This window comes from Caretta caretta, chromosome 2, assembly GCF_965140235.1.
Source record: "Caretta caretta isolate rCarCar2 chromosome 2, rCarCar1.hap1, whole genome shotgun sequence".
Taxonomy (NCBI): Eukaryota; Metazoa; Chordata; order Testudines; family Cheloniidae; genus Caretta; species Caretta caretta.
In genome coordinates, this window is record NC_134207.1 from 165,182,985 (window position 1) to 165,471,342 (window position 288,358).

Below are 288,358 nucleotides of genomic sequence, written 5' to 3' on the forward strand. Positions count from 1 at the left end.
TGCTTACAGAAACATTTCATTCTGAACCATTAAAAAAAACACAACTTCTCATTAGTAAGCAGGTTTTAGTATGAGATAAAACATTAAAAAGGATATAGTGTTTTGATTTAGTGTGGATGGCTTCAAATGTTTGACTCTGCCATACATATCTGAAAATATTGCTCCATTTTCTGATCTGTGGCATAAAAAAAAAACATGGCAGATGTAACTTCACAACAAAGGTTGCTTTGGAGATCAGTCTGGAAGGGAATGGGGAGATTTCACTTTTCACAAAGAACCTGCAAATATTATTACAGTTTCAGGTAATTCATTGTTGTCAATAATTAGTGAAAAGTAGCATGACAGCCAAAACTGGCTTAAATGATTGATCTACTTGGGTAATGATACTACAGCTGATAAACTTGGCCACATAGGTTAGAAAGTCAAAATTAAAAGGATAATGAAGAGCATTATGTAAATTAATATCTAGTCAGGTAAGGGTCAACATTTAATTTTAACAGTACATTCTTATTCCTAAGAAATATTGTTATGACAAAAATTATTGAAATGGGTTAGATTAGATGTTATTGTACACAAGCTTTTACTACTATTCACTTAGCAAATGCTACTTCCAGAATAAAGGTTCTGAAGCCAGCATTAAAAATCTTAGTTGTTTTTCAACCATCAGTCAATCAAATACTATTATTTAGTGCTGAAATGCACCCATGCTTGCTGCCACAGCAAAGACTAATGTTTTGGAAAAGTTAGGTGAGCATGAGGGACATTTAGGCCCAGTCCTGGAATTCTTACTCATGCAAGTAATCCCTACTCATGCAAGGAGTATCATTTCCTGAAGAGAGTGTCCCAGGAACATCAGAAGCTCTACTGTGGAATTCTCAAGATGCTCAAAGCACCTTGCACTACACACCAGTCAGTTGACTGTGCCTGATACAGTGCCAGCTGAAGTCAAGGGAAAAACTTGCATGCAGTCCTAAAGCATTTTAAAGAAATGTTGTTCATGGAAGGCAGCGCCATTCAGCGATCATTACAATGCCAGGGAATCAACAACAGTCTTAACTCTGCCCTCTTTTGACCCTTCTGCACACAGCCCTTCACTTAACCATTCCCCCCCCCCCCCAAACAGTGCTAGTAATTGAGGATATTTGGTGTAACAGTTGGTTGTGTCCAAAGAGGGTAGTTTGGAAAAGTCTTGTTTACAGTAAGCCAGTCAAAGAGAATGATGGAAGGCTGGCATCCCTAGGAGGTTAGAATTAAGGTTGCAGGGCATGGTCTGTAGCGAACAGTAGTTGAAATGATAAAGTATGTGCGTGTGGGTGGATGTGCTGCAATAATAATAATAATAATTAATAATAGATGCATGTATTGCTAGGTGGTTTAACTTTTCTTTTCCCTGTGTTTGTGGGTTTGTGTCATGCATGTTGCATGTGTAGCAGCCATAACTGCTTCACAACAAAGTTTACTATATTCTTTTCTTATATTTTTACAATATGTAATTAGGGATGTGCACTGCAGGAGAGGAGAGAGGGGTGGACTTATGGAGGGTAGAAGGGCAGCAGGAGAATATTTCTTTTGTCAGAAGCTGTGCATGGGCCTGTCCCTGTTATAGGATAAAATCTGACAGAAAAGCATAGGTTTTCCTGGAGAAAGTTTTATGTGCACCCCACTCCCATTAATCGGGTTTGCATGCACCTTTGTCTACCACCCACACATTGTTCAGACTTCTGATTGATGAGGGAGGTGCACAATCAGGCTTAGCTGTGCCCTAATTTCAATGTAAAACAAACTCATTGCATCAGTTCTCCTCAGGGCACACCTGTCTGTCAAGTTTTGTGGAGATAGACAATGTTGCTGAGAAATATCGGTCAATAATGAAAATTGAATTTGGTCTCTGACTGAAATTTTCCCAGTTCTAAGACTTCCTACTGAAAATATATGAAGAAAAGCCAAACAAAAGCCCTGTAGAAAATTCTTTTGTTCTGCTCAGAAGTCACACTCTACATCATCCGTGTTTCCCCACTTTTGTATTAAAAAGTGAACACAGATTATAAAAAAGACGTGATTGACTATGACCTATCTTTATTTTTCAATAATTGGTCATATATTTCTTTTTCATAAAGAGGCTTCTTCAAGCAACACAAAGTACTCAAGTCACAGATCATGCTGTCAATCTGCTCAAATATGCTTACATTTTCTGAGATCAGAGAGCAGACTGTCAAAGTAGTTAACAAGTGTGCTTCTTCAGTTCAATATTTCTAGAACTTTCTTTTAATATATATCATCTGTCAAACATAATCAGGAAAGAAATTATCTTGTCAGAAGCTTCATACTTAGCTTCCTCACTGGAAACTCGTAGGTTTCCATATCTTGCTTTTTTTCCAGTGCAAATTCCATGAAGGCTGTGCCCTTGACCCAATATTAAGGCACTTTGAGCAGAATCAGAAATCAAGTTAGTGTAGTTGGTATGCAGGCACTGTTCAGCAATAAGCTAAGCCCTCAGCCGTAACAGAGGACTTTCTTTCAGTAGATTCCTATTTCTTTTCCACATTCTGTATAATTAGTATTCTGTTTCATGGATATATTCAGTATTATTGATAGGTGCTTGACTTTTTTTCTTGTAAGGAAGAAAAAAGGGAAAAGAAAGAGGAGCGATACCAGTGCTGTGTGATTTCCCCTGCATAAAAGAGTCTAGCAGCATTTGTTGGGAAATGATGATGTTTCAAGGATTAGCTGATTGGAGTGTGCTCCAGAATTGATACATTCAGTGGCCAGTGTTTGTTAGAAAGGCTTTGACATAAACAACAGAGGGAAAGAGATATATGTGTGACTTCTTGGCTGAGGCTTGCTTCTTGGGATTGGTCGGTGACCAATTATTAATGCCTCTTTAGGTGGGAATGAGTAGGAAGAGCCCCGTCACGTTACCTGGGGCTTACATGCCTGTCAGTGGTAAAGGAACCCCCAGGACCACAACAAAACATAGCACCAGAAACAGATTGTGGGGAGAAAGAGGAAGATGCAACAAATTTATTTCCTATCTGCCACATTAAGTCACACACCTCTCTGACCAGAACTTCTCCATGCAGGCCAGTGCAGTGAGTGACAGTCAAGGCTTTCCAGAGGAAGCTTGCCTCAGCCACAGCCAGGGAAGGAGAGAGAAACAATTGTTTAACTGAAAGTCGCACATAAGTAATTCACAAAAAGAAAAGGAGTACTTGTGGCACCTTAGAGACTAACCAATTTATTTGAGCATGAGCTTTCGTGAAAGCTCATGCTCAGATAAATTGGTTAGTCTCTAAGGTGCCACAAGTACTCCTTTTCTTTTTGCGAATACAGACTAACACGGCTGTTACTCTGAAATAAGTAATTCAGTTCTTCAGCAAGGCCACCAAGTTCCTAAGTTTTCTTTGCTGCCTGTCCTAGATTTAGGTAGATGCTTCCTCAGCCTCTTTTCCTCTTTGGACAAAAAGAGTAGGAAAACAACACTTCTTTCTCTAAAGAACATAGGGGGAATCTTTGTAGCCAGCAAGTCATCTGAGGCAGTGCAAGCCTCGGGCCTAAATCTTTAACAGTCATCCCTATGTACCTCAGTGCAGAGTGTGGATGCCTCATTACAAGGGGGTGAGTGTCAAAATGGTTCAGGAGGGTTTCCCTGATTCTCATCTGACTTACACCGCTATGGTTGCGTTGACTTCAATGGACTTGCCCCTGAGGTGCACCAGCAAAAGAAAGAGGAGAATCAGGCCAAAGAATTTGCTAAAGGAAGTTTCCGTTATTGCCCTTGCTGAAGGGGTATTCTGCCTAAGTTTAGTTGCAAGCTTTTTGTACCAGGCTACATGTAGTCTTTTCACACTTATAAAGGGAGACTAACTACGTATGCTAGTCAATGTCCTTATGCAATCAGCTTCTTTTGAGGCAAGCTTCTTCTACATGCAAAGGGAAACTTGGATGTGCTGCCCTAGTCAGGCAAGTGTAGTATGATGGGTGTCTCATCTCTTTACACCACGTATGCTCAAAGCTGACGGTGAAATGTCACTTCAGTCTGCCCCCCAGTATGCACCAGGCATCCTGAAAATCAACTGCTGTGCATGTTGCCCAATTGCTGCGGCTGATTTACAAAACCATATTAGTGATAACAAACAGCAACAAAACATGCCTCCCTGATAGCTCCCTGTAAACTTTGTTTTAAGTGTACCTAAAAAATAAATGAAAACTTTATATATGGTTTTGAGTATTTGAGTTCCATGGGAGATCTATGTATTGCAAAAGTGGAAAGGCCTTACTCTTCCAGAAGTTCCACAGCAATGCCTCTCTAGCATTGAAGGCCATCACAAATAAGTTAAAAAATTTAGCATGAATACTTTTCAATGGCGTTTCATGTCTTCCTAGGGGAATTTTTGTTCTTTAGAATCTTCAGCTTGGTAGGTTACTCTGCTTGCACTTGAATGGAACATTGTGTCTCTCCACAGAGTCCACAGCTCACAACACATAGCAAATAACTACTCAGCACTTCCTGTCTTCATTCTCTATGTGGATTTTTTTCCATTCCATAATATGCTGCTGTGATCCTTCAAAGCCCAGTGCACACATCCTTAATGTGCAGAAGGAGAAATATAGTTCTGGAATAGCATTTCAATAAAGTCATTTTGAAAGTTGGTTACATTTTCTTCACAGTACTACTTCACAGGCTACATTGATTGCAGTTCCTCAATAACCTTCATGTACATTAAAGAAAAAAAGAAAGGGAGAGAGAATTTAGCTGGATGCTTATGAAGGTTCCCTCTGGGCCTTCTCAGTGCTCCTTTTATTTTCATTTTACCACCCTGATGAGAACAAGTTCCTTAAGTTAACGGACTGTATGTAAGAAAGGAAAGTAAAACACCTGCCAGAACACTGGTCAGATATTTGGAACTCAGAAACCTTTGCTGAAAATTATTGCCTTGTGTCTCACCATGTTTCTGTCTTGTGCTTTTATTTAACAATGCAGGTAGCATTATTTAACTGCAAGGTAAAAGGCCTGGCAAGCTGTTCCATAAAAATCCATCTAGTCCTGATGTCCATACTTTCACTATCATCACACTTTCCTTTCTGGAGTACTGGCAATACGGTCTGAAACTCACTCAAAAACATCCGATGAAGTGAGCTGTAGCTCACGAAAGCTTATGCTCAAATAAATTGGTTAGTCTCTAAGGTGCCACAAGTACTCCTTTTCTTTTTATGAATACAGACTAACACGGCTGTTACTCTGAAACCTGTCAGTATGGTGAGTGTACAATCAGTGCAGGATGCTTGTGAGATCCAGTGCTGTGGCTGAAATAACTCCTCAGAGCTGTCAGTGAACTCCTGACTTAGGCCCTCACCCTGCAAATACTCAAGCGGGTGCTTAACTTTAGGCATGAGGGTACTCCTGTTGAAGTCAATACAAGTGCTAGTGTGCTTAATGTTAGACATGTGCTCAAGTAACTTTCTAAATTAGGGCTTAAGCTTTGAATATCATAGAGCCTTCTTCTACACTATCCCCAAGCAGCTAACAATCTTCCTATTTCACTCTGCCAATCCACTCTATTCTTTACATGACTCCCTATTTGAGACGGTTCTTCTGTGTTCCTCACAAGAAGTGAATTACTCAAATAATATATATTTTTAAAAAGGAAAACAAAAACAATGGTATATCTCCTTTTTATGACCTCCCACTCCGGATTTATCAAGGGTCCTGTCTCCTCTGTGTTTGCCTTGTTTAGACTGTAAGTCTTTGGGCAGGTACCGTCTGCATTTTTTGATCTTATAGGGCAAACAGTTATTAATAAATAATAATCAGAGAATGTGTAACCACTGATATATATTTCTGAACTACTTAACATTGTTCATAATTTCTCAAGACAGGAGAAAGGTAATTCTTTGTTCAAAGGTGAATAGCACAAGAACTGGCAAGCTTTGTCCAGAGACAGGCACAATCCCTTAGATCTGGAGAAGAGAGACTTTGACTGCACAGTTGGGTTTGCCAGAAGAAAGTTTGTATCCTTTACATTCCAATAATGGTCTGGAACTATGTTAATGGAAAGCATGACAAGGTCGGCATGGGAGAATCATGAAAATATGAATGTTACTTGTCACTGTCATTAGGCCAGTGATCCCTAGAGAGAAATCCACTGGCATGATTTCATTTTAAGACATTGCTTGGGATATACTGTAAAATATTACTGTATAGTATCAGGACAGATGCCTGAATCTTATATATTGTAGTCTGTTCATCTGTATTTGACAAAGTTTCACGTGTCATATGATGATGACGGTAAAGTATAATTAACATGGAGAAAAATACTAGTGAAATGGTACCTTTGTTATTCAAAAACTAAAAGGCACCAAATTTACAAAATGTTCTAATCTTGTGGTATACAAAATACTCAAAGGTGTAAGGAAACAAGAAAGGGAAAGAAGTAGCAAAGAAAGGGGGAAAGCAAGAGAGAGACAAGGGAAAAAAACACAATGCAATCGGAATCGGATTGGGGAATTGTAGGAAGCAAACATGATCCACATTTAAACCTTCTTAGAAATGTGTAATATAACACTAACCCCTCTTTAGGCCTAATCTCGCAACATTCTGAACACCTCTTGTGTATTGCAGAGTGTCTAGTCTCCTACTGAAAGCATTGGGAGCCCACATTATTCCAAGGCCTGCAACCTCTCTGCAGACTATGACACAAAAAGCCTCTCTGTGCATCCACTTCCCTTGTGGGGGGCATGGATCAGTGTTCATGCTGCACTGTCAGTACCCAGCCCGGGCCAGGGAAGCTAATGATCCAACCAGTGGACAAAATTCAGTGATGAATCCCGGTCACATGCCATTTGATGCACATTGTGCCTATGCTAAAAGGACCTCCCTTGTACATGGAAGGTGGGATGATGCCTGACTCACTAACTACTGCAGGGTTGGGAGAATCAGTTATCACTTGGTAACCACATCCCTGCTGCCAAAGCTCACTATCCAAAGTGGCAATCCTGTGAAACAAAACAATCAATTAATTGTGCACTTGAAATTTATGAATGTAATGAAACATGCATTTAAGAGAATAGTTTGTCCCTGTGCAATGTGAACTTGGATTGCTTTAAAGTCCACATGTTGCTATGCCACACAAAGTTGTGTAATTGCTGCAAAGTCTATACATACCTGTTCAATACAAACTGGTGCAACTGCTTCAAAGTCCAGACAGCTTGAATAAACCATTGACTGTACCCATGAAAGCCTATAACATTGACCCACACTGACAAAACAACACCCTTCTTAAAGAAGAGCTGCCATTGGCACTGCTTAAAGAGGGTGACCTGATCTCCCGATCCTGCTCTAAAACTTAGAACCTTTAAGGAAGATGCCATTTATGAACATTTGCATTGACTTGTTATTTGTATGTGTCCTGCCTAGTGGTTGGAGCAGGTGCCAGGGGCTGGGGCCAGAGCCAAGAGGCACTCCCAGGGTAAGGAGCCAGAAGTTGGAGCCCGGGGAAAGAACCCGAACCAGAGGTCAGATGTCCGAGCCCTGGTAGGAGCCGAAGTCAGGAATCAGAGCTGATGGTCAAGACCGGGTTACCTGGAGTGAGGCAAGGCTGAGAGGCCAACGCAAGAGCAGGCCTGGGTCTGACACTGGCATAAGGCAGGAACAGTCCTGGGAACAAGCAGGCACAGGGAGCTATCACAACTTTGGGCAAATGCTTTGACTGGCCATTGGCCTAATGCTGCTGCTGGGCTTAAGAGCATGAATGTTGGTTCCTCCAGCCAACTGGACCGTCTGGCCAATCAGGTGATTCTGCTGAAAGTCAACCACGATCCAGCTGTGAGTCCTCTGTTGCTCCCTCGAGAAGTGAAGCTAGCTGATTCAAGCCTCACTGCAAACCCTTATTCCTGATAACATCATAGTTTCAATGCCCCTTTCTAAAAAGAGATAGTATTGGTCAGTCACTTGCTATAATGCCACTGTCTATATGAAGCTAGCATTGTTCCTCTGCTGCAACAGATACTGACCAAATAAGAACAAAGCAAAAGCAGATATCCTGCCTTGCAAAACCGGAGAGAGCTGATATGCATATTGTTCTGACATTGTCTGTAACCAACCTATAAGGGGGTTGCCTTTGTCTAATAAGGTTGCCATCCGGGTTCCTTTCCATAACAAAAGATATTTTCCCAGAAACAACGGCTCATGTAGTAACAAAATAAGATGATAAGAAAAAAAGGTTATGAGATTAAAAGAGATAAACTTGTTTTCATGAGACAGGATTTGAGAAGACAAGAGCTACAAAAAGGACCCTCTGAATGAATGAATGAAACTAATTAAACTTGTCAGAGTAAACTGATGGTGAATTGCAATAGTCTGATGAGAGCTGTCATGTCTCTAGTGTCTGACAGAACTGATTAGAGCCAGGCTGTTGCAGAATTAAGAATCAATATATTGTGGAGAATGCAAATATGAGTTATTTGTAGATACGGTATTCCAGAAAGAAGAACAAAGCTCCCCCAGGTCAATACGCAAACCAATGTTCTTCTGAAGTATCCATTCCCATGGAAATACTATGCAGTGCAGTCAGCAATCTCCTCTGATCGCTTCATCTAGACAAAATCTGAGGTGGATCCTGTGTGGTGACGCAGTCCAGCACACTGGATGTGATTCTCAGTCTGAAAGCTAGAGAGCCATGGGATTTCTTAGACTAATCAGAATGAATCCATGATGTCAGGACTTCTGGTGCTTCTGTGGCCATCAGTGCTACAGGAGGCATGGCAATAGTTATTACAACTGTGAAGGTGATGTTGTGTAGGGAGGCAACAGGGAGTCCAGCCAAGCCACGGAGACCTATTTTTGATCCCAACCATTGCCGGTTTTACTTAAACCCAAAGGTGTGCCTGAGTACTAATGGAATGAATACAGAGTTCCAAAATAGCAGTATCAAGCCTTTAATTAAAGCAACAGTGGATCCACCATCAACAACATGACAAATCCCCTGATAATGAACTTGCTTCATCACTATATTGTCTTCTGGAAGGGATTCTGGGAACGATGGCATAGTGCAGTGAGGGGTTTTAGGGGAATTATATATTAAATGTCCATACTGCACATCTGTGTTAGGGACATACTCAAACAGGAATTGGAGTGTATGTATACCTATCAAAAGATTTTGTGAAATCTGCTGCTAAATCTTGCAATACAATCCATTTTGCTCAATGGAACAATTTAGTCTTATCATGAGAGAGCATGAGAACGTGTTCTGGTAGATTTCACATGTCCACTGTACAATTACTGAATTCCAGGTTATTACCCATTTTTGTTAAAGCACAAAAGTTACAGTAGTGTATGAGACAATGTAATGGAATAAAAAGTTTAGAAATACAAAGTCTTCTTAATTACGTTGTAAAGTATGGTTAGTGCCATGTACTGCAGTGTCATCTCTCTCTCTCTCTCTCTCTCTCTCTCTCTCGCTCTTTTTTGCTTTGGACTTCTAATTATCAAATGGCAGAGTAAGGAAGCAATATGGTTTGTATCCAATTTGAATAGCTCATTTTAGACATGGATTATACCAATATTTTAAAGGAAGGCTAAGACCTACATGAAGAAAATACAGGTGGCCTCCTCCTGTTGCACATAGCTGTAAAGTTATTGGAAAAGTATTATTTGTCTGTGATAATATTCAGCTCGTGAAGCAGACAAGACAATCTGAAAGTGAAATAGATAGAGTATAACCAGAGGTCACAGCCTACAAGGAAAATGAATGAGTTTACTAAATTAGGAATATTAAACACCCACTCGTGTTGCTTCCTGGAAAACAAATTGAAAAACATCATTCAGCCTAGTTTGGAGAGAAGAGGCTCTTCTCATGTATTATCACTTGGAACATTTGCATGGAAAAGATCTTTGTTCCATTGGTGTTTGTCTGCTCCTGCTCTGAATAAATAATAATAATAATAATAAAATAAGAGTAACATGCCACATTTATACTGTACCTTTCATGAAGGAATGCTCCTATTCTGCAAACACTTATGCATGTGCATAACTTTACTTACCTAAGTAGTCCTGTTGACATATCTGGAACTGCTCATGTGTTTAAAGTTAGGCAAACACAAGTCCTTGCAGGAGAGAGGCACAAGGATCACTGTCTCTGGGGTAAAACACAAATAATGTTTAACAGTGAAAGTAGTGAACAGGAGCAGCAAACGGGAGTTTTGCGAGGGACTTCTCCAGGTAAAGGAAGAGTGACTACGTGACCCTTAGGGTGGGTTTCCTGTCTCAGTCTGTTTGTTGAGTGCTTGCTTCCTACTTGTCGTGTGCCTGCTTGATTGAAGTTTATAGTGGGGTCTGTTTTAGAGGCTGTGTGCTGACCCAAGCAGGCCTGCTAGGCTAGGCTGAGAGCTTCCTAACAGGTTCTACCCTGCTATCCTTTGATCCCTGATCCCTTTAGGATCCCTTGACAAGAGGGCGGGGCTAACACCCAGAGTATAGGGGTTTAAAAAGCCAGCTCCTAAGCAACCAGAGGAGCTAGCAAACAGAAGCAGCAGACAGGGGAGTTCTGCAAGGTTGTTTAGAGAGGGAGACTGAAAGCCAGATACACCTAACAAACATACTCTAAACTTAGGCCAGTAATCTCTGCCTAACCAAAGAACAAACAAACAAATCCTGTGCAAGAGTAAAAATAGTGCAGGCAGAAATCCAACAACTGAGTGTGGGCTATCCAGTTTATGGAATCAAATGCAGCATCTGTGATTACCTGCCTTGGTGGCAGGAGGAATCTGTGTGTGCATTCGGTGCAACAACTCATGGACCAAGTACAGGGTCTTGAGACCAGAATGGTTGAACTGGAGGAGCTAAGGGAGACAGAGAGGTACATACACAAGACTTTCTGGGACACAGAGGAGTAGTCCCATCCCCAATCTGACAGTTTCTGTGCTGTTGAGGAGAAAAAGTCTCAGGAAAGGAGAACATCAAGCTGGAGCAGAGGGAAATGATCCCATAGTTGAGACCCTCCCTCCAGATGATGTCATGATATCCTCTTGCACTAAGAATTCTCCTGCAGAGGAGGGAACCCTAGTTACTAGGAAGAGACAAGTAATAGTAATGGGGGATTCACTTATTAGAACTATAGACAGTTGGGTTTGTGATTGCCGAGAGAGCCGTATGGTGACTTGCCTGCCTGGTGTGAAGGTTGAGGAACTCTTGAGACATCTAGACAGACTTATGTGCGCTGCTGGGGAGGAACCAGTGGTCATGATACACGTAGGTATCAATAACATAGGGAAAGGTAGGAGATGGGTCCTGGAAGCCAAATTTAGGCTGCTAGGTAGGAGAGTGAAGTTCAGAACTTCCATGGTAGCACAGTTGGCAATGGGCTTTGTTGCAAGGATAGGTTCCTGGGTTAGTGGTTCTGTTGTGTGGTATGTGGTTGACCCAACACTCTCACAAATCTTGGGAGACAGGCCAGTCCTTGCCGACAGCCCCCCAACCTGAAGCAAATACTCACCAGCAACCACATACCACACAACAGAACCACTAACCCAGGAACCTGTCCTTGCAACAAAGCCCGTTGCCAACTGTGCCCACATATCTATTCAGAGGACACCATCACAGGGCCTAATAACATCAGCCACACTATCAGAGGCTCGTTCACCTGCACATCCACCAATGTGATATATGCCATCTTGTGCCAGCAATGCCCCTCTGCCACGTACATTGGTCAAACTGGACAGTCTCTACATAAAAGAATAAATGGACACAAATCAGATGTCAAGAATTGTAACATTCATAAACCAGTCGGAGAACACTTCAATCTCTCTGGTCACGCGATTACAGACATGAAAGTTGCGATATTACAACAAAAAAACTTCAAAACCAGACTCCAGCGAGAGACTGTTGAATTGGAATTCATTTGCAAATTGGATACAATTAACTTAGGCTTGAATAGAGACTGGAAGTGGCTAAGTCATTATGCAAGGTAACCTATTTCCCCTTGTTTTTTCCTACCCTCCCTCCCCCCCCCCAAGACGTTCTTGTTAAACCCTGGATTTGTGCTGGAAATGGCCCACTTTGATTATCATACACAATGTAAGGAGAGTGATCACTTTAGATAAGCTGTTACCAGCAGGAGAGTGCGTTGGGGGGAGAGAAAACCTTTTGTAGTGGTAAACACCCATTTTTTCATGCTTTGTGTGTATAAAAAGATCTTCTATACTTTCCACAGTATGCATCCGATGAAGCGAGCTGTAGCTCACGGAAACTTATGCTCAAATAAATTGGTTAGTCTCTAAGGTGCCACAAGTACTCCTTTTTTTTTTGCGAATACAGACTAACATGGCTGTTACTCTGATAACTGTAGTATGTAATCTATTGCTCAAATCAGCCTCTGTCTCAGATGATTGGAAGATAATTCATGTAACACCAATTTTTTTTTTTTAAGTCTCCAGCGGCAACCCTGGCAATTACATGCTGGTAAGCCTAACTTCAGTACCAGTCAAATTGGTTGAAACCACAGTAAAGAACAGAATTATCAGACACATAGAGGAACACAATATGTTGGGGAAGAGCCAACATGGCTTTGGCAAAGGGAAATCTAACCAATTAGAATTCTTTGAGGGTGTCAACAAGCATATGGATAAAGGTGATCTGAGCTCTATAGTGTACTTAGACTTTCAGTAAGCCTTTGACAAGGTCCCACACCAAAGGCTGTTAAGCAAAGGGGAAGGTCCTCTCATGGATCAGTAGCTGGTTAAAAGATAGGAAATAAAGGATAGGCATATATAGTCAGTTTTCACAATGGAGAGAGGTAAATAGCAGCCTCCCCCAAGGATCTGTACTGGGAACTGTGATGTTCAGCATATTCATAAATTATCTGGAAAAGGGGACGAACAGTGAGGTGGTAAAATTTGCCTACATTACAAAATTACTCAAGGTAGCCAAGTTCAAAGCTGACAGCAAAGAGCTACAAAGGGATCTCACAAAACTGGGTGACTAGGCAGCAAATGGCAGATGAAATTGAGTGTTGACAATGCATATTGAAAAACATAATCCCAACTATACATAAAATGACAGGGTCTAATTTAGCTGTTCTCACTCAAGAAAGAGATCTTGTAGTCATCATCGTGGAGAGTTCTCTGAAAACATCTGCTCATGTACAGCTGCAGTCAAAAATGCTAACAGAATGATAGAAACCATTAGGGAAGGGACAGATAATAAGACAGAAAATATCATAATGCCACTATTTAAACCCCTGGTATGCCCACACCTTGAATAATATGTGCAGTTCTGGTCGCTCCATCTTAGAATATGATAGAGATCTATAAAATCATGAATGGTGTAAAGAAAGCGAACAAGGAAGTGTTACTTACCCCTTCACATAACACAAGAACTAGGGGTTACCCAACAAAATTAATAGGCAGCAGGTTTTAAAACAACATAAAGAAGTACTTTCTCACACAATGCACAGTCAACCTGTGGAACTTATTGCCAGGGGATGTCGAGAAGGCCAAAAGTATAACAGGGTTCAAAAAAGTATTGAATAAGTTCATGGAGGATAGGTCCATCAATGGCTATTAGTCGGGATGGTAAGGGATGTAAACTGATGCTCCGGGTGTCCCTAAACCTCTGACTGCCAAAAGCTAGGGCTGGACAACAGGGGATGGATCACTCACTAATTCCCTTGTTCTGTTAATGCCCTCTGAAGCTTCTGGAACTGGCCACTGTCAGAAGACAGAATTCTGAGCTAGATGGACTATTGGTCTGACCCAGTATGGTCATTCTTATGTTCTTATTAGTGCACAGCAACAAAACACAATATTTTCAGATATGAAATGAAGAATATCTAATCCAGATGCAATTTGTCTGGGGATTTGAATGATCCAAATTAGAATTTGTTCAGGAAACCAGCATTAATACTCCTGACCGTTATGACATATACACTGGGATCTTTAACTTCCACACTCCCTTCCATCTTACCCAAACCAAAGGACCTCACGCAGCACAGTGTCTCTTAGCATCATGCTCAGGCATTGTTTCATAACTGACTCAGTGGGAGAGCACAATGTAATGAGTCACCATCAACTCTTCCTGGATCACTCAAGTGATCTTTGGAGAGCTCACATTCAAGTACTGACCAAGTCTGACTCTGCTTCCAGTTTGGACCTCTAAGATGTCACATAGTATGATGTGGCAGTGAAATTATCTAATTAAATAATAATTCTTGTTTGTGACATCATGGTATCCTCCTAGGACAATAACTGTGATGTCCCACACAAAGATTGCCGGGTAACAATACCCATGGGGACAGGATGAACATCTATAAAATCTAGTTTCATATAAGGTCCTAAATAACTAAAACAACAAACCAAGCAACAAGGGAGAAAAAAACTGAAAATACTATAAGTTACTGTATGTTTGTATAAATTCTTTCTAACAGAGGGCCAGGTTCTTAAATGCGTGGCTTTGGTCCTTTGAACTATAATGTCGTCCAACTCTCTACCATCAAAGATGTGAGGTGTCTCTGTTCTTTGACTTGATCATCATTGCAGCTCCATTAACTCTATTTGAGTTACACTGATTTAAACCAGCAGAGCATCTCACCTTTTTTCAAGTTTCTCCAAGAGGTATCAGTGAGGTCTTCAAAGTTCAGATGAAAACACCACAGGTGCCTTTACATCAAGAACAACCTTTAAATAAAGATTAATGAGTAGAGTGACAGCTGAGATTCAGTAGTAGCTTACAGTAAAAAAACAATCTACAGAGCTGTAGCCCCATTTTTTTACCAGTAGTTGTTTGCTGAAAGCTTGTCTTTGACTGATTGTTCTGCTTTGTACTGATTCTGAATAATTAACCATTTATCAAGTTGTAGAGCAGCGACACCTCACATCCTTGGTTGGTAGAAAGTGGGACCACATTATAATTCAAAGAATCAAAGTCATGCATTTTACTTGTTAATGGCATGATTATATTTTTTTCTTCTTCACAAGCCACTGGTAAAAAGCTACTCAGAGTCTGTTAATCATCCATATGAGCCTTCTGTATACACTCCCAAATAATTGTTCAGGTATGACTTCTGAATAAGCACTCAGGTCCATGCATTCCATGTAAAGTGTTTCTGTTCAAAGCAAGGCAGTGCCAGATGCTACTCAGTTTAGCAAAGCTCTTGTGATAGCTATGAATGTCCCTCAGCATCATATATACCTGCACAAAAGTCAGGGCAATGTCACAAACACATTGAACATCTACTGTCTAGGCTGTATCTCTGGAGGCATGGTGGATGCTGCACTTGAACAAAAAGCTAAACTCTCACTCTTGCACATTGTAATGTGGACATAATGCTTTTTAAACAGGTGCTCTTGAGTTTGAAAAGTGGGAAGGGGAAGAGGACTCTGCAGGGAGAAAGACATTTAAACAATATGAAATGTAATATATGTACAGCTATATTGAATACACACTGAAATAAGATGTATATAATTCACCTAATCAGGGAACTGTTTGTTAAACAGAATAATTAAGCCCTTTAACCCTTTAGAATTTGCATAGTCCTGCTTAACAATATTGCAATAGGTATGTGTGGACGAGTATCATCTCAAGATATTAAACTTACCACCAACCCTTTATAATACTAAATAAGTATATGGGCACATGTAATAGATATGATAAGAACAGCCATGCTGGGTCAGACCAAAAGTCTATCAAGCCCAGTATCCTGTCCTCTGACAGTGGCCAATGGCAGGTGCCCCAAAGGGAATGAACAGCCAGGTTATCATCAAGTGATCCATGCCCTGTCACCCAATCCCAGCTTCTGGCAAACAGAGGCTAGGGACACCATTCCTGCCCATCCTGGCTAATAGCCATTGATGGACCTATCTTCCATGAAACTATCTAGCTCTCTTTTGAACCCTATTATAGTATTGGCCTTCACAACACCCTCTGGCAAGGAGTTCCAGAGGTTGACAGTGTGTTGTCTGAAAAAATACTTTCTTGTGTTTGTTTTAAACCTGCTACCTATTAATTTCATTTGGTGACCCCTTGTTCTTGTATTATGAGAAGGAGTAAATAACACTTCCTTATTTACTTTCTCTATACCACTCATGATTTTATAGACCTCTATCATATCCCCCCTTAGTCACCTCTTTTCCAAGCTGAAAAGTCCCAGTCTTATTAATCTCTCCTCATACAGAAGCTGTTCTATACCCCTAATCATTTTTGTTGCCCTTTTCTGAACCTTTTCAATTCCAATATATCTTTTTTGAAATGGGACGATCACATGTGCATGAAGTATTCAAGGTGTGGGCGTACCGTGGATTTATATAGAGGCAATATGATATTTTCTGTCTTATCATCTATCCCTTTCTTGATGATTCTGAACATTCTGTTCGCTTTTTTTGACTGCCACTGCACATTGAGTGGATAATTTCAGAGAACTATTCACAATGACTCCAAGATCTCTTTTAGACCCCATCATTGTATATGTATAGTTAGGATTGTGTTTTCCAATGTGCATTACTTTGCATTTATCAACATTAAATTTCATCTGCCATTTTGTTGCCTAGTCTCCCAGTTTTGTGAGATCTTTTTGTAGCTCTTCACAGTCTGTCTGGGTCTTAACTATCTTGAATAGTTTTGTATCATCTGCAAATGTTGCCACCTCACTGTTTACCCCTTTTTCCAGATTGTTTATGAATATGTTAAATAGGACTGGGCCCAGTACAGATCCCTGGGGGACACCACTATTTACCTCTCTCCATTCTGAAAACTGACCATTTATTCCTACCCTTTGTTTCCTTTTAACCAGTTACCAATCCATGAGAGAACCTTCGCTCTTATCCCATGACTGCTTATTTTGCTTAAGAGCCTTTGGTAAGGGACCTTGTCAAAGGCTTTCTGAAAATCTAAATACACTATATCCACTAGATCTCCTTTGTCCACATACTTGTTGATAATGTAATGTAGTAGAATTCTAGTAGATTGGTGAGCCATGATTTCCCTTTACAAAAAAACATGTTGACTATTTCCCAACAAATTATGTTCATCTACGTATCTGACAATTTTGTTCTTTATGATAGTTTGAACCAATTTGCCCGGTACTGAAGTAAGGCTTACTGGCCTGTAGTTGCTAGTATACGATATACTTTGCAGAGCTGTTTCTGAACGTCACTGCACAAGGATAAGGACTGGTGACTGCCTTCAATACTCATTGTGAGGTCTAATTTTCAAAGAACTTGTGTGCGCATAGAATATCTATTTTCAAAGAAGACTTCAAAGTGACTACAGATAGGCTGAACACTAGGCCTGTCCACAAAACGACTAAGGGCCCCAAAAGCTGGATATGCATAATTTTTGGCTGCAGGCACACCAGAGGAATTTTTAATGAAACCTAAACAATGTAAGAATAGGGGATTTGTGCTCATAAACAGAGCACATTGAAGTTTTCAATAGAAATGTTCAACTTTTTGGCAGAAGACAAAAAAAAAAACAGAATACTTCAGCAGAAAGCCAAAATATCTGTATTCAGAAATGCTGTCATGGTCCCTCATGGGAGATATAGTTTGGGTGTCTCATCTTTCCATTCGCCTCTGTATGCTAGGCTCCCTGGTCATAGATTCCAAGGCCAGAATAGACCATTATGATCATCCCATCTGACCTCAAGTATAACAAAGGCCATAGAACTTCAACAAGATAATTCCTATGGAATATTTTTAAAAATTAAAAAATTGCCAGTGATGGAGAATCCACCAAGACCGTTTGTAAATTGTTTCAAGGGTGAATTATTCTCTTTGTTAAAAAAAAAAATAATGCCTTATTTCCAGTCTGAATTTGTCTAACTTCATCTTCCAGACATAGGATAGTGTTATATCTTTCTCTGACAGATTGAAGAACCCATTATTAAATATTTGTTCCCATGTTGATACTTACAGATTGTAAGCAAGTCACCCCTTAACCTTCTCTTTAAGCTAAATAGATGAGCTCCTTGAGTCTATCACTATAAGGCATGTTTTCTAACCCTTCAAGCATTATTATGGTTCTTCTCTGAACTGTTTCCAATTTATCAATATCCTTCTAACTGTTGACCCCAGAACTGGAGTCTGGACATAGCATTCCAGCAGTCACCCCAAAGCCAAACAAAGATAAAATAATTCCTGTACTCTTATTCAAGATTTCTTTGTTTATGCACCATATGATTGCATGAGCTCTTTTGGCCATAGTGTCACACTGGGAGCTCATGTTCAGCTGATTATCCATCACAACCCCCAAATCCTTTTCAGGGTCATTGTTTCCCAGGATATAATAATGGTCCACACTCTTTGTTCCTAGATGTTTACATTTACATTTAGTTGCACTGCAATGCATATTGTGCTTGTGTCCAATTTACCAAGTGATCTAAATTGCTCAGAATCAGTGACCTGCCCTATTCATTATTTGCTAATCCCCTAATTTTTGTATCATCTGCAAACTCTGTCAGTGATGATTTTATGTTTTCTTCCAGGTCATTGATAAAAATATTAAATAGTGTGGGGACAAAAACTGATCCCATTGGAAACACACCCACTTGATGATGGTTCCCCATTTACAATTACAAACTACATGTCTGATGATGCACCATGGTCTTTCCTCATGGTGAGGAAGGTAGTTGAATCGTGGAAGTCCCTGGCCATTGTACAGCATGGCAGACATGGTCTGGTTGAGGAGCCTGACACATGGAAGAGGATGAAGAAATGAGGAAATGAAACCGCAACTCCCATGAGGTACTGTGGCAAGATATCTGAATGGATATAATTTGGTTCTAGGGTGTTTGTTTGTTTGTTTTTGATGAAAAATGGAAATTTTCTGCAGAAACTAGGCACTTTGCACAAAAAAAGTTTAACTAAAAGCCCAATTTTCTGCCAAAAAATAGTTTAGAATGAAAAAAAAATACTAGCCCTACTTTTAATTAACTTAGGGTATGTCTACACTGCAATGTAAACCAGGATTCAAACTCAGGCTCAAGACTAATCCTCTTTCTACCTATATGCTAATCCAGGGTTTGGACCCAGTGTCTCAGGACCCCAGAGGGGTATAGGGTCTGAATCTGAGTCAAGCCAGGATCCAAGTTCAAGCCCTATTGCTTTGCAGTGAAGTTGCAGCCCTACTGGACTCTGGACTCGTGCTCTGGGAGTCCCACAACAGTATTCCACAATCCCAGGGGCTGACTTTGTCCTCTGGACACTCAAGTTTTCCCACATTGCACCACTAACAAAGGGCTAGAATAGCCACATTTTGGGAGGATTCAAGGAAGTCTGGGATATGGGTGTTTGGATTCAGGTTTGCTTAATTGCAGTGTGGATTCTGGAGCCCTAGGTTGGGACCAATGGTTCAATAATTCCTAACCCGCGGTTACAAATGAATATAGATGCTTGAGTCCTAGGTTAACAAACCCTGGGTCTGCTAACTTCATTTCCGTTAACCCTGGGCTTACATTTCAGTGTAGACATAGCCTTAAGTGGTTGTGAAAAATCCAGCCATTGAAAGGGAGCTCTGGAATGCTAGGAATTTTTGCTGCCTGGTGACCCTGGGACTCTTGGGCATCCGTCCTAATACCTTCCTTCCTTTAAGCTTGGCAGTCCCAAGAACAGTGAAGGCATGTCTTGGCTGGCTGCTCTAGGCTCTGTTGGAACATGCTTTGAAAAACATGTTTTATTTTAACAAAGTGAAACTTTAATAAATATGGAGATAAACATTAAGGTACAGACATTGCCTCCCTTACAATGAAAAGAACTTTCTTCAGCAAGAAGTCATATTTAAATCAATGAGACTATTCAGTAAATACAGCATCACTTAGTCATCCCAAATGTATGCAGAGTTCCTTAACCTTCCTCTGAAGTACCTAGTATTGGCCACTGTCAGAGACAGAATACTGGACGAGATGAACCTTAGTTCAGATCCATTATGTCAATCCCTATTTTCCTATTTCTGAATGAGAAAACATTAGGAAGAAACACTAGTAGATTTAAAATTACACTGAAAATATTGATTGTCAAGTGAAGTCTGAATGGTAGGTTACCACTGCCACACTCATCCTACAATAAAAATAAAAATAAATGCCTTTAAACTGACACTAACATGGCATGCTAGCACTCACTCATCACCTCATGATCTTCCATATGGACCTACACAGGTATCTAGGGACCTGCTGCCATGTGTGGCAGGCTGAATGGAGAATGCAGCTGGCCAGAAATGGTGGTTTGCCAGCCTCTGTTTCTTCCCTATCCTGGGTCTCACTATAATAGTCTCTGGATCCTTGAGGAAAATACAGGAGAGAGAAGAAAAACATTATTTTATCTTACACACAGAGCCCAAAGTTGCAGGCCCATTCACCCATGGCTTTTGCCTTAGTGTTTTCAGTAACTTTGGGCCTGCAACAGTGAACATGCAAATTAATACATGTATTCAATGTTGCAAATTAGCTACTCAAATCTTGGAGTACCACATAATCCCTAAAGGGCAGTGGAGGTTATGATAAAGAACAAACCTCCAGGATGAAAACAGCTTTCCAACTACATCATCATGCCATCCAGAATTGCACAAGTATATAACTCCTTACAATGCATGTAGGGATAAAGCAGAACCAAGCACTAGAAGAAAACATTTAGAATATCATAGCATAGTATGCCCACTACTAAGCCAACTGCCTGCTGCTACTACTGATTTCCTTGTAAAAGGCTATGTGGCCATACCCCTAACCATACAAAAAATGTGTTACTATAGACTACTAGGTTGTTAAGGACTGTGTATGCAGTTGTTGGGCTAACTCCAGTGGTTTCTCCTCTGCCTCCACTCCCACGTCCTTCTTTCTTTTGCCCCAGATATGCCCTCCCAGTTCCAACACCCATATCCTCAGATGCTGCCTCCTTGAAACAGGAATGTCTGACACAGTAGCCAGTAGAGGGCTGACTGGAGACCTTCTCTACCTCTGACTAAAATCTTGCATCTTCTAGAACCAGGATTAGATAATGTGTGACTAATTCAGCTTAAGCATGCCACACTTAATTCTGAAAACAGGCAGCATGTGGCTATCTTTGATGTCATAGCCACAAGCTCATCCATTTCAACCCATTCTTTGATGTGCAGAAGCTCTGACTAAGATTTTCACAAGTGACTAATGATTTTGGATTTCCAATTGGAGACTGATTTTCAGAAAGTGCTGAACATCAACCCTCTAATAATCAGGTCCTTTTAAAGTGTCTCAAATTGAGCACCCAAAACATAAGGTATAGAGAACCATTAGTCACTGGTGAAAATCTTGACCTTTGTCAATGGTCAGTCACTCTCCTTTGAAAATTCCCGGCATAGGACTCAGCACCTTCCCAAGCTATTACAAATTTGCCCTGTGTCAATAGAATATGCCTTTTCAATATCAAATATTGCAGCTTCGTCCCAGCATGTTGTTCTATTTAAAATATTATATTGCTTTGAGTGCATAATATGTTACAGTAGCTAGTAACTTAAGGGTGATCCCCTGTGATTTACTTTCAAAGTACAGTAGTGTGAGAGGGTAATATGCATGTCCTTTTATGATAAAAAGGATACAAGCACAGAACTTAATGGGCTTCATCTTGAAAAATCTGAGCCATAATGCAGCCAATATTGCACAAAAACAAGCATTTGGTTTTAGGGATTCCAAATTCAGTAGATTTAGTATGCATATAAGTTCTGATAAAAATTACCCGAGTCTATCAAGAACTGCTTCTGCAATCTCTTATTCATGCTGCAAAAATTGGTAATAATCTGCCACAGAATTTTAGGGTGTCTGCTAATAGCGCATTTAAAACAAAAAAAATAATTTAAACATTTGATTTAAACTACCCATTCATCAAGGATATATAGAGAAATGGTTTCCACTCTGCCTTTAACTAACTGTGTGTTTGCCTTTGCCACCCTTATTCCTACAGACCAGGATGTCATTTGGTGATTATAGCTATTTATTGAGAGTAACCTTCTTCCATTACCCTCCATTAATAATTAGCAGAATTGAAAATAACAATCCATAAGGCCTCAAGACATGCTTGTAATGAGATGTGAATCTCAATAGATTGTCGTGTGGTGAATGATAAAGAAGTGAACTGAGTTCAGACCAAATGAAATGGCTCTTCTTTAATGCTCCTTTTTGGCTTTTCTGTATTTCCACTTGTGCGATCTTGCCATGTGTGGCTGGAAACTGTGAAGGGGCTCATGACAAAAATGTGTAGAAACCAGTTCACAGACACATGAACATGTCAACTATGAATAGCAGGGGCCAGTGTGGATGGACTCAATGAGTAAATTTTTACCAAGAGTCACCTAAAGGAACCTGTCTGAGCAGCAGTAGTAGGGGGAGACAGCAGCAGCCAATGGCCTCCCATCTATCTATGTTCGAATAATGAGCAACTGAGTTGTTCCATTGTTAACTGTCCAGATTCATGCAATTCCTAGCCCTGTGGCCTTTCGCATGCTACTGCATGAGGAGACCCTAAGCATCATCACAACTTTAATGCAACAGCCTTGGATGAGTTGTCTGCAGGGATTGAATCCAGATCTCTGCATGTAAAAGCATGAAACTCTACTGCCTGAGCTAAAATGGCACATCTCTGTAAAACCAAAGTACCCATCAACCTATCGTCACTCACCGAGAAAAGAGAGCTGCATTGTGTAAATGTGCACCACACAATCCCCCTGGCTGTGGAAGCTTGTGTTAGATCAGGTCTAATTGAGGCAACATTCATATTATTAATATTTTCATTTAGAGCAGTAGTTATGCAATTCAAAAGTCTGAGTAATAACAGAACTGGACAAAAATATATGAAATAAGAAACATTATTACTTGCGCTTTTACATCTTCTGTCCTTGAAATTATCTTTCTGTTCCTGACCATATTACCCAAATTGTAGGTATTACTTTTCTCTGTTTCTTTCTTCATTTTTCCTGTTAAAAACAGTAAATAAAATCTATATCTATTTGGTAAATGTGGCTTTTAGAGGTACATTTGCAGTGGGAAATACTTATTTAAAGGATAGGAATTCTAGGCATGTGGTGCTTGGAGCAATTTGAAATTACTGGAGTGCTACTGATTTATAAATTAGTACTTGTAAGTGGCTCAAACAGAATCTTTGTGGTTCAATATAACTCTTGTTAAATTGGCTATTTGAAGAGAATAAACACTGGAAATTGAAAGAGAACATTGCCTATTTCTTGTAGATAGGTCTCTTGGAAGTTAGCTGTCCTATAACATTTATTTAACAAAGGGAAAAGGATGCCTGCATGCTTAATTTAAAATCAGTTTTTGTGCTTTGATAATTGTACAGCACTTGTAAGTGGGTCAAAGACGTGCCATAATATGTTCTTGAAAAGGTTTCAATGGCCAGTCTCACATTCATATCTAGAAAATAAAATGCATTTAGGCCAAACTATGCGCTAAAAATAGTTACATTATTTAAAGTTTTTAAAAAATAATAAATCTAAAATAAACTGAGACAGATTTTCACCCTCAGTTCCACTCCCTTTGCACTGCACAGGATTTGCCCCAACGTGAGGACAAAGATCTGTGTGGATATATCTGCCTACCTTTGTGCATGCAGTTGCTGCAGTTCCATGTGCAAATCATGCATTTGCACATGCAAATTAGTATTCAGACTCATTTCCACATGGAAATGTCTAACTTGTGTGTGCAGTCACATTACCTGCATGTGTCAATATGGGTGCACAAATATATGTAAAATGTATGTTGTTGTTATGTCCAACTTTATGGAATTCTCTCTCCCTCTCAGGTATCTTCATTGCCTATTTTAGAGTTCAGATCCATTCCTTCTACCAACCCCTTTATTCCTTTGTATAGACTCTCTGATAGTGACATGAACTATAGTGACTATAAACTCTCTGATAGTGACAATAACAAGTTATGCTCAGGTCAGGAATCTTCATGTAAATATCTTGTTCTGAGTGTTAGATTTTACTTTTGTGCTATTTTTTCCCCACTTCCTAACTTTGTAGTTTTATTTTGTCTCTCTGGCATGATTTTACAGTCAAATAAGGGAATTTAGACTTCAGATACGAAGGAACAACCTCCTGGGTGAGTATAAATTAGCTTGTATTGTTTTCAAGGTATTTTTAAACTGAGTAGTTTTGACTGATCAACTTTTTTACAGTTTTAATTCATATGGTTTACATTTCACAGGTTTTGCATTTGTAAACATTTATGAGATGCAAAATTTGGCGGTTTTGGATTATTTCCACCTAAAAAGCCTTCCCCCGCCTAAATTAAGAGGAAGGCTATCACCCACAACTTAGACCACATTGGTTTGAAACTTGGCCAACATATGCCCAGATTTATAAAACTTTTGGGGAACTTTGGGCTGAATTTCAGCATAATCTGGGTAGAGATTCAAGCCAACTTGTCCTGTGTTCTGAGTATATAATGCACCCTGAAACTTGGTATGTTTTACATGATTTTGCCTCTACCTTGGATCCTTGTCATCTAGTCTAAGGAAACTTCACCTCTCTGCCTTGGCATGTAGGTCTCAAATAGCCTGAATGGTTTTGTCATTTGTCCCTTTCTATTGGGGTTGCTGGGAAGGATAAACGAGTAACTTGTTTTTATCATTTTATGGATATATTGATGGTATAGTTGTTTCCTCCTCAGCCATCTCTCTTGCTTTCTTAGTGAAAAAAGCCCACAATACTTGGTTTTATTTATTTCAGACTGTGCAACACCTTGGGAACTGAATGTTTTAACAACTTCCATAGGTGTCAATATAGTTACATCAGTTCAGATAGTGTGTCATGTTCATGGCTTTTCTTCTTCCTAGTTTGAAGAATGCAAAACAATGAAAATATGATAAACACCAAGAAAGCAATCTATACACTAGGAAACTGAATGTGTGTGTGTGTTTTGTGGTGACTGGGAAAGGAGGCATATTTAAAACTCTGAAGTCTGCAAGGATACTTGCAAGGAATGCATGTCTTTGATGTTGCTCTGGGTTATTGGTGTAAATGTTTTGTAACTATCATGTAACTTGGATAATTATCCAAATGTTATGAGACACACAGCTGGTGTGTCACTAATAGAAAAACACCATTGATATCAGGGGCTTTGGTTCACACAGTAGAGCACTTTTGTGAAAAGAGCAAACATTTCTGTACTCATCACACTTGGTTATATGCACTCCTTCCCCACAACCTTGAACCTGGTCTCCGTACAGATCCCATAGGCATCCTCTCCTTCAGCCCCTCCTTGCACCTCTGTATGCAGGTGGTGTCGGAGAGAAGGCTTTGGATTCTTTGACCATGGGATGATGTTCCAAGAAGGAGGAGTGCTAGGCAGAGACGGGCTCCACCTAAAGAAGAGAGGGAAGAGCACCTTCACAAGCAGGCTGGCTAACCTAGTGAGGAGGGCTTTAAACTAGGTTCACTGGGGGAAGGAGACCAAAGCCCTGAGGTAAGTGGGGAAGTGGGATAGCAGGAGGAAGCATGAGCAGGAGAGCGCAAGAGGGGAGGACTCCTGCCTCATACTGAGAAAACAGGACAATCAGTGAGTTATCTTAAATGCCTAATCACAAATGCAAGAAGCCTGGGAAACAAGCAGGGAGAACTGGAAGTCCTGGCACAGTCAAGGGATTATGATGTGATTGAAATAACAGAGACTTGGTGGGATAACTCACATGACTGGAGTACTGTCATGAATAGATATAAACTGTTCAGGAAGGAGAGGCAGGGCAGAAAAGGTGGGGGAGTTGCATTGTATGTAAGAGAGCAGTATGACTGCTCAGAGCTCCAATCTGAAACTGCAGAAAAACCTGAGAGTCTCTGGATTAAGTTTAGAAGTGTGAGAAACAAGGGTGATGTCGTGGTGGGAGTCTGCTATAGACCACCAGACCAGGAGGATGAGGTGGACAAGGCTTTCTTCAGGCAACTAACAGAAGTTACTAGATCACAGGCCCTGGTTCTCCTGGGGGACTTCAATCACCCTGATACCTGCTGGGAGAGCAATACAGCGGTGCACAGACAATTCTAGAAAGTTTCAGGAAAGTGTAGGGGACAATTTCCTGGTGCAAGTGCTGGAGGAACCAACTAGGGGCAGAGCTCTTCTTGACCTGCTGCTCACAAACAGGGAAGAATTAGTAGGGGAAGCAAAAGTGGATGGGAACCTGGAAGGCAGTGACCATGAGATGGTCAAGTTCAGGATCCTGGCACAAGGAAGAAAGGAGAGCAGCAGAATACGGACACTGGACTTCAGAAAAGCAGACTTTGACTCCCTCAGGGAACTTATGGGAAGGATCCCTTTGGAGAATAACATGAGGGGAAAAGGAGCCCAGGAGAGCTGGCTGTATTTTAAAGAATCCTTATTGATGTTGCAGGAACAAACCATCCCGATGTATAGAAAGAATAGTAAATATGGCAGGCGACCAGCTTGGCTTAACAGTGAAATTCTTACTAATCTTAAACACAAAAAAGAAGCTTACAAGAAGTGGAAGATTGGACAAATGACCAGGGACGAGTATAAAAATATTGCTCAGGCATGCAGGAGTGAAATCAGGAAGGCCAAATCACACTTGGAGTTGCAGCTAGCAAAAGATGTTAAGAGTAACAAGAAGGGTTTATATAGGTATGTTAGCAACAAGAAGAAGGCCAAGGAAAGTGTGGGCCCTTTACTGAATGGGGGAGGCAACTTAGTGACAGAGGATGTGGAAAAAGCTAATGTACTCAATGCTTTTTTTGCCTCTGTCTTCATGAACAAGGTCAGCTCCCAGACTACTGTACTGGGCAGCACAGCATGGGGAGGAGGTGACCAGCCCTCTGTGGAAAAATAAGTGGTTCAGGACTATTTAGAAAAGCTGGACAGGCACAACTCCATGGGGTCAGATGCTCTACATCCGAGAGTGCGAAAGGAGTTGGCAGATGTGATTGCAGAGCCATTGGCCATTATCTCTGAAAACTTATCGTGATCGGGGGAGGTCCCAGATGACTGGAAAAAGGCTAATGTAGTGCCCATCTTTGAAAAAGGGAAGAAGGAAGATCCAGGGAACTACAGGCCAGTCAGCCTCACCTCAGTCCCTGGAAAAATCATGGAGCATGTCCTCAAGGTATCAATTTTGAAGCGCTTAGAGGAGAGGAAAGTGATCAAGGTCAGCATGGATTCACCAAGGGCACGTCATGCCTGACTAACCTAATTGCAGTCTATGATGCGATAACTGGCTCTGTGGATGAGGGGAAAGCAGTGAACATGTTATTCCTTGACTTTAGCAAAGCTTTTGATACGGTCTCCCACAGTATTCTTGCCAGCAAGTTAAAGACGTATGGGCTGGATGAATAGACTATAAGGTAGATAGAAAGATGGCTAGATCATCGGGCTCAATGGGTAGTGATCAATGGCTCCATGTCTAGTTGGCAGCCGGTATCAAGCGGAGGGCCCCAAGGGTTGGTCCTGGGGCCTGTTCGTTCAATATCTTCATTAATGATCTGGAGGATGGTGTGGATTGCACCCTCAGCAAGTTTGCAGATGACACTAAACTGGAAGAAGTGGTAGATATGCTGGAGGGTAGGGATAGGATACAGAGGAACCTAAACAAATTAGAGGATTGGGCCAAAAGAAATTTGATTTGGTTCAACAAGGACAAGTGCAGAGTCCTGCACTTAGGACAGAAGAATCCCATGCACTGCTACAGACTAGGGACCGAGTGTCTAGGCAGAAGTTCTGCAGAAAAGGACCGAGGGGTTACAGTGGATGAGAAGCTGGATATTAGTCAACAGTGTGCCCTTGTTTCCAAGAAGGCTAACAACATTTTGGGCTGTATAAGTAGGAGCATTGCCAGCAGATCGAGGGATGTGATCATTCCCCTCTATTCGGCATTGGTGAGGCCTCATCTAGAGTACTGTGTCCCGTTTTGGGCCCACACTGTTAGGGGGATTATTCCTTCACCCACTTCCTTCCCTGGTCCTTCTCGCATGAACAGAGAGCAACAATACCCAAAGTCCAAAGGTGCAAACAATTCGATGTTTATTGGGGTGAACTTCCAGCAAGCATGATTCCAGTTTCCTTCCTTAGTGTCCCCCTTCCCAGCTCTGACACCACAGAGGCTTACCTGTGTCCCTGTTCCCATTTCCCCCTTTAGCTAAACATGATTCCAATTTCCCCACCCCCATTCCCTGTTCCCATTTCCCCCACACACACACATACACTCACTTCCTGATTGACTGCAGACTATATAGTAAAATTTGAGTTCTGCTTAGCTATTCCTTAACCAATCATTCTCCTGAAATTTAACTAACCAATCCTAACATATTGTAACATGATTATGTAACCAATTATATCCCACCACTTGATTAGTTTACACCAAGTAAAATTAATTATCCAGCATGTTGGGAACACTGGGGCATGGCCACTAGGTAACTTGAGGGGATGGAAGACCACGAGTGTCGATGAAGCCCCCTCGCACTAGGCCCAGGTGTCCTTGGCCCCGCCTTCCCGCCTGGAGGCACTCGCAGCAGCTCTGCGTACTAGGCCCAAGTGTCCTTGCCCCCCCGCCCCCCCCCCCCCCGCCTGGAGGCACACACAGCAGTTATGCTGAGATTCTGCAACAATATGCTGCGGAGTCAGACTGCCTGAAACTAAGCAAGGCCACACAGGGGAGATATGGAAGAACAATGCTGAATAAAGCAGCTTTATGTATAGTTTAACAAATGATACAGAGAACCAGGGAACTAGGTGGGAACTGGATTGGCTGGCTATATGGATACTTAGGGCAGCTTGCTATTGGATAAGTATGCTGGGAAAAAGGATGCATAAAAGCCTGTGTAACTTCCTGCTCTGTGTACAGGATTTGAGATTCAAATCTCCCTGTACCTTTTTGAAGCTTCAAATAAACTTTTCTGCTTCTCCACCCCGTTGTGATTATTGGGTGTAGCACACCGGGTAGCGAACCAACTCAAGCTGTTGTTCAGCCTCTCGGCACTGGGTGCCGGCAACAAGCAGACAGGAACAATCACAGAACCAGACAGAGATTATACAGACAAACAATAGCAAAGTGGGAACTATAATGACAAAACAATACAGACGTGAGGATTTCACATCCCAGCTATTGATAAGTGAGTTCTTGACAGACAGGATGCTATCAAAAAGTTTCCTTTTACATCTTCTAGGTACTTCCCTTTCTCTGGAGGCGATAGGCATTATCAGGATAGAATTGTATTCCCAACAGCCCAATAGCACCTTCTTTCAATGTGACTAGTCTGGAATTTGAGGATGTGACTGGTCGCTTCCCTGTTGCGGTTCAGTGACAAGACAGGACAAAGCTTTAGGCAAGCAAGCAGGCTGCTCTGCCGACAGGCTTCTGCCTGTCAGCTTTTCCACCCTCTCTTTTATTTCTTTCCCCCCTGCGCATTACATACTCCAACCGCAAAAGCAAACAACAAAGGAAATAATATGACTTTGATTAATATTCTTATTTACCAGCCTCTATCTAATACAGTCCTTACTCTCAGGCCTTGAACCCAGTCCAAGGAAGCTTCCCACGGTTCATGTCCTCTGGGCGACTTCCCATGGTCCATGTCCTTGGATGGAGCAGTGTGTGCACTGCTCCTACACAACACTCAGGGTGTGCCCTGAATGTTTGCAGGTGCATGAACTCTACATGAACCCTTCATCCCCTCCTTTTTTGTTTATTTGTGCTCGGCCATCTCATGGTAGCCATCAATTTGCTTTTGCAAGGAATTTAACTCCCGGACAAACAAGGACATGACTCGGGGAGCCTGCCAGGGTGGGTCTCTACAAAGCCTTAACAAAGAGGGAATACATTGTACACAGCAGCAGCAAAAAATAAGCCCAACAATCACAAATACAGCATAACCGAAAAGTTGTCGCAGCCATCCTAGAGAGGGCAGCCAACCTGTAAGCCAATTCCAAAAGCCCTCAAACCCCAGATCTTGGCGTATGTGTGCCGTAAGATTGGCCAATTCGGCCAGTCTAGTTTCTATGGAACAACTATTATCAGTTAAATTAACACATATGCCGAAACGTGGAACAGCCTAGATGATGTTTCAAGAGCAGAAAATCAATGCTCTGTTATCCAAAATTGCATCCCTTAATTCGTGTTGCTCTGTGTTAAGTAGGGCAATTGCCTGGGATGTTGTATTAATTGCCTTTGCCGCAAAACACGCCAGGGCATTTAAAGTTCTTGCTGTATAGATGGCAAGCCCGGGGACCCCAACAATACAGGCCACTAAGGCGGTATACTCAGAGCGGCTGAGAAGATTGACATCTGCGACACAATCTTCTGAAAGGGGTGTACTTCTTTTACTGTGCTTTTGGCCGGCAAAAGGCAAAATGAGTGTCATTCTACTGAGGCAACAAAGGGTGCCATCGCTTAAATTTGTGGGAATATAGCTAAAGGAGCATGAGCCGCAGATAAAAAAACACCCTGATGGTAGGATGATATGGCCATAATTGTACGAAACATTCATGGCGTGGGAACAATTTTAAAAAGGTTGAGAAATTTTCCAACAGCCTAAGGGCACCTTTGTACTAGTGCAATTGACCACACGGGCACAGGTGACATTGTTGGCTCCAGCCGGATACGGTGTGTGAAGGGATACGGCCGTTTGAGGCAAAGTATAGTTGGCCGGGCCCCAGTTAGCCATGCCAGAGTACTGGGAAGAGAGATTTGCGTAAGCAGCGAGCATCCTCTCATTCCCTATTTCCTCAGGACGATGACATACTGGAATGAGGCATGTACCTAACAGTTCTCCGGCTGCTACAGAATCAGATAAACAAAAGTGGGTAACATTTGCTATTGAAGCCAATCTTTCCCATAGGTTATATGTCATTCGGGCCCGTAACGGAGGAAGCACTCCCAAGCCAACCCCTACAGGAAATAGCAGGCACAAAAGGCATACAATCAATACAGAATTAGCAGTAATTTGGGCGAGAACTGCCACAAACAAAATGTCAGGAGTCTCTGGCTGTTGGTTTGCTGCCAGTCTTCATTGAGCCACGGCGACCAATGCTTTTACTGCTCCCCATGTCACGGGCTGGCTTGGGACACTACGCCTCCTCCGTTTCCGTCCCGCCATTGTCGACCCAGGAGGCACCGCGTTCTCCTCCAAGGTCAGCTGAAACTCCGGTATGGGGTTTGACAGCCCCTGGTGCCACGCCATGCTGTTTCAGTGCCGGTCGCACACACCGGGCCGGAACCCACAACGGTCCTGCAGGGAGAGACACAGCAGCATATCCCCGACCCCAAGTGATTAAAGGCACTGGGCCCAACCATTGCGGGTCGGGCAGCTGACGGTAATAGACACGCGGTCTTTCCAGTACCTCGGATTTGTGAAAAGGCCGATCCGCAGGGATCTGCTGATCTGCGTTCAGCGTTAAATTATTTAAAGTAAACAAAATGATATGCAATTGTGGCTGAATGTCTCCTAAGGTTCGGAGACGCAGCTCCCCTTGTTTTAATTGTTTATCAAGCAAGGTTTTTAGCGTGCGATTTGCACGTTCAACAATGGCTTGGCCCGTGGAATTATAAGGGATCCCGTGTTTGAGACGGACGTCCCATTGGGCACAAAAGGTGGAGAGGGCTGTGGAGCAATAGGCTGGGGCATTATCTGTTTTTATCTGGCTCGGGCGACCCATAACAGCAAAACAGGCTAGCAAATGGTGAATAACTTTGGGAGTGGCTTCCCCACACTGTGGGGTCGCCCAGAGGAATCCCGAATAGGTATCAATGGAAACATGTAAAAACGAATAGGGGTGGAATTGTGGCACGTGAGTGACATCCATTTGCCACAGCTGATTCGCCATGGTACCTCTGGGGTTAATGGCATAAGAAAAGGTAGGGGCAGCAGCAGCACAGTGGGGGCAGGAACGAACAATAGAACGTGCATGATCAGCAGGAATGTGAAACTGTCGGGCCAAAACAGAGGCAGACTGATGAAAAAAGGAATGGCTTTCAATGGGGTCAGAAAAAAGGGAATTTATCTGACCACTCAACATGCGATCGGCGCACGCATTGCCCTCAGTGAGTAGCTCATGCAAAGGGGTATGACTGCGAATATGAGCAACAAAATAAGGGAAATTACGAGTGGTGATGAGATACTGTAAGGACAAAAACAAGCAAAGAAGGTCCGCATCGACCTGAGGGGTAATGAGGGCAAGGGGTAAATGATCAATTACCTGATAAACATAATGCGTGTCCACAATCAAATTGAAGGGACAATCAGCAAAAAGTTGAAAGGCCAAAATAACGGCAGCCAGTTCTGAGCGCTGCGTGGAACGCTGAGGCAGTGTAAAACGAGAATGCCAATGAGGGGGGTCACCTAATTGATAGGTGACAACACCTCGATTTGGAGAGCCATCAGTAAAAAGAGTGACAGCTGAAACAATAGGTCGAGACCAGCTAAGACGATGTACGATTAGAGGCACCTTTTGTGTAATCACCAACCGAGGATCTTTTGGGGGATTATAAGAGATCTCTCCCACATAATCACAAAGAGCAACCTGCCAAGCCAAGGAGGTGTGGTACGAGGAATCAAATTCACTACGTGACAAGGGGAACACAATGGCAACTAAATCAGTGCCCGTAAGTTGCACTGCACGGTGGTGGGCTTTACGAACAAGGTCGGACAGGGCATCTAAATAAGGATAAATTTTCTGAGGAGGAGTAGATGACAAATATATACATAGAGACGGCTGTGTCCGTACGAGGTACAAACAGAGCCGCAGTAGGCGTATGAGGGGTGGCAAAGAGAACCAACCGCAGGGGACAAACCTCAGTAAGTCTATCCACAAACTGCTGACTCAACACTGCATTGATCTGTCGAATGCAGGCAATGTGCTCCTCAGTGATGGCAATAACTGCGCCCGGTGCCCAAGCTCCACGTAGGAGTTCGAACAACGGCTGCAGCATCGATGTGGGGAGACGGAAGTAGGGGCGAATCCAATTTAAATGACCCAAAATCTGTTGTAATTTAACAAGGGTTAGGGGTTGGGGTAGGAACACTTCCGGGCGAACAGGGGCAGCATAGGTTTGTAAAACCTTATGCCCAAAGGTATTGGTAGGGATAAGAGCGTTGGATTTTTTCTGGTGCCACAAACAGGCCATTTTGGCCGAGAATCTGGGACAAATATTCAAGCTGTTGTGCCGTGACCTGGGGACCACTAAGCAAAATATCATCCATATAATGGTAAACCTTTAGTGTGGGGTATCGGGCACGAAAAGGGGCGAGGGCCCGATCCACAAAAAGTTGACACAAGGTTGGACTATTTTGCATTCCCTGGGGCAAGACTTTCCACTGATACCTTTGAGAGGGTCGCTGATTATTATATTCTGGCACCGTAAACACGAATTTTTCACGATCTTGTGGGCAAAGGGGGATGGTGAAGAAACAATCTTTTAAATCTAACACACAAAGCTGATCGGTTTGAGGAATTAAATTCGGGTTTGGCAACCCAAACTGCAAGGGGCCCATGGGTTGGATGCATTTATTTATTTCCCTTAAATCATGTAACAGCCTCCATGCACCAGATTTTTTCTTAATAACGAACACCGGGGTGTTCCAAGGACTAGTGGAGCTCTCCAAGCGCTGTGCATGCAAATGTTGTTGCACAAGCGAATGAAGCACTTTCAGCTTTTCTAGAGGGAGGGGCCACTGGTCAATCCATACGGGTTCTAAGGATTGCCATACCAATGATAATGCGGAGGGCAAGGTGGGTGAGGGAGGGTTTTGGGCCATTATATATTAATATCGAGAGTGGTGTCCAGCTTTGTAAGTAAGTCACAGCCCCAAATATTGAGGTGGACAGGGAGCACAAAAGGGCAGATTGTAGCAAGGGCACGGCCTCCTGGTTTAAAGACCGTGATACAAGACAAACTTTGGCGCCCGGGTTTGCTACCCCCGATCCCCCACAGCTCTTTAGAAGGAACTGTTGGCCAACCGACCGGTCACTCCGGATCACGAATCACCGTAACGTCAGCTCCAGTGTCCACCAGCCCTGTAAAAGGAACATTATTTAAGAGAAGTGTTAACTGAGGTTTCGAGGGGCGGACTGACATTGTTAGAGCAACAAGCGGAGGGGACGTGTTGTGAGACGGTAACTGAGACAGCATTGATCTAAAGCTGCCTCCGCCCCGGGCTCGATCTTCTGCGGCTGGCACCTGATAGGGGACTAAAATCAATTGTGCAATTGACCGTCCACGTGGGAGCGACTTCGGAAGATGGGTCCACACCTGAACCTTAATAACGCCAATGACCCCTGGGATGACAAAAAAACCCTGTTTCCCAGCGTGTGAGCGAGGGAGAACCAGACCCACAAATCCGGCAGGGAGAGGTCCCGTCACCTGTGTAGGTATGGCGCAAACCTCCCCCGGCAACTGAAAATCAGCGTCCTCCTGCATAATCAAACCAAGCCCTGCACTTCTGGCAGTCGCCGCCCTCATGGAGTCTATGGATTTTAAAGCAGAAGAACAGTTGTCTGAGTGGGAAACACCCCCGTTTGGCCCTGGGTTCAGGGGAGACCCGTCGTGTGGTTTCCCGACCCGTTACGACACTGATTAGCCAGGTGATAGCCTTTCCGACACTTGGGGCACTTCTTTGAGGGGCGAGTGGGCGCCGTCGAGGAGCGGCACTCCCGCTGAAAGTGACCGTCCTTACCACGCGGTAACAACGCTTCCCCTCCTTCCCGCTTTTTCGCAGGGCGGCAGCCAGAACTCCAGCTTTATGTGCTTGGGTTCCGATGTTTTGGCATGCCCGCAGCATGTCTGACAGCTCTAGAATTCCAGAGGCTTGTGCCACCTGGAGAGCACGGCGGCAATCCTCGTTCGCATTTTCAACCGCCATTTTTAACAGGATCTCCTGAGCTGCTGCAGGGCTATCCACCTGTCGGAGGATAGCCTCCTGCAATCTGTTGGTAAAATCCATAAAGGACTCTGATGCACCCTGACAGATACTGGCAAAGCTTTTAGTAGGCCTGCCTGAGTCCAGGACCTTCTGGAAGGCATGCTGGGCGCAGGTGGAAATAATGGGGAAGACAGCCTGAGGGAGTTGAGACTGCATCTGAACGGTAGCAAACTGGCCCTCCCCTGCCAAGTGCTCATAAATGACACCTTGCTCTCTATATACCTGGGCTTGGCGTTCCACCATCTGCCAATACTCACTAAGCCAAATAACATACTGACTGGGTGTCAGCATCATGCGCAACAGCGCTTTCCAGTCTTCAGGGACCAGGGTGTACCCAGTACCTAGCCCTTCAATGAGACCACGTACATACGTACTAGTCAGGCCGAACTCGCGAATCACTTTCTTTACCTCTCTGATCACCGAGTAAGGCAAACTGACCCAGTTTGCAAGCTGGTTGCCCTGGCCATCATCCTGCCAGGTAACCAGACAAACTGAGACCAGATCAGCCAGCTCCTCTGCTGTAATATCTGAGCGAGTCTTCGCTGTGTGAACCATTTGTTGCACCAGCGAAAGCCCCTGAGCAGACGCGGCCGACCGCCCGGGGGGCCCCAGAACTGGCTTCGGTAGGGAAGTCAGGGGAGGCGGTGGTAATAGAGGCGCTGGGGGCAAAGCAGGGGGAGGGATGGTTGTAGGAGCGGACGGGGGTGGCGAGATTGGCAGACCCTCTATTGGCGCGGGAGAGGGTCTTTCCGAGGCGACACGCTGTATCGCGTCACGGCAGAGGTGCCAGGCATGTAAAGCCTGCACGGGCGCCTGAGGCTCTTTGTGCAATGTCTGGCCCAACCTCTCCCAGTCCGCTAGCTTAAGGGTTCCAGCTTCAGGGTACCACGAGCATTGGGCACTCACCTCCTGTAGCAGGAGAGTGAGTTCTCGAGTGGGGCAATCATGCTTAGCCTTACGCAGCAAATACTGTAACTCATTATGGTGTTGCACTTGCAAAGCAGAGAGGGAGCTTCCCATACTTACCACAATGAAAAATACTCACCGGGATCCGCGAAGCGGATGAATGACGCGTCTGAAACCCTTGCCGGGAGAGGTGAATGCTGAGGGCCCCACGTTGGGCGCCAGTTGTTGCGGTTCAGTGACAAGACAGGACAAAGCTTTAGGCAAGCAAGCAGGCTGCTCTGCCGACGGGCTTCTGCCTGTCAGCTTTTCCACCCTCTCTTTTATTTCTCTCCCCGCTGTGCATTACATACTCCAACCGCAAAAGCGAACAACAAAGGAAATAATATGACTTTGATTAATATTCTTATTTACCAGCCTCTATCTACTACAGTCCTTGCTCTCAGGCCTTGAGCCCAGTCCAAGGAAGCTTCCCACAGTTCATGTCCTCTGGGCGACTTCCCATGGTCCATGTCCTTGGATGGAGCAGTGTGTGCACTGCTCCTACACAACACTCAGGGTGTGCCCTGAATGTTTCCAGGTGCATGAACTCTACATGAACCCTTCAGCTTCCCATCTTATGGCTGCCTCTGTTGCTTAGCCAAAGGCCTTAGCCTAAGAACAGGGCCTCAGATGCTCTCAGTAAGAGAAGGACTTTACACTGGCAGATAGTGATTTCAATTCTTTCTTTTATGCCTCTATAACTAGCTAAGTGATAAGAATACACCTAAATTCTTAGAGTATAGGCCTTTACACACAGACCTGAATATCTATATCCTAACACACACTACAAAAAGGATGTGGAAGAAATGACAATTTAGTTGGGGATTGGTCCTTCTTTGAGCAGGGGGTTGGACTAGATGACCTCCTGAGGTCCCTTTCAACCCTGATATTCTATGATTCTAGAAACAGTACATTCCCATAGGACATTCAGCAACTCTGGTGCAGATGTGTGATTGATTTGTTTAATGGGTCTGTGAAAGCATAAGAGATACCATTCCTCTGGGGCCAGAGGCCTGCAGCTGTCTGGCTGGCCAATTACCCCCATCTGCTGCACCTCAGAAAAAAGAAGGAACTTAATTGGCTGATCCTCATAAAAGAGGGAAGCAGGAAATGTAGGGGTGAGATAGAAATATCCTCCAGAAAGCTAAGGGGCCTGGGGCTGTGCCCCCAATGGACAGTTACTGGAGCTACTGCAGAGAGGAATTGCTACAGAAACCAAAAGGACAGAAGGGAGATTGTGTGATGTCCTTTGTTACTGAGGCTCTGAGGTAAGAGCCAGGAAATTTTGGTTTGCTGAACTTACTTGTATGAGGGACAGACTTGGCCTGTGCAGACTTTGAGGGAAGAGTCTGTGAGGTTTTGATTTGTTTTGTTAAGAAGACTTGAAATAACAACAACCAACCCTGCTGGAAACTGCTTCCCTGGATGGTGTGAGAGAATTTCAGGCAGAACTAACCCAGGGAGTGAGCGGGCTTAGCAAGAGCAAAACCTGGCTTTGTAGGAGGAGGGTGCTCCAAGACAGGGTAGATTCTTGACAAAGTTGCTCATAAAGGATTGGGGCCCAAGTTTCTTTTACTTATGATTGTAAAATCCTAATAAAAATGTCTGCAGCACTTTCCTTAATTTAATAACTACATATTGTAAGACTCTGCTTAGAACAGGGAAAAAAAAATCTCCCTGTGGGAGTATGCTAATTATCATGGGGAATATTAGGGAAAGAATTACCAACAGGCTCTTAAACTGAGCCTGTGACTGATAGTGGAATAGGTTGGATTGTTCTGAATTCTAAATGCATAATTAGAGAAAGCTCTCCCTGGCAGCTATTAATGTTATTTTTAAACCTGCCAAATATAGATCAGAAGCCAAATGCAAATACTTTTGAATGCCTGTTATTGTGCATGCAAGTCTGAAACGTATCTGGGAATTCTCAGTCAGGACATTTTAAGCATCACCTCAATGAGATTTTAAAAATCACAGTGCTGGTGAAATGGAATTTGACAAAGCCCTGGACAAATGCACAGTATTTAATGCTTTCCTGAACCTCTCTGCAAATGCCAAAGAGAACAATCTCTTTCAGCCTCTGAATGAGGAAGTTATCCTAGCCAAATTAATGCAACACAACCCATAGAGTATTACCTCTATGACAATATTGGCCTAAGGGTATAGTACATTCTTACAAATGCCTTTTTGCTTTGTTAAATATCAGCTCCTGGAGTCCAAGTGTTAACAGACCACAATATTATGTCTGCCTGCTAAGAGTTCTGTTCTGATTTGATGTCCACAAACATATCAAGTTTACCCCAGAAGGGACATTTTTATATTTAAGAAACATTGACTTTGGAAGGACATATTTGCAAAGTGGAGCAGAGTGGATCATACATAAATCCAGCTACATAACTGCATTAAGATGTTCCACTAGTAGTAGACTTAGGGTATGTCTTCACTACCCGCTGGATTGGCGGGCAGCGATCGATCCAGCAGGGATCGATTTATCGCGTCTAGTCTAGATGTGATAAATCGATCCCTGAGCACTCTCTCATTGACTCCTGTACTCCAGCGCAGCGAGAGGCACAGGCAGAGTCGACGGGGGAGTGGCAGCAGTCGACTCACTGCGGTGAAGACAGCATGGTAAGTAGATCTAAGTATGTCGACTTCAGCTACGTTATTCACGTAGCCAAAGTTGTGTAACTTAGATTGAACCCTCCCCCCCAGTGTAGACCAGGGCTTCATGTGAACAGAACTTCCAGACACTGCTTTGAAAGCTTACCCTCAAGTGTCAATGGCCAAAGGAGAACCCTGAACAATGGAAATGGTTGGGCAAGGGCAGCTGCCAGCCATTCCAGGGATGCACATTTATTTTACATTTTACAATGTAACTTTCACAAGAATATCTTGGGTAGGAGATTAGGTGGTGGTGGGGGGGGGGGGTTCAGAAGATATAATACTGGGGGAAACATACAGCAAACCAACCATCCAAAATATTTGTTTTATTTTTTAAAATGTTTACATTCCCTTGGGACTACATCTTAAGGAGAAAAGGAGCTTTTGAAGGGAAACAAAACCTTGTCAGATATGGATCAAAGAAAGCAATGAGGTAACTAGCTCACCACTGGGCAGAGACAGACAGGTCAGAACAAGAGAACTAAAGAACACTGTAATAGGGGTTTGGAGAGCATTGTTCTGAAGAAAGTGTTCTTTGGACCAGATTGTCAAAAATGCTCAGGCTGTCATTCAGGCATCTAAACAAAGTTGGCTAGATTTGAACAGGAGCTGCTGAGTGCACTCATTTAGGTGCCTAAATGGGAGCTGAGCCCTTTTGAAAATCTGGTCCTTCAGTTTCAGAAAAAGCAAAGCAAAAAACAACCAACAGCAGCTTAGAAAGTGATGCATAAATAGCATCCCCTAACACTGCTTCAGTTGTAAGTGGCACATTTACTTCTGTAGTATTCACAACTCCCTTTATTTGCTTTTTGTGAACATTCAGACTTTATTCTCATGAATGAAGACAAACTGTTCCAAATACTTGTGCAAGAAGTGTCTGTGCAGAATCTTGAAAGTTGAGATTTTCAGATAATCAGATAATTAATTCTTTCACTTTCAAACGCTGGACAGAGTCTAGACAACCGGTCACAGAATATTTTTAAGCTATATCTTCTATCTTAATTTAACATATCATGTCCTTTATCCTGTAAACATTGGCTTCAATGGGTTTACTTGCATGAATGAAGATTTGCATAACCACATAAGTGGGTAGAAAGGCTAATCTAATTAATAGAGCACTGGGCTGGGGTTCTCATGATGAAGGTTCAATTCCTCACTAAGCAACAGACTTCTCGTGTGAAACCTTGGGCAACTCACTTGATTTTCCCTCTATCTCAGTTTCCCATATGTAAAAAGGATACAATACTTGCCTGTCTGATAGGGGTGTTGTGATGCTAAAACCCCTCAATGACTGTGAGGTGCTTACATAATATAGTGATGAGGGTTTTAGAAGTACCTATAAATACTATTGTCAAGACTGGGTGTGATAGGGTGGACTAGGTCTGGAGGCCATATGATGGAGGCCTCATGGCCCTGCCTCATCCCACCTCCGAAAAGAGTAAAGGAGAAGTCCTCAAAACAGCCTAGAGTGGCTGCAGCGGAGCAGTAAACCAGAGACGCTGCTGGAGTGATCAATCAGGGCCAGAATGGCCATCTAAAAAGATGCAGCAGAGGCAGAGCAATCAGTTGCTGGCTGGAGCGCAAAGAAGGAGGACTGGGTGCCTGGCTGGCTGGAAGAGCAGAAGGGCCAAGGATTGGTCAGTGCGGGCAGGCCGAGCCCAGGGGACTGAGTCCAAAACCTAGCCAGACCAGTTGTGGGTATTGTGATGGGTCCTGCTGGTCTGGTTGAAGACTGAGTTTTCAAGGAGCTGCCGAAAGGACACCAACCAAGGCCCCTGTTTGGCTGTTAAAGAAGGCAGTACCTCTGGGGAGGAAGCTATAGCCCCATACCAAAGCCATGAGAAAGAACTTGAGATTGTATACCCCGGAATGGGGGACAGTGTATATGACTTGGCCAGAGGGCTGAGTCACTGAAGACCTGCCAAAAAAAACATCACCTGGGGTGCTCGCAAGAGGCAGATGCCGCCCCATTGTAAGAACTAGAAAAGCAGGCTCACACCCAACCAGAAAGAGGGTGCCCGTGGGGGATGGATGCCACCCCCTTCAAAACTGAGGTAGTGCAGGCATGTATCAGCCAGAAGGGTGAGAGGCGGGTGCTGAAGCCATTACACTAGGGTCTTTGAATAATTTGACATCTGGAAAGATCTTATTATACATATAAAAAATCTATCACAGATAAAACACAAGTTTTACATCATATGGTATTGTATCCTATTATTGTATAACTAAACATTTTAAATGATAATTTGTTTACTCAGCTCTTTGTCTCACAGCTTGGTTGACAACAGTGAATTTTTTAATGATTTTATGAGTGACTGGTCTGGGAGGTTTTCTTTGGCTTTTTTTAATGTTCTTTATTGCAGCGTGGTGACATTCATAAATGTGAGGCTTGTCCTTTAAAGTCAATTATTGGCATTGATACTGAACATTTGATTAAATATGGTTTTGTTAATGTAAATAACCCGGCAGCTTATGTAATAGCCCCCAGAATTTTATAAATTTATAAAGAAATCCATTTAAAATAGCAAGTTGATTTCAAATAAATGTAATTGTTCATAGCCTGATGATATTTCAAAACATCCAGTGAAAATGATATATTCTAGAGTTCAAACTTTTCTACAGATTACAGTAGTGTCATTGTACATACTGCCCCCACAGATTTGATTTGAAGAATAAGGTAATTATGAGACATCAGCGAGACACACATGTGCCTATTGGAAATAAACTGAGTAATTAGAAATAGATGCATAGCAGCAATGATTTATCAAACTATATTCAGAAGAGCAGCATACTGCTACATTTTCCTTCTCGTAGAAAATTGAAGGAAAAAAGTCAAAACTTGAGCATCCATTGTTCAGGGCCCAACTGTAGCCCAGTCAAGCACGACAGAAAAAGCTATATTTGTTAGTGAAATGCTAAGTAATCATTTTTATTTTATTTTTTTGGCTCTTCATTAAGTTTGTGAGTACTTTGTTTTCTAATGGGAAAAAAACCCTAAAAATTCCTCAACAAATTTTCATACCAAAACATCATTTTTTTATTAAGTTCACTGGCTTTTTTTACAGTCAGATGTTGTCTTTTAATTTTTTTTAGCAAACCTGCAACTTTTTTTTTTTTTTTTTTTTACATTTCCTAAGATATTACTGTTGGCTTGACTAGTTCTAAATTGAACTGCCATCTGCTAGAAGGTCATGGATAAAAGGTTTGATGGGAACTAGATGTCCACATCCTCTGGACAGCTATGGAAATGTTAGCTTCAGTGAAAGTATTATGTCAAAAAACCCACACCTGCCTCTTTTGTAAACCCAGTTTCCTTTATATTCCTTGCAAATGCACAGCTGTTAGTTAAAACAGTATTTACTATTAGTTAAAACAGTATCCAAACCTGAACTTGTGCTACCATGGGAGAATGGTCACCACGACTGTTAATCTGTCCAATGAAATAACAATTTGCGACTTCCAGTGAATAGTCATGTTGTTCACTATTCAAATAACTGTCTTGTCATAGAAAAACATGAGATCTATTCACCTCAAACCACCCAGAAGATGTTTTTTTCTTTAATTTGTCCCTTCACAGTAAGTTAAGGTTTGAAAATAATTCAGATAAAATTTCAATTAAAAAGAATGACAGGTCCTCAAAGGTATTAAAGCTCAAAACTTCCACTGAAATACCTTTTGAAAATCTGGGTCTTGGCCCCTCTGCACATACTTAAGCTTGCACAGGTTTACTTTTACACTTCTGGGCCTTTGTGCCTCAGTTCCCCATCTATACATGGGGATAATAAAACTTCCCTACTCTACACAGATGTTGTGAGGAATAATGTTCTTTAATACATATGATACATTGTGTTACTATGCTGATGAAAAGCCTCTAATGAAAAGCAAAACCCAATAAAATACATTTCAATTTTACCAAGCAAATACATGCCTTATCTGAGTGAATGTAGGATACTCCAGTGCAATAGGCAGGATAATTGCAGAGAATATCTGTAGCTGTTTAAGTCCCTCTTTAGCTGAGCAATTCTGTTCTTTGATTCCAGAAGAAGATAGCTAGTATTTTTGAAGAAAGCAGTTACCATGCTAACCACTTTAAAGCGAGGAAGGGGAGGCTGGTAACTTTAAATGAGCCAAATGTTTTCAAAAGCAGAGACATCATTTAAATTAGGTAAAGTTCCAAGTAGTTCAAGTGGCAGAGTATTTTTCTCACTCGGTGTGTCACCATGGGTAGGAGTCACTACCCTAGATCCCTGACATATGGCACGGGTCACAGTGGTGCAGAGATGCAAAGGTGGTCTCTGCACTCCTCTGATCCTGATCCCAGTCTGAACCCAGCTTACCCCGGGCAGCATTCAGCTGCTCTGAGAATCTGCTCAAAGCATATGTCTACACTTGGCATGGGTGGTGTAAATTCTAGCTCAGGGAGACATACCTGCACTGATCGAATTAGTTGTGGTGGTACAATCAGAAAGAGGGGCTACCAGTTGCCCTGAGTACATACCTGTCTCAGACAGTAGGCATTTACTCAGGGTGGCTAACCCCTCCTGCTGCTCATGCTGCCACAGCTACACTGTGATCCTAGCTGGATCAGAGCTAGCATGGGTACGTCTCCTCGAGTTGGAATTTACACTGCCAGCTCGAAGTGTAGACACACCCCAAATTATGCTGACTACCAGCAGTCTCCAGGGCGCAATATGGCAGTCATGGATCACTGGGATATGTGTAGGGAAGACCCAGCCATGCTCCATATACTAGCAGCAGAGAACGGGCATCAGGATCTGAATCTGTAGAGAAAGGTAAATGTTATATCACACCCCAGGATCTGGGCAATCAAGCTAAGATCTGGTCTTGTTTTGCTTGTATATGTTTCCTTAGTGGCAACAAAGAGGAATTTCTCAACTTTTCCTTCAGGGAAGGTGATTTATGTTCATTTCTCCAGGTGAGAAAGCCTATCAAGGAAAGCTTATTACATAAGGAATGCTTAACTCATTGTTTCTGCCAGCATCTCATTATTTGCATTAGCGTAGTACCTTGGGACCCAATCTTAGTCAGGGCCTCTCTGCAAGGCACTGGATACATAGTAAGAGAGACTCCTTGCCTCAAATATCTTGACATCTAAAAGGGAGATTTCCAAAGGCACAAAGGGCAGTTAGGCGCCCAAATCTCATGGAAAGTCAGTAAGATTTGGGTGCCTAGCTCCCATTTTTGCCTTGGAAAATCTCCTAAATAGACAAAAGATTGAAGAAAGATATCATCTCCATTTTCCAAATGGGGACCTGAGGGAAAGGGATTAAATGGCTTCCTCAGGGTCACACTGCCAGTTTGTGACAGACAAAGGAATTGAAACTGGATATCTTGAGTCCCTATCCAGGGCCTTAACCAAAAGATTCTCTATGTTATTTTAATTCTTTCCTTTGCCTTGCCAACTTTACATGGTAATCCTGGGGGAGGGGGAGAACTCACATTTGATGTTGCCTTATGCTTTTCTCTTTTCCTCACTGCATAATTAATTCTTAGGAAACCAGCAATGATAGGACTGGCTTTGTGTCCTAAGTGTGGATAGCAGGGCTAGCTAGGGAATGGCAAGCCTTTTCAATAGCTGGTTGTTTGTTTGTTTTTTTCAGATAATTATTGTGGAGCAAATAAAATTACAATAAATTGATTTTTCCAGCAAGACATAGGGTAACACTGACCTTTCAAGTCTACCTAGAAAGCGTCTGTGCTGGTGGTTTGCAAGATCACTGTCTTTGCCTCTCAGCATCTGTATGTGAGCATGTTGATCTATAAATTCCTTCCTCATAATAGCCATATTGTTTATTACTTCAGAGTTTTCTTTCTGCTACACTGGTTCTTATAATAAGCTCCCCTAGAGATTTTTGAAACATGGAAAAAGTCTAACCTTGTTTTGTCCAGCTGTTCAGACAAATTAGCCATGCCAACTTGGTTTCTGGATAATTTTGAATTGCATGTTGCAAGATCATTATATGAAAGAAGTTGTGCTCCTGATGCCAGACCAGCTTAGTCGGGGAAGGAAGGTGTAATCAAAGATGGCGTTTTGTGACTCTGAATCAACTATTTTATGCAAGTTTTACACTGAGCTTCACAACTGCTAGGGGCATTCAGATATCAGGGCCACCGGAAGATTCGGTAGCAGAGAGACTGTGAAGTGGACTAATCAGCAGATCTAAAGTATTGAGGGTTAGATTCTCAAGGGAATGCCTAACTCTATGGCATCCCGTTGTCCAGGCACACATGCCAGCCAGCCCCGAAAATGCCTGACTTGCTCATCCCCGGCTCTCATTTGTTCAGGTTAGGAGTACTCTGAGCACACCTACCAGATCAGGCTTTGCTGCAAGAGAGGCAGGAGAACCCCGTCTGAGAATTCTGTGGGAGCTTAGGCATGAGCAAGAGCTCTGAGCAACTCATTAGCTGGAGTGGCTTCAGGACACAAGTGCCCACTGATGGAATCTTGGCGGCTATGTGGATTTAGATGACTACTGGCTTGGCTGCAGAGGAGTGGTTTTGTGAATGTCATTGGCACCTAAATGTTGGACGTCGGTGCCTACGTCCCTTTGTGAATCTAGCCCTTAGTGCTTGAGAATTTACACTTCTCCTATCCAGGTATAAAGTGACCCCTTAAATGGCTGATAAAGAAATAGAATAGAAAAACTGTACCAGAAATATCTATGTATTAACACCCACAGACAGACTTCAGTTTCAAACACTGCAACCCACAAATTATTAATCATGCCTAAGTGTGAAATATGAGATTCAAATAATCACACAAATTGTGACCATAGAGAAGAAGCCACTGGAGAACTGCTTCAGTACCAGATGGTCTAGCCACTCCAATGACAATGTGAAGAATTGAGGGGGAAGGCTAGGGAGGGAGATTAGATTAGGAGAGCAGTGGTAGAAAGTAGAGAGCAACAGGAGGAAGATCCATATATCTGGATTGTGTGGTAATAATTCAATCTCATGGGTACAGGGAACGTACAGATCTCTTAACATCAAATCCTGCAGCACAAATAAGGTCCACAGAAGGCCATAAATAGAGCAGAACTGGAACAGTTTAATTCTGTGGGGAGTCTGTGCATCACGGAGTTCATCTCTGCACTCTGTGATAGCAGAGTGGGACCTGTGAATGCATCACTGGATGTATCCAACACACATGTCTCCTGTACATACACCTGTGCAGGGATTTCCAGCAACCCCAGAACCCCACTCTTGCTCCACTGCCCAGTGAGGAGGATTCCATCACATGGGCTCTGCACAGCCTATTCAATTTGGCTGTGTGCTAAGAAGAGTTTTTTGCCATTAAGCTTCTTCCCCATAGTTCATGACAGCACCAGAGCCCCTCAATGGAAGAATAGCTCCGTAATTCACATCTGCCTATTATTTATTCTAGACACACAGATAGCTCAAGCTGATTTGGCCTTTATCCAAAAAAGTACTAAACTAGAAAACTTACCCCGATGGGACTGTGACACAGAACTGACACACAAGACTGTGGGGGAAAAATATCAAAAAGTCTTGGACATTAAAACCAAAAGGTTCACATTGGCTTCTGGTATATCAGATGAGATGTACAGCAGTTATATTTTAAGGTGTTACTACAAGCAATTACTTACAAGTGCTTTCTACTGCACATATTCCAATCAAAGTAAGAGTCTGCAGAGATTGTATACTCTTTGCAGTGAAGGGATTTGTCTTAGGGCTTGCTTACATGGGGTGTTTTCCCCACCAGAGCAAGCCACTAATGCAGATTGGGTAGATTGACCTGCACCAGCATGGCTTACTCTACTTTGAAACCAAACCACTTTGGTGCAAGTCACTTTTTACATGAGCGTGGCAGGTGTATACTAGAGGGTTAGTGTAATGTCATAAATCTCAGCGTAGACAAAACACACATAGGATAGCAAGGCCTTCCTCTGTTTCCTCTGTCTTTCCTTCTTCCATGACGGCATTTCCAAGTCAAAACATTTTGGGTTTGATTTTTGCACTGGAAAGTCAAAACCTTCCTTTGAAAAAACTGCTAATTTTCTGACTAGCTTAAGTTCAAATCCAATTTAAGGCATAACTTTTGGATAACTGGGTTTTTGTTTCCATGAATACTTTGGAAATGGCTGTTTCATATGAACACATCTTTTTGGCCCTGACTGAGGAAAGCACCTGAGCGTGTGCTTAACTTTAAGTATGTGCTCAGGTCCCATCAGTCAGTGGGAATTAAACATGTGCATAAGTGCTTTCCTGAATCAAGAATATGTGCACACACAAGACTACTCCTCATTGATTCTTACCTATTAATCATCCTCTTAGGTAAATATTCAAGTTGTCCAATCAGGGAGAAGAAAAATAACTCTCAGGGTATGTGAGCAATTACCCACCACATATAATGAATATTCAAAACATAAAAATTCAGACAACCCATGGGCTGAAAATTATTTCCTCAAACTACCAACTGAATGATTATGTATAACAAATACCCTTACAGAAAAAGGGTTGCAGTTCTGCTCCATTTATGGCCTTCTGTGGACCTTAATTAATTCATAATTAATATTATTCACAATGAATAATTCAGCCAGCTCTAATTTCAATGTAGCACTGATTCAGTCCCGGCATATCTGATGCTCCATATAATATATATTGGCTTTGTTGGTCTACTTTTTCATGGCGCAATAGGTGAGACTGGGATTGGCTTGACATTTGCTAATGATTTTGTTCTTCTTTAAATATAAAAGTCTCTGGCATCAACCTATGTCCAACAGACATTCCTGAGTTTATTTAACTTCACTGTTTTCTTAGAATTTGATCTTTAAAGTGTAAATATGTTTTCCTCAAAGGAAAAAATCACCACCATAACATAAAGAAAAATATCTGCTTATTAAAGGATATGCCATCAAAGAGGAAAGTCATCAAATATGCCATTGCTTGAAAACCTGCCAATACTCTTTGAGGAAATAGATAAAAGGATGCTAAGTGGAGAAAATGTCTGAGAGAAATTATTTTTAACATGTGACACTGCCAGTTTTCACTTCAAAAACATGTCTGAGCTGAGGAGCATCCCTATGTGGTGTGAAAATTCATATTGTTTTGTCATGATTGAAAATCCAGTTGAGTATCATAACTCTGTAGCATTGACATGCAATTTTAATATAGATATCAAATGAAACTTGGAGTCAAGTTTATCCTCAGCTACAATAAATACATAGGTTGTATATTCTTTTTGTTTCCTTAATTAAAAAGCCCTATATTTTTCTACAGCCATTTATCTAACATTCTAACAGTGTTAGTGACATATTTTGGACTATTACCATACAATATATTTTGCATACTTTGTATTTTAAAGATTTTTTCACCATGAGGAGAGGAAAGAAATTATAGCTAAGTATCAGTTCAGGCAGTCAACTCCCATATGGCTTACTCAGACAAAACTCCCATTTGAATCTGACTGCAAACTTGAGCCACACAAATTCTGATGCCCCAAAATGGAAATAAGTGGCTGATTTCCCAGAAACCTCTTGTGCAATGTAGCTACTTGCAGCAGTTTAGGATACATTGAACTGACAAATAGGTATGAGCTTGTGATTCAAAGTAACTTATTCAGGGTCTGACACTATCTGTTTATATTAGCAAAAAGAAAAGGAGTACTTGTGGCACCTTAGAGACTAACCAATGTATTTGAGCATAAGCTTTCGGGAGCTACAGCTCACTTCATCAGATGCATACTGTGGAAACTGCAGAAGACATTATATACACAGAGACCATGAACCAATACCTCCTCCCACCCCACTCTCCTGCTGGTAATAGCTTATCTAAAGTGATCACTCTCCTTACAATGTGTATGATAATCAAGTTGGGCCATTTCCAGCACAAATCCAGGTTTTCTCACCTTCCGCCCCCCCCCCCCCACACACACACACAAACTCACTCTCCTGCTAGTAATAGCCCATCCAAAGTGACCACTCTCTTTACAATGTGTATGATAATCAAGGTGGGCCAATTCCAGCACAAATCCAGGTTTTCTCACCCCCCCCCCCAGTCCTTGCCTACAGACAGCCCCCCAACCTGAAGCAAATACTCACCAACAACCACATACCACACAACAGAACCACTAACCCAGGAACCTATCCTTGCAACAAAGCCTGTTGCCAACTGTGCCCACATATCTATTCAGGGGACACCATCACAGGGCCTAATAACATCAGCCACACTATTAGAGGCTCGTTCACCTGCACATCCACCAATGTGATATATGCCATCATGTGCCAGCAATGCCCCTCTGCCATGTACATTGGGCAAACTGGACAGTCTCTACGTAAAAGAATAAATGGACACAAATCAGATGTCAAGAATTATAACATTCATAAACCAGTCGGAGAACACTTCAATCTCTCTGGTCACGCAATTACAGACATGAAGGTCACTATCTTACAACAAAAAAACTTCAAATCCAGACTCCAGCGAGAAACTACTGAATTGGAATTCATTTGCAAATTGGATACTATTAATTTAGGCTTAAATAGAGATTGGGAGTGGCTAAGTCATTATGGAAGGTAGCCTATTTCCCCTTGTTTTTTCTAACACCCCCCCACCCCCCCCAGACGTTCTGGTTAAACTTGGATTTATGCTGGAAATGGCCCACCTTGATTATCATACACATTGTAGGGAGAGTGGTCACTTTGGATAAGCTATTACCAGCAGGAGAGTGAGTTTGTGTGTGTGTGTGTTCTGGGGGGGGGGGGGGGTGAGAAAACCTGGATTTGTGCTGGAAATGGCCCACCTTGATTATCATACACATTGTAAAGAGAGTGGTCACTTTGGATGGGCTATTACCAGCAGGAGAGTGAGTTTGTTGGGGGGGGGGGGGCGGAGGGTGAGAAAACCTGGATTTGTGCTGGAAATGGCTCACCTTGATTATCATACACATTGTAAGGAGAGTGATCACTTTAGATAAGCTATTACCAGCAGGAGAGTGGGGTGGGAGGAGGTATTGTTTCATGGTCTCTGTGTATATAATGTCTTCTGCAGTTTCCACAGTATGCATCCGATGAAGTGAGCTGTAGCTCACGAAAGCTTATGCTCAAATAAATTGGTTAGTCTCTAAGGTGCCACAAGTCCTCCTTTTCTTTTTGCAAATACAGACTAACACGGATGTTACTCTGAAACCTGTTTACATTAGGTACTTCTATGCATATCATTTTCTTTATTGTATTTATCTTCACAATCTCCCTTTCGGGCAGGGAAAGCCTATTTTTCAGAGAGGGAACTGAGGCACAAATAAACTTTCCCAAGATCACAGAGGAAGTCTGCAGCAGCAGAAACTCCAACACTGATCTCTCAGTTGTAGGCTGGCACCCTAACCACTGAACCACTCTTGCTTTCACTATTGATATTTAATGATGTAATCTTATACACACTGATTTGTACTTTATTACATATTCCACTGGAACTCATAAAAGTGAATAAGGGTGGTACAATTCACACTCTTAATATATAATCCATGTAGTAATTTGTAGAGAGAAGAAAACATACTGTTTCTGGATACAATACAAGATGAAACCAAGCTGACAGGTGAGAATGCCCAGCTTGTTTGAGTTTTTTTTTTCCTGATTCCACTCTGTCATCTCTTAGTTTACTTCTGTCCTGTGCTGCTCTTGCTGCTGATGAGTTTCTTGGTAAATTTAGAACAGACAGCCATTTCCATTATAAAAACAAAAATGTATCCTGTATTTCTCTTCACGTCTCCTCTAGTCTGTGGCTGTCAGTGTCAAATCCCTAATACAAATTTTAATAGTTTGGTGCTTTTGTGCTGTGTGTGTGCACTGAAAAATATCTTATCTCAGATCTTGCTGCATAAAGCTTTTAATGCTAAATTCCTTCATGTTCCCCAGGTTTCTCCTTATGTTTGAGATATACAGAATGAATACTACATTCAGATTCATTTAATCCTATCTTCCCTTAGAAATGAATAAACTGCTATTTTCTCAGGACTTTGTATTTAGAGGATTATCTACTTATGTACATTAGAAATGCAGTCTAATAGAAAGAAATGCAGCATTCAGAAAAGATGCTAGATTGACAGCCTTGGAAACTGAATTCCTCCATTTATCATCAGAACAGTAGCCAGATTAGCTTCTTCACACTGCTCTACAAAGGTACCTCAACCCCAACCCACAGATACCCCCTTCTGAGGGTCAATGATAGTTTGCTCCCCAAAGCCCATTCCATCCTTGACTTCTACGACAAGATGGACAACAGTGGTAGGTAACATGAATCAGGATGATTTTTGTAGTGTGGTTATGTAGTGCTTGGGGACTGGACTCAGACCAATGACTTTATCCTTAGATGGCTACAATGGACTTTCAGATACAGCTAACTTGGTCCAAATTCAAACTAATGGCATAAAAGTGATTAGGCTATACAGCCTATTGTCAATCTCCTCAGTTATCCAGGCTTCAGTAATGAAATATTTAAACTACAGTTCCTCTGAAAAATGCATTTTCCATATCTTTCTCTCCCTCCTTTCCCTCTCTGTTGAACTATTATTCCTGATAATATTACATTGCTCAGAAGAATAAATCAAAAGTAGAGCTGTGCAAAAGTGTTTTTTTTTATTTTTGTTGAGCTTTCATGCAGAAATTTTCACTGTATCATTCCAGGTTATCTCATAACCCAAAAAATGTTGTTGTTTTGCAAGCTTTCCATAAAAAATGTCCATTTCCACATTTTTTTTAAAAAATGCACTATTTTGCATGTTTCCAAGAGCCAAGACAGAGAGAGCCTTTCTCTGAGCTATTTATCATCAAGAATTTCAGTTCAATGGGTTTTAGCATACCAACACCACAAGGTTTTAAATTAATAGAAAACAAATAAGTCCTGCCCAGTCTACAACAAACACAGTCTTATGAAAATCTGTCTTTCGTGGTTTCTGGTTTACCTTCCTTTCCTGTAAAATCAGTGTTTTTCCTTTTCTGTCTATCAGCAAACCATTTTTAGAAGGTTCTCTTGTGTAATATCAAAGGTCCTGGTTACCCAATCAACTTTCCTTTTTGTGGTTAGCCCCTGAGTTTTGATTATTCCCAATCAATTATACTGCCTGTCTACCATTCTGCTATGCTTCTGATAAAGAAGAGATGCTTCTGGGTCTAAAGCAATACTGAATTATCTTGTACCTCTGGATCTGGAAAACTACCACTGGAGCAAAGTGTTACTTGATTTAAATTGAGAGGACTATATTTGAGTGACAATATGTTAAATTAAGTGACTGTTCTTAACCTAAAAGGCATTATATATGTTTACAGCTTCTTGGCATTGCTGAAAAGAAATTGGTGAACTTCAAGAGCTAATAGGAGGATTTAAAAAATCTATGTAAACATCTATTTTTCAACCACATGTTCCACAGCACTTACTTTAAAAAAGGGAGGTGGGGGTTCACAGAATAGCACTGAAACCCATTGCAGTGGTCTCTCACTCTCGAGGGAGGAGGGAGGCCACTCCACCTCACTACTGCAGGCAACAATAGTCAAGTTCAGGCTTCACTGGCCTGGGCAGAGTAACAAGTAGTCTATAGCCCGCAGTCTCTTGGCTGGGGCACATACCAATTAACAGTCTGGGAGCTCTGACCCTCTGGGTGGGGCAGAGCAACAAGAGTTTCTAGCTCACAGCTTCCTGGCTGGGGAAGACAACCATCTACCAATACAGGCCTTCTAGCATAAGGGAAGTGTCCAGCCAACCCCAAGTGTGAGGGATGGTGGCAAGGAGGGGTAGGGAGATCCAGGCCCACCCTACTCCACTGGATCCCAGCCCAGGACCATTAGTAGCAGATGAGTCAGCAGGGAAACACAAAACATACTGTCTCACTTCCTGACAACACAACCAGGTCTGGTTCCCCTGGAGTATTTGCTACCCAACTCCACCTACGTCATTCACTTGGCAATGGGCTCCATTTTGCTGCTTTGCAGTCAGGTACCATCCTTTCTGGCATCTCCTCGGAGCCCTCCACCTCTTCAAACAGTAGGGCACTGGTCTGCTCGGCTGCTGGTCCGTTATCCTGCAGAAGGCTCAGCTGCTTAGAAGAGAAGTCCACCTTCTTCCCTGCTCTAGCCCCAACTGAGCCCCAGAGCCCTCCCTTTATACTTCCTGTCCCCACCCCAGTACATCCGGCTGGGGGAAAGGGCAGATTTGGCTCCACCCCCCAGGGAAGTGTAGTGGTCCTTCGCTCTCAAGTCTGGAGGGAGGCCACTCCACCTCACTACACCCATTTACACAGACACATTTTCTTCTTTGAGTACATTTGGCATGCTGGTACTATGTATTACAGTCTCTTAAATAATGCTGCATTTGTACATCAAGAAATGAGGGTTAGATCCTCAGCCGATGTAAATCAATACAGTCCACAGAGCTACAACAGTTCACATCAACTGAGGATCTCTTCCCTGGTGCTTTCTAGAAAAGAGAAACCCACAAATGTTTTTAAAACCTCTTTATGAAATGCGCTATAACAATTAATGTTGTTAGTTAAAGCTGTGAAACTGGCTATTTGTAAATGGATGCCCAATGTTTATTTTAAAATCTTCCTAGTTCTATGTATAATTTCCAAGCTACTACATTTGTTCATCTTCTGTGCTGTATAATTACTTTCAAGACCAACCTTCACTTACACAGAACTCACAGCAAACAGCCTCTGTCATTACATTCCAACCACTTGTGTCTGTGGTTTACTAGAACCATCATCCAACCATCTTCTGAAGCAAAACAGTAGTCCAAGAAGTTCACCACATTTCCTGTTTTTTTTAATGGGAATTCCAATTTTATAAAAATAGAAATGGAAATGACACAACGTTATTGTCTGCAGTCTGAAATCCCTTTTCAGTCCCCTGGTAGGTTTCATAAGATCATTTGCTATGAGCAGAATTGGTTTCAGATGTAGGTGAACTGAGAAAAATTTAACATAAAATAAAACAATATGAAGCACTTATACGACACCTTGAAATATGAAATCTCATAACACTCCTATGAGATAGTGAAATTTGCAGATATTTAAATGTAGAAGTATCTGAATTTGTTTAAAAAAAATATATGTTAAGATGGGATGGTGGGGAGGATTGGGGTAGCATAGCTTTTCATTGTTCATCTCCCTACTAGACATATGCCAAGATGATGTATTACTGTGGGCCAGAATTGTATGTAATCTCTCTAGGGGGAAGACGTGATATGAGGCCTGGAAGTTCAAAGGACTTCATTGAAATTGTACCAGACAAGAATGGATTTTTGGGACAATATGTGTGAAGTAGATTTCCTAGGAAATGCCTAGGGAGAGGTTAATGCAAATTCCCCATTGCTGGTTATGCAAAACCCCAGCCTTTTGAAGCTACACCCTAAGGAGAAGGTGATTGTCTGCTGATTACCTGTTCCTGGGTTTGGAAGTCAAAGGCCTGAGCAGTATAAAGAAACAGGCTGATCTGCCCAGTTTGGGTTCGGGTTCTGAATCTGAGACTGTTTTGAACTTATAACCATGGAGAAAACCCAATTATGGATTCTGAAGGACTAACACCTATCAGATTCTGAGGCTGGAGTTGGAGTGACCTCTGGTGAGCTATTTAGCATGTGTGTAGATTCTTTGATTGTATTTAATGTTTTCTCTTGTAATGCTTTTGCCTTAAGAATAAATGTGTTTGCTTAGAAAGCTGTGTGGTAACATATAACTTCAGGCAATTATGCTGTCCATAGCCTCTGGAGAGAAAGCAAAGAGCAGACCAAGACTGCTTGGCTTCCTGGGAATATCAGAGTAAATAAGGGAGCTATGCCACCTTAACACCCCAGTCATAAGGGAGAGGTGCAAGTCTCCACCCAAGGCAGGTGACAGCTGGAAGCTGGAAACCTTGAGGTGGATGCCCTTGATGGACCACGGAGAGGGATACAGGTGCATTTACGCTGAACTGTGACATACATAGTGGCAATGTGTGTGGCATTTCTGACAGTATGAAATTCGATATGTGCCAACAGCAGTGAGAGCAAGTGCTGTAGAAGGCAGAAGTACAGAGAAAAGTCTCACACTCTTTTCTTAGGGAAGTAATAGTAGAAAGAGAGACGGGAAAATGAATGATGAAGAGCTGAAGAAAAGTCAGCTGCTTGAGGTATGCAAGGAAATGTAGCTCAACGCTGGGGAGTGGACAAGGTGTGGCTAGTCAACTTGCTGTATTTTGATGACCAAAAAAGGAATAATGGTCTGGGTTCACAGGGGACATCGAGCCCACTGGTAGAAAGCCCAGCAGGAAAAGAAAATCTTGGCGCTGACTCCCTGGAAGGAAGGCCAGAAGGAAGCTGACAAAGACAGCCACCATGTTCCCTTGGGATAGAGTGTACCACAGCAACAGGAATTGTAGCCAGCCTGACAACTGGAACAGGAGAAGCTACCACAGGAGAGGAACAGACTATGTCTGGAAACCCAGCTGCTTGAAGCCTGGGAGCACCAGCACAGGAGAGAACAGGAGGAGCGAGATCACCAACATGAGAGAGAAGAGAGGGAACCAGCGCAAGTGGGAGGATTGGCAGTGCCATCATGAGGAGAGAGAGAGAAGGACCAGGAACATCAATACCAGCTCCAGATGCAAAGTCTGTGCCTGCAGAACCTGGTAGGTGGATCCAGACCCTCTGTCCCTGTCCTGGTGGGTGGCATAGACATCAAATTATTTCCTCGCTTTGGGGAAGGTGATGACATGCACGTGTTTTTCAGATATTTTGAAAACAGGGTGTACATGGAACAAGATGGGGCAGGGAGTACTTGGTATGGTATCTGGCTCCACTACTGTTAGGGACAAAGGCCTTAGACTTTTTCACTCTTATGGACAGAGAAGATTATAAAAATTATTGGCAATGTAAACAAGCTTTAAACTGACCTCTGAAGCATATAGGAGAATGTTTGGGGGAGTTCATAAAAAAGGGAACATGACCTATGCTAAGGTTTCTAGTCAAATTAGGGGTTACATAAGAAAGTGAGCAACTTGTTGGGGGATTATTATGGCTGATGAGGGCTATGAATTAATCAGTTTAGAATAATTCTATAAACTCTGCCACCCTGACTTGAAATTGTGATCAACAAACAAAGATCCTAGGGATGGGACCATAGCTGAGAACTGGACTGACCGATATCATAGAATATCAGGATTGGAAGGGACCTCAGGAGGTCATCTAGTCTAACCCCTTGTTCAAAGATGGACCAATCCCTGATTTTTGCCTCAGATCCCTAAATGGCCACCTCAAAGACTGAACTCACAACCCTTGGTTTAGCAGGCCAATGCTCAAACCACTGAGCTATCCCTCCCCCCATGTGCAGATAATTGGCCTGGGTTTGAGAGGAAAATCAAGGGAGGCTGGCATAAAGCTGACCCAGTCAGGGCCCCCTCCCCACAGAAGGGAGAAGGGACTAAACCCAGACGTTGGTGGGAGGCAAACCCGAACAGAGGCCTAAAAAAGGAACATGGGGAGCTGATACGTTTTTGTTGCCATATGACTAGTCATAAGGCAACAAGCTGTCCAGTGGTAGAGAGGTCAGGGGCTAGTGGTAACCTGCAGCAGGTCCATGTGGCAATGATTCCTCCATTGGCAGAACCAGCCCTGATAGTGCAATCAGTAAACCTAACCTAGTCAGACCGCAAAGAAGAATAAACTAAGCACTGTTTCCCTGTGGAGGTGGATGGGAAAAAGGCCCAGGGGTAAGGGACACTAAGGCCCAAGTAACTCTGGCATGCCCAGGATTGGTAACCCCTCAAGGATCATCCTCAATAGACTCTTAACCATTCAGGGAATAATGGGACCCCTTTTCCAAGTCCTGGTAGTTAAGTTCCATCTGAAATGGGGTGACAATCAGGGATGTTGAAATACACTCCCAAAGACCAGTAGATGTCTCGCTGGGAAATGACCTAGAGGGCCAGGCCCAGGCCCAGGTTAGCTGTGTGGTTATTCAGATCCAAAAGCAGACACCCAGAGCCTATGGCTCTGCCCCAAAGCTGCAAAGCTGACAGGCAGCTCTGAGCAGCTGCCTACCAGTGTGAGGTACATGACCTGGAGCCATGCAGAGGCCTACTGATAAACTGACCTCAAAGGAGGGTGGGAAGTGGGCCCCAGTGATCAGTTTGAGTTGAGCCTCCTAGGTCCCACTTCGGAGTTCAAGCAGGAACAATTTACTGATGCGTCTCTACGAAAACCCAGGGCTTCAGTGGACACTCCTGTCAGCTCCCTGACAGGAGGGCACCAGGAAAGGTTTCTCTGGATTGGGAGGCTGCTCTGTACAGAGTAGGTGCCCCCTGGGAATGTTGAGCCATGGGAAATGCAGAGGTAATTGATTGTATGCCAGAAGTACTATCTTAAGCCACTCAATCTGGCCCATCATTTACCCTTCTCAGGGCATATGGGAATACAGCGTATCAAGGTTATAAAAATTTACTGAAGCATCATGCACCAACCAATAAAAAGAATGAGGAGTACTTATGTACTCCTCATTCTTTTTGCTGATACAGACTAACACGGCTACCACTCTGAAACCTGGCACCAACCAATGGCATTATTCATAAATCACTTCTTTAACCAAAACTCTGTATTCTATTTTCTTCCCATATCCTCCTGAAAGCATTACCAAGCCATGATGCAAAGCAGCTGAGCCGAAATAAGTATTGTAAGTGTCAAAAAACTGTTGCATTAAAGTGGAAAGAGTCCAGATTATAAATCCTCCCTCTTTCTGCAAGACCAGTCATGACACCGCAACATTAACTGTAAAATCCTCCTCATCACCCTATAGCTCTGTCTCATAATTGTTGCTTCATATTCTGCACTCTTTCCATTCAAGGAGCTCCCCCTGAACTCTGCAATGAGAAGTTACATAAAAGAATGTTGTTATGATGCTAGCACTAGAGCTCTCCCTAGTGGTGAGAATGTTATTTTTTTTTTTACCTATTATTCACTTAGATGTAGCTGTGGGCACCTCTCATGTGGGGAAAATAAAATCACTCCCTTTGTGAATGGTTGGAGTCAGTATGAGGAGAATGCATGGGGATTAAATGAGGAATGGTTGAGCCTTGGGCAGATGGAGGTGGGGCCCGTAATCATCTCTCTACCAGCCTCTCGGAGATAATTTTAGCTGTTTTAGCTTTTCCATGATGTTCCTCTTTTCTTCTTGAAGGGGCTCCCTGACATTGAGGAAGGGGGAATCTGCTGAGATGTGGAGAGTGGAGCTACAGCCCATTCCAGGTAGGGGGAGGAGAGGGAAAGGTGGTATGGCAACAGATTGGTTTGGGGGAAAATTTGTGAGGAGAACCTTATGAAGTTTTACTCTACTTCTTGGACATTTTTTTCATGGGAAACAGTGATAGAGCCTATTACCACCTTACCTTGTGCAACTCAAATGCTTCGTAAGAAAGAGAAACCCAACATGGCTGCCTCTAGAATACAACATGGCCTCATAGTGCCTGGGATTAAAGCTCCAAAGACATGAATGCTTCTTTGAGCATTGCAGGAAACGTCCATGAAAGAAGTTCTGACAATGATTTCTCACGTATATAGTGGCTACAGAATCAGACGAAAAGTCACAGCAGCGCTGTTGGCAGAAGTGGTGCTAGAGGCAGTTGTAACTTCTAACCATTTATTTATGGTAATATCCACACCGTGTTGCATCCCGGCTCCAAGACGCTCACCATCTGAGACAAGGAGCCACAGTTTATAGGAATGTAGGAAGGGCAACAACAGTAGCCCATTTACATTGTAGTCAACTCAATTCCTTTAAGCAGCATGGCAAAAGTGGATTTCTAAGGGGGACTTACATGTAGTATAAAGCAATGATCAATTACATTAGTGTACATGCTCCCTCTACTGGTGACCTTACTTTATATTTTGTGTAACTCAGGTGCTTAATGAATGCTCCAGTACAGCTGCCTTCTGTATATAACAATGTCCATGAGAAACAGAAGCATGGAATATTCTGAACATTGAAAAGAGCTGCAGTACAGGGTAGAGAGGACAATTTTGCCCTAAAGACCTATCTGCAGAATACACGAGAACAACTGTCATCGGCAAGCTCCAAACTGCATGTGCAACACTACCATCTATTTTATTGTAAACTGTATTCTGTGAACTTGTATTTATAGTTGTTAAAGAGGTTTTTAAATCAGTCATCATACAATATGTTGCCACCAAGTGAGAAGTAATAAAGCTCTCATTTTAATCCATTTTTCAGGTCAATTTGGGGCAGTCATTCAGCAATAAATTGTGACTCTAAATCAACCCTATTTGTTACATTTAAAAGACCCCTTTTTACACTTCTCCATAGCAGCGAAACTAAACATTTTGATCTAGACATTCCAAATCACCTGCATCACTTAGAAGCCCTAGAAATTTAGCAGTACTTGGATCTTAATTACAGAAAAGCATTGCGTAGATTAGACTGAAATAGCTCCTTTTGATCACAAGGTACAGTGCTATTGGGACTTTTTATGAAAAGCTGAGCAATGGCTGGTAATAAAGCTGCCTCACTCCACCAATTTGAAGCGTCCTAAAAGTGACACACTTTTTGTCAAGGTATTTTTATACCATGATTCCATAGTTAAGACAGGTTTCTGTCACACAATATTTAATTTCACAAGTCTTGTTCCTGGCACCTTTCATGTTTAGCAAGGTTGGAAGTGACATGCTCAGTTAAAGTTAAAGTGTTATCTTCAGCCAACTGAATATCCATATTGAAGGACAGCCGTTACAAAACACTGCATTATGATAATTAATAAGCCTATTTATCTCTTCATGAGAGAGAAATCAAACACTGCTTTGGGGAATTTCCCTTGGAAGTGGTCATGAATTGAAGAGAACAAGCTGTCTGGTGAAAATTACTATATGAAATGATGGACCAGGAAGTCTAAGAGGGCAACTTTTTTTGCCTTCTGTTTTATTAAACAAAAAGACAGTGTCAATTTATCATACGCAACTTGCCATATCTGATTGGTTAAGCAATTAGATGAGTCAAAATTCAATTAATTTCTATTTCTGACATATTGTACTGACTTGATATAATAGAACAGTCCAGTGCAAATGCAGCATGTATGCCTGCATTTTTTATTAACAGTTGAAATCCCAAAATTGTTCTGCCCTGATACATATCTGTTAATAAAGCAGTCATGGTATTTTCTATATGACATATTAAACCTCTGGATTCAGATGTATCATAAAATCTGCAGTATCTTTCCTTTGTCCTGTATATTACAGCTGGCTGTCACACTATCTTGGCAGTATACCCTTTCTTGAATGGCAGAAAGGATGGCAGAAAATTTCCAAGCAAGTTAGAAATTTTAATCTGGCTCATTTAAAAATTTGCCAGTGATGGCTAAAGCCTCCGCAAGATTATTCATACACATTTCTTCATTCTTCCTCTCCACACCAAAGTTAAACGGTGTTATGGAAAGCACCTTCACAGTCCACAGACACTTGCTTTCACTGAAAGGACTACTTAGCCCCTGCTTTCCTTCCACACCACAAATTCCCATTGAATCTCATCTACATATTAAAGTTGCTTCCCGGTCTTCTACTGTGTTCAATGGGAGTTTTAGTTATGCAAAGAATGCAGGATTGGATGCTTAGGGCTGAACCGTTCACAGTAAAAATCAGGACAGAATAAATCTCCCCTCTCACTGTCCCATTCCAGCTGACCCTCCTGCGCAGGACTGGTGTCCCAATGCTGAGTTAGAACAGCCTAGGAACTGCTGTAACTTATGCTGGTTGCAACTGCACCAACAGGCCACAAATGTGCTGCCAGGGATCAGCACAGTGCAGTGGCATCCTAGCCATGCCCTACTTTCTCTGCTGCAGCACAAGGTGGTGAAGTAGGGGAACTTTCACCATTCTACTCTGAGAATCAACCTTGCACTGAAAGCAGAATATGCTTGGTTTAGGGCCAGATTGTACCAATGGTGCAGCACAAAGCAACATCCCATGGAAGAATCTGGCCTTTAAAAAGTGAACTGGAAGGTGTGAATCCCAGGAATATTAATGGAGTTTAGGCACAACAATCTGGATTAGTTGATTAAAACACTTACAAATAAGAGCAACCACATCGCCCTGATCTTCAGACAACTGCACTGCCTTTCCCATTCATTTCATTCCACTATTGAAAACACCCACATAGCCACAGAATTTGTTAAAGTTTCCCTCATGGATCTTTTTTCTCCCATCCCATATTTTCATCTAGCACAGACACCCTCTTTGTCCTTTGTACACTATCTCCCCAGTGTTGATTCAAAAGCCTTCTCAGTAGCTTCTGCCAGCTACAATAACCTTTTTCATCTTTTTGATTTTTGGGGAGCTACCGTTTGCACATGATCTGCTACTCATATTGAAGTTGTACACCACTGTCATCATCTCTCATCAAAGTGGCTCAGTAAACCATGTGATTGCATGTTATTAGCCCGCAGATACACACCACAGAGATTGCCTCTATATTAAGGGCCTTCCTGCGTACAGAACACAATGAGCCACATTTTCAAAAGAGCTCAGCTCCCACTTAGGCACCTAAAAGAAGTGGCAACTGAAAGTGCTCAGCATCCAGTAATTCCTACTGAGGCATCTAAGGGTATGTCTGCACAGCAGTCAGGAGGCGTGACTGCAGCACGTATAGGCATGCTAGAGCTAGCTGTGAGCGAGCCAGGTTGCTAAAAATAGCAATGTAGCCTTATCAGCAGAGGCAGCAGCATGGGCTAGTCACCTGAGTACGATCCCAACCCAGAGCTCAGATACGTAGTCGGGGGGGGGGCTAGCCCATGCCACTGCACATGTTGCCGTGTTTACACTGCTATTTCTAGTGAGGTAGCTCAGTCAAAGCTAGTACAGGTATGCCTACACATGTGGTCCCAGTTACAGTGTAGACATGGGCTTCTTTGAAAATTTGGCTCCAAGATACTGGGCACTTTTGAAAATCTGGCCACGTATTACCAAAGTGGTTTATTTTGTTACACAGCATATTCAGATTCCCATTTCTTTGTTAGAATTATTATTTGCATGAGTCCTGTAATACAATCTTATTGTCATCTTGTTTATTTTTTTGTTATTATGTTTTTATTCATGAATGCAGTTTAATTATTTCATTCTCAAATGTCTTCTTCAGAGCATGTTCAAATTGTAATTTATGTTTCTCTCTGACATTCTCCGGTTGTTTTTTTCCTTATTATTTTCCTTCTTTACTTCTGAACTGCCATTTTTCTTCTTTATTTTTCTCTCAAAAACACATTTGATATTTTCTAGTTGTGTCTCATAATAGTACTAGAGATATATTGTGTCAGTCTTGTCACTCAAATCTTCTTTACCTGCATACACAAACTACAGATCACTAAGCACAACGCCACTGCAACTACATCAGTTTTGGTATCGGTAAGATTACAGTAGGTAAATGGGAACTTAGACATCTTGGTGACCCTGTAGGAGCATGCCCTCACCTCTAGAGTACCTCCCTGTATCCAGACACAATGCTGCAGGGTTCCTTTGTCTAATGCTCCATCCAGCTCTTCTGGCATCAAGACAGACTGTCGTCTTGTGTGGCCTCACTCTTGGTAAAGTCACTACTCTGTCTATCCCCTTTTGTAGTTAACAGAAATGTCCACATAATAAGGAACTCAAACTCCAGCACTCTGTCACACAATCTCTCCTCTGGCCCCTAAACTCAGAGTCCTTGACCATTTCCCCCTCCCTTGGTCTGGGAAGAGGTAGAGAACATAGGCCTGCCTGTTCTACTGGGTTTCACTGCAGGGACCTACTTCAGAGCATCCTGAGGCAACCCTTCTTAAGTCCCTGGCTGTTACCTGACCTGCTTCCTATCTCTATGGGCTTTTCAACCTCTTGTTTGGTTTCTCTCTCTCTCTCTCTCAGCTTCTCTACTGGTGTCTAACTAGTATGTTAGAAGGAGCTTCCCTCCATAGTTGCTCTGCATCTCTGGCAGCCATGCTGCCCTCTTACCTTATACCCATTTTATCATCACAGGTACTGTAGGGCTGCCAGTCAGCTCTCACTGAGCTGTCAGGCAGTTTTTGTGTTCAGCCTTTGGTTGCCAAACCAGCATGGGGTGAATAGACCACACAACAGACTCTAAGATGAATGGACATAAAGAACTGATTATGATGGCTCAGTTCTGCAGGGTGCTGAGCCCTGTGGCCCTGATCTAGTAAAACATTTAAGATGTCCTTAACTTTAAGCATGTGAGTAGTCCCCATGACTTCCAAAGGACTATTCACATGCTTTTACACAAACCTATGCTCTGCTGGGCCAGAGCCAGAGTTCTCAGCACATTACATGGATATCATCATTTGGGATGATCAGACATTTTCTATTGAAACTGTTTTCCTTAGCCATGAAAAATTTAAACTTCTTGAAAAAAAAATCATGTTTTCTGAACACCTGTGATTAATAGCATTCATATTACAGTTGCTTCCAGATACCCCTAATTGAGATTGGAGCCACATTGTGCTAGGCACTGGACAAATGCATACTAAGAGACAGTTCCTGCCCCAAAAACTAATAGTGTAAACAGAAAGGGTGGGTGAGGAAGCAGAAGCAAACAGAGAGACATGATCAATAGTAGAACTGAAAGGGAACTCAAGTCTCCCAAGCCCAACCAGCTAGACTCTTTTGCCTCACTATCAATGGGAGTTTTCCTGTTAACCTCCATGGAAACACACACACACACACAGAGTTAAATCCTATTTCCATGGAAGTCAACAGCGAAACTCCCATTCACTTCAGTAGGGTCCAGATTTGATGCATGGGCTTACTAAATTCCATCATATGTAACAGAGTTAAATATTGCAATTTCATTGTAAATTAATGTATTTGTATTAAACATTATTAATATGGCATAACACATTATTACAGAACACTGAGTTAATTGCTAGTGAATGTAGAACTTCCAGGTATGTTCTGCTAACAGTCATCCAATACAACTAACAACAATGGACCTGAGGTTTCTCTCACTTAATATGGTCTTATGCAAATATAAGTCTATTGACTTAAACGGTATCATTCTTGACTTATGCCAGCATGAGTGGTGAATCGGTCTGATAATTTCATTATCATCTGTGAATAAAATTCTAGTAGGTACATGTTTTAAAATAATGTCTGTGACACTTTCAAGTGCTCCATCATTATTAATTAATTTGATATTCCCTGAAATAAAGCAGATCAAAATAAACTCAGTTGGTTGTAATGAGTATATTAAAACCAATGTATTTCCATAAAAATTCAATAAAAAAGAGAGCTCAATATAAAGTTTTGCACAACGTTATAATAAATGGCAAACCATTGTCAATTCCTTTGGTGTTCAGTGTTAAAATATTAATCATGATAAACACATTTGGTATTTAAGGTGACAATGTTTTATATTCCATTGGTATTCTGCCACAATTTACCATACTGCTCTTCAATGAAAAGTGTTACCTAGTGCATAATAGCAGTCTTCAGTGGCTTGGTTTGATGATGTACAAGAGAGAAAACATTTCTTTGATCTTCATAAGTTGATTGATGCTACGTAGGTCTGAGGGAGGAATAACACTGCTTAGGGTTGTGCTGTCATGCAGAGCAAAAACCAAAAAAAAGCGGGGCGGGGGGGCGGAGGGAAGGACTGGAGAATAGGAGAGTGTCAGTTTTCATACTACTTTTATAAAAATAAACAGAGGTTTTTCACCCTCATAAGGGAATACTTTAAAAGTACATTCTTATGAGAAAAGTAAACACACACTTTTTCAGTCTAACCTCAAGTAAGGGAGCACACATTTGATAGAGTAGAAGCCCTGGGTATTTACCTATGGGATAGCATTGAAGTTAAAAGGGAAACAAAAAGTCCAGATTTTTTTTTCTTAAACCAACCTTTGTCTTCAAAACTACTGAGAGGCTAATCCAGGCAAAAATAAGCCTCTGACCATACCAAGGGTGCAACTGCAATGGCTACACTTTGTTCTGATGAGAAAGTATCCACACTTTCACAGCTCACCCTTCTTGTCTGACCCATGCAACATATACTCTACGACAATGAGTTTTGTGAACATGAAGTTGCGGAACTTGCTGTGCATAGTTAAAATTTTGAGAAGATTTTCAGAAGCAGGAATTTAGGCTCTTTAATCTATATTTAGTTAACTAAAGCAGCTGCCTGATTTTGAAAAATGATAGGCAATCACCAACGTTAATTCTGGTATTTATTAACTTTTGAGTCTGGGAATTTGCAACCTTAACATTCTTTTAACAGTTTTCCATATATAATGAAGGTTCTATTGACATGCTTTTGGGATAGCCACATTAGTCAGGACTAATTAGTCAGGGTCAAGTTAGAAGTAAGTGTACAGATCATCCCAGACTAGCACCAATAAAACCTTTTTACTGTATATCTCATCGTTATGTATTTCACATAAATCACATGTTATAGAAAGTCTATTTTAGGAATAGTTAGAGAGTTTTATGAAATGCTATGGGCACTTTTTTTCCTTCATCATTCCACCTATAAAGTTGCTTACCATCATTTCAACTCAGGGCTCAGTGCGAGCCATAAACCATAAAAATTATTTAAAGTCCTATTGAGAAGTTCAGAATCTCCCTTTTTCAGTGGTATAAAGCTCCTTTTTCACAGTATGACTTCAATACAGGTCCACACCCTTGCCAGTAGAAATTATGTGGACCACCTAGCTGCTATTAATGTTACAAGTTAATAGGGCTGTAATATTTCCTCCACAGTCTTAGGAGAGTTATAAGCTTAAACTTGACATGGTGTTCACCAATATAATGGCAAAACACAGTAGATAAGCTGCACTTCCGCTGTTTTGTCAAAGTTATAATAAGCTTTACAGAGATCAGGCATAAGAGCCATATGCAGTCAGCTAAAAGCAAAGTTGTCAGAAACCATCTACGAGAGAAAAGAATAGAGAATTTTAACAATTCATTGGAGGAGGACAAAAAGAAATGGTGGTTAAAAAAAAAAACCCTGTGCAGAATTTGGCCTGAGGCCCTCTTTCCGTACACCCTGCCTAACTGGCTGTCACTTGACATTCATTTCCTTTTCTACTATAGAAGACTTGAAAAACAGAATAATCTTTTCTTTTTTCTCTTTTCCATGGAGACAGCTAGGGAAGGTCAGTCTTCGCTTGAATTGACCTAAAAGCATCTGCTCAAGCTAAGAGAGCCTTTTGAGAGTTCAGAAGCAGGTCAGCCTGTGCTTGATCATCTGTGCCTTTCCTGGAAATCAGCTTTCCAGTCAAAGAGAAACACAAGTAGTGGTGTGGTGCTGAAATATTTGGACCCAGCCAAAAACAGTACCTGCACTTTAGCCCACAGCAAATATTATCATGAGTACCAGGTCTGCTTAAGAACCTAGTGATATGCATTATATGACGTCATTCAATGTAAAATACACATTTCACAGTTTAACAGCATTACAATATCAACAAATTAGGCCAAGATTTTCAAAAGTAGCTAGTGATTTTGGATGTATCCTGTGACATTCTACACCTTGGGGGAGCGTCCTGCAATCCCCATATTTCTCATTTTCATATAATCATGATCTTACATATAAAGCATGCCTTATAAGGTACCAGGGGAAAGGCTGTGATGTGCTGAAAGTCACTGCTCTATCCAAATATGTATATCATTAATGCATATGAAGTTATGAGAATTGTGATGTATGGTTGTCAATAGAACATGCTGTAAGTTAGGGAATCAGCCAGATATTAGCTCCCCAGAGGCAACAGCAAGGAAAGTAATTAACACCCAGGCAGGGTTTTAAACAACCCATCAACAACCATTGTCCAGCAAGGGAGCAACAATTCAATGACTCACCTGCATGAGGCAACACCAGGGGAATTGCTCAACCTTGCCTGGAGACTCAGCAATGCCCCCCAGACATGCTTGGACTTGTGTTCTACAAGCACATGGACTGAAAGTATAAAACAGACAGAGTGGACACATACTGGGCCCTTCTCCTGCCCTCACCTACACTGCAAGCAACTAAGACACTGAGAAGAACACGAGACTCCAGCAGAGGTGATTGGCCCAGGTTTAATGAACAAACCTATACATTAAGGACTGCAATATCCAGTGGGATGAAAAAACTGCTTAATCTAGACGTTGGCCAGTCTAATAGGGTTGAGAGTTTAGACTGCGTCCTTATATTTTATTTCTTTTGGTAACTAACTCTGACTTTTTGCCTATCACTTAAAATCTATCTTTTATAGTCAATAAATTTGTTTAACTGTTTATCTTTACCAATGAGTTTGTATGAAGTGTGTGGCAAATCTGCTCAGGTTTTGCAAAGGCTGGTGTATATCCACTTTCCATTGATGAAGTGGTGAACTAATTAATAAATCTGCACTGCCCATCTTGTGCAGTGTAAGACAGTATATTCCTGAGGTACTGTGCTGGAAGCTGATATTTGACAATGGTGCCTTTCTCTGTGTGATTCATGAGTGGCTTTGGGAGCATTCATGCAATCTAGATGGGTGTGTGTGGCTCCACATGTTGTTGTGCTGAGTGAGCACAGCTCCTGGTCACTAGCAAGGCATTGTGAGAAACAGCACATGCTGGAGAGAGTTCAGGAGGCACAGTAGTCCCACAATCCATGGCTGCACTCCGGGGATCCTGTCACACCTCCATATTCAGATGCCCAACTTGAAACACTGTAAAGGCAATTGATTTCTAGGGGTTAGGTTCTCAGCACTTACCTTAAAGAGGCCTGATTTTTGAAACCTCAGGCTCCCAACATCACCAGTCACTTCTGGAAATTTTCAGTCTATGCCACTTCAATTTACTTTGGCACCATGTATCCTAAGTGTAGAAAATATGGCAAATGTCAACCATGGTGGAGGAAAAATTGTTGATTTGTTGCAATGGTGCTCACCGTAGGCTTGTGGATATTACAGAATTAAGTGATTTCAGCCTTTTGCTGCTCTTTGAGGTATAATGTTCAAAAGAATAACCCTCTCAGATCAGGAGTATCTCTACGTCATTTTTTTTTCCTTATCCGTCGGGAGCTAAACAGTTACTTCTTGTATCACTAACAGTCTGGCGTGACCTGTAATCATACCTGAAAGAAGCAGATATAGGGTTCAGTCCTTGGATACTTGCCAACTGTAGATAAACAGCAGCACAAATAAAAACTGCCTGCTCTGCTCTGATGTCAAAGCAGTACTGTTTTTAAGAGTCAAATATGAAATATTTGGAATCCAATACTGGAAGGTGCTGAGTATACTAAATTCCCACAGCAGCCAATAAGAATGGAGGGAGCTCAGCATTTTTACATTCAAACACTTGGGCCAAATTTTCCAAACGTCAGTGCTTTGAAGTTAAGGTTCTAAATCCATAAGCTCCTAAATAAAGTAGCTTGATCTTCAGAGATAACATGTATCCACATCAGCTATTGACTTCAGTTGGTGTTGAGTGCTATTGAAAAAAATCAGACCATATTGATTTAGGCATCTGAATACAGATATGGGTGCCCAGAGTTATGCTCTCAATTTGGAAAAGGTGGGCTTGGGTCTTAGTTTTACCAGTACGTACTGTAGGTAGTTTGCAAGGATATTGTGAGTATTAACAAATACTGTCTGCAAAGGAGTTAGAACATGAAAATGCTAAATATTAATGCTATTGGTGCACAGGAAATTAGCCACACTGATTTCTTTTTTATTATTAATGGGAACTGTGCATCAAACACCCTTCACACTGCACTGAACATATAGCCCATTCAGTTCACCTGCATGAGTATAACACAATAGGAGAAAAGGCAATGTGAGGTATTGCAGCATCAATGTAACCTGCCAAAACAGAGTGTCTCAAAAGATATTAGAAAATATGTTAAACAATTAGTCATCACTACCTATTCAAGTAGCAAGGATCTAATTCCTAAAAATGCAAGCAATGAACAGAAGCAGACAGAGAGTGAATAGGTAAAGGTCATATGGCATGGATCACTGGCACTTCAAATTATTTTTGGGTAATTTGGCAGATCTCTGGGTGTATGACTTAAGTTTGTACAGGTTACAGCATGAAATCCATTTCTGAGGACAGAATGTTTCACAGCATGAGCCAATGGCTTTCTAAGCTTAAAAAATTGGAACAGTTTGACTGTTCGTTTTGTATAGGGGATTACTTTAACATACAATCATTCCTTCTCACTCTGCACAAAAAAAAAAAAAGGTAAATTTAACCCTGTGTAATTAGATGTGGCAATGGTTAAGCAAGTGGTGAGCTCTGCTTTTATGTTAAACTCTGTTTGTTTTATTGTTACGTCTTCCTCCTCAGCAATCCGTTTTACCCTGTTTGTGTGTTTCATCCACATGTTGTGTCCCCTCTGACACCTAGTCCCTGATTCTGCAACTTGTTTCACTTGGTCAATGAGCTCAAGAACAATTTGTAAGGAGGGAAGGGATTGTCTTCTTTGTTACCTGTTTGTACAGTCCTTAGCACAATGGCAGCACGGCTTCCTGATTTGTGTTCTGTGGCTCTACCATAACATAAATCAATAATAAAGTATAAAAACAACGTCCACATCAAAAGAAAAATCTAATTACATAAATAACCTTCCCAAAGCTTATTTTAGCTGAAGTAGAATAAAGTCAATAATCAGCAGTAAGAAATACGGAAGGAGGCAGAGTAGCTTTCATTCCTATAATATATTGTCCCACATTGTCTGACTTTATTTTGTCTAGTTATTACTTCATACCAGAATTCTTCCTCTGAACTTGGGGTGCTGAATTAAGGTGCAGGTAATCATCTTTATGGGGCTGGGATGCTGCTAACTGAATGACTGTTTTTGGCCTGCCCTTCATAGCAGTCAGATGACTGAAATGTCATTGCTGTGAGTTACTAGACTTGAACTTTCCAGGACCAATGGGCCATAAGGTTTTTGGAACTCACTCCTCCAGTCAGCCCACCAAAGCCTGAGTTTGATCACGCTGCAAGGTGTATTCATTTGGTTCAGTTTTCAGCAATTTGTTGTTATTGTTGCCTGACACTTTAGCTGCTAATAATACTGCTGTGAGTGGCTTAATATAATCTGTGTTGTTACATTTGTAAATAAGCAACAAGTTGCCATGGCAATACATGCTCTAGCGATCATTAAAATGAGTAATTACTGGGGAGAGGACAAATATTAAAATGTTCCATACCTGCAAAAAGCTTTGCATTCCTATGAAGTTTTGTGACTGCTCCTGTCGAGGCACTTTGATTACAAATTAAAGGCCAAATGCTTCCCTCCCTCACACAGTGTAGAGGGGAGAAACTTTGTACTAATTTAATGAAAATGGCCCCCAGCCTGAGACAGGAAGGGAACCCAGCCAATATCTTATATTTTGTTCTCTATTGGCAACCTTTGTCTAGTATCTATATCAATCAGGGCTCTATGAGTTTGAGATTCACTAACTGGTGAGGGAATGGTATTGAGAAGTGTCTGGATTATGTACCATCTTTCCTGGCTAACTGTGTGTACAGGGCATGAAGAATCAGCTAGTCCTCATTCCCTTGACCCTGATTCAGAAAAACCTCCCAGTTCAGGAAAGGGTTTTTTAAGCACATGCCTAAGTCCCATCAAAATCAATCTGATTAAAGCATGTGCTTAGAATTAAGCACATGATTAAGTGCTTTGCTGAATAGGGGTACTCTTAAGTCTGTGCTCAAGTGCTCTGCTGAGACACGGTTACTGTGTGTGAGAGAGAGGGGATTGGTAGAAATGGCAACTTCCAGAGCATAAACTTGAGTAGGAGCTCCAGCAGCCAGCAACTGAGACAGAGGAGCAGATATCAGGGGGAGATTGTTAGAAAAAAATCACAAGCAATCTCCATGACAAACTGACAAACCTAGTGATCAATATACATTTCAAAGGACATTTTCCCAATGACAGTGCTAGAAAGGGGGGATCATTCAATGATTACCTGTTCGGTGCATTCCCTCTGGGGCACCTGGCATTGGCCACTGTGGGAAGACAGGATACTAGGCTAGATGGACCTTTGGTCTCACCCACTATGGCTGTTCTTAAAGCTTTGCTTTAAATGAAAGGTGAGGTTCAGTTAGGTGGTGTGAAGTTTGCAGTATTCATTACACCTGTCATGGAAGTTAAACATAGGCAAAGACCACTTTCAATTAGTAAAACCTTTGTTCTAGTTCTCATTGACTGTTAGTGTACAAAAACAAATGTGAAGTTTTTACCTCAAGTCGTTCTTGATTTATGACAGAACGTAAGTAGTTAGCAGTTTTGTATAAGAGAATAAAAAACGCTTGTTTTTCAAATCTCATGAATCAAAAAGAACTCGACCAATTAACTTCCCATTTTCCAAACAGATTTGGTCAAACAGCACATGAGAACTTTTATGTCAAGAGGAACCTTTTTCAGGCAGGTGCTGCACTGTGAGCTGATTAAAAGGGACAATGCAGATTAAAATTACTAACTGGGAATAAGAGAAAAGTTCTGAATGTCTCTGCTTACTGTTAACTAATCTTAAAACAGTATCTAAACTATGTATCCGGAGTGGCCTAGTCATCCTCCATTTTAATCTTGGAGCCAGATCGTGTCCCCCAGACCTTCATGCAGAAATCCAACCCGATTGCTGATTTCTTCTTTCCAGCATGGAAAGGATGGATGGGGTCAATTGCCTCTTGGCAAGTTCCCTTCACCACCCCACCCCAACACCACCTATGGCACCATAGAGGTCTCTGCCTAAAACTCTGACACTCATGCGAGGGGAATAGGGTGACCAGATAGCAACTGTGAAAAAACGGGAAAGTGGTGGGGGTAACGGGCGCTTATATAGGAAAAAGCCCGAAATATCAGGATTGTCCCTATAAAATTGGGACATCTGGTCACCCTAGGGGGAAGAGGGCACAGAAAGATAGTGGGAACATGAGGTGGAGTGTGCACATTATTTATTCCCCTCCAAATATTGCAGAGCTTACCTGGAACAGGTGGTACAGCCTGGGACTTCATTACCTTGCCATGTGTTGGGAACCCCCTTTTAATGTGGGTTCAAGGGGCAGTCATGCCCAGGGAACATATTGGGTAATGCAGCTCCGCTGAAGTTGTGTTGCCAGGGAACGTGCATCATGGCACAAAGCCAATGCAGAATAGCAATTCTCACAGACGTTTCCTCTCTCACAGCCCCCTCCTACATTCATAGAGGATGATCCTGCCTTCTTTTAGTGTGTCAAGTATTCTTCTGTCCCTTTTAATCCTAAACCTATCCTGTTCAAGCATACTGTGAATGTGCAGGCAATAAATGATAATAAATGTAAGCCTCTGAAGTGCCTATCTAAGTCTTGCAGTGAAAACTGCCAAGCACAATATTGTATATGTGGAACAATCTGAGTTGTGGATAACAAGAGAACTGAATTTTAATTTATATGTAAAACAAAGATTGAGGTTGAAAAAAAAGTCAAACAGGATTAGGTAGAAAAATGGATAAGCAAGATTTTTTTTCTGTTTATCTCACTGCAGTGCCACTGGTACTATGTTTGAATAGTAAAAGTAACTGGAGCATAAAATTAATAATTTTCTCCACATTCATTTTAAATTGTTCTTCCTTGCAGATGGGTAAAGATTTGTGTCAATTCTCATTTTCCTTAAGCCATGCCCAGTTATCCCAATCAGACGTAACAGAAAATGAACATGCGTGTATTAACAGACCAAAAACTTTGTTAAAAGTAAGTTAAAATTCCTACTGTGTGTGTACACACACACATACACGAACAACAATTACATAAAAAAGCAAATAAGACAAAATCAACATTTTAAAATATGTAAATGAACAGTTACAGGAGGAAAATAAATATTCAAGTATCCTCATAGTCATATGATGACTGAGAGATGTACGCACATAAAAGATCACATTGCATTAATCAAAACCAATTTTAAGTCTTTTCACATCTCAACCTAACATCAACCTATGGCTCAGAAACCCTGTAAATCCACCCACCCACCCTATACCATATAGATTTCCAGTGTGGGCCACAACAACTCACAAACCACCACAAATCTATCACTTATGAGCCACAGACTAAAGCCTCCAACCATCGTCTAGTCTACCCAATGATTATTAGCCAAAGACACCAACATTTTGCTACTTACCCTTTATATACCGACTAGAGATTAGACATATATCCAATCAACTATGGTCAAGAGTTAACATGTCATATATCATTCTCCATATATAGTCCTCCATCCACTATTCCAATGTTAGACAGAAACACAAATAGTCTACACTGTCCATCATCCCTTTATAGACCAGAAGTTCCATTATACATCCCACCCATCCATATCTGAGTCAGTGAGCCCTATCGTCTAGATACTGATTATGTATCCACTTCCATTCAACATGGACTTAAAACAGCCCATTCATCATGCCATGCTAAAACCAGGCCACTGAAAAAATGTGTATTTGGATGTATTACGTTTGAATTTCTAGTAAGCGTTTTTACAAATTCCATGTTGTGGGTGTGTAAACCTAACAGCATTCCAGGGCAAGAAGGCAAAGGGATCACTGGTATCTAGTAGTGAGTTTCATCTGTCCAATTCTGTGTATCCCAGTTCATTAATGTCATAAACTATATGTGAGAGGTATCATATAAAGTATTCTTGCATGGTGTGGTATGATAAATGCCCAAAGGAACACACAAATATGACAGAAATGTGGAACTAAACTGTGTTTGCCAGACAAATCTGGGGAGTGGGTAAGCAGGTTCCTTCCGACAAAGGACAGGCTGATGCCTCCAGCCAGGAGTCAGAGACAATTAGCAATCACAAGTCTAGTGGCCATTTATTTGCATCAGAGAGGGCAAGAACAGATGAAACTGTATTTTAGCAAACACCAGTGAGGGAAGAAAGCAGACTGCCCCAGACTCCATGTCTCCTTCCTCATAGCTTGAATGAACTTTATTTCAGGGGGAAACCTTCAGAAGAATCCATTCCCGAAGTTCACTGGACTATAAGAAAAAGAGGCAAAGAACCCCAAGTGTTCTTTCACCCAGGACCCTGTATTTCTCTCATGGCTGAAGAGTCAGTCAGCCATGCTGGGCAAAAAGTGACAGGTGAGAAACCGTCTCCATCAAAGGCTGTACCTTGCTAGATTAAGTTTAGATTTTAGATGTTTGTTTTCACTTTCATTTGCTTGTAACCATCTCTACTTTTATTTCTTTTACTTGGCATCACTGTTGTTAATAAAATTGTTTTACTTTCAATCTAAATCCAGTGCTGCATTTGAATTGAGGTGAGGGTTAATTCCAGTTAATGTGGAAAGCTGCTGGGTATTTTAGAGGAGCAAATGAACCTTGTTATTCCTCGCAATGGTCCAAGAAGGCCTGGACATTGCAGAGGATATGGTTTGGAGAAAATTCGGGACTGGCAGTGTGTTGAAAGTCACTTGGATACTAGTAACCAAAGCTGGTAGGTATCAGAATGTGGCTCAGGTGTAACAAGCAGGCTGCTGGGGTCACAGTGCTGCGTTACTGCTGCTAAACGCACAGGCTCTCAGTGCCTGCTTGTTCGCTGGCTGTCAGTGTCCATGCAGTGAGCTACAGCAGCAGAGCATTTAAGGAACACAGGATTACAGGGCAGGCGGTGACACAAAGCCTCACTGGTTTGGACTGCACCCCAGTACAAGACAGGGTATTACTATGTAACTATAACCCTGTCACATGTATACAGGGTGTCAGAAAGATAGGTTATAAATCACAGAATGGTTAAATCATTTAATTCATCAGTTACCTATGATAGGTTTTTCACCGTTCTTTTGATGTGTGTTCCTCAGCTAAAGTATAAACAGGAGAATTATTATATACTTACAAGTCTTATTAGCCAAAATAGCTTTAAAGTAGATAAGAAATGACAGAAAGTAAAATAATGAAAAGTGATCACAATATCAAAAATTTAACTCCATATGGGATGTTACAATTTTCAAAAGATAATAAATCAGTTAAATTCAAGGTCTTATCAAAATATTGTTACGGAGGCACATTTTTATCCTAATTCTACACTAATCTGGACAGGGTGTTTTGCTATCAACATGGAACTATATATCCTTAAATATAGATCATAATTTACTTGTAATCATGTTTATATGTTGTCAAGGTTCCTCCCCCACTCTGAACTCTAGGGTACAGATGTGGGGACCTGCATAAAAAACCTCCTAAGCTTATCTTTACCAGCTTAGGTCAAAACTTCCCCAAGGTACAAAATATTACACCCGTTATCCTTGGAATGGCTGCTACCACCACCAAACTAATACTGGTTACTGGGGAAGAGCTGTTTGGACGCGTCTTTCCCCCCCAAAATACTTCCCAAAACCTTGCACCCCACTTCCTGGACAAGGTTTGGTAAAAAGCCTCACCAATTTGCCTAGGTGACTACAGACCCAGACCCTTGGATCTTAAGAACAACGAACAATCCTCCCAACACTTGCACCCCCCCTTTCCTGGGAAATGTTGGATAAAAAGCCTCACCAATTTGCATAGGTGACCACAGACCCAAACCCTTGGATCTGAGAACAATGAAAAAGCATTCCGTTTTTTACAAGAAGACTTTTAATAAAAAATAGAAGTAAATAGAAATAAAGAAATCCCCCCTGTAAAATCAGGATGGTAGATATCTTACAGGGTAATTAGATTCAAAAACATAGAGAACCCCTCTAGGCAAACCCTTAAGTTACAAAAAAGATACACAGACAGAAATAGTTATTCTATTCAGCACAATTCCTTTCTCAGCCATTTAAAGAAATCATAATCTAACACATGCCTAGCTAGATTACTTACTAAAAGTTCTAAGACTCCATTCCTGTTCTGTCCCTGGCAAAGACCAGCATACCGACAGACACAGACCCTTTGTTTCTCTCCCTCCTCCCAGCTTTTGAAAGTATCTTGTCTCCTCATTGGTCATTTTGGTCAGGTGCCAGAGAGGTTACCTTTAGCTTCTTAACCCTTTATAGGTGAGAGGAGCTTTCCCCTGGCCAGGAGGGATTTCAAAGGGGTTTACCTTTCCCTTTATATTTATGACACGCCCCCCAAATCTCAGCTAGGGTGAAACACTGGCTGGGATTTCTTCCTGGAGCTCTAGGAAAACAGAGTTAATAAGACACATGCATCTCTAAATATACTACCAAGGAAATAAAGACTAACAATATTTTCCACATCTCAAGGACGATTTTAACCAGTTGATTCTGGGAAACTTTCACGGGAGAGTGCATCAGCCACTTTGTTAGAAGCTCCTGAGATGTGTTGGATGTCGAAATCAAAATCTTGGAGAGCTAAACTCCACCGAAGAAGTTTTTTGTTAGTTTCTTTGACGGTGTGAAGCCACTTCAGTGCAACATGGTCGGTTTGCAGGTGGAAACGCCGTCCCCAAACATATGGGCGTAGCTTTTCCAGAGCGTAGACAATGGCGTAACATTCTTTTTCAGTGACTGACCAGTTGCTTTCCCTCTCAGACAGTTTTTTGCTGAGAAACACTACAGGGTGGAATTCTTGATCAGGTCCTTTCTGCATTAAAACTGCTCCCACACCACGCTCAGATGCATCTGTGGTTACTAGGAACGGTTTGTCAAAGTCTGGGGCCCTTAGTACAGGGTCAGACATGAGTGTCGCTTTAAGCTTGTTAAAGGCCTTCTGACACTTTCCGGTCCACTGAACAGCATTTGGCTGTTTCTTTTTGGTTAGGTCTGTCAGTGGGGCAGCGATTTGGCTGTAGTGTGGTACAAATCGTCTGTAATAACCAGCCAAGCCTAAGAAGGATTGAACCTGTTTCTTTGACTTTGGGACAGGTCACTTTTGGATAGCATCCACTTTGGCCTGTAGGGGGCTGATAGTTCCTTGACCCACCTGGTGTCCAAGGTAAGTCACTCTGTTTAGGCCTATTTGACACTTCTTAGCCTTAACAGTTAGTCCTGCCTCCCTTATGCGCTCAAGGACTTTTTGTAGATGTTCCAGGAGGTCTGCCCAGAAATCCGAAAATATGGCCACATCGTCAAGGTAGGCGACTGCATATTCTCCTAATCCTGCTAGGAGACCATCTACAAGTCTTTGGAAAGTGGCGGGTGCATTTCGCAGCCCGAAAGGGAGTACATTAAATTCATACAGCCCGAGATGTGTGATGAAGACTGACCTTTCCTTGGCAGATTCATCTAGCGGTACCTGCCAGAACCCCTTGGTTAAGTCCAAGGTAGAGATGAACTGGGCCCATCCCAGTTTCTCTAATAGTTCATCTGTGTGTGGCGTTGGATAGTTGTCTGGGCGAGTTACAGCATTTAGCTTACGGTAGTCCACGCAAAAACGTATTTCCCCATCTGGTTTGGGAACTAGAACCACTGGAGATGCCCATGCACTTTCAGAGGGGCGGATTACCCCCATCTGTAACATATCCTGGATCTCCCGTTCTATAGCAGTTTTAGCTTGAGGAGACACCCGGTAAGGTTGGACCCTAATTGGGTGAGCATTACCTGTGTCAATGGAGTGGTATGCCCGTTCAGTCAGTCCTGGGGTGGCTGAGAAAGTTGGCGCGTAGCTAGTGCACAGCTCCTGGATCTGCTGTCGCTGCATACGCCCAAGGGTCATGGAGAGGTTCACCTCTTCCACACCACCAGCACTTTTCCCTTCGTAGTAGACACCTTCAGGCCACTCAGCGTCGTCTCCTCCCTGGGCTGTAAACTGACAAACCTTTAATTCTCTGGAATAAAAGGGCTTTAGAGAATTAATATGGTACACCTTAGGCTTCCGGTTGGAGGTGGGGAATGCTATGAGATAATTAACAGCTCCCAGGCGCTCCTGGACCGTGAATGGCCCTTCCCACGATGCTTCCATTTTATGGGCCTGGAGCGCCCTTAAGACCATGACCTGGTCTCCTACTTTGAAGGAACGCTCTCTGGCATGTTTATCATACCAGGCTTTTTGCTCTTTTTGAGCATCCTGTAAGTTTTCTCTAGCAAGGGCTAAAGAGGTTCGGAGGGTGTTTTGTAGGTTGGTTACAAAGTCCAGAATGTTAGTTCCTGGAGACGGTGTAAATCCCTCCCATTGCTGCTTCACCAACTGCAATGGCCCCTTAACCTCACGGCCATATACAAGTTCAAATGGGGAAAACCCTAAACTGGGATGTGGTACAGCTCTGTAGGCAAAGAGCAACTGCTGCAACACTAGGTCCCAATCATTGGAGTGCTCATTTACAAATTTACGTATCATGGCCCCCAAAGTTCCATTAAACTTCTCCACCATGCCATTTGTTTGATGGTGGTAAGGAGTGGCAACCAAGTGATTTACCCCATGAGCTTCCCAAAGGTTTTCCATAGTTCCTGCCAGGAAATTAGTCCCTGCATCTGTGAGGATGTCGGAGGGCCAACCTACCCTGGCAAAAATGTCTGCTAGTGCCTGGCACACACTTTTAGCCCTGGTGTTGCTTAGAGCTACTGCTTCCGGCCATCGGGTGGCAAAATCCATGAAAGTCAGTATGTACTGCTTTCCTCTGGGTGTCTTTTTCGGAAAAGGACCCAGAATATCCACAGCTACTCGCTGAAATGGAACTTCAATGATGGGGAGTGGCTGGAGAGGGGCTTTGACCTGGTCTTGGGGTTTTCCCACTCTTTGGCACACCTCACAAGACTGGACATAGGTAGAAACATCCTTGCCCATTCCCTCCCAGTGGAATGACCCCCCCAAACGGTCTTTGGTCCTGTTCACCCCAGCATGGCCACTAGGGTGATCGTGGGCTAAGCTCAAGAGCTTGGCCCGGTATTTAGTTGGAACTACCAACTGTCTCTGAGGATGCCAGTCTTCCTGGTGTCCACCAGAAAGAGTTTCCTTGTATAAAAGTCCTCTTTCTATAACAAACCTGGATCGATTAGAAGAGCTGAGAGGCGGTGGGTTGCTCCGTGCCGCCGTCCAAGCTCTCTGGAGGCTTTCATCTGCTTCCTGTTCGGTCTGGAACTGTTCCCTTGATGATGGGGACATCAGTTCCTCATTGGATTGTGGACCTAGGCTTGGTCCCTCTGGAAGCGATATAGGGGATGGAGCTGTTTCTGTTGACTGTGAACCGCTCTCCGCTGGTACACTATGTTGGGATTCAGGCTCCGGCTGAGCCTCTTGTGTAGGGTTATCGGCTGCTGCCAGTTCAGGTTCAGTGGGGCCCTCTGGTGTTGAGGTTGCAAGTACTGGATTCAGTGCTGGCACGGGGTCTGGTGTTGGTTGTTTGGCTGGTTCCGGTTCTGGGACTGGTTCCATCTGGGTCTCTGGGACTGGATCCACTACTGCTGTTGCAGACATTGGCCTGGGGTCCGGGTCCATCACCTCTGACTGGGTCCTGATAGAAGTTTCCGGAACAGAGCTAGGCCTCACGGCTTGTTTAGCCTGGCTGCGGGTGACCATTCCCACCCTCTTGGCCTGCTTCACATGATTGGCCAAGTCTTCCCCCAACAGCATGGGGATGGGATAATCATCATAGACTGCAAAAGTCCACATTCCTGACCAGCCCTTGTACTGGACAGGCAACTTGGCTGTAGGCAAATTGAAAGAGTTGGACTTGAAGGGTTGAATCGTCACTTGGATCTCTGGGTTGATTAAATTGGGGTCCACTAAGGAAGCATGGATAGCTGACACTTGTGCTCCGGTGTCCCTCCACGCGGTGACCTTCTTCCCGCCCACACTCACAGTTTCCCTCCGCTCCAAGGGTATCTGGGAGGTATCTGGGCCTGTGGACCTCTGGTGTGATTCCGGTGCAATGAACTGTAATCTGTTGGGGTTCTTGGGGCAGTTGGCCTTTACATGCCCCAGCTCGTTACACTTAAAACATCGTCCAGCTGACGGGTCACTGGGGCGAGGAGGGTTGCTGGAGAACGGGGTGGTGGGACGATAAGGGGTCTGGAGGGTTCTTTGGGAGGTAGGTGGGGCTTTGGGCGGCCCCCGGTAATAGGGTGTGGTCTGGGGTGGTCCCTTCTGGTCTCCGCTCCAACTGCGACCAGTTTTCTTCTTCTCTGCCACCTCCACCCATCTGGCTCCAATCTCTCCTGCCTCAATTACAGTTTTGGGTTTCCCATCTAGGATGTATCTTTCTATTTCCTCAGGAACACCCTCTAAGAATTGTTCCATTTGCATTAGGAAGGGCAAATTTACTGGAGATTCAACACTTGCTCCTGATATCCAGGCATCCCAATGTTTCACAATGTGGTAGGCATGTCGGGTAAATGACATGTCTGGTTTCCACCTTAGGGCTCTGAACCTCCGACGAGACTGCTCGGGTGTTATCCCCATTCTGACTCTCGCCTTGGATTTAAACAGTTCATACTGGTTCATGTGTTCTTTAGGCATTTCAGCTGCCACCTCAGCTAAGGGTCCACTGAGCTGCGGCCTCAGCTCTACCATGTATTGGTCAGTAGAGATGTTGTACCCAAGGCAGGCCCTTTCGAAGTTTTCTAGGAAGGCCTCAGTATCATCGCCTGCCTTGTAGATGGGGAACTTTCTGGGATGGGAAGTGGTACTTGGAGAAGGATTGCTAGGGTTTGTTGGGATATTCTGCTGAGCCTTTATCTTCTCCATCTCCTCCACATACTTCCTCTCTTTTTCCTTCTCCTCCAGTTCTTTGTCCCTCGCTTCCATAGCTCTCCTGTGAGCAGCCGCTTGGTGTTGTTCTGCCTCCCTTTCTTGTTCCTTCTTCAGCCGCATGAGTTCTATCTGTCTTTCATGTTCCCTTTGTCTTTCCTCAGCCTGAAATTTGGCTAATTCGAGCTGTAGTCGAGCTGAGGATTTGGTCATTCTAACCTCTCTGTTTTTAACTAACTTTACACCCGAGGTTTAGAAATAAACAAACAAAACGTGGCTGTAAAATTTTGCTGTGCTGGAATAGAATACCTATTATCTGATAGTGACTGTCAGCCTACAGAAAAAGACAATTCCCTTGTCTCTGCTCTGGGCCCAAATTAAAGCAAAAAACCTCCAACTACTTGGAAACCTGCTTACCCAGCCCAAAGAAAAAGCAAATGGGTAGAACACACACCCCCTATTTACTTTTAGGAAGAAAAGAAAAAAAAAACCTCTGGGTTGGAAGACTGTGAATTTCCCTGCAGGAGTTAAGTACCCTGCCTCCAGGCAAAGAAAACCTGCAATTCACAAGATAATCCCCTTTTGTCTCTGCTTGGCCACAAAGCAGAGAGAAACCAAGCTGCTTTCAGTTTCAAAGCTGCTTTCTGGACTTCCTAAAAATTCCTTTTTAAAATCTGTATTTCTAGTTCAAAAAATCTCAACTGGATCTCAAAATGATTTCAGGTTAATCCCACCACTGTGCCACCATGTCAAGGTTCCTCCCCCACTCTGAACTCTAGGGTACAGATGTGGGGACCTGCATGAAAAACCTCCTAAGCTTATCTTTACCAGCTTAGGTCAAAACTTCCCCAAGGTACAAAATATTACACCCGTTATCCTTGGAATGGCCGCTACCACCACCAAACTAATACTGGTTACTGGGGAAGAGCTGTTTGGACGCGTCTTTCCCCCCCAAAATACTTCCCAAAACCTTGCACCCCACTTCCTGGACAAGGTTTGTTAAAAAGCCTCACCAATTTGCCTAGGTGACTACAGACCCAGACCCTTGGATCTTAAGAACAATGAACAATCCTCCCAACACTTGCACCCCCCCCTTTCCTGGGAAATGTTGGATAAAAAGCCTCACCAATTTGCACAGGTGACCACAGACCCAAACCCTTGGATCTGAGAACAATGAAAAAGTATTCCGTTTTTTACAAGAAGACTTTTAATAAAACATAGAAGTAAATAGAAATAAAGAAATCCCCCCTGTAAAATCAGGATGGTAGATATCTTACAGGGTAATTAGATTCAAAAACATAGAGAACCCCTCTAGGCAAACCCTTAAGTTACAAAAAAGATACACAGACAGAAATAGTTATTCTATTCAGCACAATTATTTTCTCAGCCATTTGAAGAAATCATAATCTAACACATGCCTAGCTAGATTACTTACTAAAAGTTCTAAGACTCCATTCCTGTTCTGTCCCTGGCAAAGACCAGCATACCGACAGACACAGACCCTTTGTTTCTCTCCCTCCTCCCAGCTTTTGAAAGTATCTTGTCTCCTCATTGGTCATTTTGGTCAGGTGCCAGCGAGGTTACCTTTAGCTTCTTAACCCTTTACAGGTGAGAGGAGCTTTCCCCTGGCCAGGAGGGATTTCAAAGGGGTTTACCTTTCCCTTTATATTTATGACATATGTCAATGGAATTACGGGATGGTTCACGTCAGTTCAGCTGAACAAATCTAAGTAGAATTTAGAAAGTTAATGATCAATTCAGTTCAAAATTACTTTGCTGAAACAGGGTGGCTCAACTCTTAGCGAACCCTAATTACAGAATGTGGGATAGAGATCAGGGTGATTGCCCTGTTAAGAGGAGCAGAAGGCTAAAATGAATGGGATCTCAGCTCAGCATTAAGAAACTGCAGAGTATGAAAGGCTCCTAAGAGACGATGCTGAGACCAAGGGAGTTATGACATCGAGGCTCTGTAGTGAACAAGAGGATCCTGACTGAGACACTGATTAACAGAATGGTTTGAGCCTGGAACCTGGAAGCAGAGGGCTGAAGAAGACTGAGCTTCAGCCAAGTAAAGCCTGTGTGTACCAGGCCCCATGCCTACTAGAGATCCTTGACTGGGAAAAGTGTTTGAGTACCTGTAAGCCAGAAAGATGTTCCAGAGGCAGCTGGCCCTGTTACATTTGTCCAGGTGATAATTATAGCCAACTTTGTCACTTACACATGCAAAATCATCACATATTAAATGTAAAACAGAATATACAGGCAATAATTTTGAAGATATGTAATGTTTTTGAAACTGTACAGGTAAGCATGTGTCACTTTAAATAAAATACAAGATAAAATCTTTAGCCTACAAGCCAATTCAGAGATTCATCCTCCTTTTTCTAAGAAGCTGTCAATTCTTTTGACCACACAATCTGTATTCGTAGGCTGAAGTTTTTGAAACACTCAGGCTTTCTCATAGTAACTTTTGCAGTAGGGAAACAGAGACTCCTGTTACAAAAGGTACTAAGCTTAGTTAGTGTAATGAGTTTATCGTGACTTAATGTTATCTATTACTTACTGATTTAACGTATCTTCTAGACAACTAAGACTACACTTGTTAAGGAAATATAAGTGCACATCATAAATTTTAGTTAGGACAGGTCTACACTATAAACTTATATTGGTATAATGAGGTCACTCCGGGATGTGAAAAATTCACACCTCTGGGTGACATAGTTACATTGAACTAACCCCTGGTGTAGACATCTGATGTAGACTGGAGGGCTTCTCCCGTTGGCAAAGTAGTGTTTTCACTGAAGTGCTACACCAGGGCAGCTACACCAGTGCAGCTATGCTATGCTGCTGCAGCATTTTAAGTGTAGATGTGCCCTTATTCAGAGGGGTTTAGCTCTGAGAAGCATTTAGTTTAACATGACCATGGTGTGGGGAAACAACACATGTATAAAAGTATTTTTCTGCTTAGCCATTGCCATGAAGGTGAATTCTTCAGTTCAGTTTCATAGCTGCAATGACTGATTTATTGAGACCGAGTTCACTGAGGTGATTCACTGATGTTTATGACCGTTGTATTCCTATTCTCTTTCTGGATTTCTCAGAAACATCCTTCTTGGCAAAGCTGATGTGGACCAGTCAGAAAGTAACCTATGCTTCTGGTGAAGATTTGAAATGTCCACCCATAATATGAATTTTGTTCCTTATCATCCATGAGAAAAATGAAATATCTCCTATATGTCTTTTTGCAACTTTGTCGGGTATCTTCCTGCAATACATCTTTTGTCAGTTGGCATAAGACATGTTGAACCATATGTTAAATACCTACTGGCTTAGTTCCAGTCAGTAACCTACACCCATCAGTTATCTTCTGTGGACTCCTTTGCAGTCTGGTCCTTTGGCCAACTTTGAATGACTCCATGCTCTCCATGGTCTTTCCATCAGCACTCAACTCTCTGCAGAAGTATCCATTTTGGAGTTAGAACAGATTCTATATGTAAAATCTATACACACTTGTCATAAATATAAAGGGAAGGGTAACCCCCTTTAAAATCCCTCCTGGCCAGAGGAAAAATCCTCTCACCTGTAAAGGGTTAAGAAGCTAGGATAACCTCACTGGCACCTGACCAAAATGACCAATGAGGAGATAAGACACTTTCAAAAGCTGGGGGGAGGGAAAAACAAAGAGTCTGTCTGTGTGATGTTTTTGCTGGGGACAGAACAGGAATGTAGTCTTAGAATTTAGTAAGTAATCTAGCTAGATATGCGTTAGAGTATTATTTCTTTAAATGGCTGAGAAATTAAGCTGTGCTGAATAGCATGGATATTCCTGTCTGTGTGTCTTTTTGTAACTTAAGGTTTTGCCTAGAGTGATTTTCTATGTTTTGAATCTAATTACTCTGTAAGGTATTTACCATCCTGATTTTACAGAGGTGATTCTTTTTTACTTTTTACTTCTATTAAAATCCTTCTTTTCAGAAACTGAATCCTTTTTCATTGTTCTTAAGATCCAAGGGTTTGGGTCTGTGGTCACCTATGCAAATTGGTGAGGATTTTTACCAAACCTTTCCCAGGAAGTGGGGTGCAACGGTTGGGAGGATTTTGGGGGGAAAGACATTTCCAAACAACACTTTCCTAATAAATAAACCCAGATAAACGTTTGGGGGTGGCAGTGGATGTCCAAGGGCAAAGGGTAAAATAGTTTGTACCTTGGGGAAGTTTTAACCTAAGCTGGTAAAAATAAGCTTAGGAGGTTTTCATGCAGGTCCCCACATCTGTATCCTAGAGTTCAGAGTGGGGAAGGAACCTTGACAACATTCCTTGATGGTTCTGTTATTGTTTTGTACTTCATCATGCAGCAATGCAAGTTATTTAACTCATGTGTTTGGCCCACATCCAATAGGATATTACAACTGATGAATTAATACAAAACAGCTGTACACGCCTCTGAACCAGTACTTGATTATTTCTTACACTTCAGTGATAAAATAAGAAAGATTGCTTTATATGTGAAAGTGTCTGTGTAACTGCCAATCAGGCCCTGTGGTCTTATAAGAATTTGGCTGGTTCACCTTAAAAATTAACAATTCAGATTGGCTTCTCAACATAACATTTGTATTTGTCAGTATTAATTAAGGAAAACAAGCATCTTGTTAGATATATAGTTTTAAAAATCAGTTACATATTTCCTATTGAACCATTTCCATTTAAAAGTAAGCATTTTTTCAGTAATTGTGTGCTGTGACACCTGTTTGTGTTTTTATCTCTGATTTTGTAAGCAAGTAGTTTTTAAGGGAGATGAAACTTGGGGGTATGCAAAACAAATCAGACTCCTGAAAGGGGTACAGTAGTATGGAAAGGCTGAGAGACACTGCTTTAAAGTCTTAGGCCTAAGTTAGGCCAAGTATTTTGGCCTATGTGTGGATGTCTATAACACTGTTAATTAGCTCCATATTTTCTGTATTGTCACTGATAATACCAAACTCTTATCTGGAGCTTCTCAACAGTAGTTCTCAAAGAGCTTTACAAAGGAGCTTGGTATCATTCTCACAATATTACACATTCTTTAGACCATACAATACGATGGTTTAAATGTGTACATTTGTTTTTAACCATTAGAACTGGGTAAAACAATTGCTAATAACCACTTAATTACACCTTATTTTCTTCACATGTTGTATGTGCATAAGTTTCTAAGGATATTTAGCTACATGATAAACTTGCACAAATAGACACAAGATGTTTTTGACTTGGGGGCAAACAAATTGATGTTAGACACCAGTCAAGATTTAAAATCACGGTAACTGTTCAAGGATGTGTCACCTTAAAACAGGGTGAACAATTTTCTTTAAAAAGTTTGCAGAACAATTCTTAACTCTCAGAGAAAAGCTAATGATCTTCAGGCCTAGCCAAATTTGCAGGCCAAAATTATAAGAAGATCAAAAATAGGACCTATATTGGAATTTGGTTGCCAGTACAACTATTGAGGGGCTATTATCTCTTTCTCCACAGTAACCGAGATTCTAGATGAAGGGAAATGTTTTTCTATGGACCAGTGAGTGCCTGATGCACTTATCACTTCCTGCTTGCAGGCTGGCTCATAGTTTTTAGCAATTGTTTTGGAAGGACTCCATCCAGCTGGTAAAGACTGGAACAGATGATCCATCATTCTGTGCTGAGGCAGTTCCAAGTATACCTAGAAAAACTAAATTCTTCCTTCATCTGAAAGTTGATGTGAAAAATATTCCACCATAGTAATAAAAACACAGAGAATAGTAAATAGTGTTTGAGTAAAGAGTCCTAGCATAACAGTATTTAACTGTCCTTGATGACTTTTATTTCAGAGGATTTTTTTCATATGTTGATAAAACAGAATCTACACAGGAAATCAAAAACCAAATCAAATCAGTAAAGCCATAATTAGGGTGAGATCACCACTTTCTGATTGATTGTGCTGCCCCAGAAGCAGTCCCAAAGCAGACTGTGATTTGGAGAGTCATAATCTACCTCCCAGCATCCCCCTGTAGTAGGGCAGAGGTAAACTGTGCTTGGCCTTCATCTGGTGCATCTTATGGCACCCAGTGTGCTTCTATAGCCGGAATGGTGAACACACTGGGGCTGTGGAACCAAGACATCACCCAGTCCTTTCCCCATACTATCCCACTCACCCACACAGGGCAGAAATAGCAGCTCTGCAGAGCCTTCTTCTCCACCTGCATTATGTCCTATGGCGCGGGTAGACAACACTCACCTGCACAGGGCTAATGACAACCTAGTCTTCTGTAGTGTCCAACTTACTGCTGGGCATATACACAGGCCAAAGGGTAACTTATATAACTATTTAACCTTGAGTGCGGTGTAATACCTTCATAGGCTCTTTTTCTCTTCACACCCTTATGCCAAAGTACACTGGCAGAAGTAGGTGGGTTTTTGTTTTGTTTTTGTGTGCATTGTGTGTCAGGGGCTCTCAACTTGGGTATTTATTTCTTCCACTTGGTCCAAACTAGCTTGTATCTGTTGAATATTGGGGTAAGGTAGAAAGAGGAAAGGAGTACTTGTGGCACCTTAGAGACTAACCAATTTATTTGAGCATAAGCTTTCGCGAGCTACAGCTCACTTCCTCGGATGCATACTGTGGAAAGTGTAGAAGATCTTTTCATATGCACACAAAGCATGAAAAAATACCTCATCCCACCCCACTCTCCTGCTGATAATAGCTTATCTAAAGTGATCACTCTCCTTACAATGTGTATGATAATCAAGGTGGGCCATTTCCACCACAAATCCAGGTTTTCTCACCCCCCCCACACACAAACCCACTCTCCTGCTGGTAATAGCTTTTCTAAAGTGACCACTCTCTTTACAATGTGTATGATAATCAAGGTGGGCCATTTCCAGCACAAATCCAGGGTTTAACAAGAACATCTGGGGGGCGGGAGGGGGAGGTAAGAAAAGCAAGGGGAAATAGGTTACCTTGCATAATGACTTAGGCTTGAATAGAGACTGGGAGTGGCTAAGTTAATTGTATCAAATTTGCAAATGAATTCCAATTCAACAGTTTCTCGCTGGAGTCTGGATTTGAAGTTTTTTTGTTGTAATATCACAACTTTCATGTCTGTAATCGCGTGACCAGAGAGATTGAAGTGTTCTCCGACTGGTTTATGAATGTTACAATTCTTGACATCTGATTTGTGTCCATTTATTCTTTTACATAGAGACTGTCCAGTTTGACCAATGTACATGGCAGAGGGGCATTGCTGGCACATGATGGCATATATCACATTGGTGGATGTGCAGGTGAACGAGCCTCTGATAGTGTGGCTGATGTGATTAGGCCCTGTGATGGTGTCCCCTGAATAGATATGTGGGCACAGTTGGTAACGGGCTTTGTTGCAAGGATAAGTTCCTGGGTTAGTGGTTCTGTTGTGTGGTATGTGGTTGCTGGTGAGTATTTGCTTCAGGTTGGGGGGCTGTCTCCCAAGATTTGTGAGAGTGTTGGGTCATCCTTTAGGATAGGTTGTAGATCCTTAATGCGTTGGAGGGGTTTTAGTTGGGGGCTGAAGGTGACGGCTAGTGGCGTTCTGTTATTTTCTTTGTTAGGCCTGACCTGTAGTAGGAGACTTCTGGGAACTCTTCTGGCTCTATCAATCTGTTTCTTCACTTCCGCAGGTGGGTATTGTAGTTGTAAGAATGCTTGATAGAGCTCTTGTAGGTGTTTGTCTCTGTCTGAGGGGTTGGAGCAAATGCGGTTGTATCACAGAGCTTGGCTGTAGACGATGGATCGTGTGGTGTGGTCAGGGTGAAAGCTGGAGGCATGTAGGTAGGAATAGCAGTCATTAGGTTTCCGGTATAGGGTGATGTTTATGTGACCATCGTTTATTAGCACTGTAATGTCCAGGAAGTGGATCTCTTGTGTGGACTGGACCAGGCTGAGGTTGATGGTGGGATGGAAATTGTTGAAATCATGGTGGAACTCCTCAAGGGCTTCTTTTCCATGGGTTCAGATGATGAAGATGCCATCAATATAGCGCAAGTATAGTAGGGGCATTAGGGGACGAGAGCTGAGGAAGCATTCTTCTAAGTCAGCCATAAAAATGTTGGCATACTGTGGGGCTATGCGGGTACCCATAGCAGTGCCGCTGATCTGAAGGTATACATTGTCCCCAAATGTAAAATAGTTATGGGTAAGGACAAAGTCACAAAGTTCAGCCACCAGGTTAGCCATGACATTATCGGGGATAGTGTTCTTGACAGCTTGTAGTCCATCTTTGTGTGGAATATTGGTGTAGAGGGCTTCTACATCCATAGTGGCCAGGATGGTGTTATCAGGAAGATCACCGATGGATTGTAGTTTCCTCAGGAAGTCAGTGGTGTCTCAAAGGTAGCTGGAAGTGCTGGTAGCGTAGGGCCTGAGGAGGGAGTCTACATAGCCAGACAATCCTGCTGTCAGGGTGCCAATGCCTGAGATGATGGGGCGCCCAGGATTTCCAGGTTTATGGATCTTGGGTAGTAGACAGAATATCCCAGGTCGGGGCTCCAGGGGTGTGTCTGTGTGGATTTGATCTTGTGCTTTTTCAGGGAGTTTCTTGAGCAAATGCTGTAGTTTCTTTTGGTAACTCTCAGTGGGATCAGAGGGTAATGGCTTGTAGAAAGTGGTGTTGGAGAGCTGCCGAGCAGCCTCTTGTTCATATTCCAACCTATTCATAATGACAACAGCATATTCTTTGTCAGCCTTTTTGATTATGATGGCATTGTGTTTTGCATGGCTGAGGTTATGGGGCAAGTGATGCTGCTTTTCCACAATTTCAGCCCGTGCACATCGGCGGAAGCACTCTATGTAGAAGTCCAGTCTGCTGTTTCGACCTTCAGGGGGAGTCCACCTAGAATCCTTCTTTTTGTAGTGTTGGTAGGGAGGTCTCTGAGGATTAGTATGTTGTTCAGAGGTATGTTGGAAATATTCCTTGAGTCGGAGACGTCGAAAATAGGATTCTAGGTCACCACAGAACTGTATCATGTTAGTGGGGGTGGAGGGGCAGAAGGAGAGGCCCCAAGATAGGACAGCTGCTTCTGCTGGGCTAAGAGTATAGTTGGATAGGTTAACAGTATTGCTGGGTGGGTTGAGGGAACCATTGCTGTGGCCCCTTGTGGCATGTAGTAGTTTAGAAAGTTCAGTGTCCTTTTTCTTTTGTAGAGAAGCAAAGTGTGTGTTGTAAATGGCTTATCTAGTTTTAATAAAGTCCAGCCATGAGGAAGTTTGTGTGGAAGGTTGGTTTTTTATGAGAGTTTCCATTTTTGAGAGCTCATTCTTAATCTTTCCCTGTTTGCTGTAGAGGATGTTGATCAGGTGATTCCGCAGTTTCTTTTAGAGCGTGTGGCACAAGCTGTCAGCATAGTCTGTATGGTATGTAGATTGTAATGGATTTTTTACCTTCAGTCCTTTTGGTACGATGTCCATCTGTTTGCATTTGGAAAGGAAGATGATGTCTGTCTGTATCTGTACAAGTTTTTTCATGCAGTTGATAGATTTACACTCCATACGGCTAAATGCAGTGCCTTGCATAATGACAGGTTTCAGAGTAACAGCCATGTTAGTCTGTATTCGCAAAAAGAAAAGGAGTACTTATGGCACCTTAGAGACTAACCAATTTATTTGAGCATAAGCTTTTGTGAGCTACAGCTCATTTCATCGGATGCATACTGTGGAAAGTGTAGAAGATCTTTTTATATACACACAAAGCATGAAAAAATACCTCCTCCCACCCCACTCTCCTGCTGGTAATAGCTTATCTAAAGTGACCACTCTCCTTACAATGTGTATGATAATCAAGGTGGGCCATTACCAGCACAAATCCAGGGTTTAACAAGAACGTCTGAGGAGGGAGGGGCGGTAGGAAAAAACAAGGGGAAATAGGTTACCTTGCATAATGACTTAGCCACTCCCAGTCTCTATTCAAGCCTAAGTTAATTGTATCAAATTTGCAAAGAGGGTGAGCACTGGTTTGTATGAGTATCTTTTCCTAATTATTCTGGTGTTTTCTGCTACCTATAAGAGCTGAGGACAAATTATTGGTTTATGAATCTCTTCAAAGTTTGTACTTTTATTATTTTTTGTGTTTTTAAAAAAGCCAGAGCATGGTATAGATGTTTTATATAATATCTCCAGCTCAAAAAGAAAAGCACAGAATTACAAAGGAAGCAGAATATAAGAATCTTTACAGGATGCAATATTCTCTACAGCAGCTTATCAAAATTGTCAACCCCCATTAGAGGATCAATATAATCACCTGCAGCATCCTTAAAGCAGGACTTATACCTGCAGGATAAGTAGAATTGTGACAAGAATATCTGTCAATCATGTTCACACTAAAGCCGGAGAGGCTGTAAAGTGCTCCTGCATATGCAGCTTATATTAACACATGCAAAACAACCCTCCAAAAGCAGAAGTTTAATCAGCCCTGCAAGTGCCATACGGATCATAAAAAAGAAAACTGAAAGTAGTCTATTTTCAGATTAAAAGGTTGTATCCATGCCATACATGCTGTCCAGCTGAAATTCATAGTTTATCTACAGAAACAAACATCTTCAAGAATATACTCTTTGCTAAGAAACGCAAAGGCTCAAGAAATATTGTTAATAATTCTAAAATGTTTGATACTCTCTAGAAGTATGCCTATATCAGGATTATTGTCTCTTAAATTTGGAACTATATCCAGATATATTTATTTGCTTCACACCTAGTAGTCAGATTTTTAAAATAGTCCAGTTGTGCTGAGTATGGTTAGGAACATTGTTTGTTAAATCCCAGGTAGCCATTTACAGACAACAATTGGTTTGGTTGCTAAAGACAAGAAGCACTCTTTGTTTTACATAGCAGCACATATCCTCAGATGTAGAGGCTCAGATCATCCTGTTGATCAAACACTTTAATATAGATTTTATCTCCTATATGTGCATGAAACTACTGAAGAAAAAATAATAAAAATATGGGCACAATAAATCAGAACTGTTGGAAGTGTAAGGAAAACTACTAATTACAATTTTGGCAGGGTACTTCAGAGGCTAACTAGAGGCATTTTAGCTCCTCTAATCTGTGTGAATGTTTATGATTTTGCCATATAAATATTTATATCTGTTATGATTCATCATGGTTGCTTTTTATACCGTTTTCACTTTTACTATGCATTTCACAGACATACATAAAGCAGTGTGTTGTTACAGGTGTTCACACTATCCAAGCCATGTGTACACTCCTTTTAAAATTGCAGAGCTGCGGCAAAAAAGATCAAATTAAATGAGGTGTAGATGGAAGCCAAGCTAATATAATGGCAGGATGAGCTGAGTTCCGCTGAGCAGAGTGAGACACTAGGGCCTTTTAGAACAGTGTATTCTCCAGCTGTCATGGTAGGGGAAGAAAAGAATCATCTCTTTATATTATATACGTGTTCTGGATCTGATGTATTCCAAGGTCTGCAGACTTGATCACCTTGTTGCACTTTAATTCCTAGCACATTAAATCAACCCAGCATGCTTTATGACCATATTACCTACTAACCACTTCCAGCTATGAGTTACCATTTAATTTAATCAGAATGAATTTTCCAGTGCAGAAGAAACTATTTTCCTGTGGCAGAGTAATAGCAAATCTAGAGGAAAAAAATACACTGGATATTACAGTTCCTAAAGAGGAAAAAAATGGGATGGGGGGAGAGGAAATCAATGCTATTACTTTTGATGGTCTTTACTTTGAAATTCAGAATAGGTAACAAAAATGTTTGACACTATTCAGTATCAGATGATCCAATTAATTTATAAAGTATGTTTTAGCTTTTTTATAGTAAAAACATATTATCCATGTATAAATCTTAAATATTTTACACAACGCATGCTTGCTTTGCACATCTTCAGTAGAAGGACCTGTCAACATCTATTTTAATAGCACCTAATTTTTACTATACAAGTTGTTGTAATAGTGAGTTTGAGGTTTCTATTGGTCCACACTGCACCAAAAATAAAAGTCCTTTTCCGTCATAAAATCCAGACTGTTCTTACAAATTGTGAATTTCCTAGGTAACTTGAATCGTAGTACAGATTAAAGCCTGATCCAAAATCAATTGAAGTTAATGAGTATTGACATCTGTAGGTTTTGGACCAGTCCCCAAGGCCCCCATCATCCACACATGTGAATAAATGTACATGTCTGAATAGCCCCATTGAGGAGGCATTTTCTCTTAGATGCAGTTATAACTTTGTTAATGTTGTATTTACAAAAATCTAATCCCATTGCCATGACACAATGCCACTACAATAAAAGCATACATTAGTTCACAATCAAACTCAAGAAAGGAAATTCCATTAAAAATAGTTGTTCTCTGAAACTGTTTTAAAGTGTGTGTATTCTAAAATATCTGCCATTTCTAAGAAAAAACAATTAAGAAGCTTGCAAAGTGAGTTTTGTTTACCTGTCAGCTAAATTTGCTTATGACTGTGAGTCCTTCCTCTGTTCGGTAACTTGGAACCAAATTATAACTGCATGATTAAAATTTGGCAGATGTATGTTATCTAGTGAGTGCTTCAATGACTGGAGTATCTACACTACCATTGAAATATTTACTCCCAATTTAGAGAGGTAATAATCGATAATAAAGGCCCCAGAGAACAAATGAAGAAATAAAACTATGTTCCTTTTAACACTTCCTCTCTCAAAGCAATATTTAATGTGGTTAAAGAACCTCTGTCCTCTCTCCCAGTGTGGTCTCTAGTAGGTGGTGTGACTGGAGAAAAGACTGGTATATTGGTTAGCTTTTCTACATAAAAAGCATTAGATTACCCATGTCATAAGCAACCTTCAACAAATCCATTAGTTCATTTAGAAGAATTTCAGTACTACATAAATCTCATTTGTAGCTTCCCTCTCTTTAGATTAGGGATGGCTTGTCTGTAGTGCTTGACAAGACTTTAGGAAGTCTCTTAGATTGAATACACTATTGAGAAATGTATCGAATTTCCTTAGCACTCTATTTATTTACCCTTCTATTATGGTCATTAAGGAACTGACATATAACACACCTAATATATTTTTCAACACAGCAAATATATATTCTCTTAAATCTATCATCCAGACATTTGTTAACAAGTACTAAGGGGTTTCTGCTGTTATACTGCCAACTTTTCTTCATCTTCTTTATTCTTATAAGGCACCTAGAGGTCTGTAATTTCCTAACAATCTTGGTAGACATAGCTTTCTTACTTCTCTATGAGCAAAATGTTTACTTCACTGGCTAGCTGTGTAGCAATTTTGTCATGACTGGAAAACAATACTTCTCTAGGCAAAATTGCAGTAATAGTAGTTAGTCTTTAACTACTCTATTGATTAATGCTCCAATGGTACCTCTTAGGAGCTGCAGTCTTTAAGTATGTACTATCCTTTCCAATGCTGCACAGTGGGAGAAGTGCATAATTTGGATTATTACTAATGTCACAGGTGTGTCCTATTGTCTGAATCTAGCCATGTGCTGGGTTAAAGGGGCTATTAATAAGAGGATTAATTTTAGCTAATTGTAATTAAGAGTATTAACGATTTTATGATGCTACCAGCAGCCCTTTAGTGAGACTTTATTACGTATCTAGTGCAGAGAACCATCTTAGTTATTGTTGGTAACATACAAGAACAGATCAGTATTAGGCTGAACAGTCCTTTTTGAACTCCCTTATAACCAAAGTTTGCTAGTTAGAAGGCTAGTGTAAAACAAAACATAGGTATGGTTCAGTTTGTACACCTGTGATCCAGAGGGCTCTAGCTTCTATAGCATAATCCCTTCTGGCAAAGACTGTTATGAAGGATTCTTTACAGGTGCTGCATACTCTGCATACTGTGAAGAGGTGGGGCCTGAGGGAACTATGGACAGCAATTTGCTGAGGTTCTTCAGAAAACGAATATCTTTGGGTAAAACCCCTCCTTTGTACCAACATGAAACGAATTGTATTCGACTCACATGGCTATCAGGTGAACATTTAAAATAGTGTAGATCTCAGGCTGTTCACAGAAGGGGTATGTCCAATGGAGGTTTTTCCATTGATTCAATCTTGGGTCTTTCTCATCACTAAATCAGTGGCCATCTTAAATTAGAATACATTCAGGGCTGCTCTACTTAATTTTGGTAGGCAATGGTCACCACCAGGGGAGTTCTGGCACTTGAGAATTGCCAGGTTTTAGGGATGCTCTGACTATTCCTCCTTTTCCCCATTAATACCCACTGTGTCAGGGAACCAGATCTGGAGGGCGTAGAAACAGACACAATGGCTTAATACTACAAAGATTCTCTTAGGCATGGGGAATCCTCAGAGCACCTGTTAAAGCAATCATAAGGACACCTTATGCTTCCAGAGCAGCACAAAGCAGCTGGGGTGGTGCTGAGGCTCTTGCCCAATGTGTATGTATAAATGTTTGGCACAACATGAGATAAATTAGGAAAGGTGTGTTAGTTATTTTAACTTTTTTTTAAATGCATTTATACACAACCAGTGTCTGATCCAAATTCGTAACTTGAACTATTTGCAGTTATTGGAAGTAGAATTTGTAAATAATTTATAAGCCTCAAATCTGTAAATTGAAGTTTTCTGCATTTCAAAGTCATATTTACCATCTTCTGTCTTCAGAATAAAGAATGTCATAAGTGCACAAAAATGGATTGCTAGAATGCTACACAGAAATACTGATCCATAGTCTTGCAGTTAGGTGAATGACTAGAAAGATAAGCTGAAAATGTGGCTCACAATTCTATGATGATAGGCCTCTGAAGGAAAACCCCTAGAGACGATCCTTATTCATTAGTAAGCACCCACTATAAGACAATCATATTGGTACTTAGAGAAAATCCACATTTCCAAGTCCAAAGTACATAAGAGTTTTGAATGAAATATTTCAAAACCTGCCAGGAAACAAATATTTAGAAGTGCCAATTTATACAATATTGTCATGTTATGTAGCATGATACTTGTGTAGTTTTTCACCTTCACAGTTCTCAACAAGCTGAAGATCTGAAAATTTAGCCATTCTAAAACCAGAAAGATTTTTCAATGAACTTTCATTATCTCTACATCATTATAATTCTATACTCTTCTTTGAGGAGGGTCCCTATGGGTGCTCCACTGTAGGTGTGTCTGTGTCTCTTTACTGCTGATCGGACAACTTTGGTAACAGTGTCCATCCAGCCCATGCATGTGCTGCTCCTCGCCTGCCATGAGTCTAGCAAGCATGGACAGGAAAACCCTCCTCAGTTCTGTTTCAACTGCTCTTGGCTAGAGACAGAGCCCTGGCTGTCCGTTCGTGAACTGTAAACTTTTCAAATTGCTAATTTTTAGCTTCCTTGAAGCATTTTCTTTGTTACTTTGTATTTTATTTGGCCATGCAAAAGAAAAGAAAAGAAAAGAAAAGAAAAGAAAAGAAAAGAAAAGGGCTTGTCTCCTGCCAACCCCAGTTGGGAGGACACTCCTGGACAAGGGTGTGCCCAGCTCCCCAGGTTTCAAAGTGCCTCAGTTGCAAGGAATCTATCCCAGTGACTGATGGACACTCAGTGCATTCACTGCCTGGGAGAAAAGCACATTCCACAAAAAGTATGGCTTGGATAAGCAACTGAAGCCCAAATCCAGGAACAACTGAGAGCTAAGACTCAAACTCCTACTCATGGAATCAACCCTTCAACCCCCGGCAGGTTGCGCGGAGAGGTTCCAGCAGGACCTCTCCCCGCAAGCCTCTTCTTCGAAGGGAGGTGAGCTGAGAAAGATGAGCCACTCATGTAAGGCCTCTACAAAAGGGTCGGTGAGTCCCTGTAGGGAGCCTCAATTGAGCTGAAAATGATCTTCCACTTGATCAGTATCATTGGTACTGACAGCACCGAAGCTGTCTACCTGGTACCAATCCAACGGAGCAAGTCAGACTGCTTAAAGGCCAAATGGGCATGGGCAAAGAATCACTGGCATTGCGGGGATGTGAAAAACAAAGAAGGTCCACCGCGGGGAAGGTTCCATCCGTATGGACATCAGGACCTGTACTGATAGCTCAGTGGTTTGAGCATTGGCCTGCTAAACCCAGGGTTGTGAGTTCAATCCTTGAGGGGGCCATTTAGGGATCTGGGGCAAAAAAAAAAAAAATTGGGGATTGGCCCTGCTTTGAGCAGGGGGTTGGACTAGATGATCTCCTGAGGTCCCTTCCAACTCTGATAGTCTATGAGTCTATGACCCCAGTGCACAAAGCACCAACTGATCTCGCTACCAGCTCTGTATCTCTGACCCCATCAGTTCAAGCCTCTCAACATCAACAACTACCTCTGGTGCCAATGCCATCTGCACCGCCGGATTTCTGGTGTGTGATTGATTTTTTGATGTCTGATGCAGCAGACTCACCCCTACTAAGTACCACGGCCCCAGTATTGAGTCCACCCAGTTCCCTGGATTCACCAACATCTTCCTGCCATGCACCACCCTTCTCATCATTGGTGTAAGAAAGTGAGAGGACATGGGTTCCCGCTGCTCTTCTCACCCACCATATGGGGTTCAGTTTCACTATGGACATCAGGCATATCCCCCCGATCCACAGCCTCCCTGGTTTGGTCAACCATCAGGCCCCTACGTATCACAATAGCCATACTGGGATCCTTGGCAGGCTCAGAGACAACATGACTCTAGGGTGGCATACCAGCAAACGAGGAGACACCCTCTTAAGCCGCAGCTTTGAAGGCTCACAAACCTCCTTGTGATGGGGCTTGACTCACCACTGTGGTGCCTCCTGCTGGCTGTCCTGGGAATCAGCTTAGTTCGCCAGTGCGCCCTTGTCTGGTGATGTCTTGCCGCCGTCACTTCTGCTCCAGGAAGTGAGTTGTACCAATTGATACAGCATCCTCATCAGGACACAGCACTCTGGCTGTGTCACACTCTCTTCTCCACCCTTCTGGGGGAACAGCAGTCCACTGTTTATCCACTTTCTTGGGAGTGAGTAGGGGCTGGGGGGAGGGAACCCAGGTCTGGGCCCACCCACTACTCTGAGTCCCAGCTCAGGGATCCTGAAAATGACAGCCACATGCTGTGTCCCCTTCAACCCCATAGTCTACTCCCCGGGCCACTTCCACGTAGCCCCAGCACCTTCTCAGTCCTTGAATCAGGGCTCCAGCATGTCAGCAGTCAGCCATGAGCTCACACTCATTCCCTGATCCTGCCCAGCACTGCTCTATCCAAGGTGCTAGCTGTCCTCTGCCTGCAAGGCAGCCAGTCCACCTCCCTCCCCAAGCTCCAGGGAGTCTCTGCCCTGCTCTGCCCTGAGGCTTTTCTTATATAGGCCTGACCAGCCCTGATTGGCTGCTCCTTGTACCACTCTCCAATTGGCTGTCTCCTGCACAGCCTCCCTGGGGTCCTCTCCCATTGGCTGTCTGTTGTGCAGCCTCCCTTTATGGGCTAGACTGGGGCAGGGGCCCCATCACACCCCTGAATAGGCAAGGGAGGAGGTAGAGGCTCAGGTGGAGGAGGAAGCCACTCCTCAAGCCCACTTATTGTCATCTCCAGATGAGACAGAGATTCCCCCTCCGTCATCAATGGCTGATGATTTCAGACTATTCCAGGATCTAGCACAGAGCACAAAGCCCTGCAAATATCATTACAGGAGGTGACCGAGTCTCACAACAAGATGATGGACATTTTACATTCCTCCACCTCTTCCAGAGTGGCCTTTCCTATTAATGAGGCACTCTTTGACCCTGCCAAAATCATATGGCAGACTCCTGTGTCAGTCCCGCCAACATTCAAGTGGGAGGACTAAAATTATTATGTGCCAGCAAAGAACATGGAGTTTCTCTTTTCCCACCGACCTCCCAATTTGAGCAATGTGGATGCTCTCAACTCTAAGGGCCACCAGCACCAGTTCAAATCTACTTCTCAATGGGATCTTAATCTAGTGTTAAAAGGAATGACTAGATACCATTTGAACCAATGGCACCTTGTTCATTAACTCACCTTTCCATGAAGACAGTATTCCTGATTGCCATTACCTCAGCAGGAAGGATAGAGGAGATAGCAACGCTGATGGTGCATCCCCCCTTCACTGTGTTCTTCCCCAACAAAAGTCACTCCTAGATCAGAAGTTCACTCCCAAGGCGACTTCCGCATTTCATATAAATCAGCTTATTCAGCTTCCAATCTTTTATCTCAAATCTCATCAGAATAATAGGACACCCATCCTGCAGACACACAATGTGAGGAGACCCTTGGCCTTCTATTTGGACAGGACAAGAGCTTTTAGAAAATCACCAAGACTCCTCGTCTCTGTTGTAGATAGGAGAAAAGGTACCGTGATTTCAGCTCAAAGACTCTCCAAATGTGTCTTGCTCTGTTACCAAGTGCATAACATAGCACCCCGTTCTCAATACACATGCACTCTTCAAGACAGGCCTCCACTTTTGTCACCTTCTCCAATAGCATCCCTATATCAGAAATCTGCAGAGCAGATACCTGGGGATCTGTACATATCTTTGCAGAAAACGATGCCATCTTGGGAGACTTGGCTCCAGGTGCTGGTTTTGGTGCCACAGTATTATCATCTATAATAGACTCAACTCTGAAGTTCCAGCCTCCATGGTGCGTAGGGACACTAGAAGAAGAAGAAGACTCACCTAATGCAGCAACAATGCTTCTTCGAGATGTGTGTCCTTATGGACATAGGCACCGACTCTGAGGGTGCTCTCGGGCTGGAGCACCCATGGAAAAAAATACAGGATGCTTAGCACCCATGTGGATCAGCTCTTTCCCCACCCTCCCAGCACCTCTCGCCCACTTGTGATCAGCTGTTCAGCGGCGTGCAGAAGGCGCTAGGGCAGAGGGGCATGCTCGGGGGAGGGGGCAGAATTGGGAGAGAAGGGGCGGGGGTGGAGCAGGGGCATGAAAGAGCAGGGGTGCGGCCTTGGGGGAAGGGGGGGAGCTGGGGCGGGGCCTGGGGAGTAGCAGGGATCAAGCATCCCAGGGAAATTAGAAAGTTGGCACCTCTGAATGTGGTCATAATAAAACTGACAAATATTTCACAGTGACTAATTTAATTGATGAATTTAGCCTCTGTATCTTCTCATAGAATGTCCACAGTTAACTCTCAGCTTCCTATAATGTTTTTGTTCAAATTTACTTGACATGTTTTGATGAGATTTTCTTTAATACACGGTTTGCCCACAAACAGTTCACTGTGACTATACAATTCTGAATATTCAGAATGCAAACTGTGCTTGTATGTCACATGTATAGTTTGTGTTCCCTGACTGAATATTTTCAACTATAATATTGAAGACTAGGGCTTGAAGGCACTGAGGGGATTGAATCTTTCAGAGGAAACAGCAGTTTCTGGAGAGGGTGCAGGTAAATGGGATTAGAGAAATTTAGAAAACTATAAATGATTCCTTTCTTTACTTCACAGGCTTTATCAGAGACAACATTTGTAGGTTAATAACATGCTACTCTAGATTTTACTGGTTGTGTGCGCAGGTGAAATGTAGCTTTTGCCCATCCTATTTATGAAATAACTGTGTATACATAATTCTAGGTAAAAAGGTTGCAATCAGATACTTGTGTGGCTCATTTACTTGACTGTGTCAGGGCATTATTAAAAGTGTTTTCTTTGGGAATCCTGTCCCTCTGCTATCCCATTACATATACAATATATCCTATTACATAAACAATATACCACCTCTGGTGTGAGTACTTGAACATGGAAGGTTAAAATGTAGCTATCTGAGGTGAATAAAATTTGATTGCTCAAAAGCTGATCAATTTTCCACAGCTCTATGTATGAGTTAGTGCATATGTCTAACTTGTTTGGTAGAACAGACTTTCACTCTAATACATTAGAATATTGATAGATCTGTACTGAAAGATGGATATATGGGATATAAGTATATTATTTCTGACTGAAAAAAACTGCATTCTCCCTATCAAACAATATCTATCCAATTTAAGTATTTATAAAGTGCCTATCACCATGGTATCTAATCACAGAGCAAAAGTAAATGTTTAATGCATGACTGTTTGTTTGACAGTTTAAAATAAAACAAAACAAAAAAGATTCACAGCTCCCTAAAGCAATAGAATATAAAATTAAAGCAACTACTCAAAAGAGTATTTTTAAATAATGTTCCAGTAATAACTGCTTTTTTCCCCAAGTCATGACAATGTATTATATGGAAATAGGAAAGGAAAGGAACTAATGAGAGTTTATATGGTCTTTATAAAATTTGATCTATAAATATTACAGGCCCTTGCTTTACCAGCTCACCAACTTTCTGGATACCTGCCTTTGCCCTTGATGCATTCCCTTCATAACTGGGGGAATAATGCCTTGTCCTGCATTGGGAAAAGCAGCCAAGAAGGTCAAGATTTATTTTTCCTCTGACATATTTCTTTGTGTTACAAAAAGCATTTGCCATAGGATGTTCCAGAAGTAAAGTGAAGAAGTAAATATTGTCTAAACAAAAATTGGGACTATATAATGTTTGTATTCTATTTGTTGCTTCTGGGTGTCTTTCTGGAACCCTATAAAGAACCCATGTGTATCAATAGCAATTTATATACATATAATGCATATGCACTATGATACAATCTTTAATTACATGATCACATACTATGTTTCTCATGGCTCCCATACTTCATACAGGGCACAGGATTTGGTCTGGGGATTAATCAAGGTTGTGTAATGAAGAAAACTAATTTAGCTCCCTGGACTCCTCATTCAATCTCAGTTCTCTCTCCACACCCTGGTTCCTCACAGACTTGTCTTTCCTCCTTTCTTCCACCCAACTAGTTCTCAGTCCTGTCTCTTTGCACACACAGTCCCCTGCCCCCAGGGCTCTTCATCCTATCTCAGCTTCTCCCGCTACTCACTGGCTCCTAGTTTTCCCTCCCTCTCCCCAATTTCCTCCCTGGTTCCTAGTCTGTCTCCTTGCCCAACCAGTCACAGCATCCTCCCGAACCTCAAATCCCAGTTTCCCTCTTCTCCTCCCCTCACCAACCTCAGTCCCAGTGTCTCCCACCCAGGCTCCTTGGTCTCCACCTCCCATCCCCCACATCCAACTCAAGAATCAGGAAGCTTCCTTCTCCTCCCTGCAGGAGTGTCATTGACAGCAAAGGAGAAGAAGTTCCAGTGCCTGGCCCTGACCTACGATGCCCCAGATCTGCAATTACAGGGAAAGTCCAGCTGCACTTGTTTGGCTTTGAGCTGTAACATGCTCAGTGAAGATAGAATCTACAGAGAACTTAGCTGTGAAGGTCTAACAAGTCATCTCTATTGAGCATGCACAAACTGATTTTGTTTAAATGCTTAGAACTTGGCTAAATTCAAGTGCCTTTCCATTGTGAGGGCAGAAGGCACATCCCTAATACAACTTTAACACTTAAGCACCATTCACAAAACTGAGGAGGAAGTGGCCTTTTATACCAAATAGCCAGGATGCTCAACTGGGATGTGGAAGACATGGAGCTGGGACTTGAACCCAAGTCTTCTTCTGCCCAGGTGAGTATTCTAACTACTGGGCTATTGGCTAGTCTAGGGAGGGGCTATCTGAATCTCTCCTGAAATGAAATAAAAGGTTTAAATGAGATCATATAATTAATTTTAATGACTATCCTTTAATTCTAGGAGATAGTTATTTTCTACCTTTATATATCTTTACTTGCTTTTAAGTCAGATATTTCTGTAATTCTATTCACTCTATTTATAAAAGCATGTTGGTCTCTGAACTCCTGCATACTAAGTATTTCTCTCCTGGTGAATCAGATATTTTAAAAAGTCTTTATATTTAAATAGTATTCAATGATTAATAATACAACACACCTTCAGTTGTATCTAGGTTGATCTCAAAGACTACTTACTCATGTTGGTTCATAAACACCATGTGACAAATTCTGCTCTGTACAGATTTTGGCCCTATTGGTTGAAACTTCAGAATTCTTGTCAAATATTAATCCAACCTATGTTTACAAAGTAATTTTATGCTCAGTATTCCCAAACTAGGGTAATATCTATGTATGTCATTTTTGTTCTGATAAGCCTCAGAACTTTTGGTTCATGTTAGCAAAGACAGTAGGAGAGATGGAGAGCAGTCCTATCTTGATCTCCACTGTAAAGAAAATGTATCTGTATCTGTTCTATATACCAGTAGTTTTGTGTACTTTTACATTTCATGCAACAGAACTACAATTCAAATTTCCTCACATTAAAGAGAAGTATAGGCCCCTCTACCCAGTCAACATCATTTTATACATCGGAAGTTATAGATAACACAATGGTTTGAACAATTAAGGAAGCCATAAGAAGTTTTAAAAAGCTTCTATAGTATTCTAGTTTCTCTCATATTAAAAATAACACACTCTTAATCCCACTTGCCTCTCCAACTATCACCCCCTCTCCTTCTTGTCTCTAAGCTCATTGAAAGCACTGTCTAAGCTCATTGAAAGCACTGTCTACAATCCTTGTCTGGAGTTTCTCTCCTCCAATTCATCCTAGACTTTCCAATCTGGCTTCTGTCCCTTGCACTTCACTGATACTGCTGTTGCCAAAGTCTTTAGCAACCTCTTTCTAGCTAACACTCTGAATAAATATTTCATCCTCATCCTCCTGGACTTGTTGGCTTGAAATCTTGTCCTCCCTTGGCTTCTGTGACTCTGTCCTCCTCTAGTTGTCCTCCTGCATCTCTAATTGCTCCTCTACTGTGGCCATTGGAGAATCCTCTTCATCTGCACTCTAATTTTCTATAGGGGTTCCACAGGGCAGTGACCTTGGTCCCCTTCTCTTCTCCCTCTACACATTACCTCTGGGTAACCTCATCCGCAAACACAAATTCAAGTAACCATCTCTATACTGATGAGTCACAGACAATGTTCCCTCTAATTTTTGACAGGCCGTGTGCTCAAAAAAGTTCTTCTGTGCAAACTGTTGTGCTTCTGCACAAATTTTTGTGTGTACGGTTTTTCGCCATGTGTGTGGGGTTTAGGATCTGTGTGCACACACACACGTGCACATCTTAGAGGGAACAGTGGTCACAGATCTTCCTCGCTACTCCAGACCTGCCTTCTGTCCTAAAATTTTGGCGCCTCTCTCTCTCTCTCTCCCAACCCCACATGGATGTCTAGCCATCAGCTCAACATAACTAAAATAGAGCTCCTAATCTCACAATGACAAGCCCTCATCAATACCTCCTTTCTTAATCACTGTTAACAGACCCACCATCCTGTTACTCGGGACTGTAACCTAGGTGCCTCTCTGTAAGGTCCTCACATCCAGGCTACATCTAAATCTTGTGGAGTCTTTCTGGGTAACCTCTCTAAGATATGGCCTCTCTTGACCATCCATAGAACTAAAACTCATCCAGGCTCTCATCTTATGTTTTGAGTCCTGCAACATCCTTTTCTGGCCTTAACAAATGCAATCTTGTCCTGCTTACATTAACTCAGAATGCTGCTGCAAAGATCATTTTCCTGGCCTGCCACTTTGACCATGTCACCTCTCTTTGAATCTCTCCACTGACTCCCCTTTCTCTAGTATTCACTTTCAAGACCCTTCATAGTCAATCCCTACTTATATCTCATTTGCTATTGAGAGTACGATGCTCTCAGCCAATGACTCCAGTCTCCATCGCCCATTTCTTAAAGCCCACCTTTGTGCTTTATTCCCCATGCTGCTTGGGAGGCACTCCCCATAAACATCCACAAAGCTCTCTCATTATCTTCCTTAAAACTCTTTGCTGTAATGGCTTCAAAAGACTGGACAGCTATTAGGCAGCTACTATGCAGATCCCACTGTCTATCATGCTGATCAATATTGTCTCATTTCATTGTTCTCCCCAACTGGTCTCCCTGTTCTGTTTCTTGTCTTATAATTGGCTTGTAAATTCTTTGGGGTAGAGACCTTCTCTTTGTTCTGTTTGTACAGCACCTAGCACCATGGTACCCTGGCTCCAAGTCACTATGGTAATAAAGTATGATGGTCTATTCTAGCTAGATATGCACTTTTATTTGATCCATGCTGTATTGTATGCTAAATGCAAACAGTGTTGGTGAGTTTACATACTGGTATGAAATACAGTTCCCCCTGAAAAGAATTAATACCTATAGGTTCATTTAAAAATAGACAGACAGTGTAGTGCAGGCAAGATATGAGACAGAGATCAGACACACACACACACAGTTCAAATACCTATCGCCTTGAGAAAGGAGACATGAGGTTGTGTGTCATGAGTTCAGATCTCACTTCTATTGACTGCAGACAATACTTCTGTGCACTAGAGGTCTAATCGGAAAAGGCCTCATACTCTACCTCCATTTCCACTGTTGTGCCACAACAGGATTTGATATTATCTGCAGTCATCTTGTGCACTTAACCCCACCATCCTCTGCTAAGCTAGAAGAGAGGACATCACAGAAAAATCTGGCCTTGCTTAGGCAGACAAAAACAGTTGCAAGCTGCAGTTTTACTTACTTGGATAGATAAAGCAAAAGGACAGATTCATGGGTCGGGGGGAATGTGGAAAACTGACCTTGATTCTGGTTGTCCGTGTTTGTAAGTATGTTTGTTTTTTCTTTTTCTGAAGCTGCTCTGCTGATAGTGGGAATAATTAATTACTATTGGCTGTTGCTATGGAAATTATTAGCATGTTAGGAGCTATTATGAGTTATGTGCTTCATCTGGAGAAAATCTATAAAGAGTTTAGTTAGAAAGTGTGATTTGGAGCAGTCCCAGGAAGCTTTATTTGGGCAAGGATTTGGTACCTAAAGCCCATAGCAGCTGGACGGAAGGAGGGCCCCGGAAGGTTGGTTGTTGTTTCTTCAAAACCATCTCAGACTTTGGGTAAATTTAAAAGTTTGGGATGCTCTGAACCTACTGAGACAGCATATGTGTGTGTGTGCGTGCATGTATGCTTGAGACCTAATAACAAATAATTTTAGGTAAAAGCACTCTTGTTTGTACCAATCATTTATCAGACAGAGGAGCTGTGTCCCCAGTGATTTATTCCTGACACTACCTGGAGAGAACCTGTTAAGTTACCACTGCTTTGGGTTCTGAAAACCCTTGGTAACACCCCATTATAGAAAAACACTGACTGAGAAGCTGCACAAGGTCACTTAAGACAAAGTTGGAAACAGAATTCAGACAGATCCAAGTCTTATCCATTCAGCAAACAGTCTATTGATTTCCAGCAAATTTTTGTAACTGGAAAAATCTGTGTTAAATTCTCCTTTATTGGTTGATCTACATGAAGGCTAACAGTTACATTTTTAGCTCAAGAGATAGCAACAGGCTATGCTGATGATCCCAGAATGAAAGACTTCACACTCTGACAATGACCCATCTGGGGGTGCCCTTATTGTTGTGCATGATAGAATGTGTTTTTCCTGATTGTCTTTTTTAGAAATCAGTTTGTTTATTTCAGTTTAACTTACACAGTGAGAATATCCTTAAAGCAGCTTTTACAGTTAAAACCCATTATTACTTGTCTGCAGATATCCTGCATTTCCGTTGTTTGTCACCCAGTTGGACTGCATGTGTCACACGACACCTCTAAACCTTGGAACATGTTATGTCCCTCTCTTACGCAATCAAATCCTCTTCTCTTAACACACCCTGATAGAGATCCTTCCTGCAACATCATTTTCATTAGATTTAATTGGTGCATTCTGAGAGAGAGGCAATAGTCTGCTACCTGCTTTGCCAACTTCTAGGGCAAGTATCAGTCCCTCCCCTCGACATTGGCCCTCCTTCCCATCCAAGTCCTCATTATGCTATTCACACAGAAGACTGCAAGGAACTGACCTTCATACGCACCCACTCCGCCACCTTCATTGGTGGCCATGATTGTAGTTAATAAAAAAACTCAAAAGAACTTCAGGTAATAAATATTATTCGTTAGTAATCTGTCAAGGGGACAGTAACACATCCATGTGGCTGACTATAGGTACTGAGAGGAGTTAAGATTAATAGAAAAAGTTGCAGGTAAAGGTTTAAGATTCAGATGCTACAAAAGTTTATGTGTATATTTAAACTGAGACATGTAAATAGTCCCATTAACTTTGGTGAGACTGCTTATGTATCTAAAATTAAGTGTTGATGTGAGGCCAGCTCCAACTAGAATAATAATGTATGGTTGGGGTAATATTTTAATAATATAATAATGCTGGTTGGGGTAACATTTTAACAACTTTTCTATACTGGAAAAAGCTATAGTGCAGACAGTCATAGAGGCAAAAAAGCGCTTTTGTCAGTGCCTCTTCTTTGAGGAGACAGAATAAGCTATACAGATAACAGTACCCTTTTGCTCCTATAAGTTGTGTCTATCTGAGAAAAGGTTTGCCAGTATAGCTACACCAGCAATCCTTTCCTTGTGCTGTCATGGCCCGAGTCTTTCCAGGAGTGGGGCCTAAATCTGAAGATATCTTTGATTACTTGGTCTCTCTTACACATTGCAGTAAGTTTCTTTCCAATAACAGCACAAGTCAACAGCAATGATAAGGCTGCCTATGAACTCAGATATTCTTATCTGCAACTATATAACTTTTTTAAAAGTATATTTTGGGTGAAAAGGAAGCCTTTCAGAAACGATATATTTAAAATTAATTTACAATAACCCTCAGAAGTTCTTGCTCTAAATAATGATTTTCTGAGCTCCATAATACGGTGAGAGGGGAAATGACTAAACATTGGATTCAAATATTTTTGTTTAAGAAAAGTGTGTTTCTATCAGGCCCTTTCTCACAGAGAACTTAATAGTAAACATAGGTCTCAGAAACCTGGTTAGTGTCCTTGGGGACAAGGAGTCAGAAGTCAATGTTCCATTTACGTAATATTTCATTGCAGTAGGACATGTGTTGATTTACAGAGAACACTTAAATTGTTCAGTTCTGTATTTGCCATATAATCTCTTTGATATAGAACTAGCTTTAAATCTCTCTTGGCCTATTGTGAATGCCTTTGTCTTCATAAAAGTGTTGAAAAGTTTTAAATTTAAAATGGGACAATAGCCACCTGATGAGTTTTGGACCATCATCTAATGGCATGAGCCTGAGCAACTGGAAGGAAGACCCAGAGCTCCTGAAATTGGATTTCTAATATTTAATGTCCTCATAACTAACTTTAATGGAAGTGATGGTATTAATTGACCCAGGCTTATTAGAGAATGAACGTGTAGTACTTTTTAACATTTATTACTGTAGAAAAATAAACTATCATCTTGGTGCACCTACATTCTTCTCCATGCCATGGAAATTAATCACTCAGAAATTAATACAATTAAAAATATGCATTATATATTATACTATAAAGTACCTTCCTTGGTGACATGATAGTCTCACCATTGAAACAGCAATCCAAAAGCTTGAATCATTTAGAGGTTTAAGATACATTTTTCAGCCACCATTGATAAATGAACATTATCAAATGGAACGGAGTGACCTATAACTGTGTGTGTGAGAAAATGAGATACACACCCATACCCACCCACACAAAGATAGAATATCAGTGGGTTTGATCCAGTAAAAGAAAGGAAGTCTAGGATCCTCTTATAAAAGATTATACATATTTTTTTTATGTCAGCTTTATACAGAATTTAAACATGCATAAACTAAACTGCATAGCAAAAACAGCTATTGTCATTTAGGGAACCTCTTTGGTTTTCTACCCTAGCAAAGACAATGATCAGACTTTCATTAATATAATATCTGTGATGATTTGTTGCCACTATTGTTCTACAAGTGATGTGGGTTTTTGTTTTAAAGGGAAAACAAGAACACCAAATGAAAGTAGTAATCAGTACTAAATCCCTTCTCCCAGGATGGCAGACAAAAGGTTTCTATGAAGTCATATGACATATATACACTGTAAATTCAATATACAGTGCAGGCATTAACAAGTCTTCTGAGATGTTATGTAATTAGCTCAATTAAATATTGGCTTAAATGAAGCTGAGGATCTGGCTCTTCATGTTAATCCACACTGGTATCTGAAATACCACAATCTTTCTCTACTTAGGAAGGAAAATGCTTTGGCTCTCAGATGTCATTGTGGATATTTTTCCCCTCACATAGGAGCTACTGTAGCTACTGGGATTAAAGGACAAATGTTTCATTTTAACATAGGCTACACAGAAGAGTTATAATGGGATCGGAAGCAACAGTTTTAGCCAATGTTGCATATCTGTTTCCAGTATCCTAACCTTTTGTCTTTAGCCACTTATAATGTTTTGCAACTTTCACTTTCAGGCTTATTTTTTCAATAACTTGTCCCTGCCTGAAGATGAACTACTGATAGACTGCAAAATCAGATTGCACTCAGTGAATCACGATAACACACTCACATATTCTGATGCAATAACCATGGGTTCCAAAACACTTTCAAAGAAAATTAAAATGTAAAGGAAACATGTTTGCATAACCACAGATTAGCTTTCAAAAGGGGGGAAATGACTAATTTTGCAATTTCAAAGGCGTACATTAAGACATTGAATGGTTTAATATTAAATGTGATTGCTATCAGATAGTAATAGAGAATTCAATCAGTGTTTTTTGTGAACAAACCTGCAATCTAAATACAATACAAATCTCATTACAAGTGATGGTTTCCAGTTTCAATATTATATATAACGCATCTACCACCATGATGCATGTGTGTGTTATAAATACTTATGACACATTTTAAGCCATTCATACTAGTTATAGTCCTGTAAATAATTAACACTCTGGATTAAAAACTGATACAAAATGTAAGAACTGAAATACTGGATCAGACCAATGTCCCACCTAGCCCAGTAGCCTGTCTGACAGTGGCCAGTGCCAAATGCTTCAGAGGGAATTAACAGAACAGGGCAATTTTGAGTGATCCATCTCCTGTCATCCAGTCACAGCTGCTGGCAGTTGGATATTTAGGGACACCTGGAGCATGGTCCCTGACCATCTTGGGTAATAGCCATTGATGGACCTCACTCCATGAATCATCAAATTATTTTTTGAACCTAGTTATACTTTCGGCCTTCACAACATCTCCTGGCAACAAGTTTCACAGATTGACTGTGTGTTGTATGAAAAAGTTCTCCCTTTTCTTTTTTAAACCTGCTGCCTATTGATTTCCCTGAGTAATCCCCTAGTTCTTGTGTTATGTGAAGGGATAAATAACACCTTTCCTATTTACTTTCTGCATACCATTCACATCTCTTTTCTAAATTAGCCAGTCCATCTTTTTAATCACTCCTTTTATGAAAGCCGTTCCAAACCCCTCTATTCATTTTCGTTGTGCTTCTCTGCATCTTTTCCAATTCTAATCTCTCTTTTTTGAGATGGGGAGACCAGACTGTATGCAGTATTCAAGGTTAAAGGAGTCCAAACATGGAGTTAATCACTACGCACGGTTTGACCCAAGATCTGCATCAAGAACACAATAATTTCTTGTGAATATTGGACTGTAAACTAACATTATAAGCAATACCTTCGCAATGATTGGGAGAAATTTCAGTTATCTGTGCTCAATTTCAAGGGACTTTGGTAAGATATAATTTTAAATAGACCAGAGTGTGTTAAGTCTTCTACATTGGCACTCAAGTCACTGGGTCCTGTTCCTGCTAATAGTTTCCACTATGAGTGGAAAAAAGACACCAGGGAAGATTTGTGCCTTTCCCCCTCCCAACTGCAACAACTGAAATTTCAACCTGGAATTTCAAAGTCAAGGTATGGTCCTTGATTTCCATCAGTAAATTGAACCCAGTTGAGCTGTATTAGAGATATGGTTAAAAAGCTCAAGTGTGGCAAGGTTATTTGCAGTGAGGGGAGAGTAAGCTCATAAAACAACAAAAAAACACCCCTTATTTTTGCATAGGAACTGGAAAAATGGCCACAATGGAGTGCCTGATGTTAGACACCTAAATCCACATGGCTATTCATACCTTAGTCTTAAATTATTGATTGTCTGTTTATCACAGCTAGTAGAGCTTCACTGTGTTGGTATATCACATCTATTATTAGCTCTCACTTCAAGACACATTGCTTTAATAGAAATTCAGGCTAAAAGGGTCTGTCAAAGTTCCTATACACCGGATGCATCAGAGCACAGTGCCCAATTGACAGTGTCAAGGTGTTTTGAATATATAACAAAAATATCTGAATGAAACTATTAGAATTTGATAGTTCTAACTTCTTTTGACAGGAAACAAAAATAAAGCAATCTACCATTTTCAGTTTAGTAGAAGTATGGTATTGAAGGCACCTATGACACAGCCTTGCACAGAATAGCTCTTAGACCAGGAGCAGGAACTTTTAGGCCTGAGGGCTGCATCAGTTTCGGAAATTGTATGGAGGGCCGGTTAGGGGAGTGGGTCATGGCCTGCCCGCCCCCCACCTCCTATCTGCCCCCCCCACCCGGGACTCCTGCCCCATCCAAGCCCCCGGTTCCCTGACGGCCCCCCACGGAACCCCTCCCTCATCCACACATCCCTGCTCCCTGTCACCTAACCGCCCCCAGACCCCTGCCCTTAACTTCTCCCTGTTGCCCCACCCAATCCCTCCTCTTATTCCTGACTGCCCCCCTGACACCCCTCCCCCATCCACACACCCCTTCTCCCTGTCCCCTGACTGCCCCCTGCCGCCCCATCCAACCCCCCCCTCCTTCCTGACTTCCCCACCGGGATCCCTACCCCCATTCAACCTCCTGTTCCTGCCCCGACCCCTATCCACACACACACCCCCGACCACCATCCCAAACTCCCCTGCCCTCTATCCAAGCCCCCCCAGCTCCGTGCCGCCTTACCACGCTGCCTGGAGCACAGATGGCTAGTGGTGCTACAGCCGTGCTCCCCGACTGGAGCCGGGCCACGCCGATGGCGCCACCATGCAACATAGAGCACCGGGTCAGGCCAGACTCTGCAGCTGCGTTGCCCCAGGAGCTTACAGCTCCGTCGTCCAGAGCATTGCGCTGGCGGCAGAGCGAGCTAGGCTGCAGGGGAGGGAGGACATCAGCGGAGGGGCCAGAGGCAAGCCTCCCAGGGCAGTAGCTCAGGGGCCAGGCAGGAGGGTCCCATGAGCCAGAGGTGGCCTGCAGGCCGTAGTTTGCCCAACTCTGTCTTAGACATTGAATTTTTTGGTAAGGATTGATTTTATGACATGAGACATTGAGACATTTTTAAGATCTAAACTTATTAATACTGACATGCTTGTTTTCATAGGTATATAAACGTTGTCCTTTTTCTGCTAAAATTTCCCATTGTTAGTATCTGTCAGAGGTTTGTTTTCTTTGATTGAGTAAAATCCTTTCAGCCACTTGTGATATCCTTACGGTTAAAACATGTTTCCCATAATAAAACAAAAAAAACAAATTAAAAAAAAAAAACAAGCCCTCTAGCTGCACATAAGTATGTGAGAAATTCAGTACAATGGACATTGTTTTACAACAAGACAAATGCACATCCTGCATGCTCTAACATACCTTCGCCTACTTTTCAATTTTTTGCCTTATGAGAATTTACAAGAAAGCAGCAGTGTCCTTACTTTTTAATAACATTGGTTAACACCCACCCATATGCCCTAATTAAAAAAACATTTTGTGTGCAGAACTAATAAGAATAAGATAATAACTAATAATAATAAGAACAGCCACACAAGGATTAAAAGTACTTCAAATTAAATACAGCTTTACATGGCTTGCCTTGACTAAATTTGTGACATAATATTTAACTCAAACATTAAATGCAGCTTCGGTTCAAGGCATCTTACAAACCTAGAGAAGGATGTTCACAGTCAGGAAACTCAATACGCCAACCTACACCAATTTCTTTACCTAAACTCATGACATCTGAGCTAAGACATGGTTCAGTATGAAGTCACCCTTGGAAGATCACATTTGCTTAAATTACATCTGCAAGCATTAACTGATTTCCATTCCCTTTCAAACTGAAGGAAACTGCAGAATTCAGTCCAAAAATTACACTGTGGCAAAAATCATGCAGAGTTGGCACAACATTACCCCTTATTGCAGAAGAGGCAAAATGTTAAAAGGTTGGGCAATGGGGATGACCAGAAATATTCAATTTGCACATCCAAACAGCAAATCAATACACCTGATCAAGTGTACCCCATTCATGTTACATTTTATATGTTTGCAGAACCATCCCTTCTGAAGAGATTGATTTGCAGGACAGAAAAAAATCAAATTCTATTGGGAAAAAAACCCACACTGTTCCTTAAAAACAACCAAACAAAAATCCACACACCCCTTTTCTTCCTGCAAGGCAGGTGAAATTTTAAGGCTTCAGGAGTTTAAGCGCCTACCTCAATATGCAATAAATACTAAAACAAAAGCTTTAAAGTTACTAAGTTGATTCAAGAGAAGATATCCAATAGCACATACCAATATGCAAACATCTAGTCATCATAAACTTTGGAAAGTACAAGCTAAGTTACATAAACAATTCTGACACTAACACACCAATTCAGATACAGAAATTTTAATAGATTAATTCTCAAATTCACGAGGAGTTAGTTTGCCCAATTAGACTCGGCACAGAACAAAGGGCAATGTGTAGCTACACCAGTCCAGGAGAGTTGTACCACAGAGAAGCACAATCTTCCCTCTAATCTCTTCTTGCTCTACAGAGACAGTAAATGACTTCACCCTTTTTTGGGGGTATATTTTAAGACTTATCTGAATGGGATCACTACAGAAAAAATTAATCCAAATTAACTAAAGGTGCAAATTTCAAGTGAACAGTTAAACCCCATTAAACCCAGGTAGATGCTCTTTTCTTTTCAGAATTAAAGTGGCCTTAATTTGGTTAACCTTAATTCACGTTGAAAGTGAATTAACTTTAACCATATTAAGGCCACTTTAATTCTAAATTCGAGCATCCACACAGGTGGATAATTCATTAATCCAAATTAACTTTCCTGGGGGTCCCTGTGTAGACAAGCCCTTCCTCTCATCCTCATTCTCTACGCCAGACAGTTACTCTTGCTGGTGAATATGGGTAGAGAGAAGAACAAAGGCTGCTCCCATTCCTGACTTTTATCCAGCCCCTTGCTCACAGAAGGTGTATCAAGCACAGAGTGGTTGCTCTCTACACTGCATTCAGACAATAACATGAACAGTCCTTACTCAGTTGCAGGGAAATAAGGACAATTTTACTCCCCTGAGTTGCCAAGTAACACCTAGGGCAGTCCAGTCTTGTTTGTAGTAAAACCTTTTATTTTGAAATGATATCATGTAGCAGCTTGGAATAATAACTCTTTTTAGTTAAAAACATAATGTTTCACAGAATTTGTGATGTATTTATCTTCATGTAGAATAAAGCCAGATGAACCTCTTTGCAGCAGCATATAGTTGACTAGCATGTGATTACTTTTCCCTATGGCATTTACCTTATGACATCCAACTGCTCATTTCTCCATAGCAGTAACTATGCGGCAGGATTTTATTTATAGCTCAGCAAGTAGTTTTTAGCAGAGTTGATAAACAGCTATTGTTAATAGTATTTAAGAATAAAGAACAATGTAATAAATGCATTTGTTGTACTAAAGAACGGGCAGAAATGTACAGTATTTCACTGTGGAAGGAAAAAGGTGCTCTCCATACCAAGTTTTCTGGGACATGCTTAAGGAAGCATGCCTTGAATTATATAGTAGATCTAATTTCCATCTCACATTGGTGAGACTTAGGATTAACCCCACTGGAGTTTCATCAGTACCACCCTGGTTAGGGATCAGAATCATGTGAATGTGAATCAAGCACAGTGTATGTATGTATTAAGTTATGACACCAGGCTCATTTCACACCATTCTTTTTGGAAGACCCTTTAAAAATGTGTTCAGATTACAGAAGAGATACTGTTAAAATGAACATGGCTTGGGCATTCCAATTTTAAAGAGAGTGTCCACATTTTTTTTTTTAAAATGGGGCTTCTGAGTCAGGAAGAGTCCAGCATTTAAGAAAGCTGCTGAAAAGAAATGTCATACTTTCTATGAGAGTCCTGTACTGTTTGCATGTCTTATTATTATTGTTCATTATTATTTTTGCTACTGAGGAGAGGGGTTAAGGATGGATGGGCAAACACATAAGAGAACGCAGTAAAGTAAGAGTATGAGTGAATTGAGGTTGCTGAACAATAAGTTCTCAATTTGATGGGAATTAACTGATTGAGATGAGTCAAGGAAAAACTGCACATTTTGCATACAAAAGAGCAGCTACTATAAGTGATTTGCTATGAAAGCAAGCAACTACAAGAGGAGACAACAAAGGAATGTCTATTACACGCATTACAGTATTTAACTTGCATTCCTTTTACACTGTTGACACCAACACACACTTATCTTCTCAGGTCAGGCTTTGGCTTCCTGAAATAATTCCTGTGCATCCTTTTTTAAAAATGGGTCTCTCAAAGCTAGCTCAAGTAAGTCTATGGGGCTCTATTTATGTCTTCATTGATAAATTTTACTTCCGTTGGGCAACAACAACAACAAAATAAATAAAATAAATAAAATAATAATAATAATAATAATAAAACAAAAATAGCAAAGGCTACACCAACATTCCCATTTTTCTACCTGAATTGGAGAGAGAAGCTTTCAAGTTCACCAGCTTTGTCCTACAGATGCTTGTGTCATTACTCTCCAGGACCTCCCAGGAATTACGGAGCCTTCAGATACAAAATATACTCTGATGTCTCATGAGTGATAATGGGTCTGTGCTTACATCTGCTACAGCCACTCTGCAGCTGGGTGAGCTAATGACACAGTGGCATGGGGCTTTGGGAAGGGATGTGAATTTGCTGTTGTGTGGTGATACTGCAGCTGCTAATCCATCTCTAACCGATGCTCTACTGATGCTCCTAAGTGAATATATTAAGCCAGGATACAGAAATAGATTTGGAGCCTTAAAATTTCACCTATTCTGCAGTAAAGTATATCTCTGATACAAATGTTATTCACTGAAAAATTAGGACGGTGAATCAATTCCAAGACTATCTCTTAACACTCCTGGTGCGTTATCATGTGTTAATACATGAGAATTATGGGGATTTTTGCTTATTACTCCACAACCTGGTGGACATCCTGCAAGCACCAATACTCTTCCAAACATTTCATTTGAAAACAGTCCTTCAAACAAGTGATTTCATCACAAATTTGAGTCATTTACCATGTGGACAGTAGTGAAAACTTACAAACTGTGAGTGTGATGCTGCTATAACCCAAACTGTTAGCACTGTAAACTTCTGTATTGGTTACCAGAAATGCTGTTTTTTGTAGAAAATTATAAACTACAGTAGATTACATCTACATATACCCAAAGCCATATGATGCTGATTTCTATCTTCAGCTCTGGAAAGTTTGCACATGTTCAGATCAATCAGGCTACACAATTACAGTATGAAGCTATAGTTTTTGTTTGTTTGTTTGTTTTTTTAGTAAAAATATACTGCCCCCTGACTGCAGAGTGAAACACTCTTATCCCTCCGAATGGGAAAAACAGTAACCTGTATGATCAAATAAACACTACATTTGTGGCATAAACAACGATGAATCATCTGAAAGTAACACAGATAATACATGCAATATGTCACTGTGTGGTTAATCCTTCTTTGCCTAAATGCATAGATAATACCGATTTTTAAAACTGTTTAGGAAAAAGTATAGCAACTTAAAAAAATGAATGAGATTTATCTAACTGCAGGCTACATAACATAATTATGCAGCTTTTCTGATATGCATAAATAAGAAAATTATTAAAGCACATAAATTCAATAACGGGGGACTACATACAAGTTAGAAACGTAACACAAAAGAATCAAAACAGACATCCTATGACCTCAACATTTACAAACTAAGGCCCTGATGCTGCAAACAGTAACAGTTGTGCTTAACTTTACACATGTGAATGGTCCCATTGAAGGGAATGTGACTACTCACATCCTTAAAATTAAGCTTGTGCATAAGTGCTTTGCTGGCTCAGAGTCAAAGCTATAATCCCAGGAGCAAATTTACTCCCATGATAAAAAAAAAAATGGGAACAATATTTGAGTATCTACACAGCTACCAGACAGTGGAGTCTTTTTTAGCTGGGGAATCTCCCCTCTTATCCACACAGTGCCTTGGCTGGTGCAGCCAGGAATTGAGTTCTTGGTGGATTCCACTGAGCTTTGCCATACAGGAGCAGACTCCCATGTGCCAGGCCATAGTGCCACTCACTTAAATTTGGCTCTGCTGCCCTCCCACCTGCATGGAGGGGAAGTCACATCAAATTTGAGTGGCCTGACCATGCAGCTGGAGCAAAGCTCTGGACTGATCTGGCAGCAGCCATAACAATTTAGTATGGAACTATGCTTAAAGGTGATTGGGCAATGGGTTGTGGGACTTTGAGCAAGTGCTAAAACCTTGCCTTCACCTCAGAATTGGTGCCACTGTTGTAATGAATCTCAGGTTTGGTAACCAATATCACCAGTCACTTCTGATAAAATTGGTTCATATGTATTGCCTCTAAAAATTGCTCGATGGGTACTAAATGTAACAATATAAGTGTTACATTAAATATACAAGACAACTTCAAACTGTCAGGTGTTCAAAGTTATATGACAAAAATATGCCCTATACCTTACTTGGGAAGAGCACTTAACAGTGATCACACACTAGCATACATTAATATTGGCAAAACAGTCATAGAAATATCACCAGATATTGTAAAAATAGAAAAACACTTCACACCTGTACTCAGTTTAATTCCCATACTAACATTAATCAGGATTTAAAATCTGTTGTTTCATTGGTATTATTATTGGCTAGACTAAGAATTGCAATGAAGTGGGTGAGAAAAATCTGTCTGACAACTCCACTCATGAATAAAATACTTAAGCCAAATAATACATTATAGATGGACTAACAGTTATAAGTCCCATAAAACATGGCCAGGTCTTCTGGACTGTACAGAAAGCAACATGAAATTATCAAATTTGAAAACAAATATCAAGCAGTTCATCCTTTGCTTCTTCTCTTAATAATTTATCTTGCATGCTGGCTTTAGCCCTTTATCACTGTCTTGCCAGTTGCAGCTGCTCAACTCAATGCCTGCTCTAATCTCATTTCCTGTTTATGGACTACTTAAAATTTTCTTGCCCTGAACATTTTGAAATTGACTTTTCTTCCAACTTCTCCTTCCTCAAGTGTTTTTGGTATGATTAGCAGTGTGCTGCAGAGAGAGTGATATTATGACCACCGCAAGAGACCTAAACAGAATTGGCTATGGGCTAGTTTCTGCATTCTTCCCACTATGAGTTTTGCCTGAGTAATTATTGTACGACTGAGCCTTATAATACCATGTGAAGGAACTATGTCAGAACAGCATGTAAGAGGTGGATCCTCCATGGTTTAATAGCATGCTTCTGCTCACACACGGCTACGATTTCTGATCAGAATTTCAAGTCTGTTTATGAGTGGATACACATTTCCACTTCCACTGTAGGAAGGATCTCCTGAGACACCAAACCAATATCTGGTACATGGCAGAGTCCCCTATCTGTTGAATAGATATGATATAGTATTATGATGAATCAGGAGAGGTTTCTGTTTACAGAACTGTCACTTTTTACAGACCTCTTTTGCAACTCTGGAATATGCTGGAGCTCTGTGTTTTGCTCCTGCATGAGCTGACTAATACATTATCTTAGAGCAGTGTTTTAGAAAAATAAATGCAAAGACAAAACCACATCTGCAATTAGCTGTGAAAGTGTCAGTGGTGTGGTGACAGATGCATTCCACAGCAAATATAACTAGACCCTAGGGGAAATGCCCAGAAGTGGTAGCCAGGTGACCCTGAGTTCAAATCTCATCTTTGCCAACTACTGTTATATTGCTATGCACTTAACTACCCTGATTATTGACCAACACAATACGTTACAACCATAGAACAAAGTCAAAGATAAGCTGCTGCCACCATCCCCCTTCCTGTTTTACAAATAAATCAGTATAGAGGTAACACAGTCACTTCAGCCATAGTCGTGAATAAAAACCTCTGTTTCTAACATGGCAGAACCACATCTTAAACATTTGGCTTCACTCTCTTTCATATGTGTATTCTAGTTTTGGTTACCCTAACTACAGAACCACATACTTCTTCCAGCCACAGAATCCAAGGTTCCAATATTCTACTCTTGTGCAGCATATAGTTATGTAACACACTGGGAAAATTTGTGTAGGATGTCCTCCTGTAGTGTCTGGTTCATAAGGAGGCTAGTAATTAATTCTCTAGCTCAAGTGGTAGGAGCTGGGGTTCTAAAGGGCCAGGGTTTAAACCTTGCTCCTGAGCTATGTGGGTGATATTGTAATAGCCTGTGATTCACACAATGAGAAGACATCTTTAAAACGGGGTTTTGTACAGAGTCAGGCAGGTTGACAGCACCAGGAGCAGATTTAGCAGTGCCGTTTCTCCCTCCGATTCATAGCTGTGTAGCTTCTCTTGCCCCTCTTCCTGACCTTGGAGAGCTACCCACTCAGGCCATGTCTACACTATAGCCTATGCCAGCATAATTGATGTTGCTCAGGGGTGTGAATAAACCACCCCTCTGAGCAACATAAGTTACACTGACAAAAGCACTCCTGTGCACAGCACTATGTCATCAAGAAAGCTATGCCTCCCACCAGCGTAGCTTCTGCCATTCCCTGAGGTGGTTTTCTTACGCTGACGGGAGAGCTCTGCGTGTCTTCACCACATGAGCAGCAGCGGCACAGCTGCACGGGTACAGCTGCCCTGCGGCAGTGCTGTTATGTGTGGATGTGCCCTGAAATAACCAGCCCGGGACAAATAAAAATAAAACACTAACACATCATCAATAATGACATTTGATTAGGATTACGGTTGCATGAGGACTCCCATTAGCCATGCAATACTTTTAAAACATGCAAATAAGAGGTCTCCTACATTCCTTGCTACTTTAATATTAAATACCGTGTGACTGACACACTTCATAAAGGCATTTACTTCCCATCTCCAACACCTATGAAAATTAACTATGTACCCCAACTTGTCAAACTTGCACTCTTATGTGACCTGATATGCTTCTGGTACCAGTGATACCAGTAGAGAAGCATATCTGACATACAGTCCATGTGGAACATTATTCTGCCTTATTAGTATTGCTGAGGTCAATGTTAAGAAACATTTACAAAGGGTCCCAAAAACCCAAGGGTTGGTCTGCAAAGTAACATAAGCAGAGTCACATTATTCCCATCTCTAGTTGTGTGTGTGTGTGTGTGTGTGTGTGTGTGTGTGTATGTATGCAGGGTCACATTATTCCCATCTCTATTTGTGTGTGTGTGTGGTAAGATGGGGTCTGGTGGCAGCAATAGAAAAGCAGAGACCCTATGAATCTCCATAGGTGACTTAGGCTGCCAGTGTAAGCTTACAGTGATAGGAAAAGAAAAAAAGACTAGTTTCATGCCTGAAAGCACATCAAACCCTGTTTACTGCTTAGCCCTGAATCATCCACCAAGCTATTCCCACGTTGTTTGCTAAGTCTTCATTAAGTTTAACACAGAGAATAGTTATGAAGATTGTAAATGTCCATGCTAATTCATTGCTACAGCATTACCTTTCACAGCATCCTGGAATAGACATCAGCAGTGAATCTGAAGGTTCATAATGATGAGAAATAGATAAGGAAAGGTCGGGTGCTGAAAAGGTTTCTGATGCCTACGAGCAGAAATCAATTCTTTTCTCCAGACATTAAAAAAAAAGTTGGAAAGATTTCTTCCATGTTTCAAGTTTATTGCTGACTCTGAAAAGATACCCCTTATAGGCTTTTTAAGTTGACTTAACAGGTTAGTTCAGTGAGCTGAATCTGAAACTGGATGGCAGAAATCAACCAATAATATTCAAAGAATGCATCAAGCATTCACAGCAAAATTGAGAGTATTCATAAATGACCATGAAAAGTAGAGAATTCCATTATATTTTCAACCACAAAGATTTCATTTCAGCTAGAAAAATATTAAGCATGCACAGCTATTGTTCTTGCCTTTTTGTATCAACTGCAGGAAAGCTGTCATACAATTTGAACATTTCAGAAAAATAAAAGGAATGTTTCCTTTGCAAAGCAGTATAATTGTAACTGCTTTATGGACCAACAAAATAGCTATTATTGGTAAATTTACCACACAGATAGAACTATGGATATCATGGGCCCTATCCTGCATTACAAAAGAGGTGGTCAGGCAAATACTGCATAATAACAAGTTTACCGTGTGGACAGTAGCATAAGTTATCCTATATCCTATATATACCGCTCAAGGATTATTGCATCAATTGGGGCCTAGTATATATTATCTGAGCTGTAAGGAGCAACCACGTGAAAATTCACAGAATATCACTTAATTTATAGAATAATCTGTTCATAGAAAAAGCATGAAAAACAGCTAGAGGCTAATTTTGTATAAATAAAAGGAGTTCCCAGTGTGACCCAAGGACTGTGCTGAGGTTGCAACATACAAACAAAAAGATTTCAAAACCAGAAAATGATGGTCACAATTGGTATATTGGTAATAAAGCTTAACTGATTAAATAAGGTTGTGGGGATGAGCCTACTCCATCCATTTAACCTTTTGGGGCATTTTAAAACCAGGGATTCTGGGGAGCAAAACCAGACTCCATGGGGCTCTCCACCAGAAAGTCATTTGCGTCAGTCCATGGACTCTATGAACCTCTTTAGAAATATAATGTAAACAAATAAATGAGTTGCTATCTGCAATAAACAGCAGACATGTAAGAGATGTTTACAAGAAAAAATCTTGGCTTTATATGTAATTGAGTTCCCAACACTGTAGGCCTGATTTATTTTATTAGTAGTTTTTTTTTTCACAAAGAGGCTTATCTTCTGTAACTCCAATTTGGAATTTGCCAGCTCCCGGAGCTCTGGGATGAGTCTAGTGGGCCCTACGAGAAGGATTACAATGACTATGGCTGCCAGAGCCCTTTGACCTCATTCCTAGCATGCCTGGAGTCAGGGTGGAGACAGACAGTGCTATGAATCTCTCCTGGAGCCAATAGGGAGGCTTCTGCACTGGGTGATGTAGACAAGCAGGTCACTGGGTCAATGACTAGCCAGGGCTGCACTAGACAGTGGGGGGACAGCCTGTCTGTACCTGGAGGGTATGTCTATACTTGGAGCTAAGGATGGGAGTCCAGCTCATGCAGAGTTACTCCCACTAGCTCTAAAGATGGTGTAGCCCAGGTAGTGGCAAGTGGGGACATGGGCTAACCACCTCAATTACAAACCTCCCTGAAACCTGTGAGTACATGCTTGGGGGAGCTAGCCTTTGCCGCTGCTCACTGCTGCCCATGCTACGGTGGCTACACTAATATTTTTAATGTGCTGGCTCAGTCAGAACTAGTGTATATCTACGTGAGCTGGCAATCAAACCCTTAGCCCCAAGTGTAGAAAAAGTCAATGACAGAGAGTTTAGTTTGTTTTGGTTTGGAAGCTGGGAGAGAGACAGCACAACTCAGTGCTAAACTCTCACTTCCCCCTTAGGGAGCTTTTGCACTGCACCGAGACTAGCTGCATTGACCATGTAGCTCCAAAATTGCACTGACTAGCATCCAAAGAGAGAGAGAGAGATCTGACACAGCACTAGTTACCAAGAGCCATCTGAGACTCCAGGAAGATTCCAGACCAGGGAACAAGTTAGCCTGACTGGAATCAGAAGAGGACTTTACCCCAGCCAGGAGTGAAGAGTAAGAGGACTTTTGTTTAAGCCAGTTAACACCACAGTACTGCAACACTCCCCTTCAGGACATTTAACCTTGTTCTACTATCTGCCTTGGGAAGGTGCCTGGGATGGATCTGTGGTCTGGAGGAGTTGTTCATGCTGGGAGGTGGGAACTTGTTTATTTATCATACATACATTCTCTCAGTGCAAAGCATCATAGAGTCACACCACAATGAACAACAAACACAACACACAGGAGACACTGGCCAGCAATCTTCTTCCACATTTCATGGTCTTCAACTAGCTTTGACAAGCGCACATGTCACATCCCACCCAGTCACACACATCATCAAACTATATCTCAATGGGCGTGCCCTCTGCCTCTGGCACCAGTCTCTGCAAAACTTGCTTTGGTAATCCCTCAGCTCCCCTGATCCACATGTCCCACAAACTCAAGTTATCTTTGTCTGATTGCCTTGAGGGTATCCAGTATCACTTCAGATATGCTGTAAGCCCAGGCTATTACCCCTTTGTCACACATGTGTGAGGTATAATTAATGACCAGAAATGACCTAAAGCATTTCAAATTGAAGGCAGAAAGCCTCTTAATGTCCTGTTTCCTTAATGCCACATCTCACATGCATATAGCAAGATACTGAAGGCAAGAAACTGCAGAAATTTCATTTTACATTTCATGGTAATCCCTTTGCTTCTCCATATATGACTGAGCGTCCCTTGGGCAGCAGTCATGAGTCCAATTCAATGTTGGATCTTGAAGTGATATTTAGGACTCCTTGTAATCATACCATCCAGGTGTCTGAAGTGCTCAATATACTCCAGTGCCTCTTCAGAATTGGGTAGGAGTATCTTGCCTTTCCAACATGCTTAGATGTCACCATTGTCTTTGTCTTTTCCTGTGATATCATTAGACCTAACTTGTCTGATTCCACCACTACTCTTTCTAGCAATTTCTGCACCTCTTTTTGTGACAATCCAATCAGGTCAGTACCATCAGTGAACCACAGATAACTAATTTTTCATCCAGCGGCAGGTACACCCTTCTGTAGGTTTCCATCAGTGGTTCTTCTTAAAATGTCTTCAAGATAACAATTGAAGAGGGTCACTGATGGCAGCCCTGTCTGACACTATCTTCAAGTCACATCAATTACTTTTCTCACACCTTAGAAACACAGATACTGTTGCACTTCCACACAGATTTTGTATCAGGCATATTATTATTTAGCAATGTTTATTAATCATTACTTAAGGCTAACTGTTTTCTTCCCAAGATCTTGTTTTCCCTCTTCCCAACAAAGTCCCCCATTTGTTTTATTGGTTATTTTGGGTATGTCATTGCTGTGCTGGACTTATTTTATTTACTTTATTGTCTTCTGTGTACTGGGCTTTACGCTCATTGACAGCTAGTAAGTATTCATTTTCTGAAGGGACAGCAGCCCTCTAGTATATGGCATAGTGAGGAGTCATGATTGGTGTAGGCACTAGAAAGAACAACAAAAAGAGGATCCAATCTACACAAAGAGAGGGGAGAAGCCCCGCCAAATATTGGTGATAGGAAGCACAAGGGAGAAAGAAAGGAGGAGGTTTGGACCACACTTCAAGAGAATAGTGTATTTACATGGATACTTATAACATGCACAGGCAAATTGTGGTTATCCATGGTCAGTTACACACTTATCTAGCTACTTGAGTGCACAAATCCCCAATCTGCACTCATAATTATATATTAGTGTTTAGATTATGGATTCTTCAGGTCAGGGACTCTCTCTTGTTATGTGTTTGTACAATGCCTAGCTCACTGAGGCCACAATTTTGGTTTGGGCCTCTAGGAGCCACAGTACTACAAATTATAATAAATAGGGTACAGACAAGAAGGGGTTCAAGTGGAAAATGAACCCTAACTGGCTCAGGATCTGATAACAATTCAAAGTGAGACTTTATCTTGATAAATATTATATTCCATTGTTTAATGTACCCTTTGCCATGGAAATGTGCTCCACTTTTGTCTAAAATAATAATGTTTATTATCTTTCTGCTTGAAGACAACTCTGAAAACATGAAACAAATGTAAACTAATCAGAGTTGTGCCCCTGAGATTGCATAGAACCTGAAACAATAGCTCTAAAAATGTGAGCTACTTCATCCATCTCAATCAGCGCCTCTGGATGCCATAATTGCATGATCACAAAATCTGACATTTTTCCAAAATGCAGCAGAACTCAATTTTGCTGTACTCAGGCCCCTGACATTTTGTTTTGTCTCTTGAATTGCTGGGGCCTGCCTGCAGCTACTTCTTTCTCTCCAGCTTTCCACACAAGGGGCGTTATTTGGATTACAGTGCATGTTCCTTGCACTGTTTCATGGAGCCAGAGAGTGGAAGGAACCAGAACTACAGGCTGGCAAACTGAGCTGTATGGAGAATAGCCCAGCAACTAAGGCCTGGAGAGATGAGAAAATGAGCTACCAAAGCTGGTTCAAAGCTTCTCTCATCCCTGCCACACATGTGGCTGGGAGGAAGGAGGTTTTGAGCTGAGTCATCTAGATGATATCAAACTATTGAGGCCCATGTTGTTAAGCTATATGGAAACCCTAGCAAAAAATCACTGCTAAAAATAAGTATTCGCTAATTTTCCACAAATGAGTATTTAACTGTGAGCCATAAGGGTGTGCGTGTGTTTAGTTAAAAGGACATGGTGGCACGTGGTTGCTATTCTTAGGATCCCTGGGCTGGGACTTGGAATAGTGGGCAGGCCCGGGTCCCCACCATAAGCCACTGGGGAAGTGGCCTACAATTGGACAGTGATAACTCCCCAGAAAGAGATATGAACTGTTAAGAGGCCCAGCTGGATAGACTCTGGGTGAAGACCAGAGACCAGAGTGGGTGAAGAGTCTCCAGGGAGGAAGCCCTGTGGGCACAGCCCCTTACCAGGGCCAGGAGCGCTTAAAGACTTTGTTGGACTAATACCCGGGAAGGGGTCTGTTTGAGTTGTGCTCCATACAGACTGTGTGTGACTTGGCCGGAGGGCTGAGTCACTAGAAACCGCCAGAGAAACTGCCAGAAGGGGTCACCACTGACTGAAAGAGGTGCAGACATGCACCCAAGCAATGGGGCGCTCGCAACAGGTGAGTGACACCCCATTACAAGCTGCCATCAAAGGGATCTTGGATCCAAAGACAGTCACACCTCATGAAAGTCAATGGGCATGTCAACCGCTTTATTTCAGACTCACTGAAAAGAGTAATCAAGCTCACAAAGAGGCAAATATGAGATTTCAGAATCTCTATTCAGAGGAAAAAAAAACAAAATGAAAAACCCCCAAAACTTGCCTCCATCATCCTTGATTAAACAGAACCTTTCAAATTCCAGGTCTGTCTACATGAGGTATATGTGTTCTGGAAATAGAAATGGCAATCTGTAACATGGTTCCAAGAACAAAGACAAGTTCAATAATGAAAGCCTGTTGACAATAAAGCATGTTCAGTCCCTTTCATGACCAAAGAAGTTATTGAGAACATGAGGGAAATGAAATGGAAGCACGCCCTGGGAACAGATAAATCTGCTTAAAAACCGTGTACAAAGTGGAACCTGAAGGAGATAAGTTAAAGCTGTTCTCTACAGTGCATGGTTCATAACACTTCTCAACCCCTTCACTCTCAAGGAATGCAAGTCCATTCCAATCCCTAAATCTATGGATCTAGAAGACCTAAATGATGTAGGAAACTGACATCCCATAACTATTGGTTCTATAGTGTTACGACTCTACTCCTGATTACTGAGAGCTCATCTCACTTACCTCTTAACACTAGACAGAGGACTTTTATATCTGCTCTCAGCCACTCAGAAAATTTAGAGATACTTGAACATGATGATTAAACATGCCAGAAAGATGAAGCTCCCATTGGAATGTATATTCCAATAGGAACAGCAGAAGCATTTGATTCTGTCTCATAACCACATATTGGGATACTATCAGACAGAGGCTTGGATCCACACATGGGTATCATTATCAAGGAATGTTGTATCAAAATAACAACTCATAAGGAGGTCAGAGACCAATTTCTATCTCCTATAACCTTCTATCTGATCTCGCTCTAGACTTACTGCTCTCACCTTTACAATCTGGTCTAGTAGGAACATTCTCGGTTTTTGCATTCTCCAATGATTTGGTCCTGATTAGTGACTCTTGACAAGGATGAAAAAGAAAACTGGAATTCTAAGAGACTTTTGAGATCTCTCTGGACTCAGGATTCAAGCCCCAAAATGCTACATATTCCTCTTAACACCTACCCATAATTCACATATACTCAATAACTGTAAATCTGGGTTAATCAGGAATGATTAACTAGATATGCTTCATCTTAGAATGCAGTAAAATACTTAGGGGTCAAGGTAGGTCTGGCCTTGCAAAATGACACCTGAAGGAGAATGTCTCAACATGGGTAGAGAAGAGGTTACAAATAGCTCCTTTACAAACTAAAGCAAAAAACCCAACTACTTCAAGCCTATGCAACTTAAAGACTACAATCACATATGTCTGCAACATCATCAAGAAGATGGTGGAAAAATTACTCCACTTACCCATAAGCACATGCAAAACATGGTTAACTCCAGAGAAAAATATGGTGGCCTTAGGTTGACAAAATTGGTGAGCCTGACACCATCCATACAAACTCATCACCTGCAAAGAATTGCCACCTCCTCTAATAACACGATAAGATATTTTGTGGAGATATGACTTAGAAAAGGAATATAAGAAGCTCTGGATCTCTGCAGGTAGCCTCAAAAACAAGATCTGAAAGCTCATCAGAAATGAATGGAGTGAAAGTCACCTATACGCCTCTGATGACAACATCTGGGAAGAAAAATGGATCAAAAAGAAACTCCAAATTCTGCTCAACTGGAGATCTGTAGAATTCTGAGGGTTGGGCATTTTCTTTTTCAGGATAGTAGAATGGAACTCTTTAAATACTGAGCAACAAAATTTTCACCACAGCTCCTGTGAGAGACAATACTCGAATGCTCTCAAGTTGTGTGTGAACATATACCCATTTCACAGATTCATAGATTTTAAGGCCAGTAGAGAACAACAAGAGAGTTTCTGGCCTGAGGCACAGAAAATGCCAACATGTTATGTTGCTGCTCTTCACACTGAGGCAATGTGGACATTGTCCATCCATCCCAAACTTATGAATTAAAAGGCACAACTAGCTATGTGACATCCTAGTAAAAGAAGCAGCTGGACAGTATACCATGAACCACATCTGTGCACTGAAGATGGTGAACTACACAAACTAGGTCTTATATTTGTTAAAGATCAAACTGGTCTGCTAACAGATATAACTGTGTGTGGTTCAAATGCAAGTTCAAGAAGACATCACAAGACATATCAGACTTATCATGAAACAAATAAAAGACTTGACTGGAACTCAAGACATCAGATTCTTTAGATCCTCCAATAGAAGCCAGAGACAAGTGGCCTCTGAAGAGAACTACATATTATTATTGATGTTGGAACTAAATGTTTACAAACAGGGCATATTTGCCTTATTATTTAGTTGAACAGCAGTTCTCTACTAAGCAGATAGTCTTCAAACCTTTGCTAATGATGGATTTATTAAAATCTTACCCTAAAGCTGACTTCCGAATCATCCTCACTGTTTTACTTTTATACTTTTTAAAAAAACTGTATTACATTTTTATTGCTAATGCAACTTTTGCACTAAATATTTTCTCCCTTCATTTTCCCATCTTTTTCTTGCTTGGCTTTACCCCTTCTAACCCAAGTTGCCCAGCCTTTCTTATCTTTGCTCTTCCTCCATTCTGGAAATCTTGTAATGATTATACTTTCATGAGAGACATCCGCTTCATATGGCAATGCTTGGACCAGCTACCTATAGTCAAAAATAGAAACTCTCCATGGGCTTGATAGTGAAACAGTGCAGACAACAGAATCTACCTCTGAGGCACTAAGCCACATGGTCAGCCCTGAGCTGAGCTATCTACCTAAGAAATCTTCTTTAATCTAATTGCAAATTCATGAGGACTCAGACATTGGTTTGGCAGCATGTATGTGTTGAAGGCTGAAAAACCAGCAGAAAGAGGGACAGATTTTGGGAAGGGACTACTTAGCTTGCACAGACTTTAAGGAAAGACTCTGCAAGGTCTGATTTGTTTATTAAGAAGGCTTAAAATAAAACAACTAAACCTGCTGGAAACTGCTTCCCTGTCTGTTTGGTTTCTGGAGCAATTCCGCTCTGCAGAAGCTCCAGTAGCTGTCCATTGGGAGCACAGCTGCAAAGTTTTCTTCAGGATGTTGCAGTCCTCTCCTCCATTCCTGCTGCCCTCTTTTTTTATAAGGTTCAGCTAATTAAGTTCCAGCTCTTTCCCAGGTTTCCCAGGAGACAGAGATTTCTTGGGTGCTGATCCACAGCTGTAGAACCAACTCCCACAGAAACTAAGGATTACTACAATCCTCATCACTTTCTGATTCCAGGTGCAAGGCATGCTTCTTTGGTTAAAGAGTGGTAAAAACACAGAAAACTTCAACTCTAAATTTCTTCCTCAGTCTTCCAAAGCTGGATGGGATTTGCTCCATCTCTGCAGGGAAGGATAGAGGTTCAGTACCTTAAGACCACAGATTACCTGTGATCAGCTGGAGATAAGGACTCCTTGTCTCTTGTTCTGTTAAAGACTCTTGTCTCCACACTGTCATCTGATTGCTCCTCTTTCTCTTGCTCTCTATGACCCTCGGACAGTATAGCATCTCCAGCTCCTTCCTCCCAACCTCACTGACTCCAGGAACCTCTCCTTCCCACTAGCAGGGGTTCCACAGTCTAAAGGGGGAAACATTGTGAGGGAGGAAGAAGACCTTGTCACAGAAAGCAGCTTTTGCCCTCCAGGGTCCTACTCTCAATCCAAGATCTGAAAAAGAACTTCCAGAGAGTGTAGGAGGGACAAAATCCAACAAAACATGGCTCTCCTGTCATCCTCTCTCTTCCATTCCAGATCCAGATCTGCTGGCTTTGTCTTTATTGTAAAAAGCTGAGGGCAACATAGCCCTACAGCATATGCACCTTTCAAAAGTAATTCTACTATTTTTCTGTGACACCATATATACTAGGAGACTCTAAGGACACATTGCATGTCACTCTAGAGATAAACCCAATATTAATTTGAAAAAAAAAATAAACATGATTCAAGAGCCTAATTTTATTTATCATTGGTGCCAGCTGAACCCAAAATGACAGAGGATATGCCTCTCTGACGGCCTCTACCCAATCTAGTTATTCCAGAATATATTTTAGTGTAAACAAACAAAACAGAAAAAAAAACAAAAAATTAATAGCAGCACTTATTCACAAATGGGTTTATTGGACCATGTGCAGATCAATCTGAAACGGCATCACACTGGCAGTATGAATAAAACTAACATACACTGGCATTTCAATTTGTCACTATATACAACTCTGTGGAAAAATGCTAATGAAGACTATATGTTTTGTTTTGTTTTATTTTTAACCACAATATGGAATGCATTCAAAGTCATGATACATGGACAAATGCTTCTCATCTTCAAAGAAATAAAGATCACCAACAACATTGGAAGAAGAGATCAAAACATGTGTAAGAGAACTACCACACTCACAACAAGGTGCCTTAAGAGGCATAGAATGGAAATCCGAACCAATTTTGGGTCACTTTCACTGCATTTTTAACATGAGCAGTGCCTAGATACTACAGTATTTATAATTACAGATAGGTCACTCAATCAAACAGACATTTGAAATGTGCTGCTGTATCACAGACTCTTTGCCAGGCCTGCTAGCGCTCGAGGCACAATTTCCTTAAAATTATCAATGCAATACACTTATTTGCATAAGCAAGCTGGAATGATGAACTTTTATGGCCTGTTGAGAGAAGGTAAGATCATGCATACTGGGAGTACCATGTAATGACAAAAGATTTCATCTATTCATAAAGTTAGCTGGCACAGAACTCTACCAGTTAAAATAACATCTTGGGGGAAGTGATCTTACAGTGTCCAGGTGTTGTTGGTGGCTCTCCTACTCACACAGGAGCAACTAAACTGAAATAGCTGTAGTTCTCTATATTACTGTTAGATCTGTAAACAAAATAAAAATGGGCCTCTATTCAAGGCTCTAGGCATCCCTGTCTTAAGTTAGAAAAGCAAATGTATATCACCCACAGAACAACAAATTCCCCTCTCTTCTACACAAGATTTCTCTCAAAGTCCTACCTCTGCAGCAGTTGGCATAAATAGATGAGTCTTGTAAGTGTGCCCTGAAGAGCAATATACTTGGGCAAATTCAGACCAGGGACTCAGAGGAAACTTTGTTCCAGAGCTGAAGTCCCCCTCAGAGAGAAAGCTCTGACACCATCCCTCTCTCTTAAATCAAGGGGGAGCTAGTTGGAGTGCCCCCACTGACTGCAACTTTCACACAATATTGCTGAGGAGAGAGGAGGTTTCTGTTAAAGACAGTTGGGAAGCCAACAGACAGCCAGTGTAGATCATTATGCACCATGGGATCCGCAGCACCTTCATCACTTATCTGTAGAACTTCCACAAGCAGGCTGACAGTTACTCTTTGGTTAATGACTGGCTAGGACAGAGGGCTAGCCCCCTAATGTCCGAGGTGAGGCATGACACTCCTTTGGGAGCTTTGCTCTTTTTGTTCTTAATAGATCCTCTTGTTAGGGTCCTGGCAACAGGTGGTGGAATGGTGGGGAGGGCAAGGTCATGTCATTTTCCATCAGGTTGGTTGTGACCCATGAGGAGAATGACACACTGAGGTCTTGCCTCTGGTGGTATGAAAAAGTGTTGGGATCTTGGTTAAATTTGATGAAGAATAAAGCTTTGTGGATGGGTAATGAAGGGGACAAGAGTAGGCAGCAGGAAGGTATACTGAAGATCTTTGGGGGTAGAATTCTGTTTGGAAGGAGTGACGGTGACACTGAATTGGGAGAGGATTCTGGAGTGTGGGGAGCAGCTGGTGGAGTGATGGAGGACCTTGAATTTGCATTTTTATCTGCAAAGAATGCAGCAACTCTTGAGTAATCAATAGTGTCATGTTCACAGCATGCTCCAGTTTGGGTTGAGTGTCCTTAGGGGTGGGGTTGGTGAGCACTGTTGCAGTAGTGGTGGGAAGGGAAGCCTGTGAAGCCATGGCAAGGATGGAGAAGGAGGACAGTAGAGGATAGGAGCTAGGGAAAGCAGCAGCCTTGATGAGGTGCAAAGTAGGAAGAATGGGCTCCCTCAATTCCTGGTCAGGGTGTGTCAGTACTTATCTCATTGCATGGTTTTATGTACATTTTTCTGGAAGGCAAGGTGAGGTGATGTTTCAAATAAACCCCCTCACATGGACTTGGCCCTGAGGAGTTGTGCAGACAATTAGGAAGGAGCGGAAGTGTTGAAACAGGCAGAGAGGATACGTTGTCTGGAGAAGAAATGGTAGTTGAGGCACATCTGAGCTTGATATGGGTCAGATTTGAGACAGGATGAGGCAGAGCCTGATGGACTGTTACTGTTGTTACTCTAGATATTACAGACAGCAGTATGCTAGGGGTATGGAGTATCAATGATGATACTCTTATTATGTAATGACTCTGGGGATACTATTATTGATATTGATTCTTTTCCTTTGTCTTTAGTTTTTCATGGAGGGATTTTGCCCATATATATTAAAGAGCTGGACTTTTACCCAGTTATTGGGAGGACTCTGGAAGCAGAAATGCAGGCATCATGCAATGGACTTTCTACAGGGCTGGAGTTTCTGTTATGGGACTAAACAAGAACTAATAGTCATGGCTGGCTTCTGGTTTGATTGAACTTTGGATGTCAAAAGTACTGTACTTCTATGACTTTGCAAGTATACAGTGCTGGAATTCTCCTTCCAAAGGCATAGCGGACATTGGAAGGGAGAGGGAGAGTTGTGCTCTTTGGAATCTGTTTGGTCTCTGTTTTGACTTTCTTATGTTGTGTTTTTGATCTTTTGGTTTCTGTTGTGGTGTTTGGAATTTGTTTGTTTTGATGTTGGTTGGTGTATTTAATAAAAGATCTCAGGGACCAGTTACCCTGTGACACATCCTCCCCACCCCATTTTCCATGAGCCTAGCTCTTCCTGTGGCAGGATTCAATATCTACCATTGTATATATAGGCTCAGTCAGGATGACCCCATTAATCAACTTTGTAAGGCTGCTGGCTTATTTACCTCCTTTAATCATCTCTTTCAGCCAGGGGGACATTTAATGTTTGGCTGCCTCAAGGAAGTATGTAAGCCCTTTCACCATTTTTTCCATTCTCATCAGTGAACTACAATAATACTAGAAGTCATGTTCCCCAGTGTCATTGGTGTGGAAAATGAACTTCCCTATAATCTTCAGCACATCATAATTAAAAACAACTTGTACATCTCACAATTAACTGCATCAGAGTTAATCAACAGCAGTAGGTTCTAACTATTGGCAAATCTGTGTATGGTTGATTCTTGGTTTCCTTGCAGTACCTTTAGGCTAGACTTCTTTTTAGGTCCATTTGAATTAGCATCTTGCGCTGCTGTTTCCAAATCTGATCAGAGCAGTGATTCTCAACCTGTAGCCCACGGGCCACTTATGGCCCAATCAGCACACATTGGAAGTCCAGGTGACATCTTGCTAAAAAAACATGTAAAGATTGCCATGCAGATTGCCTCACTCCCAGGTCCTGGCAGGGGAGAGACTGGCTGAGTGGGAGGTGGTGCCACAGAGCCCTGTTGGAGCATTCATTCACTGCTCTGCCTGGGGGGATGGGCATGCTCGGGTCTGCAATGCTCCCCGTATCCATCCAGCCCTGGGATGCCTGCAGAAGACAGGGCGTGCCTGCCCATTTCCTGCTGGCCATGCCTGGACCTGGAGCTCATAGTCAGAGCAGCAGGTTGCCCTGTAAGTCCTGTCTTTGCAGGTGCGGGGTGGAAATTTGGTCCGGTGCCTTCCAAGCTAGCATCCCCCAGGACTCAGTGGGTGGGATCACCCCTGCCACTGACTGTCTGGGAGCAGGCATGGAAGGACATGTGCACAACTGGGCAGCCACAGTAGGGCAGGGTGGCTGCTTCCTGTGCAATCTCTGCTCCAGGGTTCTAATGCCCAATGCAGCCGGGACCCTCTCTGGCCTGGACAGCACCCCACTGTTGAGCCCCCTCTAGCCCAGCTGCACTCCCTTCACACTACTGCCAGCTGGAGGTCAGTGCCCACTCACCCACACACAGAGACAGCAGCTGGGCAGCCTCCAGCAGGGCTCTGTCACAGCCTTAGACGAGCTCCAGGTGAGAAGTGTCCAGGCCCCAGAGCTGCTATGTGTGCCAAGTGCTATGCACACTGCCCCCTGCACTACTGAGGAAGAAACACTGTTGACACGGCAGCTGTTTTATGGGCCCAGCTCAGGCAAGGTTTAAAGTGTGCAGAGTTGCAAGGGGTCACAGTCCAGGCAAAAAAGAATTTAAAATAGAGTTGGGCCACTCCCCTATCAAATGCATGAACATTTATTTCGCTGGGATTATCACAGAACACCCTCCCGTCTCCCGACCACACACACAAACACACACACACACACACACACACACACACGCTTTTTCCAGGCAACTTTAAGCACTGAGCTCAGAATTCACAATTATCTTGCAGTGGTCAACAGTCCAGAACAATCCTGACTATTGTACAGAAACCTCCCCCTGCCCCCAAGTATTATATATCATGGGCACTGTCTCCTATGACTCACACACACTGGCTCTCACACACACTTCCCATCTGTTTCACACAACTTTCACCTACACATACACTCATTCTCATACAAATGCACATCCACTCAGCCACACCTGTATAGACCAATGTGTTAATAGAAAGAAAAACCTTCACTTCAGTAAACAGATTGGGCTACTTTGGGGCTAGTTTTTAAGTGAATTTGGGCTATTAATGCCATAGAAATCTTGCAAATTGGGCCCTGGGTACATGAGAGAAAATTAATTGCTTTGTTGTTCTCTGAGAGAAACTACCATTGGTAGCTTCAGAAATGGATGAAAGAAAAAAAGGAATATGAAGGAAAGAAGCATCACAGTTTGGCAGTAGAAGGCAGAAAGGTACAAGATGACTGGAAAGAAATGTTTGCAGTTATAGAAATAGGAGGGAAGCCATTTTGTTTATTATGTTGTACAGCCCTCAGTCTGTGCAAAACGTACAATGTAAAAAGACACTTTGAGACAAAACATCAAGACTTTCAAACTAAATACCCAGACAAATCTGAAGATAGAAAGTTGAAAATAAGTCATCTTGAGAAATTGCTAAACAATGAGCAGAAATTGTTGTGTGCCATGTTAACTGGAGCAGATGCTATGACGCTTGCATCTTACAAAATTTCTTGAATGCTTGCCAAAAATGGGAAACCATTTAGTGACGGAGAGCTAGTACAAGAATGTTTTTTTAGAATCTGTGGACTGTCTCTTTTTAATGACTGGAGAAACAAAAACAAAGTCATAAGAAGGATAAAAATTTGGCAGTTAAGCAATGACAGTATGGTGGCAGATCTCAGAGCTTTTGGAAAATCTGGCTACTCAACTTAAATCAAAGATCCCCTCTGCTGCAGCTCTCAGAATAGCAGCTGATGAATCAACAGACATAGGATTCGATGCATTGATACTACCAACTTTCAAATGAACAACCAAAGACTTGCCTTTGTTTCAGTCACCACACGATCATACTTGTGGGGAAGATACGTACATTGCTGTTTGTTAAGCCTGAGATGAAAAGAATGTTCTGCCAAATTCAGTTGTTTCTGTTACAACAGATGGAGCTCTGAGTTTGACTGGTAAACATTGGGGACTAGTTGCAGAAATGACAAAGGATCAGGCAAATTTGGAGGCATTTCACTATATTGTGCATCAATAGGCTTTGTGCAGAGTTGGGAGATGGCCGCAAGAAGGGAATAATGTACACAGTTGTTAATGTTATAAACTTCATTTATGTCATACCTTTACTACACCACCACTTTCTTTCTTTGCTGCAAAAAAATGAGTCTTCATATCGTGATATAGTGTTGCACACAAAAGTAAGATGGCTAAGTCGAGATAAACTTCTTCAAAGATTTGTTGCATTACTTCCAGAAACTGTGCAGTTTCATTCTGAAATTGGAGAGGAGGATAAATATCCCGAATTAAAAGATGACAGCTGGGTGAAAGACTTGGCATTCCTTGCTGATCTCACTGGGCATCTAAACAAGCTAAATACACAACTACAGAGTGAACGAAAATTTATGAGTTAATGTGCGCTGTTACCAGTTTTAAGCTCAATCTTGAAATGTACATCGCTCAAATTAAAGAAGGAAACCTCATACCTATCCTGATGTTAAATGAAGCATGTGCGGGTGCTCTGGAAAGTGACAAAAGAGAAATATTTGTTGCTTTGGTACAGCAGCTACAAGAAAAGTTTTCATCACGTTTTGGTGATTTTGTGAACATAGAGTCTGCTGGTGCTTTTCTCTGGGATCCTTACACCTTCCCTATTTTAAAACTTAAAGATCTCGCTGCAACATTTAAAGTTCCCAAGTAGGAACTGGAAGAGGAGCTGTCAGATTTTCAGGGACAGAGAGCAACTTATGAGGCACAGCATGCAAGTTCTATTCAGGAATTATAGAAATCTGTTGCTGGACAAAATTTGCATTTTTGAGTGCCAAAATACAGTCTTCTTGGTATTGAAAAAATGCATATTGTAAGGAGAGTGATCACTTAAGATGAGCTGTTACCAGCAGGAGTGTGGGGTGGGCGGAGAGAAAACCTTTTGAAGTGATAATCAAGGTGGGCCATTTCTAGCACATTTCCATGAGTTAACAAGAACATCTGAGGAACAGTGGGGAGGGGGGGGGGGCGAGGAATAAACAAGGGGAAATAGTTTTACTTAGTATAATGACTCAACTACTCCCAGTCTCTATTCAAGCCTAAGTTAATTGTATCCAATTTGCAAATGAATTCCAATTCAGCAGTCTCTCCTTGGAGTCTGTTTTCGAAGTTTTTTTGTTGAAGGATAGTCACTTTGAGATCAGAAATCAAGTGACCAGAGAGATTGAAGTGTTCTCCAACTGGTTTATGAATGTTATAATTCTTGAAGTCTGATTTGTGTCCATTTATTCTTTTACATAGAGACTGTCCAGTTTGCCCAATGTACATGGCAGAGGGGCATTGCTGGCACATGATGGCATATATCACATTGGTAGATGTGCAGGTGAACGAGCCTCTGATAGTGTGGCTGATGTGATTAGGCCCTGTGATGGTGTCCCCTGAATAGATATGTGGGCACAGTTGGCAACGGGCTTTGTTGCAAGGATAGGTTCCTGGGTTAGTGGTTCTGTTGTGTGGTGTGTGGTTGCTGGTGAGAATTTGCTTCAGGTTGGGGGGCTGTCTGTAGGCAAGGACTGGCCTGTCTCCCAAGATTTGTGAGAGTGATGGGTCGTCCTTCAGGATAGGTTGTAGATCCCTGATAATGCGTTGGAGAGGTTTTAGTTGGAGGCTGAAGGTGACGGCTAGTGGCGTTCTGTTATTTTCTTTGTAGGGCCTGTCCTGTAGTAGGTGACTTCTGGGTACTCTTCTGGCTCTGTCAATCTGTTTCTTCACTTCCGCAGGTGGGTATTATAGTTGTAAGAATGCTTGATAGAGATCTTGTAGGTGTTTGTCTCTGTCTGAGGGGTTGGAGCAAATGCGGTTGTATCGTAGAGCTTGGCTGTAGACAATGGATCGTGTGGTGTGGTCTGGGTTAAAGCTGGAGGCATGTAGGTAGGAATAGCAGTCAGTAGATTTCTGGTATAGGGTGGTGTTTATGTAACCATCGCTTATTAGCACTGTAGAGTCCAGGAAGTGGATCCACTTGCAACAAAGCCCGTTGCCAACTGTGCCCACATATCTATTCAGGGGACACCATCATAGGGCCTAATCACATCAGCCACACTATCAGAGGCTCGTTCACCTGCACATCTACCAATGTGATATATGCCATCATGTGCCAGCAATGCCCCTCTTCCATGTACATTGGGCAAACTGGACAGTCTCTATGTAAAAGAATAAATGGACACAAATCAGATGTCAAGAATTATAACATTCATAAACCAGTCGGAGAACACTTCAATCTCTCTGGTCACTCGATTTCTGATCTCAAAGTGACTATCCTTCAACAAAAAAACTTCGAAAACAGACTCCAACGAGAGACTGCTGAATTGGAATTCATTTGCAAATTGGATACAATTAACTTAGGCTTGAATAGAGACTGGGAGTGGTTGAGTCATTATACTAAGTAAAACTATTTCCCCTTGTTTATTCCTCGCCCTACCCCTCACAGTTCCTCAGACATTCTTGTTAACTCCTGGAAATGTGCTGGAAATGGCCCACCTTGATTATCACTTCAAAAGGTTTTCTTTCCGCCCACCCCACTCTCCTGCTGGTAATAGCTCATCTTAAGTGATCACTCTCCTTATAATATGCATTTTTTTCATGGTCTGTGTGTATATAAATCTCCTCACTGTATTTTCTACTGAATGCATCCGATGAAGTGAGCTGTAGCTCACGAAATCTTATGCTCAAATAAATTGGTTAGTCTCTAAGGTGCCACAAGTACTCCTTTTCTTTTTGAAAATACAGTCTGTGTTTGGATCAGCTTAGATTTGTGAACATACATTCTCAGCCAGGTGCCAGATTAAGTCCTGATAACGTGTACGCTTGACTGATGCAAATCTTCATGTCCAGCTGCAATGTGCTGTTACCCATCCTTAACGTGACTGTGAAGCAATTATTGCTTCGAACAAAGGAAGCTGCCAGATCTCCCACTAATGTAAGTGTTAGACCAAATTAATTTTAATAGTTAATGTTTTTGATTTATTTTGCTAATATAAAATGCTCTTGGTAAATATTTGCCAGGGTTGAAATGAAAGGTACTATATCAATTTGAATTGCATTGCTGTCAGATAACAAATACTAAACCTTTTTTTTTTTTTTAGGTAGTGTATATATATTGTGTGGATGCAGCCTACATAATGTACAGAGCTGCATATGTGGCTCACAGTGTTAAATAGGTTGAGGACCACTGGGTTAGAGAGAGCAGTCTCATTTCTTCCTCTAACCTTTACCAAGTTTTCAGTCTGTAATTTCTCCAGCTCACCTTTCAGCTGGCTCGTCTCAAAGAGTAACTGACCTCTCCCGGGAGCTCCTCTTGCATGCCTTGGATCTGCACTTCAAATCCCTCTCTTTCATCCTCCAGGAGCTCAGTCTGGAACTCCAACCCTTGCTTCTCTTTCAGACACTCTTTCTTCCAGGGCTTGGTGCTTGGCTTCTTCTGAAACAGCAGGTTCTACTCACTGCTTCTTGCCAAGGAGAGCAAGGTTCTCACATCCTCTCCTCTCAGTGCTGTACTCATGGTCATTTTTCATACTTTTTACTGGCCTCCTTAATGGGATCTGCTGCACCCTCACATTCTTTTGATACAGTATGTGCTGTCTCTTCTCCATTGTTGATCCATTCAGCTCCTTAACTTGTTTTAAAAGGCAGCTGTTGGTTTGGAAGAATTCTTGTAGAGGATGTTGATGTCATTCTTTTGCCCCATGAGCATTTCCTTCTCACATTGCTGCAGCTCCAGCTGAGCTGTACACTTTGGTCCCCCCCAAAAAATCATCTCCTGGGATTTTGATGTCTGACTGTGTTCCCAGAGAGCTTGCAGAGCAACCTCCTATTCATTCTGCCAGCTCTGCAGCTGGTCCTGCATCTCAGAGAAACTCTCCATAGTTTCTGGTTTCAGAGCTGCAGAGATTTCAAATCCTCATATTTCCTCTGCAGAATCCCCTAGATTTTGGTTCTTCTGTCATTGGCTGCAGAGGCACCATGAGTTTATGGACTTCAGCTGTTCAAGCAGCTCATCCATACATAGAGAGGAGAGTGAAAACCTGGGTCTCATTTGGCTTGTGCTCCAGCACCAGCACCAGCATGGCAATTACCAGGTCCGGCAGTGAGGGAGCAGCTATTGGGAATCCTGTGGGGAGAGGGGAGGGCAGCATGACAGGCACAGGGCAAACTTCAATGATGCACAAATTGAAGTAATTAATAGCTTTGTGTGTGCCCATATTGATATGCTCACAGGATGCAATGGCTCAACAATGAGCATGGCTACTTGGGACAGGCTGTAGGAGAAGCACAAGGACTAGGTTGTCATACTGGGAGAACACAGATGGGAAATAAAGGACATCAAGAAAAAAAAATAGAGCTTGATGAAGAAGCAGGCCCAAGCACGCTTGCAGGAGATCCAATTAACATCGACATCCCTACCGGCTTCAGCTAAATCCCAAATGCTGCCTGGAATAAAATAGAATCGAACTTTAACAACAGCTGCAATAACAGCTCCAGCCCCTCTCAACTAACTTTTTCTCCTTTCCCCAAAAATACAGTTATTGCCAACTTTAATACCATCTAAAAGACTGTCAAACAAGGGTTTCTATTTCCTTCTAAAACTTTCTCCAGCTAAAGGAACACAAAAAAATCTTTAAAAGCCTTGCTTAAATACATTACATTTCAAACGCTTTAACTAGCTTTCCTTCTTTTCTACTTTTTTTTAAAATGATTTTAATGGGGTGTTTGCCATAGTACTAAGCAAGCTGAGGTCTCTGTATGCCAAACCTCAACTCTTGTTTAACAAAATTTGATGTTGGACAGTGAAAGAGTTTATACCACTGTTAACTCTTCTTCTTTATCCTAATGATCCTGTTTGATCCTGATGATCCTGTTTGCAATGATGCAGTATGCACATTTAATTGTAAGCATCAACCACTATTGCAGATTGGTGTTTGCTCTTATTACAATGGAATGTTTGCTCATTCATGCACTTCCTGGGGTTGCTCTGCTCCAAAGATCAGGTGCACACATCATATTAGTAACAACAGTGTGATACCAGTTAGCATAAACTACTGGACAGACATTAGGATGGTGGATGAGATCAAATAAGTTTGAGAACCACTGTCCTAGACTATCGCAGAGCAGTTATCTATCGGCTTAAATGATCGTGAATGACAAACGAAGACAGACTCCAAAATAAAACATGGGAGCGATGACCTTACAGAAAAAAAGTGCTCAAAAGCATCTTGTTTTTAATATAAAAGGTGCAACAACAAAAATATATAGAATAATGAAATAGAAATATGGTTAAATAGTGCTTGTTGTAAAACAATGCTGTACAGATACTGTGAGGTTTGCTTTCAAGGGACAGTGGTGTGAAAAGTGGGGCTGTCATGATGAAGAAAGTGAAAATAGTGGGAAACCCACCACTGCTCAATATCTCTTTTGTCCACATTTTCTTGGTGGAACAGCTGGAGGGCCCAAGTCAGGAAGTGGCTATTTCTACATGATCTGGGCACTTCACCTTATTGCAGGGTCAGCTTCGGAAGTCGGGCAAAGACTGGGGGGGGGGCACCTACCTCTGTTGGGACACTTTACACATATTCTAACACTATTATAATGCTACTTCTGAGTTAATACAAATTATAATTAGTTTAACATTTGTGTGACCTACACCCGATGAGTAATTTTCTGTAGTATTTTTTTCATATTTAACTTAGCCGTCACACAGTATTATTTCATTGTTTTATATAGATTAACCTGAACTACTTAAAACTCTCAAAGTACTTTCACAAAAGCTTTCTCAAGCAAAGCTCACTTTGTTGGATGTTAACTTTTGCCCCTTATATACTACTATTATTGAACAGTAAGATTTCACAACTTTAAACACCTCCTCAGTAACATAGTACAATTTAAGAATCATGAGTACCCAGTTTATTTCGTGTTGAAAACAAGTTTGTAAAAACTGTTGTAATTTTTAATTAGGCATGTGTGTACTGAATATTAGCAATGAGATGTAATTGTCACATGACTTGCAGCTGTTCCTTCTGATGCCTAGGTTCAGTTTTAGATGGCCTTTTCAAAGAAATTACTTGTTTGTTGCACTAAAGCCTTTTTTATTTTAACACTGTTCCTTTTAGTTTTAAGACTATCCTGGTGGTTGATTTTTTTTTAATTGTTACTTATTTTTAGGATAGTTCTGTAGTTTAGGGCCTCAACTTTTCATTAATGATTTTAGTTTTGAATATGCTGACTGTTTTGTGGCTGAGTTATGGATGTCAAGACTAGCCTATTTAGCTGACTTGTTTATACATCTGAATGCCAGTTTATATGGACTGAAAACTACATCTTTTAATGTTTGTGACAAAACATGGGCAATACAAAAGCTTCCTTGTATAGCATAAAAATGAGAAAAGGGAAATTGCCAGTCACGTCCAACCTTGGAAAAATTCCTCAATTAAACTGAAATGAAAACTCAACCTGACATAAAAGAACATTGCCTGAATTTGGTCACCAAATTTAATGAATACATTTTTGACAGTGTAACAAATAGGAACTGGATCAGGAACCCATTTTAAATAGAAGACACCCTGCCAGGTGGCAAAGGAAAAGAAGAGTTTTGGGAGGGGAAATGCTGATGTCACCAGAGTTTAGTGTCTGCTTAAGCCCTTAGTTCTGAGGTGACACTGACATAGTCTGCATCCATTGCCTTCCCCAGCCCCCACGATGACCCAGAACTGCTTTCTCTGCTTAATGGCTACCTCACAGAGGGGGAGCCATTTTAAAACTTCATTTTCCAAAGAAAAACTTATTGGGACATGAGAAGGCAAAGCGGGCAGATTCGCAGCAGTTGTCCAATATGGCGCACTCCCATACACACAGGAGTAACTCTGTGGGGAGATGAATAAAGAGAAGGAGACAGGAGCCCCTGTTAGAAAGGAGGATTTTGATGAGCTGATTGCTGAATTTTAGGTCCTTCAAATGGTCCAGGGATGTCAAGATGAACGAGATTAAATCTGACATTGAAGAAATTGGGAACAGAGTGATTGATCTGGAAAAAGGCATGGAGGGAGAGTTGAAATTAGGAACACTATTACAGAATAAAATTAAATTGCTTGGGGAAAAAAGAAAAAAAAAACCTGCAGAAAAGGTAGAAAATAGAGAACCATGAAAGAAAAAAATAACATAGGAATTAGGAGACTCCCTGAAGCGTGAAAAAAGATGAACCAGTTAAGTTTCTAAAGCATGCCATTGCCTTCTGTATTTAAGCATGGGAAAGAACTTAGAAATAGTTTTTGATAGAACTCACAGAGAATTGTATGTCCCCATTGTAGCACGAACAGACATAATGTGAAGACTATACTACTTTGAGCAAAAAACAGATTTTGATACAAGCCAGAGAACTCTCTGTACTGAGTCTAGGAGGGCACAAAGTGCAGGTCTTTCAAGATTTAGCAGGGAGATGAATGAAATGACTGTAGGGTAGCCTGTATAAGATACAGGTGAGGTGTCCCCTTTAAAGCTCATGTTCACTCATCAAGGATAGCAATATGTCCTCAGGAAGTAAAGGGAAGGGGATAAACCCCTCAAGAAATGAAACCTAATGGTAAGGTAGTCCTGAAACCAAGCAGGATTCCGACTCAGAGACCATGAGCCAAAATAGTAGCCAGTTTGAATTCAATTTTCAGAGTGTGAATTTCAGTCAGGGTGAGAGGAAGAGTGATCACTGACACATGCAAGCAATGAACAAACAACTCCCTTGGGACTTGGATAGAAAATATGAGACGGTAGAGTGGAGGAGGGAGAGCATGCATCTCCTCGATAGGTCAGGAGTAGGAGGCATTCTAGCATTTGGGAGCATTTGGCAGTGAGGCTACCTGCAATTACGATACAGGGGGCTCCCAGGTAGCCAGGGGAAAGACTTTGGAATCAATGCCACCGGTGTAGGAGGCAGCCAGAGATGCACCTATGGCCCCACCACAGAGTCAGTGGTCACATACCACCCACCACTCACCTCAAGATTGGTCTGTCTCCCCAGTCCCCACACCTGCAGACGCAGCCTCCAGCACCTTGCCCGGGTCCCATCCCTGAAGAGTGGGAGTGAGTGTGATTGTGCCTGAAAGTTATGAGGCAACAGTCTATGGGGCTGCTTTTTTCAGTAGGGTAGGAGAGGGAGGAATACAAACATAGATTAGGGTGCTGCTCCAAATGGCATTCATGAGCACAAAAGACATGGGTCATGTGGCTCCTTTAGCCTCCTGTCTCATTCCTTCTGCCTGGGGTTCCTTCCTTCCTGCTGTGTCTTAGAGTCCACATGCTGGAAACATACTTCTTCAATATGGGGCAGGACTATTTGAATGTCAACAGGTGGGGTCAGGGGCATATGTAGCTGTATAATTTCAGAGATTAGAAGACTTGTTATTTTAGTATAGAGAACCTTGAGATCTCAGGTCATTAAATCCTCACATGATGGAAGACAAAATTGCATCAGCTACTCCCGAGAGCATTCTGTGCCAAAATATTAAAAATTCTGTGCACAATAGTTTAAAATTCTGCAAAATTCTGCAAATTTTATTTGCCAAATAAATGTGGAAGCTCCAGCATGGCATTGGGGAGCACAGGCCACTGGCTGCACAGAGGTGGGAGACCACAGAGGTGGGACACAGACTCAGCAGTGATGCTGCACCCAACCCTGACATAGTGCAAGGAATGAGCATGTCCCCAGAAACACCCCAGGTGCCATCCCCTACATGCCAGGTGCACCAGGTGTGGGCAGGCAGGCTCAGCAAGGTAGGATACAAGTGTGGAGAGGTTTAGTGTGGGGGCCCCAGGTGCGGGTTAAGAGGGTTCTGTGTGGGGCAATATAACTGTGGCCAGCTCAGTGGGGGATCCAGGTGCATGGGGATCTGGATGCACAGGGGCTTCTAGGGGAGTTCTGGGTGCAACAGTAATGGGACTCTGCAGGGGGGTCCAGGTGAAGGTGGCTGGGGCTCAGCGGGGGTGGTGTCAGGGGGATAGAGCTTGGCAGGGGGTCAGGGCATGGGGAGCTCAGTGGAGGGGATCCAGATGCTGGGGGAGTGGGGCTCAGTGTGGTGGGGATCCAGGTGCAGCTGGTTGGGGCTCAGTAGGGTGGGGATCTGGGTGTGAGTGACTCATTGGTATGGTCCAGGTGCAGGGGAAGTGAGGCTCATTGAGAGGGTTCTGGGTGCGGGGGGTGTGAGGCTCTGTAGGAGGGTCTGGGTATGAGGGGGTCTGGATGCACAGGTGTTGGGGGGATGCAGGAGCAGCTCCCTGTATACTGATCCCTCCCCCTGCAGCTAAGGAGTGATGGGTGCAGGAAGCATGTGTGGGGAGGTGTTTGAAGAGCTTCCTACTGCCAGGGGAGAAATCTGGGGGTGGGTCTGACCTGACCCTGGATACCATGTAGGGAAGAGGAAGTCCAGACCTCCCCAGCCCAGCCAGGACTAGAGATGAGCCCTGTGCAGGGTAGCAGTCACCAGCCGGGTCTTTCACAGTCCCGCTCCCAGCCCCACAGTGATTTACCTCTCTGCCAGATGCCCTGGGTACCTGAAACATACTGCGGGGAGGGTTGCATGACTGCTCTTGTGGCTTCCCTTTTCTTCCCCATCAGAAGGTCATTTTTCTACAGAGAAGCAAAGAAATCTGCAGGGCACATAAATTCTGCGCATTTGCAGTGGTGCAGAATTCTACCTGGAGTAACTGGCAATTCATTAATACAAGGGGGAGAGAGATACTTGTGGGATTACAGTTTATGCATCAAAAAATTAGGAGAGATGGTTTTATACAACTTTTAAGGCCAGTTGCAATTACAGTCGTGTACTCAAGTGAGCCTAATCATTCTTTCAATACATAAACGCCTGGAGGGAGCTGGGAGCAATGGAGGGAGTAAACTGTGTTATCCTCAAGGTTACTAGATAACAGGGGTGGACCAGCCTTTTCCTGGTGGGGGCGGGACAGAGGTGGGCTAGACAGAAAATTGGGGGGGTGGCTGTACTATACATCTTATGTACACACATACAGTAGAACCTCAGAGTTGCAAACACCAGAGTTACAAACTGACCAGTCAACCACACACCTCATATGGAACTGGAGGTATGCAATCAGGCGGCAGCAGAGACCAAAAAAGAAAAAAAAAAACCAGCAAATACGGTACAATACTGTGTTAAATGTGAACTACTAAAAATAAAGGGGAAGTTTAAAAAAAAAAGATTTGACAAGATAAGGAAACTCTTTCTGTGTTTATTTCATTTAAATTAAGATGGTTAAAAGCAGTATTTTTCAAAGTAAAATTTCAAAGCTGTATAAAGTCAATGTTCAGTTGTAAACTTTTGAAAGAACAATAACATTTTTTCTTCAGATTCAAGAATATTTCAGAGTTACGAACAACCTCCATTCCCAAGGCGTTTGTAACTCTGAGATTTTACTGTACTTATTTATATTTTTAACAATATTCACTTAAATGTGTGTTTCATCGACGTTATCATCAAAAGGAGAATAAAAGGAGAATATACACAGACAGGTCAGTTTTAAACACCATCTATGTTTAAATGTGCAGCTCACTGATGCAACATGTATTCACAGAAAATCAATCAGAAAAACCCATGCTAATAAATAAACAAATAGATAAATAAATAAATAAATAAATAAATAAATAGATAAAACTCATACTATTAACAATTATAACAATAAACAATACAAACTTTTGGAAAAAAATACTGGTTAAATAATACAAATAGCTAATTACTTTAAAATAGAGAATGTACTGTCTTATATTTTTAAATTAGGCATTTACACACACAAAGAAAATTAAACAACGCACATGCTACTATTTAAAGCAAAATAAACAACGACTGACCAAAACTAAGTGCACCATTTTTCACTAGATGATTGAGCCCGTATTTTCATTCCAGTCAAATCAAATCCCAATCAAATACATACAGTCTGGAAATTCAAAACATTTTTAAGGTGCTGAGAACTGGCACTTATCCAGGAAAGCACCTAAAATTGGGTTTAACTTTAAGAACAAGTAGTCCCATTGACTATACATGCACTTAAAGATACGCTTAAAGCTTAAAGATAAGCACATGCTTAAATGCTCTAATGGATCAGAGTCAGAGAGCTCAGCATCTGACAGGACTGAGTCCTATAATATCTGTCATGAAACTGTGAACTAATAAAACTGGCACAAACGATGCCAGGTAATAGCTAGTCTGACAAAAAAAAAGTAAAAATAAACCAAATAAAGAGTTATGGAAAATGGGCGTCAATGATGAGCTGACGCAAATAGAAACGTGTTGTACTAACCCCTGGAGACAGCCCCTGAGGGACTCAGGTGGAGGTTCAGGGAATGAGTTCCACAAGTGAGGGCCTTCTCGGTTCTTGGAGTTACCTGTGACCTGATCCATTTGGAATCTCAGTGCCCATACTGGACAGACCAACAGTCACTCAAGTACCTGAGGCATTGATAATTAATCAATTTACATCATCTACCTAAGGAACAGGATTTGGCAAATAACTATAGGTGTATAAAGGCCTATCATTAAGGGTCAAAGTCTGACTGTGGATGGATTCTTGTTGGACCTATTTAACTCAAAGGGAGGACTACATCAGTTTCCAAGGGCAGAAACTGATACTTAGGGCTTGCCTACAGTGCCAAGTTTTTTCCACACTGCAAAGCCACTTCTGGCGACAAAACTCTTCAGTTTCAATGACAAAATTAAACCACCTCCACGAGAGATATTTAGCTTTTTGCGGTAAAGTTAAAATGACAGAGTCAGTGTAGACATTGCCATTCGTTATATTGCCAGAACTGGCTTCCCCCAGTATTCCACAATGCCTTCTGTGACCGTTCTACTCACTGTTTTGAACTCAGCAACCCTGCAGGCATGTGCCCTCCTCTTTCAACACTCCCTTCTGACAGCTGAGCCTATGGTGCTGCTCTGCTGCGGGCAACAGAAAGCAAATCATTAAGGTGGACTGGTCCTGCTCTCGCCCACACTAGGAACACAAAGGCAGGCTGATGTCAGGGGTTTCCCCTCCCCTTGCCTCAGGATTGGTTGCTTCCAGTGGCTGCCTGAACTTACAAGGCAGCATGCCAACATATTCAATCTCTCCCAACACACACTCTCTCACCCTCCCCACACATGCTTCTTGTCACACACTGTCCCCCACCATTACTCCCAACTTCAGTTGAAAAGTGGCTGGCAATCTAGTAGGATGCCCAGGGAACAATGGGATGGAGAAACCTTCATCATGTGACGCTGTACCTGCCCCATGAGGGATTGCAAACCTTTCCCAAAGCACCCTGTGTCCAGTTGCAGAGTGGGACAGCTACCCACAGTGCACTACTCTCTGTGTCTGCTAGTGTGGATGCACTCTGCCGACACAAGGAGCATAGTGTGGACATGCAACAGCAGTTTAAATAACACACTTTAAAGTGGTATAACTTTTGGCGACAAAAGTCTGCAATGTAGACATAGCCTAAGATACTGTTTTTAAAAGTAATTACTCCTATGTACCATTCTGCATAATGGTCAAATGACATAAAAACATTTAGGGATTGACTCTCACTTACAGTGAGGGCCCTTTTACACTGTTCTGACTGTGTACAGTGGGCCCTTACAGTGGGCATAAACATAGTTTACTCCCAAGTCAAGGCCTCTTTATGCTGACTGAGTTGTGTTAAAAGGACTTAGTGTAAATGAGAATCAGGCTCTGTATTTTGTAAAATATAATCTTGTTTTTTTACATAAGAGTACATAAGTGAATGAATGTATCTTTTCTTTTTACGTTTATTAAATTCTAAAACCAGAGAAAGCCTTTTATTTTTTTTTATTTATTTATTTTTGAGAAACTATAGCAAAAATATAATTTGGGCTAAAACTCTTTAATCCAAAAATGCAGCACGGAGCAAATATCTATGCCTAAAAGACAAGAGCCTAATGGCTGAGATATATAAAACAGAATGGTTACAGAGCCTTTAACCACAGCCGCACTGTTATGCAATGGAGCTGACATAATACATATTTCCATAAAATCACTCTTCCAGAATATGAGAAATGAGATATATAAAAATAGCTTTTGCACTAGTTTTAATTATGAATTAAACTGCTACAGATGTTGGAATTCTTGCAGCCTATCATGTTAACAACCTGAGTATTTAAAGTTCTTAAACATTTACATAAGACACTTTTAAAAATGTTTAAACATATGTTTGCATAATGCACCATAATGGTTCAGCATATACCATACTAGTCTATCAATTCTTTATGTGGATTTTCCCCTAAAAAGAGAAAATAACAAATGTTTAATACATCTTAAAACTCACAACAATCCTTAACTCTTGGTGTTGCAGAGGTCTCAGGTCAGGGTGTGACAATACATACCATATGAGCTGCAATAAATAAGGATAATAGGGCAAGTTTAAGAAAAGAATGGGGTAAAGTTAAGAACGGTGAATGTTGGAGTTTAATTGTGCATTTCTTTTCTAGATGTTGATTGCAATAGCAATGTAATACTGAAAAAGAATAAAACATGTCTCTAGTTCATTAGAGTTCCCTCTTCCAGTAAAGTTAGTTATATGTAATTACCAGACTTGAAAGCAAATATACATTTAAATTGATTCAGAGAAGAAGGGGCAGCAGGGGTGCCAGAACAGGAAACTGGAGCCCAATCTGGTAAGAGTGGCCTGGGGACTCCGGGCAGCTGTGGGGAGCCACAGACCCTCCACCTGCTTGGGGGGAGGGGCATGAGCAGCCCCCTGCTCATGTCCTCGCCCCCTGCCCATCAGCCCAGGGCAGATGGAGGGTCTGCGGTTCTGCACAGCTGCCCAGGCAGCTCTTACCATGGCCCGGCTGTTGCTCTTCAGTTCCCAGTGTCCCACATGCAGGCCAGGCTGGAAGCTGGAGCTGGATTAGGGTAGGAGCCATGTGGGCAGCTGTAAAGAGTCGCGGACCCTCTATTTGCCCTGGGGGGAGTCTGGGGAAATGGGCTGGGGACGGCTCTCAGTCCCCTCCCCAGCAGGTGAAGAGGCCCTGGGGGGGGCAGGGTCTCATGAGAAGAGGTGGGGCCACAGAGGGGAGGGGGCCTCATGGGCCCCCACTTTTAGGAGGATGGGAGAATGGGAGAGTGACTAGATTAAAGCTTTTCACAGCTCTTGTTGGGAGGGAGGGAAAATAAAATGAAATAAAATAAAATAAATAAAATGTGGGGTGAGGTGGGGGGATAGCTCAGTGGTTTGAGCACTGGCCTGCTAAACCCAGGGTTTTGAGTTCAATCCTTGGGAGGGCCATATAGGGATCTGGAGCAAAAATTGGGGATTGGTCCTGCTTTGAGCAGGGGGTTGGACTAGGTGATCTCCTGAGGTCCCTTCCAACCCTGATATTCTATGATTCTATGATCACTGAGCAGCGGCCACTCCTGTCCTTGTGATCTGGAGTGCATGGCTCTGCTGTAGACTGGTAAAACAGTATTTTTACCAACAGTCTGATTCAAAGCCTGCTGATGTTAATGTGAGGCTTTATATTGAAATCAATTGGTGTTAGATCAGGTCCTTAATACATATGTGTGTGTGTGTGTGTGTGTGTGTGTGTGTGTGTGTGTATACTTGAACAAAATAGCTAATAGGTCAATTAGGCACTAATGATGTCTGAAAATCTACTTGAGTTAAACAGTATTGGTCAGCTTTACTGCAATAGCCTGTTATGCTGCCATGATGAAAGAAGGCTAATGTCTATCCCATTTAAGTTACATGATAATACCATTTAAGTAAAAGGGACATGTGACTATTCCTCATAAATAGTCACCAGTTTAGGACAATGCACAGAATTAAAATAACTTAGGTGAACTAACTTTGGTGCTTCTGGATGTAATGAGTCATATGAAGGTGAAGACAAAAGTACACTCTGCTAAATATACTGCATTAAATCCACCAAAGCCCAAGTGTGACTCCAATATCTGAAGCCGCTGACATAGATAGGGAGAAGCGTCCTCTACTATTAGACACAAGCCAACCTGGCTCTGGCAGAGCAGTTCATTTCCCAGCATTGGAGACACAGAACCCCATCCCCAATGATGAATGGGAGCAAGTACTTATCACCCCTGATCCTGCTGAACAAAGTAGAAGCTGGTTGTTCCTGGCAAATCCTGCCTTTCAGAGAGAAAACTGGCAGAAGTCATGGGGGAGAAGGGGAAGATTAAAACTTTTGGACAAAGTGAGCGAGCAGCCAGGCACTGCTTTAACCCTGTGCCAGTACCTCATGGGGCCAGAGCTGCTGGCACCAAGGTGCCCCCACAAGGAAAATGCAAGGCACCACTGCTGCTCCTAGTTGCAAGTCCCAGGACAGCCACATACATCACCAGGCTGGGTCCCAAGAAACAGTGGAACAACAGACAGAGCTCACACTAAGCATAGCTGGGAAAGGAGCAAGGAGGGGGGAGCTGCGGCAGGGGCTCTGGGCCTGCTGTACCACCCTCCCGGTGCTCAGCTCTGAAGGCAGCACCGCCACCAGCAGAAGTAAGGGTGGCAATGCCATACCAATGCACCCTTCCTTCTTCATAACGTTTGACCTTTGCATTGGGAGTGATACGAAGGGTTCTGAGCTGCTCAATTGTTGCATGTTTTTTCTTCATTTCATGCTCATTGTAGTCCTTATGATGTTTATCACAATGTTTTATGCACTTTTAGCTGTTTGTTATTACATTTACTTTTATTATTACTGTTATGGGTTGGATCACAGAAACCCCCCGGGGGCTGCCACCTGATATGCCAAGACTACTTCTGCTCCTGCTTTCCTGCCCTGCCAGCTTAGGACTTCAGTGCCCTCACTGGTTTGAGCCAGACTCGCTAGCCTGCTGCAACCCAAACCCAGGTCTGAACCACATCCCCCCAACAGCTGTAGGCATAATTGAAAGCAACTTAGGAAGTGTTCCTGTCCTTGACACTCAGATGCCCAACTCCCAATGGGGTCCAAACCCTAAATAAATCCATTTTACCCTGTATAAAACTTATACAGGGTAAACTCATAAATTGTTTGCCCTCTATAACACTGATAGAGAGATATGCACAGCTGTTTGCCCCCCACCCCAAGTATTAATACATACTCTGGGTTAATTTAAAAAGTGATTTAAGTGGTTCCAAGTAGTAACAGACAGAACAAAGTGAATTACCAAACAAAATAAAATAAAACACGCAAGTCTATGTCTAGTATGGTAATAAAACTGAATACAGATAAAAACCTCACCAGGTCCATTAAGCTTTCTTTTACAGACTGATCTCCTTCTAGTCTGGGTCCAGCAATCACTCACACCCCCTATAGTTATTGTCCTTTGTTCCAGTTTCTTTCAGCTATCTTTGGGGGTGGAGAGGCTCTCTCTAACCAGCTGAAGACAAAATGGAGGGGTCTCCCAGGGGTTTAAATAGACTTTCTCTTGTGGGTGGAGACCCCCTCGTCTCTCCTATGCAAAGTCCAGCTACAAAAAGGAGTTTTGGAGTCACCTGGGCAAGTCACATGTCCATGCATGACCGAGTTCCTTACCATCCAAGCCACATTCCTGGGAAAGCTCAGAACAGGACAAAAACTGGTGGCCTTTGGGTCGAAGTATTTGACTAAAATTAAAAAAAAATGATACTCCCCATGTGAGTGAGAAGTGCTGGCACTTATCTGGTCATTACAACATTGGGAGTACCTTAAGGGAATGTCCCCTGTCATGCTGAGAACAATCCATACTCCCATCGAGTATATGACATCTGGAAGTATAAATGAGGGGAGAATATCAAATCCCCGACTATCAGGTTGGACGCTGAGTCTTCCAAACCGTGAGGTGCAGCTAGAGAAGGTGCCAACACTCTCAGCAGTTCCCTTTGCACTGCTCACCTAAGGAGAGGAAAATGAGTGTCCGCTACCATTTGAAGACACCAAGGAAGCATCTTCACCTTTCTGACTGAAAACATTGTATGAAAAAGCCAAGAACAGCAATATAGATCTATGGGTAATGGATGTCAGTTGCCAATACCACCAAGGCAAACCATGCACAGGTTTTGCAGTTTTGCAAGTAAAGACTGACACCATCCTGCAATGAACTGTTGTCCCCTGCTCTATGCAGGCAGCAGAAATAGTAGCCATTGTGGCAGCTTTAGAGGCAGCAAAGAAAGAAAGATCAATGGTCATATGTTCTGACTGACTGGGCTATCCGAGCCCTGATAGACTGAATGCCCATTTGGATGACCAAGATCTGCAGATAATAATGCCATAGCCTATGCAAAATATCTGGTCCACACCTGGAAGCTGGCAGAGTCAAGACAGGGACAAAAATACTTGTGTAAGGTACAAGCACATCGAAACAACATGGCAGAGATCTCTGTTCTGAATAATAGGGTTTATCTGGCCAAGCAGGCTGCGCCGATGGGACCAGAAACTCTGTGAACAAAATCGGCAGATATGGTATATAACATGCAGCCATCAGAAATTGATAATCAAATAGACATTGTACATTTGCAAAAACAAGATTTAAAAATCATGGAATTATTGGAAAAACAAGAGCATAGGGGATATAAGATCTTCAAGCATGACAGTGGTCTGATCATGACAGTCAAGAAAGATGCTAATGAAGATATTCCCATCCGAGTAATTCCAAGATGTTTAAGGAAAGAGTTAATTGCATGAGGCCACCATTAGAGACACTTTGGGGTCAACAAGACCACCAAAAGAATGTTGACTATAGGATGGTGGCCAGATTTGGTTAAGGATACTGATAAACATATTTGGAATTGATGTGCAGAAAATAACGCCGACCGCAAAATCACCAAGGGACCCATGCTGCACCAGTTGATTGGAGAGCCATGACATTGGCAGCAAATCGACTATATTGTCCCTTTGCCCTGCTCTAGAAATGGAATCCAATATTGTTTAGTTGTCATCGGTCCATTTTCAAAATGAGTAGAAGCATACCCAACACATAATAACACTGCTGCCACTACTGCACAGGAACTGGTGGAACAAATATTCTCAAGGTTTGGGATTCCTGATATTATTGATTCCCACCATGGATCCCATTTCATGGGGAAAATCTTCAAGACCATTTGCCAAGCGTTCAACATCAGCCAGAAATTTCACATAGCAGGCCACCCACAGAGGTCAGGGGCAGTGGAGTGAACAAATAGAACCCTGAAGACAGCACTGTGAAAAAATTGTGGAAACATCTGGGAAAACCTGGGATAAAAGGCTGCCCTTTGTGTTAATGGCTATTCGTTCGTCCATAGGAGCTCATGGGTATATGCCACATGAGATCATGATGAGCAGAGTCATGAAAATGCCAGAACAATGGTGGCTTAGGGGAGAACCCCCTGACCAATATCAGTCATGAGTCCAAATGGACCAATAGGTGATCAAGCTATAACACAATATCAGCAATACTCAAAAACAGGTGGCCTCCCAACTGAAATGCAACATAAAACAAATGGACAAAAGATTAGGAAATAGTCTAAAGTTTACTGAATGGATAAAGTCTTCTATAGATTCTTTTCTTAGAGAGGCCATTCATTAAGTCCAAAGTCGATAGGACCCATAGTTATAGTCAATAAGGCGAGTCCCACCACATACCAAGAAGAAGTAAAAGGGGGAAAGAGAAAAATCATAAAGTGGTCCCACTCCACGCAATTAAAAGAGTGGAGAGGTGTTAGCTAAACTGCTTTTAAAATGCTAATGGTATCCCTCTGTTTCTTCTGTGTCAGGGCAAATTCAAGTCTGCAAAATGAGAAAATGCACGTGTATATGGTTCTTATATGTATTTGCTTATAATGAATGTATAATAACCGTCAAGGAAAATGAGCATATATACTGTAAGGTTAATAACACCCAAAGCCTTAATGAAAACAACTGGATAGATGGCACGGATTATAATTTGCCTAATCTGTACTTTAAAGGGATCATCTCGGTGTATGTGTTTGAAAAGTATGGTTACTGTTATATAATATGGAAAGAACAAACTATCAATGAAACCTTAGTGGCCTTTGCAGAAAATAACAAACGTCCTCATGAAACAATTATTGCTGAAGAAGTACAAATATCTTTCATACAAAAGCATCCAAATGAGTATGCATGGCAATTCGACAACATCTTCCTCGAAGGCTGTTCAGATAGAATAGAGGTGTGGGGATCATTTAAGTGTGCGTACGTTCAATCAAACCTTCCCTCTAAAGTGTCAGTAAGATCAAGGTTTTCATGGGCCTCCAATTATGTAATAAGCAATGTTACTGCATATCTACACACCCCATCATACAGCTGTCACATCAAGATGGTGTGTTAGAATTGTACTGAGTCTTGTGTTCAACATCCTAATGTAAATATGTTTTGTGGTAAAGGAAACTTGTCCTTCCATGTACAATGCTCTGGAGATGTAAATATACAGGTACATCCTAATGACACAGGCACATGGTTTTTAAATAGTTTGTTTGGGGTTCAGGAGATTACCAATGTTGTAGTAATCCCTAAGCCTTTTGTGAGCAATATTGGCCCTGTTGTCGTAAAGCGCGACATTAGAAGGTTACTAATGATCAACCCAGTTTACTCATTGAAAAAGATAATCATTCTTATTCAAATTTAATTAGCCCAAGTTAATTTTAAATGTATACCTTATATCATTCCTTTAATAGCAGGATGGAATGCATGGGTTAAAAGTGTAGTACCCAGTGTATTTCCTCCCAAAATCCAGACGTGAGATACAGTAGCAACTATACTAGGAGGAGTGGGGACTGGATTAGGTGTTCTAAACACCATAGATGAACAAGTTTTAGCTAATAAGATCGGAGCATTTGGCCATGACATCATCTCTTTATCCAATCCCCTCACCACCTGATTTAACCAGCGGAGTGTGCTTGAATACAAAATTGCCTGTGTACTACCAGGATGGATGCAAATATAAGAAATAGATCATTTTGGTCTTGTTGGAGCAATAGATGTTTTGCAATCCAACATTTTCATGGCAATTGTGTGCATCCAGGCCCAGGAATATATATTAAATGTAGCAAAGGGCATAATCAGAGGAGGACTTAATGGATTACTCCCAATAGAGTTGTGCAACATCCTGTGGGCAAATGCCACCAATGCATTTGAACGGCATCACCAAACCTGGTGGAAGCTAGTCCATTTTTCATATCTGCAAAGTAACCAAACTATCATTGTGCATGCCCTCACATTAGCAAGAGCACAAGAAGAATGGATATATCCACTGGTACCTTTAGGACTGAATTTAAACAACTCAATTTTACTCCCTAAGGAGCTGAGTAAATGGGTGCATGAAAAAGATGACACATATCGTAGCGTTAGCTTACAATCTTACATGGAGGAAAAGGGGCTAGGCTACGCCTGTGACTCTGGAGTCCTTGTAACATCTCATGTCGGTTTAAATTCAAAAGAAGGATAGTGTAATTACAAGCTTCAATCACATGGTTTAACAGCTCTGCATTGGTACTAGTGGACTCCACTTGCGCTTGCATAAGAAGCTGGTGTGAGGAGTTTCTAGTAAACTATCATTATAAAATCCCTCACAATCCATATGTTCATTTCTGTTTATGTTCAGTGTTTTCTGTTATTGGGTATGATATTAATTTCACCAGGCATGAAATATCTATGCAAACAGTTTACGCCTACTATATTTTGTATAATCACATTGAACCCGTCCATTTAGGGGTAGATATTACAGCGCTCAAGCAACTCATGCTACATCCAGATCTAAAAGAACATTTAAGGCAGTTATGGAAGGAAAGCAAGGAAATGATGGTAACTGTACATCATGCTTCCAGCCAAATTCAAAGAATCTTTAAAAGGATACAAATTAACACAGCATCCTCACACTGGTTGGAAAGTTTGTTTGGAGGTTCTGTGGATTTTGATCAAGTTTGGCATATCTTGTTGCACCCTGCAATTGTAGTGCTGTTTATTTAAATAAGTCATTATATATTTAATTGCCCTAACCTTTTGGAAAAAAGAAAGGTCAAATATAGCAACCACTATATGTCAGTTCCTTCTTTTAAACTGGTGTAAATATGTTTTCTTTAGCTCTCCTCTAAGTATAAATGCTAATGGCATTAAAAACTTTCAGTCATTTAAGCCATCAAGGAGGGGAAATTGTAAGGTTCTATGGTTATTTGATGTCATTTACTGTCATTCTAAAAATTTTCCTGTCATCACCATTTTGAATCTGTATATATTGTTGTTTGGAAGCCATATTAGAGTTCCCTCTTGTTAAGCTTTTGGGTGCTCTTTTCAACTGTGACAGGAAAAGACTGAGCAAAAGACCTGGCTAATCTGCTTAGATGCTGCTGGGTACAAAAACCCTGCATGCCAGCCACCAAGTGCTGTCCACCTCAGAGGCAGCCTGTGTCAGTTGAGTTTGCGCGGTCTCCAAGAGACAAGTCCAGCATCACCAGCGCTTACCTGAGGTCCAGCTTACCTGAAAGATCATTCCAGCTGATCCGAGTTCCTCCTGTGTTCATCCATTGCACAGCTGAAGGTCTAGATCTGCCTCATCAGCAGCCCCGGCAGACCAGACGGATGCACCTGCTTTTCTTGTTCCACTTGTTATCTCATCTGTAAAGTATTAGTCTTGTTGATAGTCCATAGTCTGTATTAGGGATTAGTGGGGTCTGCGCCTCAAGCCCACTGTTTCTCAAACCACCGAGTTGTTATTGTTGCTTTATCCTTGTTTACCAACAAGTGTTATGTTAATAAACCCTCTTTTGGTTCACCTTTAATTCTAGTAAAGTGTCATTGTTGCTGCATCCGTGGGTGATAAACCCTAACTCAGGGAACTGTAACATGGTTTCTAGGTGTTATGTTTGTGTCCAATACACATTAGTGGTTATGTTATAATGTTTAATATTTAGTAATAGAATGCATAAAGCAACTGTCACCGAGAGTCTAGTTCAAACCAACTCAGACTGGAACTTTCACGCCACACAGGCTATTTAAGGACAGTGCACTGTGTCAGCCGGGCTGTCCGTTTGAGAGGCGGCCAGGTACCTGTCTTGTTTGTGTGGGCTTCGGAGGGTTCCTTCCGCAGTACCTGATCCACACCATCAATCTACAAAGGCATCAAACACCTGCGCCAACCAACCTGCTCCCAGTCCCAGTGCCGCTATGTTCCTGGTTCGGCGGTAAAAGGTTCTACACTCCTCCAGTCTCCGGGCACACCTGTCCGGTCAGAAATTTGTAAGTCCAGGATCCTACAATCCCTAGCTTCAGCGACAGATACTCAACTTCAGCTGCTGATTTCCAGACTTCTAGAGACAGTACAGTTACTGGGTTTTTTTTCCATTTGACTTACCTTTTAGTTGTAGTGAATTGCCAAGGGTCGTCTGGTGGGGAGGTGTGGGCTGGGCTTCACACCCATCTTTTGGGGCAACCACATTGCTTTTTCATGGTTCATCACGTTTTATTCTTCCCAATTCCCAGACACGGTTAGCTTTTCCTAATAAATTCCCTCTTTGTTTTTGAAGCATATACCTCTCTCTGTCTTTCTTTAAACCTGTTACATACCTGGTGGGAGATGGGTGGATATGATGATTAAATGATGATTTAACTGGGAATTGGTCCTGCTTCGAGCAGGGGGTTGGACTAGATGACCTTCTGGGGTCCCTTCCAACCCTTATATTCTATGATTCTATATATTTACTCCCAAGGTGATAGATACTGGAACGCCAGTCCAAGAACCTGGCCACTGTTACTGAGAACACATAACAGAACCAGAACACTATCTTTAGCAGGGGTCCTTTATAGCCCATCTATTTCCCCTTCCCAAATAACAGTGATATAAATTAGCATATGCAAATCCTTGAAAGAGGATTGGCTGAATCATGATACTAAATGATAGTGAGCTACAAATCGTATATAAAGGTGACAGCCAGCAGGCTAAAACTTGTAGGGACAGGAACCTGAAGGATAGTGGAACGCTGCAGGATACCTAGAAGAAAGAAGACGCTCACAAAACTGTGACAACCACACCAGCGGACCCCTGCTGGGTAAGAAAGCTAACTATTGCCTTACAGGAGCAAAGTAGCAAGTTCCCCACGATCTCAAGCATCGACAGCGCTCACTAGCCTCAGACAACGCTCAGTGGTAGCCATCGCTCACAAAATAGCTACTACTGCAGCCCTGCCCTGCTACCTTTGTCAGAGTAGCCAGCAAGAAGGACCTGAGGAGGCACCGGGTCAGCTGGGGTATATATTGAGCGCCATGAAGGCACCATTCCAGGGGGATCCACAGCTGACCCGATGGGTGTTGCTAGGGGAAAACTTTCCAATGACCATGCACCCAGTGCGTGCACACCTAATTGGAATGGATATGAGCAATGCATCTCGAAGAACAACAGTTACAAATGTCAGTAACCATTTTTTTTTTTGTTCTGAAAGCAAGATTTCTGGGGATTCTGATCTGTTCTGGGAGGTAGTTCTACAGCTGTGGGCCTGTGTCTCAGAAAACTCTCCCTTGCTCACAAGTCTCACCCTTCTGGTTGACAATGCCTTTCTTCCAGTGGAATAAAACTATGTGGAATGTCATGGTCACACACAGTCAAGTCGCTCCTCCAAACCTGTGGAGAGCTGTGCATATCAACATGAAAATCTGTATCCTCCAGAGGGAGACCAGGCAGAATGAAGCACTGACATTTTGTGCTTTTGGTGACCTGTGTGGCTGGGCCACTATGTTTCAGAACTATCACTTTCTCGGGCATTATTTCTACATGAATGCTGGGCTCCTAGCTTTGGATGCAGGCTATATTTTTTCCGACTTTTAATTGAAAACCTTTTACACAACACCATGAGGAATATATTGAAGACCAAAGCTTGTAGAAGAAATCTTACCCAAAATACATTTCTTTAAACAATTCTTAAATAATATTTTGTGTTAATTGCTAATAAGATTCTCACTATGCAACCTGTAACACATCTAATTTAAACCCTGCCTAACAGAACAGTGTGAAATTAATTAGAGAGATCAGCTTTTATACACGTTAATCACTAAAATGCTACACTAAACTGATAGGTCTGAACAGAATGCATTTCACAGAATGTATATGGCCTAGGAAGGGCACAGGAAGATCCTTGGTAAACATTGGCAATTCTATAGTGGGGGGGACTCCTCCTTTCACCTTGCAGGAACAGATTAACATCTTGGGAACCCGGAAGTAAGCAACAGGAGGCCTACTCTGGCACTTCTGAATGTGTTCTTGGGGCAACAGCCCTGGGGAAGGCATTCTGTGGCGGCTGTCAGCAGCCACTGAAGGCATAGCAAGACCTCACCATTTTGTAAAAATTACTTGAGAGATGGAGGAGGATTTGGAAGTGTGGGAACAGTTTCTGAGCCATTTTAATGGTGTGTAATTATGGAGAGAGGAATGGTACTAAAGTCTGATTTAAAAATCCACTCAGATGCTTCAGGAGCTATGGGTTGTGGGGTATTTCACCAAGGTATGTGGTGAGCCCAGAAACAGCCTGCCATGTGGATGCAAAAAAGGATAGATGGACGGACAATGCTGTAAGTCCGTTCCACTAAAAAAACAATTTAGAAGATTATTGTTCAAGGGATATGAAAAAAGAAATCAACCTTTGAGAAAAGGTCCCGGTATACGTAATGATGGAGAGGACTCATGATGGAAGCTGCTGCAAGAGCGGGAAGGGCATTGCTAACCTTCTGGAAAGCAGGGGTAACGTTGATTCAAATAGACAATACAGAAAGTGCTAACCAAGAAAGCTGAGCTAGGGGAAGACAGAATCAGCAATATAGAAAATTGGTAGCAGAAAACTGATAGCAAATGCGGATTGTGACATGGTAGTTTCCCATTGTCACATTTGTCCAGTGCCTCAGTTTCGGTTGTTGGTTGGATGGTTTAGCCCTTTGTTATTGTTGTTGTGTGGGGGAGGAGGAGTTGGTTGGTTTGTTTTTTGTTTACCCTGGAAAAAGGATTTTAGGTTTAGTCAAACAAACACCACTCTCTCTGGGTAACAGATTCCTCGTCAGGGTATGAGTGGACCCCTCTTCACCCAGGGCTCCCAAGCAGTCCTTCATTTAGCTCTTCTCTAGCCTTCCCTTACAGCACAGGTCCCCAAACTGTGGGGCATGTCCCCCTAGGGGGAAGTGGAGGAACAAGGCAGGGCCTGGGCCAGCCCCTATGAGGGCCGCAGAGGAAGCTCCACCCAGCCCCACTCCGCTCCCAGCTCTGCTCCAGCCCCACACCCAGCCATGGCCCTGGCTCCCAATTGCACCCACAGCTTTGGCCCCCAACTGCGGCTCAGCCGCATCTCCACACCCGGCCCCGGTTCTAGCATCGCTCCAAGCCTTGGCTCTTGGCCGTGGCTCTATCCCTGCCCCCAGCCCCAAACCCACCCCAGCTGTGTCCCCAGCCTCGGCCACCTTACTCCTGTCCATTGCCCCCCCCCCCCCCGGTGCCACGGCCCCACTCCTTGTCCCAGCTCAGGGTGGGAGGCTCAGACAGGTGTGGTGGGGCGGAGTGACCTGAAAAGTCTTGGGACCAATGCTCTACAGGCTTCTCTTGAGCCCTTCCTGTTTAGCAGGATCAACACTCCTATCCTTTCCTTGTCTCCTCCTTAATAGAGCATGTTAAGCAGGTCTCTATCATCTGTCTGACCTCCCTCAGACTGAGGAAAGCAGGTTTTTTATACTTAACATGCTTTGTTAGCAGCCAGCAGTTCCTATGATAGCTGGAATACAAATGACAGAATCAGTCTGTTTTTACTAAATACTGTATTACAAAACTGAGCTGAACTTTGACTCTCTTAAAGGCCCAGGTTCACCCTGCAACAGAGATTTGGCCAGTATATATACTATCATTTCTGCTGTACATTCCTGAATAGAGGCTGGATTTTATTCCTTTATCATTTGGTCTCAACATTCTATTATAGGTTATTGTAAAAAATATTTATTAAATATTTTAAAAGCATTGTTACTTGCTGTTTTAATATATATTATGCTGAAAGAATTTTTCATTAATTGAGAAAACTGTAAAACGTACTCGTAAGTGTTACCCAGGATTATGTTGTAAAATGGAAAGCCCTGCAGACAGATGCCAGTAACTACTTTTTAATTCTGCTATGTTTGCTGCTTAGTTACATTCAGTGCACATACTGCTGAAGACCTAATTTAAGAAGAACAAAATCCTATACTGTTTTAGGTTTTCAAATTTCAAGGAGTCTGAGAGTATATCTGGAGTATAATATTAAATAGTAAACTAACCAGCTGAGAATGAAATATAAAGAAAATTGAAAACAGCAGGAAACAAAAGAATACAGCATAGAGCCTTCTGAACATGAACTGTGATAATTCCCTCAATTAGAAACTATTAAAAATCAAAAGTATGCTCCATTAGGTTAACTATAAAGTTTAAAAATAATCTTACAGAATTAAGCATCTGAACTAAAAGAACGGAGGTTGAGGTTATCTAATTAATGATGGATTTAATTCAGAAAGCTCAACCTTAACCAGTTTTTGAAAAACAATGAAATAATCAAAATGTCACGGAATCAGCATGCTGTTATCTTAAGGGTCCAATAAGCTAGCATTATATTACTAATTAAAATTATGACTGCACTCTCCAGAGGAGTGACTATTAGTTGGGTTATTAAGAAAACCCTTCAAACATTGTTAACCAAAATGGTTTGGATCTATCTCAAATCTACAGACAATATTTATAGAAGATGTAAATATTAAAAAGTGTGCCTACTCTAAATAAACCACAAATAGTTCACTGAAAACCGGTAGTCCATTTCACTAGCCCTGGGGTTCTCAAACTTTTTCTTTGGGAGGTCCACCTCAACATTGTAGAAAAATTCCAGGGCCCAGTGGTGGTGGTGGGGGAGGGTTGAAGGACTGTCAGGGCTCAGGCCAGCTCAGCTCTGCACAGTGGGGTCCTGGGAGGGAGCGCCACCTCCATCCCCTGACTCACCTCAGCAGGCCACCCACCTGTCTGGGGCTGTGTGCTGGTGGCTACTCCCCGGTGTCTCTGACCGGCTGTGTGAGCAGTCAAAGGGGACTGGGAGCTGAGGAGCAGCCACAACCCAGGGCACCAGCAGCAGATGGGGGAATGCCATGGCTGCCCACTCCATGGCACCACCAGACAGAGGAGCAGCTTCCCCACACTTCCTGGCTCTGGCTTCCCACCTAGGACCTGGCCAGAGTGCGAGGCCTGAGGGGGATTGGGGAAGAGGAGGTGGTGGAGTGGAGCTGCCCTCAGAACTTGTGCACCCTCACCTCTGTCCATGGGCTCAAGGTGTCTGCCCATGTTGGGGTTTCAGCCCCCACTCCCAGATTCAGTGTGTGTGTGGAGGGGAGCTCAGGGTTTCAGGCCTGCACCTCTCCTGGCTGCAGCAGAGTGTGGGGAAGCTCAAGGTTTCAGCCCCACACTGCTCCTGGCTGGGGGCGGTGGGTAGGAGCTCAGGGCTTCAGCCCTGTGCTGCTCCGCACTTCAGCCCCGCTTGGGGCACTGGGTTTCAATGGCGGGGCTCCGCAGACCAACTGAAAGGGCTCACAGACCCCCAGTTGAGAACCATTGCAGTAGCCAATGGTTTTGTAGAATTCTAAAATGTAGGGAGCTGCTGTGAAACACTATCCCTTTCTTGTCCAAAGAGATTGGTACATGGCTCTTGACCTCATTGCTGCCTGGTTCCACATGGCTCCCAAAAACAGTCACAACTCAAATATACGGATTTCTGTACTGGAGAGAGGGGCACCTTCAATAAAATGATGCTGCCTTTTAGTCTATCCACAGCTCTGAGATATTCACAATATGTCAGATCTAGAAAGGTCCTTACTCCTGAGGGAAATCTGCGCCACTGTGCACATGCAGAATGCATATCAAGCACAGAATTTTTTTTCTCCACAGAAAATTCATTCTGCCTGAGAAGTGCTGCAGTTCTCCCCTGCACCCACCAGAGGCCACTGTGGTGCCAGAATAGCAACGAGCTGGATGTGTTCATCACAGCACCCTGACTGCTGAGACAGGTTAGGACAGACAGAGTGGGGCTGCTGGGGAGACACACACTGGGGATCAGAAGGGCTAGTGAGGGGACAGACAGGGATACAGGCTCAGGAGCTAGTGGGAACAGCATTGAGCAAGGGGCTGAATGGGACGTGTGATTCAGGGCCACATGGGGACAGGGAGTAGAAGGGTTCACTGCAATAGCACAGCCAGGGAGCTCCTGCCATTGGAATCCAGGAGTGAGTTTTTGGTCCTGGTGGAGGAAGGCAAAGCAGGGACCAAGGTGTCCCTCCAGGCAGCTCTGGACATGGCAGACTCTGGAGCCTACTCCATGGATTCTGCAGTGGGCATGAGGCAGAGATCGTGGCTTTAGTCTTTGTAGCTACCCTATGAGGTCCAGCAGCATTACCATGGATGGTTGGGTACTGTGCACAGTAGAAGTGGGATATACCCTTCAATTCAGTTGTTCCCCTCCTTCCCACCCTTTCTCCTCATCCCTCTTTGAGGACCCTTCTCATGAGATTCTTCTAGCCCAGGAGGTCAGTCATGCCTAAGGACAGGAACAGTGGAGGAGGTTCCACCAGACCTAGGGGGCCGGGGGTTCTACACACGTTACTTTCTAATTGCAAAGCGCAACAGTGACCTCAGACCGATGTTGGATCTTCAAAACCTCAAGAGATTCATGAAGAAACTGAAGCTTTGCATGATCTCCTTGCCCTCCATTATCCCCTTGCTGGATCCAGGGGACTGGTATGCCACCCTCGATTTAAAGGACATGTATTTCCATATTGTTATCTTTCAGGGTCAGAGAATATACCTACAACTTGTGGTAAGCCATAGACATTATCAGTTTATGGTACTCGCTTTCTGACTGTCAGCAGCCCCATGGGTGCTGAAGTACATGGCAGTCTTGGCAGCCCTCCTGAGGAGGCAAGGGGTGCAGGTATACCCCTAACTGGATGTCTAGCTGATCAGAGGTTAGTCCAGGGACTAAGTGGAGGCAGATGTAAAATTAATAGTGTCAACTTTCCAGGACCTGGGGCTGTTGATAAATATGCAAAAATCCACTTTTTCCCCAGTTCAGAGAATCGAATTCATAGTGGCAGTTCTCAACTCGATACAGGTCAGAGCTTTTCTCCCAGAAAGCTGGTTTAGAGATATAGAGGCACTCATAAAGATCCTGAGGGGTCACACAGCAAGAAACTGTGCAAGAAACAAGCAACACAGCAAGAAACTGCTTGAAACTTCTGTGGTATACAGCATCATGCAAGACTATGATTAAGGCCTCTCCAATCTTGGCTAGTGTTGGTATACTTACCAGGTAGGCATCATAGGACAAGGTGATCTCACTTCCTCCATCAGTGATTTCCACTCCTTTCCGGTGCCTGAACCCAGAGACAGTGTACACAGGCACCCCCTTCTCAAGACCCATGCCTTCAATGTCCCTGGTCACAGATGCCTCGGAGATGGGCAGGGGAGCCCACTTGCGGACCCTCAGGACTCAAGGCCACTGGTCCCTGGAGGAACTTGAGTTACACATCAATGTGAGAGAATTGAGGGTGGTATGCCTGGCCTGCAAAGTGTTCCAGCCTCACCTTGAGGGCAACTGTGTGTTGGTCCTCACAGATAATACAACATCAATGTTTTACATAAACAAGCAGGATGAAGAACAACAGTAACGAAGATTAGTCACCATTTTTTAAAAAGGAACAAAGCATGGAATGATTAAAACTGCATCCATGCAATTTGAAATATTAGTTGTAGAATATTTGGTATATTTAAAAAGATCCCTCTTAGTAGAGAATGGTATAAATATCAAAGTGCACCAAGACCGAGAGGAGTTTATTTATTTTTTTGGACGTCATGTGAGGAGTGGAACACAATGTCATTGGAAAAACTCCACAATCTACCATTTCCATGGTAAAGGGTACTATGGTCAATGAATTAGATGTAACTGTAATCATAACTTGTTGGTTAGAAGTATATTTACTTCAAGAAACCAGCCCTTCTTGTAGTGCATTGTTGGGATGGTGCTGAATTATTATGAATTACTGTGGCTGATATGAATAAGTGTGATAAGCATGAGTTTAGTATGGCTTGGTACGTCTGAATTTGCTAGAGGATTCTAGGAGTTAGGATTCTCTTAGCATTAGATAGATGGTGTGGAAATGTACTGAAAGTGCTGAGATAAAAGTTCTATTTACATGTATGCTTCAACATCAAACTTTGGAATATATCAGCCGGGGGGCCAGCTCACCAAATTAAAGACATAAAAACAGGAGATGAGTGGGCTTGGTACAGGCTGACCTGGGTCAAAATGACTCCTCTGCATGTCATCACACTAAAAGCTCAAGTGAATGATTGACAAGAGGGTAAACGTTGATTGAGCTTTGGTATGCGTCCATTTTGTAACTCCCCTTCTAAAATATTAATTAGAGAAAAACAGTAATGAAATGCCCATAGGGCAGATTTCTGGGATATGTGACTCCTTTAAGAACAAAAGGTATAAATGTTAAGCAGAGTAAATTAGTTACTTAGTTCCCCAATTAACATCTGAATAGGTCCATGATGCTGTGAGACAGAAGGCCTCGGGGTAACCAGTACCCTGCTATGAGGGACTTTTGTGGGACTTCTGAACCAGAAGGCCTTGAGGTAACCTAGACCCTGCTCCGGGGGACATTTGACAGACTAAGTACCTGAGAGATGAAAGAAGATAAGAAAAGAAGTCTCCAACTAAACTGGTAGTTATATCTGCTTTGTTTGCCAATCAGGATACTATGTAAGACCAACATAATTACTGAGGGTTTATGCTTGGGGAATTGAGCCTTATTAGGGAGATGTATATTATATCATCTTTACTGCTTGTGTTATTCTTTCTCAAATAAATTACTATGCATTAAGCATTTGTTTTCTGAATTTTCACTGGTACCAGTAATAATCCACCCAGCAATGGGCCATTAAACATCTGTTTCAACATACATCTCTACTTTACTGGTTTCCAAAAAAGGGCCCAGACCTTGAAACAAGTTATTGGACCAATAAATCAAACACTAATTATGTGTAGTACTAAAAGACCTCAAGAACCTACACCTACAGAACCCAATTCTTCCCCTAGCACCTTAAAATGAACAGTTACATAACCACTATATTATTATATAAATACCACAATATTTACCCATTACACAATCATGCCCATTTTAGATCCATTTCACTCTTGGGATGGTCACCAATTACCACTGGAACTTTAAATAAAATGCTTCATCCTATTGTATGGATCAGTGCAATAAAAATTATTTGTGTAATATCTGTAATAATAATAATAATAATAATTTTTATTATTATTATTATTTATTATTAATATGTTGCTGGTCCAAAAGAATTTTATCCAAAATACAAATCATCCAAAGATGAGTAGAAATTGAAAACAGTCTGTTAAAAATTTTATAGTCAGTTCAAGAAAAGTTGAAAATTGAAGGCAAACTTATTATAAATGATTAAATCTGTAAACTAATGTACGTAACAGTTTTTTGTGTTAAAGCTTAAAAAATAATGCAAACACTAATTTAATCATTATAGAAATTACACATATTAAAGTTCAATGTAAGCAATTTTAAATTTATTCGTAATGTTTGTTAAAACTTATGTTTATTCAGATGGTACATTTTTAGATTAGGTTTAGATAAATAAGTGTTAAGTTATCATTTATGTTATGTAATGTAATTGTTACAAGCTTATGGTAGTTGTGGCTCAATTTTGGCTAAATTGAGGACACCTGTCATAAAAATCATCAGGGGCATATACACAGAGCTGTGATTACTGTTTGCCACCCCACCAATAAAAGTGAAGAGATTTTAAAGGAAAATTTACATTTTGCATATGGTAATACTAATGCTTAAAATTTTGGTGGTAGTGAGATGCTTAATTTTTAAAAATAAAGCTAAAATGGTTATGTCATCCTAGTGAGGCAGAATCAGGGGTAGTAAGGTATTGTGCCAACAAGCAAAAATTCATGCTCTCTCCTAAATAGGAGCCTTGATCCAATGTTGTGAGAGACCAAACACCCACTGAATTGACTAGTAGGTGAAGGCCAGATAATAGATATTATCAAACCCTCAAGGAGAGAAGTATTATTAGAGAATTTTTCCAGTCTCTCCTTTGTATTTCTGATCTCTATTCTGCATAAGCAAAAAACACTCCATACTGAGATGAATGCTGCAGACTGTGAACATACTCAGTGAAAATTTAGGATTTCTAAAATGGTGCCCTGGCAAAGAGCCAAGTATACGTGTGCGTGGATCATCAGAAACATAGCTCTGAGGTAAATGACAGCAGTGAGCATGGGCAAGATTGGTGGCTACTGAGCATGTGCAATAAGGGAGGTCAGTTAACTGAGCAGCTAGTCAGAGCCTACTGATACTGGTCACAACTTGTTTTAAAGGTCAGAGCTGTCAATCAAAAGTAATGGTTAATACTGGGCATGTGCAAGTGAAGTAATTGTTGCTAAGAATAGTAAGGTATATAAGAAGGGAGCTACAATGTAGCATAAAAGGCCAGCTACCAGCAGGTAGTTTCGAAGGCCAGAGTCAGAGCCTTAGAGAGAGAGACAATCAGAAAACAGACAAAAAGCCAGAAAAAGGAGCCAAAGAAAAGTGCTGCAGAGAAAGAGAAGAAAATTGGAGCAGAGCAAAGCTGCCTGGCCAGGAACTGAACAGCAACAGCAACCAGAGAATTTATAAAGCACCAATATTGATTTTTAAAGAAACATCAACAGATTTATAAAGTAAGCCTGTTATTCTTTTAACTGTAGAATACTATAAGTGTACTAAAGGATAGTATACAGGGTTAGCATGTCTGAGTATACATTTATAAGAATGTATACAATTCTGTTATTAATTGAAATGCATCTGTGTAAACTTTAAAGCACTTTAAGAACTGCTGTAAGCTATTTGTTACAAAGTGGCCACTTGTAATAAATCGCTTCACTTAGAATCATTTAAACTATATGCTATTGTAGTTTGAATGCTCTTTAATTTGCAATAAGGACTTTTTATCTCAGGGATTTTGTGCCTTGTTTAGGATTTTTAGATCATACTGTAGTAGGGATTATTAATTACAACAATAAATGACACTTTGTTTTGGAAAGAATACTGCCTGTGTCAATTATTTTATCAGAAGATTATATCTGTGTCCTTTAGTGTTTCCTTAACAACCCTGAAAACTTTTACCTTGGGAAGAACAGATTAAGGGGGTAATAGGCAGGTTATTATAGCAGTGTCCGAAATCCATTTTTCAGGGTAAAACCACCATTGGAAGCTGCAGGTCACATGATATTTCTGAGCCTGTGCAGCCAAAAGAAGGGGAAAGGTCAGCTAAGCTTGCAAAGTAGAGGAAAGGTCAGTTGAGGTAAACTGATGGGAAGTGTTTTTGGGATGGTATCCCATGGCTACAGGATTCTTGAAGGTAATTTTACATCGTATTATAATAATCTTGTCATTTCAAATTATAATGGCAATTATGCTTATTATTTTGGTGTGCTGGATCAAATGAAACTTCAGGAAGCTAAAGCATATGCAGTTCCTCAGGCACACAGGCAAGTGTGACAAAAGTGAGAATCAAAAGTGGTGAGGAATTGTGCCAGTATGAAGAAATATTGGCTCGGTTTCCTATAAAGGAAAGCCTTGAGACAACACTGGACAAGACCACATACTTATTGGACTCACAAAATTATGAAATGCTAGATTTATAAACAAGTTTACAAACCCAGCAAGGCGGGGAATTGTAACCAGAGATTTTGCTTTTAGCTGTTTTGAAAAACCTTGCAGCACCTTAATAGAGACGGGTAGAGAAAAACTGGAAAAGGGAGGTTAAATATCACAAAAATTGATATAATTAAGGTGGTGACAGTATCAGGACACTCTGCCATGCAGAAACAGTAGTTAGTTTTAAAATTAAAGTTTTAGATAAATAGTAATTAGTGATCATTTAACGTTAGAAATCAAAAATGACAGATGCAATAATCCTCTATGAAAGACACAGGGCTAGGGTGTGGAAAGTTCCAGCAACTCATAGGGAGGAGCTTTGCTATCTAAAAATAGATCAGAGGGAGGAGCTCTACCCAAGATGGCATCAGGGGGAGGAGCTTTACTATGTAAAAAGAGGGTGACAACAGGGTGCGGAGCTAGAGGATCTAGAAGCTGATTGGCTGAGATGAGCTGACCTTGAGAGAGCGATCAGTATGTAAGTGCGACAGCTAGTAGGCTTTAGTGTGGGTGTGTGAAACCAGGCAGATAAGATCAAGCAGCAACTACTTGAAGAAGCAGCTATCTGGAAGCAGCAGCAGAAGCTCCTGAGACAGCAGCTAGAAGCTTCCAGAAGCATCGGCATTAGGACACAGCAGCGCGGGAAGCCTCTAAGGCAGACAGCCTGAGGGAGATGGTGGCAGCAGCTTTAACCACCACTACCGCGACAGCTCTTTCAGGGCAAACAGCATCCTCGACTCCACGGAGACAGCACCAGCCGTCATCTCCGGTGCCAACCCCTCCCAATGGACAGAACAGAGACTCCTGAGACAAGTCAGAGGGATCTGAGAAGAAAGAGTGTAAGTCTGAATTTGCCTGTAAATCTGATCTCCAGTTAGAGGATGTCTGGGTGTACCTGTCAATAAAGCTGGATGCCTGTGTTTGAGTAGATCCACCCCACCCATCCTGCGACCAGCTGATCACCACTCACAGGATGTTAGTGTTAAGCAAATGATTTCATTAAATCTATAACACTGTAATGGTCTCTTTTACGTGTGTGTAAAGTTCATGCATACTACATTATACTACATAATGGTATCGGATTATAACATTAACACTAAGGCCTTTGTGTATGCAGCATCTCTATATGCTTATTAAAGTGTAACTGTATGGTCTGTGTATTCTGTTTTGTTTTGTTTTTATTTTGCTGAACTGCTTTATTATAGAATTTTTAAATGCAACTCTACTGTGTTTTACTATGTTTTATGTATTTTTTCTTGCTTTATTAGATACATTGTAACTATTTATTTCTTTTAAATAAATTGTTTTTGAAGAATTACTGCTTGTGTATCCATCCTTGATCAGAAGGCTGTATCTGTATCCTTCCAAGGATAGCAGGATTAGCCTGCTTTGGGAAGTCCTTTGCGGGTCAGAGACAAACCCCCTGGTAATACCCTGGCAATTTCTCTAGGCGATCCACTACCTTATTACCCATTTGGACAGAATAAGTTGCATAATCATAGGCAAACCATTATTGGATTGTCTGAGGTCCAAATTTTGGGGTAACACTAGGACACTTGTAAAATGCAGCTTGGGACAAACATTGTGCTTTGCTGTACTTGTATTTGTTCAGTGAGATAATATCTGGAAATCATGTTCACCTACCAACGAATGCGAGGAGGAGCAATCTGACTAATTCTCATAAATGGATAGTGTTAATATCCTTGCATCTAATACCTCCAAAAGTAAACCCACATATTTACCACTAATAAAATCCCCCAGCAAACATATGTAAGGAAGTGAAAATAATTTACAACTAAATGGCTTCATCCTTGGCACTAATAAGTTTTGTATTAAGTTTTTTGAATTATTTTCATCCCCGGTGCATAAATCTCGTTTACAAGTAACGATGCAGCAGTTTACAGTGCTAACTATGACAGAGTTGACGGTTGTTGTAATGCAATCAAAATTTTTCACATATTAATAAAAAAACAAAAAGAGTGGTGTGTCATGAGGAGACAGATGTGATAACAAATGGCGGCCTAAAGGCTGTGATTTAATACGTTCTAGCCTGGGAAATGTAATAAATTAACTCACACAAAGTGAAAGATAGCTACCATTGTATAGATAGTCATAGATCTGAGATTAAGCATTGAATGTGTTTTGCATTTGAAAGAGTTCCCTTCCTTTTGTGAGGAAGACAAATTGACAATAGCAATTCTAAAGGTTGAGATCTGAGGGCTATTAGCAAGCTATTTCACGTAGTAACATACAGATAATTTTTGAACCCATGAGGCAAAAACTTTGCAGTAATAAACAGAGACATAATTCCTTCAAGAGGCAGAGTTCTTTAGAAGACAATGCTCCCTTTGCCAAAGAAATGTTTATTCCAGAAGGAAAAGCTACATAAGTGAGGCACAAGGCATCTACATATATCAAAATCTCTAGAACTACCCACCACTTTGAGATTTAAAGGCCATGAAAAATTCCCAAAATCATATCTGGACTACACGGTAGCAGGTTAAAATGAAAGCACAATAGCAGACATTTTGGAATGCCATGGTGGACATACTGGAGAAAGTTAAACATTTGAATGGTGTGTTCAGCCTACAATTATCTGAAAGTTTTTTATTTGAAATGGTGCTAATAAGAAATCTTACCAAAGTGCCATTTACTGGTCTGAAATATATTCACTACTAGTACGTTTTACTGTGTTTTGAGGGAATGTGTAAGTATCAGTATTGCCCCCCCCCCCCAAAAAAAAAAAGCCTAACACAATCATCCAAAGCCAAAGACTTTGTGGTGGCAGGGGACTTCAACTACCCAGGCATTTGTTGTGGGGAATAATACAGCAGGGCACAGATTATCCAGCAAGTTCTTAACAAGTTCTTGGAATGTATTGGAGACAACTTTTTATTGCAAAAGATGGAGGAAGCAACTAGGGGAGAGCTGTTTTAGATTTGATTCTGACAAACAAGGAAGAACTGGTTGAGAATTTGAAGGTGGAGGGGTGAAAGTAATCATGACATGATAGAGTTCATGATTCTAAGGAATGGTAGGAGGAAAAACAGCAGAATAAAAACAACAAACTTTAAGGTAGACTTTAGGCATCTTAGAGAATTAGTTGATAAGATTCTGCGGGAAGGAAGTTTAAGGGGAAAAAGAGTTCAGGAGAGTTGGCAGTTTTTTAAAGAAACATTATTAAGGACACAAGAGCAAACTACCCCAATGCACAGGTTAGAGAAGAAGTATGGTAAGAGACCACCCTGGCTTACCTAGGAGATCTTCAACAACCTGAAACTCAAAAATGAGTTGTACAAAAACTGAAAACTAGGTCAAATTACAAAGGATGAATATTAAAAAATAACACTGACAACTCCACTCTATCCTTTAAGCACATCACTAAAAGCATCACTTTATCACCATTAGCTGAAAATAGGGGGAAAAGTAAATTAAATTGGCAGGATATAGGGTGGCGACAGCAGACCAAAACATTACGATAAATAAACTAACACAGGAAATGTGGACATGCACACTGAAAGAATGAGGTGATTGTTTACAGTTTGGTATGTATGGAATGTTAGCATGCATCCACGTAAAAGTGGAACACACTCAGCATAAAAATGGGCTTGTGGTCACTCACGTACTGAAAAGTACGTCCGTCACGCATGCTCAGTATGAACATAGACTAAAGGTAACAGACCATAATATTTGGTTACAGACCATAATACTAAACAGACAATAATATTCAGTACAGATCATAATATCCAAAAGAGGTTAACAATGACTCAGCAGTTATGGTAACAACAACTGATTGGAAAATAAGTGAAGGATTAAATAGTAGCCAAGTATGATGGGGCAGCTGCCCCTAACTGGCAGAAAAGGAGTTAAAAGCAGCCCTAGGAAGATTGCACTGGAGTCAGCCAATCAGAGAAGCACTGAAGGGAGCAGCCAATCAGGGCCAAGCAGGTCCATATAGAAAGGGAGCTGCAGGGCAGAGGAGTTCAGTTCTCTGCTGGGAGCCCAGGGAGGAAAGATTATGTCTCTGGAAGACTGAGAGAACTGCAATCACCCTGGACAGAGCAGTGCTGCGAGCAGGGACCGGGGGAGTGAGAGACAGCTCCTGGCTGGCTGCTGGGGTTGCAGGCTGAGGCGAGGGCAAAGAGGATACTGAAGCAAAGAGAAAGTGGCCAGAAAATTTGGTGCAGTTGCCACTAAGGGAAATGACTGAACAGAGGTCTGCAGTTCCCCCAGAAGGGGGGACCACAAGTATGGCATGGCTGGAGGGCTGTGTCATTGAAGATGACACTGTGGTCCTTGGAAAGACACAGGTCCAATAGCAGGAGTGATGGTGGCAAGGCACCACCCAAAGAGGGTGTGTTAACTTGCAAATCTAATTCCCAAAGCAGCCAGCAGGAGGTGCCACAGTGGTGAGTGAATCCCATAAAATGCTTGGAATGCAAGCATGCTCACAAAGGGTCTGGTGGCTGGCAAAACTGTATAAAAGACAGACAGTCAGCAGGCAAAGGTTTAGAAGTCAGGAGCAGGAGAAGGAGGTTGTTAAAGAGTCATTGGGAAGGTGTTAGGAAGGAGTTTGAAGAGAAAGAAAGAGAAGCAGCAGCAGCCACAAGGTGAAGAGCAGCAGCACCAGCTGCTGGCACAGAGCAGAAAAAGGACCCTGACAGAGCAGAGGGAGAGAAGCCATGGGAAACAGTACGCTTGCCGATAAATGGTTATATGTTAGTGTGTATACACTTGTAAGTTAATAAAGATGTGTATGGATGTATGTTATATTAATCTACATGCATAAAGTTTAAAGTATATGTATAAAGATTGCTGTCAGCCAGCTGCAGGAGATTGATTACCACATGCAGAGTGCAGTCATTTAGTATTGCTCTAACCATATGTCATTGTGGTTCATGTGTTTTAGCCTGTACTCAAGGATTGTGTTAATAAAAGGGATTTACGTTTAGATTATTATATCAGAAATTACTATTTGCACCAAAATAAAGAGGCGCCTTGTTTTGGAAAAGTACTATCTGTTTCAATCATTTCAGTTAGAAGGCTATATCTGTGTCCTCTTGGGGTAACCATTCCAAACTGTTGTGGGAAATTTCCAAAAGGGGAAACCCTGGTAAATCCAAGATTACTTGCCCACCATGGGAACCCTTACCTGACAGAAACAGATTAGCGGACAAGTGCGCTCTCTTAACGGGACTCTTGGCAAACCCAGGAGGGGGCAATAGATGAGTTATTCTGGGGGTACCCTAAATCTGTTTTTGAGGTAACAACACAAGCAGGTGGGGACAAAATTAGAAAGGCCAAAACATAAACAAGACTAAAATTGTTAGGGACATGAAGGGTGACAAGAAAACATTTTACAAATACATTAGAAGCAGGAGAAAAGCCAAGGACAGGGTAGGCCCTTTACTAAATGCGGAGACAATGGAAATAACAAAAAGTGTTAAATGCCTTTATTTCAGTTTTCACCAAAAAGGTTAGCAGTGATTGGCCAACTAACAAAGTGAACATTAGTGTAAAGGGGTAGTATTTGAGGCTAAAATAGGGAAAGAACAAGTCAAGAATTAGACAAGGTAAATGTCTTAAAGTTGGCAGGGCCTGGCCAAATACAAACTAGAATACTTAACAAACTGGCTAAAGAGATCTTTGAGCCATTAACAATTACCTCTGAGAACTTGTGGAGGATGGGAGAGATCCCAGAGGACTCGAAAAAGGTACTATATTTGCCAATCTTTAAAAAAGGGAATAACGACAACTCAGAGAATTACAGACCAGTCATTTTAACTTCATTACCCGGAAAGATAATGGAGCAAACAATCAGTTTCTAAGCACCCAGAAGATAATAAAGTGATAAGTAACAGTCAACATGGATTTGTCAAGAACAAATCATATCAAACCACCCTAATATCCTTCTTTTACAGGGTAACAGGCATTGTAGATAAAGAGGAAAGCAGCAGCTATGATATATCTCAACTTTAGTAAGACTTCTGATACTGCCTCATATGGCCTTCTCATAAACAAACTAGGAAAACATACCCTAGACAAATCTGTTATAAGGTGGGTGCACAAGAGGTTGGAAAACTATACTCACAGAATAGTTATCAATGGTCCATAGTCAAGCTGGAAAGTCATATCAAGTGGGGTCCCACAGGGATCTGCCCTCGGTCCAGTTCTATTCAACAGCTTCATAAATGCTTTGGATAATGACATAGGAATTATGCTTCAATCCAAGAATGGTGTTGCTGTCCAATCACACTTTTCAGCCTTACTTACTAATTAGATAAAACAGGAGTTGCTTCAGATACTTCTTCTGATGTAATACACACTTCTACTTTGGAAACATCAACTGGTTGGTTTTTTTTAAATGTCACAATGTAAAGTATTGGGCTAATCTTATAAACATTTCAGATTCCTGAGAAACATGAAGTTGTTTCCAAAACGCTGCAATTTGTTGATCCCTAATAGTTTTTAAATCACATGTACACTGATACACTTCCTGATATATTTGGAAAATCCCCATATTTCTGATGTATATATTAATTTTGTTTGTTTAATAGAATCAGACCATCCCCTTGCACTGAGGCAGGAACAAGTACACAGAGACCATTCCTGAAAGCTGTTTGTCTAACTTGTTCTTTAAAACCTCTAATGACAGGGATTCCACAACCTCCCTTAGTACATTTTATGGTTAAAAAGCGTCTCCTAATGTCTAACCTTAATCTCGCTTGCTACAGATGAAGCCATTAGTTCCTGTCCTAACTTCAGTGGACAGAGAGAACAATTAATCACCATCCTCTTTATAATAGCCCTTAACATATTTGAAGAGTATCAGATCCCCTGCTCAGTTTTCTTTTGCTCCTCCCCCCTCTGCAAGTAATTTATGCAAACTAGAAAGATTTTTTCAAGATTTTTGCTTACTCCAATTAACTTTTTTTTTTTAATAGGATTTCCATAAATACCTCACTCAGATACCCCTTCATGATTTCCTCTCAGAACTTCTGGTGACCATACCTATTATATGTTTTTGAAATGTAGTTCGTGTAAAGATGCATCACAATAACAATGTTTTATTGAAGAAATCTTCTCCTAAACTTCTATGGCACCATATTAACAATTTTTTAAAAATAAAAAAGCTTTCAAGCTCTGTCAAGGTTCCTCCCCCACTCTGAACTCTAGGGTACAGATGTGGGGACCTGCATGAAAAACCTCCTAAGCTTATCTTTACCAGCTTAGGTCAAAACTTCCCCAAGGTGCAAAATATTCCACCCGTCGTCCTTGGACTGGCCGCTACCACCACCAAACTAATACTGGTTACTGGGGAAGAGCTGTTTGGATGCATCCTTCCCCCCAAAATACTTCCCAAAACCTTGCACCCCACTTCCTGGTCAAGGTTTGGTAAAAAGCCTCACCAATTTGCATAGGTGACCACAGACCCAAACCCTTGGATCTGAGAACAATGAAAAAGCATTCAGTTTCTTACAAGAAGACTTTTAATAAAAATAGAAGTAAATAGAAATGAAGAAATCCCCCCTGTAAAATCAGGATGGTAGATATCTTACAGGGTAATTAGATTCAAAAACATAGAGAACCCCTCTAGGCAAAACCTTAAGTTACAAAAAAGATACACAGACAGAAATAGTTATTCTATTCAGCACAATTCTTTTCTCAGCCATTTAAAGAAATCATAATCTAACACATACCTAGCTAGATTACTTACTAAAAGTTCTAAGACTCCATTCCTGGTCTATCCCCTGCAGAAACCAGCATATAGACAGACTCACAGACCCTTTGTTTCTCTCCCTCCTCCCAGCTTTTGAAGGTATCTTGTCTCCTCATTGGTCATTTTGGTCAGGTGTCAGCGAGGTTACCTTTAGCTTCTTAACCCTTTACAGGTGAGAGGAGCTTTCCCCTGGCCAGGAGGGATTTCAAAGGGGTTTACCCTTCCCTTTATATTTATGACAAGCTCTATATTTTCACCCATTTAACTGCTACTCCAGAGGCATCTTTGCACCTTCTTTTCATACTGTCCCATATGTTTGGAATTGCATTTCAATATTCGAGTACAACTTTTAAACAACAGGAGTACTTGTGGCACCTTAGAGACTAACAAATTTATTTTAGCATAAGCTTTCGGGGGTTACAGTCCGCTTCATCAGATGCATAGAATGGAACATATAGTAAGAAGATATATATACATACAGAGAACATGAAAAGGTGGAAGTTGCCATACCAACTGTAAGAGGCTAATTAATTAAGATGAGCTATTATCAGCAGGAGAAAAAAAAACTTTTGTAGTGATAATCAAGATGGCTCATTTCAGACAGTTGACAAGAAAGTGTGAGGATACTTAACATGGAGAAATATATTCAATTTGTGTAATGACCCAGCCACTCCCAGTCTCTATTCAAGCTCAAGTTGAAGGTATCTAGTTTGCAAATTAATTCCAGTTCAGCAGTTTCTCATTGGAGTCTGTTTTTGAAGCTTTTTCTGTTGCAAAATTGCCACCTTTAAGTCTGTTACTGAGTGACCAGAGGGGTTGAAGTGTTCTCCTACTCGTTTTTGAATGTTATGATTCCTGATGTCAGATTTGTGTCCATTTATTCTTTTGTGTAGAGATTGTCCAGTTTGGCCAATGTACATGGCAGACAGACTCCAACGAGAAACTGCTGAACTGGAATTAATTGGAGAGCTTGATGAAGCTCCAGCCTGCCTTGGGTGTGCTGGGCTGTGCACTGCCAGGATTTCCTGTGATAAGTACAGTAGTTAAAGACTCTTTGCCCTCCCTCCATTAGTTTCTACTTAACCCATTTCAGGATTTGGGAACAGAGTGGAATGGGTTCTCTTTGGCCTGATAACTGGCCTCTGGAGGTGGGAGGTGCGAGAGGGTCCAGGGGAAGGTGGGAAAAAACCTGATTGTGTGCTAGGTATCCTAAAATTCAGGGTCATTTTTCAAATTGCAGCGCATCAGTCCAAAGTACTTTGTATAAAAATGCTCTTCCTAGAAATGAGTGCAAAATGAACCATCAAACAAGGAAACTCCTGCTTTCGCTATTGAAAATTTTATTGAGGGGATAGGTCATTGCTTCACTCCTTTAAGAGCTATTTGTAATATGTAATAGACATGCAGTGTATTTTCTAGGTGGTGATGAGCAGTTCCTCCTCTACCCCTAAAGCAATTACTTGAAGCCATCAGGCATGAGATTTAATTACACTTGTGTTAGGTTGCAGAAATTAGAAATCTTAACTTTGTCCAGGAAATCGTTCAGGTCTTCATTACATATAATACTAGTGAAGACAGCAAACCTGTGTACGTGTTATATTTGCGGTACTATGCATATGTAACTTTTCTAAATATGTTTTGTTTGTTTTTAAATAAATCAATGTGAACAAGATCTAAATGAAATAAATTCCAGTGAGTGTTTTTTTTTCTTTGCTTCTGTCTATAGTGTTGTGTATTGAGGACTATAATATTATTTTATTTTAAAGGTGTTATATGTTTTCATATGTTAATTGGCCATTATGCCAACTATCAACAAGAAGCATCAATTTGAATTACCTGCCTGTGAAATACTTTCTTAATATGGGAGAAGAAATGAAGGGGGCTACATACAGTTCTTGCTATCATTTACTGTGAATTAGTATGAATGGGGTTAATAGTAATATGGCATCTTGTATAATTCTCTTAATTCATACTAATTCTGTTATTCCCTATGCTTCAGCCTATGACAGCGTTTAGTCCCATACTGAACTAAATCAAACGGGGGGGAGGGAGGGAACAGATCTTGTTGCTTTTCAAATTAAAATGTTGCATTTATAATTACCTTTCCTAGAAAAACAAAGCTCAAAAATTAATTATGCTTTCTGTAGGGAAAAATATTTACAACACGTCTTCAGTCAAAAACTCTTCTTCAGATAAGAGTAAAACTGTCATTTCCCCCACTGTTCTCTGCTATTGAGTTGGTAATAAAAGTCACTGATACTGATAGTCACTTCAGTACCTGCTTCTATGTCATCTTAAGTTATTGTCAACAAACACGTAAATGAACATGATGTGACAGGGACAAATCAGAATCGTTTCTATAAAGGAAAATCATGGCTTTCAAATCCACTAGAATTCTCTATTTATGTCAATAAAATACTAGATAAAGGATATAATTTGATCTTCCTAAAAGTCTGATACAGTCCCTCACAAGAGGTGGCTATGGAAGTAAAGGATTTGTCTATGCAAACAATTAGCCCCATGGCAAGCTGGCATGTGAATCTAGCCCACCGAGGCTGATTCCGTCGAGCTGAATGGGTACACCCTGTAGATGTGCATAAACAGTTTGTTAGAGCGCTTTGACATAGTCCCTTTTGAGACAGGACTAGATCCAAGCACCTTAGTGGGCTGTTAATGCACATAAGCGGAGTACACACAAACAATTAGCCCACAGCTGGTTAGTGTGGGCTAGATTCACACCCCAGCTTCCTGTGAACTAGATGTTCTTGTGGACAAACCCTAGGTAATCCTGCAGTGAGAACATGGCCAGAGGGTATCCTAGGTATGGGAAGACTCTGCCTTCCTAAACAGCCTGATGTCCCCCCGCCCGTGCTCCACCCCCAGGCCCCATCGTGTCTGCTGTTCCCTTTGTGCCAGAGGCTGGGGCAGGCAGGCTGGGGTCCACACCATGCTACCCGTCCTCCCGGTGCTTTGGCCGTGCCGCCTGCTCAACACTGGGGCTGGCAGCTCGGGGTGAGGGTGGGAGGGAGGTAGCTGGATGGGGGTTGGGCCAGGCAGCCCCAGCCCCTGTGGCCCGGAGAGGCTGGGGCATTCTGGCCGGGGGTTGGGTGGCACAGCCCGGGGAGGCTGGGGCCATGCTGCCCGGCACTCTGTGGGGGAGAGGGGGCTGGGCACGCTAGCCTGGGGCAGGGGCCAGTGGCCACAGTTGGGGCACTGGGCTCCTGTGAGTCCGCAAGGGGCTGGGCCTTGGGCAGGAGGGGTGGAGCTGGGGGGCTAGTCTCCCCAAGCCAGGGGTTCACCCACCGTCCATGAGTGAGAAATAAAATTATGATTTACAGATTAAAAACTGATTAAGAGGCAACATACAAAGACTAAGAATAATTGGACAATTTTGGAAATGGCAAAAAGTTAACAGTTGGGTGTTCCTTCTTTCCTAGGGCTAGTGTTACTTAATATAATTATTAATGATCTGGAAAAGGGGATAAAAATGAGGTTGCAACATTTTCACATGACTTTGTCATAAATATAAAGGGAAGGGTAACCCCCTTTAAAATCCCTCCTGGCCAGAGGAAAAATCCTCTCACCTGTAAAGGGTTAAGAAGCTAAAGGTAACCTCGTTGGCACCTGACCAAAATGACCAATGAGGAGACAAGATACTTTCAAAAACTGGGAGGAGGGAGAAAAAACAAAGGGTCTGGGTCTGTCTGTATGCTGCTTTTGCCGGGGATAGACCAGGAATGGAGTCTTAGAACTTTTAGTAAGTAATCTAGCTAGGTATGTGTTAGATTATGATTTCTTTAAATGGCTGAGAAAAGAACTGTGCTGAATAGAATGACTATTCCTGTCTGTGTGTCTTTTTTGTAACTTAAGGTTTTGCCTAGAGGGATTCTCTATGTTTTGAATCTAATTACCCTGTAAGGTATCTACCATCCTGATTTTACAGAGGTGATTCCTTTACTTCTATTAAAAGTCTTCTTGTAAGAAAACTGAATGCTTTTTCATTGTTCTAAGATCCAAGGGTTTGGGTCTGTGGTCACCTATGCAAATTGGTGAGGATTTTTACCAAACCTTCCCCAGGAAGTGGGGTGCAAGGGTTAGGAGGATTTTTGGGGGAAAGACGTGTCCAAACTAAGTTGCCCAGTAAACCCAGTTAAAGTTTGGTGGTGGCAGTGGAAATTCCAAGGGCAAAGGGTAAAATTAATTTGTACCTTGGGGACGTTTTAACCTAAACTGGTAAGAATAAGCTTAGGAGGTTTTCATGCAGGTCCCCACATCTGTACCCTAGAGTTCAGAGTGGGGGAGGAACCTTGACAGACTTATTTAGAAGAGTCAAGACTGAGGAACTTCAGTGGGATCTAAAAAAGGTGAACAGGCAACAGGATGTCAGGTAACGTTCAGTGTTGGCAAATGCACATTGGAAAGAATAATCTGAATTATTTATACATGTTTCTCAGTTCTAAACTAATTGTAACCAACCATGGAATCATGATTGTAACTAATCATGTTTGCCAGAAGCGGGGAATGGGCAACAGGGGATGGCTCACTTGATGGTTACCTGTTCTGTTCATTCCCTCTGGGGCACCTGGCATTGGCCACTGTTGGAAGACAGGATACTGGGCTAGATGAACCTTTGATCTGACCCAGTATGGCGGTTCTTACGGAAAAGGCCTAGGTCACTGTATTAACTTAAAGCCAGTGGGTGTCAGCGATCAATAAAGAAAAAAATAAGATGTAGAAAGATATTCTGGTCATTTCATCTTAAAAAATTATAACTGACATAGAAGGGATTTGAAGACTGGGAAGAAAAGTGATTAGAGGCCTGGGAAGGAGCAATTTTTGAAAAGATGGGGCTGTTTTACTTTATAGGGAGAAATAGAAATAATAGAGGTATATATACATCAGAGAATAGACTAGAATAGAAGAAAATAAATTGGGTGTTCCTATTAACTCTTTGATAAGAGGTCATCTAATAAAATTGGCAAAAATATAAAACTGATAAAAATAAATATTTTTATATCGTATATAGTTAACCTGTGTACTTATTAGTACAATGCAACACTGAGTCTTTTAGCAAGACTGTAAAAGGACTACATGTTTATGTGGCTAATGTAAAAAACATGCAGTTACACCTATGTGTGAATCTCTATCCTATCCATATGAGTAAATTATCTGCCATTGTTTAAAAACATAAGCTAATCACTAACTTCCTTAGTTTAGGAAGAAACTTCTGTGAACATGTTAATCTATAAATGTTTGTTATGAGGACTCTTGAATCTTCCTGTGGAGAATCTGATACCACTGTTGGAGACAAGGTACAAGGAGTAAATTGAACACCGAGTAAATTGATCTGACCTGTTATGACAACTAAATGAAAGCCCCATCAGGTCACGGAGCAACCCTGTGATAAGTGTTGGCAGACAGGGGATCGTGAACACCACTGTTGTGGATGACCTGAGGATCTTGTCCATGCAACTGGTGAAGTGGAACATAAGTAACTATGTCCCTCTGGTTGGGAAAATAAATCCTTAAATCAGATTACAGTTTGGTACAGTGGCATAGTGCTGAGTTAGAAGAGATAATCAAAGACTCATTAAGACCTTTAACAAAGTTATGGTATAAAAATTCTAAAATTAACTTAGACTTCTTAAAAAAGAATATTAGGCTAAACGCTCAGAGTTCTTAACATATATCTGCCGGTATTTACAGTAGTCTTTGCAAATACTGGATATTAGTTATGTACTGTGTAGTAGTAGTAGCCTTACAAAGCATAAAAAATAGAACTGTAAATTGGAAAGTGTTTCAGACCTTATTCATATTCATGTTTAAAGTGTTTTTTTTTAAATGATTAATACAAAAACGTTCTATTTTGTGTTGATTTAGTTGCTTAATTATTTAAACTGTGCTTGTCAAAGGTAGCTGGTTTTAATTTTTGTTGCATACATTATAGTAATTGTATTCTTTAATCTTCTAGCTAAAGTGGTTTAATCATTTTAGAAAATGGAATAAAAAGAGCTCTTTGAAAGCAAAGTAGTCAACAAGAATGGAAAACTAGGAAGAAAATGTTAAAAAACCCTATTCTTCTAGTTAAAACTATATATGACAAATAGAACAAGCTTTAGATAGAAAAAATAAATTATTTTAAACTGAAGGAAACTAGGAAGAAAAATATATTTGACCACATACTTTTCACCAAAATAAGAAGAAATACAATCTCATGGAAGATTAAAAACAAAGGACTACTGAGAAAATAACACAAACTGAAAAAAATGATAAAATTCAGCCATAAAAAGCAAAACAATAAAATAAAGAGCTAGTGAACAGGGGACCACAAACAGAGAAGTTTGAGGGGGGAAGAAAGAGATCCCCCTGCTGAATGAAAAGGTGGAAGTACTAATCTTAGGGTGAGTGAGTTTGGCTGTTTGTATTTTTCTTGCTCTTTCAGGTTTTTAAAGTTATAGAGTCAGTTGGGATTGAGTGTTTGGGGACTGTTTGAGCATTTGTTCCCTGAATCTTCTTTGATCAGCCTCAATCAGACTTGTGATCTCTCCCGGTGTGATTAATGAGGGGGTAGAGCTGACCTAGGAGAGAAGGCCTTAAAAGCCAAAGACTAAGCAACCAAGGGGAGTTTGAGAGGGAGTTTGTAAAATCGAGTCATAATATAATCACTATGTTAGGAAGGGCCGCATTGCCAGTGCCAACATTGCTCCTGTCTCCACCTGAACTTGTATCCAGACAGAGAACCTCATCATGGATTCCTCTATCCAGCTCCTGGTGTGGATTTGCAGAGACTGTGGCCTGCATTTCCCACTGTCAGCAAGCCACGCTGAGGTGGAGGGGGAGACCGTCAAGTGTAAAATGTACCTGCTCATGGAATCTTTCAGGAATCAGGAGGGAGAGCTACTGGAGGAGGTGGCTAGGCTGAGGAGCATCCGTGTCCATGAGGAGTTCATTAGGAGTATTCATATGGAGACATCCAAAGCTGAGGAAGCTATCCAGCTAGACAGGACTGCCGTCATGCCATCGGGGGAGGAGGATATGGCTCTGTCACAAGGCTGCTGCTTACTTACTGCAATGCTCCAGCCCTACTCCCAACCCACCCACCATAGTGATGAAGAACCTTTATGCTACATTGGAAACAAGAGATGAGGAATCACCCCCAAAGGTGGTGGAGGAGAAGCCATGTACTTCAAGGCTGGGAAGATTGCAGCCACCAGTCCCAGGAGGAAACGTAGGGTAGTGGTGGTTGCTGACTCTGTTCTGAGGGTCTTATCTCCCTGATATGACATCCTGGGAGATATTCTACCTGCCAGGAGCCCGTATCCGCTACATTACGGAGGGATTGTCAAGAATCATCCAGCCCTCTGACTACTACCCCATGCTACTCATCCATGTGGGCCCTAATGATACTGCAAGGTATGACCCTGAAGAGATCAGAAGTGACTACAGGGCTCTGGGAGTAAGGGTGAAAGAGTTGGAGGCACAGGTGGTGTTCTCTTCAATCCTTCTGGTCAAGGCTAGTGTTACCCCAAAAATAGATTTTGGGACCCTGCTACAGTAACCTGCCTATTGCCCCTTTCATCTGTTCTTCCTGAGGTAAAAGTTTCCAGGGTTGTTAAGGAAACACTAAAGGACACAGATATAACCTTCTGATAAAATAATTGACACAGGCAGTATTCTTTCCAAAACAAAGTATCATTTATTGATGTAATTAATAATCGCTACTACAGTATGATCTAAAACTCCTAAACAAGACACAAAATCCCTGAGATGCAAATTAAAGAGCACTCTAACTACAATAGCATATAGTTCAAATGATGCTAAGCAAAGCGATTTGCTACAAGTGGCCAGTCTGCAACAAATTGCTGACAGCACATCTTAAATTGCTTTAAAGTTTACATAGATATATTGCAAATAATAACAGAATTTTATGCGTGCTTGTCAACGCACACACACACTAACCCTATATACTATCCTATCCTATACTTATACTAAACAATAATTAAATGAATATCAAGCTTACTCTATACATTTTTTGATGTTTCCTTTTAAAAATCACTGCTGCTGCTGTTCAGTTCCTGGTCAACCAGTTCTTCTCCCCTCCAGTTTTCTTTTGTCTCTCTGCAGCAGTTTTCCTGTGTCTCCTCTAGCTGGCTTTTAGGGTCTTCCCAAATGTCTCTCTCTTCCTCAGACTCTGACTCTGGACTCCAGAATTGTTGCTAGCCTTTTTTGGTGGATTGTAGCTCTCTCTCTTAAGATAACTTTCTATTTTTAGAAGCAGTTACCTCAGCCACACATGCTCTGTCTTAACCCTTACTTCAGAATTCTGATTGACAGCTCTGACCTATACAACAAATTGTGATCGGTATAGGTGGGTTCTGACGACCTAGCTGCTCAGCTAACTGACCTCCCTCTCACTCCTTACTGCACATGCTCAGTAGCTACCAATCTTACACATGGTCACTGTTGTCATTTACCTCAGAGCTGTGATTCTGCTGATCCACACACACATACTTGGCTCTTTGCCAGTGCACCATTTTAGAAACCCAGTCTTCTTACTGAGCATGCTCAGAGTCTGCAGCATTCATCTCAGGGTGGAGTGACTTTTTCTTATTCAAAATACAGATTGGAGAATTTATCTGCTAATTGTAGGGGCGCGGGCAGAGACAGATGCATCCTGGAGGTGAATGCTTGGCTGCGAGGATGGTGTCACCAGGAGGGCTTCAGCTTCTTTGACCATGGGATGCTGTTCTGGGAAGAAGGACCACTAAGCAGAGATTGGGTCCAACTATTGAGGAAGGGGAACAGCATATTTGGATACAGACTGCTAACCTAGAGGCGAGCGCTTTAAACTAGGTTTGATGGGAGCAGGTGACAAAAGCCCACAGAAAAGTCAAAAACATGGAGACTGGAAAAAAATCAGAATCGGGGTGTGGGGGGAGCATGGTCCATTATAGCTAGGATAAGGCAAAGACAAGAGAGAACTTAGGGGGGAAATCAAATCAGTATCTTACATGTCTGTGTACTAATGAGAGAAATAGGGGAATTAGCAGAAAACTTCAAAAGCTAGTTAATAAACACAACTATGACATAGTTGGCGTCACAGACTTGGTGGGATAATACGTATGACTAGAATATTGGTATAGAAGGGTACAGCTTGCTCAGGAGAACAGGCAGGGAAAAAAGGAAGGAGATGTTGCCTTATATATTAAAAAATGTATACTGGACTGAGGTTGAGATGGAAATAGAAGACAGACTTGTAGAAAGTCTCTGGATAAGGATAAAAGGGGTAAAAATAAGGGTGATGTCATGGTAGGGGGTCTACTACAGATCACCTAACCGGGGGAAGAGATGGATGAGGCTTTTTTTAAAACAGCTAACAAAATAATTCAAAACACAGGACTTGGTGGAGATGGGAGACTTCAAATACCCAGACATCTGTTGGGGAAATAATACAGAAGGGCACAGATTATCCAACATGTTCTTGAAATGTATTGGAGACAATATTTTATTTAAGGAAGTGGAGACAGCTACTAGGGGAGAGACTGTTCTAGGTTTGATTTTAACAAATAGGAACTGGTGGAGAATTTGAAAGTGGAAGGCAGCTTATGTGAAAGTGATCATGAAATGGTAGACTTCATGATGCTAACGAATGGTAGGAGGAAAAACAGCACAATAGGGATAATGGATTTCAAGAAGGCAGACTTTAGCAAACTCAAAGAGTTGGTAAGTAAGATCCCATGAGAAGCAAGTCTCAGCAGAAAAACATTTCAAGAGAGTTGGCAGTTTTTCAGACATTATTAATGGTACAAGAGCAAACTATCCCACTGCATAGGAAAGATAAAAAAAGTATGGAAGAGATCACCCTGGTTTAACCAGAAGATTGTCAATGATCTGAAATTCAAAAAAGAGTCCTACAAAAAGTGGAACCTAGGTCAAATTCAAAAGGATGAATATAAAAAAAAAATACCACAAGTATGTAGGGACAAAATTAGAAAGGCCAAGGCACAAAACGAGATCAAACTAGCTAGAGACATAAAGGGTAACAAGAAAACATTCTACAATACATTAGAAGCAAGAGGAAGTCCAAAGTCAGGGTAGGCCCATTACTCAATGGAGGATGGGGGAAGGGGAGGGCAATAACAGAAAATGTGGAAATGGCAGAAGTGCTAACTTACTTTTTTGTTTCAGTTTTTTCACCAAAAAGTTTTGTAGTGATTGGACGTCTAACATAGTGAATGCCAATGAAACTTAGATAGGATCAGAGGCTAAAATAGGGAAAGAACAAGTTAAAAATTACTTAGACAAATTTGATGTCTTTAAGTCACCAGGGCTTGATGAAATGCATCCTAGAATACTCAAGGAGCAGACTGAGGAGTTACCTGAGCCATTAGCGATTATCTTTGAAAAGTCATCAAAGATGGGAGAGATTCCAGAGTACTGGAAAAAGGCAAATATAGAGCCAATCTATAAACAGGGAAATAAGGACAACCCAGGGAATTATAGACCAGTCAGCTTAACTTCAGTACCCAGAAAGATAATGGAGCAAATAATTAAGAAATCAGTTTTCAGATACCAAGGCAATAATAAGGTGATCAGTAACAGCATGGATTTGTCAAGAACAGATCATGTCAAACCGAACTAATATCTTTCTTTCACAGGGTAACAAGCCTCATGGATGGCGGGAAGCCGTAGATGTGGTATATCTTGGCTTTACTAAGGCTTTTGATACTGTTTCACATGATCTTCTCATAAACAAACTAGAGAAATACAACCTAGATAGAGATACTATAAGGTGATTGCATAACTGGTTTGGAAGACTGCTTCCAGAGAGTAGTTATCGGAGGATCAGAGTCAAGCTGGAAGGGCATATTGAGTGTGGTCCTGCAGTGATCAGTCCTAGGTCCGGTTCAGTTCAATATCTTTATCAATTATTTAGATAATGGCATCGAGAACATAAGAACATCCATATTGGGTCAGACCAAAGGTCCATCTAGCCCAGCATCCTGGTTTCCAACAGTGGCAAATGCCAGGTGCCCCAGAAGGTAGTAGGTACCCTTATAAAGTTTTTGGACAATACCAAGCTGGGAGGCTTTATAAGTGCTTTGGAGGATAGGATTAAAATGCAAAATGATCTGGACAAACTTGAGAAATGGTCTGAAAAGAATCGGATGAAATTCAATAAAGACAAATGCAAAGTATTCTACTTAGGATGAAAGAATCAGTTGCACACTTACAAAATGAGAAAGGACAGCCTAGGAAGGAATACAGAAGCTCCCCGACTTACACAATCGTTCCATTCTGGAATGCTTTGCGTAAGTTGGAAACGCAAAAAAAATTACGCAAAAAAACAACAAAAACCCTCCTATTTCTAGCTTACGGAACTTTTTCCGTAAGTGCGGATTTGCGTAAATTGGGTCTTATGTAACCTGGGGAGCATCTGTACTGCAGAACGGGATCTTGGGGTCATAGTGGATCACAAGCTAAATATGAGTGAACAGTATAACACTGTTACAAAAAAAGCAAACATCATTCTGGGAGGAGCAGGAGTACTAGCAGGAATATTGCAAGCAAGACATGAGAAGTAATTCTTCAGCTGTACTCCACGCTGATTAGGCCTCAACTGGAGTATTTTGTCCAGTTCTGGGTGCCATATTTCAGGAAAGATGTGGACAAATTGGAGAAAGCCCAAAGAAGAGTAGCAAAAAAGGTCTAGAAACATGACCTATGAGGGAAGATTGAAAAAAAAATGGTTTGTTTAGTGTGGAGAAGAGAAGACCAAGAGGGAACATGATAAAAGGTTGTTACAAGGAGGAGAAAGAAAAAATGTTCTCCTTAACCTCTGAGGATAGGACAAGAAGCAGTGGGTTTAAATTGTAGAAAAGGCAGTTTAGGTTGGATGTTAGGAAAAAAATATTTCTAAGTATGAGTGTAGTTAAACACTGGAATAAATTGCCTGGGAAGATTCTGGAATCTGCATCATTGGAGATTTTTAAGAGCAGGTGAGACAAACACCTGTTAGGGATGGTCTAGATCAGTGGTTCTCAAACTTTTGTACTGGTGACCCCTTTCACATAACAAGCCTCTGAGTGCAACTCCCCTTATAAATTAAAAACATGTTTTTACATATTTAACATCATTATAAATGTTGGAGGCAAAGCGGGGTTTGGGGTGGAGGCTGACAGCTCGTGACCCCCCATGTAATAATCTCACGACCACCTGAGGGGTCTCAACCCCCAGTTTGAGAACCCCTGGTCTAGATAATCCTTAGTCCTGCACTCATGTGCAGGGGACTGGACTAGATGGCCGCTTGAGGTCCCTTGCAGTCCTATGATTCTGTGATAAAATTATTGATGAATAATTATATATTGTGGTAAACCCAGGACAAACAGCTACAAAAGGGGGGGGGGTTAGTAATTAGTCCCAGGGGTTTAAAAGGCCCCTCCCTATCCACCAAGGAGAGAGAACCATGGGGCAATAAGGTTCAGCTGGAAAAGGGGTTGCTAGGGAATCAATTAGGTTCAGCTGACTCCAAATACTTGGGACCTTTTTAAACCCTCCCCTGGGTGGTAGCAGGGGGAGAGTGAAGGAGTGAGAGGAGCAGGGAAGCTGCCAGTAGGCTGTTTGCAGCAAGACACAAAACCTTCCTAGTAGGGAGGCTGCACTCGCTCCCCAGGAGGGAAGGAAAACAAGCACAAGGGAGTGACCGAGGAGAGGAGTAGCAGGACCCTGTGCCACCTATAAGGATTTGCCTTGCCCCAAACCTGAATCTCCAAGGCTAAAAAGGACTGAGCCTCCTGAAACGAACAAGATATTTTACCACAATATATATAAAAGTATCTCAGAAGGGCACAAAAACAACAGGAATGAAAATTTTAAAATCTGAACTTGACAAATTAAAAATTCTGAACGTAAAATGTGGGGAAGAGTCATTCAGTTGCTCAAAACCAGTTATTTTAATGTCTCTAATTTTATGGTTTTAAATTGCATGCCTTTCATTTGTCTCCTTAGAGGAAAATGGTGTTATTGATAAACCCACAAAATTTAAATAGCACATCATTTTGAAATGGGGATTCTTATGTTTTGTTGTCCATGTAGAAACTGACCTTTTAATATAGCTTGTCAAGTGATTTTGTGACAATTAAGCAAGTCCTTCTTCTCTTGCTTGTCTGTATGTGATGAAGTAATTGAGTGCTGAAAATGGAATGAAGACCAGGATGATTTAATATTTAGGTACTGAGATATACAGGTGAATTTTATAAAATGAGCTAAATAATTGATGTAATGATACAGTCAAAAGGAAACACCATCACACAGAATTTTTGAAATAGGAAAAAACTATTCATTGCATGCCACAAATTCAAACTGACAAATGGAAATGTTACCTTAACTGATTTCAGTAAGAAGAATATGTTGAAGTGATGCTACCAAAGTGGCCATGACCCTAGTTGATTGGGCTCTGACACCTTGTGGAGGAAGGGTGTCTGTTAACTCATAACAGCAGAATTTAGCCTGAAATCCACTTAGAAAGTCTTTGGGAAGTGATTTCTTTCCCTCTCATCCATTCAGCAAAGGATATAACAAGTTTAAGCTATTTTCTAAACAACTTTTGCTCTTTGTAGGTAGAATGCCAAAGCTCGGTGAACATCTAGAGAATGAAGTCTCTTGTCCACACTGGTTATGTGCAGTTTTGGGAAGAATTGGACTGTTTGGTTCAGATGGAAATCGGAGAGTACTGTGGGAGTAAATTTAGGGTGAAGTTCTTAGATAAATGTTCTCCTTAGGAAAGTTTGTTTACAATGGATCAGCCAAAAGGACACACAACTCACCTACCTGCAAAATTTGATGATGGTGTCCAGAAAAAACAACCTCCATAGTCAAGTGGATTAAAGAGAATTAAACCAGGGACTTGAAGGGAGACTATGTTCATATTGAAAGGATCATATTGAGGTTCCATGATGGAATAAGTTGCATAAAAGGAGGGAAGATTCTGACCAGACCTTTCAGAAATCCTGCAGTCATAGAATGGGCAAAGATGGAGTGATTTGTCAATCTGGGGTGACATGTGGAAATAATTGCTAAGTGTACCCATAGGGAGCTAAGGCAAAGCCTTGAAGTCTTTAAGGAAAGAGGTCATTTGTGGTTATATGGTGATACTGAATCTTTCTGCTTAGCTGTGTAGCACTTTGTAGTGAATTTCTTCCTACTATTTTTAAGGATGGCCTGAACAGTTTCCAAACATGTTCTTTCTAGGTTCAACACCTATCCAACCATGCTGTCAGATGGAGGGAATCTTGACTGTGAAGCCTGATCCTGCCCTTGTCCTGGGTCAATAGGTCCAGGAAGGATTGGATACTGATACAGGGCATGCTGACATCTGAAGAATGTTGGGGAACTGGAATTGCCTTGGCCATCTGGCAGAAATCAAGATGAGATTGGTCATTTACTAACGGAGCTTTCCACGATTCTGAAACAGCATGTTGTACATTGCCAGGTTGTCATCTTCAATTGAGCATCTGTCATCTCGCAAGATATCTTTGTAAGATGAAAATGATCTCTTGCAGTCCACACTATTATTGGGCACTGATAAACACCTCAGAGCTCTTACAGCCAGATTTGGAAAGCAATCTCTTAAGTTGCACCAAAATTCCAGAATGTCAAGGCACTTCATTTCAGAAACAGCTACTGCTGTAACTATAAAACACGACTTTTTCCATCTCATTGTCTTCAAATATGGGAATATACTCCAATACATTTAGTGATGCAAGATCCAGAAGTTTGGCCTGATTGGGATCAAACACTTGGCAGGCTTTAAGAAAACTGGCAGAGGGTTGACAAAACTGTTCAGAACCAGTCATGTAGACTTTGATTTTATAACTGTTTTTGCAAAGGGTTTTCTTAGCTAACAGGTGGTCAGTCATGCCACTGAAGGACTTTGCCCAGCTGGCAAGATCGGCCAAATCATTGAACACCTTAAGTGATCTGATTTCTGGTTTTTTCCATAAGCTATGAGAGTTGCCATTATTCTTGGTGCAAGTGCTTTAATTGCTGCAATATCTGCCTTTATTCCCATTGATTTACTTAAAGTGGTCACATCTGCAACAAATGAACTGCAGCTTCGCTCACACTCTTCTTCAAAAAAGTCCACATAATCCTGCAAGTAGTTGGTATGAAAATGGACAGCTTCAAACCCGCTGTTCCACCGCGTGATTACCAGGGTAGGTGGAATTGCAGGCACTTTCTGTTTTTCCTGCAATGACTGACGGAACCGTCTTTGTGAGCAGGGCAGGCAGTGAATGCAAATTTTACAGCAATCATAAGTTCATTTATTTTTCAAATGTTTTTCTCCAGGTATCGCCCATTAATTTGAGAAGATGTTCAGTGCATGTTATGTGCACTGCATTCAGAAAAAGTGCTTCGAGGCTTCATTTTGATAATATATGCAGCATAGTCAGTGACAAAAGCAGTGACTTTATCAAAGGAATTCCATATTTCTGAACTGTTTCCACTATTGCATGACTCACAGTTTTGAAGTTCACAGTCTCTAAACATACACACTCTATTAGCAAAGACTTCAATTCCAAACTACCTTCCCCTTGTTGGCTTGAAATATCTGTAAAAGACAAACAGGGCACTGCCAGGATATTCAATATGTAGCACCCTTCAGCATCAGTTGTTCAATCTGCTATGAGATTAATTTCAAAACATTGATTCAGCAGTTCTTTCAGGTCACTGACAAGTCTTTCAAAAATTTTTGGCAAGTATGCTGTTCGGAGATGATCTGAAGTAGGAATAACACCAGTGTTTTTCAGGGATGTTTCTAGATAGCTTTTCATAGTAAGGCTGTCTAGGACATGTAATGGAATGTTAGCGTGTATAAGTCAGTAAACTTCTGTCCTACGATACAGCTGTTCTTTGGTCTTTACAGTACATAGCTCATTCACTATTCTTTGTGGTTTAGTTTTCTCGCTCAGGCCTGATTCAAGCTCTTTTGCCTTATGTTTATGCAAAGCACTTTCTATATGTTTGTAACAGCTTCCTTTTCATGTGTAATCTACAGGATCATTACATGCTCTACAAAACATCAACTCGCCACTTTTATGAAATGTTCCCTTTGGGTATTGACGACTTCTCTGCTTAGCAATGGTTTTTGACACTTTGCAGTATACTTGGTGTTGCCATTTTTTTCTCTCAGTCAGCTAAACCTCTTCATGCTTCAATAAGATTTTTTGTAATTAAACAGTGGCTAAACAACAACCAGGATCTAGAGCGGGCTGGGCCCCGGGCAGAAACTAAGGCGTGGGCCTCCTGCCACAAGAAGTGGAAGCCCAGCGGCTAGGGGCTGACTGCCCACACCCCACCTGCCAGAGTTAACAGCCCCTGAGGACCTAACTGCCCTAGCTCTGCTGGTGGGGAGTTGACAACTGCCTGGGGCTGAATCCCTGAGCTCCTGCTGCGGGGGGTCCGATTTCTCTCAGGGTCCAAGGAACTGCTGGGGCTCTTGCAGGGGGGCTGTCCACAGGCCGGTTGCTGGGTGGTGAGGGAGAGGGGGCTGAGTACTCCTGCCCCAGGTATGCTGCTCCAGCGGCTGCTGTGGGGCCCTCCCTTGACCAGTTCATCTGTGGGCCTCCTACTGCAGGGCTGTCTCCCAATCAGTTGATCAACGTGAGTCCTGCCAGGGCCGTCATCTGACCAGCTGATCAGCGGGGCTCCTGCATTCGCTGCGGGCCAGCTGCTTTTATGGGCCTGGGGACCCTTGCTTGGGGGTCTACTGCACCCCTGGGCTGACAGCTGCTCCAGACCTGCCATGGTGGAAGAAGTCGCGGAGGTTCCCGGAAGTCACAGAGTTTGTGACTTCCATGAACTCTGTGACCAACTCGTAGCCTTAATCATAACCCTTTGTGCATTTTTCTGAGCTTTTTGTACTTGTTTTTGCAATTCAGAATTATCCATTAATTGCTTGATTAAACTTATGCTTAGCCCTGAAGGTATTGGGTTGATTCTTTTATATATCTGATATTGATCTTTAATTTCTTCATTCTCAATTTTGGGTAATATAAAATTGAAATTGCAACCAATCATTGAAGATATGTTACACAAGCATTTGTTCTCATATGGATTAAGAATTATATTGTGATTTACCTTAAACAATGGACACTAACGTCTAATACATATACATTTTCTTTCAACATATACAACAACTGAGCCATTAAATGGGAAAGGATCTAATTGATAATGGCATTTTCCTTTTTCCTGATTTAAACATGCATCATAAGGTTGAATCACATAATTATTACAAATATATCCAATTCCTCATTCTTCCATACAAGCCTCAAGTTCCACAGTTTTCCAAGTCTTATTCTGTTTTATGGCCCATAATTTGTGTTCTGTTAGTTGCATTACAGTAGCAATAACATTTAACCCTAGTGCTACAATAGAAGATATCCATTCAATTTGAGTTTTAGACATCATAACTATATGTGGTAATCTGATTTAGTTGAGGATTGTATGTGAAATTTACCATTTTCCACCATGAATATAACTTTTGTTCAACTTTGGTGGCATGCTTCCATATTAGGCTTCTTATTTCTAAAGGTAAAATTCCACTCATTCCTTCTCATATAATGTCTTTCACTACATCACTGGTCCAAGTTTGTGCTTGTATACAAGCCAATGCCATATGTTCTACTGTATTTAGTGTGGCTAGATGATTGGCTTTTTGCAATTTCTCCCAGCCAGGGAGCAAACTGGCTATGAGGTGATGGCTAGTACTTGTGTCATTCAAAGATGTTATCAGAGGTTTTGATAAAGCTCCTAAGTGTCGTCCTAGTGCATTTAACTTATTAGCCAATACCTCTTCATCTATACTATTTAATACTCCTAGCCCTGTACCTGTTCCTCCCAAAATTGTATCCATTAAACTTCTTTTCTTTCTATTAGGGGGAGTGTTTAATGAAAGTTGGGTTTCCATCCATCTTTTCCATCCTACAGGTAAAGGTTTGATATATTTACTACGTTGTGGTTTTTGGTAAGAAATATTCATCAGAGCTAAATCTACCATTGCTTCCTTTAAGGAGTAAGTGGGGTCTATTATTAATTGTCTCTTGATATCTTCCTTTTCTACATAGGGACCAAAATCAATTGATTATGGTTTAGATAGGCATAAAATAGTAAATATATAATTAATTTGAGGGCCAATAATTCTCCATATTCCACTTCAACACCTTTTTGTTATGTTCATATTACCTTCACACCAATAGTGAAAAGTTGGCCTCTATTTTCTTCCGTACACTCATTGTTTTTTTTTTTATTATATGTGTATATCAGGGTACTTGTAACTTTAACTGATTCCTAAATATAACTTTTGTCCATAATTTACACTGAATATCTATTTTATTAATAACTCCTCATGAATCAATGATCTGAAATTTTGTTTCTGTTTTATTAATAAGATTATGATCCATTGTACAAGTACTGTTTCTCATCTTTTTGCACCCCATGTAGGGACATACCATGCTGTAGTAGCACATAAAGAATTCTGATCTGGATGTATTGTAAGATTATATGAGCATGTGATTATTGTAGATCCATCTATCACTGCACATTGCCATTGCCCAGTTCTTGCTATTTTTCCCCATATTTTACCTACATTATCAGTAGCATCCCAATCACATCTCGAGGGTTTTGTCGAAGTATGGTAATCAGGATTGGTCATTAAATGTCCTCGACCTTGAGAAGCATATATATGAGCATCATAATACGTAAGTGTAAGTGTTTTATCTTTCTGATTTTGTGTGCCAGACTCTATAATCCCCATGGGCCCCATTATAATTGTCATTACTCTAGGCTTATTTTTTTTAATTGTAAAAGCACACTCTTGAATACTATTGACAGCAGCCATTTTATTGGATTTCATCCATTGTATTGTTGTTTTCGTATCCAAATGTAATGTTATTTCTGAACTTATCAAAAGATTGGGTGAGTGTGCAATTATCTTTAATCGTTCCATTAGTGCACACTGCCATGGTTCAATTCTTACTGCTCTACTGCATATTGTACTTATCCCTTGCTGAGATTTCCTGATCATCCCTGTTTGAAATTTATCTCACTCCTGTTTCTATTCTGCTACTGGTCAACTTAGTTTGTGTCCTCCATTTTTTAGGTTTTCTAATAGATAATCACTGCAGTGGCCATTTTGGATTTTTAGCTATAAACTATCATTAATTATAAACTTATCTAAAGCCTCAAATCTAAAACTAATTACTGTTCTAAGCTAAAGCATTATGATTAAAGCTCCCTGTTTGTCACAGAAGTCATGGATTCCATGATTTTCCGTGACCTCTGTGACTTCTGCAGCAGCTGGTACACCTGGCCCCAGGGTCACCTGAACAGCTCGAGCAGCCCCTGGGTCAGGCGCACCAGCCGCTGCTGGGGCAGTCTCGGGCCCCTCCACCCTCCACCCCCACCCAGCAGCAGGAGTTTGGGTGTGCAGGGCTAAGGGTCGGGGGTTGGCATGCGGGGCAGTGCTTACCTGGGGGGGCTCCCTGGAAGGGCCACAGGAACTCACCTCCCTCAGCTCCTATTGCCTCCACCCACAGGCACCACCCCCACAGCTCCTGTTGACCACGGTTCCCAGCCAATGGGAGCTGCAGAACAGTGCCTTGGGGCAGAGGAGAGGCAGTTTGTGGCACTAGGAGCTGGTGTGGTGGCGCTTCCCAAGAGCAGGGTAGGAAACCAGCCCCAGACCCCCCTAATGTCCCCCAGCACCTGCAGCGCCCCCTGAGCCACAACTCCTCCCCAAGCTCCTGCAGCGCCCCCCTCCCCAGCACCCGTGGGTTGTGACATCCCCCCCAGCCCCTCCTCGTCAGCACCCGCAGCACCCCCAGGGCTGCTCTCCTGAGCTCCACCCCAACTTTTAATCAGGGGTATATAGTAAAAGTCATGGACAGGTCACAGGCCGTGAATTTCTGTTTACTGCCCATGACCTGTCCACGACTTTTACCCAAAATACCCATAACTAAAACATAGCCTTAATTATGATGCTGTCACTATCTTTGTTATACTAATTGGGAGAGGCAAATTGTTCATGAAGTCTCTCATGCCCCCCGCATTCCCTCTCTGCTTGTCAGTATCTCTATGCCTGTCTCTGTCGTGGGTGCTGCAATCTTTATACAGGATCAAAACAGGTAAAAATCTCTTGTGCTAAGACCCCCATTGAGAAAATATGCTCATACCATGGAATTCTGGTCATTTGCGAAGTATCTGCTGAGTCTATCTGCCAGTGTATTGTGTGTCTCTGGAAGGTATACTTCTGACAGATAATCTGGTGGCAAATACACCAGTTCCATAGATTGACAGTTTGTATGCAAAGGGGTAAATCTTGCTCCCCCCTTTTTTTGTGGATGTAGAAAACTGTTATGTTGTCAGATATCACTTGAGTATATTTGCATTGTATAAATGTTAGGAATTTCTTGCCGGCCTCATGGACTGTTTGCAGTTCTATGATCTTTTTGTGTATCCTGGACTCTTGTTGGATTCCATGTCCTTCTTCCAGATATGTGCCTATCCTAGCAAGGAGTTGGCCAGGATCAAAGTTTCCTTGGGATGGGATGGTTTGTTTGGCATATAAACCATCCAAAGTCAATACTGTAGGCAACAAAGAAAGAGTTTCAGAAAGCACGTCACATGGGTGCAGGATGCCATATGACCTACAAAGACAAACATGAGGAAACTGATGTCTGTGGACTCAATTTGGGTTGAGTAAAAATACTCTTTATGGATTGGAATCTGTCCTCAGGAAGGTACACTTTAGAAATGATAGACTCCAATGTTGCCCTGATAAGCTATACTCTTTGTGGAAACCAAAACAGACTTTTCTGTGTTTATTCCAAGTTCAAGTGACATTACAAGATTGAGAAAGGCTGAAGCTGCTGTCAGTACCTCCTCATGTGATTTCCCTATCAACAGCCAATTGAGAAAGACTGATCATTGATGGTGTTGGAAGTGCGCTGCCAAAACTGATAATTCTTTGTGAATTCCTTTAGCACTGTTAACAGTCCAAAAGGGTTAGGGTTACTGTTGAATGAGGGAATAATTGATGCCAAGGTTTCCCTCCTGAATCCTAATCTGTGTATAAAGAAATTGAGCTGTCTGAGATCTAAGGTGGGTCTCCATGCTCCCCTCTTCTTGGGGATGAAGAAATATGTTGAGTAAAAATCCTTCCCCCAGTGTTGAGGGGGTATCGGCTCTATGGCTCCCTGATGAAAGAGGGAATTTGCCTCTTGTGAGAGTCATACCTGTAGAGGAACATGAAAATAGATTTTGCAACGGGACGGGAAAGGAATTCTATGGTATAGCTGAAATGAATGATTTTGAGAACTCATCTGTCTAATGTTATCATCCACCAGGTGTAGGAAAAATGAGTTAGGCAGTCACCAAATTCAGTTTGGGGCTGATAGATGCAACCTTTGGGTTGATTTGCAGCTTTTGAAGTTCTCATCAAAAGTATTTTTGATTGGAAGGAAAAAGGAATGTTATGTTTGATCTGCTGTTTTTAAGGTAGTTCATAGGTCTGCTGATGGTAAAAGGTTTGAGGTGCTGGCCTACCCTTCTATGATTGTGGCCCCTGATATTTCCTCTTGGGTGTTGGGCATAGATTCCCAGTGAGCCTTTGAGTGTAAGGAATCATACATTTTCTCACTGAACAGGTTGTTGCCATGAAAGGGCAGATTCTCCATAGTAAATTGAACTCTCCTGGAGAATTCATATGAATGAAGTTATGACTCTCAATGCATGGGTCAGGAGGCTATGCCTGCTACATCATCTGAGGTCTGGAGGGATATCCTGGTGATGAATTTACCCTCCTAAACAAGAGCCTGAAATTATGTTGCATATTCTTGGGGGAGCTTGTCCATGAGTTCTGCAATTGTTTAGTAACTGACAAAATACTACTTCGAAATTAATACCTGATAGCTAGCTCTTTGGAATTGTAGGGTGATTGAAGTGAAAACCTTTCTCATGAGGAGGTCCAAATGTCCAGTTTTGTCAGAAGTAGTAGCCCTTGATTGATGTTGCCTACTTTTTTTGGTGGCAAGAATTCAGGATAGGATGTGTAAATAAAAATTTTGCTCCTCTAGCTGGCACAAAGTATTTCTTTTTTGCCCTGTAGCAATGCGAGAATCACCCAGCGGTGCCTCCTGCTGGTTATCCTGGGAATTAGCTCTTCTTCTAGCTCCGGAGTGCTCTCTGCCGGCCTGTGTCTCACCTTTCGCTGGCCCCGTGTCCCTCCTGGACCCCGGTGCCCTTTTCCTTGGGGTTCTGCCCCAGCAGTACTCCTACAGCTCCTCCTCGGGGAACCCCCAAGCCTCTACCCCCACCTCGCCTCAGTCTATGGCTACTGCGAGTCATCAACTAGCCCCCGTTCCCTGGGGCAGACTGCAGTGTATAAGCCATTCACCATAGGCAAAAGGGGTTTTGGACCTTTGCCTACCCTGGGCTGCACCTCTGCAACCCCAGTGTCCTTTCCGGCCTTTAACAAGGCCTTTAGCCTGGGGGGTTTCAGGCTGGAGCTCCCCCAGATCCTCTAGTCTTCCCCAGCCCTGCTCTACTCTAGGTACTCTGTTCAGCTCCCCAGCAGCCAGGCCCTTCTCCCTCAGCAAGCTAAAGAGAGACTGCCAGCTCCTGGTTCACTGGCCTTTTATAGGGCCAACTGTGGCCTGATTGAGGAGTGGCCCAGCTCTGGCTCCTTCCCCACTCAGTGAGCCTTTAGCTGGCAGTCCCAGCCCTCTCCCAGAGCTGGCTTTAACCCTTCCAAGCCAGAGCAGGGTGACCGCCCTGCTACATGCCCTCTTTGGAATGGGAGCACACATTGCTGGGGGATGCCAGACTCTTATCTGGCTTCAAGACGGCCTCATATATCACCACCTTGGTAAGTCCTGTGCTCTATAGAATGTCTAGGAGTTTGTGAGGTGTCTCTTAGACTTCCTTCAGAATCTGGAGTGTGTCAGCAACCCTCTTTAATAAGTCCTGAAACTGCCTGTAATCATCAGGCAGAGAAAGCGAGGCCAGTGGAACTGCCTCATCGGGAGGTGAGGATGATATTGAACCCAGTGATACTGGCGGGTCCTGCTGCTTCTTTTTCTACCAGTGATTTCTGAGGGCACTCAGAATCCTCTCTGGAATGGAAAGGATGATGTGATTCTCAGTGGGAATGTACAGTTTCCGTACAGTGGATGTACAGATCCCATTGTCCCCAGTAAAGCCAAAGAGAGGTTACTGTGCTAGGACCATGCTGCTTGGTTCCTCTGCCTATTGTTCAGGGAGCTCTTCCCAGCCAGGGTCAGAGTGGGGCCGCGTTGCTTGATCCATGAGAAATTTCTTTGTCCATACTCATGAGCATGGCAGATTTGGCTGGGGATGGGTCAGCAAATAGCACACTTTGAAAAGATGTGATCTTCTCCAAACCAGTACAGTCACTTATTATGGACGGCACTAACTGGGAAAGTCTCAGGGAAGGAAATACCATTCTTTAATCCCAGGAACTTTCATGTTATAGTTTCCCTGTATTGGGATAAAAGGGAGAAGAATGACTGGGAGAGGGGGAGACCTCCGATTCCTAACATAACTAAACTCACTACCTATATAATTGCCTAACATATAAAATTTACTTACAATAGTTACAGGATCGGGTTTATGGGCAATGAAGGATGCCATCTCAGGCCATGTGGCAGTAGAAAGAAACTGGGGAGGCGGTCAGTCTGCACTGCCCCTTATGCCCTCAGTTTGGAGCATGAGAAGGAGAAAAGTGAAGATGCAAACCAACAGACTCTGCTAGCAAAAATCTTCCCATCTCAGGCACATGGAGCATGTACACCTACAGTGGAATCAGGGGTGAAAGTAACTTAAAAGACTTACTGGTACTCCAAAGTCCTGAGTAGGGGGCGTGGCCTTGATCGGAAGAGGCGTGGCCTCAACCAGAAGAGGCAGGGCCTTTAAATACCAAGGAAGGCGAGAAAACTGATCAGTTGGGTCACATGGGCACAAACTCCATTTTGGGAACCAATATGGGTTCCTGAAATTATACAAAACATACAAAATTGACATAACCCAACAATGGTGATCTTTTAAAGTAAGTACAGTATCACATTACAGGAAGTGTAGAATGTTTATGCTCCATTGACATGCAATTCATCACCTAACAGTGTGACATGATCCTAGTCAGGTTCACTGCAGGCTTGGAGATGTTATGAGAAGATTTATTCCTTATCACAAATCATTTTATTCTCCTTCCCATAATATATATTCTTCTGAAAATATATAATTCTCTAGAAAAAAGCATGTGCAAAGTGAATATTTATGCTCAATAAAAATGCAAATAAAAGTAATTGGTCAACAAGTTCACTAAATAAAGTTATACCAGATGCAAAATCAAATTTATTTATTCATTTAATTTATTTGATATAAGGAAAGCCAACTTGGATGTAGTTCAAATTGTAAAATAATGGGTTCTTTTGATTATTTATGGATTGAGACATCAACTGGTCAAGCTCAAGTTTGGTTTACTAATCAAAAATAGACATTTAAGATCAAGCAGAAAAGGCTAGCTCACCAATTCTGGGGTGCCAGTCTGTTCTGAAATGTAACAGTTTCAGTGGACCTTTATAGTCAAGAGTGTATCCCATGTTAAAGTTTCTAACATTGCAAAGCTTAGTATTAGTCAAGCAACAGCAAACGTAGTCAGTTACATTTTCATTATCCTTTACATTTTCAACTACAAAGAATCAAAACAGTTTTGACCTACTTTGAACTGGTTTCAAAGCCAATCTTCAGCCAGTCATTATTAAATGTTATATTCTCTCATTTCCTGTCCATTGCATTGTTCTCTTTTATAATGTTCTTATCCATGTATTCTTTTATTTTGGTTTTCATTGCAACTTTATAATGTGGTGTTCTAGTAGTCATTGTCCATTACAAGCACAAAAACTACTCTAAGCAGGTTGCAAAGATAGGTCATGGAAAGGTCAGACATTTCCATTTTATCAGCAACAGAAGCTTAGTATACTCAAAGTCATGTTCACTTTTTGTTCCTTGACAACTCGTGAAGGATTCTGATGAAGCTCTTAAGCCATGTGGCAACAAAATCAAGAGCTTCACAACCTTGCTTGTAGAAGGGATTTACACCCACACTCCCATGTACCATTTCCAGTGGGTTTTCATCACCACCCTGAATTGCAATTTCTTTCTTTCCTGTCCCAAAGGCATTTGCAGACCACAAGGTGGCTATCTTTATGGGCTCAATACTATTCTTCTGAGATGGCAGAGGTTATTTGTTCTCATGCACAGGTCAACTTAGTTAGTTTTAAACAAAGATTTAAAACATAGTGGGTGATTTGGGAAACAAAAGAGATCTCCTCTTCATGTAGTAGTCTGAGCAATAATAGGAATATTGGGGAGAGTAGAGAGCAAGAAAGTCTCCCAATCTCCAGACATGTCTCCAAACTCAATTCCATAAGGTATTGCTGAGGCCTCTATTGAACTGCAGTAATTTTTTTTTATGATACCCCTGGATTAGGGGGGTAAATTACTAAATGTTTAGAATCCTTGTAAAGTACCAGATCCTGGCTGCTGGAAGGACTTTGGTTAAGTCTACTCAGCAAAGAAAAACCTGCAGCTGACCCATGCCAGCCGATTATGGTTCGTGCGGCTCAGGCTGCGGGACTGTTTCATTTCTGTGTAAACTTCAGGGCTTAGGCTGGAGCCCGGGTTCTAGGACCAAAGGCATTGACTCCATGGGTGCTCTGGGGCAGGAGCACCCACAGACAAAAATAGTGGGTGCTCAGCACCCACCAGCCATAGTGGTTCTACAGCCCCTGCCAGAGATCAGCTGTTATGGGGCAGCTCTGCCCCTACCAATCAGCTTTTAGGCAGCTGTGCTTATCAGCTGTTTGGTGGGCTCTGCTGAAGAAGCTGTTTAGCAGCCCTGCCCCTGCTGATCAGCTTTAGGTGGTCACACTGCTTATCAGCCGTTTTGTGCCCCTGGGCTGGCAGCCGCTCCTGTGGCAGTGGCTGACCCACCCCTGCTTCAGTACTCACTGTGGGTGGGGCTGCTCCTCCAGCAGTCTCAGGGAGCTGCTTCAGCCAGGCTTAGGGGTGGGTGGGAAGTGCAGGGTTTGGTCTGCAGAAGCCATGTACGATCAGTAGCGCAAGACCCTCCTCACCTGGGGCTGCCCTGCCTGTTACCTGCATTTCCAGTTCTTTCAAGGTAGAAAGCATTTGGATCAGCAGCTCCCATGGTAGTTCACAGAATGGGGAGCAGACCTTGGATCAATGACTCCTTGAATTCCGGTATGTCACATGAGACTGCTTCTGCCATCTAGTATAACTGTTTCTTGCGACTTAGGTATACTTCTGGCCGTTCCATATTCCATTGCTTCTCTGAAAAGAACTTCCCAATGATGTTACATAGAGGAAAATAAAACTTCAATACTTCTTTGAACATCTTCATACAATTGTCTATATCTGCAACTTGCATGTTGACAGGCAGTGCCATATAATCCTCATGATGCATACGCTCTCTTAATAGGACTGCCATGTTGTCACTCCCTGTACCAGGAAAGGCGTTTACTCTTGCTTTTATTTCCTGGCGGGACTCAGGTGGCTTAGCTGATCTATAGTTCACAAAACTTGTGGGTATTGGAGTCATAGGTACTCCTTGCTGTGTTCTCCTGTCAATGTTGTCTTCTTATCCTGGGTGGGTGCTGACAGTAATACTAGAGAAGCAGGAGGAGGCACTCTGGCTGTGGTGCAGTTATCCTTCTCTCCCTGAAACCTTCTTACAGCGGTATGATTGTACTTTTCCTCCACAGCTTCTGACTCAGAGCTATTGCTCTCTTCCCCACTCCTTAGTGGATCTACTTCCATGGCAGCTAAAAGTCCATGTGCTTTCTTTAACTTCTCTCTTAGCGCTTCAAATTGCTGTTGGCACTTAGTGTGGTTCACTGCTGCTGCTGCCTATCCTGTAACTTTTTAACTAGTTCTCTAATAGCAGCCTGAGATTCCTGGACACGGAGGGTGTTACACGCCTTCCCTCTTTTGCTAAGGAGGATGTTAGTCTCCTGCAGTTCAAGCTCTAGTTTGCCTAATTGTGTTACATGACTTAAATTTTGAGCAGACAACCCTTCTATTTTACTTTCTGCTCTTTCTAGGCCTTTAAATCTTTCACTATCTTGGATTTTTAACTGGGAGATTTCTTGTTCTAACATTCCACATTCCTTAGTTTGTTCCTTAGCTACTAAAGCTAAACCATAGATTAATGCTTGCTTCTTAGTTTTATAACAAGGCTTAGGCTTAGCTATTAAAAACGCCTTCCATTTTAAACCCAAGGTTTGGTAAGCACCAGTTCCCGCAAACAATCCTGGAACCCACAAACATAATTGTGTTCTACAGCAGGATTTTTGCTCACATAGCTATGCCGGATGGGATGTGATTTTTTTTCCCACACTTCTAGAGGACATAGCTATGCTGGCAAAATGTTGCAGTGTAGATTAAGGCCTGCAAAGTTAAGTCAACATAAGTCACCTTGTGTCAATCTAGTTGTGCATGTGTCTACACTCAGATTTGTCTCCTGCTGATATACATGGCCCGTTACAGTGACGCAGTACCACCACCACCACAACACCAAATGGTGTTGAGCCACGGTCAGTCCTACTGTGGTTGACACAGTGTGAGTATACACATTACATGACCTATGTTGACCCTACCAGCCCTCCAGAAGCTGTCCCACAATGCTTGACACTGACTGCTCTGCTCATAGTTGTGAATACCACTTCCCAGGAGTTACGTATACCAGAAGCCAATTCCCCCCTTTAAAAAGCCCACATATTTTTGAAATGATTGTTCTTCTTGGTGAGCATATCTAGCAGCTCTCCATTATTGTGTGCAATGCCCAACTGATCATGCCGTCTACAGATGTGCTCCACACAGGGCACTGACAGGTTAGGAAAGTCTTGTTCACCATAACTTAACACTCCACAAGGAACTCCTCTCCATTTGCAATAGATAAAGATACATGCTAAACAGCACATTCAGCTTGCTATAATGCTGAAACTTAACTTCTGGCCTCATCAACACTAACATAATTTTGGCTGACACATACAAACTGTCTATATATGCAACCATGGGGAATATATGAGACTCACCACTGCAAAGTATCCTCTTCAACTCAATGAATGTGTTCCAGATTCCTGCTAGCACTGCCAGTCTGATGTGCTTTCTCTGTCAGATTGGGTTTATATCTGCTGATGAACCAGAGCGCCACTCATTAGACTGCTTCCCAGGCTGGTGATCCACCTGTGATTCATTAATATTATACCAGTGTGACTCCATTGATTTAATTGGGGTTGCTCCTGATTTACACTGCTACAAGTGAGGAGAGTATCATGCATAGGCACTGATTCCATGGGTGCTACCGGGCTCAAGCACCCATAGAAATAAAAATGACGACTTGTCAGCACCCACTAACCATAGTTGTTCAGCTGGGCTGCCATTTAGCTGTTTGGCAGCTGTGAGAGGGTGGAGAGCAGCAAGTGGCAGGCGTGGGACCTCGGGGGAGTAGACGGGGGCAGGAAGAGGCAGAGCAAGGGCAGGGCCTTGGGGGTGGGGTCTGGGTGGGAGCAGGAAGAGGCAGAGCAAGGACAGGGCCTCAGGGGTAGAGGCAGATTGGGGGTGGGACTTTGGGATGGAGTAGGGATGTAGCACCCACTGGGAAAAAATAAAAGTCATTGCCTATGTCTAGGACTCTGTGGGGTGGGAGGGTCCCAGAGCTCAGGCTCCAGCCTGAGCACATTAGTCTACACAAAATGAAACAGCTCCACAGCCTGAGCCCCAGTCAGCTGGCCCATTTTTCTTTGCTGTGAAGACATATCTTTTGTGGCAGCCAGATAAAACTCCATCATTCCTGGGGTGCACAGTGTATGTGTAAGAGCATATGCACACCTGTGCTGACACTTTGCAGTCAAAGAAGGACGGAGTTGTACCAAACTACTGAAGCCCACTGATCGGTGTCTCCTCCAGTCTCTGCCACATTCTCTCCTGAGATCACAAACCTTCTTAGGCAATCCAGCATGGGACTGACGAGTGAGATGGGTGTGGTTCCACACCAGGTAGGCAATTGGAAAGACATGTCCCTCTCTCCCTGACTTTCCTTTAATGCTTCTGCTCTAAGGTATTCCCCATTGAGATGAAAGCAACAGAGGAAATGGAAGCGGCAACCAGGTCCTGGCAGGACAAAGAAACAAAATTTCTGGTGTTTGGCTACTGCAAAATAGTGCATTCCACACCTTAGCTATGTTGAGTTAGAGGCTGGAACATTTCTAAAGCATGCTCCCCTCAGGTCTTACCTTATAGTACTTAAGAACTTCATTCTTGAAAAGAGCCAAATATTAAAATTGACCAGTTGTCATCTAATGCGCTCCGCAATATAAGGAATCATCATGAATTTCAGGTATCTTTAACAAAACATACAGGATGGAAAATAAGCCACTGTGGAACAATGCACTGGTAAAATCTGTCTAAAATTAATTAGAAAAAGAACAATATAATGTTAGATAAGATGATGCTACACTGTTTAAAAAGAGGAAATAACTCAGACATTTTAGCTGCCTAAAAATACTAAGAATAAAATTTATTTTGTATCTTTATTATTTATATTATTTCAGTGCCTACACGCCCCAGTCATGGACCAGAACCCTATTGTGCTACTTACTTTACAAACACAGAACAAAAAGAGAATACTACCCCAAAGAGCTTACAATATACATTCGTTTATGAAATTTATTCAGAAACTATGTAACTTCTATATACCTGAGTGTTAAGCTTGGTTGCGACTTTTGTTACTTGTCTGTACTTGCCATCTGAAAACAGGAACATAGATTTGTTGGGGTTTGCTTGTTTGGGGGATAGGAGAAAACTTCAGTCACTATACAGTATTTCAACCAAAATTTTCTTTTTATTTTCTTGTTCTCAGTACAATAGCCTTGATCTAACCTCATACAGTATGCATAACATGCTTATATTAAGATATAAAAAATAATTGCTTTACTTATTTGTCAAATATATTTTATTAGTAAAAAATACTTTGTAGTTATCAAACAAGGCCTTTGGAGCAATAATTATATGTACAAAGTACCTAGGCTTTTTATCTTGTAGTATATAAATGGTTCAACATACAGATGTGATTTTGTCTTTTAGAAATATGGCAGTTGTATGACTGATGTTTTTCAGGTTTCCTGTTCCAGCACTGCATGTATGTGTGTTCAATATGTACTATATAGCAGCATTATCTTTCTTCCTGTGTTTGTTGAGTCTGATCATTAATATCTTTTAGTTGTTTTTTTCTGAAGGTTTTTTCTTTCTTCATTCAAGGCTGAGCCTTACAATGATGCATGTACTAGTTACAGAGACACATGAGACTGCCATGATTGTATATTATCTAACACAGCTTGTTGAGCTCAGCAAGCTTTTCCTAATGGGCAACTTTGATTTGAAGATCAATTCATTATGAAAATAAATCTTAAATTATATATGTTTCACATCAATACAATTTTCTTCTTTCCATGCCACTGTGGAATCATATGCATTTGGAATCACTTGGAATTTGTAATTTAGATTTGACATTTTGAAAGGTGTTTTTATTTTTTTTCTTTCTTTCCCCCTCCCCTTAATGTACTTTGTTAGATATATGTTTCCCAGTAGATGGATAAACAGATAGTTTCAGTACATCATTGTTACAGTCCAGTAACCATTGTCAGCTATAAGTGTTATGAAGTAGGAATATTTATCTAAACTGCAGTACAAGGTATCAAAGTCTCATACTAATATCAAAAATCAGGTGAATCTATTGCAAGGTATTTTTTTTCATTTATCGCATAAGGAATGTAATAGATATTTCAAAAAAGACAACTGCCTCTTTATTGGCTGGTTTTAATGAAGGGTTATAGAGCCACAGGCAGATTTGTTCAGTTAATCAAAATGAGAAAGTTTGAAAGATTTATATTGTGACGGGTTGGATCACGGAAACCGCCTGGGAACTGCCACCTGATGTGCCAAGACTACTTCTGCTCCTGCCTTCTTGCCCTGTCAGCTTAGGACTTCAGTGCCCTGCCTGGTTTGAGCCAGATCCACTAGCCTGCTGCAAACACAGACCCAGGTCTGAACCAGGTCCCCTAACAGCTGTAGGCTTAACTGAAAGCAGCTTACAGAAGTGTGCCTGTCTTTAACACTCAGATGCCCAACTCCCAATGGGGTCCAAACCCTAAATAAATCTGTTTTACCCTGTATAAAGCTTATACAGGGTAAACTCATAAATTGCTCACCCTCTATAACACTGATAGAGAGATATGCACAGCTGGTTGCTCCCCCCCAAGTATTAATACATACTCTGGGTTAACTAAGAAGTAAAAAGTGATTTTATTAAATACAGAAAGTAGGATTTAAGTGGTTCCAAGTAGTAACAGACAGAACAAAGTGAATTACCAAGCAAAACAAAATAAAACATGCAAGTCTAAGTCTGGTACAGTAATAAAAACTTAATACAGATACAATCTCACCCTTAGAAATGTTTCAATAAGTTTCTTTCACGGACTGGACACCTTCCTAGTCTGTGCATAATCCTTTCCCTGGTACAGCCCTTGTTCCAGCTCAGGTGGTAGCTAGAGAATTACCCGTGATGGCTCCCTTTTGTCTGTTCCACCCACTTATATATCTTTTGCATAAGGCGGGAATCCTTTGTCCCTCTGGGTTCCCACCCCTCCTTCTCAATGGAAAGACACTAGGTTAAGGATGGATTCCAGTTCAGGTGACATGATCACATGTCCTGTGAGACCCTAAGCCTTCATTCCTCCCAGCCTGACTCACAGGAAGGCCTGCCTGCAAATAGAAACATCCACAGTCAATTGTCCTCATTGATGGGAGCCATTAAGATTCCAAACCACCATTAATGGCTCACATAATTACAATAGGTCCTCAGAGTTATTTCATATTTCTAGTTCCAGATACAAGAGTGATACATTTATACAAATAGATGACCACACTCAGTAGATGATAAGCTTTGTAATGATATCTTACAAGAGACCTTTTCCATGAAGCGTATTTTAGTTACATTATATTCACACTCATGAGCATACTTTCATAAAATCATATAGAGTGTGTCACATATATTATTCCCTAAAACCAATAAAATAAAGTCTGGTCAGATTAACCATATGTGTCTCACCAGACCATTAGCTTTCTACTAGTGCTTTTAATGATTACTATTATTTATTTATTATTTTATTTTTTAATTGCAGGCTATTGCAATACGATCATTCATTTAGCTTTCAAAATGAAGCTGATGTCTGTGGTTGTTACTTTTACAAAATTCCATTTGGTATTGTACAATAAAATATTCTCTGAATTTGTGCAAATTATATATACGGTATATGCCTCTGTATTTTAAGTCTTTTGGAGCCATCTAAAAATAATTTAACAAAATATTTTTGTTTGAAAACTTTTGCTAATGTAATTTAGATTAAAAAAAATCATTTCTAACAGAATTCTTTAAGTAAATTGTTAACACATTCATATTCTTGGGATGCATATGTACACTCCATATCTTGCCTGTGACTCTTTAGAAAAGTGATAGTGGGAGGCCATGCAAACCTTCTTCCAAGCCATTGAATATTCCATGTGAGGTTATCAAAGGGCTTGTCTACACTTACCAGGGGTTCGATGCACGGCAATTGATGTGGCGTTTGATTTAGCAGGTCTAATGAAGACCCGCTAAATTGACCGCCGATCGCTCTCCCGTCCACTAGTGTACTCCACCTGAATCAGAAGTGCAAGGGGAGTTGATGGGAATGAATCCCGTGGTAAGTAGATCTAAGTACGTCCACTTCAGCTACGTTGTCATGCAGCTGAAGTTGCGTAACTTAGATTGATCTCCCCCCATAGTGCAGACAAGGCCTGAAACTCATGCTCGCTCAATTTCTCCCTCCACCCCTTGAGAATCTCATGGACACTGAAGAAGTGACTCTGTATGGACAATCTACTCAAAGGGTTTGTGTTTCACCGATTAAATACCTGCATAACAGATTAACATTCTGTTCCCTTCAGGTAGATACCTGAGCCTACTCTGTGACCCTTACATAGTACCCACCCTCAGGGTTATGCCTATGGTCTCTGTCTCTGGTCTCCATCTTAACTGACCACTGACTGCTATACATATATGGGGTTCTAGCAACAAATTTTTTGGTGCCCTCAGAGTGCGGCCACCAACTTTTGCACTGACACTTTCTCCTAGAATACTTGATTAACTTCAGGAAGAAAACAAATAAATAGCACATATACACATCCACATCATTGTAATTTATGTAGGGTTTTTTTCAGACTCAAAAATAAAAATAATACTGTGAAAAGTGATATCTGATGTTTGTTAATATTAATCACTTCACAGGACACAGTGGAAAGCTCTGAAAAGTGATACTTGTGTAAGCAGAGTCAGGGTGAGCTCCACCCTGACATCTGGTGGTAGGTGTGGCAAGTTGTAGAAAAGAACTTCAGGGGCTGATCTCATTTGCATAGGCACACCCACCCTGCCTAGAATGAGGCCATAGCTGCCCAAATGGTCACTTTGGCTGCTGTGGGATCCCCAGTGTCTCTGTTATTGGGGCAGGAAGAATAAATCATTATTACCCTGATTATGGGAATCGAGGACAGTGGAACTGTACTTGGCCCTTTGTTATGAGGGAGGGACTCGCCATCAACTAAGTAGCACTCACTAGGCAAGGGACATGGGTTCCAAAACTCTGTGAATTGAGAGAGGCTGGGGACAGGTATTAACACTTGGTGGTGTGGGCCCCCTGGTGAGGGTCTTGCATGCTAATTGCACTTCCTCCTCTCTCCACTGTGGAATATCAGAGCTAATTTTGATTCCATTAGGAGTCTAGTTACAGGCTGCTGAGCTGAATTCACTCTGGGCTAATGGTGTACCAGCACTGAGGCTCCCCTACTACAAGCTGAAATCACAAAAGAGCTAAACTTACTAAGAGCTGAAATCACTGAGTGTTGTGTTAAGTAGTGGGGGAACCTGAAAATATATGGTGGAGCAGTTTGCGGGACGGCGAGCAGAGCGGCTTGTGGATCAGAGCAGTTTGTGGGACGGCGAGCAGAGCAGCTTGAGGAGCAGAGTGGCTGGTGGAGCAGAGCAGTTTGTTGGATCCCTAGAACAGCTCATGGGGCGGCTGGCAGAGCGGAGCCCCATGGAGAGGTGGGGCCATCAGCTTTGGACCATGTAAGGTGCCCCTTAACCCCCACTTCCTCCAGCCCCCGAATCTCCACCCAGGTTGGGAGATATAACTCTGCAGATAAACTTTCGAACTCTGGGGCTGCCCTGACCAGGGACAGAGGCTTTTGGGTCTTTGGGACTTTTGGGACTTTGGGTGATTTGGGGTTGCTGGACTCAAGAACCAAAGGGAAAAGACATGCCCCAGTTTTCTTGGGGTGGGTTTTTTGCTCATGGGTTGTGTTATAAATCCTGTTGGTGGTGTTTCCCCAACATAATGCCACATTGTTTCTCTCTGTTATTAAAAGGCTTTTTGCTACACTCAGACTATGTGCTTGCGAGAGGGGAAGTATTGTCTCTTGGAGGCGCCCAGCGGGGGTGGTATATATTTGTCCCAGGTCACTGGGTGGGGGCTCGAGCCGGTTTTGCATTGTGTTATTGGAATGAAACCCCTAGATACTGAACCCGGCCCTTGTTGCTGCCAACTTTGACAGGCAGAAGGGTTACATTTGCATATTTATTATCACTTTTCTCAGCAAGTCCTGGGATAAATTAAGCCCTGAATGGGGTCCGGGCAGGTCGGAGGCACAGGCAGTTGGGGACATGGTGTGATTGATGTGGGCCAGGGGAGGCAGTGGGGGCCCATGGCAATGGAGGGGTGATTCAGAACCAGGAAAGCAGTGGGGTCGAGGAATGATAGGGAGCGGGGCATGAATGAGGGGCTGAGAGAGGAGGGTTGGTGGTGAGCTGCGCGGCTGGAGCTGGGGGGTTGGCGCCTGTTGCCATGTGCCTGGGGGTCAGTGCCCCTGACCAGAGTCCAGAGCTGGGGGCAGGAGCTGCATGGCTGGGGAGGAGGTCAGTGCCCGTGTCCAGATCAGGAGCTGCACGGCTGAGGCAAGGAGTTGGAGCCCAGGGCCAGTGCCTGCCCCCATGCAGCCAGAACCTGGAGTTGGATGCTGGAGCTCAGGGCCTCATGGATGGATCCGGGGATCAGCACGCACTGCCGCGCACCCAGGGATTGGCACCCACCCAGGGCCAGCGCCTGATGCCGGGGCAAGAGATCACGGACAGTGCCTGCTGTCGCATGCTCGGAGCCAGGGATTGGCACCCAGGGCCAGCGCCCGCTGCCACATGCTGTGGGGAGGTCGGTGCCTTGGACCAGCGGCTGCCGCTGGGTTCAGGGGTTGGTGCCTCAGGCTAGTGGCTGCCACCAGGGTCAGTACCTACAGCCAGCAGCTTCTACCAGGGTCGGGGACCAGCGCCACATGGCTAGAGACAGGGATTGAGCCTGCTGCTGCATGGCCAGGGTTGGAGCCTGAACTGAAACCCCATGGCCGAAGGCCAGGGTCACATGGTCAGAGTGGGGGTCAGCACCCAAAACCCTGCAGCCAGAACTGGGTGTTGGTGCTGCAGCCCTGGTCCGTGCAACCAGGCTTCCTAAGTCCCGCTGCTGGAGCTCGCTTCCGCACCACAGCTTGTGCACTACTGAGTATTCATTTATGCTTTGGTATTGGTCCACCTATTCAAGAACAAAATAGGGTCTATTTCTGTTCTTTATTTTTGCTGGTTTATTTTTAAATTGAAATAAAAGTCTGGGGGCCGGATTTTTGTTTCCACTCAAGTCACTTTGTTCCTCTGGCAGAGGAGACATGTTGGCAGAGGAAGAGGGCAACAAAGGGTGTGGCAGAGCATCTCTTTGCTATGCCAGTTCTCCATTGGTGTATCATCCCTATAGGAAATGCATACCAATGACATAAATCACAGCTGCCCCTGAGAGCTGTTCTTACATACTCGGACCAGAGCTGGTATAAACAGGCCTGCAGCATCAGGGACACACCCCCTTTCCCTTTTCCCTCTCCCTCCCATGCTCTCTCTGTCTCTCTGTCTCTCTCTCTCTCTCTCAAGCAGAGTACAAATTGGACAAAGGGGAAAATCTGGTCCATAGTAATTCCTTTATTTATACCTTTAATGTAGGCATAGGAGATACATAGAGTAAATGAGCTAAATTCTCTGCTCATATAAAGTGATTAACTTAAACCAGCAGAGAATTTTCCCCACTATTTTTATTCTGTCTGAATGGTCAGTGCTATTTGTCCCCTTACCTTGATCTTTCCAGATTAATTCATCTGCATTCTAATTCTACTGTATTCTGAAATGGAAATCTGGTATTAATATTGTACTGAGTTGTAATCCAAATATCACATGCATATGCACCAATAACCTTGGCACTTTCTATATGTTTATGCTAACAGTTCAATACTAACATTGCTCTTTTAATCTAATATTTCAAAATATTTAAGATTATAAGAGGGAGGGGTTATCTCAGCAAAAACTTGAACAAAGATGGGAGAAACTGAGAGGATATTCTCTGCCATGCAATTAATTGTTAGGCACTTTCCTAAAGCTTTTCAGAACTCTGGTACAATTCAAGGATTCATCTGTCTTATTTAAAGAATGAGAATCTGTGCCTTGGAAGAGCATTAGAACCATGGGATAAATTGTGACATGGCAAAATCCTTTTTTCCTACAGGATTTGCTAAGTGAAATCAAATGTAGTCTTTTGTCTCTGCCACTAAAACAGATAAACTCTGAAATATAAACCCATTTCCCATTACATTGCAGCTGTCAAAATAGCTTGATCATATCTACAATTGTGGATCCATATCAATATAATTCTGAAATGTCTGCTTTGCCTAAGGTCAGGGCCCAGAGCTCAGTGATATCTCCCAGGTTTCATTTTGCCCTCATTTTACATGGAGGTTCACAATTGCTGATAGGTAGGTGGCAAAAGAATTGTAGGGGTTTCTATATCCCAATGGGAGTATTAGAGTTTATAGTATCTCATGGCCTCAAGGTGCTATTTACAAATAGTGCATAGCTCAATGAAAGAGAGCAAACAAAGAGCGAGAAAGAAGTCGTCTTGGAGGGAGAAATCTATAAGTGGATGTAGTTCAGTGGGTGAGAAGCAGTAAGACAATCACTTGGGATATGCAGTGGGCATACGGTGGAAGGAAAGGATCCCAGTAGTGGGATGCTGACAACTCCACAAAAAAATCCACTATACATGTGACACACAAATGCACACATCCCTATCTCTGTGACATGGGCAGCAGGCAACAAATAAGCACATTTTGATGAGAGTTGGAAGAGCAGGCTACATTCCTTTGTAACTTGTAATCTCCACCAAAATCTGAATAATTCTTAACAAGGTGGTTTTTTTTGTTGCTGTTTGTTTTTTTTAAATGAGGGAAAGTACCTCATTTTCAGCCTTTGTTTGGGAAGATTCACCTTATTTCAATTTCATACAATACCTGATGGAGATCTACAATATCCAAGTATTCTCAGCACTTGGTTACATTATATTACTATCCTTTCTTAGTTTTTTTCTCTGTCAAAGCATTTATATGTCTTGTAAATGTTATATAGGGTAGTAGGGGTGGTAAACTATAAGAAATTCTAAAAAATATTATTGGGTATTTATATGGTTCTGAGTGGGATTATTATTTTTAAATTCCTAACAATAATCAGAAACATATTAAGAATTCAGAGATCCCAGACTCTCTACCCTGCTTCCCCGCAAAATGTTAATGTTAATCTTAATGGAATTAAGGTTGGAAGCACATGTCAATGACTTTAGGGTAAAAAAAAAAAACTTCTGGGATTATTTTGTTATGAGAAAACAAAGTTCACTGTTAAATTTAAATCTAAACATATGAAAGTCCATAATATGGAAATCCACAGTTTGAAAGCATGAAGATTGAATACTTCTGTTTGGAGTTTGGGTTTTTTGTAGTTTATGTCTTGTTTAGTTTTTGTTTTTTTGCAGTTGAAATTGTAGTTTCAAAAGCCCTCATTATGATAATAAAAAATATTGCTTCATCAGTCTCTTCACCAAATGGTGTACAGCCCTTTCATGGCATATCCTAAGTGGTCGTCTGCAAGTCTTTTGGTGTGCCCAAGGATTGGAGACATAAGAAGTGAAACATGGCTATAGCAGTTGCCATCACATGGGAGGCTATATCCGCTGCACCGATGGCTGCCTGAAGAGACGTCTTCACAACCAGATGACCTTTCGGGGATAGTGATGTTGAACTGCCCTCTATATCTCTTGCAGTTTACTTGAGAATTATGAAATTGAGTCCCAATTAATAAATTTATATTTTGCAAGAAGTGCCTCATAATTAGATATCCTCATTTGGAGACTAACCGTGGAATAGGTTTTTCTGGCAAACAAGTCAGTCATTTGTGATCTTTGTCTTTAAGGGTAGACTTTGGTGGGACCTAATTAGACCTCATTTGCTGTTGTAACTACAAAGGAACCTGGCACAGGATGCATAAAGGATTGTCAGAGCCCTGTACCAGAAACTGACTTTTCCTGTCAGTTGTTTTTGGAGGTAGGTGGAATTGGAGTCTGCCATAATATTTTCTGCAGGATCAAGAAGCATTTCATTAATAGGAAGCATGACTCTTCCAAGGACTGCTGTCTTCAGTAAGTCAAGCAATTTGTTCAGTGTGTCCTGGAACACTTCTGCCTGTATTCCCAGTATAGAAGTTTCTCTCCTCAGCCATTTCTGGAATGTTTTACAGACCTCTGGATTGGGGAAAGATGTTTCTGAAGCTACCTTTCATCAGGAGATGAGGAGGCAATAAGTGTACCGAGACTTGATATGTCTTCTACCACCTCTTCTGATAGGAGAAGTGTAGTTTACTATAGAGAAGTGGGATCAGGCAGTGTGTTTTTGGCAACTGATGAAGGAATTGGGGAGGGAGATCTAGGCATTGATCTTGTCACTGAAGCCAGCATAATATCCAGTTGAATACCCCATGGATTCCAGTATGGCCAGAGTGGGTTTACATATCATGATTCTGGCCTCATAGGTGGGTCCTCTTGTGAGTAATTATATAGTAATTATAAAAGTCTCTATGGAGACAAAAATGGTTCTGTGGAGACATGGGGAGCTCCACCTTTTGCCACAGTGGTAAGAAAGAACAGAGGGAGCCGGATGGCTCCACCCTTTATCCCTTTGCCTGTCAGCATGAAGACCTGCGTAGTGCACATGCCGCCCCTGTTACTTGTACCAAAAGTCTCTGACCTGAGTGAAATGGGCATCCACACACCTAATATGGAATGTATATGTGCACAAAAGCTTGAAGAAGAACCATTTTTCCTTCTTCAAATGACTGTCCACACTGATTCCGCTCTTGGGCTTTGTCTACACCGCTGCACATACCCATGTCCTAGATCAGGGGTTCTCAGACTTTTTATCCTGAGATCCACCTGTGCAGCTGCAACAGGCACTGCGGCCAACTATTAACACTTATTGAGGAAAATTATTATTTTAATGATTTCATACTGTGACAGGGTCAGGCCAGATGGCTACAGGAGAGTGTTAGAAGGCAGATATATTAGTCCCAGATTAAGCAAGTCCATTTTCCTGGGTAAAGTAACAGGGACAGTTCCAGAACAAGAAGGGACTTGCTGGAACAAATTCAGGCAGGCAGGCTAATTAGGACACCTGGAGCCAATTAAGAAGCTGCTAGAATCAATTGGGGGCATCCTGGCTAATCAGGGCACCTGAGTTTAAAAAGGACCTCCCTTCAGTTTGTGGTGTGTGTGTAAGGAGCTGGGAGTGGGAGGATGTGCTGCTGGAGGACTGAGGAGTTCAAGCATTATCAGACACCAGGAGGAAGATCCTGTGGTGAGCATAAAGAAGGTGTTGGGAGGAGGCCATGGGGAAGTAGCCCAGGGAGTTGTAGCTGTCACACAGCTGTTCCAGGAGGCACTCTAGACAGCTACAGTCCACAGGGCCCTGGGCTGGAACCCAGAGTACAGGGTGGGTCTGGGTTCTCCCCAAACCTTCCAACTCCTGATCAGACACAGGAGGAGCTGACCTGGACTGTGGGTTCCACCAGAGGGGAAGGTCTCTGGGCTGTTCCCCGACCCACATGGTGGATCAACAGAGACTGTGGGGATTGTTCTTCTTCCTTTTTCCTATGCTGGCCAGTGATGAGGTTAGCTGAGTGAATGGCAGGTTTGAGCTACTAGCAAAAGTGGCCAAACTGAGGGCTGCTGTGAATCTCTGAGGCAAGCAAATCCACCAATAAGCGCAGGACCCACCAAAGAGGAACTTTGTTACAATACTTGAACTATAACACTGTAAAGAAACAATGTATGTTTCCTTATCATTTTAATGTGAACAATTGTAATGATAGAAATCTCAAGCAATATGCTCTCAAAGCAATGCTTCAAAATCTTTGAAACCAAACAGTTTTAGTAAAACTACACTTTTAAAAAATGTTGAGAGCAAAATGTGGTATTCAGACTAGAAAAACACAATGTATAATTGTACAATGTATACTAATGAATAATAACACAACAATGTTAACTTTATGAAACACATTGTGTTATCTGTTGATTTTAAAACAAGATAGTTGTCCAATGTTGAACCATATTTTGTTTTCAACTTTTTTTAGTGTAAAATCTGAATTTCTGTGCTGTGTAAGTAAAGACCCAACCCTACTCTCTACGAATTAAAAAATAATCAAATATTATAAATAACATAAAATAAGAGTTATTATAATACACTAAGGCAATGGGTACTCATCCGATCCAGTAAAAGAGAATCCAAACTTCAAGTATGTGACATCATGTTTTCTTACTGCTTTCTTTATTTTTTTGGCTGGCCCATTTCGTGTAGCTCTAGATGGTCTGGGACTTTCATTATCTTCCACTATTGCACCCTTCTTTTTTTAAAAAAATGAAATTGATCCATGTCAGATTGAAATACTGTTAGCTGTTTGTTTATAGTTGAAAATGGTGGACTGTATATACCATTGCTAGTTTACCTTGCAGTGAAATGCACTGTTATATTTGTGAGAATTAAACTTGACATACTTCAGCTTGGTTTTTTTAAAATAAATAAATAAAGTTCTCTGTATTCTGTCCAACATATAGAGCTCAAATCATTACATTTTTATAGCTTTTACTTAGATTACACGATTCATGTGAAGTTAAAGATTTACTAAGAGCTTGACTGGAGAATACAGTCCACAGTTTGGGAACCCTGACTTAGAGTCTGCGCATGCAGAGGCGAGCCAGGCATGCCCATCCCAACAGCCCACATTTGCTGCGCTGATCATGGGTAGAACCTGTATACCTCCACCCACACTGGTGTTCCATCTGCATCTGCTTTGTGCTACAATTTCTGGGGTAGAATCCCAGTATTCTTTGTGTCAGACCAACTGGAGCCACTCTATGAACTGCTTTGTGGTGTGTTGTAGGTTGTACATACCTCTCTTTTCTGGCAGGTATTAGAAGACAACTATACCCACAATAGGTTGTCCAGCTTTAAAGAAAGAAAAGTCATGCTGTAACATAGCCCTGTAGTAGCTTTCTATGGATCTGTAGCAGAGACAGGTAGTCAGCTCCCAAAGGACCATAGCAACCCACTTCTAACAAGGCATCCCTCAATCAAGTCCTCTGGCACCAAGCTCCTCACACAGCTCCATGAAGGTGTGTTTCCTCATGCAGAAGTTCTGGAGTCACTGCTGGCCCTCCCATGTCTGCAGGACCTTGACATGGTGGTATAGTGGTGGGATTAACCTGAAATCATTTTGAGATCCAGTTGAGATTTTTTGAACTAGAAATACAGATTTTAAAAAGGAATTTTTTTTTCCTTTGGAAAGGAAGTCCAGAAAGCAGCTGAAACTGAAAGCAGCTTGTTTTTTCTCTGCTTTGTGGCCAAGCAGAGACAAAAGGGGATTATCTTTGTGAATTGCAGGTTTTCTTTGCCTGGAGGCAGGGTACTTAACTCATGCAGGGAAATTCAGTCTTCCAACCCAGAGTTTTTTTTTTTCCTAAAAGTAAATAGGGGGGGTGTGTTCTACCCATTTGCTTTTTCTTTGGGCTGGGTAAGCAGGTTTCCAAGTAGTTGGAGGTTTTTTGCTTTGATTTGGGCCCAGAGCAGAGACAAGGGAATTGTCTTTTTCTGTAGGCTGACAATCACTATCAGAGAATAGGTATTCTATTCCAGCACAGCACAGATGATTTAACTGGGAATTGATGATTTAACTGGGAATTGGTCCTGCTTTGAGCAGGGGGCTGGACTAGATGACCTTCTGGGGTCCCTTCCAGCCCTGATATTCTATGATTCTATGAAAGTTTTACAGCCAAGTTTTGTTTGTTTATTTCTAAACCTCGGGTGTAAAGTTAGTTAAAAACAGAGAGGTTAGAATGACAAAATCCACAGCTCGACTACAGCTGGAATTAGCCAAATTTCAGGCTGAGGAAAGACAAAGGGAACATGAAAGACAGATAGAACTCATGCAGCTGAAGAAGGAACAAGAAAGGGAGGCAGCGAGAGAAGCAGAACAACACCAAGTGGCTGCTCACAGGAGAGCTATGGAAGCAAGGGACAAAGAACTGGAGGAGAAGGAAAAAGAGAGGAAGTATGTGGAGGAGATGGAGAAGATAAAGGCTCAGCAGAATATCCCAACAAACCCTAGTAATCCTTCTCCAAGTACCACTTCCTATCCCAGAAAGTTCCCCACCTACAAGGCAGGCGATGATACTGAGGCCTTCCTAGAAAACTTCGAAAGGGCCTGCCTTGGGTACAACATCTCTACTGACCAATACATGGTAGAGCTGAGGCCTCAGCTCAGTGGACCCTTAGCTGAGGTGGCAGCTGAAATGCCTAAAGAACACATGAACAAGTATGAACTGTTTAAATCCAAGGCGAGAGTTAGAATGGGGATAACACCCGAACAGTCTCGTCGGAGGTTCAGAGCCCTAAGGTGGAAATCAGACATGTCATTTACCCGACATGCCTACCACATTGTGAAACATTGGGATGCCTGGATATCAGAAGCAAGTGTTGAATCTCCAGTAAATTTGCCCTTCCTAATGCAAATGGAACAATTCTTAGAGGGTGTTCCTGAGGAAATAAAAAGATACATCCTAGATGGGAAACCCAAAACTGTAATCGAGGCAGGAGAGATTGGAGCCAGATGGGTGGAGGTGACAGAGAAGAAGAAAACTGGTCGCAGTTGGAGCGGAGACCAGAAGGGACCACCCCAGACCACACCCTATTACCGGGGGCCGCCCAAAGCCCCACCTACCTCCCAAAGAACCCTCCAGACCCCTTATCGTCCCATCACCCCATTCTCCAGCAACCCACCTCGCTCCAGTGACCCGTCAGCTGGACGATGTTTTAAATGTAACGAGCTGGGGCATGTAAAGGCCAACTGCCCCAAGAACCCCAACAGATTACAGTTCATTGCACCGGAATCACACCAGAGGTCTGCAGGCCCAGATACCTCCCAGATACCCTTGGAGCGGAGCGAAACTGTGAGTGTGGGCGGGAAGAAGGTCACCGTGTGGAGGGACACCGGAGCACAAGTGTCAGCTATCCATGCTTCCTTAGTGGACCCCAATTTAATCAACCCAGAGATCCAAGTGACAATTCAACCCTTCAAGTCCAACTCTTTCAATTTGCCTACAGCCAAGTTGCCTGTCCAGTACAAGGGCTGGTCAGGAATGTGGACTTTTGCAGTCTATGATGATTATCCCATCCCCATTCTGTTGGGGGAAGACTTGGCCAATCATGTGAAGCAGGCCAAGAGGGTGGGAACAGTCACCCGCAGCCAGGCTAAACAAGCCGTGAGGCCTAGCTCTGTTCCGGAAACTTCTATCAGGACCCAGTCAGAGGTGATGGACCCGGACCCCAGGCCAATGTCTGCAACAGCAGTAGTGGATCCAGTCCCAGAGACCCAGACGGAACCAGTCCCAGAACCAGAACCAGCCGAACAACCAACACCAGACCCCGTGTCAGCACTGAATCCAGTACTTGCAACCTCAACACCAGAGGGCCCCACCGAACCTGAACTGGCAGCAGCCGATAACCCTACACAAGAGGCTCAGCCGGAGCCTGAATCCCAACATAGTGCACCAGCGGAGAGCGGTTCACAGTCAACAGAAACAGCTCCATCCCCTATATCGCTTCCAGAGGGACCAAGCCTTGGTCCACAATCCCATGAGGAACTGATGTCTCCAACATCAAGGGAACAGTTCCAGACTGAACAGGAAGCTGATGAAAGCCTCCAGAGAGCTTGGACGGCAGCACGGAGCAACCCACCGCCTCTCAGCTCTTCTAATCGATCCAGGTTTGTTGTAGAAAGAGGACTTTTATACAAGGAAACTCTTTCTGGTGGACACCAGGAAGACTGGCATCCTCAGAGACAGTTGGTAGTTCCAACTAAATACCGGGCCAAGCTCTTGAGCTTAGCCCATGATCACCCTAGTGGCCATGCTGGGGTGAACAGGACCAAAGACCGTTTGGGGGGGTCATTCCACTGGGAGGGAATGGGCAAGGATGTTTCTACCTATGTCCAGTCTTGTGAGGTGTGCCAAAGAGTGGGAAAACCCCAAGACCAGGTCAAAGCCCCTCTCCAGCCACTCCCCATCATTGAAGTTCCATTTCAGCGAGTAGCTGTGGATATTCTGGGTCCTTTTCCGAAAAAGACACCCAGAGGAAAGCAGTACATACTGACTTTCATGGATTTTGCCACCCGATGGCCAGAAGCAGTAGCTCTAAGCAACACCAGGGCTAAAAGTGTGTGCCAGGCACTAGCAGACATTTTTGCCAGGGTAGGTTGGCCCTCCGACATCCTCACCGATGCAGGGACTAATTTCCTGGCAGGAACTATGAAAAACCTTTGGGAAGCTCATGGGGTAAATCACTTGGTTGCCACTCCTTACCACCATCAAACAAATGGCATGGTGGAGAAGTTTAATGGAACTTTGGGGGCCATGATACGTAAATTTGTAAATGAGCACTCCAATGATTGGGACCTAGTGTTGCAGCAGTTGCTCTTTGCCTACAGAGCTGTACCACATCCCAGTTTAGGGTTTTCCCCATTTGAACTTGTATATGGCCGTGAGGTTAAGGGGCCATTGCAGTTGGTGAAGCAGCAATGGGAGGGATTTACACCGTCTCCAGGAACTAACATTCTGGACTTCATAACCAACCTACAAAACACCCTCCGAACCTCTTTAGCCCTTGCTAGAGAAAACTTACAGGATGCTCAAAAAGAGCAAAAAGCCTGGTATGATAAACATGCCAGAGAGCGTTCCTTCAAAGTAGGAGACCAGGTCATGGTGTTAAAGGCGCTCCAGGCCCATAAAATGGAAGCATCGTGGGAAGGGCCATTCACGGTCCAGGAGCGCCTGGGAGCTGTTAATTATCTCATAGCATTCCCCACCTCCAACCGAAAGCCTAAGGTGTACCATATTAATTCTCTTAAGCCCTTTTATTCCAGAGAATTAAAGTTTTGTCAGTTTACAGCCCACGGAGGAGACAACGCTGAGTGGCCCGAAGGTGTCTACTACGAAGGGAAATGTGGTGGTGGTGTGGAAGAGATGAACCTCTCCATGACCCTTGGGTGTATGCAGCGACAGCAGATCCAGGAGCTGTGCACTAGCTACGCGCCAACGTTCTCAGCCACCCCAGGACTGACTGAACGGGCATACCACTCCATTGACACAGGTAATGCTCACCCAATTAGGGTCCAACCTTACCAGGTGTCTCCTCAAGCTAAAACTGCTATAGAACGGGAGATCCAGGATATGTTACAGATGGGTGTAATCCGCCCCTCTGAAAGTGCATGGGCATCTCCAGTGGTTCTAGTTCCCAAACCAGATGGGGAAATACGTTTTTGTGTGGACTACCGTAAGCTAAATGCTGTAACTCGCCCAGACAACTATCCAATGCCATGCACAGATGAACTATTAGAGAAACTGGGACGGGCCCAGTTCATCTCTACCTTGGACTTAACCAAGGGGTACTGGCAGGTACCGCTAGATGAATCTGCCAAGGAAAGGTCAGCCTTCATCACACATCTCGGGCTGTATGAATTTAATGTACTCCCTTTTGGGCTGCGAAATGCACCCGCCACTTTCCAAAGACTTGTAGATGGTCTCCTAGCGGGATTAGGAGAATATGCAGTCGCCTACCTTGACGATGTGGCCATATTTTCGGATTCCTGGGCAGACCACCTGGAACATATACAAAAAGTCCTTGAGCGCATAAGGGAGGCAGGACTAACTATTAAGGCTAAGAGGTGTCAAATAGGCCTAAACAGAGTGACTTACTTTGGACACCAGGTGGGTCAAGGAACTAACAGCCCCCTACAGGCCAAAGTGGATGCTATCCAAAAGTGGCCTGTCCCAAAGTCAAAGAAACAGGTTCAATCCTTCTTAGGCTTGGCCGGTTATTACAGACGATTTGTACCGCACTACAGCCAAATCGCTGCCCCACTGACAGACCTAACCAAAAAGAAACGGCCAAATGCTGTTCAGTGGACCGGAAAGTGTCAGAAGGCCTTTAACAAGCTTAAAGCGACACTCATGTCTGACCCTGTACTAAGGGCCCCAGACTTTGACAAACCGTTCCTAGTAACCGCAGATGCGTCCGAGCGTGGTGTGGGAGCAGTTTTAATGCAGAAAGGACCTGATCAAGAATTCCACCCTGTAGTGTTTCTCAGCAAAAAACTGTCTGAGAGGGAAAGCAACTGGTCAGTCACTGAAAAAGAATGTTACGCCATTGTCTACGCTCTGGAAAAGCTACGCTCATATGTTTGGGGACGGCGTTTCCACCTGCAAACCGACCATGCTGCACTGAAGTGGCTTCACACCGTCAAGGAAAGTAACAAAAAACTTCTTCGGTGGAGTTTAGCTCTCCAAGATTTTGATTTTGACATCCAACACATCTCAGGAGCTTCTAACAAAGTGGCTGATGCACTCTCCTGTGGAAGTTTCCCAGAATCAACTGGTTAAAATTGTCCTTGAGATGTGGAAAATATTGTTAGTCTTTATGTACTTGGTAGTATATTTAGAGATGCATGTGTCTTATTAACTCTGTTTTTCCTAGAGCTCCAGGAAGAAATTCCAGCCAGTGTTTCACCCTAGCTGAGATTTGGGGGGCGTGTCATAAATATAAAGGGAAGGGTAAACCCCTTTGAAATCCCTCCTGGCCAGGGGAAAGCTCCTCTCACCTGTAAAGGGTTAAGAAGCTAAAGGTAACCTCGCTGGCACCTGACCAAAATGACCAATGAGGAGACAAGATACTTTCAAAAGCTGGGAGGAGGGAGAGAAACAAAGGGTCTGTGTGTCTGTCTTATACTGGTTTCTGCCAGGGATAGACCAGGAATGGAGTCTTAGAACTTTTAGTAAGTAATCTAGCTAGGTATGTGTTAGATTATGATTTCTTTAAATGGCCGAGAAAAGAATTGTGCTGAATAGAATAACTATTTCTGTCTGTGTATCTTTTTTGTAACTTAAGGTTTTGCCTAGAGGGGTTCTCTATGTTTTTGAATCTAATTACCCTGTAAGATATCTACCATCCTGATTTTACAGGGGGGATTTCTTTATTTCTATTTACTTCTATTTTTATTAAAGGTCTTCTTGTAAGAAAACTGAATGCTTTTTCATTGTTCTCAGATCCAAGGGTTTGGGTCTGTGGTCACCTATGCAAATTGGTGAGGCTTTTTATCCAACATTTCCCAGGAAAGGGGGGGTGCAAGTGTTGGGAGGATTGTTCATTGTTCTTAAGATCCAAGGGTCTGGGTCTGTAGTCACCGAGGCAAATTGGTGAGGCTTTTTACCAAACCTTGTCCAGGAAGTGGGGTGCAAGGTTTTGGGAAGTATTTTTGGGGGAAAGACGCGTCCAAACAGCTCTTCCCCAGTAACCAGTATTAGTTTGGTGGTGGTAGCGGCCAATCCAAGGACAACGGGTGGAATATTTTGTACCTTGGGGAAGTTTTGACCTAAGCTGGTAAAGATAAGCTTAGGAGGTTTTTCATGCAGGTCCCCATCACACTATGCTAGTTCTCCTGCTGTTTTGAAGAGTCATTGCAAGCATGGGGCTAATGTATACCAAGAATGGAATCAATGTGGACAATCACTCAAAGAACTACCTTAATTATTTCCCCAAAGTTTGGATTCTCTGAAGTTACCTTGGCAATACTCTGAGGGAAGAGTGAGTTCTACTTCTTCCTTCTGCATTAACTTTTGCAAAATAACCTCTGTGTAGTTGAATTTATACCCACATTAAAATGCAAATTGCTGGACCAACTGAAGCCAGGCAGGAATAGATTTATCAAGATGAGTCTCCAGTATTAGCAACATTTTGTATTGCTTATAGTTAAATGTAAATCCCTGAATTTACTGAACATATTGCAATTGCTAGGGTTTAAAATTATATATGTTTAACAATAGACATATTGGACACCTTTGCCTCTTGGTAGTTGAAATTTATCAGACTGGAATCATTAACCCATAACCCATGAAGGGTGACTACAGTGGTTGCACTTAAAAATGTTGTTACTTGTAGTCATTTGCAAATTGATTCTCATGGAAATTGCACTTATTGCTCTTTTGGTGCCCCTACTGTTACAAGACTTTTCATGATGACAGGATAGGTTGTCCCATAACAGTTCAAAAATCTATTATTTAGCAGGATTCCACCCCTTTAGGTAGATTCTTTACTCCACTGGCTTCTATCATCTGGGATCACTTTGAAATAAAAGAGGGAGATGAAGATAAGGGTGTGAACAAGTAAGGGGTTTATTAAGGGATGAGTTACAAAAGTAGGGAGGGGAAGCAAGGTAAACAGAATAAAATAGCTCTGTGGTTTATCCCCACAATGGGCCTAAAGCCCATAAACACCCTTTACAAAACTGTGGGCATAAACGCAACAAGAATCAACATTACTATCCAAAGGACAGGAACCCAGGTTGTATGGCATGCTGTTTAAGGGTTGCTTCTGTATCTCTCCAGATCCAGACCTTCTACCATGGTGCCTGGTGGAGTGGAACCACAGAAGAAACTCAGATCCTCTGAGAAGCTGGAGTTGAACCAGGTAAAATACAGATGACGGTGATCTTCTGCTTTCCTCGGCCTCAATAGTCCTCTTGCCTCTCACAGATCACGCAAACCAAACCAACACAAGCTTCCCTAGGGCGGACAGCACTAAGGGGAGAGTGACTTCCCCTTAAATAGACTGGTTATCTCCGGGCAGATCAACCTGAGTTCAGGTGATCCTTTCCCCCTTTGAGGGTTACCAGGTAAATTAAGCCCACGGGGCAACCAATTAGAAAAATCATACTATGGAAAGGGCGCCAAACTAATTGGAGAAGAAGGAGACAAACATGGAGGGCAAACAGCAAAGTAAAAACAAATATGGCTCAATGCCCTCAACAGTTCCCTCCTTGACAATAGGATATACTTAGGAATCCATATTGTCAACTTAAATTTGCATTAAATCCAAGGTAGGTGTTTCATCCTGGGGTGAATAGCAACCTTTTTAAGCTTACATTTGAACCAATTTACTATAATAATAATAATGAGAACAAAAGTGAGACCCTGTAAAATTAGCAATATTATAAATTGATGTAATAAAATATGATATGCATCAGATAATTCAGCTGGACTAGCACACAAAGTCTCCCACCAATGATTAAACTGGGAAGCTTTCAGAACCCTATCCAATATCTACTCTATTTGGTTAGTTGCGTGGTGGACCACTAGCATTATTTCTTTGCCGCCTTTTTTCCAGCTCCCCTAGCTTAGCAACCAGATCTGGATGCTGAACCATCTGCTTACAGGCAGAGATGTTAACTCCTAAGTGGATGGGGTCCACATGACAATGCAATGCTGTTGCGGTTCAAAACAAGACAGCACAAAGCTTTTAGCAAGCAAACAGGCTGGTCTGCCAATGGACTGGTCCTGTCAGCTTTCCACCCTCTCCTTTATTCTTTCTCTACCCCCGCACAATACATTCTCCAACAGATAAAAGGAATACACTGGCTTTGTTTAATATTCTTATTTACCAATTTCTATCTACCGCATTCCTTGCTCTCGGGCCTTGAGCCCAGTCCTGGGAGGCTTCCCACGGTTCATGTCATCTGGGCGAGATTCCAGGGTTCATGCCCTTGAGAGGAGCTGTGTGTGCACAGCTCCTACACAACACTCCGGGTATGCCCTGAATGTTGCCAAGCGCATGAACCCTGTATGAATCCTAGATCCCCTCCTTTTTTGTTTATTTGTGCTTGGCCATCTCATGGTAGCCATCAATTTGCTTTTGCAAGCCAATTAACTCCCGGACAGACAAGGTCATAACTCGTGGAGCCTGCCAGGACGGGTCTTGACAAAGCCTTAACAAAAAGGAAATACATTGCACACAGCAACAGCAAAAAATAAGCTTAAGAAGGTAAAGTGTAATTGGCTGGGTCCCAATTAGCCATGCTAGAGTACTGGGAAGAGAGGTTCGAGTAAGCAGCGAGCATCATCTCATTCCCAATTTCCTCAGGGTGATGACATACTGGAATAAGGCACGTACCTAACAATTCTTCAGCTGCTACAAAAGTGGGTAACATTTGCTATTAAAGCCAATGTTTCCCATAGGTTATATGTCATTCAGGCCCGTAACGGAGGAAGCGCTCCTGAGCCAACCCCTACAGGAAATAGCAGGCACAAATGGCATACAATCAATACAGAATTAGCAGTAATTTGGGTGAGAATTGCCACAAACAAAGTCTCAGGAGTCTCTGGCTGTTGTTTTGGTGCCAGTCTTCGTTGAGCCGCGGCGACCAATGCTTTTACTGCTCCCCATGTCACGGGCTGGCTTGGGACGCTACGCCTCCTCCGTCTCCGTCCCACTATTGTCGACCTGGGAAGCACCGCATTCTCCTCCAAGGTCAGCTGAAACTCCGGTATGGGGTTCGATAGCCCCTGGTGCCACGCCATGCTGTTTCAGTGCCGGTCACACACACCAGGCCGGAACCCACAATGGTCCTGCAGGGAGAAACATAGCAGCATATCCCCAACCCCAAGTGATGAAAGGCACTGGGCCCAACCATTGAGGATCGGGCAGCTGACAGTAATAGACACACGGTCTTTCCAGTACCTCAGACTTATGAAAATGCCAATCCGTGGGGGGTCTGCTGATCTGCGTTCAGCGTTAAATTATTTAAAGTAAACAAAAGGATATGCAATTGTTGCTGAATGTCTCCTAAGGTTCAGAGACGCAGCTCCCCTTGTTTTAATTGTTTGTTGAGCAAGGTTTTTAGCGTGCGATTTGCACGTTCAACAATAGCTTGGCCTGTGGAATTATAAGGGATCCCGTGTTTGAGACAGATGTCCCATTGGGCACAAAAGGTGGAGAGGGCTGTGGAGCAATAGGCTGGGGCATTATCCGTTTTTATCTGGCTCAGGCGACCCATAACAGCAAAACAGGCTAGCAAATGGTGACTAACTTTGGGAGTGGCTTCCCCACGCTGTGGGGTCACCCAGAGAAATCCCGAATAGGTATCAATGGAAACATGTAAAAACGAATAGGGGCCGAATTGTGGCACGTGAGTGACATCCATTTTCCACAGCTGATTCGCTGTGGTACCGCTGGGGTTAACGGCATAAGAAAAGGTAGGGGCAGCCGCGGCACAGTGGGGGCAGGAATGAACAATAGAACGTGCATGATCAGCAGGAATGTGAAACTGTCGGGCCAAAACAGAGGCAGACTGATGAAAAAAGGAATGGCTTTCAATGGGGTCAGAAAAAAGGGAATTTATCTGACCACTCAACATGCGATCGGCGCACGCATTGCCCTCAGTGAGTAGCTCATGCAAAGGGGTATGACTGCGAATATGAGCAACAAAATAAGGGAAATTACGAGTGGTGATGAGATACTGTAAGGACAAAAACAGGCGAAGAAGGTCCGCATCGACCTGAGGGGTGATGAGAGCAAGGGGTAAATGATCAATTACCTGATAAACATAATGTGTGTCCACAATCAAATTAAAGAGACAATCAGCAAAAAATTGAAAGGCCAAAATAACAGCAGCTAGTTCCAAGGACTAGTGAAGCTCTCCAAGCGCTATGCATGCTAATGTTGTTGTACAAGTGAATGAAGCGCTTTCAGCTTTTCTAGGGGGAGGGGCCACTGGTCAATCCATACGGGCTCTAAGGATTGCCACACCAATGGTAATGCGGAGGGCAAGGTGGGTGAGGGAGGGTTTGGGGCCATTATATATTAATATCGAGGGTGGTGTCCAGCTTTACAAGTAAGTCACGGCCCCAAATATTGAGGTGGACAGGGAGTACAAAAGGGCGGATTGTAGCAAGGGCATGGCCTCCTGGTTTAGAGACTGTGACCCAAGACAAACTTTGGCACCCGGGTTTGCTACCCCCGATTCCCCACAACTCTTTAGAAGGAACTGTTGGCCAACCGACCGGCCACTCCGGATCACGAATAACCATAACGTCAGCTCCAGTGTCCACCAGCCCTGTAAAAGGAACATTATTTAAGAGAAGTGTTAACTGAGGTTTCGAGGGGCGGACCGACATTGTTAGAGCAACAAGCGGAGGGGACGTGTTGTGAGACGGTAACTGAGACAGCATTGATCTAAAGCTGCCTCCGCCCCGGGCTCGATCCTCTGCAGCTGGCACCTGATAGGGGACTAAAATCAATTGTGCAATTGACCGTCCATGTGGGAGCGACTGCGGAAGATGGGTCCACACCTGAACCTTAATAACGCCGGTGTAATCGGCGTCAATGACCCCTGGGATGACAAAAAAACCCTGTTTCCCAGCGTGTGAGCGAGGGAGAACCAGACCCACAAATCCGTCAGGGAGAGGTCCCGTCACCTGTGTAGGTATGGCACAAACCTCCCCCGGCAACTGAAAATCAGCGTCCTCCTGCATAATCAAATCAAGCCCTGCACTTCCGGCAGTCGCCGCCCTCATGAAATCTATGGATTTTAAGGCAGAGGAACAGTTGTCTGAGTGGGAAACACCCCCGTTTGGCCCTGGATTCGGGGGAGACCCGTTGTGCGGTTTCCTGACCTGCTACAACACTGATTAGCCCAGTGATAGCCCTTCCGACACTTGGGGCACTTCTTTTAGGGGCAGGCGGGCGCCGTCGATGAGCAGCACTCCCACTGAAAGTGACCCTCCTTACCACAGCGGTAACAACGCTTCCCCTCCTTCCCGCTTTTCCGCAGGGCGGCGTCCAGAACCCCAGCTTTATGTGCTTGTGTGCCGATGTTTTGTGCAGACATGCATGTGCATGTCTGACAGCTCTAGAATTCCAGAGGCTTGTGCCGCCTGGAGAGCACGGCGGCAATCCTCGTTCGCATTTTCAACCGCCATTTTTAACAGGATCTCCTGAGCTGCTGCAGGGCTATCCACCTGTCAGAGGATAGCCTCCTGCAATCTGTTGGTAAAATCCACAAAGGACTCTGATGCACCCTGACGGGTACTGGCAAAGCTTTTAGTAGGCTTGCCTGAATCCGGGACCTTCCGGAAGGCATGCTGGGCGCAGGTGGAAATAATGGGGAAGACGGTCTGAGGGAGTTGAGACTGCATCTGAACGGTAGCAAACTGGCCCTCCCCTGCCAAGTGCTCATAAATGATACCTTGCTCTCTATATACCTGGGCTTGGTGTTCCGCCATCTGCCGATACTCACTAAGCCAAATAACATACTGACTGGGCGTCAGCATCATGCGCAACAGCGCTTTCCAGTCTTCAGGGACCAGGGTGTACCCAGTACCTGGCCCTTCAATGAGACCACGTACATACGTGCTAGTGAGGCCGAACTCGCGAATCGCTTTCTTTACCTCTGTGATCACCGAGTAAGGCAAACTGACCCAGTTTGCAACCTGGTTGCCCTGGCCATCATCCTGCCAGGTTACCGGACAAACTGAGACCAGATCAGCCAGCTCCTCTGCTGTAATATCTGAGCGAGTCTTCGCTGCATGAACCATTTGTTGCACCAGCGAAAGCCCCTGAGCAGACGCGGACGACCCCCCGGGGGGCCCCGGAGCATGGGGCCCCACGGGGGGATGGTAATCACACACCGGCTCCGGTGGGGAAGGCAAGGGAGGTGGTGGTAATAGAGGCACTGGGGGCGAAGCAGGGGGAGGGATTGTTGCAGGAGCGGACGGGGGTGGCGGGATCAGCAGCCCCTCTGTTGGCGCGGGAGAGGGCCTTTCCGAGGCGACATGCTGTGTCGCATCGCCAGGAGGGGGGATGGCTGCAGGAGCAGACGGGAGTGGCGAGAGCACCAGCCCCGCGAGGGAGGGCCTGTCCGAGGCGACACGCTGTATTGCGTCGCGGCAGAGGTGCCAGGCATGTAAAGCCTGCACGGGCGCCCGAGGCTCTTTGTGCAATGTCTGGCCCAACTGCTCCCAGTCCGCTAGCTTAAGGGTTCCAGCTTCAGGGTACCACGGGCACTGGGCACTCACCTCCTGTAGCAGGAGAGTGAGTTCTCGAGTGGGGCAATCATGCTGAGCCTTACGCAGCGAATACTGTAGCTCATTGCGGTGTTGCACTTGCAAAGCAGAGAGGGAGCTTCCCATACTTACCACAATGAAAAATACTCACCGGGATCCGCAAAGCGGATGAGTGACGCGTCTGAAACCCTTGCCGGGCGAGGTGAGTGCTGAGGGCCCCACGTTTGGGCGCCAGTTGTTGTGGTTCAAATACAAGACAGCACAAAGCTTTTAGCAAGCAAACAGGCTGGTCTGCCAACGGACTGGTCCTGTCAGCTTTCCACCCTCTCCTTTATTCTTTCTCTCCCCCCGCGCATTACATTCTCCAACAGATAAAAGGAATACACTGGCTTTGTTTAACATTCTTATTTACCAATTTCTATCTACCGCATTCCTTGCTCTCGGGCCTTGAGCCCAGTCCTGGGAGGCTTCCCACGGTTCATGTCATCTGGGCGAGATTCCAAGGTTCATGCCCTTGAGAGGAGCTGTGTGTGCACAGCTCCTACACAACACTCCGGGTGTGCCCTGAATGTTGCCAAGCGCATGAACCCTGTATGAATCCTACACAATGCATATGCAAGTTTTACATTCTGCACTGTTAACTTTTCAGATACAAAATTTATGTTGCATCCAGATATAGATAAAACAAGGCAGAAGCATAAATGAATAACCTTATATAAGAAGTTAACAGTGAATTCTGACCACATACTACTTATACATAGACAATTATTATCTATGACAATTCATTGAAACTGGTTACCCGATCTGGAGCGTAGGGAGTAATGGCATTTACCCTTACTGGCGTGCAGGCAGATGTGCATACCTGAATAAAGTTCTACATTACAAATATAGCCATTATTTATCTCCCAGATACATGAGCCTAGATTTGGATCAAAATATTGATTATTTATTTCCATCACCCAACTAGGTATATCCTTAGGTGTCATGATTGTATGATTTATGTTTAAGCCTAGAGGTATCAGAGGATAAACCCAATTTGTGGTAGCATTGATGATGATCATAATATAAACAACTACTCTAGTAGAGTACATTTCAAAGTTCAGTAGCTTCCACCATGAATGGTGTTCCCATTCAAAGGGAGACACCTCCCTCCTCATCATACCTTTTATTTCCCAATGGGATTTTACCTTGATATCCAGCCATGATGATACTGGTGTATATGCCCTGTATCCAGGTTTGGGCTTGGGCACATGTGATGGCTCATGATGCACAGGTCTGCAGTTTCCCCACGGAGTCCACTATTTGGACCAGGACATTCTCTTGAATTGAATACCAGGAGGACATGAGTGCTGTGGTTCTGTATGTTAGTTCTCTGATTTTATTAAGTGAAGAGACCAAGGGCTGGTTGAGTGTTGAAAAGTCATACCCTATATTACAAATTTTTTTTGCAAGGTTACCGGCATTGGCTAGATTGGCCAAATCTAAGCCAGTACCCACACCTCCAAGTACCTTGGCCACTAGATCTCTTTTGAATTTTAGGCCTGTAGGAGCAACAGTGCTAAGCCAAGCCTTCCTGTAAAGGAACAGACTCAACCCTGCAGCTCCTCCTGCTGTTCGTCCTTGGGAATTAGCTCTTTTCCAGCCTGGAGCGCCCTCTGCAGGCTGGTGATCTGCCCAGCTCTGGCCCCTGTGTCCCTAACAGACCCCGGTGCCCCTTTCTCTGGGGTTCTTCCCCTGGCAGTACCCCCACACTGTGCTTCTGGGTCTCCCCTTCCTGGGGAACCCCCAACCCACTATCCCCACCTTGCCTCAGTCTGGGCTACTGCCAATCATCACAAAGCGCCCGCTTCCTGGGGCAGACTGCAGTGTAAAGGCCACTCATCATAGGCAAGAGGGTTCCGACCTGTTGCCTTCCTCTGCCTCCGAGTACCTCTATGGGCCTTGGACCAGGCCCTGCAGCCTAGGAAGTTGGCAGCCTGGAGCGCCCCCGCTCAGCCTGCTCCTTCATCAGCACTGCACCACCCTCAGTACCCAGGCAGGCAGGCCCTGCTCTCTCCCAGCCTGGAGAGAGACTCCTTGGGCCTCTGGCTGACAGCCTTTTATACAGGCCAGCTGGAGCAACAGTGCTTCCCTCTCCAGGGCAGCTTTTAACCCCTTCTATTTTAGGAGCAATGCCTAACCACTACAATGCCAAGCCATACATTGAGATTTTATATATGGGGCACATTTGGATTTCACGCTGCAAATGGTGGTTTGCAGATCTACTAATACCCTTTTGATAGAATAACTTGGATTAATAATTACCAGGCTTTTGAGGTCTTTCTTAAGCACAACAAATCCTAAGGAACTTTTATACAGGGAGCACCAAGATTGCCATCTTTTGTTTTATGCCAGAGTCATCTACATTTACAGATATATTAAGTTGGCCATAACAGCTAGCCACAAAATTAATGGAACTTACATCACAAAAATTGTTAACACTGAAGGAGACATTACAATATGGTTTGTTATCACTACTGCAACTTAACCATGTTGCATATTCCTTAGAATGAGTATGTAACCTAACAGGAAGGGATGCCACATAAGATTGAACATTAGCAAAGATGTCAATTTGAATAGCTCCCATCCTTATGTGACGTTTTAGGTTAGACCTAATACATATACACTTTAAGGCACTTTTTGTTACAAGCCCTCCAATGCAATTGTTAAAATGGTTGCTAAGGAGCTTCCATCTGCAGCTGTTTTGGGGTTTTACTACACGCAGGGAGGTGTCTGACTGTGAATCTGTGAAAGGACCGGTAGCCAGAGAGCTTGTGCTACCTAATACTTCCTTCACTGATATTACACAATTGGCTCCATTCTTATAAGTGAAGATCATGATTGGTCCACCATCCACAAATACTGAAAGACTTTGAAATAACTGTCCAGGGTTTGAATGTCTACCTGAATAGGCAATCACTGAATGTCTACCTGTAACAATCGAGAGAAGACAAACCGGTAGTTACCATGGGCTCTCAACTGTTGACCTCTTTCCACTCCTTAAGCTGGGTGGAGTGAAAGGAATTCAGGCTTTTCTTTCCCTTCTTTCCATATATTTCCACCTGGTATGTGGTAGGGCTGGCCTTATTTACAATGGGGACAGGACCTACCCATTTAGGGCTAAGGGAGTGGTGAGAAAAACCTGTACAAAACTCAGTCTCCCACATCCCACTCAGTTACTTTTAAGGTGTTACCCTATCACTTGCCCATTTGCCTAGCATTTAACTTAAGTTGCATGGCTACTTCCTTCTGAGCATTGCTGATGCTTAAGGAACTTTTCTATATATTGGTCCATCTGAACCCTGGGTTGGTATTCATCAGGGGGAATGCCTCCTAACCACCATTTCTCAGGGGTTCTCATAGTTCTTCCAGTGAGAACCTTGTGTGGTATGTATCTGTGGGATGCAAGGGTAGTTTGTATCACCATCAGAACAAATGGCAATTGCTTATACCAGTTTTTATCATTGGTGGATATGATTTTTCACAATGCAGTCTTCAAGGTGCGGTTGCTCTGTTCCACCAACCCGGAGCTTTGTGGGTGGTCCACTGTGTTGAACTTTTGTTTGATTTGCAGGGCTTGGCACAGACACCGGAACCCTTCTCCCACAAAGTAGGGTCCTTGGTCAGAATCAACTACCTCTGGCAAACCGAATCGAGAGAAGGTTTTCTCCAGCAATGTTTTGGCTTTAGTAGCAGCAGTGTTATTTCTGACTGGATAGTCTTCGATCCATTTCAAGAATGACTTGACTGCCACAAGGTAGTGTCAGTTACTGGCTCCAGCACAGGGCAGAAGACCTATAAAATCTATTTGGAGATGGTACCAGGGTCCCCCTATCATTTGATGGAACATTGGGCCTTTACCAGTTCTTCTGTCTGGATTGTTCTCTGCACATGGAATATAGTTCCATATATATTTGTCTATGGTATCTTTTTGTTAGGCCACCAATCCACTGTCAATATTCAGCTGACAGTCTTGTTGGTACCAACATGTCCTTGCTGATGTGCCAGAGTAATTAGCTCTTTTCTAAGAAAGGTTGGAATGATGAGAACTGTGAATCTTTTTTAGTTGCCATAATCAATCCGCTGCTGTGATTAGATATCAGAGAGCCATGAAGCTCAGACTTCTTTAATAAATCTTTAATTTCTGGGTCTTGTTGTTGCAGCTCTACAAGCTCTGGCTGGATGTTCACATCGATGACTGGACCTTACAAATTATATCATTGGATTTATTCCCACAGGCTTTCAGGTCCCAACAGGGCAACTTCTTTTGCAAGCATATCCACCTTGTTGTTCCGAATAGAAATTTCTTCTTGGTCCTTTCTTTGTGCACAGACTTTAAATAGGTACATTCTTACAGTTCTTTTCTCTGCCAAACGCCACACATGTACTCAGTATTTGGCGTGTGAGATGGGCTTATTATCCGCTGACATCATCTGAAGGCTTAACCAAATAGGCATCCAATTAATTAATGCTTGACTCACCCAATCCAAGTCAGAGCAGATTAATAAATCTGTGTCCAAATCCACCTTATATAAGGTGGCTAACCCAGCAACAACTTCTGACGCTTGAGCAGAGTTTTTCATTACAGTCCCTTGGAGCATTCTTCCAGTTCTTATTTGGAGAGCGGCATACCCTTCCCGTGGAATGCCTTCTTGGTAGTGGCAGCTCCCATCTACCACCCAGATGTCTCTTGACTTCTTTAGCAGCTTAATAGGAGGTCTCTGAAAAGAAAGGTGACTTGCTCTCATTTGTGTCTTCTGATGGAAGAGGACACTCATGGTTTTCTCTGGATGTACACAGGGCATATGGAATTATGGATAAGGACTGAGCTTTTTCCACTTGGACATCTTTATTGAGCAGGCTGATTTCAGATTGCCAGCCATGGGTTTGAGACCTTTCCTTCATTTATGCTTCCAGACAGAACATACCTGACTGGGGTGTGTATTGTTCTCAGGACGTTCACATGGAGTGTACCCTTTTTCCACCTCACTCAAGGTTTTAGAGCTGAAGGCGACTGGTTTAAGTCCTGTGCCACTGTCGTGCATTAGAGCTGCACTGAGTTCGTTCTTTGTTGTCACATTTTGCAGGATACAGTTTGCTGTCTGTGGATATGCAAATGCTGATGCTTGCATAAGGGCTTGCTTTAATTTACAAAATGCCCTTTTTTCTACATCAGTCCAAGTCCATTCTGTTCTTTTCTTCAGCATATTAAAAGAGGAGTTGTGCTAATTTAGAATAACCCTCTATAAAGTCACAGGAGAACCCTGTCAGCCTGAGAAATGAATGTAGCACAGTTATGTCCGGGGGGCCAGGTAACTTGCTGATCAGCTCAACCCTGCCAGCATCTGGACAACAGCCTTGAATGCCTAACTCCATTCCTAAGTAGGTTACCTCTTGCTGGAGCATCTGCGCCTTGGTGGGACTAATTAGGAATCCCTTCTCTTGGATCTTTTTCAGGATGACCTCTAAGATTTCCAGATTCAGATACAGATGACAGTGATCTTCTGCTTTCCTCAGCCTCAATGGTCCTCTTGCCTCTCGCATAGTGTGCAAACCAAACAAAAATGGACTGCCTCTAGGGCGGACAGCACTAAGGGGAGGGTGATTTGCCCTTAAATAGACTGGCTAACTCTGAGCAAAAAACAAATATGGCTAAACACCCTCAACACTACTGCCAAACTGATATACCCTGTTTCATTCTAATTTAAGTCATTGGGAATCCCTATGTGAGTAAGTGTTTGCAGGAATCTGGGTTTATACTCTACAATCTCTCTTTCTGATTAACTCACCCTCTTTCAGCTAATGTATTTTGCACATTTGGTAAACTCCTAATCATTTTTCTTTGTTTCCTTTCCTTGCTTTCAATTTTGTAGTAGATATTCAATCCCAAAATATTCCAATTCCATATCAGAAGGATACTCTTTCCAGGTTTCAAAGTGAAAAATCATCTATTGTAATTCCATTTTTGAATTGAATTCTGAGCAATCAGTCTCCATTTTCTTCTGGATTGCTTTTGGTTCAGGGCTTGATTTGTAAGTGAATTGCAGCATGGTACATAATTAGAACTGGATCAATACTAGAAGAAAGTAATTTCTGTAATGCAGAATAAGAAAAAAAAACAGTCTTTGATTCAGAGTCTCCTTTCCAAATGGATTTACTAATGTTTCACAGTCAGAGAGGTTAAGATTTTTTATGACACACTATAAAATCGGTTGAAAATTGATGATTGGAGGTTTGGTGTTGGTCAAAAGGTAGGTAAAAATCACTCTCAGTGAGAATGGATATTTAGCATTTAGTATAGAGTTAGACAAAATAGAGAAGATGACAGTCATCTTTGACTGGAGGTTAGACATTGAATAATAATAATTTAATCTCATCTAATTTTACTTTGACCTCTACCCATCAGTTATTTTCATTTTCCAACTGGTAATCCAAAGAATTTTGCCACTGTTGATTGAAACAATAATCAACCCACTATCTGTCACTCCCTCTAATTAATGTACAAATTATCTCTGAAATCCAACCCTTTGAGAATGTTAGGTTCTTTAAGTAAGGCATCATCACAGCTCATCTTGAAATATTTATTTTAATTTGACTGTTTTATTTTGATCTCTAACATTACTAAAACTGGGAGACTTTCCAGCAATAACTTGTCCAGTCAAGGTCAGCCTTTCTTCAGTAATTTGTACCACCTGTGCATCAGCTGCTTACAGCTTTCCAAATCTTCTCAACCCAGAAACTTGTACCAGTGCCATTGTTTGGACCACACTAGCCCTTACCTCATACAAGGTTTGATGGTCTGGAAGAAGAGAGGTTGTCCCTCCTGGTACGAGAAGTTAGGAGCCCTGCCACCTGCCCACACCTTATTTTGGGGGTGTCCTTCCTTATTGCTGATTCCAATTCCAATTTAACAAGGAACCAGGCCCTATTTTGAACAAGTCCCCATTCTAAATCACCTGCCAATTGTGACAATATAATCATCTTCCTCTCTCTGTTATGGCAGTCACAAAAGGCAAGATTTACTAAGCAATGTTTTTAGAAAGTCACTAAAGTAGCACTTGAGGATACTTAAGCACCTTAAAAGAAGAAGTTACTCACCTGGTGCAGTAACGATGGCTTTTTGTAGTATATGTCCTTATGGGTGCTCCACTATAGGTGTGCCTGTGCCCTGCACCTCTGATCAGAGATCTTTGGTAGCAGTGTCTATTCGGCCTGCACATGCACTCTTCCTACCTCGTGTTCTGCCTCGAGGCTAATTAGTGCTGTGCAGGTGAACCACCCTCAGTTCCATCTGTACCGCAGATTCACTATAGAGAATTCTGAAGCAGTGGGGAGGAGGGTGGGTTCTGGAGCACGCCTAGGGTCACACATCTCAACAAACCATCGTTATTGCACAAGGTGAGTAAATTCTTATTCTTCTTCTCCTTTGAATAGTGCCCCTATGGGTGCTCTACTGTAGGTGATTCCCAAGCAGTATCCCCAGTGGAAGACTGGGGCTTTGGAGTTGAGTCTGTTATGGATGATGAGACAGTGGAGCAAAGATGGCATGAGAAGCAGAGTCTCTAGCAATTGCACAGTGTTCTGCAAAAGTATGAGCAGACACCCAGGTTGCTGTCCCGCAGATTTCTGGAATAGGAATGTCTTTAATGAATGGGACAAAAGTGGAAACCAACCTTATGGAATGTGTAAGGATTCCAGGTGGAGGTACCAAATTATGTGCATGATAGCTGTAGTTAATACAGTTTGAGACCGATTTAGAGTGTCCCTGAGCTGATATCTCTGTGCCTTTTGATCTTTCTGCAATTGACAGGCAATATCCTAAATGTCCTCATCCTGTCCAAATAGAAGGCCAGTGCTCTCCTTATATCAACCATATGTAGTATAGCCTCACGGTGAGGCTTTGGGTAAAATGTGGGAAGATGAATGAGTTGGTTCATGTGAAAAGATGAAGTCACCTTGGAAATGAATTCTGGATTTGGCCTGAGAGTGACCATGTCTTTAAAGAAAATTGTGAATGGGGAGTACCAAGGTAATCACTACTAAGAACACTGACTTCACTGATAGATGATCAAGAGAACACATAGCTGTAGATTCAAAAGGTGGTCTAATTAGACTCCTTAGATCTAGATTCAGGTCCCATGTTGGTCTGCGGTATCTGGGTTAGGGGAATAGGTTCCCTATGCCTTTGAGGAATCTCTTTGTTGTTGGGTTGGTGAAGACTGAGTAGTGCTGTATCTGCTGGTGGAAGGCCGTTATGGCCACAAGATGTACTTTGAGTGAGCTGAGGGATAGCCTCTACGCGTTGGAATCATGAAGGAACCAAGCCTTGAGCCAAAGGATCCGTAGGTTGGGATGGAGAGTTTGTCTGTCATTCTATGAGAAGAGGTTAGGAGTAATATGAAGAGGGATTGGTGGACACCTTGCTGGCTGCGTCAGGTATTGGTACCACACCTGTCTCAGCCAGGTAAGAGAAATCAGTGTAACTCTTGTTTTTTCCCTCTTTATTTTTATCAGGACCTTCAGCATCAGAGCGAATGGGGGTAATGAATGGGGGTAATGGGAGAAGGAAAGCATCCCCTAATGAGCATTTTGCCAGGCTGGCTATGGAGCCATAGAGAGGGCATTTCCTGTTCAGGAAAGTGGCAAATAAGTATATTGTTGGGGTTTCTCAGTGATCAAATATATGGTGGAGTACTGCTGGGTCCACTTCTCATTTGTGTTCATGTGAGAACATGTGGCTGAGATTGTCTGTTGTTATATTCTGTACTCCCACTAGGTAGGCAACTGGTATGAGAGCATTATGGCAAATGCACCAAATTTCAGAGATTTTCTGTCCTTAGGGAGGATGACCTGGCACCCCTTTGACAATTTATGTAAAACATGCAGACTATGTTGTCTGTCATGACTCTTGTGTGGGCATCCTTGATCAGTGGAAGAAAGCGAGCACAAGCATTTCTGACTGCTCTTAGTTCCAAGAGGTTTATGTGCATAGATGACTTTGTGGGGGACGATTTACCCTGAACTTTGTGATTGCTGAGATGGGCTCCCCAGCCTCTTAAGGATGCATCTGTTGTTAGAAGCCGCTTTTGGAGGGACTGGGGGGAGATTGTGTGAAAGAGTCCCCTGCACAGACGTTCTTAGGGTCTTTCCACCATTCCAGAGAATGTTTGCCCCTGGAGGGCAGCAACAAGGGTTTGCCTAGGGTGTCTTTTTTCAGTAGCTACGCAGACTTGAGCCATGCCTGTGGGCACCTCATGTGTATTCTGGCTTGAGATATCACAAACATGAATGCCACCATATGACCGAGAAGCTGAAGACAATGTCTGGCTGATGTTTCTGGCTGGTTTCAGTTGTCTATGAGAGTGCTCAGAGTGTGAAAACTGTGTTATGGAAGGAATGCCCTCTCTTGTATTGAGTCAAGATTGGCTCCTATGAAGTCCAACCAATGTTTGCAATTATTGCATTCCATTGGAGTCAGGGTCGATTTTTGGACACTGATTTATAAACCCAAATGTGGGAAGACGACTGTAGTCCTTTGCGTGTCCCAAAGAGCATCTTTGAAGCTGTGGGCTCTGAAAAGTCATCCAAGTAAGGGTAAATCATGATTCCAGGTTACATAGGTGAGCTGCTACTACAGAGAGGACTTTAGAGAATACTATGGGTGCAGATGAGAGGACAAAGGGAAGTACCCTGTATTGGTAATGGTCCTGACTGAAGGTAAACCTGAAGAATTGTTTGTGGGATGGCTGGACAGATATATGGAAGTAGGCATCCTGAAGGTCGAGCTCAGAACCAATCTCCGTGCTCTAGAGATGGGATAATAGCTGTTAGTGTGACCATCTTGAATTTTTGTGCCTTCACAAATGTGTTCAGTGCTCTTAGATCTAGTATGAATTTTTACCCTCCTTTTTTCTTGGGAATCAGGAGATATCAAGAGTAGAAGCTTTTGCCTCTGAGATGTACAGGAGCGGGTTCTATGGCTCCCAGGCATAGCAGGTAAACTATTTCCTGTCTTAACAGTTTCTCATGAGAAGGATCGCTGTGTTACCCAAAACAGAGCCAAGATACCCCCAGAATATTGTATCTATTGCCCCCTCCTGGGTTTACCAGAGGTTCCCTTCAAGATAGTCTACTAACCTATTAACCGGTTTCTGCAGGGTGAAAGGCAGCTCACCCTAGAGGAATTACCTAGGTTTACCAGAGGTTCCCTTTCAGAAAAACTCACTAGAATATCTTAGACCAGTTATCCTTGAGATGACATGAATACAGTCTTCCTATATAATTGATTGACACACAGGCAGTACTTTTTCAAGACAAAGTATCTTTTATTACAGTAGCACGCTGATGATCCCAGGCTACCAGGAACTCATGTTCAGTTGAGTATAGACCAGGATTTCCAACTCTTTTTCAGTCACCGCTTCCTAGGATATAGCATCACCCATCCTATATGTATGGCCAACATTCTTTGTACCTAGATTATGACTTTACATATGGCCATATCAAGGCCTTGTCTACACTGGGGGCAGTGTACAGAATATCTGTAACTATACACCACAGTGAAAAGCAAGCTTTGTCCATGCTGCAGAGTCTAGCTACACTTGGCAGTGAAAGGTTCAGGCGGTGGGGCAAGGCTCTGCCTGCGGGGAGCTGCTGGAGCCTTTTCCCACTGCCCTCCTCCTCCCCCCCGCCAAAGCATTTCCCCACTGCTGGAATCTTTCACTGAGGTGGGAAAGATTCCAGCAGCTGCCTGCTTTTACTGCATGAAGGAAAGTCTTTGGCAGGAGGAAGCCAGAAGGGAAAGGCTCCAGCAGCGGGGAGCCAGTGAGACATGCACTGCTAAAAATAGCAGAGTAGATGTGGGAGGCACGTCTTGGCCGTGTAGAGAACTGTGTATTTACTCTAAAGTTCTGGTGTGTTTTTACTAGCCTAAGCAGTGCCTCACCATCTACGCTGCATGCCAGGATGGCCATGCAGTGGATGTACTCTACATGCTGCCTTAAGTGTAGACATAGCCTAAAATGCATATTGTTTGCTTGCGTCCTCCTTATTAAGCTATCCAGATCAGTCAATATCAGTGACCTGCCCTCTTCATGATTTACCACACTGCCAATTTGTGTGTCATCTGCAAATGTTATCAGTAATGGTTGTATTTGTATATATTATTTACATTGGTTATATAATCTTCAAAATATAGGTCTATTTGCTTGTGTAGGTGTATCAATCAATGATATTGGTAAGTGGCTTTTGGTTTCAGCTACCTAAGTACTTTGATGCCTCCCCTGCCACCACTGAAGTTTTTGAGCACCTCCCAAGTGCTAGTGAATTTATTTCTCACAAGATCCCGGTTAGGTGGGGAAGTATTACTATTCCTATTTTACAAATGAGGAACTGAGGCCTAAAGACATTAAGTGACTTACACAAAGTCACACACCGAAGTCTATTACAGAATCGGGGCACTATTGAACCATTATCTCCTGAGTCCCAACTCCAGAGCCTTACCCACAAGTCTATTCTTCCTCATCTTTGTATGCATCTTTCTTTACTTTTCCAGTTTTCTTAGAGATATCAGGAATGCATTGTTAGAGTAAATGTCTGTGTCCTTCATAAGGAGTTATTCACAGAATTTATCACAAGTCTTATCGAAAACAATAAAATTAATTCCCCACTGTTAAAATATTTATTTTGTGGGTCTCATGCCTATAGTAAAATGATGTAAAACGTTTGATATTCGACATTTATAATAGTAAAAAGAAAAGGAGTACTTGTGGCACCTTTAAGTACTCCTTTTCTTTTTGCGAATACAGACTAACACGGCTGTTCCTCTGAAACCATTTATAATAGTGTTACTTTTGTAAATAACTAACTCAGTTTATTGTAACTGCCATTTTAACAGATGATAAATTGATATATATTGAAATAATTGACAAACTATTGATGGTGAATTGAGTCTTTCATTGGTCAAATGAAAGTGTGTTCTTATATTTGTCTATCTTTTCAATAAGTCTTTTAGAATCTAAAGACTCTCAATGGACCCTGATATTGGCAGACATTTCATGTGTGCAAAAACAGCTTGGACAAAGGATTAGGGTATATTTAAGAAATTTAGATCATCTCTGAGACAGAGTGAGTATGAGGATATTGCTTTGAAACTATTTAAGAGCTTTACATAGCTAGCGTCTAGCAATAATCATGATACAATGGAGATCATTCTTGTTCATACTCTAATACAACTTGTTCATTTACTTAAACAGTATGTACAATCTAAGGGCTTGTCTACGCTACCACTTAAGTCAATGTAACTTCCACCACTCAGGGGCGTGATAAAGCCACCCATCTGAGCGACACCATTTACATTGACTTGCCACCCACCGACATAGCTTCCGCCTCTTGCTGAGATGGAGAAATTATGTTGACGGGAGAGCGCTCTGCTCTCAGCATAGCGCAGCTTCCCCAGGCGGGCCACAGCAGTGCATTGGCACAGCTGAGCTGATGTAGCACCTCTAGTGTAGATTCACTTTATGGTTATTTTATGGTATCCCTACAGAACATATTTTCCATCCTTATTAAATACAAACCATTTCAATAGTCTGCTTTATTTCCTTTAGGCAGCAACTAACTTTAGCTCAAAAGTCGCATATTTCATATTTCATTTCATTTTTATAAACATATAGAAAGAGAAGTTTATAAAAGAATTTATTTGCAAACTTACTATAGCAGATGTTAGCGTACTCCTCCAAAAGCATTGTAATAGTGGTTTGTAGATCTAATGGTAGGACTTCTAATTATTATTTTTAAATGTATTTATCCTCAATGTTGTTAAGAAAAAAAGAAAAACACATAGACCCCAAATATGCAATGCCTAATGATGTGCTTAACTTGAAGCACATAAGTTATCTCATTCATTTCAATTGGGATAACTCATGCTTAAAGTTAAGCACATATTTAAGTGTTTGCGGTATCAGGGTATAAAGGTATCAAACAAATGTATACACATATGCTACAGGATGATGTAATAACTCTACAACCCAATCTAATTCCATAATAATCACAACAAAGTATTGCAAAGAACCCCAAAACAGATAAAAAGTGACACAAAACAGGACAAACTTCTGTGTGAGTGGACAGTCATCACTGACACAGTGGTTGAACTTTAAAACTTTCATCCATTTTGAAAGACTGTAACTGTCTGAGAAAGACCCTCTATAATTAAAATGAAAAATATGAGACTACCTCTAATATGTCTGCAATGGAAGAACAATTTTAAGTACAATAATTGTATATGCAATTGTGAATCATGTTCCAAGATGGAGATCAAGCTCTACTTTTACCAAAAGAAGCTTCATATCAATGAATCTTAATCTTAATCTCAGTAAATAATGTAAAGAGTCAATTAATTAATAGCGGTAATCCCATAACAGTGTAGAAGTTCTCCTATCCTGCTTTATGTAATTAATGCTACTAGTATCATCGTGTGTTAATCTTGGTCTGAGATCTTCAACAGAGTGAGTTTCCTCATAATTAGTCCCATTTTGAATATAGGATGTAAGTCTGTCATTTAGTACTGAATTAATATCTCTAGATGGGAATGCACTTCTCCATTTTTATTGATTCTGGATATCTGGATTTATTTAATTATACCATTCCAATATGATTCATAAGGGGAGCTCTTTCAGCTAAAGGGTACATACTAATAAGTATATAATAATCCAGTGTTCCCTAATCTAAATCATTGAAGTTCTATCCAGGAGTATGATGGTTATAGCTAACTATGGTAAACTCTATTCTGAATTAATAAATAATATTTTAAAGTCTTTTTCTATGTGTGTTTCCCCTGTTATTTTTAAAAGAATTTATTTTGAGTTTTTTCTTGTAGTTTGTTGCTCTTTTTTAAAAACTGAAACTTTTGGTTCTCAGCTTCCAGCTGTCTTAGGAGTCCTGTTTCCATGGAAATACATATCAGACCTTTCAAAATAAGTGAGGAAAATATGTGAAAAGAAAGTATGTTAAAATTTTTACCTTATTTTGTTCATTTCCATAGGTAAGGGATGCTGGAAATGGCTTTAGAATCTGGGGAAGTAAAACAAGAGTTTTGAAAGTTACCTAATACAAACGTTCATGAAACTTGAAGCTTGCGCAAGGAGACAAACAACAAATATTACTGGGTTGTGCAAGGAACCTGGGGCGGGGGGGAGGGGTTGTGAGGTCAGACTCCTTCTTCCAACTTTATGGCATAATATTGGGCATGTAACAACAGCTCTTGCTCCTTGACTTCTCTGGCATTGGGATTTTTGGCCACTTGATCCATATAGCCCTGCTGTCTCATGTCCATTGGAGCAGGAGTGGACTAGCCACTGGTGGCCAGCAGCCAAGAGTGAGAACTCTCCCTTGAAGATTTCAGTTGCATGCTCCAAGTACCAGTTTCCAAAATCACTTACAGCAGTGGTTCCCAAACTTGTTCTGCCGCTTGTGCAGGGAAAGCCCCTGTTGGGCCGGGCCAGTTTGTTTACCTGCTGTGTCCGCAGGTTTGGCTGATCACAGCTCCCAGTGTCCACTGTTCACTGCTCCAGGCCAATGGGAGCTGCTGGAAGTGGCGCGGGCCGAGGGACGTTCTGGCCGCCGCTTCCAGCAGCTCCCATTGGCCTGGAGCAGCAAACTGCCAATGGGAGCCGTGATCGGCCAAACCTGCAGACGTGGCAGGTAAACAATCTGGCTCGGACTGCCAGGGGCTTTCCCTGCACAAACGACGGAAGAAGTTCTGTGCTGGTGCAACCTGGTATAAGAGATCATAAGTGAGGCATCCACAGTAGACTGTCAACTCCCAACCTTCTCTGAAATATCCCCAGATTTGTTCTCCACTCCCAGACAGTGTAGAAAGATGAAAAGGGAAAGAAGGGCAGCTAAGGCCTTGGGAACCCGAATACTGGCCCAAAGCCAGAGGGTCGCTCTCGTAGGTAGGCAGACCCGAGCAGCTGAAAAGGAGGCCACCCAGCAAAAAGCACCTGAGTCTGACCCACATCCTAATGCCTCTGAACCAAGGGCATTAGGCGACAGAGCCCCAGGAGAGGAAATTTTGGATGGGACCAGGCTGAAGACCCAAGGTACGACAACATTAGGAAGGAGGGGACCGAAATAGATGGGGTCCCTGTGGAAGGGAAAATCCAGGGACCAGGACCGTACTTCATAATGAAGAAGAATCTCTTATACCAGGTTGCATCAGTACAGGGGCAGAAGGTACAGCAGATCCTAGTACCCCCAAAACACCAGAATGCTGTATTAAGTCTGGCCCATAGTCATCCTTTTGGGGGGCATTTGGGGGTAGAGAAGACCCTGGCACAGGTCCTGCGATGATTCTTCTGGCCCGGAGTATATGAAGAAGTGCGGAGGTTCTGTGCGTCCTGCCTGGAGTGTCAGCTGCACAGTCCCCATCCCCACTTGAGGGCACCTTTAATACCCCTTCCCATCATAGAGGTCCCCTTCGAGTGAATAGCCATGGATCTAGTGGGACCCCTGGAGAAGACAGCTCGGGGCCAGCAATATATACTTGTCATTCTGGATTATGCTACTCGCTACCCAGAAGCCATCCCCCTGCAGAACACGGCCTCTAAAACGATAGCTAAAAAGTTGGTGGGGATCTTTGCCCAAGTGGGGCTACCAAAGGAGATATTAACAAACCAAGGTACCCCATTTATGTCGAAGCTAATGAAGGACCTCTGTACACTGCTCCATATAATACCTTGAGAACTTCAATCTATCATCCGCAGAACAATGGGCTGGTAGAAAGGTTTAACCGAACCATCAAGGCAATGATTAGGAAAGTGGTAAGTCGAGATGGGAAGGATTGGGACACCCTACTACCCTACCTTATGTTTGCAATCTGAGAGGTACCTCAGGCCTCAACTGGGTTTTCCCCCTTTGAATTATTATACGGACGCCACCCATCTAGTGGCATACTAGATATTGCAAAAGAAATCTGGAAAGAGGAACTCAATGAGGGGAGAAATATATTTGACCATGTGTTGCAGATGCCTGGGTCACCCCTATTGTACAGGAACATTTGGAAAAGGCGCAGGAGGCACAGTGAACCAATTACAATTGCCAGGCAAAAGTCCGACAGTTCCAACCAGGGGATCGGGTGATGGTGTTGGTACCCATGGCAGAAAGCAAGCTTTTGGCCCAATGGCAGGGGCCCTATGAGGTGGTTGAACCCGTGGGGGAAGTGAACCTACAAGGTGCGGCAGCCAGGACACCAGAAACAAGAACAAATTTATTACATTAACCTCTTAAAGCCTTGGCACCAATGAGAGGCATGTGTAGTGGCCCAAGAGACCCTGATCCAGGGAAATAATATGCAGGAGCAGATCAGGATATCCACTGATCTGACAACAAACCAGAAGAAGGAGGTAGCTGAGATGATCAACCGATACCAGGACGTGTTTTCAACCAAACCAGGCCAGACCACCGAAGCATATCACCACATTATCACAGACCCTGGGGCAAAGGTAACTTTAAGGCCCTATCGGGTCCCAGCAGCAAAAAGGGAGGAGATCAAGGCAGAGGTAAAAAAGATGTTGGAGCTGGGAGTCATCAAAGAGTCCCACAGTCAGTGGTTGTCATAAATATAAAAGGAAGGGTAAACACCTTTAAAATCCCTCCTGGCCAGAGGAAAAACCCTTTCACCTGTAAACGGTTAAGAAGCTAGGATAACCTCGCTGGCACCTGACCAAAATGACCAATCAGAAGACAAGATATTTTCAAAGCTGGAGGGGGGGAGAAACAAAGTCTCCCTCGGTCTGTGTGTTGTTTTGAAAGGAACAGAAAAGGAATGGAGTCTTAGAACTTAGTAAGTAATCTAGCTAGATATGCGTTAGATTCTGTTTTCTTTAAATGGCTGAGAAAATAAGCTGTGCTGAATGGAATAAATATTCCTGTTTTTGTGTCTTTTTGTAACTTAAGGTTTTGCCTAGAGGGATTCTCTATGTTTTGAATCTGATTACCCTGTATGGTATTTACCATCCTGATTTTACAGAGGTGATTCTTTTACTTTTTTCTTCAATTAAAATTCTTCTTTTAAGAACCTGATTGCTTTTTCATTGTTCTTAAGATCCAAGGGTTTGGGTCTGTGTTCACCTATGCAAATTGGTGAGGATTTTTATCAAGCCTTCCCCAGGAAAGGGTTGTAGGGTTTCGGAGGATTTGAGGGGGGAAAGACGTTTCCAAGTGGTCTCTTTCCCTGTTATATATTTGTTAGACACTTGGTGGTGGCAGCAATAAATTCCAAGGGCAAAAGGTAGAATAGTTTGTACCTTGGGGAAGTTTTAACCTAAGCTGGTAAAAATAAGCTTAGGGAGTTTTCATGCAGGTCCCCACATCTGTACCCTAGAGTTCAGAGTGGGGAAGGAACCTTGAGAGTGGTCAAGCCCGATTGTGTTGGTGCCCAAAACTGATGGCACCACTAAGTTTTGTAATGACTTTCGCCGGCTGAATGAGATATCCAAATTTGATGCATACCCCAAACACCTTATCGGTGAGTTAGTTGACTGCCTGGGCAATGCCCAATTTTTGACCACCTTTGATTTAACAAAGGGATACTGGCAGATTCCCCTTGCCAAAGATGCAAAACAAAAGACGGCATTCTCTACACCAGAGGGTCTGTTTCAATGTGCTGTTCTTCCCTTTGGACTGTATGGGGCAGCTGCCACGTTCCAGCGTCTTATGGACAAGCTCCTGCGTCCCCATACCAGTTATGCAGTGGCATACTTGGATGATGTGATTATTCACATCCCCAACTGGAAAACCCACTTAGGAAAGGTGGAAGCGGTTCTGGACACACTAAGAAAGGCTGGCCTCACAGCCAACCCAGCCAAGTGTGCTATAGAATCATAGAATATCAGGGTTGGAAGGGACCTCAGGAGGTCATCTAGTCCAACCCCCTGCTCAAAGCAGGACCGATCCCCGACTAAATCATCCCAGCCAGGGCTTTGTCAAGCCTGACCTTAACTTCTAGGGAAGGAGGTTCCACCACCTAGGTAATGCACCTAGGTAATGCATTCCAGTGTTTCACCACCCTCCTAGTGAAAAAGTTTTTCCTAATATCCAACCTAAATCTCCCCCACTGAAACTTGAGATCATTACTCCTTGTTCTGTCATCTGCTTCCACTGAGAACAATCTAGAGCCATCCTCTTTGGAACCCCCTTTCTGGTAGTGGAAAGCAGCTATCAAATCCCCCCTCATTCTTCTCTTCTGAAGACTAAACAATCCCAGTTCCCTCAGCCTCTCCTCATAAGTCATGTGTTCCAGTCCCCTAATCCTTTTTGTTGCCCTCGGCTGGACTCTTTTCAATTTTTCCACATCCTTCTTGTAGTGTGGGGCCCCAAACTGGACACAGTACTCCAGATGAGGCCTCACCAATGTCAAATAGAGGGGAACGATCACGTCCCTCGATCTGCTGGCAATGCCCCTACTTATACATCCCAAAATGCCATTGGCCTTCTTGGCAATAAGGGCACACTGTTGACTCATATCCAACTTCTCGTCCACCGTAACCCCTAGGTCCTTTTTGGCAGAACTGCTGCCTAGTCATTCGGTCCCTAGTCTGTAGCGGTACATTGGATTCTTCCATCCTAAGTGCAGGACTCTGCGCTTGTCCTTGTTGAACCTCATCAGATTTCTTTTGGCCCAATCCTCCAATTAGTCTAGGTCCCTCTGTATCCTATCCCTACCCTCCAGCATATCTACCACTCCTCCCAGTTTAGTGTCATCTGCAAATTTGCTGAGAGTGCAATCTACACCATCCTCCAGATCATTTATGAATATATTGAACAAAACCGGCCCCAGGACCGACCCCTGGGGCACTCCACTTGATACCGGCTGCCAACTAGACATGCAGCCATTGATCACTACCCGTTGAGCCCGACAATCTAGCCAGCTTTCTATCCACCTTATAGTCCATTCATCCAGCCCATACTTCTTTAAATTGCTGGCAAGAATACTGTGGGAGACCGTGTCAAAAGCTTTCCTAAAGTCAAGGAACAACACGTGCACTGCTTTCCCTTCATCCACAGAGCCAGTTATCTCGTTGTAGAAGGCAATTAGATTAGTCAGGCGTGACTTTCCCTTGGTTAATCCATGCTGACTGTTCCTGATCACTTTCCTCTCCTCTAAGTGCTTCAGAATTGATTTCTTGAGGACCTGCTCCATGATTTTTCCAGGGACTGAGGTGAGGCTGACTGAGGTGAGGCTGATAATAGGGCTAGCCAAGGCTAAATACCTTGGCTACATTGTAGAAAGGGGCATGGTCAAGCCCCGACTATATAAACTAGAGGCTATACAAAATTGGCCCTGGCCGAATCGGAAAAAGCAAATCCGGGCATTCCTGGGTGTGGTGGGGTACTATCGACGATTTATTCCCCATTTTGTTACCAGAGCGAGTCCCCTGGCAGACCCGATAAAAGCCCGGGGTCCAGACATGGTGAAGTGGACAGATGCCTCAGAGAAAGCATTCATGGATCTACGGACAGCCCTCTGCAGTCACCCCATGCTTATAGCCCCAGATTTCAACAAAGAATTCATTTTACAAACAGATGCATCTGAAGTAGGATTGGGAGCAGTCCCATCACAGATGGTCGGAGATGAAGAATACCCAGTCCTCTACCTCAGCAGGAAACTCCTCCCGAGAGAGCAGAAGTATGCCATGGTTGAAAGAGAGTGCCTAGCTGTGAAATGAGCCATGGAAACACTACATTATTACCTTCTGGGACAACAGTTTACCCTTGTGACCGACCATGCACCCCTCCAGTGGATGCAGCAAAATAAAGAGAAGAAAGCAAGGGTGAACATATGGTTCCTGTCCCTACAACCTTTCCAATTCACCATACAACACTGGGCTGGAAGCCACCATGGCAATGCAGATGGCTTGTCATGAGTACACTGCCTGATGTCCCAAGTTGCCCAACCCCGTAGTACTGAGCAGAGGGGGGGATATGTGACAGGGTCAGGCCAGATGGCTATAGCAGAGTAATAGAAAGCAGATATATTAGCCCCAGGCTAAGTAGGTCCCTTTTCCCTGGGTAAGGTAACAGGGAAGGGGTTTGTTTGTTTGTTTTTTTTGAAACAGAAAAGAAGTTTATTTGTAACACTTACAAAGAATTACCAAAGGAAACAAAACAAACTATGCAACAAAACAACGCAAACGGAAGGTATAACACAGCAGCTTTCAGGAGGGAGAAGTGTTCAGGTTAGCCTGGGCCCAGAGCGGGGGGGCTTCCTCGACACTCGTGGTCTTCCACCCCTCGAGTTACCTAGTGCCGCGCCCAGTGTCACCGATTATCCCTCTCCTGAGAGTGCCCGGCAAGATGGGCACGGCTGCGGGGTGGGCGGTTTAGGGGTGGGGGAGGTAGACACCCATGTATTATAGGACCCCTCCTAGATGACAGTAATGATGGTATCCACAGTGGCAACGGCTGGGGCTGGTGTCTCTCACTCTTCCCCTCAATCAAAGCGTCAGACGGAAGGAACCGGACGGGGTCACCGAGCAGAGAACCCCGGACAGCGCCCACCGCTCCTCGAAGGCATCAAGGGAGTCGGTGGACACCGCCCAGAGGAACTCCGCCCGGATACGTGAATGTACTGAGATCGGAAAAAGGCCCTACAATCACAGGACGCTTCATTAGCCAACCTCCCCTCTCTGGTTTTATAAATGGCTCTTTTAGCCAAGGCTAGGAGGAGGTTAACCAGGAGGTCTCGCGATTTTGTGGGGCCACGAATGGGGAGTGTATAGATAAAAAGATGAGGGGAGAAATGAAGCCAAAAACGCAATAGAATATTTGTGAGGAGCCGAAAAAGGGGCTGCAATCTGGCACATTCTAAATATACATGCGCCAGGGTTTCCCTCACATTATAAAAAGGGCAAGTATCCAGGATGGGGGTAAACCGTGTCAGAAACACGCCTGTGCTCATAACTCCGTGAAGGAGCCGCCAACTGATGTCCCCGACGGGCCTCGGGACCAAGGTGGAATACAGGCTGGCCCACCGAGGTTGCTTACCCTCCAAGGGTGGCAGGAGGTCCTACCACTTTGTATCGGGGCAGGACACCAGGGTGTGGGCGTGAAGGGTGTGAAGCATGAGTGTGTATAAATAATTCCGTGGTGCGATTTGAAAACTGACCGGCTGCAGTTCATGCAGCCGGCTTGCAGTGAAAGGGTGAGGGGTTTGTTGGGATCGGCACGGTAGGGGCCCAATGGAAAGGTCCGGCGGGCCTGGGGTAGAGGATGGGCGGGGTGCGCCCTCGCGCAAGGCTCGGTTGACATAAGCCCGAGCAGCGGGGGTTAAGGCGGCCTTCACCTCCTGAAGTACGTGTCGGGGGGTACGAGGGCTGGAGAGCCCCATGCGCCGAGCGAGCGTCAGGGGATCCAGCCAGTCTCTCCGGTCGTAGTCCAGGAGGTCTCCAACCCTCGTGATTTCCGCCAGGACCAATCTCTGGAGCACCAAGCAGGACTCCGCCACCTGCACACGGAGTTGGGGATTGTGCAGCAGGGGCTCCATGAGGAGATCTGCTCCCATGGTGGCCGCCACGGACCTGGTCGTTAGAAACAGTTTCCAGGTCCGGAGGAGGTCCTGGTAGAAGACCGGCAGCCCAGAGAGGTCTCGCAGAAAACCTCTTGGACAAAGAAAAAAGAGCTGCCGGTCGTATCGGAGCCCTTGGAAGCGGCGCAGGAAGGCGTGCGCCAATATTCTCCACGCCGAACTACTTGCACAATAAAAGAGCCTCTGCAGGGCCTGGAGGCAGAAAACACGGATCTGAGTGTACAGACACTTCAGGCCCTGCCCTCCTTCCTTCAGGGGTAAATGAAGAACTCCAACAGGGGCCCAGTGCATTCCTGACCAAAAGAACTCTAGAATCAATCTCCGGAGGTGGGTCAGGAAACCCGGGGCCGGGGCCAGGGTGTTGAGCCGGTACCAGAGCGTGGACAGGACTAGTTGGTTAAGTACCAGTGCTCTCCCTCGGAGGGAGAGACATCGGAGTAGCCTCTTCCATTTCCGGATCCGCTCTATCACCCCGCCCTTTAAATTTTGCCAGTTCTCCAGCGGGGAAGGGTGCATGACGGAAAGGTAAACGCCGAGATAGAGCAGGGACCTGCACTCCACCGGATGGTCTGAAGCGCGGGTGGGAGGGAGCTTACCTGCCGCCAGTCCCCCACCGCCAAGCCAGAGCTCTTGACCCAGTTGACTCGGGCGGAGGAGGCTGCCGAATAGATGGCCTGGCATGCCTCCACTCGCGCCAAGTCTCCCAGGTCCTGGACCACGAGAAGTATGTCATTGGCGTACGCCGACAGGACCAGCCACAGCTCCGGCTCCCGCAGCACCAACCCTGTCATCCTCCTGCAGAGGAGACAGAGGAATGGCTCGATCGCCAGAGCATACAGCTGGCCCGAGAGGGGGCACCCCTGCCGCACTCCTCGCCCGAAGCTGACCGGTTCAGTCAGGGTCCAGTTGAGCCTAACCAAACACTCCACGGAGGCATACAGCACCCGGAGAAAACTCACAAACTGAGGTCTGAATCCAAACGCCTGCAGAGTGCTCAGGAGGTACCCATGGTCTACTCTATCGAACGCCTTCTCCTGATCAAGAGACAGGAGGGCGAACGACAGACCTTCTCTCCGCCCGAGTTCCAAAAGGTTTCGGACTAGAAATAGGTTGTCAAAAATGCTGCGACCCGGGACAGTATAGGTCTGGTCTGGATGGATCACGTCCGCCATCACGGACCCTAGCCGCAGCGAGATTGCTTTCACTACGATTTTGTAATCCGTGCTAAGGAGTGAGACAGGACGCCAGTTTCGTAAATCGTGGAGGTCCCCCTTCTTCAGCAGCAAGGCGAGCACCGCTCGCCTGCAAGACAGAGGGAGGACCCCGCTCTGCAAGGACTCAGCCCAGACAGTGACTAGGTCTGGGCCAAGGACGTCCCAGAACGCGCGGTAAAACTCCACGGTCAGCCCGTCCATGCCCAGAGATTTATTGGTGGGCATGCGACGGAGGGCTTCCGAGAACTTGGCTAGGGTGAGAGGCAGCTCTAGCCAGTCTCGGTCGTCCACGCTGACTGTGGGGAGTTCCTCCCAGAGCACCCCGCAAGCACCAGGATCGGTCAGATCCGGGGAGAAAAGGCTTGTGTAGAAGTCACGGGCCCTCCCACACATCTCCTCCGGGTCCGTGAGGGGGGTGCCGTCTTCCGCAAGAAGGCAGGTGACGTGTTTCTTGGCCCCCCTCATTTTCTCCAGGGCATAGAAGAAGCGGGAGCCGCTGTCTATCTCCCGAAGGAGGCGGATGCGGGACCGAACTAAGTCACCTCGGGCCCGGTGGTTCTCGAGGGCCCGGAGCTCCTCCCACTTCTCCCGGCACGCTCCGCAGAGGGACAGGTCCTCGGGGTTGGCGGCCAGGCGCCTCTCCATCTCTAAGACCTACCGTTCCAACTGCTCTATCGCCGCATTTCTCCATCGGCTGGTGCCCCGAGTGTAGTCACGGCAGAAGAGCTTGGCGCGCACCTTCCCGAGATCCCACCATTGCCGCACCGAGGGAAAGGCACGCCACTGCTCTCGCCAGGCCAGCCAAAACTCCTGGAAGGACGTCACGAAGCTCTCGTCCTCCAACAGGCTGTTGTTAAAGTGCCAATAGGCCGGCCCCGGTCTCTCTGCACGGAGGGAGACCGTTATGGTGACTAAATGATGGTCGGAAAATGGGGCCGGCCGAATGGCGGAGGAGTGGGCCTGTGAAAGATGGAAACGGGATAAGTAAATACGGTCCAAACGAGAGTGGTGTGACCAAAGTCTCCATCCGGACAAAGGTGAACGTGGAAGTGTCATCTGGATGATGGACACGCCAGACGTCCACTAGGGAATGATGTTCGACTATTCCTCGAAGAATGTTCGCGGCGGCTGGGCTTGGCTCGGCCCCTGAGCGGTCCCGTTCCTCGAGGGTGGTGTTAAAGTCCCCTCCCAGGACCAGGCACTCGTGTGAATCTAGGGTGCCGAGAAAGTCGGACACCCGCTGATAGAATTGTGGCCGCTTTGGGCTCGTTTGCGGGCATATATGTTAACAAGGTTGACCACGAGCCCCTCCATACGGACTCGAAGGTGCAACAGGTGGCCCGGCATGGCCTCAGTGACCTCTAGCACCTCGGGCCGTAGGGTGGGGGAGAACAGGGTCGCCACTCCAGCTTGCCAAGTCGTGAAGTGGCTAAAGTATACCCCATCCCCCCACTCCAGCCACCACCCAGCCTCGACGGTCGGGTCCGTATGGGTCTCCTGCAGGAAAGCTACAGAGTACCCCCCTTCCCGAAGGTAAGAGAGCACCTGGGACCTGCGGAGAGCCATCCTACAGCCCCTGGTGTTCAAGGTTGCAATAATGAGAGGCGTCATGCGGGGGGCTGGGAGGGTGGGGGGTTCTTATTGGTGGGGGTGTTCGTGGCCCCCGGCGGGTTGCAGAGCAACCCGTGACCCATCCCGTGGATGAGTAGATCTTTTTGGAAGCCGCGGGCCCGCTCGTAGGCCACAACACCACGCTTTCCTTGCCCTCTGCCCTCCTGTATAAGGGCCCTTGTGGCCTGGAGAATTTGATCAAAGTCCCCCCATAGCTGAAGAGCCAGCTGTACCCTATTGCGGGCACCATGGATGTGTTCTAGGAACTTCCGTAGTGCATGCCGCAGCTCATGGGGGGGTGGGGTTGTGATTTCCGGGGTATTCCCTAGTGGGGCTCTTAATGCAGCCTCGTGGCCTGCTAAGGCGGGTAGACAGGATGCGGACCACTGACGGGGCGTCTGACAGGCTGGGGTTATTAAATCCATTTCACGCCTTGGTGTGGAAGGGGATGGCAGGGAAAAAATTGCAACTCCTAATGGGTTGCGATTAGAAAGTGCAAAGACTGCTCCCTGGGGGGAATCTGCAAAAGGCGTGAAAGAAATAACCCCAGGGGCGGCATTAGCATTGCAGGAGGAGGGGAATTGGGCAGGGACAGGGGTGGGGGCAGGGGCAGAGGTAAGGCTCTGAACTTCATGAGGCGAGCAGCTAAAAGAAGGTGCCTCCTGAGCAGAGTCGAGGGTTAAGGGGTAAGGGAGGGGGCTCCCAGTGACGCTAGGCGCTGGCTCCGTGGTTTTCTTGGCGGCCATGGCATCAGGTGGTGGACCACCTTCTGCGGGGCGCTCGCCCGGGAAGGCAATTAGGGGGAGGGAGCATGGGGAAAGGGGGGCTGGGATGAGGTTACCCAGATCGAGGCCAGCCGGCAGTAGATCATCCTCTCCCTGGGTGACCGGGGTCAAATCTAGGGCCGCAATCTCCGCATACACGGAGGAGAGGCCAACTCCTGCTACCCCGGGGGCCTCTCGGTCGCCTCGGGGTTCGCGGGGGGTTCGGGTGGTATCCGGGCAGAAGGAGCTTCCTCAGGGGTCTCGGAGGGGAGGGTCTCTCGTGGAGAGGGGATTCTGCCCTCCAATGCCAGTCTGTCTTCCCCTCCCGACACCAGCAGATGGATCTCACTCGTGGCCATAGTGGAAGGCTCGATATCAGTGCCTCCCTTCCTGGTCTTCCGGGGGGCTTCCGCATCGGATGGGTGCAGCGGAACTCGAGCCTTCCGCTTGCTTCGCTTCCCCTGGACTAGGGTCCAGCCCTCCATAGCGTCGCCTGGGGGTTCGTTAGCAGGGGTTGTGTCGGGGGGCGGAGGCGATGGTTCAGGGGGGTAACGGTGAGGCAGCATGAGGGGCGGGGGGTTCTCCTTGGGGCGGGCCCTCTCCTATACCCGGTAATATCTTTGCCACTCCCTCCTCCATGGGCTCTACCAGATTGGTAATAGCAAGGGTGGGACTCCCTTGCTCGCCTGGGCGTTGTAGGGAAGGTGTTTCTTGGGCCCGGACTGGAGCAGCGGTGGATCAATTAGGAGGAGTGTTGGTTTCAGGTGCCGGGCAGCCAGGGGCGTCGGCAACAATAGGGCCGATGTCCTGCCGGGTCTCGTGGGTCTCGGGTGCCCCTCCCCCCTGGGCCAAAGGGCAGTCTCTGCGGACATGCCCTGCTGAGCGGCAGAGGTAGCACCGGGCCTCTCCGGTGGAGTAAAAGACCCGATAGCGGGCTCCTTGGTAAGGACTAGGAAGGACCCCTCGAGCGCCTCTCCGTCACGCACCGCTGCTGGCAGTAGAAGCTGCACTTGCCGGCGGAACGAAAGGATGTGATGGAGGGTGGGGTCTTTGCAGCCCAACGGGAGAGGGCTGATGACAGAGACAAGTTTCTCCAGGGTGGAGAGAGCGGGTAACAGGGCAGCATTGGGTAAAAAGGAAGGAACGGAGGTGAGGACGAGGCGAATGCCCAGGTCTTCTAGCGGTTCTAGGGGGACAAACACCCCCCCCCACCACCAGGACCTTCTCCACCGCCTCCTGGGCGGCAGCCTCCGAAGCTAAGAAAAAAACGAACTTCCCATACATTTTGGAGGCCGCCACAATAGCCGTGGGTCCTACCACCTTCGCCAACGCCTGCACGTATGTCTCCACGTGGGGCGAGGCGGGCACCAGGAGGCAACAGACACCGTGCCTCCTGGTTAAGGTGGGGAAGGGGCCCCGGCCACTGGTGATGGTAGCGGGGGCAGTGGGTGGGCGAGATGACGAGGTGGCAGACAGAGGGGAGCCTGCCACCACCCGGGCATATGTCCTGGTGGCCAGGGAGGGACATTCGCAGAGCTGGTGGAGGGAACAGTGGGGGGGGGCGCCACGGTCGATGACAAGGCCACAGCGGTGGGGGCAGCCCCTGCCATGGAGGGCCTAGTGGTTTTAGCGGGGCCCTTTCCTTTCTTCCCGCCCTGGTCTTTTCGGCCAGCTGGGGGGGTTTCTAGAATCTGGGGGGGCGGTGGACTTAGCAGTAGCAATAATCGCCCCGGTGCCTCCTGCTGCCGGTGCCCCAGCGGTGGCGGTGGCAGGTGTTTTGACAGTGGTGGGGGGGGGCTCGGGGGTTGGGTGGGGGGCGGGGAGGAACAACTGATGTTGGTAGAGGGGCCTCGCCCCTCTCATTCCCCGCCATTGTGAGCAGGGAGAGACCAGGAGACACCGGAAGGAGGAGGGGGGAGGGGGAAGCAGATTAACCGCTCCTCCCTGCTGGGCTGCAGGCAGGGGAGGGTACCAAATGGGTTGGACTGGAAGGGGGGAAAAACAGGAATTGGGGTCCGGTGATAGGGGCAAGCTGTGGGATAAACAGTCTGGGGGGGGAGGTTGTGGACCCACGCACGTTTGTCCAAACAGTCTCGTTTGGTCGGCTGTTATGTCCAGTCCGAAAGACAAAGTTCAAAGCAAACAGCTGGATCCGAAGGCAGATGGCAGGTTGCCAGCAGGGATGGACGGCGGGGGGCCGTGACAGTTGTAATAATGTTGGGGGGGGCACCGATGGATCGGGGGGCAGCTCCGTGCCACACCCCCTGTGCCGCCACAAATGCAATTAAGCCACATTCAAACTCCCCCCCATGAGAGTATAATTCAAAAAATTACTCAGTCTTACGGCCCCCTCCATGATGATTTGTAGCTTCTCTGGGTGATTTGTCTGTCTTCTGTTTTCTTCTCCAGCTGTGTTGGCTGTGTTCCAAGGCTTCCGGCAGGCCGAGAATGTTGCAAAGATAAGCTGACAGCAAAACGGCTGGGTCTGGGGGCTTCTACTCCCCCCTCCGGATAGTGGGTCGGCAATCTTCCCCCCCCTCCTCCGGGGGTTTCAGCTAAGGCAAATAGCTGCGCCCGGGAGCAGGCGTGGGGGGGGGGGTGCTGGCGGCAAGTTGGCAGCTGACCAGCACTCAATGGCAGCAGAGAAAAATGGCAGAAAGACCAAATGAAACAAAAAGCGTCTGGCCCGGTCGGGGGGAGGGGGGAAACTAAGGCAGGTTCAAAAAGTAAGAAAAATCCAGACCACGGGGCTTTAGGAAAGAATAGAAAGCAGATAGCTGAGGAGCAAGCGAGGGACTTCCCGTTTCCCAAAAGGGAAGGTTCCAGAACAATCAGGAACCTTCTGGAGACAATTAAGACAGGCTGATTAGAACACCTGCAGCCAATCAAGAAGCTGTTAGAATCAATTAAAGCAGGCTAATCAGGGCACCTGGGTTTAAAAAGGAACTCACTTTAGTTTGTGGTGCACGTGTAAGGAGCTGTGAGCAAGAGGCGCTAGGAGCTCAGAGTGAGAGCGGGGACAGTTTGAGGACTGAGGAGTACAAGCATTATCAGGAGGAAGGTCCTATGGTGAGGATAAAGAAGGTGTTGGGAGGAGGCCATGGGGAAGTAGCCCAGGGAGTTGTAGCTGTCGCATATCTGTTACAGGAGGCACTCTAGATAGCTGCATTCCACAGGGCCCTGGGCTGGAACCCGGAGTAGAGGGCGGGCCTGGGTTCCCCCCAAATCCTCCCAACTCCTGGTCAGACACAGGAGGAGTCGACCTGGACTGTGGGTTCAGAAAAACGGCCAAGCTGAGGGCTGCCGTGAAGCTCCAAGGCGAGCAAATCCGCCAATTAGCGCAAGACCCACCAAGGTAGAGCAGGAACTTTGTCACAGTTAGTTTATGTTGAATGGGTTAAATCAAACATGAAAATAGTTAGGGCATGCTTAAATTAATGTTCTCATAGTAACTTTAATCCACCCCAAGGCAGAAGGAGTCTCAAAGTCTGGATTAGGTACAATTCATGAAAGTTTCTCTTTCATCAGAAGCCTCAATCCCGTGCAGAAGAAAAGACCAAGTCATAAATTTCACTGACAAAACATTCAAATGGCTGGGAGAAATGTTGGGAAGAAGTGGTTCAGTTTCTTTTCTTTTTCTTTCATATGACATTTTTACTTCCTTTACACACACGTACATTTATATATATATATATATATATATATATATATATATATATAAAAGATTGCTCTACTAAATGTTGTACCATTATGTATTAATAAAACTGATGAAATAGATTAGGGGAAAAGTTCTTTTAAATCTTTACTCTGGTCTGAGAGTGATTAATGTGATCCATTACTTTACACATAAAATACTTGGCAAACCAGTTATCTCTCTTTTGCAGATCAAGCAAACCATTACCATCCCTGTTCTCTCTAGCTTCAATAGAATCTGTGAAATTCAGTGCCTCTTTAAGATCACAAGATATAAATCTTTTTGTGATACAAAACTAAGACTTGCAAGACCTAGCAGCACATCATGTATTTTTAAGTCTTAAAACGATTTTTTCTTTTAAAAAAGAAATTAATTTTAGTGCTTGTGAAGGATTTTGAATTGACAATATTAGAAACTAAAGTCCTTTATCCACCTCAGAGGCACAGCCTGAGCAGCAGCAATTTAAGCTTCCTCATACTGATCCGCCAATGTTGCTTGTGAAATGTTGGAGGATCAGTGGGGGGAAGCTTCTATTGCTCATCTGGAATGGCTAAATATAGGAGTGAGAGGTAATTCTCCATGCCCACTTTACTTTTCACAGGAGTCAGCCATTTTTTGGCACAAGTACAGGGATTACCATTAAGAAGTCAAATTTTACCAACAGCTCTCACACTGTAATATCTGTGATATTGCAGTTATCTCTCTAAGCATAAGGAAATAATGTCGCTATTTCAGGTATCAAGGTATAACTTTTTAGTAGCTGACAACATATTAAGGGCATCTGGGGGACAAATCTGCTGTGAACGATTGACCAGGACATTCAGGTGAAAGAAAGACAAACACAGGGATGCAATTAAGCAGCAGGTGGTAACTTTATTAATTTAACAATAGTGAGGGGTGTTATCCACACATACCAGGTATTTAATAGGGTGTAGGGCAGGATAACAGGGCTCACACCATGTAACCAGTCACTTGGGGCAGACTCTCTGCAGCCTATCTCTAGAACTTAGTTGCCTTCTGAATCCTCTTGCCCTCCCCTCTCCGAGGGTGTAAGAGAGTACCAAAGGGGGCCTCAATCTATGAAGACTTCAGGTCTCCCCTTATTCCATCACCAGTATCCTGAGTCTCATTTACCTCTAGGAGCCAACCCTTTGGTCTTTATCCATACTAGCCACTGGAGGTTCTAACAGTTAGTTTGGTCACAGCCCCCTGCCCACCCACTGCTTGGTCCTATCTGATCTAATCCCTAATGTTTCACAGCCTAGTTTAACATTTAGGATATTAGTTTGAGTTTACTCAACAACAAATGCAGAAGAGGCATAAGCTGATCCCAGGTCTATTGGGAAGTGAAATAGGAGAGGAAAAATTGACTGATGATAGTGAAACCAGTAAGAAAAGGTATCTATACATGAGGGCTGTTGATTAATTGCACTTAACTCATGTGATTAACTCAAAAAATTAATCCCAATTAAAAAAATTAATCATGATTAATCGCAGTTTTAATCACACTGTTAAACAGTAGAACACCAATTGAAATGTATTAAATATTTTTGGATGTTTTTCTACATTTTGAATTATATTGATTTCAATTAAAACACAGTATATAAGGTTGACAGTGCTCACTTCATATTATTATTTTGATTACAAATATTTGCACTGTAAAAATGTCAAACAAAAGAAATAGTATTTTTCAGTTCACCTCATACAAGTGCTATAGTGCAATCTCTCTATTGTGTAAATGCAACTTACAAATGTAGATATTTTTTGTTACATAATTGCACTCAAAAACAAAACAATGTAAAACTTTAGAGCCTACAAGTCCTCTCAGTCCTACATCTTTTTCAGCCAATCGCTCACACAAACAAGTTTGTTTACATTTGCAGAAGATAATGCTGCACACTTTTTATTTACAGTGTCACCAAAAAGTGACAACAGACGTTTGCATGGCACTTTCATAGCCAGAATTGTAAGGTATTTACATGCCAGTTATGCTAAACATTCATATGCCCTTCATGCTTCAGCCATCATTCCAGAGGACATGCTTCCATGCTGATGATGCTCGTTAGAAAAAATACATTAATTAAATTTGTGACTAAACTCCTTGGGGGAGAATTGCATGTCTCCTACTCTGTTTTACATGCATTCTGCCATATATTTCATGTTATAGGAGTCTCGGATGATGACCCAGCACATGTTGTTGTTTTAAAGAACACTTTAATTGCAGATTTGACAAAACAAAGAGAAGGTACCAATGTGAGATTTCTAAAGATAACTACAGCACTCAACCCAAGGTTTTAGAATCTGAAGTGCCTTCCAAAATCTGAGAGGGACGAAGTGTGGAGGATGCTTTCACAAGTCTTAAAAGAGCAACATTCTGATGCGGAAACTACAGAACCAGTACCACCAAAAAAGAGAACCAATCTTCTGTTGGTAGCTGCTGACTCAGATGGTGAAAATGAACTTCAGTCTCACTGTTTCAGATGGTTATCGAGCAGAACCCATCAATAGCATGGATGCATGTCCTCTGGAATGTTGGTTGAAGCATGAAGGGTCATATGAATCTTTAGTGCATCTGGCACATAAATATCTTGCGACGCTGGCTACAACAGTGCCATGAGAATGCCTGTTCTCACTTTCAGGTGATATTGTAAATAAGAAGCGGGCACCAGTATCTCCTGCAAATGTAAACAAACTTGTTTGTGTGAGTGATTGGCTGAACAAGAAGTAGGACTGAGTGGACTTGTAGGTTCTAAAGTTTTACATAGTTTTCTTTTTAATGCAGTTATTTTTTGCACATAATTCTACATTTCTAAGTTGAACTTTCATGACAAAGAGATTACACTACAGTACTTGATTAGGTGAATTGAAAAAAATACTATTTTTTCTTTCTTTTTTACAGTGAAAATATTTGTAATCAATAATAATAATAATAATAATAATAATAAGTGAGCACTGTACACTTTCTATTCTCTGTTGTAATTGAAATCAATATATTTGAAAAAGTAGGAAACCTACACAAATATTTAAATAAATGGTATTCTATTACGAACAGTGCAATTAATCACGTGATTAATTTATTTAATTGTTTGTCAGCCCTACTATAAATATCATCAAGAGGGATGTCAAGGACTGGTGCATGAAAGATTTGGAAGAACATGGGGAGAACACAAAGCAAAGATTAAAAAAAATAATTTGGAGTGGTATGACATGGAGTTCTGGTTGCTTGAGAATGAAAATTTTGTCTGTCAAATGGTAAATATTCACTGTATAAATATTTGTAAAGTTATATATTTGTGGGGAAGGATAATTCTCTATGTGATTTATAGTAGAGCTGGCTGGAAAAATGGAAATGTCTTCCTATGAAATATTTCATATTCTGGACTTTTTTCTTCAAAATCAAGACAAAAAGTCAAAAACACAAACTTTTTCATGGGAAGAGATTTCCAAAATAATTCTGTTTGGTGAGAACCAAAATAGAATTTCTTAGGTTGCCAGCCACTGCCTGAAAGGCTTTCTGCAGTCAGAAAATAAAAGTGACAGGAATCTTCCAGGTGGACAGCCAAGAAGCTGTTATTTCAAATGGAAAATCACATTTTTTTGGCAACATTGAATATTTCCTACAATTTTGCAAAAGGGTGTTTCCCATCAAAAAATCCTTCCGACAGAAAATTCCTGACCAGCTGCAACTAATAGTTATAACAGCTATATATGGTAGTGGTCAATTAAAACCCCATTAGGCCATTAAAAAGTCAACATATATATACCCTGTGTTATCTTATATACTACAGTTGTGTACTGTTTTAAGCATAGGAAAATAATGTTATATCTTAGATACAACAGTGTGGAAAATGTTGGCTTTTTAATAGTTATAACTGTATATGAAGTTTTCTTCCAGTTGTCATGATTACCTTTTGTAAAAATCAGTAAAGAAATATTACGTAAAATGCAATTTTATCTGTACCACACAAGGACTTCAACAAAGGAAGAGGCCTTAGGTTTGTCCTCAGTGTTTCCTAAGATAGATATGACCAGGGAGTCATGCCTGTCAGAGCTGCTGCATTAACTAAACTTGCAATGCCAAAATATGACTCCTTTTAGGTGTTTAATGTACTGTAAAATTCCTTGGCAGACACGAAAGAGTCTTTCTGCAGTTTTAGAGATTTAGCTGCTAAATTGCCTCGTCTATTAGCTAAATAGTTTTTTCTGTTGGTCTACCAAAGTGTCAGTTGCAATGTTTAGGGTTTCTCTTGCCATTATTTTTCTATTTAAAAGATCCACACCATGGGATAATCTCCAGTGTTAAAAATTGACATGTCATTCTTTAGGGAACAAATATGATTGAAAAGGGCATAATCTGCACATACTGTTTATATGAGGATGACTCTACAGCCTACTTTCATCAGTGCACTGAAGAGTTTAATTTGCAGAGGAAACAAAATTAGCAATATCTCTAATTTAGGAATAGATGCAAGCAGATGTTTAATTAAATTGGAATGGACTGTAAATAACATCACAAATACTAGTAGTTGGCTTCCTATATCCCTAATTGTTTTTGTAGATCATTACCAATAGTTATGTCTTGAAAATGTCCAAGCTACTCAACAGACATATTAAGGTTGGCGTGGAGTGAAGTTATGGGGAGACAAATAAGCATAAAGAGCTGTAAGGACTTTGCCATATAATTAGAGAAGCATAAGGGGACAGATTCTCTGCCCTATTCACGCTCCCTTTGTGCCAGTCAGCTAGGCTCTATGAATTTTGTTATGAGACTATCCCAATAAGGCCATGGAAGGTTGCGGTATTTTTTGGTTTGTTTGTTTTTTTTTGTGTGAGGTTTTGCATATCTTTCCAGAGTGAAAGGAAACTTGTGTGAGGAAAAAAAACAACAACATAAATCAATAAGGTTTCTTTTTGGATTGTATACTCTGAGGCAAGACTAAGCAAGAGATTTATCTGGGTCGTGTATTAGGCCTCCTTTGAAGAAATACGTTTCCCACATTTGTGGGAGTAGAACCAAAGAAGTCCCTAGGGGAACATAGACTCATTTGCTATCTCTCCTACCCAAGAGCGAACTCAATGAATGATAATGTGTTGTTGTGTGTAATTGATACTTCTCCTTCAATGCCACTATGACAAGAGTCAGGAGGTACAGATCAAGTGCTTAGTTAGCAAAGTGTGACATTGCATTGGCTTTCAGGATCTCTCTATTTATCTTAGAACATTAATTTAATTGGGCTTCAGGTTCTGGGTTATTATTTTGATAAGGCCATTTTTATATAGGCTGTTCCATTTCATACTCAGCCATTGATACATTTAGCACAAAGTTTGGTCAGAGAGACAGGGCTTGGACAATTGATTCACTTTTATTAAGAATTCCCTTTTCTCAGGGAATTCAGCATCAGAGGAACACATTTATCTGTCGCAGACTTTCCAGGAGTTAGCTGAGACCCTGGGTATCTAGCAAGTTCTGGAGAAGAGAAAGAGTCCTTCCTCCAGGATGATATACTTTGGGGTCAAGTGGGTCGCAATGGCAGACTTCCAAACTAGTTCAGTCATTTGAGCACACAAATGTATATTGAAGCAAGCTATTATGGATCGCCTGGATTTAGCATGCCAAATGGAGGTTTAACTGTAACCTCAGCTAGGTCTTTTGTTCTTACCAGCTGACTGCCAGTCCCAGATCATAAAGCCCCATCATTTTGTTTGAGTAACTACAGAGGAGGACCAGAAATGCCAAACACGTGAAAAAATGCAGAAATTGGGCTTGTTTTCGGCTTAATTGGCTTGCGAGTTGCTTGTTGGCTAATTTTTTGCTTGTAACTTGTTGCTTCTTTTTCTTTGATCGTCTCCTGGCAAGGAAAGACAAAGGGGCAAGGTGGGGAGAGAGTCGGGGTGCACAGTGGGTCCACCACAGTCCCAGACTGCACGTCAGAGGGATCTAATCATATAGAGCAGGGGTTCCCAATTTTGGTTCGCAGCTTGTTCAGGATAAGCCCCTGGCAGGCCAGGAGGTAGAAAGGGGCTGGCTCCTAAGTTAAGCCAAGTAGTGGACACAAAGGCTCCTGGCTATGCCTTGAATTCCTTACAGGGTTAAGGGAAAGGGGTCTTAGGTATCAGAGAGAACGAGGAATTCCTCATTCATGTACTCATTCCCTTGCATGAGTAAGGAGGGGACCTAAACTGGCCTGGGCTGTATCTTCAGGATTCCTTGCAGAGGCTAGACTGAGAGCCACCTATCTCCTCTTTTCTTGACTTTAAAACAAAGTCAGCAATCTTCTCACACTACACCCTTTCTTTGCCTTGCAGAATTGGGGGGGTCATTAGTTCCCAGTGTTAAATCACTAGTAATAAAGTTGAAGCCTGTCACTTAAGCTCATTCTCTGTGCGCTGTATTTTATTCCGCTAAGTGTCCTGAGCAATACTCTGCCACGCTGTGTGTGGAGCTTGGTCCTCTCTACTCCTGTGTGCCATGCATCAGTATCTCATTAACCCAGCTGCTGTGCTTCACTCCGAATAGTCACCCTGGCCATAAGGAGTGTTAAAACCAGAGGAGGGGTGGAGAAGGAAAGACACCCAATCTACCCCTCGCTTTGTGGAAATTAGAGTAGAAAACACAAGAAGAGAGACGGAATGAGCTACATGTATATGGTATTATACATGCACCAGAGACACCCATAGCCCTAGAGGGGTCTTAGCTTAGCAATACCTGGATATGGTCCCTTTCCTCTGCTCATTGGCAAATGTTGGCAGGAGAGAGCTGTTGCAGATCAGGTAACACCTGTTACCATTTTCTCCATCCGTAAAAAATGAGGAGAATTATGTTGAGCTTTTTTGTAAAGTACCTTGAGATCTACAGATGAAAACTGCTAGATAAGAGCCAGGCATCATATTCTTCTTATTATTAATAATAACATTTAAAAAACAGTTTAATATATAGTTTATTTTGGAGGACTACTACCCACTTCCCTCTGACTTAACATTTTGGTATCTGATTGAAATGTAACTCTTCATGGAGTATGCTGAGATACATGCAATGAAATGAAGACGAATATGTATGTACAGTGGAATAATTATAGTTCAGGAACTGCATGAGAAAACAGAAGTAATTAATATGTCCCCTTCTTTGATTAATGCTAACTTACATATTGTTTGCTCTGAATAAAATACAAATTTGTGCTGAATTCATTACTGTGAATCTGCATAATATGGGGATGACAGATTTTGTGAATGACACAGAACAAAGGGAAGGTTAAAAAGTGCAATTAGGAGACCTTTTAAACCATTTTTTCTTGCTCCTAAGCTATGATTTTTAGACTCCAGGGATTCTATCAAAAGTATTCCTGATGAACAAGGATAATTATGATTCTAAATTGTAAGAGTAAGGTGACAATGTACTTCAAATAATGTTGTATTGCTTATTAGGTGAGCAGCAGATTTTATGGATTTATATTTTACATCTAATTCCAATTAAAAGTATCATAACTGATGGTAGGAAGTAGCTGTATTCATGGTTATACCATGATGCTTGCTATCGATGCTAGCATGATGATCCGACAGCACTTGTCTGCAGTGCTACCTAGAAGTGATTTATTACAGCTAATCCTGTGGCCCTTCCAGTGAATTCAGAAAGTATAGTAGCAATTTATGGCAGCAGGTGATGAGTTGGATCCCAGTTTCTTTGAACAACAAACATTTATATTCTTCAAAATTAATTAATTTGTTATTCATTTCAGTGGATGATTGCTTCCCTCTGACCTGAAGTATATTCGAGGGAGGCCCCTTCCAAGGTAGTAAACCTAGGTAGTCTTTCCCTAACAGCAGAGTAGGTTTCGTAGGGAAAAGAATGGCCAGGTAGGGCACTCTAGCAAGCAGGGCTGAATTAGGGGTTGTTCCCCTTCTGTAGTCTAAAGTTATTGCAGTGAATGACAAAGAGGCTAATAACTAAGGTTGAGAATCATTCATGGAAATCACAGATTCCATGACTTTCTGTGACCTCCATGAATTTTGCAGAGCTGGTGCACCTGATTCCAGAACCACCCCAGCAGCTGGGGAAGCCCAGGGCAGCTGGTCCCTGGCACTGCCCTGGAGGGATGGTCTGGGACCAGAGGTGGTGTCAGCAGGGCTCCGGGCCATCCACAACCTGGACCAGAGACGGTGGTGTGAGGGCCTCGGGCCACCCCTCCCTGCCAGCTGCAGGGAGCCCTGGGTCACCCCCAGCTGCTGTGGGGCCCTGTGCTGCCTCCCAACCCAGCAGCAGTCTTCAGCAGTGCCCCCCTCTCAGCAGGTAAGATTTAGTCACAGGTATTTTTAATAAAAGTCATTGGCAGGTCAGGGGGGCATAACTTTTTGTTTATTGCCCGTGACCTGTCCATAACTTTTACTAAAAATACCCGTAACTAGAACATAGCCTTACTAACAACTCTTATCTCATGTTCTCAAACATTAGTACTTTGAGTTTATGCCTTTCATTAACCTTATACCATGGGCATGTGATCTGGTGAAATTACCACTGCACCATGCTAACAAACGTAAGTATAGTAAATGTGTATTATTTTAACTCTCTCCTGTATATAACTCTCTCCTGTGGGTTTTGCCAAGCTGCAATGTGGTCCATAATGTTTAAATTATTAATGATAGTTTACACTTGTGGGCAGATCTTCAGCTGCTGTGAACTGTCTTCAGTGGAGCTACAAGAATTTACACCAGCTAATGTTCTGCTCCCAGAGGACGATGGAGAACTTAAATTTGATTATTTGGAAATGTAAATATACACAATTCAAATAGAAATAACAATCCAAATCACCTGTAGGATTGGAGAAAACGCACCTGTCATTAATTCAAAACTAATGCCTATTTGATTTTGAAGAGACTACACAAACTAGTCTGTTCAGTAAATGTGTGTAAATAATAAAAACTAACAGTAACAGGTTTTCAGAGCTCAATTGATAGATGTAATGATTATAGAAGAAAGTAACCAAAATGAGTTATTCAGAGAATTAATCAAAATGTTTTAAAATGCACAAACCCTATACGTTAACATAATAGCAAGTCCTCTTTATATTTTTTTTTCAAAATCACACATCTAAAACTATGATCTCTTATCTAATTCTGGTACAGTAGTTTCTTCTCTGAGTTGTGGTTGAAATTCTCCATAGTTATTCCAGATGCATACCACAGGAGTAAGTTTATTTTGATATGTTTTAAAAGGCAATTTTTCCCTACTTGTAGCTGTTATTTTCTATGACATACTGCTGTCTCTGTTTCCTTGGTCAGTGGGTAAACCTGCCTCTCTTATATTCAATAAACTTCAGCAAGAACAAATGTTATCTTTGTCCATATTTCAGTATGATATCCTCCTGGACTGTTCCCTGCTGTCAACAATATACTTCAATTCACTCTGTCCAATACTTGAACTGTCATCTTACACATTTCCATAACATTAATCCTCTGTTGATTTTTCCTCTAGCATCAGCAACAGACCCATATTTTTAATTGTATAAATGCTGAATGAATGTACCCAGCTAAATCAGGCTGCTGAATAATAATTGCTGATGTAACATTCTGCAAAGTTTTTACATTTGGGAACTGAATAGCATAATGATTCTGAAACTGTGCACTGGAGAATGGTAAATAAATATGCTGTTTGTCATTGTGGGAAACTATGTGGCTTGAACTGTGATATTCACCTTATTCAGACAGGATTATATAGTATAATTAAGCAACATTAAAGTGTGTATAGTAGCTGAACTCTGAAAATAAGACATGAAATTCCTGTTTTTAAGACACAATACAGTACCTACATATTAACAACTGCTAAAGGCAATTTCATGCTTTAAAAAATCTTTCAAGTGTACTAGAATTTTAGATAGGTACATGTATTTGTATATAAAGTGCTATACTTACATGGGGCTTTATATAATTAAGAGTTTAATAACAATTCATTAATTTTGACTTTGTAATGGTGACCAGCATGGTTTGGAAATGCATTTGAACAGTTAAAGAGATGGTTATATCCCTGAGCCCACTCACTTCTTTGTGCTCTCTGATTTCAGTACACAGTAGCTTTCCCTTCTTTGGGACACCTGTTAAATATATTAATGTATACTCTTTATTAGGCTGACCATTTTGTACATGCAACTCATATGCTTATTTTTCAAAAATGAGCTTTCACATTGATCACCATGCTAAGGTCAATGTTTATAAACATATAATGTGTACGATCAGGTGATGAAAAGTGGTATCTCAGATACTGTGGTTTGGTAATGGTAGGTCAATAGTACTGCGATGGGGTGTATCAGGCCTTCCTGGCCCCCTGCTGGAGGCCCTGTGGTCCTACCACACCCCACCCCACAACAGGAGAAGTGAAGATGCGTCCTTCAGGCCTGCCTAGAGAGGCTACATAGAAGCAGCCAATCAGAGCCCAGCAGGCTGAGATAAAAGGAACAGCAGGGGTGGGAGTAGATCAGTTCCTGGCTGGCACCAGAGAAGCAAGGAAGGGGACTCTGCTCTAGGTAAAGGTGCTTGATGGGCTGCATTTTCTGGACCTTGGAGAGAGAGGGGCTCTGAGAACTGTAACTCTAAGATAATGGGGGAATGGAAAGGAACCCAGTAGGAAGAACCCCGGGGAAAACAGCAACAACCAATCAAGGGAAGCTGTATGTGGTTGCTGGTTATAGGGACCCTAGATTGGGATCTGGAGTGGTGGGTGGGCCTGGGTTCCCCCCTGGCAAAGTGGCCTAAGCACCAAGAACGGGACACATCTCTTTCTAGAAGTCTCAGTGAAGGGTTAGATTAAAAAGGGCCCGGAGATGGGGCTGAAGACCCTGATGAGGGCTGCCAGTTTGTTGAACTCCTTCCTATCCTGGAAGGGGTACATCCAGTGGATTGTGTAACATCCTACAGATACCCAGCCACTAAGAGGCAGTCAGGAGGTGAATGCCCTGGCACAGGTAAATTTATTTTTAATTGCACCCATCATTCTGTACAGTTTTAAAAAAAAACTGGTCAGGTGCTAACATAAATAATACTCTTTTCTTGAAAGAGTATTTAGGGATTTTTCTTCTATGGAAGTTTAATGAAGCTGAGAGAATGTCCTTAGCTAAGCTGATAAAACTTAAGACAGTAGTTTTAAAGAAAAATAGAAGCAACTTTACAAATCTATTTCAAGAGTTAGTGGAAATTTCAGTGCTTTTTCATAGAGACTTTGACTGCATAAATTGTTTTGGCAGTGATGTAGGATTATATCTGAAAACTTTTAAAGCACCCATTGAGTGCCCTTTACTTATGTTCAGATGTAGAGGGAGAAATTCCAGCCCTTCTGAAGTCAATGAGACTTTTGTAATTTCCTTCAGTGGGGAAGGATTTCATCCAGAGTCTTTTATTTTATTTTAAATCAGTGGCTCTCAACATTTCCAGACTACTGTACCCCTTTCAGGGGTCTTGCGTACCCCCAAGTTTCACTTAAAAACTACTTGCTCACAATATCAGACATAAAAATACAAAAGTGTCCAAGCACACTGTTACTGAAAAATTGCTTACTTTCTCATTTTTATCATATAACTATGATTCAATTGGAATAGACATATTGTACTTACATTTCAGTGTATAGTATATACAGCAGTATAAACAAGTCATGGTCTGTATGAAATTTTAGATTGTATTGACTTCGCCAGTGCTTTTTATGTAGTCTGTTGTAAAACTAGGCAAATATCTAGATGAGTTGATGTACCCCTTACAAGACCTCTGAGTACCTGCAGGGTAAACATACCCCTGGCTGAGAACCACTGTTTTAAATAGTTGCTTCTACATTGCTTCATTTAGAACATGTATAAGCAAACAAATGAATAAAAAATGAGAGATAGTAAATGAACACCAAAAATGAAGATAGTCATGAAGGTAGGTCCCTGCTATCTTCAATAATTTCCTCATGAACCTGCTATTTAACATATTATTAAAGAGCTGTTATTGGGACACAAAGCAAAAAGGGGTGCAGGAATGCTCTTCGTCTATTCCCTTGTATAACACAGTTTTATATACGCAAAAATAAAAACATATTAGAGTTACAGAGCATCATTCTTGTCCTGGAATTTCATGACCTTTATGTACATATTATATATATTTCACAGCCAAAGACTCTTTATTACTCCTGAACTCAGATTAACAGAGCTATCTAGTATCCGAACATCTGCTCTTATTTTCCAGTGGAACAGTGGAAACACCAGTAGAGAAAGGTTTAATAACTTTTTTGTGATGCTCCAACCTCAAAAGATTTAGAGCTGTGGTTCACAACAAACCTACAGTATCCAGAGTCTTAACCAACGCTTATCCAAACTATATATAAAATAGTAAGGTAGAACCTAGCTCTAGTGTGTTTCTCTTCATCCTTTTCTTCAATAGGGAATGAATGTTTAGCTTGACTTCAAGATACTTTGTGGCACTTATTTTTTGTTTTGCTTTTTGTAGTACTAGTCATAATGGGTTTTACAATATAATGAAGTTGTAGCATGGTGCATTGGACAGATAAGAAGAGTGTACTTCAGATAAGATTTTACACAATGTGTTCAGAAATCTGCCTGATTCAGTAAAGGTTTATGGTGATGAGTTGGCTGAAAAGAACCTCATGCAGCATTGTAGAGTAATTATAATGGATAAAAAAAATCAGATGCCTGTAGTGAAATCTGAGAGAGAAAATTTTGGATCCAAAAGATTACCACAGTAATATGCCCTTTCTTTTTTCCTTAAGATTGAAGTCACATGTTTATATATGTATATGTGTGTGTATCTTAGGTGCCTGTGCAGGAAGAATTGGAAGTCACTCAACGAACTATGATGTGGTCGGAATAACAGAGACTTGGTGGGGTAACTCACATGACTGGAGCATTGTCATGGATAGGTATAAACTGTTCAGGAAGGACAGGCGTGAGAGAAAAGGTACAGGAGTTGCACTGTATGTAAGGGAGCCGTATGATTGCTCAGAGCTACAATATGAAACTGGAGAAAAGTGTGTTGAGAGTCTTTGGTGAGAGAGGTGAGAGCAACACGGGTGATGTTGAGGTGGGCATCTGCGATAGACCACCAGACCAGGCAGATGAGGTAGATGAGGCTTTCTTCAGACAACCAACAGAAGTTTCCAGATCGCAGGCCCTGGTTCTCATGGCAGACTTCAATCATGCTGACATCCGCTGGGAGAGCAATACATAAATGTACAGACAACCCAGGAATTTTTTGGAGAGTGTTCGGGACAACTTCCTTTGCAAATGCTGGAGGAACCAACTAAGGGCCATGTTCCTCTTGATCTGCTGCTCACAAACAGGGAATAATTGGTAGGGGAAGAAGAAGTGGGTGGCAACCTGGGCAGCAGTGACCATGAGATGGTTGAGTTCAGGATCCTGGCAAAAGGAAGAAAGGAGAGCAGCAGAATACGGACCATGGACTTCAGAAAAGTGGACTTTGACTCCCTCAGGGAACTGATGGGCAGGAGCCCCTGGGAGGCTAATATGAGGGAGAAAGCAGTCCAGGAGAGTTGGCTGTATTTTAAAGAATCCTTATTTGAGGGCACAGGAACAAACCATCCCGATGTGCAGAAAGAATAGCAAATATGGCAGGCGACCAACTTGGCTTAACAGAGAAATCTTCAGTGAGCTTAAATACAAAAAGGAAGTTTACAAGAAGTGGAAACTTGGATAGATGACTAGGGAGGAGTATAAAAATATTGCTCGAGCATGCAGGGGTGTAATCAGGAAGGCCAAAGCACAATTAGAGTTGCAGCTAGCAAGGGGTATGAAGGGTAACAAGAAGAGTTTCTATAGGTATGTTAGCAACAAGAAGGTGGTCAGGGAAAGTGTCGGACCCTTACTGAATGGGGGAGGCAACCTAGTGCCAGATGATGTGGAAAAAGATGAAATACTCAATGCTTTTTTTGCCTTGGTCTTCACACACAAGGTCAGCTCCCAGACTGCTGCACTGGGCAGCACAGTATGGGGAGTAGGTGAGCAGCCCTCAGTCATGAAAGAACAGGTTAAGAACTATTTCGAAAAAGTCCATGGGACCGGATCTAATCCAACCAAGGGTGCTGACAGAGTTGTCTGACGTGATTGCAGAGCCATTGAAAACTTTGAAAACTTGTGACGATCAGGGGAGGTCCGGATGATGGGAAAAAGGAAAATATAGAACCCATCTTTAAAAAAAAGGGAAGAAGGAGAATCTGGGGAACTACAGACCGATCAGCCTCACCTGAGATATTAGATGGGGTGGGATCTGAGTTTACCCAGGAAAGAATTTTCTGTTGTATCTGGCTGGTGAATCTTGCCCATATGCTCAGGGTTTAGCTGATCACCATATTTGGGGTCTGGAAGGAATTTTCCTCCAGGGCAGACTGGAAGAGGCCCTGGAGGTTTTTCGCCTTCCTCTGTAGCATGGGGCATGGGTTGGGGTTGGTTCTGCTTTGAGCAGGTGGTTGGACTAGATGACCTCCTGAAGTCTCTTCCAACCCTAATCTGAAGGGTTAATGTTTAGCTATTCCACCTGGAAGCAGGCGAGGCACACCCTGACTGTTTCGTAGAAGCAATGCACACATTGCTCTATCCAAGGACAAGGGCTAGATATGAACCATGAGAACTTGATTGTTTGGACAGCAACTGTGGGAGGCTTTCTTAGCCTGGGCTCAAGGCCTGAGAACCAGGATTGTAGTAGATAGAGGATGGTAACTAAGTATATGAATTAACGTCATACATTCCTTTGTGTAGCAGTGTGTAATGCTTAGGGGGAGAAATATAATAAAAGGAGAAGGTGGAAGGCGGGGGGGCAGAACGGCCCATCTCAGCTGACCAGCCTGTTTGCTTGCATAAAGCTGTGTTCTGTCTCATCACTGAACCGCCACACTAATCTTCTATGATTCTATGCCTCACTTCAACAAGGTAGTTCATCACATACCTAAATTTAGGCATGTGAATAGTTTCACTGACTTCAGTAGAACTGCACATGCCTAAGCACCTTGATGGATCACAGCCCCAGTCTGGAAGCAGATACCATTCCACGTGATTTAAGAATACTACAAGAATACGTGCTATGAATGCTTTGTGAAAATCCAAAGGCAGAACTACGGTAACGAAAACTGTGTCAAATAGGCAGAGATAATAAACCCATTTGTAAAAGTTATGATCTCTTCATAAAAAAAATTCCTGAACAGAAACTTACTGCAAGGAATAATTTTACAAACTCTAATCACTACATTCTCTAGATACTAACCAAGAAGAGAAGGAACTTTGGTTTTATCCTTTCTCAGTTCTTCCCCCAGCTCCTCTGTTTCTCTTCCTTTATTTTTTTAATATACAAATGAAAGAAAATAGAAACATTTCTCTCAAAACCACGAGCATAAAAACTGTGTAGGAAACATAGTAAGGACCAAATTGTGAACGCTTTGCTTACATTGCTGAGTATTTATTTACTCATGCACATAGGCTCCTTGGGCCAGCTTCTCAGCTGGTGTAAATCAGCATAGTTCCACTGACTTCAGGATACTTATACAAATCTACACTGGCTAAGGATCTGGGCCACTCATGAGTGCACACATAGATTCACTGAAGTCAAACAAAGTGAGGGGTTCACAATTGGACCCTATGTCAATATTACTCAGTTATGTGTTCTCTTATTTGTTTTAAAATAGCTTTTACAGAGTTTTCCCATTTCTCTTTATTCAGAGGAAGAATCAGATTGAGATGCGACAAGCTGAAATTGAACTTTTACTCTCCCCCTGCACTGTGTTTTTGTGTGATATTCCCCAGTTACTTGAAAATTCACTACATTGTACTGAAGGGAAAACAAATGCCGCCCTTTGCTAAACTAGAGAAAAAAACAGCCTTCACTGGTTTTCTTTTATTGCTACATTATTTGCACAGCTTTGCTATTTATATCTAACCAACCTTGAACTTCCCCAAATATGCGCTGATTGCAGCAGTTAATTTTGTAATCAGACTTCATTGATTTGGCAGAAGAAAAAGATGGATAAAGTCCTGAAATAAAAATGGAGCTTTGTCTGCGCTCATCATTGTTACTTACAAAATCCCCTATACCACCAGAGATTTCACTTTAAAAAGTCATCTGTGCAGAGTCGCTGCACATTGTTTCAGAGAGAGAGGGTCAAAACCACACAGTTGTGTCCAATTTGGAAACAAATGTATGTTAGTAACTATCATTATTTTCTCACCTTCATTACTTCTCATCTCTTAAGTATTTCTCATCTCTTGCTGTTTCTAGAGGAGCAGAGTTGACTAGTGTTCCCCTTGCAGTGGAAATATTGTGGGGGTTCTACTCCTGCATAAATTGTCACATGCTTGGGGAGGTGGGGGTCAGAGACATAGGTGAGCAGGGGAATCAGAGGGGCAGGAGTGGCTGCTATGGGGAATGGGATTGGGCTGGAGGCCAGGGAGTGGGGCCAGAGGGGTAGGAGTGGTTGACATGGGGAATGGGATTGGGCTGGGGGCCAGAGAGTGGGGCAGGAGTGGCTGCCATGGGGCCTGGGATTAAGCCAGGGAGCAGGATCTGGGGGGCTGGAGAGGACACCAGGGGATCCAGGATCAGACTGGGGAGTAGGAAGCAAGACCTGATTGTGCCCAAATGCAGGTATGAACCAGGGGCCCCTCCTTCCCATCCTAGAAGCAGCTGTCCTCCCCTTCACCCCTTACAGCATCTTAATATCTCCCCTTCCTCCCTCTCCTTTCCCTCTGCCCCCCATTCACAGGGAGCTTTCCCTCCCACTGGAAAAAGCTAGCTTCTGTCTGGCCTTCACAAATAGAAGTATGCCATTTATCTTTTCATTGGTAACATTAAGTCGGTCTGATCTATGTGATATAAAACAGAGATTATCTGTTCCTGTCTGTGACTTTGGAATAGCTTGTGAACTTTTCATAAGCAGAGAGAAAGAAACCACAGGAGCTATTATTGTCTTAGTAAGATTAAGACACATTTATCAGTGTAATTTCTGGTACACTACTGTAGGCCAGGGAGGTCACCTTTGTAGGAAGAGGAACCTTGCCTGCAATCTGAATGCCAAAATGCTGATCTCCCATGCAAACTCCAGATAAAAAGGTCCCCTGACGGTAGAGCATTCCAGAGCCCAAGCTCCAGACTGAGCCCAGATGCCTACATTGCAATTTTATAGCCCCACAGCCTGAGTCCCATGAGCCTGAGTCATCTGACACAGACAAGCAGGGGTGTTTTATTGCAGTGTAGACATAACCACAAGCACCAAATGAGGAAAAACTACAATACGTGTGACTAGTACATTGCCCAAATTTAGATGGATAGATGAAATAAGACACTAATGAGGAGGTAAGATAAGGATGATGGTGTTAACAGCAGTGACTTCAGCAGCTATGCTGTCACAGGAAATAATGCCACAGGGCATGATGTTATGGCCTAACTTCTTGCCCTTCTGGGGTTTGGTCTAACCCTTCCTGCCTTCTGTGCCCGCTGCCTTTGTTGCCCACAGGAGCAGGATAACAGCTAAAATCACCACCACCTGTGGAAAATAGGGCCTGTGGTCAGTGCCATTTGCCTGCACTCATACTCAAGGAAATAGGGACTGAAATCTTATGGTTTTTGGAAACCAAACAATTCCCTCCTCATTATCCTCGCCTCTCCCACCCCTCCACACACCCCCCAACTGGGCCATATTCTCCAAGGCTGAGTTGGAGAGCAGTGAATACACAGGTGCTCCAAAGCTGAAGTGTCAATAACATGTCTTGTTTAAAATTTTAGGGGAGCAAGGGAAGGGGCTTCTGAAATTTAATGTTGACTTTCCATTGTTACTATACGTACAATCATACTTGTACTGTACAATCCATACATACAAACTGTACAATTTGTGTACTTTAGCTGCAGCTGTTGCCATTGTGGCCTCAGTGCTAACTTTAACTAAATCAACCCAAAATATTTTAACTGACAAAGATCTTCCTTACCTAAAGCTAGATGCCAGTAGGATTTAGTATGTGACACAGAAACATAAGCTAATGACCCGTATGTAGTACCAACACTAGGAATGATAAACACTGTAGCTAAAAGAAAAGCTAAATTGTAAAGAGAGAACATTTACCCACATGCCTAATTAGAGAGGGGCTTCATCAAACCACTTTTACCTCCACAAGAGCATCCTTCCTTAGGGAAGGAAATTGAAGTATGCCCACAGCCCCTAAATCAAAGACTGATCAGTAGCATGACCCCCTAGAGATGACAGCTAAAAGCACACACACACACACACACACAGACACACACACAAAGTTAAAATGCAAAAAGAGAGTTGTTTCAAAATATGTGCAAAATGACCTGTAAAGGGGGACGGGGGAAAATAAGATGATTGTAAATCTAAATGTTAACTAAAATGTGCCAATGACTTTTCTCATATGAATAATCAAAGACCTTTATGATATCTTATCTGTGATACATTATGTATTTTTATTACACATGTTATTAGAAAGCAAATACTAAGCTTTTTTATTGAAAGATAAACTGAATTCTGGGGGAAAAAATCATGGATAGACCAGGTAACAAATGAAAAAGTATTGGAGATGACTGGAACTCAGCAAATGTTAGCCAGATATCCTATAAAAAGAAGGAGTTGATTTGCAGGGCACATTTTAAGGGGGGTGATGTCAGTGGATGATGCATGTTTATGGGCACTGAAAGGGAAAGTTGATGACAGAAGAACACGAGGCAGAAGAAATGCTTGGATGGACAATGTGGTATCCAGGGTGTATTGAAAGTACTATTCAGTCACAAAGAGATTAGCAGAGGATTGTGCAGAGTGGGTGTGACATTTCCCAGGGTACAATCTGGACAGCTGAACAGCTGTGTTCCCTCAACTATCCAGTTGTGGTGCCTTTTACATAACTTCTCTGTGAAAACAATGATTCCTGATCTGTTTACACACAGCCTCAAGCATGCAAAATCACTCCCAGCTGAATAATACGAGTGCTCTAGCCAGTCACTCCTGAATTATATTGCAGAGTGCCACCAGCAAATTCTCAGTCCCAGACTTGTCCCCAGAAATAGTGTGTCCTGTACTGCCCAGCACCCTCCTGGACAATACAAGTTCAGAGAAAGTCCATCATTTCATTAACAGAAAATAATATGCACAAACCCTGTTATCTCAAATGAAGTTTCCTAAACACTTCAATCCAAACGCATGCTTGTTTGATAGAACAATAAAAAATGTTTATTAACTACAGAAAGATAGACCTTAAGTGATTACAGATATTGAGACATAAAAGTCAGAATTGGTTACAAAGAAATACCTAATGTCTGAAGCTAAGTGAACTTAAAGCAAAAGGTTTCTCTCACTATATGTTTACAGCAGTCTGGCTAGACCTTTCAGCTAGGACTACTCCTCCCATTCAGTGATCCTTCTTTTGTCTTTTAAACATTGTTGATGCCATGAGTAGAGACAAGGGGAGAGAGGTGATTTGTGTCCTCTGTTCCTCATTATTATATCTTTTCCTCCTCTTTAGAATCATCTCCAGCTGGGGTTCAGACGACAGCCAGTTTGGTAACCTCCAGATAAGATGCAAATTTCTTGCTCACACCCTTCTTACTGCTAAAGAATGGTTGCTTAACCAGATGATAGTTTGTTTGATTTGGTTGACATCTGACTGAAGTGTCAGTTTGCCTTTGGCTCTGAGGAACTGGTTTGGGCTGCTTCCCCAGTTTTGGAATATGACTTAGCAATGTCATACAGTAGAATCTTAAACTTTACATACAGTGTTGCCACAGATATTTTACCAGGACAATAATGATTAGTGAATTATGAGTTTTCAAATGATATTTCACAAGGCATACTTTGTACAAAATTTATCATTGTTTTTTTTTTAAGCGGTGAACCTAAGGGTACAGTTTGTCACAGTGGGTACCATGGTTGTAAATCTCTAGTAATGGAGATACCACATAAGAAGAAACAGAATGGTTGATAACCTGACATATTGAAAGAGAGAGAGCATATGTGAAAAGTAAGGGAATACAGGAGAACTGAGACATAATAGGTTATGAATCCAGTAGGCATTCAAATTGTTTTTTGTAATAATTGTGGCAATTTAAGGAGAAAATTCAGTACCATCCCATTTGGACCACATATCCTCAAGTAGCTCAATTGTTCATCTAATACAGGCAATAAGTCACTCAATTTCTCTCACTGCTTTTATTCTGGTTATGTAGAAGGTGAGTGAGTGTGTGTGTGTGTATGTGTGTATATATATATATATATATATATATATATATATTTCTTTTGCAACTAAGGTGATAAATCCATTTATTAGGTGCAGTCTAAACTGATCCCCTTCTTTATTTAACTTCAGCCACATTGGGATATGTTCCTAGCACTGCAACCACAGGAACCTGAGGGATCTGGCCCCTGAAATAACTCTTGAATCATTTTTAGTTATTCTTTGCTTTCAAGCCAAAAAGAAAATGCATGTATTATCAAAATATATGTGCTTTTAAATATTTATAACCCCAAGTAAAAATGAATGGTGAAGTTGTCATCAACTCTGGCTGCAAACTCCTTTTTTTTTTAATTTGTTTCTTGCCATTTCCCTATTCCTGACTCATGATTGTACATGAGGCTGTTGTGCAGATTGGTCTCTCTAGGCTCTGCTGATATCTTGAGTCTTTGATCTCCTCCTTGGTTGTCTCCTATCCAGTAATTGCAAAAAACATCCTACCGATTATTGCTCTTCAGTCTCCACTAGATATGCCCATATCCATTTATCCTCACCTCCGTCAACTTGTCTTCAACTGGAGAAACCCACATTAGACCCCTCACAACCTCCTTTCATTTCCTATCATGGAGCATTCAGCCATTTGACCACCTCAACATATTCATATTCATGATTTCCTTTCTTGTGGCTGGCCAAGTCTCTGTTCCATATATCAGGATGGGTTAAATTACAGTTTTGTACACTCTATGTTTTAGCTTTATTGGCATTTTTTATCCTAGAGAACTGGAGTTAGCTCCTTCCACTTCCACCAAGACAATGCTGGGCATTACCCAGGAGCATACCACTGTCAGCAGCCATTGATCTTAGGTATTTAAATGATTTCACTCTTCTAAGCTCTCTGCCTGTGATATCCTTTATGGTGAGTCCTCCTCCCTCAGTTATCATAGCCTTGGTCTTCCCAACATTCATTGTAAGTCCCCACCCCACCCCCCCCCGCTCAAAACTATGTTGCTACTGTGAAAAGCTGGCTTACAGGATCTCACAAGTTTCTGCACATATCATTATGTCATCAGCAAACAGCATGTTCCTTCATATAATCTCACTTATCACAGCCATGACAACCTCAAACAAAAAGAGCTCAACACTGACCTCTGATCCAGGCCAGCTTTTACTGGAAATTCTCTACAGTAGGCTCATTTAGTTTTGTCTGCAGTAGTTACTCTACCATTCACGTCCTGGGGAAGAAGGACATATCCTTCCGCCACATCTCTTCGTCACAAAATCCAGCAAACTAGTTCTCATGATTGTATGCCTTCTCCAGCTCCACAAAGACCAGACCCTGGCATTGTCTCTTTTCTCTGAATTTCTCCATGAGGTTTTGTAGTGCAAATGTGGCATCAGTTGTACTCCTTCCCAGCATGAATCCACACTGACCTTTCCAAAGTTTAGCCATTCCAAACAGACAACTTTGTAATAATCTTCTCCCATACTTGCATAGAATGTGATGCCACCTTAACTGGGTGATAATTAGTACACAGTGATAATATTTCCTTTATGTTTAAAAATAGACATCACAAAGCTTTTTGCTATTCATTCGGCATTTTCTCTTTGAACAAACTTGTTCCCGGTGACTTCACTTCATCCACTGTTGCTTCATCTGACCCAGTGCTTTCTTTAATTTGTGATGTTTACTACTCCTTCTGGCCTGGGTCGTTTAATACTTTAAAAATCCTAATGGTTTCTCCTAATGATTGTACATTTTTGGAGGGTATGCTGTTCCACAGTTTAATTTTCAAGAACATCAATTAATTTTTTTTAGTTAATGATAAAAAATGTTAACAAATCAGTCTTGAGTTTAGTGGTATAGTTCATTCCCTCAAGTATTCCAGCAGTAGAGTCCAAATCTCATAAATTAATTTCTGTTATAATCAGTTACTAAAGAAAAAAGTTAATTCAAGGTTATTAATAAAACTCCTGGGAGAAACATGCAAAAATTACTCTTGTCTCTGAATAAAACATATTAATTTAAAATGTTTCAGACTCTCTTCACATTACACTTATAAGTCCCACATAAAATCTTCCATACAGGATTTTTAAGATGTTTTTCCTCTAATGTCCCTCATTATATAATCCTTAAAATCCTCACTTTTAAAATATTTAACCTAAATGACAACTAGCATACACACTCGCATGCAACAACAAAATGCCCACCTTCCTGATGATTTTGATAGGATATGTTTGATTTTTTTTCCTCTTTCATGTTCCGGACTGCTGCCCATTTAGCTATGATCTGAAGTTACTCTTAATTATACCAGGAATCCTTGTCCACCTGCAGAATCAGTGGGGCATAGAGACACTTTTGTCCCTATCGCTGGAGCTGCAAATGCAAATTAGATGCAGTATACAATCAGGCCTAATACTTTGTAATGATTCAGAATCATGAGGCTGTGCAAACTATTGGACTATGTAATCATGTGAATTTATATAGTTACCCTCCTCCACCCTCTCCTTTCCCTTCTGAGGGCCATATCTTGGAGTAAACTGTAGGATTTCAAGGCAGGAGCCATGTCTTCCTCTGTGTATATTCAGCAGTGGGGGAAAACAAGCATCTAATAATGATTTCAAACACAATTTCAGTGAAATCTTTGATTTAAAATATTGATAAAAATGTCTACACAACTTTAACAAAAACAGAGAGATGGGTTCATTTTGAGCCCTGTAAAATAGAAATACTTTCAAAATTTCCAGCAAAATTGATTCCCCCATCCCATTTTTTGACCAGCTTTACTGGGCCAGAGTGTGACTAATCATGCACAGATACACAATTGCTGGTAAGAGTGGGAAGGAGAAAAGGCTTAGGGGCAAGCACTAACCTTTTCTTGCTCTGCTTATAGACACCAAATACATTGTGCAAATCAAGCAATCCGCTTGGGCTGAGGGGTAGAGGGGTAACGTACATTAGAGGCCTTATTCTACCTTTCCTTCCATACCAGTTAGTAGAGCATTAATTTCCTCTTCCCTGCACACTAGAAGTGTGGGTGGTAAATAAATGTGCATCCTTTTAAAAGGGGGGCAGAGCACCCACCCCAGCATACATTTCTCAAGAGACCCCAGGAGACCTCTGTCTGAACCTAGCCAGTATGCCTCCAGTAAATTCCATCTGTGTACAGCCCCTCTGCAACTACACAGTGGCTTAAAAACCTCAATGTAGCTGTCATAAATATAAAGGGAAGGGTAAACCCCTTTGAAATCCCTCCTGGCCAGGGGAAAGCTCCTCTCACCTGTAAAGGGTTAAGAAGCTAAAGGTAACCTCGCTGGCACCTGACCAAAATGACCAATGAGGAGACAAGATACTTTCAAAAGCTGGGAGGAGGGAGAGAAACAAAGGGTCTGTGTGTCTGTCTATATGCTGGTCTCTGCCGGGGATAGACCAGGAATAGAGTCTTAGAACTTTTAGTAAGTAATCTAGCTAGGTATGTGTTAGATTATGATTTCTTTAAATGGCTGAGAAAAGAATTGTGCTGAATAGAATAACTATTTCTGTCTGTGTATCTTTTTTGTAACTTAAGGTTTTGCCTAGAGGGGTTCTCTATGTTTTTGAATCTAATTACCCTGTAAGATATCTACCATCCTGATTTTACAGGGGGGATTTCTTCATTTCTATTTACTTCTATTTTTATTAAAAGTCTTCTTGTAAGAAACTGAATGCTTTTTCATTGTTCTCAGATCCAAGGGTTTGGGTCTGTGGTCACCTATGCAAATTGGTGAGGCTTTTTATCCAACATTTCCCAGGAAAGGGGGGGGTGCAAGTGTTGGGAGGATTGTTCATTGTTCTTAAGATCCAAGGGTCTGGGTCTGTAGTCACCTAGGCAAATTGGTGAGGCTTTTTACCAAACCTTGTCCAGGAAGTGGGGTGCAAGGTTTTGGGAAGTATTTTGGGGGGAAGGACGCATCCAAACAGCTCTTCCCCAGTAACCAGTATTAGTTTAGTGGTGGTAGCGGCCAGTCCAAGGACAACGGGTGGAATATTTTGTACCTTGGGGAAGTTTTGACCTAAGCTGGTAAAGATAAGCTTAGGAGGTTTTTCATGCAGGTCCCCACATCTGTACCCTAGAGTTCAGAGTGGGGGAGGAACCTTGACAGTAGCCCACTGCATTTTATACATTTTATATAAGATGAATCTCCGGTAACAAATATTTAACAAAAAATACGTTATCTGATAAAAATGTATGAGGCCAATCCTATTCTGTGAGCTCTTCGCGCCGGTCCTAGCTTCCCTACCATGTCTGTTATCTGGCAGGGTTTTTTTTTTTTTTTTTTTTTCGCTTTTTCATTATAAAAGAGAAAAAGCAACAGGAATGACTTTTCTGCCATACTATTAAGACACTCATTACATTCTGGGATTGAGGTTAATATATATCCAGAGGAAAGTTCATGTAATCAAATCATTGTCAAATAATACCTTTATAATGTGGTCCCAGCATGGTTAGAAATTTTTTACAAATTGAACATAATTGAAGCATGGTTGAAATTGAAGAAATGATGTTTGTATTTTGCCTTGGTCATATTACACACCTGTCACTTTTCATTAGTGGAAGAGAACTGTGCTGAAAGCATTTTAATATTACAGCTTATGCAAGTTGCTTCCTAGTCAAAGTTTGATGGTGTGGTAGAAGGACTGCTTTAACTTTAGTGACCGTTCTACAAGTTAGTCTTCTCCGTACGCAACCTAATCTCTTATTTTGAATTTATCCATGCAGCCTAGGAAGTTCAAGGTTTATATGTGGTTCGTAGAGCCTACATATAACACTGTGTTTATTTTTCTGACCTTTCTACCTGTGAAATGCTTGCCTTTATCGGTGGTGGGAGCAGCAGGGTTAACACCACTTTCATACACCGTTACTGTGTGAAACCTGCTTTTCATCTGATCCTGCTGAAGGTGCAAATCCAAACTCAGAATTAAATATGTCCTTATTCTAAAATGTATAAGTGTAGTGCCTTCATTTGGATTGTCAGATTATCCACTTCCTCCTTGCAGAAGTCACAAAGCCCTTCATAGATATTAAATTATTTTCAGTTAGCTGTTTCATAAACAGGTAACGATGAACACCAGTGTGCTTTTTTTATTGGTTTGTTTCCCAGTCTGCCACTTAAAGAGCAATGACACATTACTGTTTGATATTGCTTGAGGACAATAATTTGCAAACAATATGCTCGATGAGGTGTTTTATTCACATGAAAATAAATAATATCATAAAGCAAAGATTTTTCCCCCCCTTCTTTGGATTTGAACCTAATTTCAATATTTACAGAAGCTTGTCCTTTTCAAAATCTGTTCACTGGCTGCAGGATTTTCATTATGCAGGAAAATATTTTTTAAATGACTTGGCAGTGACTGATGTTGACAAAGAAATTTTATTGAAATCTGTTATTTTCATCACTGCTTTATTTCTGTGAAGTTAATGCCATAGAGTTTTCAAATTTCAGGCCGTATCGAGAGAGAGAAAAATCCAATAGATTCACTAATAATAATAATAATACTTGTCACTTACTTAGTTCCTTTAATACAAGGATTTCAAAGAACTTTGCAAAGGTAAGCATAATTATTCCCCTTTTTACAGAAGCATAGATCAGTCAGGTGATTTACTCAAGCTCCTATCAAAATAGAAGCAGTGGCAGAGCTGGCCATAGTGCCAAGTTTCCTAACATCCAGACTACTGCTCCAATCAATTCCTCTCTCTGGCTTGAAATTTCAAAAAGGGTTATTGTCTTCAAGGTAGAGTTCTGTTTGATAGTTTTGGTATTACATAGTATTGATGAGCAGGAATGAATCATAGAATCATAGAATTGTAGGGCTGGAAGGGACCTTCAGAGGTCATCTGGTCCAGCTCTTGCGCTGAGGCAGGACCAAGTATACATGGACCATTCCTGACAATTGTTTGACCAGCCTGTTCTTAAAATTTTCTAATGATGGGGATTCCACAACTATGCTTGGAAGCATAGGCATAGTTTGACTTCTATATCTGGCACTGCAATGGTATGGTCTTGGCAGAATTCTGTAATTTCTTTCCACATTTCATTCCAGCCTTCCTCACTTCTGCATTTCTCAAAGTACACTTTCATTTTCTTTATGATAGAGGAAGCTTTTGCAAGCATGGTATTGATGCCTTGAAGTCCTTTGGTGTGACATGAACAACTTTCATGCTATGTTGAAAGATAATCATGCATGCAAGGAATGAAACTCCAGTCACGTGATGATAAAGGCCATTTGCTTGCACAGACCACTTTTCATCTTGTTCGCTAAGACCTTTTAGACACCGCGTGATGGCAGGGTATTGCATTTTTACTGAAAACACGTTTCTCCACTTACATGCCCAGCGCAAATCACTGGGCTGCATGATCTCTTGATGCTTAAGACCCAAAGCTGTCTGCATGTTGAGAAACATCTGATGATTGGGTGGCTCTGCAAAGACTGACTACAGTTTCTCAAATATATTTAGACAGCCCACCGCATTACGTCTTTACAGCACACCATGATGACTCAGTTGAGTTTGAGTGCCAGTCAGTGTACATAGGTTGCAAATGGATGGTTTTCTTTCATTCGCTGCGGAACCCCAGCTACATATCCTGACATCACAGAAGCATCAATATAAAATTGAGCAACTATCGGCACAGTCTGCAATCCACTCATATCCAAAACTGTCTTCATGGCAACATAAATGCCATTTGCATTTTGGGAAGATAAGCAATTGATGAAGCACAGGAACTTTTCTTTAATCTCTAGGTTTTCTGCATACCTGATACAAACTGAAAGTTGCTCTGTCTTAAATGACCTGGCTTCATCTGCAATTACACCAAAAAAAAAAAAACAGTCTTATTCACTGCCTGTGCAATTTCTTTGCAAACCAAATCTGCAGCACTTCATTTTGAAATTCAGGGCTTGTTTAATTAAAATAACTTGCCTTCATTTTCTTGAAAGTTTTGTGAGACTTTGAAAAGAAATCACAAAATTCCTGGAAAGTCTCTTTCAATATAGATTCCTTTCCCTCATCATGCCCTGATCTTTAAATATTCATGGTAAATAGGTCTAATGGCCTGTGATGGGATGTTAGATGGGGTGGGATCTGAGTTACCCAGGAAAGAATTTTCTGTAGTATCTGGCTGGTGAATCTTGCCCATATGCTCAGGGTTTAGCTGATCCCCATATTTGGGGTCGGGAAGGAATTTTCCTTCAGGGCAGATTGGGAGAGGCCCTGGAGGTTTTTCGCCTTCCTCTGTCGGCATGGATCACTTGCTAGACGATTCTCTGCTCCTTGAAGTCTTTAAACCACAATTTGAGAACTTCAATAGCTCAGACATAGGTGAGGTTTTTCACAGGAGTGGATTCTGTGGCCTGCATTGGGCAGGAGGTCAGACTAGATGATCATAATGGTCCCTTCTGACCTTAGTATCTATGAATCTATGAAAAGCTAACTCAATTTTCAAAAGTAACTCGACAATATCACAAACCTTAGTAAGGTAAGCCCAGTTTCTCTAAATGGTACCTTTATTACTTGCCAAAAGCTTTACTTCTGCTGATCCAGTTTCTTCGCTATGTTTGAAGCACTGCTACTTTTCCATACATAAACCTGGGAAACGGCATGGTTAGCCGATTTTTCAGAGATTTCCTTCCAATCTTACACTCCTTTTTAGATAAATGAATCATCCAGATAGCCTGTTTCAGAGTGGACGTGACAGCAGGGAAAGCAGAATACAGCATCTTGTTGAACAGAAAATTCAATCCAAGGTAATTTGCTGTAATGGAAACCTGAAAAAAAGAATGGTTGTGTTTCTCAGACATCCTCCTTGGAAAATCAGGCAGATATGATTGATTAGGCCCATTGCTTTTTTCTTTGAGATCTGTAGGAACATTAACACTTCTCAGATCATCTTCTGTGATATCTGTGCTGAGAGAACCCATGCTCACTGCATCCAAAGATTCGAGACCTTCTTGCTGTACTTGTGATGATCAGGTGTCCGGAGCTGAGGTTGGCGGTGGCAGGGCCCAACCTACAAGTGTTGTAAAATACTGCAGTGAATCAGCTGCCAACAGTTCAGCAGTCACTTTCACAAACAGCTTCTGAATGTCTGTTTTAGCTTTTCTCGGTTTTTAGATATGTCCATCAACAGATGCGACATGTGTGTGTGGGGTAGAGGCCACACAGGGTCACATGCCTCCTTTCCCCCAGATTTCTGCTTTCTATTTTCATTTCTTTTTCAGGGAGAGGGTTCAAAATGCATGAGTGCAAGGTAGCTTATTTCAAAACAGAGAACCCAGTAAGAGCGAGTTGCCCCCTGTAGAGGTCTGGCTCATGGTGGTGCTGACCCGCAGTGACCTTCCAGCCAGGCCAATGGGGCCAATGGGGTCTTGCGTGGGGAGCAAATTCTGTGCCTGTCCAAGCATTGGGCCTGCCATGGAGTTACTGCTGGC